The sequence below is a fragment of the Chlamydotis macqueenii genome, chromosome 2 (genome assembly GCF_036417535.1).
Source record: "Chlamydotis macqueenii isolate bChlMac1 chromosome 2, bChlMac1.mat, whole genome shotgun sequence".
Taxonomy (NCBI): domain Eukaryota; kingdom Metazoa; phylum Chordata; class Aves; order Otidiformes; family Otididae; genus Chlamydotis; species Chlamydotis macqueenii.
The window spans coordinates 63,092,573-63,307,069 of NC_141557.1; the positions used below are offsets into that span (position 1 = coordinate 63,092,573).

Consider the following 214,497-nt stretch of genomic DNA (forward strand, 5'->3'; position numbering starts at 1 on the left):
AAGCTTCGTGCAGCGTGCCAAGGAGGGATGAGATGCTCGAAGCATCCCTGGGAGCGCACGACTGCCTCAGCGTGCGTCTCTAGTACTTGTGTAGAAAGTACACCAAATATTTGTTCATTGTTGGCACTCCCGAGAGTTAACGTGTCTGGATGTAGGAGCTCAGAGCAGCAGGCACAAGGGGCTTCAGAAGAGGTCCTTTCCAGAGAGTATTTGACTTGCTCGCAGACAGGGGTTTGGGTGGGAAAAGCCTAGCAGGACTCAAGTCTACAGACAGTCAACAGGTTCTCCTGAGGTTTTTTCTTCTGACATGTCAGTAGAGATACCTTAAAACAAGGAGTGTGGACTGGTTGAGGATTTGGTGTGGAATTTGGAATTTGGCCTGCAAGACGTTGCTGTGAACTTCATTGCAAGATTGGATTGTGAGGCAGTCACCATCACCAACAAACAGAGACAGGGAAATTATTGAATACAAGTTGCCACACATCTTTTATCAGCTCCTTGTAGGCAGGCATAATGACACATTGCATGATCACATATATTCTCTAGATCCCTTTCTCGTACAATGAACTGAAGCGAGCTGCTTTTCAGGAAGCCTCAAGGTTACATAATAAAGGAGGCAATTGACTGTATAGTCCTCTACTCATTTGAAAGTTGGAAGGTATGCTGTGAGTGAGACTAAGGAACTGCGAGAGGAATAGTTCAGTTTCATAGTGAAGACATTTGGACACTGCTTAGAAGAATGATATTTACTCATTTTCTTTCTGCTCCAGAGTTCTTGTCCAAGGCAAGTGTGTCTACCCACAGTTTTAAGAAAGTGGGATGTGTGAGAAGGGGATAATACTGGCTTGCCCTTACTGGAGGGATTTACTTAGAAGAAATTTTGCTATAGCAATTAACAGAGTTTGAACAGTGAGAAATAAGTAGAGGATGAGGCCACACATTGAACACTGGATTTAAAACTGAATGTTAGCTGCATCAGTCCCACCTGTTCTTTGTATTTTGACTAGCAGCCTTAATTCTTGTGTTCCCTAATGTGTATTACTCCAGATAATATTCTTTTAATGTTGTTGTGTACATGCAGTAAAGCTGCATCATAAAAGGTGAGTCGTTTCCTTTTTGCATGCTCTTCTTTCCTTTATAAGGCTGCACAGTTTTCACTGGGGAGACTGGTAGTATGTTTCTACTACATATGTTGCTCTATTTGCTATGTCTTAACCTGAAATAAAAAATAGTCAGCACTGAAGAAACATGTCCATGTCCTTTTGCACATGAAAACTGAAGTTTACACCACCAGTGACTGCTGACGAGGCCACCGTGGAGCTCTACCAGGAAGTGCTGACTTGCAGCATTTCTCCTCAACTCGCATCTGACCACTGTTTTTAGCTTGCACGCAGGCTTCTTTCTTTTGCGGGGTGGATTGATAATATTCCGCTTAGAGGCAGCAGGCTGAGACCTGCCTTAAGAGTGCAAAGAAAAAAAAGATAGCCTCAAAGAACAGGAAAATTTATCAGGAATTTCCCTATTGTTAAAACTTTTATAGAGTTCCAAGTCTAGCAAAACCCTGTTCCATCAAGAGTGGTAGCCATGATAGTCAAGGAAAGACTGAAACAATAGCTGAGGTGGGAAGGGACCTCTGGAGATCATCTAGTCCCAACCCCCCAGCTCAAAGCGGGGCAGCTGGCAAGGTTCCTTAGAGCCGTGTCCAGTTGAGTTTTGAGTATCTCCAAGGATGGATACTCTGCAGTCTCTCTGACCAACCTGTGCCAGTGCTCAACCAGCCTTATGGAGAAGAAAGCTTTTTCTAGTGTTTAAGTGGAATTTCCTGTATTCTCTTGTACTTTCACAGGGCACCGCTGACAACAGCCTGGCTCTATTTCCTTTATCAACCCTCCCCCACCTCCATGAGATGTTTTTACACATTGGTAAAATCCCTCTGGAGCCTTCTTTTCTCCAGGCTGAACAGTCCCAACTCTCTCAGCTCTCTCAGCCTGTTCTTGTATGACAGATGCTCCAAGCCCTTTAATAATGTTTCTGGCCCTTTTTAATAGTACTTGTGGCTCTTTGCTGCTCTTGCTCCAGTATGTCCATGCCTCTCTTGTACTGGACCCAGCACACCCGGTATAGTGTCACTGGTGCTGAGTACAGAGGAAGAAGCACCTCCCTTGAATTTATTGGCAGTGCTCTTCCTAGTGCAGCGTGAGATGCTGTTGCCTTCTTTGCCATAAAATTTAATTTGCTGGTTCATGGTGAGCTTGGTGTCCACCAGGGTCCCCAGGGCCTTTACTGCGGAACTCCTTTCCAGACACTTGGCCCTCAGCTTTTCCTGGTGCCCGGGGTTGTTTCCCCCCAGGGACAGGACTTGGCATTTCCTTTTCTTGAACTTCATGAGGTTCCTCTCTGCCCATTTCTCCAGGCTGTCAAAGTCCCCCTGGATGGCAGCACAGCAACATTTAGCCTGTTACCCAGTCCTCCCAGCTTTGTATCACCTGCAAACTTGCTGAACGTGCACTCTGCCCATCGACAAGGTCGTTAATGAAGATGTTAAACAGTATTGGCCCCAGTATTGACCCCCGGGAAAACCACTAGTGAGTGGGTAACTAGTGACAGGACACTACTAGCATAACGTGAAGCACCACGGACCAGCTTCATAGTCATGCAATATCTTTTTTTGTTGTTGTTGTTGTTTGTTTCCCCATTTCTGCTGTACGGAATAACCTCTCGAAGGAAACCAGAAAAGACTGCAGATTTTCTCCAGATTCCCTAAGCGCAATCTTGCCCTGTGTTTGAAGATTAGCTCAGTTAAACAAACTGTGTTTGTTGGTACTGAATGTCCCCTTATTGTATGTAGAGATGATAGTCTTGGCAGCAGAGCAGAACCATGTCATAAAAATGATGTGGCTTTGTTTGCCCTACAAATATCTCAAACCAATGGTCACTCTATTTCCCTTTTGCCTGCTAATCTCCCTCACCCAAAGATGTACATTTAAGGTCATGCAACTTTCTGAACACTTGCCGTTTGCTTGAAAGCTGCCCTACCACACAGCTTTTATATATTTCAACATCGTATCTGTCCTACCAGACCTCCTTGGATGGACAAGGATAGACAATATTTGATCCATCACCGGCAGGTTTGACACCTGTAAGAATTGAGTGACTGAAGCCTGACACTGCATGGCCATGCAGGGCTAGCATTGGTGGTGCTATAGGTAAGGGATGAAGTAAGAAGAAATCACTTCACCTTACGAACCCTGCAACTCTTATCTCCGGAACAAACTGAGGGTGTGCTGCAGCTTCTACAGTACTTCTGATCTCAAAAAGCTTCTGCAGCCCCTCCTTCCCCAGAAACTATTTTGTGATTTTCTCTGCCCCTGTAGTTGTGCAGATGAAAAGCTCAGCTGGGAGCATAACAGAGTTCTACATAATTATTAGTATTGTTTCTGGTTACTTTGATTGCACTGAGACAAAGCTTTACAAAATTACACCGATCAATCCTAGGTAGGTGCAAGGGAAAATCCCTGAGATGGTGTGTGATGAGAACATTAGGGGAAGAATCTGTAATTCTCTTAAGTAAGTATAATTCTAAAGAGCACACTGTGTTAAAATGCTTGACTTAATGTCTGCTTATACCAGATGGCTTCCATCAAGAGGCAGATGTTTTCTCCAGTCTTCCCCTCAAAGAGGACATCAGAATTTAGCCACACCTTTGTATTTGAATACATAGCATGAAGAAATGCATATGCTGTAGGTATCAGCTTCATGTAACTGTTGAGTGAAAGCACTGGGATGGTAGATGTAGCCTTGTGGGGAAGCATTCCTTGAAAGTGGTAGATTTTTTAAAATACATGCATCAGGGTGGCTGACTTCCAAGAAGATAAAGGAAATAATCTGCAGTTTATTTACTTAAGGTTGAAACATGCTTAGATAAAACCTCTTTTAAAATAAAATACATGTTACCCTGCTTTGGGTGTTCTAGCTTTAATGAAAAATTCAAAATTCATTATAAAATGCCTCTTAAAAGTCACTTCCCCGAGTATTTTCCTATTCAGACTGATGACTTTTATGCTGTAAGCCTGTGACAGCATACTTAATCCACACTAATACCTGTTCCATAGTAATTTTTGGGAGGCTGTAGAGCACAGGGTGGCCAACCTCCCGAAGTCTACAAGCAGCTTACAGAAATCTGCAAATGGGCAAGAGCCACAAAGTGCACGCTATATACCTCGCTGCTCCCAGGAGAGCTGTGCAGTGGTTTGCAGACGGGACGTGACAGCAGCTCACCAGCGATCCACGGACCCCACTCCAGCCTGAAGCCTAGGCAGCTGGAGGTGCAGGGTGGCTGGGCAAAGTCACTCTTGGCTTTCCCCTGTGGCTGGGGATTTGAACGAACCAGCCGTCCTGGTGCTAGACAGCCCCGTTGCCGATTGCATGATGTAATGTTGTTATGAGAGCTGTATCTGGGCCACTCAGAAGCGATGCAGAAGTTGTTCAAGAGTCACAGATAGGCCAGTCCCTGTGGCAGGGAGTTTGTAGCTGTTAATATATAATTCCTAAGTGGAAGAAGTCTACAAGGCGGTATCACATTTAAATATTACAACAGAATATGGAGACATTCAAAAGCTCTCACAGCTCTTCTGTGCCCAGACACCTCATGGGATCCACTCTGATAACCACTGACAGATTTCACTTGGAGAAGGGAAATAACCTCATCCTGCTTTTTGAGCATTTCCAGTAGGGAAGGAAGCTTTACCCTCCTCAAAAGCCAGCAGGACTTACTGTCAAAAACTAGCGCAGCTTTTGCTGTACGTGAGCGCCCCATGTAGAAGAGATTTGGGTAGTTTCCATCATGGCAATCCTTTCCTGTTTCTAGGCTCCTGACTTTTCAGCCAAGGACCTTCTGCCAGGGTTTCTGCTGGCTTTTACAGAAGCAACTCAGGGAATGACTTTAACACATGGAATACAATAAAATGCATATCTGGGGCTTGATCCCACTCACAGTGAACTATCACAAATATTGGCAATTGCTTTCAAAGGAAGACAATGCAAATTCTCAGCATTGCAATAATCAATTAGCAGGTAGTTTAAATTGTGCTGTCACCATCTTTTACATCACCTATTTGTGTCTGAAAATGTGATCTTCCTGCTCTGTTAACAGAGGATCTTTTTTTTTTTTTTTTCCAGCAAATATCTTTAGCAAAGCTCTGCTCCTCAGTGGAAATATAGCAGAGATTAAATTAACGTCTCGATTTTCATTTTTCTTGGGCAACCTGAAAGAGAAGAATATAAAAAAGAAATAATTCATTAAAGTTAGTTACATTTTTCCCCACAGTTCCTTCTCTGCGAGTGGGGTTAGTTTTGTACTATGCATCTGTGCAGGTGTATTTTCAGCAATGCAAATACTTTTGCAGTGACATTTTTCTGTATAGGAGTATACAAACTGGCTCATGCCAGGTCAACTGCACGAGAGATGACCACATGCACACCTTCGCGAGTGTGGCTGGCTACCCATAGATACCTCAGCATAGATGCATCCTTTTGGTCCTGCCCTTGAGAGCCCTACAGGTAGTTGTCCTTACTCATAAAGTAAACCATTATTTACTTTGTTGGGGCCACTCCTACGGTGCCATCACAGTCACGCTTCACATCTTGAAGCCCACATAGTTTGAAATGCATGTCTTGGAAGCATGAATCCACACTTCTCCCTTTCCTTAGCAGGGATGCGTACAACTTAACATCCCTTCCCTCCTCTGCAGGAGAACATGTCTAAACATTTTCATTTCAGAAGAGAAGCTGATGACAGAGATTCCTGTGCCATCACAGCAGAAGTTCATTCAAGCTCTAGACTGGGCCATCGACCAGACAGGATGGGCACTTTTTATAACTGAAGCTGTTGGTGCCTGCAAAACTTCAGAGTGGTGATTTCCAGCCTGTACTCTGCAGGCTCTTGGGGCCGGTGAGTTGACGGATGGTGATTAAGAAAGACACTTTGCTGTCTAAGTAATCTACAGATGTGAAACTTTTTTCTCTTACTGACACTGGAAAATGCATAGAGATGAAAACCAGCAAACAGTTGAAAAGCCCTGCCGTAATGAAATGCCTGCTCTTCTTATTGGACTTGTGCGAAAAGTTTATTCAAACCAAAACTTTTTACTCTGCCCTTCCCTTTATGGAAGACCAAAAGTTTTTGTTAAAAAAAGTTTTTATCAGACCAAAACTTTTTGCCCTTCCCCTCCCTTTTACCCTTCCCCTTCCCACTGCCATGAATCTCCAGCTCAAGGTAAAGATGGGGGTGTTGGGTCCCCTCTTTGGTGACCGGACAGGCAGGCAGTGCTGAGTGCTGTCCTTGCTGGGTGGCAGAGCCTGACTGCACCCCCAGCTGGAATGACATACATTTCTCCATAATCTCCTTCAAGCAGAGTGCTGGAGAGTGGTCCATAAGGAGAAATAATGTTGCAAAATACTAAGTAGGACAACTCTTAAATGGGAGGGAAAAAAAATTATTTAGAGCAACGGAGAAAAACTCACGCAACTGGGAAATGAAAAGTGTGGTGTTTCACCTGTCCAGGCACAAGTGAAATGTAACAGGTAAGACTCAAAGTTCAGAAGAAGATTTAAGGTAATGCTTTCCTGCTTCTGATGGGTCAGGAAAAGTTTGGAAAACCAAGCAGGAATGTAGGGGGGAAAGGAATAAGCTGTCAGCAGTGTTTTTTAATCAAAGAGAAAAATCGTAGCACTGTGAAGAAGATAAGCAGACCAAGAATGGAGCTGCTGATAGAACTGACAACAAAAAAATCATTTGATCTGTTGCCTTGCTGAGGAAAGATGTGCCTGTAGACAGAAGTCATTAGCAGGTGAGAGCAGGGTGAGGCAAGCACCGTTTGTTTGTTTGGTTTTTTTCAAAGTGAGTACATCAGAGGCCAAAGGGGGAAGATGGTACAACCACATAAACAATCAAAGACGACATACTATGTGCTATGTTAGCATGAAAGACAAGCATGGTAGCTTCATAAGCTGGTCTTACAAACCATAAATTATGGCAGTAGCGTTAGTCGTGAGCGTCTGAACTGGCGAAAGCAGAGTTCCATATGCGTTACTAAGAAACCCATAATCATACACCGAGGCACACAGAAACAATGTGAGTGTCTGCACAAGCTGAGAGTTAAATCCTTTTTCCCTCTGTTAGTTTATCTGAAAACTTGCTGTATGGATGGTGCTGAGATTTTTCTTTTCCATTATTTCAGGAATATTTTGAGAGGGAGACATTTTTATATTCTGTTTTCATGAAGGCAAAATTTGGACTCCCCCTGATCCTGCTGATGGGCTCCTCTTTTAAAGGAAAGGGGAGAAGCTCTTAACCATGATCCATGAGGGAGCCTCAGTCTGCATCCTCTCTGCGCCAGGTGCCAGCTTCTTGTAGCTTTTTATGCATCACACAGGTGGAGAGGCCAGCTCTCAGTTAGCACAGTCCTAGCACATGGAATGACTTAAAAGAATAGTCCCCCTGAAGGAGACATAGTAAGAATTACGAAACCAGAATATACCGGGGTACTCCGTCAGTGGTTTTTGGATAAATGTATGTATTGTATGCATCTCAGTTTGTCAAAAATGCTTCTATCTTAGAAATGCAAGTGAATAGGGTATATGTCTGGGGGGCAATGTTCCATGTACTAAATGCACATTTTTATAGTAGCAAAATCGTAGCCTAGTAGAAAAACAAGCTTCAGATGTGATAGCACAAGTCAGAACCATCCTCGTGGAGAATTCATTTACGATCAAGACTTTCTGGTAAAGATTTTACTTTGCAGCTGCATATTTTGCACACTATTTGTGTGACATCTCCTTTTCTCTCTTTCCCTTGTTGGCTGACTTTGTGCCCTTTTGGCTTGTCCCTTTTTTTTCCTTTTAAGCCTAGTGGTGATTCACTGGAAAAAAATCCATTTAGCCAGTGAGCAGGAATTTATGACCTATTTACCAGTGAACTTCACTATACTTTTCATAGGCCAAAGTCAACCCCTAAAGTACCCCCTAGACTGCCTTTTACAAATTGTGTCAAGTTCCTGGTGAGGACTTCCATCTGTACTTACCTCACCTGGCCTGCTGTGTCACAGATGCTATTCACTATTTTCTCACTCAGAATACTTTCTCTTAAAAGAACCTATATTCTTGGGGATGGACTGCGCATCTTCCGAAAGGTCTCTAGCATATACTGCATTGCAGGAGGAATAATAAAAAAATAATGGCATTTGAGTTTCTATTTTCTGCTTTTTAGGGTAACACCTGGTGTAACTCGTGGTCCTTGAGCTGTTGCTCACTCTGCTGCAGTGCCTCCACGTTTCAGAGAGGACAACCCCGTGTCTATGAGCCGAACAGCCCAATATTTTCCTAACGTTCACCACAGGATGGCAGTGCAAGATTTTAATTTTCAGCCTCTGTTTCTCTCGTATGTGTACGTGCCTTGTGCGTGTGACAGTCTAGTTAGACACAAAATTAAAACCAGTAGTGTTTTTTTTTCCGTTTTGAAAACAAAGATGTACTAGTTTCCTTTCAAATAGAGCTGGCTTATGAAAACACAGAACGAATAAGAAAACAATGCTGCTGCTGCTGCTGCATGTGAGATGTTGCCATAAGTGCCACATTTCAGAAATGCACCTCAGCTTTGTTCCCATGCTGACTCCATGTTTAATTAATTTACAGCTTCTTTCCACCCCCCCCCCCCACTCCAGTATACAACTTATATTGCAAAGATCATTTAGATGATATATTCCTAGTGGCTTTTGAATTCAGGGAGCTAGTGTCCTAAAATTGCATCTTTGGCCTGGGTGCTAAGGTACACTGCCTGCCGGTGTGGTCCCAAAGTTAAGCAGTTGCCAGAAGGTTAGTTCAGCCTTCCTCCTCTGTTTCCAGCTTCACGTTCCCCTTTTCTTTTTGCGAGGCAAACCAGGGAATTTGGTTTGTCTGAAAATGTACCTGACAAAACCAGTTACTTTTAAATCTGATTAGTTCCCCTGTCTGGCTTGCAGCTTGAGTGCCAGCACCAGCAAGAGGAGGCAGCAAGGAGCCGGGGATTATCGTTCCAGCTGCACCTCATGCCCGAGCTAGTTAATATGATGGCAGAGATGAAGAAAGCTTTCAAGACTGGGCTCTGCTGGTTGTTGATTCAACAGGCTTGCCATTGCAGGTGTTATTTTCTGGTTTGGCATTCACAGTGAAATGCTGATGGCATAGCTTGCTCCGCGACATTTTTCTCAGGATGCAATATAGTAAAGTATCATCAGGGCTATATTAATGCCAAAGGCAATGCAGGATTTAAACAACGCATCCTGCTTTGAAGTGCTGCTGAAACACACCCTTACACTCAACTTCTTACTGATACGTGTGTCTGTGCTAGTGAATCGCACTGACTGCACAGCTAAATCTCTACAAAAAGACTATGCAGGTGAGCTCCAGGAGACTGAATGCTGTATTGACAACTGTCATAATTTCACAGCTACTATGATTATATGAGAAGCTTGTTTGTCACTAAAAAACTTCACAGTTCAATGGAAGAGTTGAAAATATGAACTCTCTGGCTCAAAAAGATGCAGGCACATTTAATTTGTAAATCTGGCCTCTTTAGGGTAATGCTTTGAATGCTGGGGACTTGCTTTATGTTTTTTAATCCTTGGGACTGGCAGCCCTGTTGTTTCTTCCCTTCCACATCATCCCAGTGGCTGAGTGAGGAGAGGTGTTAGGGTCTCGGTTTGAATGAGGAAAAGTGAAGGCTGGGCACTCCCAGCTCTGAACTCTGCCACTTCTATTATCATCAAGCAAAATGCTCCGAGAGGCACAACCAGGGCATGGGTAATGTTCACCTGTTTGCTCAGACTGCTGTTGGAGACAGATAGTTTGATAAACAAAAGTTAAAGAGTTCTTCAAGTGGCAGCTATCTGTCAGTGTTGCTACTTTTTTAAAGCTTATGTACATGTGTTTAGTAGTCCCAGTAGTCCACTGACAGATAAACAAAATATACAGTTCAGCAGTGCTGCTCGAGGTGCAATAAAGGCTCCACATAAATGCCGCAGAGCAGCACTTACTTCTGCTTTCTCCCCTTCCCAATAAAGGGCAGTTTTATGTTTCAGAAGGTTTCTGGGATGACTGATATGATCTGATACAGAACCACCCTGTATGTAGTGGGAATCTATACTGGAAGACTTAATGGAGGAAAAAATGTGTTTTCCATAGGTAGTAGCCCCCAGCAGTCTTAGCTGTATCTCAGAGAAGTGCTGCTCTTACATTGAGTGTCAGTCTTAGACTTCAGTGCATATCAGTAACATTTCTGAAATCTGTTATTTTTCTTTGCAGAGTAACTTCAGGTAAATCTCCTTTTTGTCTAAAGAGAATTTTTTTTTTTTTCAGGATATACCTTTCTCTCCATCTCTTCTAATGGTGTAGTGATAACTGAAAAGTGGACAGAAATGCCTATTTAGTATGAGATGTGGGTACAGTCTACATTGTCTGAATAGAACTGAGAAAAAAACCATCTATCTGTTCACTCTAAACTATACAAAAGCTTCTCCCTTCTTTTCCAGGCATGATATAATTTGAGTTTTCTTCTTTCATACCTGCAAAACAGTAACACGTAATCGTAAAGAGTACATCTGTGTGTGCAACTGCAGTAAACCTTCGAAAACAAAACTCTAATGCTGCAGCTTATATTCTCATATGTTTCAAGATGCAGTATCCCAAAACAGAGACACTGCAAGTTCACAACTGCACAGACCCCGAGCATGTCACACAGCCTGTAAGGAATTAAGCTTCGCAAAAACCCCATGGCACAGGGAAGTATTTTGATTCCCGGTGGTGATGATCTATATTTCCATAGCAGCCAGCAGCAGGGCCGGCTGCAGCTACTCTACGAGCAGGGAAGCAGGGAGCCATTCCACAGCGTGTGACCCACAACATGAATGCCCATGAACATGGGCTGGTGTGGGGTGCTGCGTGGGGGAGTAGGGGCAGAAGGGGACCACCTCCTGTAAATCACCATTAGGATGGGGGTCCAACTAGACTTATGGTCCTGGAAGCCAATGGAGAAGTAGTTCTTCTTCTGGAGAGTTTGCAGTATGAAAGAGGCCAGACCAGTAGCGTGGGTGGGGGCTACAGTGTAGTTATCAGAAGTACAGATGAGCCAATGGCACCGGGCCCCCCAGGTCAGAAGGGTGCGGACACTGAGCCATGGTGATGGAGGCAGACCACAACCATGGGCAAACACTACCTGTTGCCTCGAATGCCTTTACCTACTGGAGATGGAGCCCAGCTGTCCCCCTTTGGAAGGTACCATTTTGCATGTGTGTTCATCCACACACGTGCACTTCCCAGTGCCTCTCCCCAGATACTTTCCTTCGGCAGGGGCAGTTCAGAACGAGGGGAGAGAGGAAGAGATGGTCAAAACCAGAACTGAAAATGTGCAAAGGGAAGAGGAATATGGGAAGGAGGAAGAAAAGAGAAGAGAGGAGAGCAGGAAATAGAGGGCACAGAGACGTAAGATACCAGCTGGGGACCTACAGCAGTGGGAGAGGGGTCTTGAACAGCAACAGTAATTGAAGAGCAACAGACCAAGTGGTATTGCCTGTACACAAATACATCCTCACACACATGTTAGAATTGACAGAAAATGAGTACTAGGAGGAGGGAGGCTATCTCACATAGAAAGAGGCAGAGTTAAGCCACTTGTGGCTGTCCAGGTTACAAGAAGGCCCAAAATGCCTCCTGCTCTGCACTCAGTTAAGCTGCTGTGGGAACCCTGAAGTTCTGGAGGTGTGCGCAGCCGCTCTCCCAGAGCATCCCTCAGCTGCAGCAGCGAGGCTGAGCAGCAGGGCGAGCGGCTGTCGGTGAGGCTCTCCATGGCCACTGGCGAGCAGGCAAGTCGAGCTGTGCATCTGCAGGAGCTGGGCAGAGCTGAGAATAAAACCCAGATTTCCTGTGCCTCGGCTCTATCCATGAGGCCGCCGTTTCCCCACGCACTAATCTGACATTACAGAATGTATGGCTACGCAAAGCCACAAAGAAACTAAATTAAGAGAGTAGTGGGTGTATGACTTGCATGCAATGTTTCCCTTTCACTGCAGATTTCTCATTTACTGTTATTTTTGCATAGGCCCGTGTGACTGAATTCCCATAAAGTGGTCTCCCACACCTCAGGCAGTTATTAGAGCAAGAGGCAGTCACTGGGCCGATCTATGCCTGGAAATTAGAGAGAGACAGACACAGACCAGGCATCTGAGAAAGAGACTGCAGCGCGGGAAGGGATATATGAAGCACTCTGGCACAATTCAGTTGTTAGGCAAATGATTAAAGCTAAAAAGGAGGAAAAATGAACTGCTTCCCCGGTTGTATATATAAGCTGGACATTTGTGGAGAGTGAGCAAGTGGAGTGGTTATCAACAATAAAGGAGTAATAAAAAGATAAGATCTTTGCATTCCAATTAAGAGAAAAATCATTGCAACAGGATCAGATGTTTTCGCTGGCCAAGAGGCAAAGAATTTCTCTCCAGGCAAAAGACAAATACCTGCCTCTTCCCTTTTATCAAGTATTAACCCGTAGGCCTCTGATAGTAAAAGCCAGAGAACCAGCATAGGAATTTCTATTGCAGATGGGAAAACATTTTTTTTTCCTTTGTTCAAATCTGAAGAAAGATTGGACCAATGAATCAATGGGGTGGAGGGAAACCAAGCTATTAGGAGATTAACATCAGGGGAAACTTTAGAGCAAGATGGCTTTTCTGATGGAACCGTGTAAGAAATTAAAGAAACAAATATCAGCTTTGCTTCCCCTTCCTGCCACCCCCACATTAGCCACATCTTTGCAAAACATACCGTGCACCATGTACTGATTCAATAGCAAGGCTTGTGTCTGTGATAAAGATTTTTCTCACTGAGACTTTCAAAGCTCTAAACAACAAAAAAACAGGTATCAGATTAAATGATCCAGCGAGAAATTTGCAATATTCAACGTCGGGGTGACATATGTACAAGTGCTTGAGTCAATGGAACAAAAGTAGGCTTGCCTTTTCTATATTGGATTTTCAAGACTGTTTCAAAGTAACTAGAGTTATGCCTAATGGTTAAGCTCACAATTTACTGAAGACATTCAGAGGCCACATTCTGACTTGTCTTCTCTCTGTCAGTGCCAGGCAGGTAGAAGGATAATCAGAGAGAAAGTTGGTTTCGCTGACTAACCTTAAGGATCCATTGTGGAGATTGCTGCTTTTCACAAAGTCAAGAAATGTCATTGATTCAGCTCCTCTGGAAGCCTGCTAACTGCTTAACCAAAATTTCAGAAATTATTTTAAAAGTAGAACTGCTTTGTAATTTACTATCAAGTATAGTTTTTAAATCTAATTTTTGCTTGAAAAATTTTAAATCTGTTTTCAGTGGAAGATTGAGTTTTTTATTTTGTGTGGTGTAGACCTGAGAAGAATATCTGCTTACAATGGAAAATGTTGACTGTAACTGAAAAAGAGAACGCCTGAAAAGACAAGGAGATACGCCTGAAAGTATAAGGAAATGCAACATTTCAGCCAGCATATTCAAGCCAAAATTATTTCATTTAACTGTAGCACGGTGGTACCTCTTAGAAAATGTAATGCAGTGACTTGGTTTCCCTGTTCTCTTCTACAAACAAGCTTCCCATCCTGGCCGGGGGAGCCATGCTCATGCTGGGGACAGCCATACTATGCCATGGGAGGTGCGGGCTGATGGGGAGGCTTGCTCAGGCAGGTGGGACTTCTGGCCTATAATGAGATACTGTAGTCGCATTTATAGATCACAGTTTTGAAGTTATCACTCTTCTGCTGAAAGATGTCAGTTTTCCAGTGGGAAATCCATTCTCCAATTTCTCTGACCAGAACTTATGTTTATCAGTCTCCTAATTCCAAAACCTCTTCTCTAGCACTTCATCTCCTTTGACAATCCACTAATAGCTTCATTCCCTTCCCTATCATTGGCTCATCTTTCTTCTTATGTGCAAGTGTAGATCAGCTGAAACATGTATATCTCTTGTCTCCTTCCAATAGCAATCTGATTCTTTACATTAACCTTACATTTCAAACATGTTGAGGAGAAAGGTAAGAGGTTTTTGTACCTGTCATTTGTTTCAGTACTGGTATCTAACCAGAAATTCATTACATCCCCCACTTTTACATTTTACATACATTATAAAAAAAAATGTTTTAACAGCATTTAGCAGAACACAATTAGCCAGTGAACAGATCTTTCTGATAAATATTCATAGGTTTAAATCTGCAGAAAGAGACTGAATTATTGTCTACACCTATTGCATATGTTAAGTACAATGTCTTGGAAGTACTTCAGCAAGTTTCTAATTCTTAGTAGATGTTTATTCTGTAATCACTGTGAAAAAAAATGCACGCACACACACATATATAAATCCAACTGTTGTTCCATACAGAGATTCCTCATGTAGGTACCAAGTGTTGTCTTACACTCATTCTTGTGGTCAATAAGTATGATGAATACATCCTTAGTAGCAAGATGACAGTTACTTCCTCATGCTAGGGAAATACCCAGAATGACATTAATAGATGTCAGTTGTAGGAAAGTTGTCTGTGCCATTGAACCTTTATTTTTTGCAGAGTAGATAGTAGCTATTTATTTAAACATTTTAAATTTTGCATGTATTTCATGAGGTATGTGTTTTAAAAAGTGGGTTTCCAGTACTATGCAAAGTATTTGTCCAAGTAACCTTTTCTTAGTTATTAAGAGTTCAGGAAAATACCAAGACCCATCTCAAGACTGGCCAACAGCTGAGCTTCTCAAGGGTACCTGCTAACCTAGGTATTCCTCATTTAGCCCTAACTTAGAGCCCTTAGAGCCTGACTTAGCCTAAGCTAGGAGCTTACGTACCTGAATGTGAACTCTTCCTCCCACACAGTGTAGTATCTTTGGTCTCAAACAGGGAGTTGAACTTGGTCTCTTGTATTCTAGGTGACTGCCTGAGTGACCAGGCTACTGGCTAATATGGAATAAATCTCTTTCATCGTCTCATGTGAGGGGTGCTTCATTTAATATCAATAATTAAGTACTTATTTGAGAAGATATTTGAACTCTGAACTCTGCTATATTTCCCAACTAATGGGCTACAGAGGCAGGGTGCTTTCTCTCTCCCTGCTCTCTTCCCTCTACTTCAATTTCTGGACCAGTAGTAGTTAATAATTTATATGAAATGGAACATTTCCAACAGTAAAGATGGAAAGAAACCAACCCCTTGGTACCTTTATCACCCCCAAGTTATGCCACTAAAGAGAGATTTGGGAGAAAGTGTTTGGATGCAAGAACTATCTTTAGACAGACAAGAGTTTGGATCCAACAAAAAATTTTGATTGAGTTGAACTTAATACTTTATGGGTCTAATCTTTATCTGCCAGTGCCCTTATACTACCCTGACTCTTCCCCATATGGTCAATTTGAGGAAAATATTAAAAATATTACCACAAAAACGCAATACTGAGATACATACCGCAACTCTGTTGACTTTACGCTGTCCTTGAAAGATATTACTAAATCCACTTCCTTTAGTTCATTTTAAATGTTATATTCCCCTGGTTATTTTTGTTAACTGTGTTTCCCTAATTTTGCTTTTAAAATATTGCTTTTAAATATTGAAAGGTTAAGGTTTCCTTTTTCTGCTTCCCTCCCCCCCTGTCTTCTGTGATCTGGCATAAATGCCAGCAGGAGAAAATGCACTCTCAGACTTAACTCATCCACTAGCTGTAAATATTCGGTACTAAATTAAGTACAGAAACAGATACCTGGTACTCTGGAAATATGGCTTTAACCAACAGAATTGTGATAGCTCAGGAAACTATGCACTGGCAGTCAGCAAGAGCTCTGTCCTGATGAGTAATGGGGGAGATTTGTCATTGTCTTCTCCCACTGAAGTATTTACAGATGAACTCTACTTTCAGAACCAATTAGGCATCATATACTTTTGCACACAGGCACATTTTCCTGAACAATATGGGAAGGACAAACTTTTGAATTAAAAAAAAGAGAAGTTAAGATCAGTCCTGCTTATTTTCATCTTGCTTTAAACGTGCTGTTTCCTTTTTTTTTCTATTTAAAGTTTTCTGTGTGGTTGCTGAAATGTCTTTGTAGGAGAAGCTACAATACTCAGACAAGGAAAGTCCCTGGTAGTTTTCAAACACCATTTTTATTGAGATTTTTTAATTAAAAAAAGAAAGATCTAATAAGCACATCAGTCATAGAAACCCCTTATCATCATGACTACTGTTTAAGTTTTATGAAGAGTAACCAAAATTACATCTGTGTCATGCGTTAGTCTATGGAGGTGTCTGAAGTGGTTTGGGAAGGTACATTCTAAAGGAAACATTTTTATTACAGAAGAGTTAGGTCTGAAAGCGTGTTCATCAGACAAGGAGATTAGCCATGCAGATGATTATTTAGCTGTGTAATCTTACATTGTTTAATGTGCACAATAATCACAGGAAATGAAGATACACAGACAAGCCAGCAAATGCATTGATTATCTGCAAGAAAGAGAGGCCTTTCTTCCAAATGTTTCCCTCTAATACATTAGCTTTCCCTAAATAATGTTTTAATGACTAAAGCTGACAGCTCTGAAGACCGACTTTTTGTCTATGCCCAGTACCGGTAGGTACAACTTACATAATGCTATTTGACAATCTCTCTAGATCACTTTCTAATTTTCTAAAGAATTTTTGACAGATCCTTGAAAAGAACTTTGGAAAAAACAGAAATTTTTCCTAGAAAATGCATTCATAGTATTGCACCAAACCCTCCACAATATTGGAAAGGACCTCAAGATGTTAATCATGGTAGGCAAATGCTCTGACAGTGCAGATGTGCACATTAAAGATCACAGTTACGTACCTTTACGAAGTCTCTAGCATTCAGAGAGCATTTTGGAAATTTAAATAACTATTTCAGTGGTGGATGAATTGGATGAATTCTGCCAAACCGTATTTCCTTCAGTATGACAGAAAGTCAGATTATCTAAACTATGCCAGTTGTCACTTTTTACTGTCCAAATCATGACCAGGTTTGCAGGAGGTAACTATGGATTACTTTTGCAATCAAGAAGCAGAAGGTAAATAACTCCAGAAGTGTCTGGACAAAAGACAATGTGTCTTGTGAGCTTTTTTTTTGTTTTCAGGCCACAGTCCAGCACAGAAAAGCTAGGATAGCTGGGATAACTTTGAGACCCAACTTTCAATAAAGGTCATACCATATCTATTAGGTAGCTTTTGATGAGTATGAGATATTGATCCAGTTAATTAGCCAGGCTGGATGGGATCAGTTCCCCTCTGTAGCATTCTGCCACCTGCCCAAGACCTGGCAGTGGGGGTCAAGCAGTTGACTTTAACCAGGTGAATCTGAGGAATGGCTTAAGGAGGAGCATGTCTAAAGGCTGTCACTTGTATGATAGCATCCATCCTGTTGCAAGTGGTTTGAGGCAGGGAAGTTTCCAGGGTTCAAAACAGTTGTCTTTGTCTTGTTTCCCCTATCTACCAATTGAATATGGGAGCAAATTTCAAGTATGGTCAGAAACTGCTTCTTTCAACTTGAAAATGTTGGAAGATACGGCCTTTATTCCAGATTTACATCTCATCACAGGACTGCACATCTAGTATTGTTGTAAATTAGACTGCTGTAATGCACTGAGCATGGAGGTGCCGTTGCAGACCACCAGTGGTGTGGAGTGTGGCTGGCTGACGGCGTGCAGCACACTGACCATGAATCAGCAATGCTGGCACTGTTTGGAGAGCTGCACTAAGTAGTTGCTGCTAATAGTGTTGCCAGCAAACACAGTTCAGAACCATTCTAGCATGCAAAACAGAAAATAATACCAGGCAAATTTGTGGTGGTGCCTGTTAACCTGCCTGTTATTGTGGTGATTAAGATCAGCTGAAAGAAGAGCCAGCGCTGGCACGGTGTCACCCTGAGAAGATGGGAGTCTGAAGCCACGCGGTTGACTTCTAGTGATTTTTAACTGTGCTTTTTCCACATACATGTACAAGTAGCCCGGATTCCTTTCTCCTTCCCTACGAACTGCTTGGAGCTAGAGACCAAGGGTATTTCAGTGTGTTGTAGGGTTACTAGGGGTTTATTTTAAGCATATTCAGATACTCTGGAAAGGTTTTATCTATCTAGATGGATGGGATAAGTTTATGATCATTCTGCTTACAGAACCAAGCTGCTTTTTTTCCTTTAAACTCTTGTTTTTAATTATATTTGAGCTAAGCACTCCAAGGCCTTAAGGCATGAATCCCTTCTTTACTAGCAGTCATAATTAGCCCTGATTGTTCCTTTTTGTGTCTGTTATGAGCAGGAAGCACAGAAGCTCAGAACACGTATTGCTACGTAATGATTATGCAGCGTCTTTCCAGCACCAGGGAAAAAGCATAGACTCCACACAGGACAGCTGATTCAAATATACGATGTTATGCCACCAGAAGAAGTACTCTTATTTATTATTAAAAGGCAGCAATGAGGCTGTCTAGGTATTAATTTCATATTCCCCATAATTACCGAGTGCTCGCCTCTGCTCGCAAACAAGGTGGTGAGTCACCTTTCAAACCTTCCTCTTCCTGTCACTCAGGCCTTGTGCTACATCACCCTTGGTTCAACAAGAAAAAATGCACCAGGCAAAGCTAACTTTCAGCAGTGACTTCTTAGGCTTCTTTCACAATGAGGCTGTGAAAGGAAATCATAGCGTTTTGTTTTCTCGAGTTTCCCTCAGCCCATTCTCAGTGGCCTCCTTCAGTGTGCAAATTAAGCCTGGCTCTTGTGGTTCAGCCTCTTTTCAGCATGGCTGTAGCTAGCAGTTGGCTGAACACCCAGCACTGTCACTTCGTTTTATAGCTTTGCCATCAGCCAATGACAATTATAAACCAGTTTCTTTAGCTTGCCCCAGGTGCCTGCCTGAGACTGGAAACCCAGTGTTTGAATCAGTAAGATTATTTTTTTTCTAAATTAGCATCCCTTAAAAAAAAACAAACAACACAACCACAGTCACAATTTCTGAGCCTGGCTGTCCCAGCTTGCACACTCTGGTAAGGAGAGCGTTCCGTTAGAACACAGGCAATTGAATAGATTGAGCGAAGCAATCACCATATGGCAGCAACAGGAGGTGCGTGTTACTTGATGTGCATTAGATGGTCTTCATGACAAATCAATCTCTTAAAGCATTTCTAGGGACTAAAAAATTTTACAGTTAATGGATTTTTAAAGGGTAAACGGAACAATTATCATCATCTCATGTAGCCTCTAAGGCATAGGTTTCACCTGTGCTCTGTGTTGGACCCCGTCATTGAAGTCGAAATTCAGCAGTCTTATTTGTTTGGACTGCTAGGACTTCATCTCTACTGCGTAGAGATCTCCAAACATCAGCAGAGGAACAGGTCGCACTTCACAGTTAACTCTGCCAGCTGTCCCCACTTCAGCATTAAAGCACAGTTCCAGACCTAAATTTCTCCCATGTGTAAGTAGTCCTTGGACTGGGACAGCAATTTTAATTGGATATATGCTAACCTAGCTTGACATGGCAAAGAACCCTTTTTTTCATCAGAGTATGTGCATCACCAACTAGGCTGGCGCAGTTCAAGTTAATCTCTCCTCCCTGCTTCACTGGTTTGTTACTGCTCCTTATCTGAGTATCATCACTGGCAATATGAGGACTTTGTGTCTGCTTCACTGCAAAATAAAAAAAAAAAACCACCAAGGCTGAGCAAGATCATACCATTAATAATTTCCAGACAGTGCTTTCCAGTGGTGAAGTATACATGACTCATCTGCTGGACCATCAAAGTTACCTGAAGAGGTTAGATTAAAAGAACAAAATAAAAACATAAGCAAGGCAGCATCAGTGTTAGGGGATTTGTTAAATTACAGTTACTGAATTAATTAAAGCATTAATTCCCTGAACTGATGAAAGAAGGGACACAGAACAGACTGCTTGTCTCTTCTACTCTACATAATCTCTTCTGCACAAGGGACTGTTCCTCTCACTGCCTGTGATATCTGTGAGGGTGGGGAAGGGGAAATGTTCAACTTGCTCTTCCTTTGTGCCCTACAAGAGGTGGATATAAGATGTTGTAAAGAGAAAAAAAAATAATGCAAAGCCCACAGCACATTTAAGCACTTCAAGAAGACTAGGAAATTGAGATGCCTTTTCTAGAGGCATCTTGTATTTTCTCCTCCAGCTTCCACACAAGGCACAAGCCCATACTGTGCTCCTGTTAGGGCTCCTCCTGCCTTTTTTTTTCCTGGAGGGGCCCTGTCCTCCTCTGACAGAGGGCAACACCAGGGCTTTTCTCCTGGTCCTGTCTGCACAGACTGATCTGCTGCCTCGCTCCTCTTCTATTTCTCTCATCTTCAGCAGGCAAATTTCCCTCTCCTCTTCTTCTTCCCCCTGGTATTTTTCCAGTACTCTTGGTTTTGCTGTTCCAGACAATGCTTAATACCGGGAAGTCTCGGAGTGGATGAGGATAGCAGTTCTTTAATATGTCTTTCTGAGTGTCCTTGCACTGAGAAAGTGAATCTCATTTGTAAGTGCTGGTGTAAGAAAGATGAATGCAATTTCCTGCAGTTTTGCATGAGACGTGTGGGAGCAACAATGTACCTTTCATACCCTGCCAACTTGATTTCGTAAGGTCTCGGAGAATGTCGACCCTAGGGACAGTTGATAGCCAACTTGTTATTTTGTATAGCTAATATTTGTTATGTGACCTTTACATGAGCAGGTCTTACTGTATATTGGGATATGTATGTGCTTGTCCCTCTGCCCATGGCCTACATGTTAGATCCTTTGTAAAGGCAAACTCACTATACTACTCACTATACTACATCCTCGCTTTGGAGACAGGTTTTTAGCAATTGTCCAGCAGAGTAAAAAGGTTCATTCTTAAATAAATTGCTTCTCATTTAGAGTGCCTAATAAGTTTAACCAGGGCTCTTCTCCTTCATCCAGTGTCAGAAAACAAAAATTACTGAGTGCTAGGCTGGAAATGCTGCTGTTAGCATGCTTGTAAGCAATGCCAAAGTTAGATGAAAAATAAAAAGTTCTATTTAATGTGTGTCCCATCCTCCTGTCCACAAATCCTCAATGCTTTACCATTAATAGAACGTAAATTTTTACAGCATCCTTGTTAGGCAGGTGGGTAGACAAACATTATTATCCTTATATTACCGAATGAATGAAGTGAGGCAGACTGGTCTCTGAGGTTATGTCTATACTAAATATCCTATTAGTATACACATAGAATAACAAAATGGGCCATTGCCCATTTCCTGACACCAAAATGACTGGCACAACATGTTTTGTGTCCATACAGATGGGGAAAGTCTTCAGCCAAAACAGGGTGGCTACTTTCCAGTTACTTACTGGCTGTTTAGTAGGGCCTGTTGCAATAGGACAAGGAGTAATGGTTTTAAAATAGTGGGGGGTAGATTTAGATTGGAAATTAGGAATGATTCCCACACATTCAATATTTATACCCCAAAACATGCTTACGAATTGTCTGGGAAGGAGTTAGTTGGCCCAAGTCGAAACGCACCACAGATAATTTCACAGTACGCCTCCGCCTATAGTTTGTGTGTACAGACATAACCAAAAGATTTTACCTAATGCCATGCAACAGCTATATTTCTGGGCATCATCTTTTGCTTTTGTGAAAACTGACTTTTGCCTCTTTTCCTCTGTTCCTCCCCTTCTCTTCCATCATGGCCAGGGTGTGTTGCCACTGGTGGGCAGGTCTCTAGAGCAAACAAGCATGTTTCTTTCTTACCAGCTCACTTCTAACAAGGCAAAGAGCCTTGGCAATAACTTGGCATTTTGTAGACTTTTCTACAAACATTTAAGTTATGATTAACTGGAGTTCCTGTTTAAGGACTAGATTCTGTCTCCTATACAGTCTTAAAGCAACACCTGTGTGCAACACTCTGTTGAAAGCAATAAGGCAAGGTACTGGCTGTGAAGTGTTATGTTATAGAGGAAAATAAAACCAAAGACAAAATTCAGTACAAAGCAAAAGTGACACACCATACCTCTGCCACTATCTCTGCGAAAGACTTGATTTTGATCAACTGGAAACTGATGCAGCCCTGTATTGAATGTGTGGGAATCCTACAACACTGTAGTATAAGGGAGCTTAATATCCTTTGTTACACAAAGTATGTGTAATGTGGGCCAAATTAATCTCTGGCTCAGTTCTACCCAATGCATTAAAATCCCTTGGTTTATTAATTAGTCCCAGAGCTAAATATTTTTCCACTATTCTGTCTGCCACTGTTGAAGCAGCAAGATTTTCATTAATTTTCATGCAACACAGCAAATTGCTTCCTAGAATTTAAATCCCCATTTATCTTGTAAAAGTCAGGGGCCTTTGATGAATATGGGAGTTGAGCCAACATTAGTGGGACATTGTATTCCAAACAAGCTGTGTGTAACAGAAGATGTGCTTTTATATACACAACTCATCTACTGCTGTGAGCAACATACGAGTCTATTAGAGTGGACTTAATATATTATTTTCTGAGTGTTTGTTCTAACTGGTCTGGAACAATAGCAGTAATCTGCTATCAAGACCCCCAAAAAATCTCTGTGCATCCATCTTGCAGTCAGGAAAGATGAAGCAGAACATTCACTAGTTGTCTGGAGCAGGAATCAGAATCCCTTTGACAGTGGGTCAAAAAGGAAGGGGAAGAAACTGTAGGCAGGCAGGCAGAGCAAACTCATAGCAGTTGTAGAAAAATGAAATGCTACTTGTTTCATCCCCAGAACATCTAACATCAAATCACTTCAATGCACTTAACAGCCATCACTCATATGTGCTGCAGTTAAAAAGGTACATACAATACACATTTTGATTTCCAACTCACAATTTGTGATCCACCTGAAATAAAAAAAAAAATCCATCTAAATGGAACTTGCTATGCTTCTTCACAGTCTTCACCTCAAGATTAGCCTCCTGTAATATGCTTTGCTTTAGGCTATCACTTGAGATCATTCAGAGTCTGAAGCAAGTCAGGAATGCAGCAGTCACATATTAATCAGAGCTTAAGTTTGCAGCACGTAACACCAGCACTCTGAGCTGCGTTAGCTGCCAGCAGGATTCAAGGTATTGGTGCTGACCTTTAAAACTCTGCAGGCTCTCTCCTCAAAGCATGCTACCAGACAACCATCAGTGGAGGCATTTGGATGGGAGCTCAGCTGATAGCAAAGACTGCCAGCGGGGCACAGTCCACCAAAGCCACCTCGGCTCAGCGATTCACTGCACTAAACTGCCAGACGTGCTGCTTAAGCTCGTACTTTTTTCTTAAGAATTTGGAGAAAGATGATCTGAGGTATGGACTGAATTTTTTTCTTTTATGAGCTGATTCCAAATCTTAGTATAGGTGTACCTGGTTTCACCACACTTTATAAATATACCTGCAATATCTGAAATAGATTAAAATACGCTTGCAGTTAGCACCTGAGTTGCAGGTTTACTGTACTTGCAGGCTTGACATGACATATCCATCTAAGCGGAACCTCTGTTTTACCTTACAAAGTACTAAAGAACAAATCTAATTACTGTGCTTCAATGAGAAATGTCTGTATCAAGTCAACAGGACACAAGAGACAAGTGCTGAGTGCTTGTTCCAAACCTGGCCTGTGGAAAAACAGGACCTAAGCTAGTTAACGTGAAGTCCAGTTATAACACAGTGTTTTCTCTTGGGTGCTAGAAATGGCTGAACATTCAAGCATCTGTACGTTGGCAGTAAATGAATTGTGTAAGTGACCCCGGCTATAATACTAGATTTCACCATCCACGGTGCTAATAGAAAGTGCACTGATGCATATTACTGAAGGAGAGTCCTGAACATGAAATAGCAATAGAATTAAAAACAATTCTTGGGCCGTTGTACAAGGCAGGAACTGATAGCAAAAATGGAGATTTCTACTCCCTAAAAGGGCTTCTCTTCAGAGAAAAGCCAAGTGCAGTGCCGTTGCATGCTGAAGCATGTATGAGAACCTAGTTATGGTGATGCAGCTGCAACAAAATCCCATTTGTAGTGAAACAGAATTGAAGAGTGAAATTACTTCAGAAGATCTTTGGATGGTTTGGAGGAGATAGTTCCCATCATCTCAGGCTGTATGTTGAGAAGGCTCAAGAAGTATGCAGCCATTGTTCTGCCCTAAGCGACCATCATGTCTCTGAAAAAACTAATCATGGATTCTCTCTAAAGGGGAACCAATGCTGTTCTTTGCAGTGCTTGGAGGCTTCATTAAGGTGCTGTAATTTGGTAACTTTTGTGCCTCTTACACATTCACAGAAGCTTACATTGCTATGTTAAAAACACATTTTAAAACACTACAATATGTTAATAATTTTTAAAATTCCTGCTTAACAAATAGTTATGTATTCACATGCGAGCATGCATTTTAAAGCCATATTTTTTAGAGAGAGTGGATAAATATGATATTTGAAAATAAAGCCACACACAGGCAGTTTTACCAATGACTACCTACTATTAGAATCTATGTCATTCAAAAGAAATTGATGGCAGTGATACTGGTGCCTGGCAGATCTCCTTCTACTTTGCTGTATGGATCTACTTAATATTTTTCCACATTATACATACCCAACCTTAAAGACTGCTTAGCTTGTAAATAGTCATTACAGAAAATAATAAGCAAGTATTATTTTCACTATAGAAAATAATAAGCAAGTATCACTGACTGCATCCCATGGTCCTTAGTGTTTGTCCGAATGCCTCTCCTATTCACAGTTACTGCTATGTCAAAAGTAAAAGATCCATTACCACAGCTTTTACTCTGTTATCTGGTTGCCCTATGGGATTATTTGGGTAGGTAAGGAATGCAGAAGCATGTCCAAAATCTAGCTCATTCTGATACAAAACAAAAGAATTAAAAAGTAAAAAAATGAAAAAAAAAAATAGGTTCTGTGTGACCTCTCCTCCTCCTAACACTGCTGGGAACTGAGAGCACTCTGCACCTTGCAGGATTAGGTCCTGTGACACAGCATGCTTCTGCAGTAACTCGTGTGAAAACTGCCCACCTACACATCACAAATCTGATCAAGTGGAGAACGCGTCTTTTAAACAGTATGGTGTTTTACTGCAAACAGAACAAGGTTCTCTATTTGCAGATCAAATAACTGCTTAACTACAGGCGAAATTGTGAATTTTCTCAGTTTTAGACTGCAGCCTAATTTTTTACAGAGATGTTTCCCTATTTTTGTAGCTATGGAAACAGCCCTTTGTTTCTTTAGAAATAATCCAAGAATTAGGGGCCAGGCCACAATATATTTATTTTTATTACAAAACCACCAGAACGTAATTTCTCACCAATTTAACTGGCAGTGAGAATGTTTCACACAGCAGTACCATGTCCTGATGCTCTCCTGGGGAAGCTCAGCAACAGTAACTTTGGCTGAGAGTTAGGACTATTTTTGGAAGCTTCAAAAGTATCTAGGGAAAGTACTTTTCACTTTTATTCATATAAACAGTATCTCTATTTATTAAAAAAGTGAGAAATGGCTTCTCTTCAACTTCAGATGGCCTTGACAATAAAATTCTGCTTATATCAAGGTCTTGGGAGACACATGAAGCCTTCTGACAAATGGGGTGTTTGGATGATGAAGAGATGACTTGAAGACTCAGGAAGAGATGCTTCAGACTCCCGCCCCTGGAGCACAGTGAAATAAAGGTGAGTTCACTTATATCCTAGCTCTGTGTCGCCAAACCGTTTAATCTCTTGCATGCCTGCGTGGAGATGGACTATGATGAACTATACAGTCTTTTCCATCTTAAATTTCTAAAAGGCTAAGACAGTCATTCCTGCTGTGAAAAGAAGGAAAAATCCTATCTAAATGTTTAGGTTCCTAAGTACAGGCTTAAATCTTACTGACGTCCACAGAATTTAAAGTACTTAAATGTTTTGCTGAATAGGGATACGTTGCTGAATCATGGCCAAGACTTCTTAAGTTCATGTATCCATGAAATTACTAATATTCTCAATATCAATCCTGTACTTAAATGAATAGTTAAGGGGGAATAGACTTTTTTTTTCAGGGCTTTTGGTTCATTATCTACAAAAGCATCTGGCCGGATCAGGGAATCAAAATAAAGCTGATGAGTAACAATGTTAGAAAATAAAAAGCCTAACCAGAACAGGAAATTGTGGGATGAGCCGGGGCAAAACTTTTCTAGACACTTAAGCTGCTATTGACAACTGTAAGGTGCAGTACACGCCGCTGTGGAGTTACCCCTCATTCTGAAATTTGCTTTCCAGTGAACAGAAAACAAGATCAGGAATTTTACTGGAAATATATCACCTTTATTGGTATATACTGTCTGATTTCCATCCCTTTGTGTCCATTGCCTAAGGATGTGCCCAAATGTTTACATCGGCAGCAGGCTAAAGCTCATGGTACAAACAGGAAACAAAGTAGTGTAACACTGTCTGTCACTGCATAATAATTTCCAGTACCCTTTTCTAACTTTCTTTTTCTGTCTTCCACCACTTCTGCAGTAAACTCTCTGATCCACCAATGTGTCAAACCTGCAGCGTACTCTGATGCTTTTGCTGCAAACTGTGGGTCAGCATATGTGTTTGCAGTTAGGTAAGCATGTGTACGCTGACAGGATTTACTGGTTATGGCTGGAGTGATCAGCAGCGATGAGATTAAACCAAAATTTTTGAACAAAACATCAATAAGACTTTAGACATCAAAGATGGTCTTAAACCAACTGCCTCTAAACTTCAAGGAAGATCAGGTCTGGATTCAAACATTGCACCCTTTGGCTGTTCAAAAGCTGTTCAAATGAAAATCCACAATGACATTTTCTATCTGTTGTTCCTTATCAGGAACACCAGTGTCAACTGTGTGGCTGTACATTTTCCCATTCTGTTGTGCCCTATCTGTTGTGCATTATCCTTTGCCTTCAGTTTCTCTCCTTTTCAGTGTTGATGACTTTCTGGAGGTCAGACCTGACAAAAAAATCGTCGGGAGTTGATTTCTGAATCTGAGCCCTTACATGTGCAAGTAAGCAGAGAGCAAACCCACACATTAAAGCATTAACTAAATCACATGCACTGGGAGTGCTGGAGGGTGTTGCCGCTGCTGGTCGCCCGCTGGTCGAGCACTGCTGCGGCCGCTGCTGCCGGGGGCCCTGCTCGCCCTGCGGCCCAGAGCGGCTGCTGCATCCGCGCCCGGCTCCTTGCCAAAAAGTGCTTTTGAAAAAGAGCAACGGGAAAAATGCCGCACTTCAAATGACTGCAAGCCATTGTCTGTTGAGTGTAAACATGTGGTTCCATCCAATCCCTCTTCACTGCGCACTTCTCTGTGCTAGGGTACTTTTTGTTGCTCTTTCAGTAGCTCTCCTTTGCCAACAAATAACAGACATTAAGGATAGGAAAACAATAAAATTACATGAGGAGAGAACAACAATCAGTACACAAAGATAAACATCAGCAAGAAACACTTTCAGCTGCCAGCCCTACAACACATATAAATGACAGAGGGGTGCGGGTGAGGGAAGGGAACAGGAGTGATGAGCGCAGATCCAGGAAGGGATGGTGTAAAGGCTCCTGGCAGGAGCTTGGAAAAGCCCATGTGTTCAAGAGTAATGGAGCCACAAATAGTATAGGGAGGAGAGCCCACTACTCCCAAATGCCGCTCCACTGTGTGTCCCTTTGGCTTTCTGGAGTTTAAAATTGAGCTGTAGGGTTAATATGGTGTGTTAAACATCCAGGAAGCAAAGGTAACACACATACCATAAAACTGACCCTCTGAGAGCAAAAGAGGAAAAATAGATATTTTTTTTTTCTCGCTATGATATTGAAGTCTGGTCTACAAGTAGAATAAAATGCTTTATGTTTATGGGGAAAGAGGAGCTTTGCTAGGTACTTGCTAGAGATATTTTTCACTGTCTAGTATTCATTTCTAAATGACATATCTTATCTTTGTCATTCTTCTCCCAGTTTCAGTGCTGCCCAGCCCAAATCTCAAGTCATTATTATTTTGAGAAAGAAAATTTTGAATCTGGTTAAAAGAACAACACTTTTTGCAACAAACTGATTGGAGGAAAGAAGAGCTTGCTGTTTGGTGCTGTTTCGAGGTCTGGGAAGTTAGAGGTGGTCCAGTGAAAGAGTAACGTGATGGGCTAAGTGCAGATGAAGTGGTGAGGAGCACATGCTGAATTCAGTTTGCCCGAGCTGCTCTGTAGCTGGGAGCCCAGATGGCCCCTGCAGCCATAAGTGGAGTCTCTGGGCCAATTCTCAGTTTTCCTTTTCTTTTTTCTTTTTTTTTTTTTTTTTCCTTTCACCTGCTGACACTAACACACAGTTTCACAACTGTGGACAATTTCAACTTAACTTTATACATGTAGGAAGTGGTGACTGGCAACAGATACTGCCTGGAGTACAAAACCCCTAAAACAACTGCTCTCTGAAATAAAAGTTTTAAAACACTGGTGTTTTAAAATGGCTTCCCTGCTATTAAAACTGATGGACACTCAGTTAATACCACTCTCCCTTCCTTTACGCCAAAGTTACAGGCCAGGCACCATTTGCAACTGCCAAAGACCACCATTACAGACTGAAGTATTTATTAAAGGGATTACGAGAGGCAGCTACTACAATGAGAAGTGATTTGACTTGGTGTCCAAGGAGCTCCGTTCCGGGCAGATCCAGGCTCGATGTCAATGGTGAGGTACTAGTGCTGCACAGGTCAGGTGTGTTCAACCCTGACGATCAGATGGTGTGGGACAGACATGGAGATTCTATTGCCCTCAAACACACCAAACAGGTAAATCCTATTTTCCCAGCATCTCTGAAACTCAGAGGAAAAACTGAACTATTGTCCATATGACAGGGGGTTTGTCATGTGCAGATTGTGACTTTAGGTACAAGTTTCATGGAACAACAGGAGGGTTTAGTCTGGTTCAAGGAATCATGTGCTATGGAAAAGGAGTATAGGTTGCCCAAGTTAGAGCTCTCCTTCCCCAGCTGAGATTGTTGCTTTGATAAAGAGGGATGGATACAAACCACAGAACAAACAAAACCTGCCATTTACTTTAAAGGAATAACCAATATGAAATGGAAAAAATAACTCCTGATTAAATTCAAAGACTGTCATAATGAAAAGACATTTCCACCTTTGATCAAATAGAAATGGTGCTTTTCAGTGCTTGAGACAAACACAACTAAGTTTGAACAGCAGCAAACTGGATAGCAGTTTTAAGATACTTTAAAGAAATTATAATTATTGTCTATAAAGCTCCTTTTAATGTGTTTCTACGTGTCTGAAACGAAGATTTTATCCGCTCTTTTTTCAAGCAGATAGCTCAGAGAAGTGACTTGTTTAGGGTCACACAACAGATTAGTGGCAGACATGAAGAAAACCATCCTGGTCCACTGATCTCCAGGCCTAAACTGCCTTTCCTATTCTCTCTTTTGTGGTATTACAGCCTTCTAGCTAGTGCATTTTGCCCATTTTCCTCCAACATTATACTAATATTATATTAAGCTCTGAGGGACAAAACCAGAAGTTACTTCACATTTGTCTTTTTAAACTGGAAATTGTTTTGCTCAACTCTTCAGAGTGTCTGTTGTTTCTTTCTTAGCCTATTGACAAGATATTTCATCTAATCCAGTGTCCTGGTTTTAGCAAAAGCTAGTGGCAAAAGCAGTACCGATGTTCAATGGATTGTTATAGACTGCAGGATGCAGTTCTATTCCTCCATGAAAAACTGCCAGTCACTTAACCTCTCTCTGGATGTCTGGTGTAGCACAGCAGCACCTGAGCTAGCTTTAAATTAGCTAGGTGTGACAGCATTAGCACTTGAACTGCAGCAGCACAGGGTTCAGCACCAGCTGGGAAGCTTATGTTTGGTGTGGAATGCAGCCCTCAATACTTGTGGTGAAAGAAATAGAAAAGTAGCATCTCTGTGCTATAAAACATAGTCCTTTAAATCTCGTTATACTTAGTACTGCTAGATAAAACTGCTGGATGCATATGTCACGTGCATTTCCTTTTTGAATCTGGAAATTGAGAAGTTAGTACTGTGAAAAACTGGCCATGAAACTGGTAGTCTGATGCTTCAGAAAGCCAGCATATACCACCTTACCCATTCTTTCAGGTCATAATTAGTATGAGACTCTAGGACAAGCCATTGCTGACTAATGCACACATGAGGATGCTGGAAATATTCAGCTCTGCCTCATCCTTTGCTATGCACCCAATGTTGAGTGTCACTCAGCTTAATCATATAGAGCCCAGTGTGGAGTACTTTATTGGCAGGCATCAAGAATGACCCATGCAGAAGGAATCTCTTTAAGCTTTTCAGACATCAGATTAACATTCTATTTGATGCTCCCTTGGCTGCATTTTGGAGTTTGTTCTCTTCTTTAGAGAGAGGCAAGATGTCCACAAGTGGGCCTAGTGTACCTTCAGGAATCAGGAGAAAAAAACATAAGCTCAACCAGCTCAAGAAGAAAGACGAACAGTAGTCCATATTTAAGAGTCTCCTTGCACACTCTAGTATGTCATCTATGGCATATTAGGATGATTCATGCAATTTAAGCATGGCCAGTTGTCAACAGACCGTTTGTAAACAAGTTACAGTAGTTTCAATTTTCCCAGTGAACTTTTTAATAAATGATTCCTCCTCCCAGTGAAATAAGTAAATAAACAAACTGAGCTGACAATAGACATCTTTTTGAAACACAGAAAAGAAAAAAGGATTACATTTTTTTGTCAGATAAACTCTTTGCCACTGGGAGAAAAGGCAGAATCTCTCTTTTTCCCTTTCTCTGCCAAAACGTCCTGTTTAAATGCTGCTGAGATACATAATTTAGCAAAGTTGCTTTATCTCCATCAGAGAAAACTCTTATCTGTACGGGAGGTCATAACAACTCCTTGAAAATAAAATAGACATGATATTTTCAAGCTGTGAGAAAACACATCTAATAATATTTTACTGGCTTATCAAGATAGTTTGATACTGAAGTGATAATGAAATTAGCTCATAACTCCTTGCTCTTGGGTTATGACAGGCCAGTCTAGTAAATTAAATAGTTCTACCATCACATGGGAAACAATTCCTGCTTTAAAGTAACTGGAAAGAAACAGTATTATTAGTGTTCAAAAGAGCTTCAATTCTACAGCAAGTGGGATATCTCCAGCCATAATGCTTTCCAGCAGAAGACGCAGACTTGGTGAGTCCCTCCTTCTGGCCTTCTAGGTGGTCTTTCCTACAGATCTAATGATAGGTCTGTCAGAGTGATTTATGGCATTTGTCCATGCCTCTGTGTTTTTCCTTCTCAGCTTTGGGTCAGCTCTGGTCTCCAGCGCTCTGTGGTTGTTCTTAACACATATTCAGTAATGGCACAGACCAAGACTTTGTTTTTCTACATTTGTGTTTTCTTTCATTCTGCCTGTCTTAGAGTTTTCAATAACACTCATCACCACAGGATTCTACTTCTATATTTCATCTGTCAGTAAAGCTTGAGCTAATCTGCTGCCACTAGCAATCCTCTTTGCTGGCTTGTATTTACACACATGCACAAAAACACAAATTAAAAATGTATGATCACATTACTGCTAGTGCTGGATCCTTGTGCCTCCCATGCTTGATCCACATCCCATTAAAATCAGTAGGAAGTTTACCATAAATGTTAACAGGAATTTTAATAAGCCCACTTTATCTAATGTGGAGATGGACTGAATTCTCCTATATGGTGCACAGAAGGAAATAATACAGCACAGAAAGCCCACTTCCATGCTTCTCCTTGCTTGCAGTCACACTAACATGAAGTGCTGGTTACCAATTTTTGAGAGAAAAACACTCTGTGGCAGGAAGAAGCCCTCTGCTCCACATTCCTGGGGCACTTTCTTAACCTCATCATAGTGCAAGCAAAATGCCTCCAAGACCTGAGATTGCACACCCCTCCAGAACGTGGGAGCAGCACCAAATAAAATGCGTGACAGATCCCATAGCCTGATACTCCTTGGGATGTCGATCTCCTCTTGTACTTGTCTTACTAATAATAAATCACATATCACTTGCTGCATGGATGCCAAGCAGGGCACCACAAATTCTTTTTTATTTAGCAACTGTTTCTATACAGTGCTGCTTTATCTGATTATAGTTCTAACAGCCAAAACATCTCTGAAATAGATACTTCTTACAGGATCAGTAAAATATTGGAGGTCTACCTAGAGTAAACTATTTCCATTGAAAAATACACAAAAATTTGGATTTTAGTGAAGGAACAGACAGATAAAAGGAACTGAGGCCACCCACTGTGTTAGTTTTAATTAAATGGGAGGAAGAAAGGGCTGTTGTATGTGTTTTACACAAAAAAATAAAACCCTACAGCTTTTCTGCAGGTGAAAATTCATCTCAGGCCAATGTGAGTTTTGCCCTAATTGCGGAATCAAGCCCATATTTAAATTTCTTCACACACCTGAGCCTATATTTCATTCCACTGAATATGAAGAATGGGAGCTCTGTCCAAGTAGGAAGCTTCCAGTCCTCTTTGGTTACCCAAATTGTCATTTCTACCCATCATTTTAGAAGAATAAACATTTTGGAAAGAAGCAGCCATGAAAACAAGCAAGCAAGCAAGCAAACAAACAAAGTAGATGAGAATGCAACTTTCATGGTGTTTTATCCAAGATGTTTCACCACCACCTGAGAGTCATAGTCTAGAAGAAATGACATTGAAGTAGCCAACGGAGAGCTAAGTGCAGCTCAGAGCAAACTATGAGGTAAAATTTCAAAGAAGCGTCTGTGATTTGTTTAATATTTTGACTTGGATTGTAGGAGAGGCAGCAGGAAGTTTAGTTAATTTGCAACAGGAGAAAAATATTTTTATCAGTAAAAACCTAGAAGATACAGTATTTTCTGAAAGAAAACATGCTGTTTTGAGAGACAAGGGACAAACAGAGGTAGGCCACCTCTTGCAGTGGAAGCCTGATAGGAGTAAATGTAGATGGGTGAGGTAGCCTGATGTGAGATGTTGATTTGGGACCACAAAGATGACGGGATTTTTCTCTTAATCTGCACTTGACTGGCAATGGACACCAAACCTTTTCACTGAGTGATCCCACTTCAGTTTGTGCCTTTTCTTATTTAGTCCCATTCTTGCTCTAGAGATGGTAAATGTCAATCCTTCCTTCCTCGTAAGGTCTAGCTGTCCCAGTGGCCCTGGATAGTCCTCCTACAGATGTGAGACAGAGACTCTCCCTCACTCCAACCCTTTCCACATCTCATAAGAAACATCTCCTGGCTGGACCTAGGAAGGAAACAATGAGAGAAGTAGGAGGTTTGTCTGCACAGGACTAGCCAAGTCTGGGCCTGATTGCTAATAGCTAGAGGAACATTGTAAGGGGCACCGAGTGTTTTGGTAGACCTGCATAGGTGCCATAAGCCCTAAGGCCTAACTCCATTTTTCTTCCATCAGGGCTAAACTATATAATTCATTTGCCCTCAGGTAGGGTAGCAGGTTGAACAATCAAGGACATTTATCTCAGAATTTCCATATAGTTTTTCCTTCAGGAGAGCCCACAGGTTTGGATGCTCCAAAGGGGTGACCTCACTGAAATAATGCGCTTGAGCATTGCTGTGAGCTTGTATTTACTAACCTTTGCTAGCATTTTGAGGCTGAGACTGTCTCTTGGCATTAGTGGAATGAAAGACTTTTGCAGGATCCTGGGAAGAAGCACAACAAGGAGGTAGCATAGATTCATAGAATCATAGAATGGTTAGGGTTGGAAGGGACCTTCAAAGGTCATCTAGTCCAACCCCCCTGCAAGGAGCAGGGACATCCCTGACTAGGTCAGGTTGCTCAGAGCCTCATCCAGCCTCATCCAGCATCCTCTCCTTAGCAGGGATCACCAGGTACAGCATCATCTTAGTTTACAGGAGTTTTCTGGAATATATGGGTTGTTTGTTTTTTTTTTTTTTTTTTTTTTTTTTGTAGCTGACGATGCCAGTCACCCAGCTCAGATGCTGGCTGACCTTGAACATCAGGAATGACAGATCACTGCCTTGATCCTGTGATTGGGGCTTTAGCTCAGCTCCTTCTGAAAACATCCCCAGAGAGACAGAAACTGAACATCCCTACTGGACTGAGTATTACTTACTATGCTACCTAGAAGCCCTAAACACTAAATAGTGGTGAATTGCAGAGCAACATTTCTTGACTTTATGTCCCTGTGGGAGCTCATGCAAATAAAAAAAAAATAAGTACAAGTGACATCAAGCTGTCACAGAAAGTGACAGAGTACAATGTCAGAGTATGGGATTTCCTCTAGCAAAATGTTAAAGTGGCTGAAAAGCCTGAGTGACATCTATTCTGCTGCCAGTGAATTTATGTGGGAAGTATCTGGTGGTGCCACAGCCTTAGCAATGCGTATAGCCAAACCTGCCAGCCTGGAGGCAGCAAAAGGGGTATCAATGAAGAGAGGGTGAGAAGGCTCTGTTGGTCCCTTCCAGCAGTCATCACAGTGGAAATAGCTGGCTGTAAGCAAGGTTTGGGAGGGTTAAAATAACAGGTGAGAACAGGAATGAAGAGCAGCCTACAGGAAAGGCCAAGAGGCTTGTAGGGTGCGAGAGATGAATGAATGGTTTGGGAGAGTATAGACTCAAAATGTATATGGATGGTCCAGCTGAATTTGCCCACAGAAAGTGATCCAATCACATATCCCTAGTGACTTTACTAAAATGGCAGGGCTTTTCTGCACCCTGATTTTCAGACGGGCTCTTGGTGCTATTATTTCCGTTAAGCTGGCTGCTGTTTTGAGGAGCTATGCCACGTCAGTGAGACCCAGAGCACTAGGCTTGGGGCTCTGTGCCTTGCTAGTGTTCACACGTGTGACATTACACCAGCACTGTGAGTATTCCATCCCTGCAGGCTGGACCCCGACAGAGTGTTATTCAGGTGACATACCACTTCCAAACCCCAGTAATGTTGCTGGGTGGACTGAAAGCAAAAAGTGGTTTGCAAATATGGGACCTACTTTGTTTCCCTGTACATCAATGGCAAAACTGCCATTAACTTTTATGTCTGTAGTATCTGAAACTTAACAACCTGCTGAACTCTCAGCTCACGGCAATGAAAGTTTTTTTCAGCACATCTGGAAAACACTTCACTGCAACAGTTTGCTAGCACTCCATAATCTCATTGAGCCCTATTCCCTGCCTTTGCTCCTGCAGTCAGTTGGAAAACATTGGATGTGGGGAAAAAAAAGGTACTTTTTTCTTTTCTTCTGTTTAATACACCATGCATTAAACTTACCACCTTCTTTTAAGGAGAACTGTGGTCCACATGAGATTGACTCTTTGGACTAGAAGTCCCCTTTTAGTGGCTGAGGAGCTTCTTATAACTACCACAGAGGCTAAGTTACCTGCTGTTCTCAAGGAAGCAGGTGCCTGCAAGCACTCCTGCATGCACAAGAGGAAGAGGTTACTGGACTGCATCTGGCATATGTAGTCATATGAGATTTCTTGTTCTACGCCTTTCTGATTTTCAGGCAACACTAGCATTTTCTCCTCTCTAAGCAAACAAAAGTAAAAGTAAAAAAAAAAAATTAAAAATTTTCAGTACAACAGAGATGTTAGTCTTCTGCTTTTACAACAGACAGAGCTCTGAATGTGTGGAGCTTAGCAGGTCATGAGTAAACAAGCTGCATGAGTGCACATAAGTGCTGTCTATCATGGCCTGAGAGAAAGCTGCCAAGTGCTTATCTTCCTTCAAGTGACACTCCTCTCCAAGAAAAGACTGAAAAACATACAATACTTAGAGTAGAATGAGGGAAAAAGGTGTATTTGCTATTTGACAAAAGTGGTTTAGACTGGCTGTGAAAGGCGTCCAAACAAAAGGGAGCTTCCATAGCTTGTAATGAATTATCAGATTTCCATTGAACTCATATGCTCTGAAAAAATGTTTGAGGATGCACAGAGCTATGGCTATGCAAGACATCCGCTTTGGAAGAATTTTAATCCTTCTGGAATACCGAAATCTTATCGGGAACTAAAAGTTCCAGCATCCATGTTCCTTGCTGTGGTGTCTGCCTTGGGCTGGGGAGTAGAGGATAATTTACAGTCCATTCCAAAGCTGCTGAGTCTAGACCATGACTTAAGGAGACTCTACGTGGAAACACTAGTCAGCCCTGGCTGTGTTCCTGTTCAGGGTGGAAGAAAGGAAAGCTGCATGAATCCAAGAGGCTGAATAAAGGTTTCCCTCTAATGTGCGTTTTTGCCGTGTGTCAGGGGTCTAAGTGACTCATACCATTCAGCATTTGCCATACCAGCAGATAAGCTGGGCTGTTCTCACCAAGACCTTAAACATGAACTGCAGGGGTCCTAAACACTGTCTGTGTATCTTGCATGAACTTTTCCATCAGTCAGAAAACACCGAACTTAGCCTGATCTCGTTAAATACCGAATTGCTGCAACTGTAGACATGAGCAACTCTATCCATTCACTGAAGTTTCCTGGAATAAGTGGTGGTAGAGAAAGCAACTGTACTTTTAGAATTACTTTAGAAATAAATCTTTGTTATGCATTGCTTCTTATGACTTTATTAATGGTCAGATGAACAATTAAGTAAGATCAGAAACGTAGGGTTGAGTGAGGATGTGAAAAGAGGAAGGCTCCAACCGAGATGGGGAAGTATTGATTTTTGTGGCTTTTCACAGCATGAGGATGGGTCACAATGAGTCACCTTATTGCCTATGGACAATAATGAGTGCAGTAGGGAAACAACCCTGGGAGCATACCCAGAGAGACAGGAAGAAAAAAGAGGAGACATTAAGATAAAAGGCAAAGTAGAGATGGAGGGAATGGATGTGGAAACATTAGAAATAAAGAAGAAAGGAAGTGGAAGCACTGCAAAAGTAGTAAATTAAGGACAGGATTTTCAAAAGTGCCTCACTGTCCTAAAAAGTTGTAACTACTTTCCCATTGATGCTGGCAACAAAAGCAAGTAGAGGTGGCAGAGTCAGGCTAGTGATGAGTACTTTTAAAAAAAATCTCTCCTTAGAATTATATTGCTTTCTTACAACTTCTGCTGCAACAATGACATCAAGCAATATTCACGGCTACTAAATTACAGCCAGTGTCCACTTAGATGTTCTGGAAAACCTCAGATGTCTGTGGAATTAAGACACCCAGCAGCAATTACAACACAGGAACTTTTTGAGGCCCTCAGAGGCTGGCTAGAAAACTCACTTGTTTTAAATAATGTAAAAATACACCTTATTATGGAGCTTAGAAAAATCTGTTTCTCAGAATAATTAAAATGAAATCACTAAAAGTCAAATTGCATTTACAAACAGCTTAGGCTTTATGTGCTCTTTCATTATTCTAGTTTCCTAAATGCAGCACCCAGGAAAAGTGCCAAGTTTGTGTCTCCATGGACTGGGCTTCTCCCTGTTTATCAGAGGCCGATCAGAGAGGAGGGAGCGGCATCGCGCGCTTCCCAGTGCTGCCCTGCCAGCCAGCCCCAGCCCTGACCTGGAGGGACCATCGCTGGGCGTGAGAAGGCAGCTTAGGCTCCACACCTTTGAAACCTTTGGCATCTTTGCTGAGCCTAATAAGAAGGAAGCCAGTACTACTGGTGTTGTTTGTGATGTGTCCTTTTATCCACGGGAGACTATCGCTGTTTGTTTCATTTCACAATTTGCATAGAATAACTTGCTAACAGCAACTGTTTTGGTCACTACTACCTGGAACTGGGTTCATCCCAGTGGTTTAGCATCTCACTTTAAATCCCTGAATTCAAATATGCAGCAAGGGGTTTAGGGTCCTAAGACATAATTCATTTGCACTTCCACAAATTTTATATGGAATCAAATATTAAGTTGAACAAATGAAGTATTTACCACTTGGACGTGTTGGAAAGCTCAGATCCTTATGTTTATTAGTTCAGAGTGCAATAATTATTAGCTAGAGAGAAGCACAACTGCAATCAAAAAGAAAACTAAATAAAACCCACCTACACAGATTTCTCACACTGGGCTCCGGGCATGACTCACTGGTTATGTATTAGGCGTTGTGGGTGGGTACTCTAATTTGTATGTGTTCCATTGTTTAGATGTGTTTTGTACGCGCTAATTCTGACTTTCTGTTTTGGCAAAATCTTACAAAAAAAAAAAAAAAAAACCAAAACCCAACCCACCACCCTGTTGGGTCACAGTCATGAAACGCAGCTGCATTACCTCACTTGCCTATCTCGGGATCAGGGTGGGCTCCGCGGGGGAAAGGGATCAGCGCTTGCTTGTGCTGCTGGGAGGAAGCACGCCGCCAACAGCCGCAGACGCTACCTGGCCACAGTCGAGCTTTTGTAACATCTTACCCACTGCATGGAGAATCATTATGAATGCTTTTCAGGCCAGAATTTCAAGACCAGAAAAACTTTTTTTTTGTGTGTGTGTTTTAAAACATTCATGGGAGAAATAACTCAGCCTGTAGTTTGCAATGCATTTCTGAGCTCAGTCTAACATGCTAGTAGACAAGAATATATTAAATGTTAAAAGGAGAGGACTTTTAAGACTGAAAAAAGGGTGTCCTTCCAAGCTATTGTAATGCCAGTGCATGTCTAAGTACAAAAAGAAAATGATTAGAAAATGTCATGAGAAAATGATTGGAATTGAAAGTGTTTTATTGACATTGGACCATCAATAACCATCTTCATTTGTGGAGCATAAATTATAAATAAGAATTCAAATGCTAATTTTATAAATTATACAATATATGCATTATAAATATAATATCTTTTTTATATTAATAGTAAGACAGTTTAAATGGCACTTATCAACATGAAGTGAGAGAAGCAAATGGGAGAGCTTAAAGAATGAAGTGTGATGATGACTAGAAAAATATTGTCATATATCTGGGAAGCTGACTAGAGCTGCTAACCATTTTAGTCACTTGGGAAAAATGTAAGGCTCTGTCCTGCTTTCACCTTAATACATGTCTCCGTGATAACCTAATGCATGTCTCCAAATGCATTCTCGGGAAAGCTCTCCTGGCTATGCTGTGAAGTTTGGCAGGCACCGCCAGCTGTGTAAAATACTGTGACCATCACTGTTGAGGAGTAAGTCTACAGTGGGTAAAATAGACACTGTGTCACTGTGGTAGCTATCACAGCATCACTAGTTGACAGAGGAGGAAAAGGTTTGCTTTCTTCCAAGAGTTCATGCACTTCATACTGACAGCTGGCCTATCAAAACATAAGCAAAGAGACCAGAGGAGTCAGAAACCTTCTCCAGAACAGAAAGTGCAGGCAAAAAACCCCAGGTGCAAAGCGACACCCTCCCAGAACATATGAAGGCCCAAATGACCCCAACCCACACGCACTTTGGCTGCATCTCCGAGCTTCCCATGCCTCTGTAACCTGGCATCCCCCTGGATGCCTCAGACTTTCTGGAGACACCACAGCTGCAGCTGACCTCGTCGACATTCCTGGCAATACTGATGCCCAGCTTTGCAGGAGACAGAGGCTAAATAAAATTTTAAGCCTTAATATTCCACAGCTAATATAAGGAGATACTCAACACACCAACCTTTCTTCCTTCTCTTGTTTACTTCACTCACAAAATATGCAACTTTGTTGACCTTAAGTACACTCCTTAGGAGTGTTCAGGCTGAAAGGGACTCCACACCAGCCAAAAATAAGCATGATTGACCTTAATAACTACTTTCCTTCAATCACAAGGGAAACACCAATGCTACACCATTGTGTGCATCACTTTTTCTTAACGCCTACATTTGCAGCAAGAGATCTGTGCAAGTTAACCCTTTCACTGCAGTTACCAATGCAAAAGCTTACAGATTTGAGCAGAGTCCTTAACAGCCTTTCAGGTTTGTTTTCAAGGGGATGCTTGTGGGATAATGCAAGTCATTCAAATTTTCCACTACATCGCAGAATGACACCCATGCCCGTTCCCACTATTTGTTTAAATATAAAACAGTGCTCAACTTTCCAGCAGCAGTTTCCTGTTTAACAAGTATTTAAATGAATGGCTCGGTAGGTTTTACCAAGCACACTTGGCAGCACTAGAGGTGTGCAGCTCGGAGACTAAACAGCAAACAGTGCTTGAGTGTGCTGATGAGGCAAACAGCAGGTAGACGGGATAGGGTGATGCCACTGTCTGGTGCGTGCTGCAGACCGGGCTTGGTGGCAGGTTGTCTGCAAGAAAACCAAGGAAAGTGAAGAAGCATAAAGCCAAGGAGACTCTATGGCCCAAAATGAATCTAGGAGAGGAACAGCAGACTTCCTCCTCACTCTTTTTGAAAGACATAGCTGAAGAAAGAAGGTGCCTTATTGCTCAGACACCCTGAAGTAGCTGAGTGGGAATAAAGTGTTGCTCTTTATCTTGCTGCTCCCTATTAACTTGGGGCATTGGCTTCCGAACTGGCCCCTGAACTGCACTAAATAGGCAGGGGGAGGTGGACCTCAGGCCAAAAGGGATGATAAATTTCGGGTTGTCAGGGTGAGAGTTTTCCATGTTTCTCACTTTTATATCCAGTGTGATTTCTGTGAAGTCTATGAAATTATGCCAGATTTAAAGAGGTGCAACTCACAGCAGAATTTCGTCTTTACTACTTAATACTGATTCTTCTTAATTAATTCATCATGCCAGGACCGAAAGCATGCTAGGTGCCTATAACATTCTCATTTACTTCTCTATTTCTTCTAATTTTATTTCATACTGCAAAAACATTTCCTGTAATTGGACCTCTGGATACCTATTGACTTTCCATAAAACTGGCTGAAAACTACCACTCTGTTCTTCTAATATTTTCACTGATATTTATTCAACTGTAGGTTCCTTAATGTTTTAATTGGTTGCAGCAGCTCATATATATGAACGGTTCTCAGGCAAAAAACATTCTTCCAATTATATTTCATATCAAGGAGGTTACTGCACTGGGGTGAGATCAGCAGCCTTGTTAGAGGTACATGGAATTCAATTAAATGCAAAACATATAGCACTGTACTAATTGTCTGTATCGCAGAGAGAGAGCACAGCATCCACTTGATGTAAATAATAACAGTAGTAAAGTGGCAAAAAAGACCAGACCAAATTAAGATAAAGGGTCAGAATTTCTGGAACCAAAATGAGATGCAGCACAATACTAACACTAAATTGGGGATGTTCAATTATTGTATTAGTCACTACAGAGTCTGCACAACTCACCGCCTAAACAATTTGCCATTCAACATCCCAGAAGGCAGAGTGAGATTTTTATTCCATACCACTATGACGAACTTAAGCTGCTGAGAAATAAAGGGCTATATTTGGGAAAGCAGCTGTTGCTTCTGGTTGTCTTTTTGCTCAGATATTTGCAGTTTTGGGTGCTAAGAATGCCTCTTTAAGTTGCTGGAAGCAAACCACATAAGATACTAAAAACCAAATGAAACTCCAGAACTCTTGACCACATGGTTTGAACTTGCAGGATAGCAGAAACTATGAGTGGGCTTGTCTTTAGCTCAGTTTGCAGTCAATGGGGACTGAGGACTGTTTAAAATCAAGCTGCAGTAAGTTCCTTACCACTGGTTGCACAGACCTAGAAATAAAATTCTGATTGTCTGCAGCCATACCATGCCATTCAGAATTTAGTTGGGCTAAATTCTCTGCATAGCTGTCCGATTAAAATACATTAGAACCTTTGTACAAGGGGAAAAAAAAAAGTCTTTAAAGGTGTATTTTTAAAATCACTCTTGCCCTCTGTTTTAAGTTTCCATGGGCTGAGGCATTGTTGCTCCTGGCCTGGCTTATCATGGGACACTTCCCATGACAACTTGTAGCCTTGATGGTTCAGAAGATGGAAACTCTATGTAACAGGTCACCAGAATTCACATTTCACAGAGGATTTTTCTGGGAGATTGATTGACATATATGACTTCACTGTCTCATGCTTCTCAATCAAGAGGGACTTGCTTCCAATCTGTTAAACAGAAATAAAGTGCTTGGTTGCCAATGAAATTGTTTCCTTGATTCATACATGACAGATAACTTGGATTAGATTGCTCATTATGATCTGAAGGATGTATTGTGGTAATAACTTTAAGCTCGCCGAATGGTTGATAAACTTTGAGGTTAAGAAGTTCATTATTATCTCATGCGCTACGGTGGGGGTTAAAGTGCACTGATGGAGACCTGCTGGCCTCATTACGGTGCCGTGGGGTGAGCCTGCCTTCCCCAAGGTGCTGTCAAAGCTCGCTGGCCTGTGTTTGCCTCGCGAGGAGGTGGCAGCACAGCCATGATCCCCTGTGCCATGCTTGCTGCTGCTGGGGACAAGGAGGCCTGGCTCAGTGTTAGGCTACGAGCTAGTTCAGCTGCCTTGCTGCAGAAGGGATGCTGGGGAGAGGAGAGCGGGGGTCAGGCTGCTGGGGAAAGTGCTCTGAAAGATTTGCTGTCTGTGGTTAAAAAAATAGCAGTAATGTTTGCTTTTGGAGCTCTGGCAATGAGTGCCGAATTATACTCTCTTTTAGGTATTAAATCTTAACCAATAAATGATGACAGATACCTAAAAGAGAGAGATGGAAACCACACACGATAATTTTGATAATGAACCCTTCTCTCTCTTGCTCTCAGATCAGCTCTTCTGGAAACTGTGTTATGGAGTTTTTGGCTACCCGTTCAAACCCACCGTTTTTAACAAAACCATTTCCTCGCACAAGGCACCAGCGGCTCATACCAGAAGCCGTTGGGCTAGTAACTTGAGGCTATGATTAAGACAGCCTTGGTCACTGCTCTTGGGCTAACTGCAGCTCTTATCCTTCCTGCCTTCCAGCTGCGTCTGCTCAGACCTTAACCTACATCTGCTCCCTTGAGGTGTCATCAGGCAAGGCCGCGGCTTGTGCCCCTTTCTCATTACATGTGACTGCCTCAGTAGCCTGACTTGCCTTCCACATCTGTGGTTTTAGGTGTCATGACAATGGCAGTCAGGAAACCAAACTGACTTTCTAAACCAGTTATTCAAAAACAAAGACATGAGAGAGAAAAACGATACGTAACAACATATCAGTACAGTCTACATGCACGTCTGCCTTTCCTGGAGCTTTATCATTCCCTAGACAGAGCCCCAAATCTCTCTGCAAGATGTCCCTCTAAAATTCCTCAGCAGCTGTCTCTACCTCCATCTCATAAAAAAAGGTTTTCTATGTATTCAGCAATATTTCAAAATCTAGGTTTTCAACTAAGCTATACATGTCATGCTTTTTTTTCACTAGAGTCAAAAAACCATGATGTAGCTCTCCAGCTTTGCTTACTACCCTTTGAAGTATAAACCAGTGTTTGCGTCTTTGGGGATGACCTGCTGGATCCCCAACTGCTCTTCCAGCAGTCCCTGTTGCATTCAGTGGTACACAGGCATAAAAAGAGCCCTGATAACCTCTATGAGATATACCAAATCCAGTTCATGGATAAATTACATAAATTATTATAGTCCATAATGTTGATTATTACAAATCATCTTCACATCTGCTGAAACATCCCTTTGGACAATAGACATAGGAGACCCTAAAAAGATGCTAAGATTGTTAACTAAGACATTAAAGACCATGTGGCATTACAGAGAGCAACAGAAAATCAAGCAGGCAAAACCATGTGGATTTAGAGAGGGAAAAAGGGAATACGGAGAACCAGTATAACTAGGAAAGTTACTTACATAGGAAATTTGAAGTTTAACTATGTCACTTGCAATGATGCTACCAGTTAAAATGTATTGGCTTGCATATATACAGACAGAAATTTTTCTATTGGTACATCAGAACAATAAAATATTAGATTGTTTCATTTTTTTTTTCTCAAATAAATCAGAAGCTTGTGATTCACTACCAACAAACTTAACATATTTGGTTTTGCCTGCCACGTGAAAGATATCGTTTGTCTTAATGAACTAAAAGCAATCCATATAAAATCTTGAAAATACCAACAGCGATAGCAGCAGTGTGTCCTTGCACAGTGTAAAATGAATGAAGAAACAATCTACTTGAGCAGGTAGATTGCAAATAGGCATGCTTGGTAGCTTTAGATCCAAGCCGTGGCTATCTGTGCACACTGCTGCTCTGGCAGACTCTGAGGGCTTCAGCGTGGGGCCCCACTAGATGACCCCTGCCTATTTAGAGATCCTACCCAACAGGAAGGGAACATGAGAAGCAGTTTCTGAAATGACACCTATGCCAAGTGCCTCTGGCCTTTCCTGTTTCTCTGTGTAGCCTACAGATTCACAGTATTTGAAATGCTTTACTCTCCTTTGCCGCATCGGAAATAAAAGCAACAGGGAGAACTGGGAGACCTGGCTGCAGAAAAAGGACTGAGAAGGAAGGGAAGCCAAAGGAAAATACACAAGCCTTTCCCTCTGTCATTCAGTTTGGTAACAAGAGCATCCCAAGTAAAACATACTCAGAAAGTAATGCCATTTGTGAGCTGACCATTTCCCTTCACATTTTTCACCTGCAAATATTTCGAGTCTGGGTCAGAAGGCTTTTGTGAAATGTTTCTGTTTTAACAAAGGCTATTGTGTTTTGCTCGCTGGGCATGTACAGTACCTTCTGGCTTGCCTCGCTCCTGGTAAACCCGTGGGCTTCCTTTGTGCATGACAAAGGTAGGAAGGAGCCTGCCCAGGGACCAGGCTGTCCTGCTGACCTGCCGGTGCCACCAGCAACACAAACCCTTTTCCCTGTGAGCCGGCTTCCAGAGATCAGCTCTCTGCCAAGCCATTGGCTACGGCCACACGCTGCCACTGGAGTTTAATTATACCCTTCATCACACAAAAGCAGCTAATTCATGCTATAAATCATATCCCGACATGCAAACTTCTGGCGTCTCATTTTGTTCGCATGAAATTATTTCATGCAACTGACTTTGAGGTGAGGAACTCTTTTATGTTGTTGATGTTTAGAGAAAGATTAATAGATTATTTGTTACTGGTTTAATAAATACACTCCACAATCAAGTGTCTCCTATTTGCTTCACAGCTCCTAATTGGCTCAGGGTACAGGTTCTATTTCCAGTCTGAAGTGCCAAGCTTATGTTTATTAAAACATAATTACCTTAATGTAATTGCTTTGAATTATTACATCTCCATTAAGCAGGACATAGTTAAAACAAACAAAAACATTCCTTGATCAGAGCTGATTTTCTAACCAATTATGGAAATGACCACAGGGAAAAAAAGCCCAAACCCCACTTTTCAAATTAGGTTGCTTTCCTTGTGTGAATTGATCACAGTCTTTGTACCCACATTAGGGCTCCACTTAAATATTATTTTTTCACCTATAGTTTCTGCATCACTCCACAAACTTCAAAATTCAGAAAATTTGCCATTTTAGGGGCAGGAGTTCAGGATCTGGCCATTGTTCACAAGACGTTAATAGCAAAGACTGAATGAAGCAAAGGTCTCATGTTTTTGTGTCACTAAACTCCAGAGTCAGACCGACATCAGAAACCTCAAATTTGTGAAGAATATTCAACAAGGACAGTTTAAGTATTTCAGTACATTGGGGTTTCCAAAAGCTAAAACTGTTTCCAAATGTGTGTTTTGCAGTTTTGTCCTATCTTTAATAATGTACTTGCAGGGGCCAAATCTTTAATGGATTGGCAGGAAGGAGGAAGAGAAGATGATCAACTAGGCTAGAGTTTGAACTGTTTAAAAATTGGCTTGCAATGGTGCAGTTTGAACTAATTTCTAATTTCCAGGAAACTTGTCTGACCAAATTCAGTTGCTTTACATAAATTCCACCCTCCAGTTAGGCTGTATTTGAAGGCCTGGATGAATTTCACTTACACAAAACCTCAGGAGTAATATTCACGAGCCAGCATGTCTTACTCCCATGATGATCCAGACCACTGAGACTTCCAGTGCTCTCAGTTTCTCTGGGTAGAGAAATCCATTCAGAGAGAGACCTTCACTTTAAAATATTATTTTTTTTTACTGTTGTTTTACTACAATCCTTGCTCTTCTCCACCCCCAAAAGCTACAGAAGCAAATTAATTTTACTCTTCCTATACCCCAGCTGGAACAAGCTCTCCCAGAATCACACCGGTGTTCCCAATAAGTATTGGGGCTGAAAAGTATACTTGCCAGAAAGAAATCTTCTCTGGACAACATTGTTCATTCAGGGAATCTGAGAGTAGTGTGATGTGGTTTGCACTCTTCAATAGGAACACCAAAGAGAGGTTGCAATTCCAGCCTAGCTTTCTTTTCGCAGGTCCTCTGCTCACACTGAAGAAGGCACTAGGTAGCACTGCTGTAAAGCTGGGGTGTGTAAAGCAATATAAATTTTTGAGATTTCAAGGCTGCCAGTGCTCCTGATTTAACTACAAATCTCTCAGTATTCATTTTTTTAATTAAAACTCCAGGTCCTGGATTTACATCTGCTTGCAGCCCTCATGGGTATGGAGAAGAGCTTTGAACACTGATCTGAGAGCCACCTAAAAGTATAAAAGTGAAATGATTTTAAAAGGCAAATAAAAAAACCCCCATGTTTGTTTTTATTAAATCTTACGATTGTCAAGTGAGTCCCATGATTTTTCAAGACCTGATTCATGTGTTTTGAACATAAGGGTGTAGCCAAAGAACAACTATGAATTAGCTCTCCCAGGTTGTGCCGTCCACTGAGCTGTGTAACAAACTCAGCTGCACAGCCCCTGTGCACAACTGGGACGCTGAGGGCTGACTCAGTGCAACTTAAGGCTGAGCCATAAGAATTATCTAGAGACCAGAAAAGGAAGGTCAGTAAAGGAAGGGTCAGTGCTTAAACTAAGTTGCAAGAGCACTCTCTTTGGCAAGGGCTGCAGCAGCAGAGTGCTCCCTGGACAGAGTGCTGTGAGCATGGCACAGGCTTAGAAGTTCTTTGTGAAGTGAGTTTGCAAGCCGGAGAGGGTGAAGGATAGTGCTCTGTGCTCACCACTGCCAGCACAGCAGCAAGGGGTTTCCAGGGTGCCTCCTTGCCAATCCCACAGGCATCCCAGAGACAGCGTGTTCAGGAACTGCAGCTGCCCCACCAGACCCATGGCTCTTGCAATGCAAGAACCAATTTCTGCATCTGTGCACCTCTCTAAGTTATTACCATGAAGAAAGCAGGAAGATTAAATCCTGATCTAGTTAGTGAATTACAGTATGGTTTTTCTAATCAACTGGGTTTTTTTTTTTGTTTCTCCATTCTCTAATCCTTGCCTAGTTGTTTGTCTGTTTTGGTCTCCTCTTTTACCTTCTCAGTTGCTGATGGTTTAACCTCTGTAGCTGAGGAACGGTCTTTCTTACTCAGCATGTGCACGAGCACATCCTTCAAGTGAGGCTACTCAGCATTACCAACAAATCACAATATTCTCTGTTCGGTAAGCTGCAGTGCAATTTTACAGCTGCAAGAACCAAAGTCTTACTTAATATGGGGGATTTATCCCATTGCTGTCACTTCACAGGAAAAGTAGCTGTAGCCTTAGATACTCAAGGGCAAGCCGTACACCAGTGACGTCCACATGTCCTCTTGTGGCAAGTGATGTTGCCCCATGTGGCTACACTCTTTTCTGCACTGAATAAGCACGGGTCAGAAGGAACACCTGTATCATAGTCACATCATAGTAGAGGGGCTATGGTACCCTGGCAAAAGTGGCAGCTGGCAGGGGAAGACTTTCAAAACACTTTGTTAAGCCTCTTCCCAACTCTAATTTTGAGTGGCCGTGGGGAAAGAGATTGTCTGAGAGAAAGATGTGGGCTCAATGACCTGGCCTGGGTGATCTATGGCAGCTTGCTGGCCTGAGGTTTGACATCCCTGCCACATGTTTTAGCACTCATATTTTCAGGAAGCTCTTCAAAGCTTTTAAGGCAGATTTAATGCACTGCCAGAAGGGAGTTTGTAATGCCATAATCTGTCTACTCATTCGCACCCTTTTATTTTCCCTTTCTCCTTTGCCCACGGAGGCAGGGGAGGCTGGCAGACGCAGAGAGCGTCCACAGCAGGCTGGAAGGAGCCCCGCAGCCAGTGAGGTGGTGGACTTGCCCATCAGGGGAGAGGTAAACATCAAAGAAGAGTTGATGGGTTCAGGAAAGACCTGTCGGGTTCCTGCTGGCTGCAGCACTAGTGCTGCAGTGGGCAGCGGAGGGAAACGGGAGGCGACGCAGCAGTGGAAGTGGCGCTGGGACTGGGTGAGTCAGGGGAGCTGCCTGCCAAGCGCAGGTGGCTTCCACAAGGTGACCAGCGAGCACTAAGCAAAAATCTATGATAAACACTTTTAACTCCTGGATAAAACCCCTGCAGTGCTGTATACTCATCAGATGCCCATGCTACCTAGATGGGCATAAAAATGCCCGTTACTAAATGGTCTGTGGGCCCAGATGGAGCTTTCTGTGTGGTCACCAGTGATGCGTGGAGCAACAACAAACGTATACATGTGCTTTGTGATATACATAGATAGCTGCATCTCTAAGGGTTTAAATACTGGTGCTGCAGGATCCTTAATACTTGTTAGGAAAGTGCTTAGCTCTCACTGACTCTACCTGACTAAAGCAATCAAGTGAACTTTTTGCAGAAGGCAGAAACTTTGGTTGCTTTGGCTTCAGATCCTGCAGCATCTGAGTGACATGCTCACAGTGGGGTGGTGAGGAACGCTCTGGAGACCTGCAGGTGCTAAACAAGAAAATTAACAAAATCTGGTAGAAATTCCGCTTAAAATAAAGAGGACAAAAAACATGACCCCAGACAAATTGCTCTGTTAGTTACAAGGCTGGGTAACTCTTAGAGGGGAATACAAGGAGACACTGGCAGGAGGGAGGCTTAAAACGGAGCTTCCTTCTCCTTGGAGTGAGGCGATCAGCAGCAAAACCCAGGGAGGTGAAACAGTAGATTTTTTAATGTCACTGTAAGTAAAACCTAACATGATAAAATGCAGAGAATCTTCTAGAGGATTTAGATGAAAAATAAAAGTTTCAGTCTTGTAGAGATACGATGACAGATCAGCAGGCCCCAGTGCAGCAGTAAGAAGTCCCCTGTAAGCGAGGGCAAAACAGTTACAGTTTGCTATCACTTTTCAGCACCTTTTGATAAAAAAAAAACCAGAAAGTAGCCCTAAATCAAAGGATGAAAGTGTTCAAAGGAACAGGAATGGTTTGTATCCTCACATGTGCTGCCCAGAAGCTCCATAGTGAGACAAGAAACACCATTTGGGCTATCCAAAGAATCAATGCATTTGCTCACTTGCAGAAAACAGAAAAAAGAAGACAAATATGGGATATGCCAGCTAATCATCGCGACAATTTGTTTTAACTGCTTTAATTCAGTTTGCTGTAAATAAAAACAAAATTTCAGAGAAGGGGTAACCGAGGCTGAAATTTGCTTAATGCCTTCCATTGCCATTTGGTTGTGTTACAGGCAACCATTTCAATGGCAGAGGTGAAGTACTAGGTGAGGTTTTATTTATTCATTTAGAGAGAGGGAGGTTTGAAAGTTTTGGTTGCACAGCTGCTGAGTGAGTGATTTCCGACTGCTTGGGACTGAGACCTCAGCTAATGCTCTTCTGTACAACCATGGCTCTACCCCCCGGCTCCTGAATGACCAATAGTTAGCGGATAGGGTGCAGGGTGGCAGGAGACGAGGGGAACTGCTGAAGGTCCAGCTGAGGCTTTGCAGCCCTCCTGCTGGGGCAGTGGCCAACCCCTCTGACATGGAGCCCTGTCTTAATTAGGGGAAATCTATCTGGATTAGGCTACTCTGCCAGTTAAAAAATGGTCTATCCCGTGTGTGCACCTCGTAGACAGCCTTCCAAATTATTTCTTCTATCTCTCCTACATGCAGCAACAATGACTATTTTTCCAAAGAAGCTGTAAAATCATACACTTCATAAAGACCCATATCACTCTTGAACAGGGACGGTAAAATCTTCGCCAAGGTATATACAAATAGCCTAGCACCTTTTCTGACATACATTATGCATACTGACCAGTCAGGGTAACCCCTCCAGAGGCAGGCCAACAATAACATAAGGAGGTTATTAAATATTATTCATTACCTTCAGTGGAACAAAATAGAAGCCTAATTCGCAGTCTTGGTTCCAAGAAAACATTTGATAGGATCTCAAGGGATTTTTTTCTTCTTTACTTTAGAAGTTTTTAATTTTGGCTCTGAGTTTAGATCATGGATAAAAATGTTTTTCCAGCAAACTATGCCTTGGTGATAACAACTTGAAATCCCTCCCACCTTACCTCTTGATTTAAGAGGAATGAGGCAAGAATGCCTCCGCTTCTCCTGCTATGTGTGTCATCCCAGTCATGCTCACCACGTTGTAACTGAATAACTGTGAGGCGCAATACCGGAACTCGTTCTTTCAGATTGTCTTGGAGAACAAACTCAGCCCTTCCCAAAGCATTTCCCACTTACACATGTCACAGCTAGAGCTCAAAACCAATCTGCCATAAATCATTGGCCATTTCTATTGGCCCATTTTATTAAAAGTATATATAACTGGTGAATTCTTAGGTGAAAAGGATTTGAAATATTTCAGTGCAAAGAGTCTAGTAGAACTATGTCCTATTTTTAAAGAAAATATACCAACTCTGTTAAAAAATATCACTGAATGCAGACATCTGGCAAAAAAAAATTCTAACAACATTTGGCCTTATATCCTTCTCAAACCCAAGCACTTTTTTTAACCCTTGCTCCTTCACTCATTCAAAACAACAGATAAAACCATGAAAAAAAGCAGATAATTTCTGTGGAAAGCCAACCATCAAGATAAAGTATCCTCAAAGGAACAACCTTTTCTACTTTCTCATAAAGTTTAAAAAAAAAAAAAAAAAGAAGAAGAAGAAGTGAGCCAGGGCCATTTTGGGTGGTAAAACTCTGTCCTCCAAGTAGTTTTTTGCACTTTCCATTACCAGCATTTTCCTCTTCTAAAATAAAGTGCCCCTGCTCACTTGTGAAAAACCAAGCGAAATGACTGGGATACTGATCAAGAGCTTAATTCTGCAAATGCAAATTAACAGCAGCAGCTCACACAAAAGAAGATCCTTAGAGCTAAGATTCGTGCTGACACAGCCCTCACTCACTGCACCTTACACCTGGAAGCTACAGCTCCAGCTGCATGCTAAAATGATCCTTGGCTTATATGTTCCTTTTGAACAACAGCAAAACAAAAAATGTTAAAGCATAAAGCATAATGGAGCTCATCAGCTTAGATCAAAAGAAAACAGCGGCTTTTATCAGCTGGCCTTGTTCACCCCAGTAATATTTTTAGGAACAGTAGGGGAATGAATGTCCTCAATACATGTTGCCTGATGTCCTGAGGACCTTTGCAGCATTATTTTTGGAGTCCAAATGCCCCATAAGATGTGCAATGAAGGCCTGGAGCTCTCAGACTCACTACCCTCCTGCAAACCAGCAGAGTTACAGGAAAGGATCGAAGACAGAAAGCTGTCTTGTAGACTGTGTGCTAACTGTAAGGCTAGTTTTGTCCCAGCTGACCATACATTTCTATTATAGAATCATAGAATGGTTAGGGTTGGAAGGGACCTTCAAAAGTCATCTAGTCCAACCCCCCTGCAAGGAGCAGGGACATCCCCCACTAGATCAGGTTGCTCAGAGCCTCATCCAACCTGGCCTTGAACGTTTCCAGGGATGGGGCCTCCACCACCTTTCTGGGCAACTTGTTCCAGTGTTCTATAACTCGCATCATAAAAAATTTTTTCCTAATTTCCAATCTAAATCTACCCCCCTCTATTTTAAAACCATTACCCCTCATTCTATTGCAACAGGCCCTACTGAACAGCCTCTCCCCATCTTTCTTGTAGGCCCCCTTTAGGTACTGGAAGGCAGCTATAAGGTCTCCCCGGAGCCTCCTCTTCTCCAGGCTGAACAGCCCCAACTCTCTCAGCCTGTCCTCATAGGAGAGGTGCTCCAGCCCTTTTATCATCTTTGTGGCCCTCCTCTGGACCTTCTCCAACTGGTCCATGTCCTTCTTATGTTGGGGGCTCCAGAACTGGACACAGTACTCCAGGTGGGGTCTCACCAGGGCAGAGTAGAGGGGGAGACTCACCTCCCTCGACCTGCTGGCCACGCTCCTCTTGATGCAGCCCAGGATGCGGTTGGCCTTCTGGGCCGCAAGGGCGCATTGCCTGCTCATGTTAAGCTTCTCATCCACCAGCACTCCCAAGTCCTTCCCTTCAGGGCTGCTCTCAATACATTCCCTGCCCAGCCTGTATTTGTGCCTGGGATTGCCATGACCCAGGTGCAGGACCTTGCACTTGGCCTGGTTGAACTTCATGAGGTTGGCACGGGCCCACCTCTCCAGCCTGTCAAGGTCCCTCTGGATGGCATCCCTCCCTTCCAGCGTGTTGACGGCACCACACAACTTGGTGTCGTCGGCGAACTTGCTGAGGGTGCACTCTATCCCACTGTCCATGTCGCCGACAAAGATGTTGAAGAGGGCCGGGCCCAACACAGACCCCTGAGGGACGCCACTTGTGACAGGTCTCCACATGGACATTGAGCCGTTGACCACCACTCTCTGAGTGCGGCCATCCAGCCAACTCCTTATCCACCGAGTGGTCCGTCCATCAAACCCATGTCTCTCTAGTTTAGAGAGAAGGATGTCATGCGGGACAGTGTCAAAAGCTTTGCACAAGTCCAGGTAGATGATGTCAGTTGCTCATCCCTTGTCCACCGATGCTGTCACCCCGTCATAGAAGGCCACCAAACTGGTCAGGCACGATCTGCCCTTGGTGAAGCCATGTTGGCTGTCACCAACCACCTCCTTGCTCTCCATGTGCCTTAGCATGGTTTCCAGGAAAATCTACTCCATGACCTTGCCAGGCACAGAGGTGAGACTGACCGGCCTGTAGTTACCCAGGTCTTCCTTATTCCCCTTTTTAAAATCTGGGGTTATGTTCCCTCTCTTCCAGTCATCAGGGACCTCACCAGACCACCACGACTTCTCAAATATGATAGCTACGATAGCCAGTGGCTTGGCAACTTCATCCGCCAGTTCCCTCAGGACCCTCAGATGGATCTCATCAGGTCCCATGGACTTGTGCACCTTTAGGTTCCTCAGATGATCCCGAACCTGCTCTTCGAGTACAATGGGCAGTTCTTCATCCTCGCAGTCCCTGCTTGCACCTTCTACGGCTTGGGTGATGGGACAGGAACTCTTGTCGGTGAAGACTGAGGCAAAAAAGTCATTGCGAACCTCAGCCTTCTCCATGTCCTGGGTAACCAGGACACCAGTTTCCTTCTGGAGGGGGCCTACATTTTCCCTGGACTTTCTTTTGTCCCCTAGGTACCTATAAAAGCTCTTCTTGTTGCTTTTTATATCCCTGGCCAGATTCAGTTCTGCCAGGGCTTTGGCCTTCCTTACCTTATCCCTGGCCACTCGTGCAGCCTCTTTGTAGACCTCCCAGGCTACCTGTCCCCACTTCCACCCTCTATAGGCTTCCTTTTTTACTTTCAGTTGGTCCAGGAGCTCCTTGCTCATCCACGCCGGCCTCCTGGCCTTTTTGCCCAACTTGTTTTTCATCGGGATGCACTTCTGCTGAGCTTGGAGGAGGTGCTCCTTGAATACAGACCAACTTTCCTGGGCCCCTCTTCCCTCCAGGGCCGCCTCCCATGGCACTTGGCCCATCAGGTCCCTGAAGAGGCCGAAGTCCGCCTTCCTGAAATCTAGGGCAGAGACCTTGCCATGTAGTTTCCTTGCTGCCCCATGGATCTTGAACTCCACCATGTCATGGTCGCTGCAGCCAAGGCTGTCCTTTAGTTTCACATCGCCCACCAGCCCCTCCCTGTTGGTGAGCACAAGGTCAAGCATGGCACCCCTCCTTGTCGGCTCCTCTATCACCTGCAGGAGGAAGTTGTCGTCCACGCATTCCAGGAACCTCCTGGACTGCCTGTGCCCTGCCATGTTGTCTCTCCAACAGATGTCAGGGTGGTTGAAGTCCCCCATGAGGACCAGGGCCTGTGACCGTGAGTCTGCTCCTATCTGCCTATAGAGCACTTCATCTGCTCTGTCCTCCTGGCCAGGCGGCCTGTAACAGACCCTCACCGTAACGTCCCCTGTCTGTCCCCATCCTCTAATCTTGACCCATAAGCTCTCTGTCAGCTCCTCCTCCATCCCCAGGCGGAGCTCCACACACTCCAGCCGGTTGCTGACGTAGAGAGCGACACCCCCTCCTCGTCTCCCCTTCCTGTCCTTTCTAAAAAGCCTATACCCCTCCATGTTGACGCTCCAGTCGTATGTGTCATCCCACCACGTCTCCATGATGCCAACAAGGTCGTAGCCCTGCTCGTGTGCACGCATCTCCAGCTCTTCCTGTTTATTCCCCATGCTGCGTGCATTGGTATAGAGACACTTCAGCTGGGCCCCCAACAAAGCCGACTTGCTGGCTGGAGCGACAGGGGTGCTATTGGATCGCAGTTTAGGTTCATTTGCACTTATCTGTGATCCTTCCTCAGCTTCTGAACCCTCAGTGCTGGCACTGGCACCATGCTGACAGCAGTGGGCTGAACTGTGCTCCCCCTCCCCCAGCAACACTAGTTTAAAGCCCTACGGACAAGCCTGGCAAGTCTATTACTGGAAACAGGTACTAAACTGGCACTTGAAGAAACTAAAGCCATCTCCTGCTGCTTCTTAATCAATTTGTATCAGTTATGCAAACTCCAAATATGGGTGAAGTGAACAGTCCGGCACTTGGCTTCAGGCCTGAGCGGTCATGATTGAAGCAACATTTTATTACCTATTAACTTGATTTTTATGATCCTGGAAAGTATTTATACATGAAATTATTGATATAACCAATTATTTCTAAGGCTTACTAGTTAATTTATGTCGGCATATTCCAACAGTGACAGAATATATATCTACATGGAGAGATTTCAGAGGATGAAGAGAGAGCAGCACTATTGTCTTAGCTCTTGGCTTGGTAATAAATATGGCTGGATGTAATACTTCCAATACTACAAGATAGTTTAGTGTCCTAAGCCTGTTAAACAAGAAATGTTTGAAACTGGTGCAGAATTCCGATCATTTATTTTAACTGACTAAATATTAGGCATCATGTTTTAATTACTCAGTTTAGGCTGTGTCCTTACCCAATTACAGAGACATTCTTCAAGAGGATAAACTGCCCAATATAATTCACTTCACCATCATCAAGTAGGCTCCTGAAATGAGGAGCCTGGACTGACTACCTCAGTGTTTGAGCTGGGGAAATTCTGTCCTTGGTGGTCTGCAAGCCCCTGTGGTCTTCAAGGCCATTCTTGGAGTCAGTGCCATGCCCAGCTGACTTTGATCTGCCTAGACTGGAGACCAGCAGCAGGGAATTGATGGCAGCAGGTAGCTCCCCACCGTCTGACTGACAAAGTGTGTGTGGCTGACAGCCCACATCCTCACAGCTACTGGGATATCCACTGCTCCAAAGACAACTTGTTCATGCACTCACTCCTCTCTCTGCACTGTAGTTATCTGTGATTATCCATTACATACTCCGTTTACTTTTACCTTCTGGATCCCAGTCTATGCTTTTGGTGGTGTGATGACTAGGAAAGATATACCAGGGTTTTGTTGAGCCTAATTATCAATGGGATTAACTCTTAAGTGGAAAAATTAATTTGCAAGATTTCAGATATAAAAGCAAGCAAACTTCTGCTCTACTGAAAGCAACAGTTAACTGCTCAGAGTTTTTTTAATTACTGAAAGTAACATAACTCTAAAAGGGGATATCCTGTCAAATTCTAAGAGATAAATTACCTTGATTTGTAACAGCTAAGTCCAGCATACCTGAAGTGCTCTCCGTAACTCCACTGATGGTACCTCTTTATGGAAAGAAAACTGTATAAGACTGTGTTTCTACTGCACTGAGGCTATCTGCAGAAGCAAACTTTGAGCACACTACAGACAGCTCAGCTCAATGGAAGTGTATCAGCAGAAGAAGCAGTCCAGATGACCTACATCTTAGCAGGACATTAATAGGAAGCAGATACTAAATCTGTGCATGTGTCGGGAGACGGATGTATTATTGGCTTGAACAAAGTTTCAAAGACTGAAGTTTCACCCCACCAATCAGATGAAGGGAATGGGCAATTTCCCTTTGGAAACCTTCTGTGAAGTGATCTGTTTAGTGACTCGGTGTAGACAGCAGGCAGACCCATTCAAAAGAGTGTTAGAGAGGAGAATGGAAAAAGGCAAAGTCAAGAAGCGGGAGAAAAACAGTAAGCATTTTTATTAAAGAACAGAATATAAAAAATTTGGTGAGGGGGTGGGTTGGAGCCTGTGCATTCATAGTAACTTGGTTAGATGTCTCATTCCAGCGCGTGTGTTAGTGGGAGCTGAAGTCTCCTCTAGCCAATCAGCCTCCAATTTATGGTATATTTAGCCATTCCTCAGTGATGAGGAGTCCTGGGCAGGCATTCCCAGAGAGTTACTGCCTTCTCTGCAGCCCTTACATCACCATCCAACCTCTGCAGTCATCATCTAGAAATTTATACCTCACAGCTAACTACTGTTTCTGTAGAGCAAATGCTACACTATTTCTTACTGAGAAGACAGCTTGTGATGATATGCAGCTTATAAAAGTCTTGTGAGATCCTGCATATATGATAATGCACTGTTGGCAGCTTGTCAAGGAGAGAACTACAAAAGCAATCGCGTTGTTCTGAGGAAGAGACAGTGATTAAAGTTTGGTTTCTGTGTCTTGGTGAAGAACTGACAGACAAAGAAGAGAAAAATTATGAGGTCAAGTACATAGCTGATATTAAATTACCAATGCTTTGTTTACTTATCCTCCAGACAACCACTTGAGATCTCTTACTTACTGAAACAGTTAAAAATAAAACCTCTAAGAACATTTAAAGCTGGCCACAGGCATTTCACGGAAGTTGGTGTTTCCCAGCTCCTCATAAGCCATTAGGGCTTCCCTCCTACACCTTGACATGCTTCAGCTAGAAATAGCTAAAGGTACTAAGCTTTTAAACAAGAGTCTATTTACACAAAGCTTTTTTTTGGTCTACAACTTTTCCACTGGCAGTAGCAATGATGAGAGTCAGGGTAGGCTGGGCCTCAGGCAATTTAAGCATCCGTCCTCGCTGAGAGCACAACTGCACAGTAGGGTGATTCCAAGGCCAGCAACTCAGGAAGCACCATCTACGTCCTCATCCTTTCTGGGCAGCTGCTTCTGCAGGCGGAGGAGCAGGCTCGGGGGAAAACGAGCCTCTGGGCTCAAGGCATCTGTCCTGGGGAGTAGATGAAACCTCTCGTCAGATCGGCTCTGGCTGCAAAACAGGCACACTTTGAGGTGTTTATATTCCTCGAATGCTGTTTCCAGTGCTGGTGTAGTTCTCTTGCACAGCAGTCACAAGATATTGTGCTGTACGCACCCTTCTGCATGGACTGGCAACTGGGTATGAAGGCAGGCAATTGTATAAATTTCATTCTTAATACCTTTGAATCAGACTGGGCAACTAAAAGCACAAGTGTCCTCTCTGTGATTTTTCATTAAACAATATTTTTGTGATAGTGATTGGGCAGTATCTGTAAGTACACAGAAGACCATCACCAAAGCTATGTTTGAACACAGGCAATTTTATATCAGTTTATCTGCTTCACTATATTAAATAACATTACTGACCTTGCTGTTCTTCTAATTGAGCCACAGAAGTGACGTGGTTTGAGGGCTGCAAATATTTAATGAGTTTTCTCTGCCCTAGCTCATGCCCAAAACCTTTTTCTAAACCTCTAAGGAAAGTGGAGGTGAGTTCCAGCTGTGGCAAACAGAGTGAAAAGGCATGGGCACTCTAGTTTCTGGATAGCTCTATCATCTCTTCATCCCTTATGACTCAGAGCGCCTCTCCAGCAGCTGTGCCTTCTTCCATATGCTCAAACTAAGCAAAAGGTTGACGAAAAATGGCTGAGAAACCGCTGAATGCAGATGCTTTGTTTGGCCTGATCAACTGCTGCTTGTGCACTTGCTCTGAAACTCCCCAAACCTCCCGACATGATCGATCTGTTTCTGGTGGAGGAGACTGGGACAAACCAGATAGAAAAGGAGGAATGTGGGAAGGAGACATAAAAGAAAAAGAATGGAGGTCATGAACAGAAATGAAGTGTGGGAGAAGAAAAAAGGCAGAGGGAAATAGGAAGAAAAAGTATTAATACAGTACAATATTCAACTAGAAGGAAAATTATGTGGAGGGAAAACAGACATTGGAAAATACCCAAGAAAGGAGAAGAGAAGGAGGTGAGGAATTGGCAAGGGAGATAAGCAACATCAACAAAAGCAGTAGATTTCTTATTTTATCTTCTAGAAAACTGCTGCCAAAATAAGATAATACTTAACTATAGTTATGGTTATTAATGCGTGTATGTGGACAATGTGAAGATGAAGAGGAGATTACCAAAGAAGGTGGCTCTGGCTGGATGCCAGGACAGAGGAAACTCACAGGAGGATGAACCAGCAGTTTTCCTGAGGGGAATGGGAACTGCTAGGGCAGCCTGGGTGGAAAGTCTGGAGCAGGCCCTTTGCTTCTGCTCACCTGCAGAGGAGGAAAGGCTGAGCAGGTCATCAAAAGGGCCCATTGCCTTTTTCAGTCTCATGGGAGGTTCAAGTGAGGATGTCATGGTCAGAGGGAACAGACCATTCTCAGGGCATATTTTGAGTCAGAGAAGCCCAATTTCTTTTGTAGTTTGCTTGCCAGTATTGGTGGTAATTCAACAATGCTTTTGCATGGATTTCAGCTGAATCAGTATTAGTAGTTAATACCTAGTGGATGCGGCACGGTAGCAGCAGAATACTGGTGCTATTCCTAGCTGGCATACTGGACAGCCTTGAGCATGTGAAATTCCCTATCTGATCCTCAGTTTCCTCATCCGTAAATCAGGTAGTGGTACTCAATGATTTGCTAAGGTACTTTGAGATCCACAAGAGAAAAGCACTAAATAAGAGCTGATTGTGACTATAATTACCTTTTCCTCCTCTGTACACAAAATTAATTTTCTTCTTCATTCTCAAGTCTTTCACATGTTCTACACTGCTTGTCTGTTTTGCTTAGTACCTATATCACATCAATAGACTTATGTTCTCACTTGTTCTTCTCTATTTGTTCTCACTTGCTCTTCTCTACTTGTCCTTCTAAAGAAGGACATGGACCTGTTGGAACGAGTCCAGAGGAGGGCCACGAAGATGATCAGAGGGCTGGAGCACCTCTTCTATGAGGACAGGCTGAGAGACTTGGGGTTGTTCAGCCTGGAGAAGAGAAGGCTCCTGGGAGACCTTATAGCGGTCTTCCAGTACCTAAAGGGGGCTTGTAAGAAAGCTAGGGAGGGACTTTTGACAAAGGCCTATTGTGATAGGACAAGGAGTAATGGTTTTAAAATAGAAGGACATAGATTCAGATTAGATATAAGGAAGAATTTTTTACAATTAGAATGATGAAACACTGGAAGGGGTTACTTAGAGTGGTGGTAGATGCCATATCCCTGGAAAGATTCAAGGCCAGGTTGGATGGAGCTCTGAGCAACCTGATCTAGTTGAAGATGTCCCTGCTTCTTGCAGGGGGGTTGGACTACATGACCTTTGAAGGTCCCTTCCAACCCAAACCATTCTATGATTCTACTTCATAAAAATGCTGACATTTCATCACCTAAAGTAAAAGAATGAAGAATATGGAGTCCTATAGCAGAGTGATAGTAACATCATCCAAGTCTCCAGAAAAATAAAAAAAAAACCCTTCCTCTTAATCTAGGCATAATGTGCTAATTCACTTTACACCACTTTAGAAATATGTCCTGCATTGCACTCTTCACTGGGGAGGATGGAGAGATCTGAGGTCATCCACAATACACAGTGCATATCCCACATCAAGCTGCCTTTATGATCAGTGCAAAACATAATGAGCTGTGTGTAACTTGCTTAGATTTTAAATTTAATGATATATTTTGCTACAGATTATATTGCCCTAGCATTTTGAAGGTACTAGCTTGCCAGGAGGCCTATTTTTAAAAACTACATTAAAATATTCTTCCCACTATGCACAAGCACCTAATCAAAACCTCCTTTCCCTGCACCCTAGGACTTCTACATACTGACACAGATCTAAAATATCCCACCTACTTGCCTCTTATATTTGCAAGCATTAGTGAAATCTGTCCCCTCAACTTACCCTTTACGAGTAATAGGCAACCATCCGGTTATATTCACCTATAAAAATAGGAATGTAGTTCATCCCAACAGCTGCTACATCTAGTAGGATATTCCCTAGTGGTGGCTAGCCATCCGTAGGAGGACAATCAAGTTTCTCTTACATTGTAGAGGAAGAGACAATGTCTATCAACCAAGCGAAGATCAACTCTGAAAGGGGAAGATGGTACTAAGCAAGTCAAACAATAAAACTTGATAATATGTTTGTAATTTAAAAGTTACAAGTGACTTCCAGATATCAAAGAAGGGGGAGAAAAGTAATTATTTATATTTGGAATGATTTTCAAAGTTGTCAGCGTACTTACAGGTTCTCATTGAAGTCACTGTAAACTGTGGGTATGCAACACCTTTGAAAACCTTGCCAAAATTGCCTTTAAACTGTAAGCTCCTTAGGGCAGAGACCTGTTACTCATTTGGCAAATTGTATTGCAATGCTCCTTTGCCTAAACAAGGCTGTTTGTGTAATAAAAATAATAATAGATAACACATTTGTGCTGGAATTCAGAAATATGTGATGTGGCTCTATAGCCTTCTTATTAACACAGTATTTCAAAATAGTAAATAAAAGCTGATTTTACAGGCAAATCACCAAGGAAGGATGACCAAAGGAAACTGGCTGAAAACAATTTAGAACCAGAGAGGTATTTGCTTGGTCAAACCTGGAACTTCCCTTCCACTGTGCGTTTCAGTTTCACACTGTTTGACTCATAGGCTGTCAGCTGCAAGCCTTGGTGAACAGGTAGGCCATGAAGTATGCGTCTGCCTGTGGTTATTTTAGAGCGTAGACTCTGATAGATGTAAGTACATAGATCAGCACACACCCCCTCAGCCCCGGGGTGTTGCTGCACTCCAAAATTCATGTGCAATCCCTCTGCGGGTGCCAGAGACAGCTACAAATGCGTGTTGACTCACTTTGCCTGCGAAATGTTGGAGCATTAGGTTTCAAATTCAAAGAGTATCAGCACAGCAGCTATTATTCTTTGCTCTTACTTCAGAAATCTTGCTCGGTTCAGCAATTCAGTCTACCCCAGCTATAACTCAGTGGTATTTTGCAGTTTAATTTACAAAGTAAACTAATTACACACCTTCTTGACACACATATGAGAAGTCAGTGGTGACAGAAATGGCACTCTTACCCCAAGAGTGTCAGGGGAAGCTGCAAATAGTCCACACCTTCTCAAAACTGACTGCTTATTTCTCTAAGCCCTGCTTTCCTCCAGCTGTTCCTCATCTGCAGAGTGGGGATAACGATGCCCACTTTTCTGAAGGGCTTGGAGGCAAGAGAAAGAGCACCACTCCAGGAAGGTGCATGATATTCTCAGAGGAACATCTGCTGCACCGCTGAATTAGCACCGCTGCGGCTCCAGGTGCTGGCTATGTCAGCAGACAGCAATGCAAAACCCCTTTCACGGTACTATTTATCCAGAAGATAATTATAAGGAAAAGGAAAGAAAACTGACCAGTCCTAATAAATACCAGCCCTTTTAGGAATGAATTTGAAAGCCAGTTTTCTAGGTATCAGATGATAGGAATCATAAAGTTAAAGCATGCGCTTACTTTAATGAACGTGGTCAAAAGCGCTGTCTGGAGTGTTTATTTATTAATTAATTTTTACTTGAGTAGACAAAGTAAATCTGCCCTTGGTTTTCATAAAATCTTTCTTGCTACATTCTATTTAGTTTAAATTGGCATCTATTTGATTTAACCTGGAAAGCCCAGCCAAATCCAATTAGTGTCATTGAAACTCCTGGAGTTAACTTTTTCTTTTCTTTTTTTTTTTTTTTCCTCCTCAGTTTAAAAACCAAAAGGAAGAATTCCAGAGCTCTAAATTTGAAATTGTTCCCATTTTTCACTTGCAAGAGGAATGGGGTGGAAGGGAGTAAATAACAATAATGTCAGGGAACTAAAATCCTGGCTATGTAGCCCATTTTTGCCTGGCTGGCTGGTTATCATCCCTCACTACAATACTTTCCTTCTTTTTGCATTTGTTTTTTTAAAAACTTCCAAGCAGCCCAGCTCAAATCCCAGTGGACTCTATTGCAGGTGGCAAGCCATGGCGCTGCTTCTTTTATCCACAGACCTCAGCATGCTGCTTGCAAGCAGAGAACATGGGGTGGCATCTGTTTCTTCTGCGTCCTCCCATTCCTCTGCTGCTGGGAAGGTCACTGTGGAGCCTGGGCTGGTGCAGGGTGATGGAGCGTGGTCTGGCAGCCATAGGGAAGTGTGCAGGCCCTGCCTCTTGGCTCCTTCACCAACAACAGGTCCACAGGCCTCCCCGGCTCGCTGGCTGCCCCTGTGGGCATGGCCTCTGCCTTCGTGGGGAAGCCAGTGGTGCTGGAGCTCCGGCAGCTGCCCGGCTGAGGTGGCTCCCCTTCGCTTCCTAAAAAGGTGTAGCTGGGCAGCCGCCGGGCTGCGGGCAGCGGAAAAACAAGTTAATTTTGCTCACAAAAGCTTCGGTAGCTCATTACAGAAAAGGAGCCTTCCAAAATATTGCTAAAATATGAATGTTTTGCAGGGGTTGCCACAGAAACATGTAGAGCATATAATCCAAAATAGGATGTCTAGACAAACTCCTACTGTCTGACCTTTTATGCATTTCCTAATCCAGCCAATCTTGCCAAGCAAATTGGTGACTAAGCAGCAATTCACTTTACACGGTGTCGTAAAGGCCTGACAAGGCCCAGGTCACGGTTATAAATTTCAGTCTGGCTACTTCAGCAACTCTCAGCTTCCTTTACCAGCACAGCTCCCGTGTGGTTTCTGGGCTGTGATGTGTGCTCTGGATCATCGTGAAGTAATTTTGGGGCTGTAAAATCCAAAAGCCACAGCTCCACTGTGAAACAGAGAGCACTTTCATCCGACAGGACCCCAGAGTTTACATAAAGCCATAAAAAGGGAGGCTGGAGAGAGTTCTCAGGCAAAAGCGAAATGAAAGGCAGGGGCAATGGGGCCTGCAGCAGCCGACTCTTTCTTGGGGCTGGGGGCTGGCGTCCTTCCTTCCCCCGGCACACGGGATGCTGACCGCCTGGGGCTACTGGCACCCGCACGTGCTAGTCATGGCGAGTCATGGAGGTCTTTCTGGTCTGGGTTCCCCTTTCTTCCTCCCTGCAGGAGCCCCTTTGTTTTCCCTTATTTTCCAGAAGTTGCCCTGCCCAAGAAAGTAGCCAGCTCCGATCCTCCTGTTGCAGAAAAAAATTCACCAAAAGCTATTCAGTGATGTGTCATTTACCAGTGTGGTCAGATTCCTAATGGATCTGAAAAATGGCTTTAAAAATAGGGAAGGAGGAAGAGGGCATTGACTCAGTACTCAGTAACCTTTACAAAGCCATGTGTCTCTAGGTGTATGCATCTATGAGTGTATATATGCACATTCACATATATGCCTACATGCATTTGTATACATACACATGTAGAGATGCACAAGCTCGTAAATGTGAATAGATTTTACAGTAAAAAGAAACCAAAGCAGAAACTTTTTTTTTTAATATTTTGTTCCCACAGAGTGAGATTTGGGGCCATGCTTAGGCTGAAGGTAGAAGGACTGCCTTGGCAGGGGTCTGAGGCAGAAAAACAGTATTAGTACTTCTGAATTAAGTTCGTCTCAGGTACATGATTTGGTAAGCTTAAGGAAATCTTGTCTACACTGAATGGACAGGGCTGTGTAACATATCTGTTTCTGCACAGAAAGCAAGTGAGAGAGAGGAAAGAGAGCTATTGTCAGAAGGAAATGGATTGGAGGACTCAGAATAGGAAAGGGAAAAAACGTGAAATAAATTACAATTTGATCAGCACATTAAAAGAATCATGTTGTGTACAGTGTTATGTAGTGGTAATTATACAGTGTGTATTAAATGGTGGTAAGAATTAACGACTTAATATCTGGCCACTCCATATACCTTGTTATAGAGAGGTGTTGGATTTTATATATATTTTCTGTGAAGTTTAATTTTCCATGTGGTGTTTGGTCAGGAAATGGAGAACCCCTCAGGTGGAATGCCAGGAGAAATCCTTCTGAGAAGGACATGTGCTGCGATCTGCAGGAGGAAGATCCCGGGGCAAACATTTAATCTTCTGAGCTACTTGCTTTGTTTTATGCGCAAGATATTGTTTCTACCACAGAGGTTTCATTCTTAAGAAAGATTCCAAAAAAAAAGATTTCTGCAATGCATGGACATCAATCCATCCAAGCACAAAAGAAATTAATGCCTTGTGATTAATTAGAGATTAATAGGAGACATGTGAAGAAAAGCACTGCACTGAATCCACACTCTGCATCTCTGGTAAACAGCTGTTCCTTTCATCTGGAGGTTCAGAAGTTTCTTCTTCAAAGGGCCATTACCCTCACCCTGCAGCACTGCTCACTGGGTAGAGTCCTGGCATTAGGAGAGCCAGCTCTTAATCCCAACACTGCTGTGAGGTGGTGTGCCTGTGGGACAATTGCTTTACCGCTCTGTGCCATTTCTTCCTGCACCTGGCCTTTCTCTGCCCAATTTCCTCTGCTCTTTGAGACGGGCAGATCTTCTTACTCCAAGCTTGTGCAGTGCAGTGCATAGTGAGCCTGTAATGCAGAGACCATTAGGTGCTACCACAAACAAATGACTAAGCCACCACAGCAGTTAAAATCTGACAAATTTCCCAGATCCTGAAAAATTTATCTCCTGATGGGAAGAATTAGGCACCACATGCTTTGTATGTAGAGCAGGCAGCTCTTCTTCAGACATAAACATGCAAGAACAAAACAGCCCTCACACAGGCTAGGCTGCATGGTCTACGTTAAAAATAGAGGGACGATAATGGGGATGACAAGGAGGACACGGACATCTAGAAGGGACAGTTAAATTAGCATTTAAAGAATTGCAGTTGTGCAAAAATAACATGAAATAATGAAAGAGGAGTGCAGAAACTTTAGCAGTCCTACATGTAAGCAACTCTAGAAGTCTCTAACCCTAATCCTTACCTTAATACTCATGACCATAACCCTAAACCTAACGCAAACACTAACCATAAACATAACTTTAACCTTAATGACTATAACATAACCCTAACTCTAATCCCTAACTCTAACCCTAATCCCTAAGACTAAACCTAAATTTAATCTTAATGGCTATAATCCTAAACCTAACACCAACCCCTAACCCTAACCTTAATAACGATAACCCTAAGCCTAACACTAACTCTAAGCCTAATACTAAGCTCTAACCCTAACCCTAATTACCCTAACCCTAAACCCTAACCCTAATTACCCTAACCCTAAACCCTAACCCTAACCCTAACCCTGATCTTAAACCCTAAATCTACTCCTACCTGAAAGGAAATCTAGAAGTGTCCAACCCTAACCCCTAACCGGTGTAGGACTGGATCAAACCTCTCACATTTGAAATCATACTTCTTAGGTTTTTTCATAGCAATTCCCTGAGGCCATTTTGCTGTCCAGATTGTATTATGGTTACTCCTCTCTGCTTGCATGAAAAAGGTGAGCACGTGGTGTGGTCCTCTGCTTCAGAGGCACTTTAGCTTGGGGGAACAGAGAGTTGTACTCTTTGAGCTACGTTGGTGTAGCCGGCAGTCCCTGCAATGTGCTCAGTGAAGTTATTTTACCTGTTGGCTGCAAAGAGCTGCCTGCCTGAGGCACAGTGCTGCTGGCCTTCCTCGGGAGGTCCTGCTTCATCCCTTCTTACTGCTCCCTGCTCTCTTTAGAACTAGGATACTTTTTTTTTTCTTTGGGCAAGAAAGACTGCTATTCCCTGCAAATGTAAACAAAATTATATTCTGACTAATGGTTAGATTTTACTGAGAAAATGGCAGTCTGATCTCTCTCTCCATCTTGCCCCCCTCCCTTGTGTATATGTTCTGTCATTTTCTGTCGTGTAATTGTCGGCTGCACCACTATCCCACCCTTGAAAAATGGATTATTTAGTCTGAGCAGGGGTGTTGTGTGTTGCTGTGCTACTGGTTCTGGCAGGCTTTCGTCCAAGCACGGCACTCATCACTGTTTTCTCTGTTCCCTGTTAATGGTCACAAGATGGTCCAGTCAAGAGATAGCACTCCTCTGGAAAATATTTATAAGGGAGAGGCAAAGCAACATGCTAGACATTTGCTAAATACAAAATCAGTAGGCTCATAGTGATCAAGGATCTATGAGTTCTACTCTGTTGTCTCAAATTAATTTTCTTGTAACTAAAAAGAAAATGTAATTGTGCAAAATACCATTGTATGCTTTGTAACAGAAAGCATAAAATGTACCCTGATGTATAAAAAGGAATGCACTTTCATCTTTTCAACATAACAGTATAGCAGGTGGCCAGCAGGAACTACTGACACCATGAATCTTTTTCCTCTTTTTATATTTTACAGAAACAAACCTAACACGTCCTGCAAAGTTGCAAATTTTACACAAGGTCTATATAGCTGTTTCCTGCCACGGCTAGCCTCATCATTTCTCTTCTACTCTCACTACTCATTTATCACACCAACTTGTTGCATCATGTAATAATTTTGAAATTTCAGCTCCAGAAGAGATAGCTGTTGCTTGGTATATATTCATAGGATGGTGCCTTGATGTAATGAGAATGTCAGATGAACAAGTATAAGAGAACAGCAGAAGACAGCGCAAACACTCAGCAGACCCAAACAGAAACATCCTGGCTTTGGCTTTTTGTTTGTTTGTTTGTTTGTTTGTTTTTAATAAAGCAAGTAACATTTCTGTCTTGTTTGAAAAATTAAATTTCCCAATACAGGCAAAGGCAGCTCACAGCTCAGATTTTGTGGGCTACACAACATTCAGCAGAGCGGTAGGACTAAGTAATATTAATGTTGCTTTGGACTAACATTTAATTTGACAATGAAATTGTCCAACCAACCAATGCTGACTCTGTCCCAGAAATAAATGCAAACTCCAGGCCGACAGGAACTTGGAAATCTTACGAAGACACTAACGTTAACTGCCCCCCTGGAATGCCTCAAAGCTGTCTGCACACTCAGCTGCTCTCACTTTACCGTGTTCCCCTGTCTGAGCAACAGCTAGCTGAAGGCAATCCAGTCAGCAAAAGGGAAGCGAGCGCTGAAGTGAATGCACACAGACACAGGACAGCACTTGCTGCTAGTTTGTTTAATGGTTATAGTCACAGCCATCTTCATAACACCACTAGAGGTTAAGTTTCTTTTGTCTGAAAGTAGCTCTTATCCTGCGAGGTGGAGGAGAGCCTCATTTAGATTGCATGTCACCCAGCTGAATCGTTCCACTGCTTTCTGATGTAGACCAGTAGCAAGTATTCATTTCACAAACTTTTCATCCCGTTATCGTGAGAAGGACTAAACCCAGGGGGCACAGTGACAAGGCAACAACCTTTTTGTCTTTGAAAGATCCAGCATCTTACACGTGTCTTTCAAAATATCTCAGTCCAGTCCATGTCATCATTGTCTGCAGTCCGTAACTCCATTGTCACCATTCAAGCAACAGGCTCATTGTATTTTATGGGACAATTCCTTGCTGAGGAAATCTATTTGATCTTTGACCTTTTTCTGTGTACAAGTTCAGGATGTTTATCATCACTTCATAAGGTACAGCAATGACACCATTTCTTAAGCAAATATTGCTGTCCGTAAACAGGGCTGATGCTGCCAAGGGTCTGCTAGCTCAATCTTTTAAATGAAAACAAGAAAGTGAAAGTTTAAAAAACGGCACATTCTGGGCTCAGAGATTTTAAGAATAGCTTTGATTTGAAAAAAGAAAATGGAAACAGCAACTCTTCTATTCATTTACGAACAAATTAGTCATTTTGAATGAATACATAACTCATTGAAAGGGTGACTGACATCGTTTTTCTCATGCTGCAACTAACTGCTGTTAGCATTGTTTCTTGCAGAGCAGTATCTAGACGTCTCAAGCTGGGACCCCGCTACGTGAAGCACTGTCCAGATGTAAGCAAGGGTTGACCAAGCTGACCTGGCAGTTGCGAATTGATTTTTCAAAGCACTTTATAATTAAAACTATTTAGTATCAAACCTCATTTTTTAACAATTAACTTTTAGAAACCCAAGCAAAAGAGAAAGCATTACTTCAAATACATTCAAGTCTTTGCCATGCAATTTTTGATATTTTGTTTTCCAAGGAATGGAGTAAATTTAATGAAGGGAATTCAGACATCCTTCCTACCAAAGTAGAGACTTGTGAGAAAATCTTATGAATAATAGCTCGCTGCATTAGTCAAGGACAGAACATTATTTCATATAGCAAAAATAGGAAAAGCAATGATGCTAACAAACACATAAAAAAGGAATATCCATTGGGACTCACAACCGTGCTTTTGGTCAAAATGTCCCAGCCCTTATCCAAGCAGGTTTCCTCTGGCACATGTTCAATGCAGAAAATGGCCACGAGGCTGCTTGCCAAGCTCTGTCTAAAGGGAAAAAGCCAGTAGTAAGGGTAAATAAAGAAGGGGCATATTGTAGGAAACACCTCAGCAGGTAGTACTGCAGAGAGTCCAGACGCTGTTAGCTGGAAGATAGGCTGAGGGAACTGGGCTTGTTCAGCCTGGAGAAGAGAATACTCTGAAGACGTCTTATAGCAGCCTTCCACTGCCTAAAGGGGGCCTACAAGAAAGCTGGAGAGGGACTTTTGACAAGGGCATGTAGTGATAGGACAAGGGGTAATGGCTTTAAACTGGAAGAAGGTAGACTTAGATTAGGGGTAAGGAAGAAGTTCTTCGCTATGAGGATGGTGAGGCACTGGAACAGGTTGCCCAGAGAAGTTGTGGATGCCTCATCCCTGGAAGTGTTCAAGGTCAGGTTGGATGGGGCTTTACGCAGCTTGGTCTAGAGGAAGGTGTCCTTGCCCATGGCAGGGGAGTGGGAACTAGAAGATCTTTAAAGTCCCTTCCAAAACAAACTGTTCTATGATTCTATGATTTACTTGCCTACATGACAAGAAGATGTGACTGCAGCATGGATAGACACATCTGTGACAGCTTTAGTCACAATTTTTTGATTGCTGGGTTGTCGGGTAGTCTTCATGACTCTTACTGCCCAGGCTAATTAGATTCAGTCTCAGACACATGTCAGGCCTTCTGCACTTTTTGCAGCCAGGCCAGGGATTTCTCCTGTCCTGAGGCAATCAGAAAGCACAAGACTAGAAGAAGCTCCTATGGCCACATACATTTTATTCAGCATTTTCATTTTAATCTAGGAGAAAGAATCCAGAAAGAATTGCTTGCATTTAAATGGTAAGCTCCAAAAATCAGTGCCTGCCTTTGTATTTTGGCTTATACTGAGCACACTGCAAGTCCCATGCAAAGGCTTTGTGAAATGTGAACATATGTGAGAACTATACAGGCCTTATTCTGAGCTTAGTGCTTTTACACTGTGATCACACTGAATTTCTCAAGGTGACTGAGAGCAAAATCAGGCACTGCACTCAAGTCACAGTATTGTGCTGAGCAAAGCAAAGCCATTAATTTTTCCCTTTCCACTTCCTTATTTCTAATTTTGAATAAGGAAGCTGTCCTGGAGCATCTTCAGTCCTTATTTCTTAGTGCCATAAGGCATGTTCCTCTTTGATGCATGAGTAGTTTTCTCAGACTGATGATTTTCTGGTATCTCCCCAAAATGTTATTTCAGAGCTATCCAAAAAAGCCACATCCAAAAAAGCTAGAGCAATGTGGAACATGCTTAATTACAGCATGGTACAAATTCAACATGCAGATCCTAACCATTTAAAGATTTTATGAGTTCAAGTTTATCCAAATTTGGAACTCAAGTCAATGTGGAGGAATGCAGAAAGAGCAGGGAGGCCAATCATACAGAGACATCCCCACTCCCATATTTGCGTGAATGGCCTTATGCTAAAATAATAGAGCTCTGTGTAGACCCAGCTGTTTCTTCTATTAAGTTTTTTTACAGAAATATGGCTTTATAACATGCAATTTTGCCTAGAATTGTGGCTCTGTTCCACTGTAAAAGTTCATTACCTTATTTACTAACCTGTAAAAACAGGCCTTTCAGGTTATTCTTTTTCTTTCTGATCTGCTGAATCCAGCCAACAGGGTGGTTCCAAGAGCCCATAGCATCCGTAGGAGAGGAAAGCATAGGACTGGAGGCATCCAGGGATTTAGAGACAAGGAGTTGCGATTACATCTTCCCAGCCCCAGAAGAGATACCAAACTGGTTTTGAATGTGCTCTGCTAACACAGTTGAAATAGCCTGATCTACTTGAAACAGTCAGTATTTTTCCTTATTTAGTCCCATCTGCTTTTTCATCTTCTTTCAACTTCACTAAGGCTGGGATGGTTGTTTCTGTCCCCCTCTATGTGAGCATCACCTGAACACAAATCTACCAGCTCCAGCAGCCCTCCTTGCCAGAACCCCAAAGATGAGTATGGAGCACAGGCTATGACCTACACAAAGTATAGACACCAGGAGATTTAGATCCAAGGCAGCAAAGAAGTGGAAGTCTTCTGGAGAAGACTCCAGAAACACTGCATGCATTTTGTAAGCCACGTGAGAGAAGGCATAAAGAAGCAGAATGATCGGCCAAGATAAGCCAGAGTTCAGGAGGGGTTGGCTAGTCTTTGCAGGAGCAAGGTGCCATTGCCGGCTGTTTGCCGGTACTTTTACAGCACTTCCCCTGTACTTCTTTGTTCTGTCCTTTCTGTTTGCAGCAAGACATCAGAAAAATTTCCCCTAAATAACCACTGTGTTATTTTATAGATTTAACCTTGTAACTCTTTCCTCTTATTTCCCTCTAAGTCACACGTTATCTCTTTCACTGCTAAATATTTCCTGTCTGTTCATTCATCGGCTTATTTTAGCTTCTTCCTTCCTCTTTGTTGGCTGCCTGCCCCCTATACGTCTGCCCTACATGTTTATACTCTTACCCATTGTTGCCTGTTTTCTTGGCCAGTATATTGGTTCCCATTCTTTGCCATTGTGAAACTCTCAAAGAATAACTGACTGACTTCACATTCTCTTTGTGTGAATCATGGCTCTCGCGGCCTCCACCACAGCTGCCATCTTGACCTGTGGCACCTCCTTGGAGACCAATTCTGTAGTGGGAGTCAGCTCAGTCTGATCAGTAGACCTTGATACTTCACTTGCATTTAGCAGGTAGCTTCAAGTCACACCTAGGTTTTGTTCAAATTCTCTAATTTCCTTTCTCTCTTGAAAACAATCAGAAACTAACCTTCCCTCCTTTTATAAAATTCATACTGGGTCCCCAGGGAGACAAAGCTAGCTTAAACTTTGGAAAGCTTTATTCCTGCTACTTCCTAACAACCCACTGAAAGGAAGCAACAATTCGCAGCTATCCTCAACCACTCTCCTTGTGTCTATTACAGACCCAAATAAATAGATAATGTGTGAGATTTTTTTATCCCTGTGATGTTCTGTGAAATAGCATAAAAAATTACGATAGTAAGAACCTCTTCTCTTGATTCATGCTGATCTAAGAGTCACAAGGATTACATCCCAAACTAGAATTCTTCAGAAAAAGGCATTTTCTTTTTCTATGCCTATTCCACAGCAATGTTGTCTCCCAGCACTTAACCTCCTGCTGTTACTTAGGTGCTCCCTTGTTGTTGTTTACATTAGGGATGCTAGAAAGAAAAAGCAGTATGACATTGAGTAGAAGCTATTACATCTCAGATTTGTTTGATTAGCAAAAAGCACCCACTGAGCTCCTCAGAGCACAACTCAAGAATGGGTGGGATAATCCAGGATTAGATTTCTCTACTACTTTTTGCCTTTTTTTTTTTTTAAAAAAAAAAAAAAGAAGATTGTTGCTGTGAGTCAAAAGTTAATTAAAATATTGAAACTGGAAAGAAAAAATATGTCAAATATGGCTGAAACATCACTAAGAGGGAGGTCTGTCTTGCAACCTTGCATATATAGCCCACTCGGTTAGAGACAACGTGCACCCCAGACGACCTGGTGCTGTGCAACTGCAGGGGACACAGGATTCAACGCTGTTAGAAGGCAATTCTGATTGTGAACGCAGACTTCGCTGGATTTTACAGTAATAATAAAAAATGGCAACCCAAAGTGCTGTGTATATTTACTTTAAAAAAAATAGTCTGATTGCTTTTTGTTAGTATTTAATCTTGTATCAGCTTTGTATTAAAGCTGCAGGCTGGCTTTGTATTTATCTGAGTACAAAATAGTTATAAAAAGGGGAGGAAAATATCCTTCTTACTCCACAGCACCCGGATGCAGACTGTTAAAACAAGTAACTGTAGGGGATAATCATCCTCAGAATCTCAGATGCATACACAATTTCTGTCCATTTCTAAAAGTTGCATCTCTCCTTTCTTTCCAGGTATACTCCCCAGAAAAGATTTATATTTGATAGTATCCAAGGCAGACCTTCCATATACTGAAAGATTTATTGCCAATGTGTATGCTCACATACACAAACATATATATGTTCATATATATATATACACCTTGTGAAATAAGTGTGTAAGTACTGCTGGTTTTGGAGGGATTTCTGTTTCCTTCTCTTTCTCTGTCTCAGCATGGCTTCAGCATTTACTGTGGCTTTTTTCCCAGTCACTGGATTTTAGTGGTTAAGTGACACGTGTTTTTCATTTCTCACACATATGCTGTTCTTCATTCAGCTCACCAGAGCTGTATGATTAGTTAGTGAATCTGAAATTTCAGGTTCACCATCCACCTCATGAGACATCATCAGAGGCCAACACAAAGCTACGTCTTTGGTAAGTGCCTGCCTATCTCAAAAAATACCTTAATCAGGAATCCCAGCTGTAAACCAGCCTGTCATATGTTGTACACACACTGGAAAGCATGGATCTTTAACATTTACAAACTGGAGAGAATGTTCCTCCTTAAAAGAGACTGTCACAACTCAGCATCAGTCTCTCCTTCCATGCTGGTCAGTTTTCATTACAGGAGTGCTTTATATCACTCAGTAAATTGATAGTTATGAATAGATAAAATGCCAGGAGAGAGACAACAGCAATTGGTCACTGTCCTAGACAGTTCCTCAGTTTTGCAGGATTAATAAAACACATTATTGTGCACTGCAATCAGCTTTTCTCTGGACACCCTTTGTATCAGCTCTTGGGCTCTCATAGTAGGCCGTATCTGCTGAGTCCCCATGTCCTTGCAGGCGGGTACTCGTGGCACTGCTAGTGCAGACCTCAGCTCCAGGTCGTGGCAATTCTCCACCGCACCACCCCACCCACCAGTGGAGTTTCTTGCATTAGTCCCTGTATGCAGCTCAGCAGTCTCCTGTGTGCACAGAGATGAAGGGTTAGCCTAGCATCACGCTATTCACACTGCTTTCACGCAAGTTGTGTTCCAAGTATTGTGGGTTTCCCTATGCATTACCTCTACTTTAATTATTGTGGCCTTCCCTGATTGCTTAGATAAAGGCTTCCTGAAGTTAATGGGGAACATTGCAACTCACAAAATGGGAACCCACCTTATTGACTCTGATATAGTTCTCAAAGGGAAGTTAATTCACTATACCAATAGCATGGACTCTGCTGCTCAGAGTAAGCTTGTAACTCATTATCTTTCACCGCTAGCCCATAGCAAAAGCCAGGTTCAGTAACTGAAAAATGGCTGGTCTGAGAGGCTTACTTTCACCTGAGAGGTACTGCAGTTTGGTACTATTGGTATTTGGTACTATTATCTGTACAAGTCTATTTCTGTGACTCCAGTACTAGCCTGGGCTTATTTCTTCCACAACACTCAACCTTGTAACATCACTTATTTCTATTTTACTGTGACCTTTTGGCACAATCAGGTTATCTGCCCTAGCTATCAACCTCAGAGATGGGGATGCCACAATCAGCTGCCTACTGCCCTTTATTCAACATTTCATGCTGAGAAGTTAAACAACAACCTGGCTGACCTTCAGGATCGCAGCCTTTAACATATTTCATGCAGTTGCCCTCTGATGAACAGAAAAGTGCAGAGAAAGTAATCAAACTGCCAGAGATTCCCCAGAGGAGGAAACCAACTTGAAATTTTCTAAGTAAGTGTTGTGCTAGCACTCAAATGTAGTTCCTGTACTCCTAACCACATCAATATAAGGATGGGTTGGTATATGGAGATGATCATGCCTCCAAGTGAAAGCAATATTGGACAGCTTTCACAGGAGAATGCCAGAGAAAACCTCTCAGAGACTGAAAGTTTGATTCAGACTCTGCTTACTGATCCTCATGCTCTAAATACTTACGGCTTACGTGTATCTGTATCTGTTGTACATATCTGTTGTACACTCCAGCCACGATGAATAGACCCATTCAGCACAATGTTTACCACTTTCATTAAAAACAAACATGTTCTGAGGAAGAAAACACCTCAATTCAAAAATGCAACATATTTAATGTCTGTGAAACATGGATAGGATATTAAAGAAATGGTAAAGATGAGCAGCTATTACCCATTACAGGCAAGTTGTTGTGCTATACAGTCATACGTAGAGTCACACATTCAGACTACTACTCATATCATTTCCTCCAGATATCTAATTTGAGTGCCACGCAAAACCACAGTCAGAAGCCTAGGTTTATTGTAAAGGGAAAAAGAAAGACATTTTCAGGCAGCAGCTCAGAGCATAGATGCATGCCTAAAAGGACACTTGGTCTACAGTCAAACTGCAGTATTCATCTCAGCTTGGATCTCTCTTGATTTTTACAATCTATATAGGGAATCTGATAATTTACAACTCAGGTGGATCAGTTCAACCCAGTCCTCAAAATAGGCAGTTAGGCAGAGAGCTGCCTTGAATCCAAGCTGCTGCTTGTACAAAATATGCAAGTCTCTCCTGACTGAGAAAGTTAATTTATCCAGGTTTCTAAGTGTGCCAAGACTAACTTGGTATTTGACTTTTACAAATTCATAACACAATTTTTGTCTGTTTGAAAAACATGTAAGTAATAACAATCCAAAATCCAACACACTTAATGTTACCTTTGCAAATGCTGAGCACAGGCACAAGATCTGAAGCACATCTTCCAATGGAACCTACAGTGCTGAAAATATTGCTTTGCAGGGTAACAAAAGATATCCCTTTGCTCTGGAACATTGTTCTCACATGCTCACTGGGGAAAAAAAGTCCTGAGATTGATGCTTGAACTAATTTCTGTCCCCAAAGACTTAAACACACCTCCTTTTCTTCAAATGCAATGAACCAATGACCCCACTAGATAGCCATGATGAAGGATCACAAGACCCTCCTCAGGTACTTTGACTGACAAATCTCTTTTGTCAGTGACTTCTATGTTCAATGGTCTCACTCAGCTGGCAATCACCTGGAGAGTGAAAAACGTAAAATGTTCTTCAATCATCACATCAGCCTTTTTTTCGTCTGATCTCTGGTTTCAAACCCCTCACAGCTCTGACCACATGAAGCAGCTCCTGTAACTGAGAACTGTTTAACTCTAGAAGCTTCAAAAAACCCAAGCAGCTACATTTGCTTGAACTCATGGAGAGAAAAATGAGAATCAGCTGTTTAGCATAGCCTAAGAGTCTTCATGTTATGGGAGCTTGAAACTACTACACCTAAACTGAGATAAATAAATATGCGGCTTCTGCAAGTCAAGAAAGAATATATTTTGTCATGACTCTTCGCAACAACAGTGGTAAATGTCGCTTTGCGTTCATGGCTTACTGTTGCTTTAAAAGAACCTTCCGTGCTGTCTAGGTATTGTACAGGTGGAAATGGGCGTAATTCAGGAAAACAGATTGTCCATTCATTTTCTAAGTTATGTTTTCCTATCTGAACCGAACATTTCCATGGGCTGTTGCCACCTCTTACTAAAAGCCCCATTTCTGAAATACCTATGGCAGCAACACTGAATAGCTACTTTTCTGCCAAGTGACTTAGAAAACAAGTTGCGCAGGGCAAGTATAACCTAGGAGTGGACGACGTGTCCTGCACAACTCTTACCAACCCCTCCCTGCTATTCTGGTAGGAAGGGACGTGAATTGGCTTCACAGCCGAGCAGCTCTCCCTCCTCAGACTCTGTTTGTGGCACTTATCATCGAGGTGAAATCAATGTTTGTTTACCTACTCTGAGTAAATAGGGGCATAGAAAGAGAAGGAGTCCCAAACCTCAAAAACGAAAACCGAAAAATTCAAGGAAATTTGTAAATTTTACCAGCCCATTTACTACAGATGAGAGAAGAAAGGAATTTTAACTTGGAGAGAAGGTTGGATGACTCCCCTATCACTGCTTCCACCTTTGCCCTTGGCTTCCCAGTGCTATTCCCAGCTGCCAGCATGGAGGAGACCAGTCTGCTCCTTTGTGTGCACTTACAATAGTAACTGCCATGTCCTGGGATCACTTAAATCCTCTGCATTCTTCAAAAAAGGTCTTTTTAATCTTTGACATTTTAAGTCAGAAGTAAAAGCGGCCAAGCACATTATTAAATTCGGACTCATTTTCAAGAAAGGGATGGGTGTGGGTGTGTCTGACCATGACTACACTGGGGAGATAACTGTTTCTAGGAGAAGAGTGTCAACTTTTATTTTTGGGACAGCAGAGTTGGCAGACATTCTTGGCTTCCACCACACAATTCATGTGAAATGAAAAAAAAAAGAAGAAGGAAAAAAAAGAAAAAGAAATTTAACTGGTGCTGCCCAAGAAAACCAGACAGACACACACGAAAAAGGAATGATGTACCATATAAAGCATTAAATACACACACACGCACACACGGGCAGGACTCTGCTTTACAGGATTTGAACCATATGCACATATACACATACACATGCACTAACTCACACCCGTAAATCATTTAGCCAGACTATCTGTCTGGTGTGTGGAATAGAAACACACTTATGAAATCTATTTTCTCCTTTTAGTAGCAAGCTAATAATTGATAAAGAGCCAGACTGGAGGCTCTGGGTTTTATGTGATAGATATACAAGGCTGCAGTTCTCCTCCTGTGTGCTTTGCCCATTCTCTTGACTGCAGCAACTCCAGCCCAAGGGCAAGCAAAGCCCCTTGTCGATTGGCACGGACCAGGCTCCTCAGCAGCTGCCAAGTAGCCCTGTGAGGGCAGGGTAGATCGCCTGATTTAGCTAAAGCAACGAGAAAGAAGCAGCCAGTGGGGTGACTCAACAGGCACAGGAGCCAGCAGCGCGTACGGCCCCACTCGGGTGGCTGCGGCTGCCGGCTCAGCCCTCTGGGTAAGGGCTGGACACAGGGATGTGCTTGCAGCGCGGTCCCGAGCCTCCCTCAGCAGCACCCCAGCAGCCGGTGGCAATGTGGGGGTGGCGTTGCGGTCTTGCCGAAATGAGAGAGTGGGCAAAGCAGCAGAAGCAAAAATGCCCTCGTGGCCCTTCTGAAGGCACCCCCCCCTCAGCTCGGCAGTGCCTGGAGGTGGGGAAGCACAGGCAGCACCAGTGCAAATAACGGGCTACTCCGAGGGCCAGGGCTTTCCTCCCTCCTCTGCGTGTCGCCTAAATTACAGTGCCAGCCCAAGATACTGTATCAATGAGATATTGTCTGCAGTTTATTTTTCTAGGTTTTTTTTGCCTCTCTCTCTTTCCTATGTGGCCATTTCCCACCCTTCCCAAACAAACTCTAATGCAAAGTTTAGCATATCATAGTGACAACCCATTTCTGGGTGCAGCCGTGCCGGGCTTTGGGCAGCTGCTGGCGAGGGGCAAGAGAGCCAGACCAGATTCAGACCAGGAGGAAGAGGGATGCCACTCTGTGGGACCACCTGTTCCAGCCTGTGCATTGCCCCTAGAATAACTTTCTCAGAGGGCATGGCCATGATTGAAGTGGGAGGGAGCACAGCTCACTGCTGGCTGATCTCGGTGTAGGGGAAAAACTCCCCTTCCCTTGTGCTACTTGAAAACTGTCAGGCTAAATTAAATCCTCTTAACCTGTGGCATGCCAGCCCCTAGAAAAGCCAGGCAGGAAAGGGTAGGTCCCCACACTCAATGGCCTGCCAGTGGGGTGTTCTTGTACACTGTGGGTTGGTTATTCCCCATGAAGCACCTTTGTGACAGCGTAGCCCAGAAGTGGATATAAGCTTCATCTCAGGGCTGACCCTGGTGGGAGCAGGAAGTTGGACTAGAGACCTCTCAAGGTACCTTCCAGCGCGAATGATCCTATGATCCCTCTGGGTACCACTGTCCAGCTCAGACCAACTGCTTCTCCCTGGCTTTTTGCATCCTGTCTTCTGCTCCCCACTCTCCCTCTTTACATGGTACTGACTCTCTGTTCTTTTAATGTATGATGAGATTGTGAAAAAAAAATTAAATGTAAAGCAAAATCCAGACTTAAAATATAGTGAGGTTATGAAAAAAAAAAAAAAACAAAAAAAAAATGTGAAACACAACCCACTCTGAAATTATTTCCATATTGCTTGGCATAACTAAAGGACAACACTTTTTCAGGCAGTTCCATTTTTTTGGCCACTTTGTTCCCTCACATTGAAGGGCCACAACCGGCTCCTCAGACTCTCTTGAGAGGCATGACAGGGATAAGCCCTTCTTTGGTGAATCTTGCAAAACAGAGAGCACGTTTGCTTCAGCGCCTGGAGCCTGCCAAGTAAGCCTGCCAACAGGAGGTGTTGCTGGCAAGAAAAGAGCATTTACCAGGCTTCCTGCTAACAGAAATACCTGGTGCTTGTAGTGATCTTCCTTCTGTTAGGCTGTAAAGAGTCCAAGGCTCAGGGAAGGCTGCTTTGTTTGTGCTGAGCCCTGCACGAACACAGCCGGAGAGAGAAGCTGCACTGCAGTTTCTGATTTTCACTAATTGCATCTGCCTTGATTTTCTCCCCCCATCATTCCTGTGTAAAAGGACCAGAGCTGCCTCAAGGATATGCTTCGTTTTTTTTGACTCTATGACAGCTGGAGTGCAGTGTTCAGCTTCAGGAATGCAGGCGTGCAATGCACACCCTGTTGAGTAAAGGGAAACGAGGTCTATGAGTGTCATCAGAAAACTGGCTTCTCCTCCTTCCCCTAAATTTGAAATTTAAAACACATTTAAGATAACAATCACTTCCGAGGCTGCTTCCGTTACAATGGCATCAAAGTGCTTGCTCCAGCCGTGGTAGCATCAGGTGTCACTGGGAGCAAGTCTGACTGATGCTTGCTCTGAGGGACTTCGCTTGCAGGGACAGCACCACACAACCAAGCCCCCTGCGGAGTTACGCTGGCAGCTACCAATTCTGCTAGGTCCGCTCAGAGAGTTTTCTTTCAGGTTAGCTTAGCTTTTAAACCACATCACTAGGGAAAAGACTATGCAGCATGCTTGCACCAAACAGGGCTCTCCAGTATACCAGAAAACAGTTTGGTTTGTAATCGTAGCGTGTTTGCACTCGTTTGGGATGAGAGGCCTATACCACGCCGGGGCTGTGGGAAGATGCCAGCTGTGTATAGCTACCACACACTGGGACTGGGGAGAAACAGAATTCCTTGCACTTTGGTGCTGACATTTTAATATTAAATCATTGCAAATTATGATGATTGCTATTCTGCGGAGTACAGACCTTGGCATCTGCTTACAGCCGGAGAAGAAAGGGTGGAGGAGCAAGGCTCTGTCTTTAGCTGGTGTCCTCTGGAGTTTTTCCAGAGGTTGGAACCCGGCTGAAACACTGGCTGGAGTTTTTCTAGCCAGTTCTTGACTGCCATCAGCAGAGATGTTATACTGAATTCCCATAGTTGGTGCAATGCATACTGCTTTCGGTTGACTTCAAATCAAGTAACCCTGTTTACATCTTCAAACAATTTGATCCAGGAATTTCATGGGAGCTTTACCTTCTAACTCCAAGCTACATTTCGTTGAGTTTGGCCCTACATGTGGGAAAAACCCTTTGGAGAAGCACAGTAGTTACTGTACAGACACAGCTGCTGTTTTTTTCCAAATGAAACACAGTATTTCATCTGTTTCAATGCTGTTTTAAGTAAAATCAATTTGGCCCATGACTTGCTCTGTGTTTCTTTTGCCAGATTTGATTTTTGTGTTTGGAGTTTGGGCTGGTAAGTAATAATGGCAACAACGTGTCTGAAACAAGAAGATATTAACTCTATTTATACCAGCACAAGCAGAATTATGGAAGGCTCTCAGTGCCAAATTTCAAGCAGGCTTTGGTATGCATGGATTACATTCAGGAGATGAGAGTTTGGCAACAGAGGAATACTAAGGATCTGGGCGGAAGGTCGGTTGGAAAGAAGATCCAGGTTCTTGCTGTGGTGGGGAGATTTGATGAAACAAGCCATCTTGTAAGGAGAGGACTAGATCCAGTCTAGGTGCCGGAACCAGTGATGAACATGTGCTTAGTGCAAACCCTGCTGCGTAGCACGCTTTCTGTGACACATGGGATAGACTGTAACTACTCACTCCAAACATGAAATGGTTAAGAGAACTGCAGAGCTGGCATGTACAGATCAGTGAAGTATGCGACATCTTACCAGCTGAAATATTTGAGGCCAAACATTAAGTTGTTACTCATTGGGAGCTCTGCCATTAAGCTCCCTCTCCCCTGATATTTATGATTAACACTTTAAAACATCTGCATTGCCTTTTTGACTCAGAAGAATTCCAGTTAAAGGGAACCAATTTTCTGTAGCAAAGTTTCTGACTGTTACGAAAGGGGAGACTTCTAGTTCAGCTATCTCTGTCCTCTACTCTTCCCAAGCAGTAAATTGCCTTTGGGAAGGAGATGTCTCCTGGTGCCCCAGCTCACAGCTCCATCCCCAGAGACCTCCCTCCAGGCACACAAGCTGCAGCGGCCATAAGCCCTTCCACGCCTTGCCAAGAACTAATGAGCACCAGCCCCTCTTGGGCTTCCAGGCTACTGGAGACACATGTGAGGGAGCATTGACCCTATGTGTATGGTCCCTGCCTCCCGGCCCTTTGTAGCTCTAGTGTTAGGATGCCTGGCCAGGCTGATGGGCTCTCCTTTAGATGGGCTGGGATGGAGGCACTTCCCAAACTGAGATTTTCATCACAGGTCCCAAGAAAGAGAAAGCAAAATTAAAATGTACATTAAATGTAAAGGGTGAATGTTTTTTCTTTCTACAAAATCTTCCCAATTGAAAGAGGGAGAAAGCAGAAAGTACTTGAAAATAGGCCCTTATGGTTGCAGAACCACATTTCTGAAATACAGATCTCTCAAGTATCAAACTACACTGCAGAATGACTAATTGTGGGGTGACTAATCCCTGTCTCCCCTCCAAAACTATTACTTCACAGTGGCCAAGAAAACATACCATAAAGATGTTGTTATTGCATCATTCACATTTACTCACATTGAGAAAGACTGAGCCTTTTATGGCACTTGTCTGATTATCAAGTGATATGTTCCTTCCATGTAAGAAAAGAAAGGACCACTTAGTCTTCATAGTTCATCCTGGACTTTGTGAAGGTGTTTGGCTGAACACCTAGGGACTGGGGAGCTGGCTTTCAAGCAAAGGAAAAAAAAAACCACCACTGTTTGGAGGGGGGGAGGGGGCAGCGAGATGGCAGAAGCAGATGGATATTCAGGTTGACAGAAAATGAAAACCTGCCTTCGTCTTGCTTTCATTAGTCTTCATTATATTACCATGACAGCTTTAATTGCTGCCCTGCATACATAAGTAATAAAAATGTAAAATGTTTAAATGAACTGTGGCTCCCAAAAGCCATTATAAAAGATTAATGATGAGTACTCTTTGCTAACTTAAATGTCTTCAAGAAACACATCTGAGCAGCCCTTGTGGTTAAGATGATATTAGAACAATATTTGCTGGACCACTTGTCTCAAACCATTATGCACCAAGCTTTGATGGTTTTGATTATTTTGTCTTTAGCTAGTCTGAATTCTAGACATATTTGATTCCAATTTACTCATTCCTGACAAGTTATCCCACTCCTGCAATCCAAAGAAAGAGTCTTCAGGTACTCATAGTTATATTCTGTCTTCAAGAATTGCTGATGCTTGCTTCGATGGTTTTTACTGCCAAAGTCATTGAATGTAGGGTTTATTAGTAGCACTCCAGAAATTATCATGCTAATTAATACAATATCCAGCTGAAGGGGAAAATACACAATCTTTTCTATTTAAATCAGAAGCAGTACCAAGACCCATCTTTGAACTGCCACATTCCATTGAGGGGCACAGATTTGACTCTGTTTTAATTCAGATGTGAGAGTGGAGTTTTATTTCTAAAAGGTCATCAAAGAAAAGCCAAGCTTTGGCATAGTTTTGGCCACTCACCTCTCATTTAACTTAGAAAATCACCTTTAGGGCAAAGCAAATGCTTAAGCAGAGGTGAAGGTACGAACTCTTGCCTTCTCACTCCAGCCGCTCAGTCTTTCTTCCATGTTTTACCAATATATTGACTACAGCATCTACTTGGCACAGTGGAATCCCATGCAAACAGTTCTAAGTTAGCATCAGCCCATTAGTTCATGCATCCATGCTCCGCACACAGAGCAGCACAGCTTTCAAAAGCAGTATAGCCCTGGTCTACTATGTTCACTGGAATAAGTTACACCTCTTGGCAAAGTTCAGTCTTGGGATGAGCCTAGCTAGCAGCTTTTCACTGTGCTCCATCTCTGGATGGAGCGAGGGGTCCGACTGTGCCTGAACCTTGCACACATGGCCAACAGAGCAGGGGCAAGATGACAGAGCTAAGATGACCTTCTGTTCTTCTCTCCCTGTTGTCTACAAGCAACAACCAAACTTCTTAAGTGGGCACTAACAGCTTTTCAGTGGATGAGCACCTCCCTTGTGGAGTCAGCTAGGTTCTCTTGACAGCTCCGAGTCTGTGGGAATGAAGACATCTGCACAGGCAAGCCGAACTTTTTCTGTGTGGTGTACTCTGATGTTTGGCTTTCAATCCAATTTTCAGTTAATACTAAAAGATTTGGGAAGACTCATAAAACTCAATACTCTGCAGCATAAACCACGTTCTGGCTATTTAGGACTGAACTAGGATTTTCACAAATGGCAGGAATTTGCTGGCTGCAGAGCTTCTGTATGCCATCCTTTCCAATGCCACTTGTGGAGGCCAAATACTAGACGGGGGGACCACCAAATTATATATATTTCTATGTTCCTTTCTGCTTTAGTGCTCATCTTGCTATATTCTGCTCAATGTTGACTTTCATAATACAGTCTCCTCTGCCAGGAGTGGATTATATTGGCTACTTAAGATCTTACAGGCCTTCACCAGGTCTCCCGCACAATGATGTCCAAATTTTCCCATTTCCTGTTCCACTCCCATTAGCTCTCTGGGCTCATTTCTGTACACGTGGTCCTATTTCTATTTCCTGACCACCGTTTGGAAGCTGCCTCCCTAGTAAGTTTGGCTCCTGGAAGCTGCCTCCCTAGTAAGTTTGGCTCCTGGGCTCTCGTCTCCTCCTGCACAGTCTTCTGGGCTGGTCCCTTTCCAACCTGTAGACCAGAAACTTTTCCAAGACACTATTGCCTCTTCAGTGCTGCAAAAAACCTACTGCCAGACCCATTCTCTGTTCAGCATCACAGAATAGACTGATACAATTATGTCCACAGGGTCAATTATATTAGAAAAGGGCAGGAGAAGATTGCTGTTCCTGAGAAGAAGAGCAAGGCCCTGGAGAAAGAGGAGTGTGGCTTACTGTTGCTATTTCAAAGCTGGCTGAGCAAGAACTTGGCTCTGTTCTTCTGGGCCTAAGAAGTAGGGGCAGGAGCTCCAAGGCACAGAGACTGGCTTGCCAGGTCTTTTAAATCAGGGACAGGAGGAGCAGGAGGAGCTTCTTCCCCTCTCTGCCTCCTTCTCCTCTCAAGGAAACTCTTTGGAGTGGTGCTCGGTCTCCCGCAACTCTTCTCCTGCTGCTGCAGCTGCCCTGAAAGCCCCCAGACATTCCCAGCAGAGTCTGGACGGCTGCTTTGGTGACAACCTGGGCTCAATTTAAGGAGAACGTTCACGTTCACTTGCTATGCTGGCAGCCTGCCAGCACATTTTCTTGAGGCACATAAGAGAAAGAAGGGAAATGGTGATTTTTAACAGTGTGGTTTTTTTTTTTTCATCTAGCCAAACTTGACTGGAATTTCATGGATGAAAGAAAAGGCACTTCTCTAGCCCAGGGGGTTTGTCCCTGCCAAATTATAAGGGCCTGCTGCAAACAATGGAGGTGTTAGAGCTTCTAAAAAAATAAAAATGTTGAAAGAATCTTTTATAACGGAAAGTATTAGGCAATCTAAATCTTGGGCCAGCTGGTAATGGGGCAGGATAATATAAGGTCTTTGGAGTAGAGCTGTGCAAATAATGGATTTTCAGAATTTCTCTTCTCTTGCTCCCCCCTCCAAGTTTGAACTATTTTAGCTATTTTCTGCAGCTGAAATTATTTGCCAAATTCAGCCAGTTGCTAAATTCTTCTCAAATTTTTCTTTCCTCTGTCGACAGGTTTCTTGTAAAAACAAACCCATTTTCCCACCTCCAGCTCGGAATTGTGGTGTTCACCGGTGACACTGTTAGGAAGAAATCTGCCTGTGGTCAGCTCTGTCTTTTTTTCGCTACGTTCTTGTCGGAGCTCACACATTACAGTAACCAAGCTGGCCTGATAGCTGCGCCTGGCAGCGTGCAGGGGAGGTTTTCCGTTAGTCTCCACCCCGGGATCAGCCTGCGCAGGGCTGAGCCTTTACACAGTGTGGGGCTGGAGGTTCATTAGGTTGCGGTTTTCAGGCTGAGTCTTCACTGTACCAGTTCATAACGGTGATGTTTCTGGTGTTAACTGCAGACCAGATGTTGCACCTCAGTGCCATGCTGCTGGAGGGGAGAGCTTTGGGGCAACACAGGAGGTGGGAGGCTCTGAGTGCTCAAAGTCATTGATCCCGCAGCGTTTCTTGTATCCGTGCAGGTGTTAGCCGTGGTGTCCTGGCCAAATCCCATTCTGGCACATCACCAGCTCTGGCTGTTTACCTACTTAAAATCACCTCTGTGCTTCTAATCGCAGTTGTTCCTCACTTCCCTTCTTTAGCAACAGATTTGTGCATTAACAGCTGGTGGATGTCTGCTGCATCCCCGCTCCACTGCTCCAGGGGATGGTGAAGCCATCCTTGCTCATGCAGTCTCCGACATCTCTTGGGATAGACAGCAGCTCCATGCACGGGGCTGGAAGGACCTGCCCCACAGCGCCAGGCAGAAGTGGCAGTGACTTGAGGTGAGGCTGCAGCAGGTCTGCCTGTGGCGGTGGGCACTATAAACATATTTAAACAAGATGCCTGAGCCCTAAAACGTGGTTCCAAAGCAATGAAATGCAGTTGTTTGGCAGTGGCAGACAGTGCCTTGTTGTCAGAGGCTGCTTTATGACTGTTAGTGTAACATAGCCCTTCCCAAACCTCCCCCGCTTCTGTCTTTTTATTTCTTTTTTTTTTTTTTTTTGTAATTATTAAATCTGTCCTCAGAGAGGCTGAGACAAATTTTCAAACAGAATATTCAAGTCTTCTGTTTAGGGCTTGAAGTGAATGGTGAAGTGTGAGTGCATATAATTTAAGTGAGTGCATATTATAATAATAATAATAATAATAATAATAATAATAATAATGTGAGTGCATATAATTTCAAGGCCAGACTGGATGAGGCTCTGAGCAACCTGATCTAGTTGGGGATGTCCCTGCTCCTTGCAGGGGGGTTGGACTCGATGACCTTTGAAGGTCCCTTCCAACCCTAACCATTCTATGATTCTATGATTCTAATTATAGAGCCCATAAACTGCAGGACCAGACAGATAATGTAGACATCCACATTCAAAAACAGAATACTGAGAATTTTGCCAAGAAAGAACTATTAAAACAAATGAATCTCTGGTGGCGATTTAAAGTGAAGCAAAACTCCTAGCGTGAATGTAATCTCTTTTTGTTTGTGATGGTGCTGCATCTTGGTTGGAAGGCTGTTGCGCTGCAGTGAGCCGCAGTTGGCGAGGCCTTTGTTTGTGTCCAGTGCAGCATAAACTGAGGTGGGCAAACTCTGGCTTAGGTGACAACCCTGCAGCCGCAGGGATTTCCATCAGGGCAGTCTTGGATCCACCGCGCTTAATTGCATGGGCAGAGCAAGGAGGACTCGAGACCACCGGGAACAAAGGTGCTGCTTGGAGCTTCAGTTGTGTCTGTAAAGTTCAGCCGCACAGGAGCAAAGGAGGCGTAAACCAAAATCTAACATTCAGTGATTTGGCAGTACACATTGCGTACAACCAAGGTTGAAATACTAGTTTTTCCGTTGTCCTCACTACATAGCCACTTGAAACATTGCCCCCCTTTTCTTTTAAATCTGGGAACCAGCATGCATTCCCTGTCTGAATACTCCTTCTGAAGCTTCTTCCTTTTGCCATTTGAAAGCATGATGGAAACTATACAGGGGAAGGATTGTACTGTAGCTACCGACCTTCTAAAATAATTACTTCATATATAAATAGTGATATTCAACACTGACTCCTATTTTTACACAGTATAACTGAAAAAATATACATATAAACCTTAACAAATAATATCTTCCTAAAATAAGGAGAAAAACAACCTCAAGTATAAGCAGCAATGACAAGGAAAAAAAAAAAACAACAAATAAAACAAGATGTATTTTGGGGCATGTTCTTTTCTGTTTTTTCAGTCTGCTATCATTACTTTATCTGTGAGTAAAGCCACAACAAAGATTGCTTTGGGACTCTTTGAGGCTGTGTAAATATGTATTGTGGCTAGGTTGTGAAGCATCCCAGCTCCATGCGACACAAGCCACACACTTTAGCAGAGCAGGAATAAAGCTAGGGAAGGCCACGGGATCAGACTGAGCTGAGCTCAGCTTTCTGTCGCAGTGATCTTGATGGCTGGAAAAGGCATCAGCCAGTAATGGCCTAATTCCTTCTGGTAGGAGATGCATCCCCCGCAAGGAGGTGCACCCATTTGTGTGTAGGAGCAAGTGACAGGGACACCTGCTTTGGGTAGTATCTGATCTAGGAACTTGCAATTCTGTAAGACCAGAGACCGTAGCATTTATACTAGATACTTTTGCTCAAATCTTTCCAAATGTGAGCACTGCCCCTGCACTGAGATTTCTGCTTCCCCCCGTTCAGTCTCCTCCAGGACGCAGTCTGCGATATTGCAATGACAGAAGGATGGGATTTGACCTCACCAGTTTGGCCCATTTGGGCAGCAGGAAGTCTTCTTGAGTCTAGTGAGCTTCACTGGCTGGAAAACATCTTCAACAGTCTGGTGACGGTCTGTACAGTAAGGTGTCCCTGACTCAGTGTCGGCTGAGTGACCTAGCTGTCACTCATCTGTTGCGTCCCTTGCAGCCTGTGTAAAAGCCTCTCACCAGGTGCTTCTGGTTTCCCCCATGCATACATCCCCCGGTGCTTTGCACCATCTGAAGGGAGACCCTTCCGAGAGCTGGTGTGCAGACGGAGTGTCTCTCCCTCCAGATTTGTCCCTCTGTGATTCAAACCAGCAGAAGCCAGAAGGAGGAAATTATGGGATTGCCGTTGCTGCACTCCCTGTCATCTGCAGATAAGTCCCTGACCTGCTGAAGGAAGAGGAACAGATTGGGAGGCCAGTGGGAGCAGGCATGACCTCGGACCCACAAGTTCCGCCAAATGACCCCAGTCAGGACGGGTGGCTGATGGGCCTTACAGCTCTGATAATCAGCATCTACAGGCCTTTCCTACTCCAGATGGAGCCTGGAAATCAGCTGGGATGAGAGTGATGCAACTTTACCTTCCCTGAAGAGCCAGGATGAGGCTGGGGTCCATGAGCTTTTTTCTTCTGCAAGGCAGCCAAAGTGCAGTGTGTGTAGCGCAACCACTGCACTAACCCTTTTTTTGACTGCAATAAGTTGGTTGTCCTCTATTCCCTTTACCTCTCAGTGTTTCTTGCACAACATAGCTTTGATCATAAAGCTCTGTAGAAGCAGGATTTTGAGCCCAATTCTGATGTCACTTATTCTGGCACAATTCAGGAGTAACTACACTTATACTTGCAGAAGATCAAAATCAGTCCCGTTCCTTTTAACTGGGCAAAATTTGTGGTCTGCAGAAAGAAGAAAATAATCAAAGATGTGAACAACACAGCCAGCTGAAAAAGGAAATTTTTTTTTTCTTCTCCAAAGTTCAATATTTTTTTGGCTAGCTCTTTTACTAATTGAAAAAATAGTTTTGTGGGCAAAAAATATCCCACAGGAGCTAAACATTTGGCATTATGATACAAAATTTTATAGAAGAAAACAAAAATTGGAAAATTCCCATCAGCTCAAAATAGTACTGATACTATCTCCAGTGGCAACTTGTATCGTAAGACAGAATATGGCAATGCTGGGATGTGTGGTTTCACTTATTAAAGAGCACTAACTGAAGTAATTTGAGTGATGTCAAGTGGATACTCAGAGTTGAAAACCACTGCTCTTTTCCCATCCTGATGTGAAAGGTCAGTGCTGAGGAACGGCATCCAGCAGGCACGATTTCTGTGCATGCGCCTGGACCTCTAACACTACTACACTCAGTAAGCTATAAAGAAACTGGAACCTCAAAAAGCCCTCCAAGGCAACATTGTGCTGTGACTGCCATCCTGGCAGGTCTGGTTTCAACGCCCACAGCACCTAGGACCCCCTGAAGCATGAACCTTCCTCTGCTCTTCATGGTTGCCTGAGGGTGGCTGGACCCTCAGCAGCTCACCAGGATGCGTGCGAAGCATGCGACGTGCTGACAGCACAGCCAGGGAACTAGGGAAGCTGTTGACGTGGTGCCTTGCCAAAGTATGTCTGCGTGCCAAGCTACAGGCAGTTGCAGTGGGAGAAGATGGGAGGAGAGAGGAACCCCAGGCACTGACTGGGTTTATCTTCCAGCTGAGTATCAGGCCAGATTAACTGCATGTGTGACCACAGAGGCTTAAACTCATTCTTCGTCATGGTTATGAAGCACGGCTGTGAAGCATGAAAAATCCTAGAAACAAAGATATTTAGAGCCTCCATGTAGCACAGTCCAGTGCTGTGTCGTGCGACTCACTGGGTTTAGTAAACGAGAGGCTTTATGTGCGGTCACCCCTTCCAAGCACATTAAGGAAAGACCAAAGAGATTAAAATCTTGATTTCTTGGATAAAAAAATCCCAAGGGGTTTTGACCAAGTACCATGCTAGTTGCCAGGACCACACGGGTTCTGTGGCAGCTCAGTGGCACTTGGCAATGTGTCCATGGGAGCCAGCGGCAGGAGAGGGCCCCTGTGCTGGGAGGCAAACTTAGGTACCCTTCTGCTCTTCTGAGAAGTGCTGTCAAACTTGGGACACCCGACCGAGGTGGCCACAAGAATCCGGATAAAGCATTAGCGTGTAAAACCACAAACCCCAGACACATTAAGCTGATAAAGATCTGCCCAGAAAGAAAAGGCCTTCTTGTGTTTTCCATCACCCAGCAGAGCCGGCGGGAGCAAAACCCTGCAAGACCATGCTGTAATCTGCATGGGGACTGAAGTGCGTCAGCAGCCGGCGTATGGTGTGTTTGTTATCCTACACTTCACAAGACTGACTGCGGGGAAAGGAAATGTTGGGGCTTTAGGTCAACCACTGGGCTAGTAGGTAGCAGTGATAAGTGATGGGCCGTCGCTGCGCTTGACCGCTGCTTTAGCGCTCAGATAGCATACTTGAGTCACCAGAAATGTGCATGCTCCAGCCACAAAAATGTTTGAGGGACACATTGTGTTATTTAAGAAGTTATTTAACATTACTACTCAATCAAACACTCTGTTTAACTCTTTAGGCCTATAAAGCCTATATAGGCCATGTACATGTGAACCACAACAGTAGCAATCATTTTCCATTATTATTTTTAGCAAAAAGTTTTACTTATTTTTTGGTACACTCATGTATTTTAGAAGGAGTTGGGTAGACCAATTTTTTTTTTTACTGGAGCTAAGCTTTTATTATGGTCTTTACTACGTGGCGACCTGCTAATGTGGTGGTTCATAGCCCTCTTGGTCACTGTCAGCCATACCAAGGGGTTGATCTGCCAAAGGCACAATCCCTTCCAACAAAATGGAATCACTGCAAGGGAGGCATTGCCAGAGGTCTCCAGTGCCTGCTACCTTAAATCGAAGCAAGATGATCCTTGCTATTGAATGATCACATGGATGTTCAAGTGATCATCTGCAATAAAGGTGGCCCTTGGTGTGGGCCACCTACTTCAGCGTTGTGGTTCAGTGGGCAGGTAGTGCTGTGAGGCAAGCAGAACTCGGCTCCTGTCCAGTTCCTCCGACGCACACCCACGTCCTCGTGTTCTACGGGTTAAACCCTGAAACTATTGACTTTCTAAATTGAGAGAGAGAGTTTTCTGATCTTGTTTTCCACTCTTGAAATCAACTTTCTAAAGCGTCGATGGCAAAGTGCACTGCAGGGAAAACCGAACCAGAAACTCCTACACCCTGCATCTTCATGTAGATGCTCAGGTCATCATTTGCATGGCTGAGGTTAGTGGGAGTCATGTGAGCGGCTGCACGAGAGCACCCTGAAAGCACTCAGTACCTCGTGGTCCCAGGGACACTTCCCCATTGAAAGGGCCATTTTGCTCCTGAAGACAAGGAGGGCAGGGAAACAGTGCTGGAGTTCCCCTCCCCAGCTTCTCTGCCCAGACCACACTGTTCAGTTGGAAAGTTAAAGAGAAAAGAAGATGAGTTTTCATACACCCACCCATGCAAACTCATCCTGGGAGTCAGGCAGAGTTCGCTCCCTCCCACGCACTGCCACTGCTGTGCAGCCTTGGCCCTGCAGCCCTTTCAACCCTGTCCCTTGCATGGTGATGGATGAGAACCCACCATAAACACACTTCAATCACTCTGACTGGCACCTACCTGACTGGCACCTACCAGAAGGAGAGTGATAGGCATGAGTGAGAGCATGTCCCAGGGGCACACTGGCACAAGGTTTGTTTCCGCAGGTGCACTGAATTGTGGCTGTTCTCAGCCCACACCCAGCCAGGCCCACACTCAGTCCTGGCTGGGGCAGTGTGGCCAGGGCCTATTGGGATGTGCTGTGGTGGGTCTTCCCTCCCTGCCTGGCCCACGACATTGCTGAGAGGGAAAGGCCCATGACTCTTGCTGCTTTGTTGTCAATCAGATTAGTGCCATGGTGATTCTGCTCCTCCTCCCTCTGCCTCTCCTGCTCTTCACCCTCCAACATACTTTTTTTTTTTTTGCAATACCATTACCACTGCTAAATTATGGCATTGCCGAGGGCTTGTCACAAGGCATGGTGGGGGATGGAGCCTTGTCGAGGGCAGAGCAGGACAGTTGCTGTGGGTCAGAGCAAGAGGCTTGGCGCCCTTTCCCCAGCACTGCCCATCAGGCAATGGGAGTGGGGAGCACTTGGCTGGTGAGGTCCTTCACAAGATCCCTTGAGTGAAAGCCCCTTTATCACCCACAACGAACTCTGTCCCCTCTACACGTCTCAGTCTCTTGTTGCGGGGTCCTTTGCAAGGAGCTTGCGCTGGATGGGAGTCATCCTGGTGTGCCAGCGGGGCAGACGGGGTTAAAAACCACAGGAGTGGCTGCCTGCACCCAGGAGTGACTCATTCAGTATGCCAAAAGGTGTGTGCTCAATTTAGTGTCATCATCTGACTAGGGCCAATCTGTTTTATAGGGTGAAATATTCAAGAAGCTTACAGTATAAAAATAACAGAAATAAGAGATTGCCAGGAGGATGAGAGCAGTGGGCTGGATCAGCTCGGCCCAGGCAGGAGCCCTGGAAGGGGGCCAGGGAGGCAGGAAAGATCCATGAGGAGTTTCCTGCAAAGAAACCATTCAAGAAATTGGGCAGAGACAGTACACATGTGACGCCTGTGCGGCTCTGCTTGGGTGGAGGGGGAGCCATCGTCTGGGAAAGCAGCCCAGCCTGGAGATTTGGAGGGGGTTGAAGGGGAAAGAAGGTGCAGTTTGGATCAACCTGACCCAAAATAATATGTGGTTTGTATTTTCTAAGCAGAAAATTAAAAACACAAAAAAGTAAGTAGAGTAAAAGATTTCATGTTGGAGGAAATGTCATTTTTCCTATTAAAAACCAAAACAAACCAGACCAGAAAAACCCCAAATCTTGCAGTTAAAAAATTCCTGCCAAGCACTGAAATATTTTCCGGTGAGGCCCAGAGGTCTCTGTTCTTCCCCACTATCATGAAATTCGTGTCATTGGAATGTCCCCTGGCTGGATGGGAACAATACTGAATTGAATTCTGGGACCCCCCACTATGGGTGTTCTTGGAGTTTTCACACCCCAGAATCAGGTTTGTAAATGTCACCAGTGGAGGACCTAAAACGGCATCTGAAAATGCAGAGTCTGTTCTCCTGGGACCTCCTGGCATGGCAGACAAACAAGCTCTCAGCCAGCGAGTCCCCACACCCCCGTTCCGACCAGTCTGAGGGTGAGGGATGGACCTGGAGCTGGCAGAAACTGCCATGCAGAAGTCAAGAGAGTGATGCCAGCAGAGGCAAATGGCCACACAATTTGGGTGCCAAGGGCTTGCTTACAAGCATCTTCAGCATCATGGGCATGTGGTGGCTCCAGCAGCACGTACAGGGCACCCTCCAGCCAGACAGGGGGAGTGATGGCAAAGGGAGATGCCTAAAACAGCCTCGTGCAGTGCACGACTGCCCGGCTGGGTGGCTGCTCCCACCAGAGCCGCTGCGGTCCAGTGCAGTCAAGTCAGTGAGCTGGCCATCGGGTGAGCCAAGTCAGTGAGCAAGCTCTGCCACCAACGCCCACTGTCAGTGTTTGCTCTGTTATTTTTGACCCAGAAGCCCTCCATCAGTGGTGCTGGAAACAGGCTGAGTACAGGAGCTGCGGGTGTAAAACTAATTCAGAAGAGGTGCTGGAAACTGATGCTGACGGCATTTTTGGAAACTGTTTCCCCAAACTGAAAAAAAAAAAAAGGGATTTCCTAAAGCAACTGAAAATGAATTTGCCACATCTGCAAAGAGTGGCTTGTGGGTTGCGTGTCCCTGAAAGCAGCTAAGGAAGCGCTACAGTCAGCAACTTTTCAGCTTAAATGACAAAAGCTAATGTGCCCATGGGCTATGGCAAGTGCCAGGTATACTACCAGTCACCTTAAATCCTGAAAACACAACCATCTGAATCGTTAAAGCTCCACAAGTTTGCACAGTCCAAAAATAGTCTCTTTGGCCAAAAAAAAGCTGGTTTTGGAATCAAGAATGACTTGTAATTAAAGCCAACAGTATGGGAATCTGTAACTGATCTGCTCTGAACAAATTATTTGGCTACCTGAAAAGGAGAGCATAAAAACTTTTTATTTTTTTGGAAAGAGGCTCACAGAAGAAAAACATTAACTTGCTGAGAAAGAGGAAACAATACGGGCAAATTAAAACAGGCAAACACTTGACCTCTGTATTGGGCAAGATGGAGAAGATGGGACTCACTTTAGTTTGATGAACAGTCCAATCACTTCTTATGACATAAAATTAGACCATTTGTTTAAAAATGAGCTACAGAAACCAAGAAGATCTTATGCCATTGACCTTAACACTCCTCCGTAATATACTTGATGAGAGGGATTTTGTTTTATTTTTACTGAGACAAATTCAATAGATTTACAATGATGAATGCAATAAAATTACACACATGGTGAAGGAAAGCTTAGCTTCAAGGCAGTACAGCTCTGTCCAAGAAACTTAACTCCTTGAAATTTGCCATTTTCAGCTGGAAAGGAAAATCTCGAAGGCATAACTCCAGGAAGGCTATTTAGTCAAACAGTACCAGATGGATGTGTGGGATTCACCTTCTGCTTTGGATATGAATGAAAGTAGTCAGCTAGGAGTTTGCTAAAGGCTATTTTTGCCTAAAGGAGTCTGGTCAAGATGCGGTTAATGTAGACGTGCTTGGGTCTGCTGTGCTTTGAGGAGAGGATGTGTAGAAATGAGAGGGAAAGGAAGCTCTGAGGAAGCCAGGTAGCACAATGACCAAAGTATGTTGCGTGAATGAATTCAGTTTGTGACCAGACATTTTGCTTTGGTACAAAATGATGCCACAGTCTCCGGGAGACACGGGGAACTTGTGACTGAGTTTTCAGTAGTTTCCTTTTTCCAGGAACCTCACCAACAATATGGCTCACACTGTCCACATGAGGAATAAAAATCACTATTTCCACCCTCCAGACAGGGAAGCAGAGAAAGAGCATTTTGACTGACCTCTAAAGAGCTGGGCTGTATCTGGGTTTTAATGGGCTTGGAGCATCTGCCTCTCCTTAAATTGTCAGCAATTTAGTAGCAGCCCCAGGGAAGCCAGGTGTGACAGTGAGCAGGGTGTGTCACCTCTGTTCACAGGAAGACAAACCCAAGGCAGAGAAAATCTTCATTCAACAAAGGCTTAAATGCATATTTGTGTCTCCTTCTTGACAAAGTTTTGAGAAGTGTTTAAATGCTTACCGAAATCAGGACCACTGTGGTAGGCATGCTGTTGTGCTTATATACTTCACAATTTGCATTTGGTCTAGAAAAATCAAGGAAACTCAGGTTTTTCCAGCATTTTTGTATGATTTGGCCCATCAGGTACATACAAATGTTCCACCTGATGAGGTGACTAGAAACCCAGACCTGTGCTCAGCCCAGCTTTGACTAAGCTGACACCCTCCTGTTGCCCCTTTTCCTTTTGGGCAGAGCACACAGTGGGGGTATTCAGGGAGTAGGATCCCATCATACAGATCAGATCCCTCACACAGATTTCTCACACACAAGCAGTTCATGACAAGCCATCTCTGTGGGCAGCTTTCCCCTTGTAGGGCTACGAAAGCCTCCAGTCTAACAAAAATGTCTCTTGTATCTACCACACTGAAGACCGCAGATCCAAAGCCTACCCTTAGCAATCCATGCACTTTAGAAATAGTTCCAGGGAGAGCAGAAGAAACTGTTGTCCAAGCAATATATACAGATGCAAGTACTTTGTTGCATGCTTAATGAGGTAGTTTGTTTCACCACTTAAAATTCATCCACAGGGCTCTTTTCAATAGTCAGAATCACCCCTGGCAAAAGTCTTCTTGAACATATCTATAAGGACTATGCTTTAAGTTCAGAGTGTTGTAACTTTTTGGTTTTGCTTTGTTTTCAAAAAGGGTTGATGAAAACCATTTTCATAAACTGACAGCAACAACCATAACACACATACAAAAACAAGATACCAGTCTCATACGGGAAATATTTCTGCTTTTGTTTTTATTTTATGAATACATATACAGGAGATGCATAATCTTCCATTATCCAGGCTTAAAAGTAACAGGCTGGTTGGGTTTTTTTTTTTTTTTCCAAAATAGTTTAAAGAGGAAAATAAAAATAAGGATGAAGGAGGTGCAACCTATCCAAGCCATACAGATGAAAACCTTGCTAAAATTACTGCTGAGATGTGAACACGTGGCAGGTGTGTCTGCGTGTGTGTGTATTGTCCTGTACTGTAACAGCTTCACCGAAGGTATTTATGTATATTAATAAAAAAATGCTTTGGCATCACCAGAGATTCCTCCATGCACACTTTGTTGACATTTCTGAAATACTGAGAGAATAAAATCTGATAAGTATATCATATATAATTTTCTCTCCTTGGCAGCAATGCCTTTAATGCAGGGGGGAAATGCAGAAGAGTCTGTGACAAAAGACTTTACTTCCATACTAAGATGGTTATATTAGCAGAATGCAAACAGCTTCAAACAGAAGAGACGGAGATATATATTTATATATATGGATATGATGTAAAAATGCTTATCTTATATGAGAAGGGAAGATTTGTCAAGGTAACATAAAATGAACCACTCTAAGACTAGCTTCCAGCAAAACATTTTGCTTTATTGGATCTATTTTCTAGCTACAAGTCAAGCTGACATCTGTCGAGCTTTTTAACTTTTCATATGGCAGTCTATAAGAAATGTTTCATGCAACGTCTACAATGCTAAATACAGGGTAAATAACTGGGGTTAAACAGGTGAGGAATAACAGACTATTATAAGGACCGATAACAGCGTATTATGTACACATAGCCATATTATATTCTCATGTCTTCACAGTAATGTGCAAATGTGACAAATATGGCTTTCATTTTTTTTCTAAAGAAAGTAAGACATAATTATACAGAATAATGTTTTAAAACGCTTAGGAGGATTTCGCCTTTTTGCAAAACCCGTTCGATCTTCATTGCATTGGGGTTAAGGAGCCACCTCACACAGAGGTGTAGTTCAGGTGTATTTCCAGAAGGGGGCACGGATTCCTAAGGCACAATATTAATGTTAAACATTTTTAATTTAAATCATGCTATTTTAGGTTTAATTTTTTTTTGGTTATATGAAATAATAGGTTGTTGCTAGTTATATAATAAGCGGTTGATTGTAAAAAATACAATGTTAAAGGCTACACTACATGCCTACCTGTAGCTCCAGAAACATTAGCTAATCTGAAAACACACTATACAGCGCTGCATATTCAACCTTTGCGTTTTTTTGGTAATATTCTTTTCCATACACGTAGCAGAGAGTTATAAGGCTTCTGCGGAATAATAACATTATAACTGAACAAATATTTTACACTCTTCCGTAATGGTATTTACAGTTACTATAACTCATATTTTGTCATTTGGTAAATAACATGTATCTTGTATGCATCCTTCTTGCCTATCTAAAGTGCTTGCTTAACTGCATGAGGAAAGAAAATGCATACCTGCTTTAGGTGCAACAAACCCTCAAAAGAAGTAGCTGAAATATTTGTTACGGATCTGAAATGCATTCTCAGAAATTGAAATTATTGCTAAATTCAGTGCCCTCACTAGGCAATCATCTATATTATTTGTCATATATAAATATATGCATATATACTAGTATGTATGTACATGCATACACATTCATCTATCATGTAAAAGATAGATTTCAATTTTTTGTCCATCAACCTTGTTTTGTGCTATTCAACTCACTTGTGCTATGACTGAAGCCAGATTAAAATTAAAATCTTAACATGCTACTACTAACAACCCTATGATTCATTAGCACATAATAAAGACAATATGCAAAAGAAAGCTGAGATGATGACAAATCAGGAGGCTTTTGAAATGCACTGAGAGTAAGGCAACAGGCTGTACATTACAGCAGAGGAAAAGCTGAAGAAATTCTGGAATTCATAAACGTATCCTACTGGAGCAGGGACTGCTCTCCCTACTTTGCTGCAGAGTCCTATGCTTCTTTCCAATATCACTCTCCAGAATGCAAGCTCTATGGTTTCTGCACCTACCAACACTTCTAATGGTAGCAAATTCAAAGCTTATTAAAAATGCCCTGATGCCACAACCTGGTAAAATAAGGCACTTCCAGGGCTGTATTCCAGCGATGCCATGCCAAAAGGATCAGCACTGGGAAGAAGCACTCAGGTTTTGCTGAGTTTCCTAGTTTTGTCCCATAAAATGCGCCATCTCGGAGCGTACTCCCTCCTCTTTCTTTTGAGATGATTTTCTTTCAAGAAGCTGTTTCATCAGTTGAAGTTGAGGAGCTACTTCTTTGTAAGCAAGAGGTAAATCTTCAGTTCCTGACATTCAGTAAGGTGGAAGATCAGAGTGGTACCATGCAACGTCTTCAGTTCATTTGGTATATCTCTACTCCAGCTGACATGCCAGCTAAATCGAAAGTGTGTGTGGATTTCATACTAGGCCCGTACTGAAAGCTATGAATGGACATTGGTACTGGAAAGGTCATTCCTTATAATTTCATTTACTGCAAAAAAGAAGACAAGAGAAAAGGAATCGATTAGCATTAGCAGCAGGCCAATCTCTTCAGTATAGCTTCAGTACAGCTCTGAACAGTAGGCGTAACATCACGAGATAGCTTGTACAGGCTGATCACAGTGCAAAACAGCAGGATTAACCAAGGTTATTAACATGCTAAATACCATGTAAAACCACGCATCACAACAACAGCAGCAATCCGGATCCTTGATTGTATCAAACATATTTAGCATTTCAAATCAGTTACAGATAAAACATTTCATTTGCTCTAGAATCAGCTCGAAAATGTAAAGCAAAGAGAACCACAGGAAATCTTAGAATAATCTACCCCTTCCATAAAAAGAGCCGTTTGGAAAGTATATTGGCCATGGTAGGTACTGAGGGCAAAAAGCTGCCAGCCACTGAACCTGGGTACGTGCAACTGCAATGCCTAGATAGAATACGATTTCACGTGCTGATTTTTTCCACTGTAGGATGATATTAGGAAAAAAAAAAAAAAAAGGAAGAGAAGAGAACTGCTGTGTGCTTGCCCATTCCCTGGAGCTGGTAACACATGTAAATATGTATACCCTCCTTTCGTGGCAACCAACACATGTGGACACACAGTCTTCGCTCCTATCCACACAGGCAGACGGGAGGCATGAGCAAGTTAAAACCCTTGGCAAGAGTCAGAGGAAAGAACAAACAAGGTCCACTATCTCAGCATCAGCCAGTCAGACTGCATCTCCACTGATAAAATGTTGTTTTCTTTATTCACGAGTCTTCTTTCATTCTTTTCCCCCTCCCCTGCAGATCATCAAGCAATACAGTTTCCCACACTCCAATTATGTCCGTTTATCAGTTTGTGATTTTTGGCAGATGGACAGGAAATGACTGAACATGGCAAAGGCCATCTACAGTGGACTACACAACATCCCTTTTATTTCCACCCCACCTCCCTGCAGCAACTGCCATCACCTGATTTACATGAAGATAGACAAAATGCCATCAGTAGGGCTATCATCGCTGCTGAGTTTCCCTCACATTGCTGGGAGTGGGAAACACATGCCCACGTCACGGAAGCACCACGTAAAAGCCTGTGCTTTCCTCTCCTCACAGGCTGCTGTTCACAGCCATCCAGATAACTTCACGTGTTTACTGGAAAAGACCAAGCCTGTCTAAAACCAACTTCCTGAAGCAATTAGTTGGGAGCGGTTTTTTTTGTGGTTTTTTTTTTTTTTTTTTTTTCTGCAGACCTATTGCCCATTTAGTAATTGCAGCACATGAATCAGTCAGGATTTGTGTCACAGGTCCCAGCCACTGAAACCACTTCTACCAATGGTTATGCACATCATACTTCAGAAAAGAAATATCGGTTCTATTTGTAACTACCTACTTAGGGCAGTAAGCTAAGAGCAGTATGGAAATGAGATGTGAAGACAAAGCAGTTCTTTCTCTTGAGAGTGCTGGGAAGTTCATCTTTAATGTTACCAAACAGCGGAAACAAATTCAAGCAGCAAGCCCTGCTCTGTGGCAAAGACTGCCCTGCATGCATCCAAACACAGTAAGGAATGCTACTCCATTTACATTCCACAAAACTCCGGACAGCTTTTGGGACTGAGTCTCTGCCTTGAATGCAAACAGTGCACCACTTCTGTGGAATGATTTTTACACGATGCTTTTGTAAAGATAGTTTCTTTGAGAAACTTCTCAAAGCAACATTGGGTATGCAGCAAAAACACAGTGATATGTTGGTGTCGAGCATGACAATGAAAACAAATCCTCGTAGGGTCAGACAGTGTCACAGTTCTGCTAACTTCCCCTCAAAGTTTCTGTTACCTCAGATAAAATTAAGATACTACTCAAGGCAATCCTCTGTCTCTGTACAGTTAGTTAGTGCTTAGGAACATTAAACAATGAATCTTCACTGTGCTTCTGTAAAGTGTGAACATGAGTATCACCAGTATTTCACAGACAGGGACAGGGAGGTGGAAAAGCAAAGGAGCTCCCCATCTCAGCCAGGATTAGCACTCAGGCATCTCAAATCTCAGATTAGTGCTGTAGCACAAGCTGAGGTACTCTTGCTTGATTCATTCAGTAAAACTTTCAGAAGTAACACCCCCCAGCCTGCTAGACTATGCTTTCCCCTATTAAAGCATTTAGTAAAAGTATTTTGGAAGCAACTTGATGACCTGAGGGTCTAAGAGCAAAGGTCCATCTCCAAAATCAGCTTAGGCACTCAGAGGGTGCCCTTTCCAGCCATGCTAGGTACCCTCAGCTGAATCCTTTGTCACTCAAGTGCTGTAGGACACATGAAATGATGTGACTTCTCCTTTCACCTGGGAGATCATCTGCCTTGGCTCAGCCCATGACACCACCACGGTCCTCTGGTCACACTCTCTACAGCTCTCAGCAGCCAAACCAAAATGTACCCAGCTGACATCACTCGTAATTTTGTTATCGACAAAAGGATACAGATTAGACCTTTGGCTTTAGTGCTTATTTTTATTATATGTTCCTTTCTTAATAGCCAACTTCTGCTACCTTGATGAACAGCAACCAAGTCTGGTGTTCTCCTGTAACAACATCTGACAATTGTTCAACAACAGTCACTAGACAATGTTAGCATGGACTCGGGAGACAGCTGAACCTCAACCAAACTGCACCCACTGCTACCAGGTCTCACAATCAAACAGGGTCAAAAACACCAAGAGGACATTTAACATCTCTCTCATCCATGGTAGCCTACAGACAGCGCAGCTCAGACACAGGTCTCTCACTGTTGCTTGCTCCCCTTTACCCACCGCAGTGTTGAAAATGTAAAAATTCCCAGTAACGCAGTGGAAAAAACCTACAGAGAGGGACAAGGGTGCTCACAGAAGGCCCAGGTGGGGCAATACATGATCTGGCAAAGCAGCCGATCTTGTGGAGGCAGACGGCGAGCAGAGAGCACTAAACACGAGAGCTGAAAGGGGAAGTGTGCTGAGAGTGGGCTTTCCCGTGCTGCCCGCCGAGGCACCTGAGGCTGGAAGGAAAACCCTCCGGCAGGTGGGAACAGGGGGGAAACCAGGTGGCAAGTGCATGTGAAGCTCACAGAGTGACACTTGCTGGGTTTGGCTAGAAGGATGCTCCCCGCCACCTCCAGCTATGTGGTCTAGTACTGCCATGAAGACACTCCTCTCTCCCTCCAGGTCTGAGAAACAGATGTTGAGGGAAAACTTGTTGGGGGGAAAATGCAGTTTTGGGTGAGTTAAAATGACAGGAAAATAGGGATTACATTACTCAAATAGTTTCAAATGTCTTTAGCATCAACATTTTTTATTTCAAATTTCTGGAAAATTTGCTTCCTTTAATACTCAAAAACATATTAATGTTTTTGTTGCATGTTAGGAAGTGTTTTATTTTGGATTAAATTGAATGTTTTGGAATGCTTTGTTTGACCTCAAATTGATTTTTTTTTTCTGTTGGCAAGAAATCATCAAGTATTTTTGTTGTAGGTTGATCCAAGATTGTCCCTCCCAACAGCAAATAAAAAATTCTGTTACTGAAGGACATCTCTGTTGAAGCATCCTATACGTTCGTGCACACCATTGTCTCATCTACCAAAACAACCAGCAGCCAATTCTTTGGGAAGGAGCATAGGAACCAGGCACACCTCCAGTGATGCTTTCTCTAGTACACCTTTACTCTGCTGGAGGGCTTTGTGAGCAAAAGGTGGTCTGCATCCTTGTTTCTAGTGAACTTTGATGAACTTTATTCCATTAAGTTCTCTAAAAACCTTCTGAACCTCTTTTGGCCTTCACAGTTTCCTCCAGCAACAGGTTCCACAGTTTAAGGATGTGCTGCTGGAAAAAGCACTATTTTTTTGTTTTAAATTTGTTCCTTGATAATTTCGTTCATGTGTTGTGTGAACGAGCTGATTGTTCCCTGTTCACCATCTCCTTTGCCATCGATAACGCTCCTTCCCCTTGATATCCTCAGGGCTCCACTTGGTTCCATAAAACTCTGCAGAACTCCCCAGAGAGGTAAGATATACTGCTCATGAAGGGAAAATAGTTGGTATTTTTCTTAGTTTCCACTTTTCTACTAAAATATTTATTATATACTTGAGGAGAGTGAGCTGGTTGCTGTCTTGAATGCTCGGGTTTTGGCTTATAAACCTGTTACTACAAGAGGATTGTGTGTGCTCCACAGAATAGCAGTATTCAGTGGAAGCAGTATTTTGGCCTGAGTTGGAGTTTCATTCCTAAAGCAAATGCTGGTCTTTGATTCCACTGCTGCTTGGATACGCATCCATTCATGTCTGTAGTACCATTCCAGAGGTAGTTGTGTTTTGAATGAGTGCAGTATTTTTCAAAGAAAGGTTGCAAAGGCTTTACACTCTTTTTTAAAACAACACGACCCGAGTACTCAAAAAGACCCATTTTATAGACAGGACAGATGAGACCCAAATAATTACCTTGCTTGCTGGAGGCTCTACATACAGCTGAGCAGCAGATCTGGAATAGCATACAAGATGTTTAATTTTCAGTATCTACATTAGCACAACACTTCCCTTGAAGCAACAGGTTGATCCCTATCAGATCAAACAGCTGAGTACAATGATTTACAGCACCTTTGTAATCAGATTTTTTTCACTGTTTTTCTGCTGGCTTTGGGGAGGGGGGCCACTGTCGCTTTTATAGCTAACACCTACAGTTCCCCACAATGCCTTCCCTCAACTGGTATTTTCCATTGTCATGTTCAGCTTTTCCACTGAAAGTCAAAAAATAATAGTGCTGAGAAATGCAGGTAACATGTGACCTCTCTACCTGTCAAGGCGTCTGAAAGAGGAACCTTTCCTTTGCTAAACAGCAGATGCCACGGTAGCAGGATGTGGTGAGCTGTTACACCACATTTTAGTTTAATAAGGAGTTTTTTCTTCTTGTATTTAATTTTGCTTTAAAATGCCCTTGCAATGGAAATTTTTGCTTTACTAATTAGCAAAATCAGTGTCTTACTGATGCAACAGTTTGGGTTCCTGCATGGAACAGGACAACCAGATATATCTGAACAAACGAGGGTTCCATATATAGATGTGAACTTACTTCATAGGAAATAGAATATTTTTAACATTTGGTGGCTGTACATGGATTCCATCAACTGGCAAAACTTTAAAATTCTGCAGATTTTTGCTTTCCTTGTATATGACTACTAATATGGAGAACATTGTGGCCTTTTGTTTAAATAAAATACCTGTACTTCTGAGATGAAGTTCTGCCTTCCAGCTCAGCTATTCATCCCACTCAGATCAAAGAAGTTACAAGGTCAGTCGTGCAGGGAGTGGGGAGAAGGCACCTGCAAGGGGTTTCCACAACTGGGGAGCTCTTTGAGGCTACAAATATGAGAGCTTGGAAGACTTCATACTCCTAAAGATGAAAGTTCCCAAGAGTCTGTAAAAATGGAAGGTGAGCTGAGAGCCATGGTCAAACCCACAGTTATGAAGAGCTGAGTCTACAGTTTTGGGAGGGAACGGTGGCACTTCAAAAACATATCTCATCTCTGTTTACTTTGTTAGTGGTAACATTAAGCTTCCAGTTTCTGGCCACGTTAAGCTGCTGTCTCTTCACATATTGCACACCGAAGGCTGTGGAAGTCAACAACCGTCTTTCCATTGACTTCAATCAATGAAGTGCCCCAGAAAGGCTTGTACAAGGAGACTGAGTAGTACAGCTGTGGGTTGTATTTACTGTTGTGCCCCTTTCCAACTGCACGCTTCTCTTTCACAAGCGAGCTTCCCAGCTGTCCACTCCACTCTTTCTTAAAGGGTGTGATAGAGTTGAAGGAAAAGGGCATTGACAGGTTTTGTGCAGAGCTGTGATTCACTGGACGTGTACGTGTCCCTGTTCCTGCATAAACAGTGATGGCATCAGCTCAGTTCCTTCAGGATGATTTTTGGTTTCCTTATCAACAGGAAGAGCCACATGGCATGTCCCAAGACACCTAGGCCACCTAGGCCTCATATCAAGCTTTTCTCCATGGCTTACTAACCAACCTTTCTCCTTTCTTGTTACTTCATGTCCACCTGTGACCGCTGGGGACCATCGTCTCTACCCTAGAGCAGAACCAAAGCAGGAGGTTCAGATGCCGTAATGCTCTCACCGAAAAGGAACAAAAGGAACCTGCTCTGACTGGTGCACGTCATGGAAAATACAAGTAATACCAGCTGCATCTTTCAAGCTACATGTGTGAAAAGCCTGTGTGAAATTAAGCCCGGATTCTGCTGTGTCTGGACAATAATGCTTCATCTTTCAGATGTTTGTATCTGCCCAAGCAATGCAATGCCATGTTTGGGTACCATGTTTGGACCATATTTGACAGCAGTGAAATTGCACAGGCAGGTGTCACATTTGAGCAATCTCCAGAAAAGAGCAGCAATCCTGAAAGAAAAACTGCCTCAGTTTGGCTCATCATTTTCACCTTCCAGCAGAATTCACTGCCTCAGGTCAAGCTTTATGTCGAAACAGCTATAGCGACGCTCAGGTGAAGGATATCTCCACATATCTCATTACACAGCGCAGACATCCCTCTAAATGCTCTGAATTTCCACTGTTGGCAACAGCTCACTGCTCACGAGCACTGTGGAGTGAGGACTGTGTTTTCCTCTTCACTGGGTACAGCTCTGACCACACTGTCACTATTCAGCATATGAACAGGGACAGGGAAATATAACTCTGGAATGAGTCTACAAATTTGACGCTGACACCACACTACGTGTAGTGATGCTTCGTAGTATGACGTTCATTTTGCTATCTATAATTACTGCCCTTGGATTTTTCCACCAGCGACGCCACATCTTGCTCCATCAGGCTCCTGTGCTCTCCCATGCCCTTCATTTCAGATGAAATGCCACACATCAGCATCACTGAAGAGGAATTTAAAGTTGCAAATGAATGCAGAGGAAGTAGACATACAGGAGGAAAAAATGTTTTCCCTTATGTCCATGTACAGATTTTATTTAAAGAGAAAAAAGGCTAAATATAGACACATATACAATGAGTAAAGAAATGAAGTATAAACTCCATCACATGAGTTTTATCAGGGTACCTATTTCTTCACTACTAATAAGCAGCACTCCTTTCTGACACATGAAAGCTGCAGCAAACAACACAGAATTATTACTTAAATCACTGAAAAAAGCAAGGCTGTCTTAGAGAAATTATTTTTTTCTAAGCTAGTAAGTATTGTCCTGTGAATAAGAAAAAAAAATCAGAAAATAGTGACACAAATTCCTGAGGTACCAGCCTGTAATGCGAAACTATAGATCACATTAAAGCTTACTGAATTAAAACCCAAACAAAACAAGTCTTGTGAAGCAATGGAAAATATAACTTCACACGTTCCATAAAGAAGTCAGATCTTGTATTACCTCAGGTGTCCTGGATGTGTTTAAACCTTAAACTTATTTTTATCTGTTTAATCATAATAAGCCACCACCACAGGGCATGCTATTTTTGGAGACAGCGAATAGGACAGTGGAGCAAGTGAGTGACAACGAGTAGCAGGTTTTAATAAAACATGATCCTCCCATACAAACGTCAGCTTGGCACGGTGGATGGTATTGTTGTGTACGACAGCCACTGACACCGAGTCATTTTCCTACCTGCTCTACTCACTGCCTTATTTAGCTCCACAACTCCAAATAACACAGAATCTCCCACAGCGGCTGTGCTGTGGAGGGCTAATGGGAAAGGTTCCTCTCTGTGGTGCGATGACAACACCGTGTGGCATTAATTTAACTGGGGCTCTTGACTAGGTGCCCAGACTAAATGAGTCCCATCCTATCGCACTAGAACTCCTGGGTTTGGATTTTTTTGTCATCCTTCCCATATGCAACCCCAGGAATACCCGGCGTCTCTTGCTCTGCAAACACTTAGGGATGAATTCCCCGGCTGCTGGGAATTAGCGCAGGAATCAGCAGAGCTGCAGTGATTCCCAACACACTGGCGTCTGAACCTTAGCTTGTTTTTACTTTAAATCTGAGGATGTTTATGCTCAAACGACTAAAGAATCAGAGAGTCAACAGGAAATTTTCAGTAGCCCTCAGTGAGGCCAGCCTTGCCTGGAGCAGCCAGGGTTTGGGCTACACAGAGGCTGCAGGATCTGCCCCGGTATGATGCAAGACACGTTTGACACATGCATACACACATGTGTGAGGGTAGGACTGGGCAACAGACAAATAAACCACATTTTAACCAAAATTATGTGTTTACGTTCCTAAGAGCATTTGTAAGGGAAACAAAACAGACATATTTTACGTTTTGCACAAAATTTCCACATGACAGAAGAACTACGCAAATGCTACCTAAGGCAGCCAAAACCCAAGCTCGGTACTGCTGGAAGCTCTGTGGGTACCACTCAGGAAGGAATAAGGAAGAGCACACACCACTTTGCTAGAGACGACAGAAAGTTGACCCCGCCATATGAAATACAGTCATAGGAACTGATCCTGGCTATCAGCGTTACTTTCCAGTTTAGTGCCCAACAGCAAAACAGTGCTGTCAGACCCCAGCATTCAAAACTCATGAATCATGCCCTGAAGCACGACAAGAGTGGATTCAAAATCGAAACAAATTTAAAGCAGTTCTGCATTTGCCTGTTTTTTAGCCTCCAGACGTCTCTGGCAGTGTTTATTAAACCCTGAATGGAACAAAAATGAAACTTCCCTTTTTCCTTTTTACTCTCATATTTCTGATGCGATCCCATGAAGCTTGCTGTACCTCACAACTGGCAGTCAACCACGGCATGGGCAACTTGAGACACGAGGCTCTCAAAGCATCCCATGGTTAGAAGAGCAAGATTAAAGCCCACCAGCAACTTTTGCCAGCAGCTGGCAACAGCCTTTTGGACCTCAAATGGTAATCCTGTATCAGGCCCAGTCTTTCCACACAACACAAGAAGGAGTTTCTCCACATGCTGGAAAAGTGACAGATTAGCTTTAGGGAAAAAAAAAAATAAATTCTGAGGGTACAGGAGGAAGCAAGAAAGGATCCATAATCTCTATGAATTACTGATTTCAGAGTTAAAAAAAAAGCCAAATAAGACTGAATTTCTCTATCGATTATACAATTATTAATCTTTTTAGAAGCTTTTCCAACATTGCACATAATGAGCAATTCATCAAAGCGTATTAGGTGCCATAGAAGTTGCATTCAATATAAAGGGGTCATTAAGTTTCTTGTAATTGCACATTACTGAAGCTTTTGTTAGTTCTAAATCAAATCAACGGGATGTGCACGTGTGCTCTTTAATTGACTTTATGTAATAACAGTGTGGCCCCTAGTGATCATCTGGAATCCTCCAAAATGAGCCACCTTGGGCTGCTGTTCATAAAAAAACCAGCTCATGTGCAGCTGGGCATATCAAATAAAGCAAAGAAATAAGGAATGGAAGAGAGAGAGAAGCACCTTGGGTCACATGGGAGTATTTGCTGAGAACCCTTTTCTTTCCATGGCAGAGAACAGTCAAGAGACTCAGCTCTTCATTCATTCAACCAGCCTCAAAGTCTGATGGACTTCAGTAGGAGTAACACTGGGCATCAACTCTAAAAGTGTTAAAATAGGGTCTATCTGACCTTTTTCTCAGCAAGGAGGGTTTTTTTGTTTTTTAAATGGACCCTACTTGCCCTATTATCATCACCATCATCAACATCTCTTTCCTTTATAGCCCTTTTCATCAGCAAACCTCAAATAGGGGGCTAAACAGAATAGATCAATGCTATTATTCACCTCATCTAGAAAAAGGGGACTGAAGCAGGGACAACACTAGGATGCTGCTGCATGTACAATACACAATGTGCCTATGTGCTGTTTTGGGAGGTGACCACTGTTGGGCCACATTCCCACCTAGGCTGTGGCTAAGGCTAAGCTTTGTTTGCTAACTTCTAATTCACCGGGTTTTTGCTCAGGTAGATAAAATTATGGCCATGAGATGACTCAGTGAGTGGCCACACATCGATGGAAAAGAAAGGCTGAGTAGGACTAATAAAAGTTTTAACGGTTTGCGAAGATAAAATAAATCCACCTATGAGCCTGCTGCGTGCTAGGCTGGGAAAGGTCACGCTAGCTGCGGGGAAAATCCTTAGGTGATGGAACATGGCTGCTTATCTTTAGCAGTGGGCACAGAAACAGGGCTGGCTCTGGCAATCTGCACTGGTGGCTGCAAGCAGCCTGCAGAAAAAAAAATGATGCAGGCAAATCGTCATGCAATAAATTTGCTTGTGGCATGATGACCTGGCCACCACCATAATGCGAGCTGTATGTAATGCCACAGGATTTTATTTTAACCACTGCAGCGTCTCTTGCTGAAGAACACCGCAATTCAAAGAGGAATCCACATCCTCTCCATCATGGCTCCTTGGAGAAGAGCACTGGCAGTAGTTAATGATACTCTTGTGTTGGTTTTGCACCTGACTAACTACACCAGGTAAAGACCTTTTCATGATGAAGCTCCCATCCAGTTTGGTCCAAAGGCCTATTTAGTGCAGACATACTGGAGACTTATCAACGCAAGGTGGGCCATGGTGGGGAAGCCACCAGCTGGGTGTTATTAGGTGCTCTCCCCAGCACAGAAGATGCAGCTGTGAAAACCACTACATCCAGACAGTTGCTGGACTCCAGTACTTCTCGGATGCTAAACCAACCTATAGCAAGCATGTCAAATTAGAGCAGCTGGAAGAATACTCTTATTTGTACATGGTCCCAGTGTGACAGAGCTGCAAACACGACAAAATGTCTTTTCCTCTTTTCCCCTCTCCCACATGCTATATTAAGCTGCAGAATGGCTCCTTAGGCTGGACTGACAGAGCAATGTCAACAGAAAAAACACCACAGACACCTGCAAAAATTCAGTAAGAATCACAGTCGGGCTCCAAAGGAAGAAGAAACCTTCCCCCTTGCAGCTCAATGCAGCTCAGTACTTGACCGTGCTCAAGCTCAGTGCTCTCCACTAGAGAGGAAATTTATTCTGCCCCAAGAACGAAGCATGGCAAACCTCTGGCTAGCACTAGAGAACTAGGAAAAAGGCACTTGAGAAACACAAAAATACAACACTCATCTCTCAAGCACACTTAAGGACCTGAAATTTTTATTCAAAATGTTTGCATTACACTTTCCAAGCACCCACTTGCAATGTGCAACAGACTTCTTTTCTGCCTCTTTTTGAGCACTTGGACTTCAAACCCCTCACTTCTCAATAGCTGAGAAATGACAGGGTGCTTCCACAGCCCGGGCTGTGATCTGACAGCACATCCAAACTCCAGTAGGAATTTGGCCTGCACTTTGAGAGGTGCTCCAGGCAACAAAATGAGTGCAAGAACTTTAACCGTATTTCAAGAACAGCTTTGGAAAATTTGTTAATGCTACAACAAAGAAAACTGGCTGCTTACGTGAGATTCAGTCAGGTCAAGTCAGCCAATCCAGATCAGGGGGTGAACGCACAGAGCCTAACACAGCAGCTTTGGAAAATCCACACAACTACACATTGCTCAGAGGGACAGGTGGTTCCCTGCTCCCCACGGAGTTCAGCCAGAACATGCAGACCCCAGGTTCTAGCTGTGGGCATGCAGATGTGCAACATCTGGCTCAATCTTCAGACACATCCTTGTGCGTCTTGTGGAGTAACCCAGCAAGGGTCAGCTCTTGCTGAAGACCCTGGGAACGCAACGCTTTTCAGGCTGGGGCCTTAGGGACATAAAGGACATTTCACTGATGCGATGAAAGGAAAAACATTAAGTGCAACAAAGGTTTTGGTGAAAGATGGCACAAGCTGATTGTTGTTTGCTCCACGCAACGGCCTTTCTCGTGCACCACACCTTTTGTTAAACACAGTTACATGAAACAAATTATTATCTCCAGTAGCTTCCGTCTACACACATTTCTGAAATACTTTCATTCCAAACTGTTTTGAGAGGAAATATTACAAAGAATGGAAATCTGGCAATTAATCGGATGGAAACCTCTGTTTCCATTTTAACAGAATAGGAAAAAAAAAAAGAGAATTACAAAAAGAATACTCAACATTAACTGCTAAGTAGGGAGATGAAAGATAAGCAGAGGCCAGCGACTGGGAGCACTCATGCGCTGCATGCATTTACCTGCACTTGGACATGGTTCTGAAGGGTGGATCAGACTTGTATTTGCCGTTCTCGTTCAAAACCACATAAACACCTAGTTAGGAACTGGGTTCTGACAGATGAAAATTCTATTTTCTTAAAAACTCGCAAAATAAATACCTTGATTTTTTTTCAAAGTATGGACGAAAGGCTCTTCTAGTCAAGACACAGAGCAAATATTTACAGGTGCTGGGGAGACACCATTTCCTCCCTTTAGGCTTCAACCTAGTGTCTGCCACATAATTTTATCCATTCAATGATTTTTTTTTCCAGACATCTGCCAAGAGGAAATAACTTTGCTGTATTGGGAGTCTGGGAATCCTAGAAAACAATCTTAAATCCATAAAATAATTGAAGTGCAGTTTTACTGAGCTGTTCAGTTCGATTCTGATTTTTATTACAATGTCAACAAGAGTTTAATTTGTTTTAAAGTTTAGGTTCTTAAATCTGAGTGATATACGGTAGTTTACAGCTTGCTGGCAACAGCTACTGTGGAAAAAAAAATGGAAAGTGCATATAAAGGCGGTTCTAAGTTTGACATTGTGAAAGCAGGGAGCAGCGCCAAGAGCAGCAAACAGCATGGCTTTCCCAATCCTGGCTGGCTTTAAGGACTGCTTGCTATTGACATCAGTCGCTATGGGATACATTTCCCTGCTCTAACAAATCTCATCTGGAGCCTGTAATTAAAAAAGAAATGTCTCAAAGTGTAATTTCTTTCCCTAAAACATTTACAGATGTTAACTAGATTGCTAATGGTGTGAGATGTCTGTGGGCGGACATCTTCCTCCTTATCTGCTGTGTCAAAGAGGAAGATTCCTTTATTAAAACCAGTTCTAAAGGTGGTATCTTTTCCATGTATGTCTTTGTGTATGGGGGTGGTGGTGTCTTTTTTTCTAAACCGCTTGCCGAACTGAAAGGGTCGGAGGTGTTTTTCTTTACCGTTTCTTCTTTTTTTTCTTTTCTTTTAGAAGTCATCTCCAGAGTCAGCCTGATTTAAAAGGTATTCAAAGTGGCTAAAACCGGCTTTGCTTAGCAGCTTAAGAAGTATCCTGTCTGAGATGTATAATAATAATAATAATAATAATAATAATAATAATAATAATAATAATAATAATAGTGATGTAAGTTCCTTGCTCTAGTGACTTTCCACCAGTGCCTTTGGCTGGCTCTTTTTGCTAAGTGCTGCTAAAAGCATTTATGGGAGCTCGCTGGAGGACGGGATAAGCTGATCTGCTTTAGGTGCACACTGGACGCGAGAAGGGAGAGCGTTAAAAAAGGGATTAGCTTTTAGAAACTCACATCCCTGGGGAGGCAAGAGGGGGTTTTCTCAGCAGGCAAGGGAGGGTGCCGGCCCCAGCTCTACCATGCCGAACACTGCTCCCAGCTACGAGCTCCATGGCTCACACGGCTGTGTCGAGCATCTCCCGGGTACCCCACAGGAGGGGATGGCTGAAATTCTCCTTCCTGACACACGCAGCCCAGACACAGTTGTCTCCTTGGTCTCCTTGGGCCTTTCCGCTCACCAACACCCCCCTCTCCCTTTTTTTTTTTTTTTTTTCAGTCGGCTTTGATTGGAGCCAGAGCCTGGCGTAAATCAGAAGAATTTGTAGATTTTTCTGAGCGCTGTGAGCTCTCGCTGTTTTCCGGTACCTACTTCCTGCCATATCTAAAATAACAGCAGCTGCAGAGGCCTGATAGAGAAGAGTTCCAGGGGACAAATTCTCACAAATGAGGTGGGAAAGAAAAAAAAAAAAAAAAAAAGACAGTTATTAGGGAGCCGATAACACACAGCGCCAGCATCAGATTCACTGTTGGAGCTGATAGCACCGTAGGCTGTGGATGTTGTTGTCAGAAGAAAAAAAATCCTGTAAAATGGCCATGGGAATTATAAGTCTCCATGTTCACTGGGATAACAGAGGTAGCTTTGCAGCACTTGTCCTATTGTATGGAGTATCATGCCTCGATTAGCTAATGTCTCCCAGGGCCAGATAAGCAAGGATGAATGTTCTGCCCCAGAAGGTTTCACGCTTTCTCTTTGTCATGGCTATCTATGGAGAGCTGCAACAGAAAGCTCTGCACACATAAAGAAGGCTCCCTGCTTCAGAGAAAAACATTACAGAAAATGGAAAATTGTTGAAATTATCCCATTTTCCATGGAGAAGGCATGGTGCAGTGTTGTTGTTGTCTCGTTACAGACCACAAGAAAGAGTACAGCAACTCAAGAGACCTCCAAAATGGCACAAAGGGACCTTCCATACCTGCACAACTGCTCCAGGAGAGAAATCTGTCTTTCCTATTGGCATTAAGGGGGACAGAAGCAGGCACGGCACATCACTGACTCAAAATATATTTATCTACTATTCTATGTGCAAGAACAAAGGCCTCCTTGAGATCCCTTTGGCCTAGGCCTTGTGATCAACACAAACATTGCTTTAAATATCAGCACACCCAAACATCCATAGTGAGGGTTCTTAAAACCCTGCAAGTCAGTTACACTACACATACAAGACAGACAGTATTTCAGATTATTGTATGTGCCGTTCACCTTTACATGCTAATGTAATATAATCTTTTACAGTTACTTTGGGAACTATAACTTGTGTCTGCATCAACTTTCGGGCCCTTAAATTTTCACCCAGTATTAGATATTTTCAAGCATTATTTTTTTTTTTAACATAGGACTTTTTAAAAGAGCATTAAGTGATAGGTTCCCGTGACTGTAAGTTGGAGCCTGATCCAAAAAGCACAGAAGACGACAGGAGAATTCCTATTCACTTCAGTGGGCTTTCCATCAAGTCCTTATTAAACACAAGCAGGTATGTAAAGGTGGTCTACAAATGCACAAGGCACAGGTCTGATGGCCTGCCAGGAAACAATCAGTCACTGTATCATAAACTACAGTGACTGATTATCAAAAACACCCCTGTTTTGCTCATTATTCCCTAAAGATTATTTGAAATGCTTTGATGTTCATATGTAAAAAAGGCAAGTAGATCTTAACTTAGCCTGAATTTTGAAGCATACACAACTTCCTGATGTTAGCTGATTTACTTCTGATTCCTACCACTCTAAGAGGACAACCCCATTTCCGTGTTTACTTCAGTGTGTTGTCTGTAATGCGTATTCATGTGGGTACGGTTTGATCCTAGAGCCCTACCCGCTTTCTAGGGAATAGCGGAAAATCATACACAGAGTTTTAGTAACATGTCATTTTTCTCTTCTAGATTCTAAACCATTTCTCTAGGCCTAAAAATCCTCACTTTGTTTCAGTACACAGCTCAGCTGCCAATTTTTAATTGCTAAAACAAGATGATGTTAAGCTACTTGGTTCTTTCTCCCCATTCCCAGAAGAGGCTCCTTAAAACATAAACCATCTTTAGTTCATGTTCAGGTAATAACAAGTAGAATTACACAAAATGGCCAAGTTTAGACAGACTAGACAGTATTCTAGCCTAAACTAATAAAACCTAAACTAGTTAAAATAATTTTTTTTTTTGCAAAAAAACCCACCTTTGACAATAGAAAGAAAGTGGATTTGTATTTCTGCAAAAGTAGAAGTAGTTAGAATATAAGAGATATTGCCTAATCCTGTTTTAAGCATTGTTATGGCTGTGCTGTATTACATATGCTTATAGAGTAGGACATTTATGGTAAACTGGTTAAGGAATTTGGGAGTAGGATTAATGAACTTTCCTTTCACACTAGACCAGATCAGATCACAGAAGGAGATCAATCTGTCATGATTCTCAGCTTTTGTTCAAGAAAGGCGAGCACAGTGAAGGTCAGAGACAGACCAAAGAGCAGCACTGCAATTATTTACTGACATGAGACTGGAAAGAATATCACATAGCTACATGGAGCACAACTTGGACTTTAGACACATAGGAAAGAATGGTTCATTTTATGCCACTAATCATAGCCAAGGATTAAGATATTTTGGAAAAGCCCTATTATTTCTCATTCGGCAAAGCAGGATTTCATTACTGGTAAATCATGAAATTTATGAAGTCCATTCACACAAATTAATTTCCTTTCCTGATTTCCATTGGCATGTGAGATACAGATACATGATATAAATAAAAGCCTGTAAAGGAAAAGAAAAAGATACACAGAAATGTTTGCTGGTACTTAAAAGTGGGGTAATCCCAAGTAAGGACGTAGCTAGAAGAATCATGCCTGCAGCTAGTATATTCATTCTTAAATAGAAGGCTTAAATAGAAGACTTAGGCTCTGAACAGTGCAGCTGCACTACACCTAGATGGACCTATTCGGACTTACTCTAGTTGTCTCTATCAGGAATAACCAAAGGTAAGTTCTCCCACTCTAAGATTTTCATTTTACAGCAGCAATGTAAAATCTAGATGTCTTCCATATTATGAGAAATATTCTTCCTTAGACATGCTAAAGAAACATTCTTGCAATCATTTTAGTGTGTCAAGGTGTGGGGTTTTCCCCCTGCAGCCGTGCTTCCCCTCAATGAAAGCATTTCATACAAAATTTAAATCTGTCTTCAGACAACTTTCTCAACATGGACATTTTTCATAAAACAGGCACAGGGAGGTGGTAGCTCTCATCGCTCAGGGGACCATGCAGAAGAGAAAGCATGATACAGCCTTGTTTGGTGTCACAAGATTCTGCCAGCTCCTCCCTGAAACAAGGCCTTAACTGACAGCAGAGAAATTACGTTGGTTGTTGCAGAAATCTAGATTTCATCATCATGGAAACTATAAATATAGCCCCTGAAACATCAGGTAGATGGCTGGCTGATCTCTAGCTGGCTGATCAAACATTTTCAGGGTTGTAACTCACATGATCAGACACAGGCAGTCTTGTCTCCTACCCCTTCCTGACTAAAATAAAAAAGACCATAAGTTTACTTCAAATTTCAAAAGCAGAGGTGGTGTTTTTTCTTTCTGGATATTCACCTAACAACCAAAGAAATGGTCCACGCATTTGTAGATTACTTGGAAGGAAATCTGGCATCTCTATCAAAAGTCTTCAAAAGTTGACTTTTCATACTTTCCTCTGTGCTGAGTGCTTGAATCAAAAATATTCTTCATAATAATAAAGTCTGCCCCACTGTTAGCTAATGGTATAGTTATACAAGGGTAGGTTCTGTTCCAGCAAACCAGTTCATTGGGGCAGAAGGTGCAGCTTGCGTACAGCAGCCAGAAGGGCAGAGACTCTGGTACTAGATCTTAACAATCAACAAAAAACTGAATCATACAGAAATATTTGTGTTTTGTTGCTTCTCTGGTTTAAGATGGTGATATTCCCCATCACAAAATTCAGCAGAAGGGAAGGGTTTAGAGAAGAGTTTTCCCTTTTAGGCGAGTAGATGATTTTTTTTTTTTATAAAGTATCCAAGTGATTTTGGTCTGGAAACACTTACAAATTTTTGATGAGACACCATTCAGACCAGGTGCTTTTCCCAAGTTAATATTAAATATAGCTTTGGAAACTTCAGCAGATGTTCTAATTTTTTCTAGTTCAAATTTTTTTTTGCTACTACTCTGCCTTTACTTAAATAGCTGGCTCTAATTGATGCTTTAATACAGTGATTCATAATGTGTTGTGAATCTTCTGTTAATTTACTTGTGACTCTTATTATTTCCCCTGATTTAACACATCCTGTTTTAGAACATCCATGGAAGTCAATGGAAAAATTTTTCATGGCATTTGGATCATGTCCTAAATGTAATTTGAATGCCATCTTTCGAAAGTTGCAAAGCAAGGGGATTTCCTGTTTTATTCTTCAGTCATATAACCTTGAATAGGAGCTTTTACAAATCTTCCTCTGCCTTGTCAAAGGCTGATCACTTCTACTCCTTCTAGCAGGACTTTTTTCTGGGTAATCTCTAACTGGGGAAGTGCCAATGGATAATATTTTCTGATTTTTCTCATTTTTATTGAATGCCCTGTTACACTGCAGGAGAAGCTGTAAAACTGGTATGAAAATTTCTCACTAAGTTCAAGTGAAATGACTGTATTTACTCAAAGAGCACTTCCCAACCCCTTCTTTTCTACCATATTTCCGAGGTTTTTTTGGGCTCCTTGCAGGAGCTCTCTCCACCCACTGGTAGTGCAGAAGCCCTTTCCTTGCTCCTTCGAAAACCTGGCAATAGACCATGGAAATAACTCCCAGGGTTATTTGAGGGTCCTGCCCCAGTGGAGCTGGGCCACTGAAACCTCCTACCTCCATGCAGTGCAGCCATCTCACTGCAGATCAACACAGACAAACAGACTGGCTCCTGTGACTGGAGCTTACTGCTCTGATACACTCTCTCCTCAGATATATATAAGTTTAATGAGCACATTGGTCATTTCATCATCTCCTCTCATTTTTCTCTATACTTAAATTATTTTGGGGCAAGGCGAAGTATTCTTTAGATACACTTTTCCATGGCAGTCAAATCCTGGGCTTCTACCACTCATTTGTACCATTTCAGTTTTAGAGAAACTCGTCTCTCTCACACCCACACTCACCCTTTCCCCTCTTCTTCCAAAATTCATTTTAGCTCATCTTTTTTTTTTTATGGGGATCTTATATTTAACCTTCCTCTCATTTCCCTTTTTCTCAAGCCTTCTTTCACTCTAATTACACCACCAGGTAGTTTCACAGCCATACTCTAAATCTGAAACTTTAAAATGCTTGCTAACTGTGCCACAGTATCATGAGAAAGCTTCTATTTTTTTCAGTATGTTCCCCAAATAGAATAAATGTATACATATACACATGCACTTGCTTGCACATGTCACAAAGGGCCCCTATTCCCCAACTGCGCTGAATCCTTGCAGGGTGCAGCCCCATGCAGGGCTCCTGCTTCGACCGGGGGTCCTGGAGTCCTGTCACACAGATCTGACTCTGCTAGCGAGTATGCACCAACTCAGCTGAGGGTTGCAGGTATCTCTGGACTTGTAAACTAGCTACTAAAATAGCGCAAGAAGATGCTTTCACATTAGCACGTCCTTCCGGCAAACCTCTCCTTGACTTCAGCGCTGCTGGTTCCTCTTTAGAACTTTAGTTTACCACTGAAATAGCGTGACATATCTCAGATATTGGACTGCAAAAAGGTAAGTAAACCCTCTGCAAAGGAGATGGTCATCTTTATCTCTACAATTTTGGCTATATGCCGAACAGGGCAGAAACTAGCAGTTTGGCTGGCAACAATGGAGGTTTGCAGGTTCCTATCAAGCGGTGGTCTGAAACAGTATGTCCAATTGCGAGTCTACAGTTTAAATAGACTGTAGTGGTGTCTGTCTGGCCTGTAAAGGTCCAGCCCAGGTTTCTGGAAACAATGGGAGAATTCCTGGAAAGTTCTTTGAAGCAGCCATTGCTTTCATCTTTGTCAACTGCTGCAAAAAGCAGTCTCCCTGTGGTTGATAGCACTCTCTGCCTCGGAATCAGTTTTGCTCCTCTTTCTTTTGCAAGGAGGTCTTTCCTCATCCTAACATACTCTCTATGTGGAAAAAAAAATAATAAAATATTCCTGAGAACTTTTTCAAAGTCACTCTAGGACCTCAGGGACTGGAGTAGAGCAGCCATCAATATTACTGGTGGCCCTTCCACGGCCCCTTTTTCAAAGAGACCTCATGCAGTGCCTGGGTCAGGTACATCTAGCCAGCGTTTAGACTCATTATATCTTTCTGCAAAACCTGAATTTGCATTGCATCATTTGTAGCAACCTCAGAAATTCTAGCCTTTGACTGCTAGGGCCCAGGAGACAGCTCCATATCGTCTGGCACAACGGTTAACAGTTAATGAGTTGGGGAAATTTCACATGAAAGAAAACAAACAAGAGTGTGCGTAATTGAAAAAAAATAGGACCAGTTTCTCTAACCTCTTTCTGTATGACAATTTCACACATAGTCATTTTAGATTGAGAAGCATATTTGAGCGTCCCAGTACTACTGACCCAGAAACATATTACTATAAGGAGAAGATGCCTGGACAAGTTGTTAATGGCTCATGCAGATGCTCAGAGGTGGAAGTCCTCGGAACAGTTGAGTCCAAGTGCAGTCTGGAGCATGGTGGAACACAGAGTTACCACTGGGGAAAAAAAAAAAAAAGCTAACTAATAGCGAATAGATAATCTTTACCAGTTGCTTCAGTCTTCCAAGAGAACAGCTGGATAGCAAAACCTCAGATGCTGGAAAAACATTCAGCAGCAGTGACAACTGAAGCTCAGAGGCAAGCAGCAGCATGGAGCCAGATTTCAGAGCTGCAACGGGCATTTCAGTTCAGAAACTAACTGTGCACAACAGAAGGTCCACAGGATGGGCTTCTCCACCTGACCTCATGTTTCTAAAAGGTTTTACTCAACAGTCACTTGCAGGATTTTCAGAGAAGTCAGTTATGAGTAGAAGAGACTTACATCACTCTCGCCCACCACAACTTCAAAGAAGCAAAATAATTAGCACACTAAGTCTTATAGTACACTACATATATGTCTGTGTATGTGCACACACATATATATGCACACACGTACTTTATGTTCTATGGATTTGCACATACAGTATAGAAACAAAAGTTAAAATAAATATTCTTCAGTTTTGTGTTTTTGGAGGCTTCTCTTGTGACCCAAAATAGCATTTTTTTCTACTTAAGTAATGTGCAGAAGATTTTGCTTATAAGGTGTCAATGAAACACATATTTTCCCTGAAGCACTAGAAAAAGAACTGACTGCTGCTCCCACGGTATCAACATTGATTCGTAATATCTACTGCAGTACCTATTCTGCCACCCCAAAGATACCACAAAAGTTACAAAATGGAACAAATCTTTAGCCCTAGCTCCCACAGAAATCTAACATCAAGAACAATCTGGACAGCACAGACATGAAGAGTCAAATCTTGTCTTCTGCACCCTCATATGGCTGCAGAATGGCCAAAATTAAGGAGACAAATCATACTTTAGTTGTGCAAAGGCAAGGCAAGTGAGGAATGTTCTTGTGCATACATGATGCTCGGATAACATGAGCTATAACTACATAAGGACCAACTAATTTGATCCACTAATTATGGACTTTGATAGCCTGTAGCATTGCTTTTCAAGACTGTTCAAGTGCTCATATGCCAATTCACGTGCTCAGGGACAATACAGTTTGGGAATTTCAACACACTTGCAGCACCATCTCACTTTGCCTTCCGGTATTTGTCTTACAGTACGCATCAGGCTGTGCAAAATGTAGAAGACCTACCAACAAAGCAAAGCAGGCAGAGTGCTGGTCCAGCTCCCTGGTTTGCAGACAAACCCAGCCAGCTTGGCCAAAGAGGAACAGGAACACCATTTTCCTACTGTATTTCTTACTCATTGATTGTTTCCAGCTATTTTCAATGCCCAGACTTTGCAGCTTCCTCAGTGACAGAGGAGGATGGGAACATTTTGAGGGTCTGCTTTTTTTCATAAGTTTCCTCCTAGCCTGGAGATAAGCCTGGTGTGGAAAGCCTGTGCCCCCTTTGGTTGCAATCAGCATTAGCTCCTTGAAGAGGAGGAAAGACCAGGAGCCAGGTTATCAAGAAGCCCACTCTCAACAGCAGCGGTCAGGTCGCCATCAGGCCCATGACCGAGGCCCCCAGTTGTCCGGCAGACGCAGATGAAACAATGAACTGTGCCGCACAGGAATCTGCTCGAAAAGACTCTCTGCGTGTCTATCAGCGACCAGATTTCAATGAATGCAGCTATTATGCATTTTAACTACCAGCCATATGCCTGGTCCCGTTCCCAACAAACCCGAAGGGAACGGTGTTATTGACTTAAGTGGGAGCAGAGGCAGGCTCTTCGCTGCTCTGTGATCTACCAGCACTACAGCTTGCTAGGCCCCAGCCAAGAGCACCGTACGTGAAGTTGGGGAGTTTACTCATGAGAGCGCTTCCTCTGACACGTATGTGTTTGCGGGGCTGAGCCAGTGGCCAGCGTCAGCCCAAGCTCTGCCGAGATGCAGCAGGGGTCCGTGTGATACTCTGCTCCCTGGAGAAGAGGGGTTTTCTAAAAGAACTTCCCCTGAGGTGTTTTGCCAGGATGGGGTCGGGACACGAGAGCACAGAGGCCGTACACGAGCCACGCAGCCCACACCTGACCTGCTAACACTGCACAGCTCAGCAGAACTGTTTCAAACAAACAACGTATTCCTAAAATGAATCGCATCGGAACAAAGCTTTCTCATGAAGCTTGTGCTTCTGCAAGCCACATATTTTCCTTGGCACTCCTCCAGGCTTAAAAGCAGATGTAAATGTTACCAGGGCTCGGATACAGCAACTTCTTCTCCCCAGATTGCCAAGGAAAACTTACAGAAAATAACCCACAAAACCTTTACCATTTGAAACAGCAATGCCAACAGCCATTACTATGGAAATAGGAGAATGAATCAGGCATGGGAGCGAGAAGCAACTTCTTCCCCAGCTAACTGCACAGCCACTAGCAGGGGTACAGTGTGGAGCTGGCTCTTAGCTGAAAAGAGGGACTGCAAGATGACTTCAGCTTAATGACTCAAAATGTTTAACATGAAGGTGTCTCATGCAGATGCACATACAGCAAATGCTGGGTTTTCAACGCTAAAAATACTCTAGAGTATCAAAATATTGCAAAGCATGGCCTGCTGATTTCTGCAGCTGTCCCATCGCCTGGCGAGCCTCCTGCTCCCTCCGCCAGTGTCTGCCATCACCGAACAAGGGTGGAGGCACTCAGCACTTCTCTGAAGGGACTGGACACTTCCTTGAAAGCCTGAGACTCAAGGACCTCCCTGGAAATCTAAGTGCTGATGTTAGAAGAAAGCAAAGTTCGCTAGATTTCACAGCACACTGCAGCGAAGGGGCAGGCAGGTCTGCTCTGGGGGCAACTGCACACCTGGGACTGGAGAAAACTTAGTCTGGCCAGCTGCTCTCCTGGGGGTTTTCTTCTGGTGGGCCTCCAGGGAGACCCAATTCAGCAAACCCGCTAGAAACAGCAAAACCCAGTCTCGCGGGTGTGTGGTTTCATGTAACAGGATACCTCTCAAACCCAGACGTGCAAGTCCACCAAAGGTCTGACTCAAACGCATTACTTCAGTCCTCCCTTACTCATTGCGTACAACCCAAGCCCCAAATGTTAACGACTCAGCATGTTTTATCACAGTAGCATGTACACTTTCAATCATCATTAGAGACGAGGAGGGTCTAGGCTCAGGCACAACGCCAGATTAAGTAAAACTTTCCATGAGGAAAGCGATTTGTTTTCTCCCAGAGCCACGAAGCTTGGCCAAGAGGGAGGGAGGGAAAAGCTCGCCCAAGCCAGACCGAAGTGTAGACAGTGTTACTGGACTTTGCAGACTACCTGCATGTTGTTCTAATGACATCTGGACTACTGGAAATCACCGAGTGCACTCAGGAGTTTTCAAAGGCATAATTGTGGCAGCAGCAGACTAAACTTAATGCCTCGAAAGCCAATCGCTTTAATCATGAAGCTGAGATGTATGAAAAAGGATACATTTCAGCAAAAGAATAATTCTGTCTGCTATGGTTCCTGTTCAAATAAACTATATCACCAAACCACGTGCATTTGAAGAATATAGAGGAGGGAAAAAAAAAAACCATATGGTTTAGAGGCAAAAAACTTTCATATATACTGTATAGGAGATATATGGACTTGTCAGACATCTAACAGTTCAACACTGTAAGCAATTCATGGGAATGACATTAGCAATAGCTCATATTACATCCAGGAGTTACAGCTTTTACTGCAAAAGTTATTTTTAAAAGAGCCATGTTTAAAATGAAATGGCTGGCAGGGCTGCAGCTTTCAGTAACACTTTACCTGTGGTTTTGCCACTTTTACATACTTATTGGGGGCTTAATGCTCCCAATTTACCTTTTCAGAGTAAAATAAAAGTTGCAATGAGTGCATTCATTGGCACAGTGCTATAAAACTCACAGCTGTGCAAAGACAATCACAAGAACAAAAGCCTCCTTGTTTTAAAAAAGATGATGATGTGGTTCTGATACTTCTGTTAGCCGCATATCTAAACATCACATACCTTCATTTACGGCCTATATATTTTCATCTTACTACACAAAGATTTATAGATCAAATCAAGTCAAGATCAGGATAGAGACCTTTATGAAAGTGTCCGTGTGGAGAGGAGGAGGCTGAATTAATATACAAAACTTCAGACAAGAGATCTGTCTTTCAGATATTGTTATTCCAGTTCTGGCTCCTACACAGGACTCGGGGCGTTCTGGAAAACAGAAGTTTTTTCAATGGCGGGTGGAACTCTGGCCAGGCCACTGGCAATGAGAGCGTGCGGCCAATTTCAATGTGGCTGGGATTGCATTTCATCTGAGATTAGAACCCAGGCAAAGCTTGAAGAAGCCGAGATCTTCTTCAGCTTCAGTACTCAGGCATACCTTGATTAAAGAATCCTCCAGGATGCTGCTTTGCTTTCAATTAAAAATTGCTTTTGTAAAGTTCTGTGCATTAATATAACAAACGGGATCACAGCATGTACAATACCCCTTGAAATCTGATGAGAACGTAAGTCATACACTTATTCCTGTTGGTACCAATGTGTTTCCCCCATGCCTTTTTGAAATAGCTTCATTTTCATCTGTAATGAAAACTACTTTCTTTGATGTGCCTAACAGCAGGAAATAATTTCACAACTGAGTATCATTCTGCTGCAGGTAAAAAATGTAATAGCTTGTGGGAGTGCCAGTTACAACCTGAAAAATGTTTCTTGGCATTAGCATGCCTAATTGAACTCTCTTCATCCTGGTGAAATAAAAGATTTGTAGCTCAGTTCTGTGTTCCACCCAGGCTGCACTAGGTCCAGGAAAAGGAAATGGGAATAAGGAAGGTGATTTCAAGTCACCTTTAGCATCTCCTGTTGTGAGTCTGGCCAGTTCCCTGCTGCCTGAACATCCTGAAAGCTGTGCAAACTTACGCTCCACAGCCTCTGGCTTGGGGTTTCTCCTACCACTAAGAAAAGCATTTAAAATTTGGAAAAAATATCTGAGCTGCCCTAGTCAACAGAGAAGAAGCAGGATTAGTTCAAGAGTAGACTAGCATAGCTTTTGACCAAAGTCCTAGTCAGAGGGCCAGAGAGAGGAGCACATTCACAACTGAGATGTGAATTAGGTAAATTTTCATATCCCCTTGAGAGAACAAGTGGTTCGATAGACTAGGAAGAGTTCTCATCAGCTTGTGGCTTCCCCAAACTGGTCATCTCTTCAGGCAATGCTAATTCCACTTCACGCCTCAAAGGGTTGTACAGCACATTAGATTCATTGATCCTCAAATAAAACGTTTTCTCTTAAAAGCAATTACGGCATGAACTTGTACTGAAGAGGTCCCTCAACCCTGTCTGTCCAAGGCTTGTCCATGAGGTCCACTACTCTAGCACCCCACACTATTCCCAGGTTAAATGTGAAAGGGGAATGTAACGAAACTGTCGCTATCTAGGGCAGGGGTGGCACAGGGACACAGAGCCAGCATCAGCCCTGGCATGGTCTGCCAGCGTGCCCCAGTGTCCTACAGGATGCTGCAAGAGCTTCTGGCAGGGAGGACAGGAGACACTCCCTCTTCTGCTGCAAAGGACCATGGGCTCCCACAGTGGACCAAAACCAGGCATCAATGTCACATTTCAACAGCTTTAAATCAAATCTTGCTGTGAAGCAGCAAAGGGATTCAGCCATAATCTTCGCTAGGAGGTTGAACTCAGAATTATTTGAAATGAGTGCTGGTATACAAGCCAGATACCTTTCAATATCAAAAGCATAGCCACAATATATCAGGTATCACTTTACGGGGTGAGTTTTAAGTACCTTCTACATGTTGAATCATATATTCACATACTGAAATGGACAGTACATTTAATAAGTAGCCCAGGTGGCTACTGTAGATTTTGATTTAAAACAAGATTGCCAAAACCAAAACTTATTTGCCAAAATGGAAGTCTCTTCGGGTGCTCCCTTTATATCACTTCAGCCAGCAACCATTTCTGAAGCAGAAAAATGTCATACACAGGATATATATTTCTATAAACTCACTGACTGTTTTTTTCCATCTATACTCTGCAGTATAGATGGTCTATATTTGGAGACACTCCAGACCAAAATAAATGAATATTGCTTTCATCCCATAAGCTGAAACCAAAAAATTTCTGTTTATACCTGGTCCAAGATTGCTATATGTATATTAGATACATAAATCAAACCTCCTCGAAGTGGTAGACAAGCTACCAAAATTTTACCAGATACAATATGGCATACCCAGTTAGATATTTTATTTGTCTGGTAGTCCCACAAGTATGCTAGATGTCTACACCTCACACTTCATGAGTACTTTCAGGTCAAACTGGAGATATTAAATAGCTACAAGACATCATGAAGATACAATTTTTTTAATGGAGTGATGCGTTGAGAACTTAATTTTTCATGTAATTAAAGTATTTCATTACTTTTAAATTACTTTAGGGATGAGGGATAGAGTTGGTATACTTAGAGGAGGAGGCAAGGAAAGCAGTCAAGTACATCTGACCTCTCTCTGGCTTTCATAATGTTCACAGGTGCAAAGATTGAAAAAACACTGAAAAAAAGTTTAAATTATGGTGTACGAAGAGATCTGAACTGAATAAGTGAGAAAACAAATTATAAAGAGGTAAAGCACCAATCTATTTTAAAATAAAAGAGTAACTGTCCTTACTCATGGGTATGATTCAGTATTGTGGTTTTCAGAATATGGTCATAAAGCACAGATATCCCACCCACTCCTCCAACAAGGAAAGTACTTAAAGATGGATACGATACTAACAAGAAACAATGGCAATGGCTTAAGAGCTCTTATCCAAAAAAAAAAAAAATCAAGCACATGAAAAATTAGTTGCTTCTATTTGTTATGAGCTGCTCTGCAAAACTCATTCTCCCTTGTTCCACAGTTATGGCCAGAGGTCTGAATGAAACGGCACCAGGCACAAGGCATTGCCTATGTGGAATGCTTTGTCTTTTCAGTGCAGATCTCAGTGAACAGCACCTATTGGGACACCAGGAGCAATTACTGGTGGTTTCCAGGCAGTCACCGTAGAGGCCAAACTGCCCTTTGAGACTGTGCAAGGCAGTCCAGATGGCATCCTTCCGTAACTAATAGGTAAGCACGAGAAGGGGATTTTTTACTGAAACAGGATGAGTTGATTAGATAGTTGCAGGGGAGGATAAGATGACATCAGATGCGGCTTCAAGTCACATTTACTCTGGCCTATGGGTGGGCTGCTGCCACCCAGAGCAGTCCCGCTGCACTCCCTGACCCACAGCAGCAGGCGTCTTGCCCCTCTCGTGGGCTGGACCCAGCTATTGGACCCGAGGGATGTGGTTCCATGAGCTGACCCAGTGGAAAACTACGTGGGTTTTGCTATTTTTGGCAGGTTAATTTTCCATTAGACTGTTCTGCTGCTCCATAATCAATTGATATGACTCAAAGGAAGCAGCAAGAACATGTGGCTAAGGGCAAGATGGATCAAGGCCACCCTTTCCATGGGAGCCTGCAGTTACATCAGATTAAATGTAATGTGAAACCAACGTTTGCACTGGTGGTGGTAAGGTTGCCTCCATGAAATGCATATAGCATAGATCTAAACAGGCTTCCAGCCTGACTCATGGCTTTGTACTCCTGTGCTGTGTGTCTGAGGCATGCCGGGGCTCTGCGTGGTTTGAACAGAGGGTCTTGGCCAGCACAAGTCCCACAGATCATGCTTCCTGCCTTTAGCCCCTCTGCTGCACACTTTGCCTCTCAACTGCCTAAATACTGAGACAAATAAGAAAGCAGTAGTATTTCACTCCTGATTTCTACAAGGGCTTCATTCTGTCAACACAGAACATAAAGTGGATAACCTTTTCTTCAGGCAGTGAGATAAGGCATAGATAGGAAAGCGCAGCTCACATGGGTTGCGCTCCATCAGGGTGACCCGAGACAAACCTAAATATCAGTTTAGAAATAGAAAACAGACTTCCTCTGGTTACCACTTCTGATTACCACCCTTACAGGGAACTGGTAGTGTTTATTTTTTTGGAACTACATAAGTTAATATTTTTCTATTATATATTGTTACCATGACTGTTCGCCTATGAATTCTTTTTTAGCCTGTAGTTCTTGTGGTCAGCCACACAACGATTTTGATAGCCTGCTGGATGCCAAAGGGAAATATATTTGGATTTGGCTAGCTGAAGAGATCTTCAAAGTCAACTTTAAGTATCAGTGCAGATGTACATGGTGGCTTCTACAATTACTTCTGATTATCTGTCAGAGGACTGGTGTGTGTGTGTGTGTGTGTCTAGAAGAGGGGATGGAAGAGAGATGAGGGTAAAGACTAAACCATTTATGCTTTGCCAGAGAGAATGAGTATTGCTGAAAAAAAAACCGAAATTTCTCTCTCGGACCACATGGTAGCAAAGTTCCTCCGTTCCTCCAGGAGAAACCCAAAGTGCACATGGCTGAAGAGCTTCATCCTTCATCCCTGAGCTGCAGTCCCACCTCTCCAGCAGAGACTAGCCAAACGCAGCTTTCATAGTGCTGTCAGAGAAGCAGTTTCTGGATTCTGGAGAGCTAAGGCAGAAAGACTGCCCATTTCTTGTTCTTTTCTAGAAAGACAGCTGTATACTCGGTTTAGATTTTATCTGCATTCTCTTCTTTCCATAGATAACTTCTGGTTTCTCTCAAAACCAAAATTTGGGCATGGCTTTTTGTTTTGGCTTGTGTTTGTTTTGGCTTCGTGTTTGGTTTGTTGAAATTTTGCTTCTTACAGCATAGATAGGTGGTAAAAATGCACGCTATATGAAGAAAACCTTGTCACCAAAGATGTGTTGTGCAAAACTTCAGTGAACTGAACTCCTGATTAGGAAAAATTCCTTAGACCTGTCTATCATGTAACCAATAATAACTTCTGTTAAGAAAAACCATTTTCCTAGAGTTGAAAAGGAAGAGGCTGCTACTCAAGCTCCAAAACATTCATTTGTAATCCTAATTCAGTGAGTATCATGCTGTTTAAAATAGAATGACTAAATGTCCTTTTTTAAAAAACAGCGCAATGAATTGTCTTTAAATTCTCCCTGAAAGACAATCACATTCAGATGTTCCTTGGCACCAATTAGTTTCAATGCAGCCATTTCTGAGGCTTTACTTCTTCAAATAGCATGGTCTGTTATATAAAGTTATGTGGCTATTGGAAGGGAAATCATGAACTACATTAAGGTGAGGGTCCAGAATACTACTGGGATACTTAGCAGCAAGTGCTAAATCACAGTTCAGTGAGGTCACATAATCAAATTCCACATTATCCCTTTTATGACATTCGACTAATAAATCTTTGGAAACTAGAGTCTGACAAGTTCATCACAGCATTTTAACTTTTCAGTGGTGCGTGTAGAATACATATACATATAGAATCTTACAAAAGCAAAAAAAAAAAGAGCAGCAGCAAGTCCACCATAAGAATGGAAGAAAAAGTAGTCTTAACGTCAGATGCCACCAGACGGAGAAGTTACGCTGAAAGATGTGCCTCCATTTTCAATTTGAACCTTCTGAACTGAAGTAGAGCAGTTTATCATTTAGTTCCAGTGAACACATTTGCACATTGGACGTTTCACTGCATTATGGGTGGGACAATGTTAAATATGTTTTCACTGCAGTTCCACAGGTCACTGGCATGGGCATAAGCCAAGACCATACGGTTAAGATTACTGCAACATAGCTATCTGTCATGCAGCTAAGTCTATGGTAACTAATAGCATTTAATGCTTAGATAATATGGTTTCATTATCGCAAACGAAATTAAAGAGCCCTTTCCTGTATAGAGACAATCCAAGCAAAAGTCCGCATCACTCCACCAGGCTGTTAATTGAATTTTTTTCCACCAAGATTCAAAAGGAGGAGGGGGTTAAGGGAACTCACTGATATAGCAACATGGTTGAACGCAAACCTATGCTGCGGAAGACTTACCATCATCCAGGTACATCTGGTCCAATTCCTCAGGTTCTCGCTTGATCGTTACAGGAATAGGGGCCAAATTATGATTACTTTCCTCATGCAACTCTGGCAATGACAGTGGTTGGGTTGTTGGAGACTCATTTCTGTGAACCTTCGGCAGTTGCTGCTGCTGTTGACCCATTATGGATGAGTGAGTTGGACTGCAGGACTGCAAATAGGTTGGCTCTTGGGTAACAGATGGAACTGGAGAAGAGGGACTGTTGGGATAGAGTGTTTGTTGATAACCAAGGGGACAGCTACTGCTCAGATGTTGACTCACCTGCGGCTGCAGCATGATGTGAGATGATTGCTCAGGGGAGCTTGGGTGCACAACTATAGACCTTGGCACTTCCTGTATGGTGGGGACACCTCCAGCGGGCTGCTGAAGTCCGAGGTGACCGTGGCCCGGGTTGGGGATGCACTTGTAAGGAGAGGACGAAAGGTCGTGCAGCTTGGGGCTTGCATTGGGAGAGGGTGACATCACGGCGTTTCTCTGCTGACAGGAGGCAAAGCCAGCCACGAGGCACGAACCAGGATCAGGGGGCATCATGATCTGCTGGCTGTAGTACGGTTTAGAGAGAGGGCTTAAGCCTTGGTTCATTGGTCCACAGGTTTGAGTAGGCTCATAGTCATCTGTGGGTTCTGTTTTTATAATTGGAACTGTTAAAAGAAAAAAGTTTTAAATAAACATGAGTTGCGTATTGGTATGATCAAGTTGGCTTGTGGCTAGGATACCCTTTGCAAAACAAACAACGTCTTGAATAAGACTCTGTGTGTCTTTTGCCTAGTTCTCCCACCCTATTAAAAAAAAAAAATGAATGAGTCATCAGCACAAGAAAGTCACAGCTGGTTCTAATATTGAAAAGGACTATTTTCTTTGGACTCTCCTCCAGCACTAATGTGCTATAAAAATCTATTTGCAAATAGCTGTGCTTCAGTGGAAGCTTTGGACCCAAGGGCTCCATGGATTTGTAGTAATCAAAGCAAGAATTTCAACTTGGATATACTACTGCATTTCTACGGCTACTGATGGCCCATTTGATAAATGTCTGCAGATTCGGTAAACTGGAGCATAATAAGGTAGAGATGGGGCTTTCAGAGTTCAGTGAAAGTAAAATTGCAAAGATACATGACAAATGACTATCTACAAGAAGTTTTCAGTTGTGTCAGCTCCTAACAAATGTTAACTCAGTCTCTGGCTAACAAAAAAACTTGACTCCTATTCTAGACCTCTGCTTTCTCTACCCATTTTCCCAAAAGAGGTTCTCATTGAGCTGTCAAGCCATGCCTCTAAACGCCACCAACACATGGACAGAATGACTGTCTTTTATGAACACCAACTCAGTTATGACAAATGTAGAGCTGCCTTCTCAAATCAGAGAAGAAATCCTTCCTCAAATCAAAGTGTCTTTTTCACACCGGCTTTCTCTCTCAAATCAGAGAGAAGTGCCTTTGCTGCTTCTCCTACAACATATGCAGTGCACAGGTAAAAAATATCCACTTCCTCTATCAGGAAAAATTTATAAACAATAGGGCCAAGCTAGTCTGTAGATGTATTTTTTTCTAGCCAGATGCAACTCTAAGGCATACAACAACGGAGTATGGATGCACAGTGGCACTTATCTTCTTTGCCAAAGAGAGATCCACAGGAATAGCCGTCACTTGAAGGTGCTGTTGGAAATTTACGGTGACACCGGAGAATATATTTTGGAATATAAGAATAATGACCCGTTATGGCACAAAGTTATTAATGAAACATCTTTGCACAACTCAGCTCAGACCACATCCGTGTTGCATGTCTCTGACTGTATTTTTATTTGCGTAGGTTTTACAAACACCCTTATACATTCTCCAGCCATTTACTATGTTCCTGCATCAGTCTTTTGAACCCCTAAAAATGCACGTGTGCATGTGTACATATAAAACCTCTTTTAACACTCACAAATTTTGCTGCTGGTGAATGCACTTCACTACCCTTGTTTTACAGTCCCCTAGCCTCTTGTTAACTTCGCTCCTTTCATGTTCTTTTACATATAGATGCTTGCAACACTTGTTTCAAGATTTCTAGCACCCTAGTAAAAACATGTCTATATACCTAACAGATGCACAGGTGCTGCTCAAGACGAACGTGCTAAGGATAATGGCGTGTCATTGGATTCCTCGTAATCTTATTTTCACCTGCTGGAGTGCTGTGCACTGGCTAGCAGGGCTACTAATGCACTTGGTTGCAGAGAAGCAGATTCCAGGATCAGTGACAGCTTTATAAAACTAATATCACACCCTTTATGAAAATGCAAGACCAAAGAAACACACCTAGATAAACATAGCAGGTCAGATATTGTAAGAAAATACCTTTAACAAGTTCCTGAGCTAGCAAATATTCTCACATGTTTTATATTAGGTTCACTGTACTAGCACTAACCACAGCACAGCTGGAAATATGATGGTTGTTGAACATTGAATTTTCCCAATATATCACTGTTATAGAAACACCTGTGCTAAATAATTCCAAACTCAACCACTGGCAATTCAACTCCAATAAGCCCTGCAGTTGTCTGACTTGTTACAACCTAGGGAAGGGTTATAGCCCTGGTGGCAGGCAGGCTGGAGGCTGTAAAGAAGGCAGGTTCCTCATCTCAGGCTGGTTTTCCACTGTAGCTCTTCTACAGCACATCTTACTTGGCCTACCACGCAGTTCTTTGTCGCTTCACTTTGATTTTTTTCTTTATAAAAGCAATGCTATGGCATCTATTTGGAGGTCTGATCATTGGCCAGGAACACTGGGAATCTATTTTCATACACTGCTACACTGAAATACTCCTGCTGCAAGGAACAAAAGGATAACCAGTAAGTCCTGCTCTGCACTGGGCGAAGGACTGACAGGCAGAAGGGACTCTATTCCAGACCTGTTAGCCCAAAAACTCTCTTGGAGAGGGTGACAGCAACCAAGGACATTCGGGGCTGTCTATAAATTCAGAGTTCAGAGGGAATACAGAATTACAGGACCAGTCAGGGTAAGTCACAGTAGCTTGTTTGCTGATGGCAGGTTGGTAGTCAGAGAGGGAAACAAGAAGGAGGGATACGAGATTAAGTGGGATTTCCATTTTATTTGACATCTGTTTGCACTGTCCCCCAGTATTGCACTGAACTGATACTCCTGAGCATCAGTTAATTCTTGTAATGGGAAACAAACTACCTTTAGATGGACCAATACTACCTACACTTAGGATTAGAGATGTCTGAACTTGTTCAACTGAATTATCTCCATTACTTTTTTTTAATGTGTTTATTCAACACAGTAAAAAGTCTCCCCTTGCTAAGTATCATATATTTTGTTTGTATGCTAATCTTATCACTAGAATAGGTATCACACTAAAAGACAGAAAAAGTATTAACGCTGAAATGGTGAAGGGATCAGCATCTGCCTTTTCAGTGCTTTGCCATTTGTATAGCCATTTAACACCGTGCAGAGTGAATGTACAGATTTTACCAAGCTGGGATGGCAGCCACTCACTCCCCTTTAAAAAAGTGTAAATGTCTTCACAGGGTACCTGTTTGGAGAAGGAAGCTCTGTAGGATTTGTTGTTTTTTTTTTTTTCCTGGAGAAACCATTACTAACAACCCAGATGATCTCGAATCAGATCTGCAAATCTGAGCATGCCAGCAGAAACGTAAGACATTAACACTTCCCTTTCTGGCTAGACCTCAACTTTTGTATTTCACGTTAATAACTGTATTACTTGACTTGTGGAGGACAGATATAGCACAAATTGTTACATTACACCAGTTAACAATTTATGACACTCTGTCCTGTATCTGCTTCTTGCCAGCCTATGCAACTTCACCAAATGGAGTAACAGAGGCCAAAAATCTTTACCAATGTTTCTATTTCCAAACTCAGCTCAAATGACCTGTGGGTCTGACCTCCTGTGGGTCTGACCTCTGAAAGTGTCAAAAGTTGGTGTAAATCACCTTATAAGGTGCCCTTTCTTTCTTTACATGGGCAACCATTTACTTCCACTTTGCAAAGGACTGCAGAGGGCTGGGGACAGAAGCTGTGGATATTTCAATGCACACTTTCCAAAACCAATGCAGGAACAGCCTGTACCTGTACTCACTGGCTACCTACTTACCATGACGGTATCTACGGCGTTTCTCAAACAAGTTAAAATACTTGCATGTTATAAGGTTACCAGTTCCTAATACACCCTACCTAATACACTGCCTCACTGATTTTAGAGGGCTGAGACCCTCAGCTGGGGCGAGCAGCTGCAGCTGACTTAGAGCAGCTCAGGACACAAACCTTACGTGCCCACTTTGACCATCTTCTCCTAGGCAGGAACCCAGCGGGCTCCTCCAGAGTAGCCAGAGCAGATCACCAGCCAGCCGTGGACTAACGTTACCGCTTACCTATTGACTCGTGCTTGATTAACTGCAAATCTTTACAGACCCGAGCTAGAAAGAGGGGTTTCGTTCTCAAATACATCCCTGTGGAGGCACGGTAAGCAAGCTGCCATAACACATATCCGTTTCCACCGTCACTCGCTTGCACAAGTGAGTATTTCACACAGAGAGATGCGACATGATACAGAGAGTACAGTTAATTTTCTCAGGATTAACATTTAACAGAGAACAGTATTAGCCTGACTAACTTCTAGCTCAACTATTTCAAATCTTAAATGACTTGGTAAAAACATGCCAGCGGAAAGAGACACTCCTAGTCACACAGCAGGCCTGGACTGGCAATTAACTGGAAAGCCCTACAGCTGTTCAGAATATGCGAGCACTTTTAGCACAAACTGGACTATTTCTTAAATTCAGCAGAGCCGTATCAAATGGCAACAAGCATTCTGTCTCAAAGTTGCTCTGTGGTGCCGTGATAACACCCAGTCTTGCAGACTCTTAGCTGGCTAGAATGAAAAATTGTGACCGAATCTGCCATACACTGGGATTTGCCAATAATAAACTGCAGCAATGAAGCCAGAATTTGTGAAATTGCAAACAAAAAAAAAAAGATGATGCAGTTTTTACATACACTCAGACTCAAAAGTAATGTTACTTGTTTAAGAGACCCTGCTCTGCTGAAGGATCAGGCCCTTGCCATAAAAAGGAAAAAATGAATGCAAGTTCGATTTGTATGGTGAACTTTTAAACGCTTGTTACTTCACAATGCATTACGTTGGCTGACAGATGATTTTAAATAGTCCTCGATTTTGAATATTAAAATATGACAAGGCTCACAGTGCTAAATTAGTTTGATAAGCAACTTAATCTGTGTTAATTGGTTTTCAGTAGTTCAATGATGCCTTCTTAGACTCTGGACTCACATCATTATGTCATCTAATTTAACACAAAGTTCTGAGCACCACGCATTGGCAGCAGCCCTGGCTATAAATCAAAGCTTCCTACTCAGAGAGACCAGGGTTATGACATCATACCGAGGCACCGGGTGGAAGACAATGGTCCTTCTGTATGGATCTGAATCTGGAAGAAATATTTCAGCCAGTCCTGCAAGCCCACGTTTAAATGAAAAGCCTTTCTTGCAGGTAAAAAGTTAATATATCAAACCTTGAAGAAAAATAATAAATCATGCATATTCGGTAAAGAGAGTCAGAAAGTGCTTAAATATAAATTATATGTATTTTTTGACAATTCTAACAAGTCTGTTTGCTTTTACACTTTCGCAATCCAGATGGGTTTTTAAACTTTTTTTTTGGGAAGTGCTATTAAAATATGTGAACTGAGAAAATATAATCATACAAATTAAACAGATGTTTATCCTGATTAACATTAAACTACCCAATTCCCATTTCCACATAGTATTATCAGTGCAGACATTTATGGCACTATAATATACTTATATTGCCCTTCGTTTGATTGAAACTACCTAACAAAATAGCCACTTTTCATGGTACAGACTATGATGTAGTTCCCTGGCACCAGTGCACAGATTTTTGGTTAGGATATGAAAATCAAAACACTACTTTTTTATCATGTGCACACATAGATTTCTTCAACTTCTGGACTAAATGTCTTGTAATTGGTAAGAATTTGGGATGAGACTTTCAAAGAGGATTGAGGAGTTAGGTGGCCAAATCTCCATTACTGAACTGAGTTCTGAAATGCCATTTGTGCTTTCAAAATCCTCCCCCGTCAGTTAGTTTTGAGCCAGGCAGCACACCCTCTTCACCACGAACCAGACATTCCTTCAGAAGACGCTGCGCAGGTCATCCCAACTGCTGCTGCTGCTCTGCTGCTGGCCAGCTGGAAACATGGTTTCGATGTGGACACATCTCTATGCACAGCTTAGCCACTCTGGATTCATGCAAAGACAAAATCGTGGTCGCTGCGGCAGCATCAGCTGGATCCAGCAGGCTTGAGCAGAGCGAGGACCTCACCCCTTGTTCTGACTCTGGAGCAGTCTGGTGTTGGGGAGAGGCAATGGGCTAGCTGCCCTCAGAAACTATAATCCCCCTGTTCTGTAACACCAGAGCAGCCGTGGCTGAGTAAAACTTTCTGCAACACCCTGCCAACATATCTGCAACAGTGGCGATCTCAGTGATGATGGACAGGCACTCAACCCCAGGGATCTCCTGAGAGTCACTACAGGGGCCTTTGCAGAGGCTGTCCATGAACTGGGTATTTTTCCCTAGGCACCAATTCAACCAAAACATTTTTAGAAGGTCAAGCTACTATCAAGCCTTTGCTTTTTAGTTCATAAAACCAGAGCACGATGACTCAGGAACAAAGGGAGCCTCACATTATCAAGAAGCTGTTGGCAGCACACGTGTGTGATTGCAGCTTTTATCTACGCAAGTATCTGAACTCACTCTCTCTTGGTAGCACACTGCTACCGGTACTGCTCACTGGGAGGGCTATCTCTAACACATGCCTGCCCACTCTCTTTGGGTTTATGAGTATATATTTTTATGGGATCAGATGCATATGTACAGTTGTATACGAGAATAGCCTCCAGGTAGATGGAAGCCTTGTGCACACATCTCAGCCTATAATCTCAGACAGTGCTATTATCTGATTAGAAAGTGCTTTCCAGCTAACTCATTTACTAAATGCTTTTCAACAGCTGTTAAACTATTAGGTTATTCAACATACATTTATGAGACAGAAGACTATATACGGTAGCTTGGTGCACACACCGTTAAACTGGGTTGGGGGGAGTGGAAGGTAGGTGGAGGGCATTTGGGTTATGTTAGTACAGAAGATAAGCATTAGCTTTCTTTCAGAAGAAAACAGGAGAATTCTTAAGAGGCACGATTCATTTTCCATCATAACAGCTCATTAAATCCTACAATGTTGAAAAGGATAAATCAAGTCCTGTGGTATGTCCACTCGGGCTACTCTACTGCTGCTCCCATGGTGCAGCACCCAGCTCCGTTGCTGCCGTGACCTGGAGGTTTAACTGTGCAAAAAGCCCAGGCTGCACTGGCCAAGGCTTTCTATGTCATATCTGTCAGACACGTTAAAATTCACTGGGGCGACGGCTTTTTTGACAGTGTGGCACAACATTACACCAGCAGTGCTGGCATGACTCCTGCTCTCCTGACGAGGGGAGGAGAATAGGAAAGCAGGAGCTGTGGGCAGGGGTCCTGCAAGGCAGCAGCGTGGGAGCAGCCCGATGCTCCTCGTCCCTTGCAGTCCTACGGGAAGTTCTGCACAGACGAGCTGGCAGGAGGGCATCCTCACTGCACCAGTCCTTACCCCAGATCCGCTCTCTCTGGAGAGAGGGTTGGACCCGGCTGACCTCAGCCATCTCCGCTCTGAAGAAACAGATCCTCGCCCATGTGTTTCACCTCCAGCAGCCACCACCACCACCACCACCACATCCCCTTTAGGATCAGTCATGGGGCTAGATTAATTATGGTGATCAGCCACTCGAGGAGAACAAAAATAAGCATCTCCTGTAATCCAGCCCATGTAATTCTAAACCCCGTTCTCGCGCACGCAAGTTTTACCTTTTGGCTTTTAAGCTAATTGGAAGATCATAAAGCCCCACACTTGCTAACACATGCATGTGAAATCACTGGGAAATAAGGGAGGGAGTTCTCAAAATGCTCGTGCAGAGGGGTTCAGTAACCAAAACTACAGGCTGAGTTTTATCATCTGAAGGTGAATATCTGAAAAGGGAGGTACTGCCAAAAGACAACTTTAGGCACTGGAAGTTAACTGCTACGGGTGATCATTGCCGCTGCAACAGAGCCTGTTGGTCAGACAGAGCCAGGGGCTTCGATACAGTGCTCGTCCACCCTTGCTTGTCGCAGGGACATCAGACAGGTAATGGCTCCTTCTTGGCCTTCCACATGAAGATGGAGCACCGCACAGCAAGGCAAGAGTTTTGCCCCTAAAAATTAAGACGACTGCATCTGCAGGTCAGATGCAGCTGGCTTAGTTTTGGCTAATGGCTGAAATGGGATCCAGAAATGGGATGTCACCTGGACGAAATGTGGGCAGCTCTAGTAGGGACCCAGCAACAGGGAGGAAAAGCACCTGAGGGCATAATGCTGGCGAGTGTAATGTGCCTCTCCTCTGCTCTGCCACAGACCTGGCGTGGCTGCTGGAAGTGGGTGGAGGGGCTGATGAGCCTGGCAATGGTAAATTTTGTCATCCTCTTAAATGGAAACAGGACTCCAAAAAACCTCGCCTGCTTTTTGTTACTCTGTTAAACGGCAAAAGTAGCAATCAGCCACCCAGCAGCCAAAATGAAATAAACTGTGACAGCGCATAGTGTAAAAACAAGCAACTGTGATTCATATTTTCACCTAAAAAAAACCCCAAAATCCCTGGGGCCAATCTCCCCGTGCCCTATCTCTCCTGTTGCCCTCCCCTGATCTGCACAGGCTTAGTGGCAGCCTGGCTGCGCCCTGGGCTGGATGCAAACCCTTCCAGCAGGTCTGAGGCCTCAGATCTGGCTCAGCCGCGCCCCGTCCCCTTGCACACAGCCCCGGGAAGGCGGCACGGACCTAAGCTGGGCCTGGGCGTAATGCGCTCCCGCTGACTTCCATGCCCCTTCCTCCGGCTCCCCAGGCCGGCTGCAAGGCACTGCCTGCCCTGGCACTGCCGTGGTCGTGTTGCATGTGCTGCAGGTTAGGACCCTCTCACAAACCAGGCACTGAATTTGGTCCCGCTTCCCCAACTACCCCCAAATTACCCCCATTTTGCAGATATGGCTAGGCTAATAATTTTGCCAGCCCTGAGCACAAAAATCCAACAAAGACTCAAGAGGTGTGAGGTGTCAGGAGATGATCGGCAAAAGCCGTGCTCTGTGTCACATTAAAGCGGCAATGCTCGGCAACCTCATTTTATTGTTTTTTTATTGCTAAGGCGGCCGATGTCGCTTTTTAACTTAGAAAGTGAGCTGTGGGCGGAAGAACCGAAGTGAAACAGAGGCACGGCTGCTCAATGCAATCACTAGAAAACTGCTGATTGTACTCATCTGTAGGGGAGGCAGGGGATAATTTTAGAGCAGAGGCAGGAAGTCAGGAGGATGCTGACAGCAACGTGCAGTGGGCCTCGCTCACCCTTCTCAGAAGCAGACCAAGAGCTTCACTTTCGCGCCGCCGGCCTTTAAACAACAATGCCAAGGCACATCCAGTCACCACAGGCAGGCTCTCAGCATGGCTCTGTACCCGCAGGTCCAAAGGACCTCCGTCCCCACCAAGTCACTTGTCTATGTGGCCAGGTTTTCAGAGGAGCTCAGTACCCTGGAGGCTTGTGTGGGTGCCTCCAGGGAGGCAGAAAAACTGCAGAAAAGCTGGCTTTATGAGCTGTGCACTTGGAAATCCAGCCCTATGGGTGGCGAAACACGTCTCAAAATAAAAGTCGCCCAGCATATCAACACCATAAATACTAGAAGTAGTGAAATGCTTTTTTAATAACACTTTGACAATTAAGAAGCCTGACAGAAACAGAAACCGGAAATACTTCATCAACTTTGCAAAAGCGTATTTTTCATTCCAGTAAAAGAAACACAACTTTCCTTTTCCTATCTTATTAAATACTTCCTAGACAAACTAGCCTGTCTTTGCTTAGTCAAATATCACTACTTGTCTAAATAAAATTCAAAGAAAAACTTTTCTATGTTCACCATACTTGATATCAATATTAATTAGATAACAGAAATCATACAGAGCATTTGCTCCTATCTCTGAAAAATAAGTTCTTGAACACGTTTCCTCTATTTTGATGTACCTACTTAAAAGAAATCTGAATAAACAGAGATCTAACCCTTATCATTCAGTGTGTTGTTAAAAGTCTTCTAAGCTGGAGAACTCCTTCAGCTTTCTCAGCAGATGAAAGCACAGGATTTGGAACCACAGTGTACACATCTGATTGCTCGTGTGCTTCTTCAGCCTCTCCAGATTAGTTTATACCTCAAATGCTACCGCTTACGTCTAGTGATTTCAGAAGACTATTCCTCCTGTTTGAAATCAATATGTGGGCTGACAGTATAATAAATTCACAGAAGCAAAATGATACACAGTCATAAACAGAAACAAAAACCAAGCGTTTTTCTAGAGGGTAGGGTTCACAAAGACAGAGTTCACCAATGGTTTTCCAAAATGTTCTACTGCACATAATGGAGCCACAGCAGTGGAGGGACCTTAAAAGCTGAATATCCAAGCACCTGCTCATTGTGCTTTGCTTAGACTCCTGACTGCAGCGTCCGGTCCTGCGCCTTCCTCTTCACATTCTGATGGGATGGGGCAATGCAAAATGTATTACTACTTACCATAGGAGCTGCAGGAATTCGTCTGTGCCAGAATGGTATGGATCTACTTATATTTCTGTGCCAGTCATGTCTAGGGAGGAGTCTCAAGAGTGTACAGCCTGCAGGCTCCAGGAGAAAACTGATATGCAATTGCTCAGCAATGTGTAATATTGAAGCAATACTAAAAAAAAAATGACATTGCAGTCATTTCTGTACAATATAGGCTAATACAGGATTCGGGGATTGCTCAAATTCAGCAGAACAGTAAATCAAAACTGCAATTAAAAGTGGATTAAAAGTACGTAGGTTTATGGTCTGTCCCAAGCCAAAGACTTAAGAAAGCCCATTTTCCTTGGCTCTCATTGTGAAGCCTCTACTTTCTGCCTTGTTTTGTTATTTAAACTTCTCATTTGCAGAACAGTAAGATGTTAATTTTTACAGTATTTTTTTTCTTTCTGAGGCAGGAACTTGTCTTCACCAAGTAAGTCCCTGCTTTGCAAAACACTTGAGCTAACGCAAAGGAGAAGTACAATCCTGCCATATCTCCACACCACAGGAGAAGCCTTATGACAGACAAACCCTAACACTCTGATGGAGAGGGCAGCTTGTGCTGGCTGCATGTCACAGAGCTGTACTCCATGGAGACACTACAGGACCATCCACAGGAGGTGGGATGAGTGAGGCCGTGTGTCCCTGGATCCACTGGCTGTTTTCCCCTAGGGAATGAGAAACAGGAGCTACAGGAAAAAAACCCTATTGCTCTGTGTTCGGGGTGGGAGCTGCAGAGTGAGCCCAGGGCTCTCTCGCTGGTTACACCATCCACATGTGCCCACACCCAACCTAGGAGCATGGCCAACGGGCTCACAGAATATTTAGGCCTTAGTCCATATGCTGTATTCTGCTTTGGCACAGTCCAGTTGAGCTGTAAAATGTATGTCTAATGTATGTCATGTAGCTTTTAAAAGATCCCTCATGCAGAAATACCTGCAAAATTATGGTAGGCACTGAAATGTCTGATTTGTGTAAAACCACATCTTACACTTGACAATTGTTCTGACATTTGTTTGTCAAAAACCTACACCACCTATGTTAGTGGGATTTGTATAAACAAAAGACAAAGTGTTATCTGGACCAAAACAGTACTTATCTCCTTTACATTTTTTTACACTGCTCACACAGTGGTTGTTAACTCAACTATTTTTTTCTTCATGTGCTAAACTTTGGTTTTCTACAACGTCTTGAAACATTAGAAGAATGTTGTGACTGAAATCAAACAAAACAGAACATCCTAAAATGACTGCTAGAAATACAGCAGCATAAATGACAGATTCACTCATTGTGCATGGTTTCTGAATACACAGTCAAGGTGATTGCATCTGTCTTTGAAAGGTATGATGGAAACAACCACCAGCAACATAAGGGCAAAACCTTACAGATACAACACAGGCATAACAAAAACATACTATACTATTAATTCTGATGATTGCAGAAGCACATTCACTCTTACCACTGCTATGAGAGAGTCTCCAAAGAACGTAAGATGTTTTTCAATTACCTATATGCACATATACATGTATATTAAGAGAACATGTGTGGATAACCAAACAGGAATAGGGGGAAGGCATATTTACTATTTAACACCTGCTTCCCTTTCCCCTACTCTGGTGTTGTATTTTTGTGCTTTCAGGTTTCCCTACACTGAAACAGAAAGATTTCACAGGAATTTAAATCAGTACAGCAGACTAAACGAGATTCCCAGTGTTGCCAACAATTACCATAATTAAAGATGTCTGTGCAGAATAAAGCCTAGGCTCGCTCTCTGTTGCCTGTCACTAGGTAGCTATTCCCATTGCTTCGCATCAAATGAAACATCAAATGTTTCAAACTCAGAATGGTGGCAGCACAAACCAGCTTTGCAGCAGTGAATACTACTCCTATGGTTTAGAATAAAAATGTAAAAACCAGCCTATGTAAAGGCTGGAGAGAAAAGATGCTGCTCAATAAACAGCAGTTAACAAGAGACATGCATTTGAAATACTTATGAGGGTAACTTGGGTGGCAAGGCAATACCCGTTGGCCTCTACAACAGATTTTTGTTGCTAAAAAGTGTTGTGCAAGAGAACAACAACCTTTTTCTTTCCAATTTAAGAGATGAACGGTCTTTAAATATACACAGACATCCCCACTGGGGATGAAGTTTGCATAAGCAGGCTGATTCAGTGAAGCATAGCTACACAGCACATATGCAATAAGCAGTCAGTTGCCCCTGTCAGGTTTCCTGTACTTTTATTTTAAATTAAAGTCCTGATAAAAGTCTGGAGTGCATGCAAGCTAAATAGGTAACATTCCAAATGTGTATTTTATGGGATTTCACCTGCAAAAAGTTGGCAGGTCTCTTCAAGTCATGTGATATGACACAAGTATTGCTTTGTGGGAATTTCCCTCAGAAGGACTATTTTCACTTGGAAAGTCTACAAAAAAGCATGAACCTAACCATCTTTGTAATGCCTCTTCCTTCCAAAACAACAAAACAACCACCCTTTTTTTCTATTTTCCCCAAAAGAGTGTTCTCAGAAAAAGCAACATTTCAAATTTAAAAAAAAAAAAAATCTAAATTTACCTGCTATTAAAATCTTCATATAAGCCTGCTTGGAATTTAGCTAGCATGTGTACTTTATTGTCACTTCACAGCCACCAATATAACCTTCCAAAATAAACTGGCACATATGTTTCCGAACATTTCCTACACACGAAGCACCTTGTATGGAGCACTCTGATCTCCATCCACATTGCGCTTTCCATTGCTACCCAAGAGCAGCTATTTTCACTCCGCACAAGACAGCGAGGTGCAGGATGACTGGAAGGAGAATCCCCACACCACCTCCAGTTTGAGCCCAGCACATTTACAATGCTGTGGAGTGAATTCAGAAGTATTATTCAAATGCAGTATACCCTCTGGGGCCACAAAGTCAGACCAAGGGTTGACAGCAACTTAGCAAGGAGCTCAGCACGTTCACAATTTTTGGCTACACATGTGAGTTTCTGCTGGGGCTCCCAAAAGCAGAAAAAGTCCTTGTTCCAACAGGTTTATGCCACCAATAAAAAAAGAAAATAATCTGCACAGAAAGTCTCTTGTGTGGGCAGCAGAGAGAAAGGCAGCTCTCATGGTTTGATTCCTACTGTCGTTTTATAGCAGCTACACCTCCAAATTACTCAGGTCACTAAAGAATTATCAGAACCATGTACCTTTCTAAGTAATCATCACTAGCGCTCATTTTTACTGGCAGAGATAAGGAACATATTTTGTTACCATTAGCAGGAAGATACGTGAAAAGCTGGTACTGGCTTCTCTTTCTCTTTCCGTTGCAGACATAGAAGTTGACCTGAACAGGGCTGGTAATTCTCTGATTGCGGAAAGGTGGTATCTCAACCACCAACGAATTCTGCAAAAGCAACAAATCAGAACGTCAAGGCACAACTAAGGCAGTTGAGCTGTACAATAGTATTCACGTGTTAACCCCAAGAAGAAGGCACCAGGGCTCACAAGGAAGAACACACTCTCTGCAGGGGAACTGCTGGGCTTCGGGTGCAGGGATGGCCTCTCATCACCCCCAGCATTCTCCATGCCAAGGACTCCAGAAGTAGGGAAATAAGATTTTATCATGGCTCAGCTCTTTACAAAATCACCAGCCTTCACCTCTTCCCTTTGGACACCAAATACGATACTGCATATGGACAAGGCTCTATCCCTCCTGCCTCTGACTAGAATCTGGGACTACAATCAAATCATGGTCTCTAACTCAGCAGGAGAAAGCACAACCACTCCACTGGCAGGTCATCTCTAGTATATCTCACTCTAACACAACTTCCTTTGAAAGGAGAATTAGGACAGGCATATGATTATACAAGTATTTCCATTTTCCACAGTGAAATGTTTTTTCATATAACAACTTGGGAAGTTTTAAGCATGCTGGTTCTGTGGATGGGAGATCTTGCAAGAACATGTAGTGCTACAGGAAAAACGGCTGGAGAGCATGTAGATGATCTTCCACTGTCAGAAACCAAATGCTCCAGCATAGAACTAAGGAATGACTTAGCTGCTAGGGCATCAGCTTACACAAATGCATGGTGAAATCTGCTATGACCATCAAAACCTCCCTTGGCACTTTCTGAAAGAATAAAAGGGGATGCTTGTCTTAGAATTTGGCCTGCATTCAGCTGAGGTCTTTAAATTGTTTGCCTGCATGTCTCCAGCAGGTTTGTAGCTAACAAAACTGTTGCATATTCCTGCAGAGGTGGAATAGTGGCTATATTTCCCACTGAGGGAGCCACACTTCTCCAACCGTGAAGATGATCTCCTATGAGGGGACTCATATTTCTTCTACCGACGGTAGACAAAAGCCAAGGAAAATTATCAGAAATTGCTCTGGGAGCAGAAGGAAGAACTGACCCAGCAAGACAGAAGATGAGCAGACGGTGCTGGCCCATCCTGGACAATGAAAAAATATTTTCCAAATAGTCTCTCCTACTTTTGGGACAGCTTCCAACAAAGGCTTTTTTACCCCGTGCTCCCATTAAAGAAAGATTTCCAGGAGGGGAAGGCCTAAGCACTTGTTCTGTTTCAGTGGGGAGATACCATGCCAAAGCCTTGGAAATCCCTCTTTAGTAACAGTGCTGGAGAAAGCAATATATATTTTTCATCTTGATGTTAAAATATTTAAGGCAGACTTACTGGCTTGCACATTTCTTTGTCGGTTTTGGCTTCCATTTCCCACACATGGTGACCATCTAAAAGACAAAAGAAAAAGATATCTAGTTCTGTCCTTTTTTCCTTTCCCAAGCCTACAAAAGAATGACTTTTGCAAAAAATTATCTTTGAAGGGGCACTGCATATATGAAAACCAGCTCTCAAAATGCATTGGCCAAGCGTTGTCCAACTATGAAGCCATGTGGATAACCTGCGATGGGAGTCCTCTTAGCTTTTTTGAAGGGGGGAACCACAATCCAGAGCACATAATACTACGATGGGCTGCCACTAGTTTGGATAACATATGCAACTGCTCTACACCTTAGTTTCCCAAACTTTCAGACAAAAATATGTGGCCTTTTGATCACTACCTATCCAGTAAGTCATATTCAACATTAATATTAAACAAAACAAAACAAAACAAGTAGTATTAAGGAAGCTCCTCAGCCATGCAGTATTTCATTTTATTATACGCCTAGTGCGGCCTGTCATAATTCTGCTGCTTGGATCAAAAGGCAAGGCCATAGGCAGGATAACACAGCTTCTGACTCCGTTCTAGAGTTGGATCCCCCTAATTTACTGTATTTCTGTTTTCAAGCAAACACAGATTTAAGTCACAGCTATCACTTTTTCTGGGGACCCATCTTTTGGTTTTGTCAGGTCATTTTTCCTGCACCTCACTGATACAGAAGCCATTGGTCAATAACAGGGGTTTTTTTCTTCCTTGCGGCTTCGAAACTTAACAGCAAAGAAATTAGAAAACTAATGCAAAAGGTAAGGTTTCCATTCTGCAGGCCTAGAAAAACACAAACGTGTACGAAAGGCCACAAGCAGACTGCTGTCTAAGCTGGGCAGCGGGGACACATGCAGCTTCATGAGTCCCATCATTGTCAGATGTCACCGGAATGAAAGGGAAAATGAGACTTTATGTCATCTCTTTTGTATATTTATTGCAGCATCGGGACGCGCAAATGCAAATATTAGCTATTTTGAACTTCATCACATAGACGTGGGCCTGCCTTAGAAAAACAGCTCTCAGCAAGGTAAAAGAGTGAATGCACTTTTTCTTCTCTCTTTGCTTTCATGGCCAGGATGGAGGTGACGCATTTAGAACTGCCTGATTTATTACAAATGTCTGTAAATAATATTTTTGTGTACAGCTGTCCTACTGTGAAAGGAATGCTGCTGAAGGACTAGCCCTGGCGATTGTTTTAATGTCGAAAAACCCTTTCTTTTTAATGTATGGAAAGAAGTGCAGCGTGAAAGCTGCAGCACAAAATAGCACAGTGGATTTGGCAGGTCTTTCTGTAGGAAACAATTAGCAGATCTATCCTTAGTTTCTTCCTACATTTTAAATTGTGACGCTGGAAAAGGAATCCCTTTAATTGGTACTGCCATGTTCGGCTGCGGGGAGAGAAGGAGCAGCCAGACCATGCTCGTCTCCTTAATGATGCCTTTTTAGAGTGCCAGAATTGAAGCAGACTTCTCAGGAGGACTGGTGATCACTTCACAATTTATCCAACAGATGCTTCCCCCAAGCTGTCAGTAGAAAAAACCTGACTGAAATTTGGCAAGCTGGGACATATCCCTTGTCTGGGAGCAGCCTCCTTTATCTCCTGTCCCCTCCCTATAGATCCCTTGTAGCCCTCCCCACCCCACAATTAATTAAATCAGTTGTGAAAGTAACACAACACCAACACTATCACACATTTTGCAAAGTCTAGGAACTTATGCTTTGTAAGGGGTTTGTTGGTGGGTTTTTTTAAAGTCTACAGATGTCCAGACTAGTAGTTAACATGTGTTCAATTTGCCTTTGTAAACGGATTACCAGAAGTTCAGGTTTTTTGCGATGTTTAATTTCTGCTTTGCAAGACGAATGATCTGATTCAGGTTTCTGGTTTTTATTTCCTGCGGATACTTCAGTAAAATTCAAAACGACTCCATCTCTAGCTAATCTTTCAATTACTTCACGCAGCACTGCCTTTATGTGCTTTTGAAATTTTTATGATGACAAAGAGAGTTTGTTCAGAAATATTTTAAATGCTGTAATCTAAACTATTAGGAAAATAAAAATCCAGAGCCGTGGCTCGTCTTTGGAAGCTAATAAGAACAATACGGGTTTCACTCCAAGAAATTCCCTTGAGACTGTCCAGACCATCGCAGCTCAGCGACCAAGGGGAAGGGGAAAAGAGGGAAGAAGTAAGGAATAGACAACTCATTAACAGCTAGTGACATTTCATTTAACAAAAACACAGGGAGGAAAAGTTGTTATGAAGCAGAGACAAAAAAAAAAAAAAAAGACAATTCCTCATATTACGTCTGGTGAACCAAGAGGGAAATCTCAACGCCCACGGACTGGGACCAGCTCCAGGAGGGAAACCTTAGACCACTACGTCAACCTCTTACAGTAAACATGTTTTGCAGGTTTATACAGTTCAGCTGAAATTTAAAAAAAAAAAAAAAAAAAAAAGGGAGAGAAAGCAATAATGGCTCCGGAACGGTCTGCGGGAACCTGAAGCTTCAAGACAATCTGCCTGCGCTGGAGAAAACGGTTTTTCCCCCAGTGCCCATACAGCGGGGACCCCGGCGAGCGGACGGGATGCCGCCTCCCCGTCAGTGTGTGCTGGAGGAGCGAGAGCTGCTCGACCACAAAAGTTTCCATTGTACGCCTGCCACATCTGCAGCAGCCCGCCTGGTTCGGGGCCTGAGGCAACTCCCTCCTGGCCGCCCGCCAACCAAAGTACACCAGAGCAATTTATACCTTTCCAAAATGCAAATAATTCAAATTACAGACATAACACAAAGCTGAAGCAGACACATTTCAGGCATTCCCGTTAAAGTTTACTCTCTGGAATTACCGTACCCAAATGGGCAGTTGTTATACGGGGAAGGGGAGAGACGGAGGCAGGAGAGGAAGGAGAGGAGGAGGCAGGGAGGAAAAGGGAGAAGGGAGAAAACGGCTTTTCCAAAGATCTCATTTCATTCCCTTTCATTTAGCTATTTACTTTTACCAAGTAATAAGAAATGTCTTCTCCAAACCAAATGTCTGGCTTTGTTTTGGCGTTCTTAAGATTTATAGTGCAATATTTTGAACAGAAAGACATCTCTTTATATAGCTAAAAAGTTGTGTCAAGACATTATACTGGATTTGTTTTATTTTGTGGGGTTTTTTTATGAAAGGGAAATAAAACCAAAACATCCGCGCGCAGAACCGCAGGGCAAAAGCCCTGCAGAGTCCCCGGCAGAGTGCCCCGCTCCCCCGGTGCCAGCAGCAGTTGACCTGACAAAGCCAAGGCTTCCCCTGGACACCCGTGCCAAGGGCTGGAAGAAGGACCCTCAAAGTCCTCCTCCTCCTCCTCCCAAGAGGAGTGCAGCAGTGCCGGGGAAGCGAGAAACCCCCTGTTTCGCACGGGCTCTCCGATCACGCCAGGGCTGGGCGCTGTGCTGACAGGTGGCCATCAGCACTGCCACCAGTTGAAGACACCAGGTTTTGTCAGGAAGCCTGACATTTACAGACCCATCGCTGTTATTTATAGCCATCCCTGCTTCGGGTGTGCTTCACCACCAGCCGCTTCAGCCTTTTTTTTTTTTTGGCATTGTGACACCCAGAGCACCTGGGATTGCTAATGACGAAAATACCGCGAACCTACCACGTTATGTGGGGTGGATTTTCAGCTTTGCAAAGCATAAACACCCTGTTTTAACATGCGGCAGCTGAACGGTGAATGGGCCTTTGTAGACTGCTCTTATCAGCCGCTCGCTCCGGCGTTAAAGGAAACTGTGCACAAGTCCAGAAGTAAAAATACTCTAATTCATCAGGGAATTCCCTGCAGTATGAGTCACTGAACGGCTTCCCCACCACACCCAGCTACAAGATTTCCACATAAAAAGGCACTGTAGAGGCCTGTTTTAACACAGAAGCAGGGCTAAAAAGTAGCTGTGTAAATCTAGCGGCATCCGTTATTCACGCAGACCACATATGGACATATGGATTTTTCTTCATGGGAAGAGCAACAGAAGAAGCTGTAAAAATTTTTCCAAATAAATTTTGCTGCTGTCTTCCCTTCCTCGCTGCCTATCAGGATAGATCCCCCACGGCTCCCAAGGCTGGGTTTACCTTTGTACCCCAGGGAACTGCAAGCGTAGTGCCAGGGGTTCGCAAGCTCGCAACAGTCAAGCCACCAGCATAACTTTCATTACAGATTGATGGATGGCAGAAAGGGGAAAGACTATACACCACCAAAAAAATTCCCAAGACTGGAAACTTGGGAGGGTATAACATCTGGCAACCACTTAAACGTTGCCTCCATGAAACTGGCATAATGGGAGCGTTCGGGTATATTTAAGTGATTTCACTTTAGTACAGGAGGTTAAAACAGTCTATATTCTTTAGTAGTCCTGTGTTCACTTGAGATATGAGAAGAACAGACACTATCTAGGATTTCACTGCCTGTACACAGTGTATGTTTTATAGTCTTCCAGCCTGCAGCTCAACAGAGTTTTGACTGCGCTGGCTGGACTGTTAATCTGTATTTACATTCATATGTTGCAAGTAAGGTGGTGAAACTAGCTCTACTCTCCCAAAGGAACACACTACTTGATTAATGTGTTGTGAGATTATTCTAAACAATAATGCCTATATTACTTCCCAGATTACTTTAACATGTCCACAACAGGCAGGGCGCAGATGCAATGCAGAATGATTATACAGCGTAATTTTGAAGTGTTTTGCAAAGGTTGTCTGCCTTCCTATTTGGCTGTGTTAATGCGTAGTCAAATCCCTTCGGAGTGAAGGATTTGCAAGTTTTCAATTTGCACCCCAACCCCTCTTCTCTGGGATATACAGTCACGGCACTAAGACAACTGATCTGTGAACAGGTCCAGAAGGAAAGGATGGGTTTGCAGCCAGAGAGAAGGATGAAGACTTACACAAAGTCTTGTCATTCAGACTTAAAGAGTCACCCAGTTGTGTGCAGAGATGCTATCAGCTTTCAGGCGCAGGGCAGGTTGGGCTAGGTCTGTGCCTGGGCTGGCAATGAGAGAGGTGAAGAGGTGGCTCCATTTCTCGGAGGAGAGCACTCCTCACGCCAGCCCTGGGCATGACCCACTGGTGCTGTCACACTTGCCGATGGATATGGTTGGCATGGGTGTACTAGTGCCAGATTCCTCTCCAGAGGCAGCAGCCTTTCGAATCTAGGGATGCCACAAGGAGCCAGGGCATTCTTCCAGGCTGGTCTTGCAGGTGTCTTGCTGTGAAGAACATTTCTCCAGCTGCACATCAGCAAGCCCAATAATCTGTGAGTGGGAGTTTATGCCCATGTTTACACACCGGTGTACATTTTAAAGACACTTACAAGGGACAGGCTATAAGGATTAACCAACACCAGCCAAGCAGTCTGTCACAGGATGTACAGGGGAGATGGGGCAGGAACAGAGCAAGAAAACATTCAGAAACACAGAGGGAACCAAGAATAAGTATCTGCAATGTAAGTAGCCAGGACCTTTCTCTCGACCACCTCAATGGCACTTCATCCTCCTGAGAACCACTGTCTCTCAGGGCTCTGTGAGGAGGGAGATGCCTCCCAGTTGTGCGCGTGCCCAGAGCCACTTGCAGAGCAGCTCCACCTCCTGTCACCGTTCCCACTGGTGCCATGGCCCATCTGCTGCCCGGCACCTCGTCCCTGTCCGTCTCTCCAGCCACCTTGATCTCCCCTTTGCTCTTCCACTACTTTTGCTATCAGACTACGTAGTTGATCTGATTTTCACCTACTTTATTTCCCTCTTCCTTGCCAGGAAGACACCAGTTGTTCTTCTCTGCCCTCTTCGCAGCCTACTGTCCTGCTACAGAGACTTCCCCTATAGCTTTGGTCCCTGTCCCATGAACCCTGCTGCACATGGACTGATGCATGCCAGAACATTGGTTCATGTATAACTGACCTATTTGTATTTCCACATCAAAGCTGCTGCATTTGTTTGTGTCTCCTCATAAACATTTTTGCAGCATATGGATTTTGTCCATTTTGTCCATTTGTCCTTCAGCTATACATTTTTGCAGTATTGAATATTATGTAGACTTAGGTGTGTCTGCCATGCATATGATGCTCTCAAGTTACTTTTTCTCTCTTTTTTTTTTACTTTAAATTAACAATAAAAAAGTAATGCAGCAACCAGGTGATAAAAATCCAGTACAAAGTGTACCTTACAGTACTTTGGCATTTTTGCCAGACATGCGCTTCTTCTCTAGTTGCTCAGTTGGGCAAGCCAAAAGCTGAGGAACTCACTTCGCCTAAACGGTGAACCCTTCTAGCTGCTTTTACCACAGTATGCCTAACAGATTTAATTATTCTGAATTCAAGTGTTTGCAAATGAACTGTAATTTTAGTCCAGGTAATTAAAAGGAGACACTGTGCTGACAATTGACTGATTGGGGTTCATTTTGAGCCAAAACCATTGGAATGACCTGTCAGATCCTATTTTCAGCAGAATGGAAGCTGGTTATGCAATTTGTGCTCTCTGGCACCTCCCCCTATTCAAATTACCATTGGTCTGAGAGTTTTATTTAATAACTCTCAGTAATTCCAGGTCTAAGACACTCAACTTCCAAGTAAAACTGTAGCTTGACATCCCTGCCAAATCCCTCTAGAGCAGGCAGGTCGAACCAAGCACAGCCACCCACCAGCAGTCACGACAATACTTCACTGTCTTTGGTTACATTCGTGTCATCTCCTTGTCTTCACAATTTTACTTTGCTTTGGGAACCTCCAGTAGGCTGAACCTGTGATTTCACAGCTGAAACTGAGTAAAATATTCCTAGTCCATTCTCTTCAGTCTAATCTGTCTCATATTTTCTCAGAGTCTATTGGAGTAACAAACCTCACAGCCAGTTTAAATCAAGTTCCAAATTTTCCTTCCATGAACAATTCTTTTCCTCTACTTCTTCTGTGCTTGATGCCAACACCACCACCTGTACTATAGCTACTCCTGCTTCTTTCTCATCTTAAGAGGTAAGTTTGATCCAAATGCTTTCAATTCTTCCTTCTTGATTATTTTTTAATATATTTTATCTATAGGGGCACAACTTCTCATCTTCCAGAGACAACGCATTATGGCAACCCCTCATGACTTTTTAGCAGAGTTTAAACAGTAAGCTTTTGAATGGTATTTTTATTTTTTCCATCTCATTCTCCTGCTCATGTCCCTTTTCTTGTTTCTCTTGTCCAAGAAGGCTGGGCTCAAACTTAGAGGTCAGTCCTCCTCTCCTCTGATTATCTGCCTTGACATCAACTTCCCTGCAACAAGGCACACAGAGGAAATCTTATCTCTCTATTCGTCTCTTAAATGTCATTGTACTTTCTTCCACATTGGTCCTGAAGATGTAATCTTACTCCCTTAACAGACTGAAAAGGAACATGCTCCTTTTCGCTCAGCTCTCCTCACTTTTCCTGTGATGCCGACCTGAGACATGGATCAACTCTTAATGATGTCAGGGAACTAACAGGAGATAAGGAGTTGTGCTTTTCCAAAAGATGTAGACATTCCTCCAAAAACTAAGTACTTTGGAGGTATCCCCTTGTGTTGGTTTACGCAGCAAGGTTTCGGCAGCAGTGGGGCTGCAGGGGTGGCCTCCCTGAGAAGATGTCAGGAGTTGTCCCCATGTCAGACGGAGTCAGCTCCAGCCAGCTCCAAGATGGACCCACTGCTGGCCAAGGCTGAGCCCATCAGCAAAGTTACTGGTGCTTCTTTGACAACATATTTAAGAAGGGGTAAAAAACCCTGTGCAGCAGCTGTGAGAGAGAGGAGTGAGAATATGTGAGAGAAACTGCCCTGCAGACACCAAGGTCAGTGAAGAAAGACAGGGAGGAGGTGCTCCAGGTGCCAGAGCAGAATTTCCCTGCAGCCCACGAAGACTATGGTAAGGCAGGTTGTCCCCTTGCAGCCCATGGAGACAATCATACCAGAGCAGATGCCCACCCTGCAGTTCGTGCAGTGCCCATGCTCCTGGACCAGGCTCCTAGCAGGAGCTGCAGCCTGGGAAGAGGAGCCCACACAGAAGTAGTTGTGTAGGAGGAACTGGGGCCATGGAGGACCCATGTTGGAGCAGTCTGTTCCTGAAGGACTGAACTTCATGGACAGGACTCACACTGGAGTAGTTTGTGAAGGACTGTCTCCTGTGGGAGGGACCCACGCTGGAGCAGGGGAACAGCATGGGGAAGAAGGAGTGGCAGAAAGGAGCCATTATGGACTGACCGCAGCCCCCATTCCCATTCCCCGTCCCCCTGTGCGGCTTAGGGGGAGGAGGAGGTAGAAGTCGGGAATGAAGAAGTGAAGTTGAGCATGGGAAGAGAGGAGGAGGTCAAGGTGGTTTTTAGCCTTTGTTTCTCACTATCCTACTCTATTTTAATTGGCAATAAATTATTTTTCCCCAAGCAGAGTCTGTTTTGCCTGTGACAGTGACTGGTAAGCAATCTCCCTGTCTTTATCTTGACCCATGAGATTTTTTCATCTTATTTTCTCCCCCTCCTGCTGAGGAGGGGGAGTGAGTGAGCGGCTTGGTGGGTACCTGGTAGCCAGCCAAGGTCAACCCACCACACTCCTTTCCTATACTGTCTTTAGGCACTGATTGCTTCATTAGACTCTCAGCTTTTTGCTAAGGACTTTGAATTCCTGTGTGTTTGGACAGAGGGTCCTACTGGAACAGTAACAGTAAAAACTATCCGAAATCTTGTGCTAGTTATGAAAGTTCAGAGACAAAGCTTTGATTACACAGCTGCTTGAAGCCACTTAGTCTGGCAAAGACACAAAAGAATCAACTTCAAGCATTCAGTCACAGTTTCTACAACAATTAAAAATTTACAGGATTACTCAGATAAGTGACTTTTAACTAGAGACCATATGTTTATTCCTTATTTCTCTGTTGTCCACAGTAAGTTTCTGTGATTGATTGAACTCATTCTTCATTGTGAGAGCAACACCCTGGATGAGGCTTGTTGCTGCTGATACCATCTCATGCGTATGGCTGCTGTCCCGCTCTGTCTTCACCATTCCCTAGACTAAACAGCCAGGAAAAACTGAAACGTGCTGACATTTCCTACAAGCTACATCACTGCTCCTGCATGCGCATGAAAGGGTTCCACCATCAAATGACTCCACCATCTGATGACACTATTTGCCCAAGGATATCTATTTCTGGGCAGTGGCCAGAAACCCCTTCAGCTATCAATATATCTCTAGGAAATAGGTTCAAGTGACCTTCACGTGAACTCCGTGCTCCCAACTTCTATGCCTTTGAAGTTTCCAGTTTATCTAGTTTCCAGAATTTTTAACCTCACTGTGCATGAGTCAGCGTGCAACCGCTCACTGCCAACTGGAACGTGTGACCTGAACTTGGATAAACAGACAGATAAAGACAAAATTATGTAGTATCTGTCCATCTGACTAGAGGGGGAAAGGGAGTTTTGCCACTTGCTTATTTATTATGTGAGCTACAGTATGATTACCAGTGTGAAACATGACCCCTTTTTGGCCAGTTGCCCCCCAAACTGTGACTGCTACTGGCAATGGAAAGAGCAATGGAAAGATCTCTGAGAATGTAAGATCTTTTACCAAATGGAGCTCTGCCAAGACTCAGATCACCCGTCTCCCCATCACATCACATCACGTCAAAACAGACTCCAAACCCTGAGCTCCAAAGTGCAGCTGAGTCAAACCAAAAAGCCCACATGCTTCCCCAATGCATCCATTCCATCCACGTCACTCAGATGTTTCATCAACATATCATTTTCCAGAAGTTCTCCTGAAGCTGAAATACTGCACTTCAGTTACCTGCCATACAACAAGGTGACTTTTGCTCACACAACATATGGGAAACAGAACTGAATTTCTCAGACTGACATTTCTACCTTAAAGCAGCAACTGATTGATTCTCATCTTTGCCAGAGACAGTGAAATTTGAGAGGAACAAAAAAACTGTGAAATGCTTGAGTGGACACTTAAATTCATCCAGCTTCCTTCTTTTCCATATCGCATTTACTTTGTACAAACATTTGGCTGACCAAGCCTGACCACATGTCTAACGGGAGGCAAACCGTAAGTTTTCCCATCTGAAATACTTACAGAAAAAGTGTGATTTCCTTTGGCACATACACCAAAAAAACTGGTGACTTCACCCAGCTATCTTTCATCTGTTCTAGTATAACTATCACCATGCCACATCAGCATCTTCATGTTCTAAGAGGAAAACCTGTTCCAGCAGGGAAGAGGAACAGTTTTGACAGAAAAATCCAGTTAACATAATAAAAACAAGCGCAGAATGAACAGTTTGAAGCAGTAACTAAATACGAAAAGCTCTTTAATTGTTTGAAAATATTAAAAAACAGAAAAATCCCTGGAGGAAATGTTGCTTAGGTGTTGTTTATTTCTCTGTCTTTCAGGACCTTGAGTTTAAAAGGCTTTGGGCACAACAGCTGAGGAAATTATGCAGTTAGGTTACAGAGTGTGTAGGTGCCAGGGTCACTGTTGATTTGATGGCTGAGTAATTAACAACATGTTCAAAACCACTCAAGTCCAAAAGCCTGGAGTTACTCAGAGACATAGCATTACAAATTCTGAACTCTATTAACGTCCATCAAAGAGAGTGATGCATCTTCAGGGAGGGGCATTTCTCAGAAGGAAGCTCAAACGCAGGCCTTTGCCTAGGACAAAATGGCCCTCAACATTAACAGCCTAGAATCAGAATTTCAAAGTCAGTGTTATTTGAGAAACTAATCCTGTAGTGAAGTTGGGTGTTACATTTCTGCCTTTTCGCTCTTTGAAACTCTTGCCTTGAGCTCTGGTCACTAAGCACAAAACCCAAAGAAATGGGTTTGAAGCTCTAACTTAACTAGTAGAAACTCAACTGAATGATAATTAACAACAACACACCAAATATCCATTTCTTCCCATATATCATAACTTGCTAATAATGAAGATTTCAGTCAGTTTAACCTGATCTCTTAAGAATGTCTAGACTGGGCCAAATCTGTGAAGTCCAGAAATACTTGAGCTAGTTCCAGTGCCAAAACCATTCTAGCTACAGCAGTATGGAGCAATTTTTGAGCAAGGAGCAATTTTTTGGGTAGATTAACTCTTTCAGATCTTAACGCGAGACTCTTTCTAAATCCCAAAATACCTTGGGCAACTCTACAATGTCATAGAGCGTGCCAGGCAGACATACCCATAATGTTCCTGTGCTTTTGTGCTTGAGATACTTGCTTTGTGTCTCATCAGTGAGCTTTCACCCGTCACCAAGGTTTTTTGGTTTAACCAAGTGAAGAGAAACTGCAATTTTTCCACTGCACTCAGTTTTATAGATCACTAACAATAATCTGATATACTAGGAGCCAGCAGTCTGGTCATTTCTTTTAGGCTTTTTTGTTCCTTTGTGTTCAGGAACTCATATTACCTTCAAAAAACTAGCTTTGAAAACAAATACACAGTGTTTACAGAAGTTGTGACCAAAAGAAAGGTAGTGGACAGATACATAGTCCTTGAAACATGTACTTCACACACCTCTGCATGTTCTGAACTTCCCTCAAGATTTTTCTTGTCTGGTACATTTATAATCTATAAATGAAATAAAAAGTTTTTAAAACAGAAGTAAATAAATCAGTGTCTTTGATTAGAATTGCAGATCACGATCTGTGCTCTTGTAGCTCCGTGTATTAGACAGGAAACATTTTGTTTCTTCTAGTGAAACGCCTCCTCCCATAGCTAATAAACATCAATTTAACTTCATCCACTTTTGAAACTAAAATGCACACCTTGCCTCCACAGAAAATACCAGCACAGACACATCAAGGGCCCTTGCTGGTAAGACGTTGCAGACTTTTTTGTATTTTAGAAAGTACTAATTCTGATGAAAACCAGATTGGTATTGGATGTCCTAACGCTAGCACCCAACAACCATGACACACAGACTCACAAGACCCTTTTGAAACTCAGGAAGAGAAAAGCATGACTACAAAGAGAGACAGAAAGTGAAAGAAGATAAGGTGGACAATTATTAGTGTAATTTGTAAGAGACAGAGTCATCGTGGGACTCCTCAGTTTAAGGAAATTCTGAATTTAAAAGAGTGAACCTCTCGAAGTCCATTCAGCATTCTCATTTTTACTACCGCTAGGCTTCTTGGACAGTCATTTTATACCATCATTCATCACTGGAAAATATGGTCTGATGTGCAAGCAATAAAACATAGACCAAAATCCTGTAAAATAAGGACCTCATTTCAACACACCAGAACTTTTTTTACGGTACTGTAAAAGGCTTGAGCAAATTTGAGTTCACTTCTGAAAAGACTGATTATTTATCCAAAGGGGTGCCTTCCGCCTGAGCGCTAGACCACACCATGAGGGATTCTCCTTTCAGAGGTGGTCCTCGCAGCACTCCTCCCACAGCCCGTTCAGGGCACCTTCATCCCTCGGCTGCCTTGTTCTTCCTCTGGGAGACGCAGAGTCGCAGGGCTGCAAAGTATATTTTGCTCTGCCTCATACGCTTCTCAGCGAAAAAGCAGCCTGTGAAGAGTTAAGCTGAAAGCGCCAAGCCGCTGCCTCCCTGCTGAAGGATTGATTTGATCATTCTTCAGGGATTCCCTCTTGTATGAGTCACTGCTCAGACAGACTCCCCACGCAAGGAGGCCAGGATAATGCCATTCCTCCAGAGACTACAACAGCTGAGGGCTAGCCCTGAAGACAGAGAGCTTGGGACTCATGCTTGGAAAAACATTTCAGTGGATCACAATGCACTAGGCAGACTTAAAGAAATTATTCAGACAGAAGGAGAAAAAAAAAGGCAAACAAAAAGTGTTCTCAAACCCTTTGCATTAACCAATTAAGTATGCAGACTAGCATGAATTAGACGAGCTCCCCGAGACTGCCTCCCAGCTGGGGGACTCTGCCCAAGTGAGGACTGAAGACATGAGCTCATGTAGAATAATCTTTAAATTTTATATAAAAGATACTTTTTCTTTAGGAGTGCAATGATTCTTGTGATCTATTACTTTGTAATAACTGCATTTGGCTGCTACCCACTAGGAACGTGATTAACATTTCGAATTCAAAAACAAAAGCAGTTAACAGCAGCAAAACTAATGAATGTCTCCAGCTAATCACAAAAGTTCATAACCAGCTTTCTAAGAGAAAGAGAAACTATGCTGGTGTTTCCTCTCTTGACCTACTTTCACAGACACGCAAGAGCTGAAAGGGAAAGAAACACCGCATGCTCATTTTCAAAAGTGAAGGCTGGTAATGCTTGTTCATTTGACACTAAGTACAAGGTTGCCCCCCACTCCATGCCAGAGGGAAGAGCGCAGGGGGATCTTTGGTGGTGCTTTCCTGTAGAAGAGACACTCCTGCACTGGTCCATCCTGCCAACCCATGCATCCAAGGAGTTTACCCCAGGAGTTTTACAGGTGACAGACAAGACCTTCTGACCATTTTCTTTCTCACCACCACATCCAGTGTGCAGCAGTACACTCCTTCATCTCTCACAATGTTTAAAAAATGTCACTTATATGAATTATTTTCTACCTATATGCTGTCTTCGTGCAGCCTCAAATTCCTTTTGCTCGAGGGAGGTATCTGTCTGGTTAAGAAGAACAAGGCTGGCCCCGTTTCACATTTTTGTAATTTAAGGCTATGCAGTGAACATTCTGCTTTTGGCGCACTGAATGCTGAGGGAGACAAGTGTCCAAATCCACACTGTGGTACCTGCTGGTGGGCGAGTAGTATCACCATCATAATCCTTTGGGACACGATACTTCAAAATTTTTCCAGCTCAATAAAGGAAGAGAAAATAAGTATGAAGGAGAGCACCTTTTAACATGGTTACCTTCCTGCAAAGAGATCGATCAAGGACTTTGCTCCTGGCATGTCATACTAACCCACTTCTGTGCAGCAAAGGAAATTTCAATATGAAGTAGACAGTCACATTCTTTCCCCTCCTCACGCTACGCAAAGAGCAGAGTTCCGTGGTTTTTTAATTGCAATACCACCTGTTTTCCTTTTTTTTTAAATCTTTCTTAAGAAACAAGAAGGGTGTTCTGCTCCTCTCAGGGCCACAGCCGGACCGCATATGGTGTGGTGCTTGGGGGTCACAGGAATGGCGTTGAGTGGCTCTCGCCAAGGAGCTGGGGCATTACCTCCACCCCATACGCACTTCTGGTGACTTAAACCTCACCAACACAGAACTCTGAAGGGGAACTTCAGGGAAGTCTTCTGCTCTTCCCCTGAGCCCACTGAGCTCATGCCTACTCAGACGTCTTTGTGTCCAGAGCCTCCCCTGCTCGCCCCGCCATCCCTTCCCACGGTCCAGCTTCCCATGCTGCCAGCAGCAGCCTGGGGCAGGGGAACAGTGCGGGTAGCTCGTGGACATGGAGGGTTAAACGGGCGCAGCATTCAAAGCCAGCACTGGTAGCCTGAGGAGCGCTCAAGATGGTTTAAAGTTCAGGGGGGGGGTTCAGCCGGCAGCTGAGGAATCCATAGCTTGTGCCAGCACCACGGAAACCCTTTCCAAAACAAGACTCAAAACTACATTTAACGATCTCGTTTCAGATCCTGACTTTGACTCACAGCTCTGCTCCCAGTGCCTTTTCCCGTGGGCGCATTCGTGCATGTAATGCATTGTCACCCGTCACCCTCCGCTCCCGCAGACACCCCACTGCTTCTCCAGACACCTCCTGCTCCTGCCTCAGCTCCCATCCCACGTCACTTGTCCTGCTTCAGCCTGGCCAGGGACCCTTCCCAGGGAGGACGAGTCCCACCACCAACGCACTGCTGGGCCAGCACCGTGCAAAGGGGGAGCCGGCAGCAGTCCTTCCCCAGTCCTCAAGGTAAACCAGAAACATCTCCTTCAAACGAATGCATGTGCGCTACAAGTCCTCCTCAGTGAGCAGATTGCAAATGCCACCGATCTCCACTGCCACAGAAGGAGACACCTGCACACACACAGCACCAGCAACACTGCTCCCTCTTCCACAAATTACAGGAAGGTTTAACAAGATGTCCTTGCAGGTTTTACAGGGACATGTCACCTGAGGTTTCCAACACCTTTCAGGGGTCCTACTTGGTACGGCCACGGTTTGCTACAACAACAAATGTCCAGTTTCAACTTTCAATGTCACTATTGTCTACCCGTAACTACACCTGCCATAGTGTGAAACCTCAGCATTAGGCATGGCTCAGATCACTTTCACAGCTTTGTCCAGTGACATGGAAAACATATTACATGCAGGAGAAAATGCCATTACCGTATTTATGCTTTCATCATTTGGCAGAGATTTTACAACGGGGGAAAAAGGGCAGACCAGAGTCTAGACAGAAAAGACATACCTGGTGCTTTCTCCACAAAGATGACTTTGGAATCTTGCAGAAAGTTATGGCCAGTCAGTATCATTTTTTTGCCTCCAATAACAGGAAAGCTGTCAGTACTTTGCTTCTCCACCAGAGGCAGTTCTTGGGCAGATCTTTGAGCTGGAGAATTATGAAGAAGATTAAAAAAAAAAAGCAACCACAAACATACACACACACAGAAATAAGTAAATACTGCATTAGTAAGTAACTTAATGCTTACCCTCATGAGCTAAGCTGAGTTTGATATAGAAACAAAGAAAGGTCAGAAGGTTTTCAGGAAACATGGTTGGCTTTCAGGCGCCTTGATTGTAAACAATAGGGTTGTCAAACACAGCAGTACAAATTCAAAAGGCTCCAAAAGAACAAGGTGTTTTAAAACTCAGCTTCATCTGTACTATATCAAAAAGTGTATTTTATTGAAATTCATTTATTGAAAATAATTTTCTCTTATGTTATCTGTAACATATATGCTGTGTGTTTGCATGGCACACATGACAAGATGACCATCCATATCCAAAATGTGTTTCAGTCACTGAACTCCATACTATCAATTCTGCAAACTGTCTTGCAGCGGGAGCAGCCATGGACCTCGTGATCCAGCAGAAGTTCACAGTTCAGAGAGTGTATTTCCACCAGCACCTGCGTGCCAAAGCACACGTGGACCCATGCAAACAGAATCCGGTATTCTTGTGGCATATATTTTATCCCCCCCAAGTGGGACACGGAGCGAGCGTGGCTGTGCTTCAAGGGATGACGTGACATTTTATCCAGATTACGTGGCTCCTCCTGGTGTCACATGCACTAAGAGATGCATGAAGTTTTTGGCACCAGCTTATTCCACATTCTGCACTGGAAATAACACTCACATTTATTTTTTCTCCTGTTTTCCGCTCCTTTCAGGAGGCATGTATCACGTTTTTGCTCAGCCCTCAAAACTGCAGTTCACTGACACAAATCCAATCGGCTTCATATTTAGTGGCTTCCTGAGCTTGGCACCTTGCACAGACCAGTTCAGGATGTGTCTAAATTGTGCCTTATCCTTCTATAGAGCAACTGAAAAGCTCTCATCAACTTGGAACAGGAGCAGGATGAAACCATGACTCCTCACATTTTTTCTTTGCCTGTTAGCCTAGAACTTACCCTCGAATGAGAAATAAAGGGGAAATTGTTCATCTCACATATCCTGAACAGAAGACAGGGCTCCATGCCAGTCTACCTGCTATAGGTAAGGAGGCTCTGCTATTCTTCATAAATAACATAGGCTTATCTTAATGTAACTCCCTTCCCACTGCCAGTGCTCATTTGTTTATTTAAGTGAATGACTGTGAAGGAGATAAGCTATCACTGCTGGGCTAACAGCCCTACCCTTTCCTACAACTTCTGCCTCTCTTCCAGATTTGGACTACCAGAGTGGCAGGGATGCTACCCTAGGCAAAAGGATGGAGTACTGTCACTTTTGCAAGAGGAATGCAGGGATGCTCTTTCCTGCAGCCTCTCTATTAACGATCCCTGAAAAACCACCATGCTTCCAAGGGTTCAAAAGCTGACAGGCTCCAGGACCTACCAGACACACTGCATATGACTCCAGTCTGGCAAAGACATAGGAACAAGCGCAGGCACAATTCTCGAGCATGCACAGGGCTAGGGATGGTCAAGTCTTCCTCCCCATCCCCTCTGCTCCCCATCCCCAGAGTTCACCCCCAACACACCCACTGGACATTAAGTTACTCCCTACCCTGTCAGCATCAGAAAGACGCTGATCAGAAAGATTCCGCTTTGTGGAATCCAATAAAACCTTCAAAAACTGTATTGGGCCATCCAGTCAACCAAATTAGCAATGGGAGTTAGACTGAAATTCAGTTTTCACCATTTATGCTGGTGTGTTAAAGCTACACCAAGCAAATAGATTTTGTTTCATGTGTGGGAGGCCTACGAGGCTTACGAAGCAAGAATGATATAGGTGTCTTTGGAGAGTGCCCCAGTGTATCTGATGAAAAGCAGCCTGTTCAATCAAAGAGACCCCAGTGCGGAAATCTGGTTTCTGGAGGTGTTCTGAAGCCACAGGCAGCTTGTGTCAGTGTGTCAGCTCTACCTCCGCATCAAAGGGGTTGGGGTTTTGTTTGCTGGTTTTTGCTTTATGATGGGGAGACAGAGAGTGAACAGGACATGATGGCTGTTTTCCAAAACTCCCACAACAGTTACTTGTGTGATAGGGAGCCTCATAACTCCCATGTCTACTATTAGTTTAAGTGCACTCTACTTTTGTTTTAAATGCATTCTTTCCTATACAAATCAATGCACAAAGCTACACTTTTTTTTCTAAGACACGGTTATTTTGTCTTCGGTATAAACCATGTAGTTTTGGGAAGCAGATTCATGTTCACTGACTAGACAGGTGAAGCAAGACCAATGTATAGCATGTCAGTTGACAAAGACTGCGTGTGGGGTGGCACAATACCCAGCAAAATAAGGACATTTGTTGCTACTTACAGCACTCGATGGGGTTGGAAGCTACTTGCAAGGAAAGGGTCCTGCCGTTGGCCTGTGGGATATGAACTCTGAAGACCAGCCGCACGCGCGTGTTCTTCCGACCGATGTCCGTCTCTCCCTTGCGCAACTCGATGTCGGAGTTTCGGAGCTTTAATATTCCAGCACAGTCAATGCTATCCAAAAGGAAATACAGAGCAATTCAATTCATTTCAAGTAGACTTCAAGAAGACATGAGTGTGCAGTATCTTCCCTCTCTCCTCTAAATCTTTCTTTAAAATCTGACTCAGACATGACCCAAAGACCAGGCTGAACAGGGCAGACTTTGTTAAGACTAGTACTTGCATCCACATGCATCTAAGTTGGGGTTATCTGTAGTAACAAGTAGTAGCTGCTGTTGAGCGCACAAATTTAAGATGTTACTTCAGTTCCCAGAGGAAGAAAATCTAAAAGATCCTTCCTCTCCAACACATCTTGTAAGGATGGCACTTACAGATTAACCAAAGCCCAAAGACACAGTGAGACTAGAAAAATCAATGGGATGAGATGGCAGTGCACAAATTGTTACTAACCTAGAATGCAAAGTTACTTACGATCTTACACCTAATTTGGAGAAAAATCTGACATTATTTTTATTCTAGGGCAAAGTCCTGAAAATGCTTACTAATGAGCACAGCTTTCCCTGAGGTCAGTTCTACTGTCACTGTGTTTGTATTTGAATGAGTTGGAAATACTCCCAAGCTGAGCGTTGAGTTGAAGCTCTGCATGAAAAAGCGAAATGTAGAGTCCTCCCTCCACACTAGGGAAAAACGTGCTTTTTATCAGATAAAACTATTACTATTTCTGACCTCTCGCTCCTTTTTTTTTAACTTGGTTTTCTCCTGGCTGAATTTACAAATCAGGATTTTTGTCAAAGCAAATTTCAATAGATGAAGTTCCCAGAACAAAAGATATATAAACACACGCACTCAAAAACCCACTGCAAAAATATCTCTGCTTTGGCCACGACTACAAAGGCTAAACGGCAATTTCTTCTGGGTATTGGTCTCTGGCATGCAATTTATTACACTGAATATGCATAGTTTAATTTTATTTTGCATTCAAAGAGTTTAATTCCCCCTCCAGACCTTTGAAGCTCTGTTCTGAAGCAAACTGCAACTAAGAACTATGTCAGCACTGTCTTGGTCTACATTTTTTCTGAAGTATGGATTTCAGAATAACAAAAAGGCCCTTGCTGATATGATCAAAGAAACTAATGTAAGTATTAAAGCTTCTCAACAATGCATATTAGCAGGTGAAGCCATAAGAATGAGGAAATATTTCTATCTATGTCAAAGTTCCATGCAAAGATCCATAAGAAACAGTGCGCTTTGCAATATTGTTTCTCCTAGAGCAACACTTGTAAAAAAAATAAAAAGTACTTAATGACAACTAGTTCAGACCCAATAATGTTCAGAGGAGAAAAAAGCATTTGATTTCAGGCTTTTAAAGTCATGGACATTAAAATCTGAAGTCAACAGGAGTAGCTAAACGTGCAAAAGTTTAAGTCTGCCGATGAGCTTCAGTGTTTCACTGAATCAAGGCCTGAATACACAAAGTATGTGTGAGAAAAGCCCTTGGCTCCAAATTTCAATTAATTGTTAGTGCTACATGAGGTTTTAGACTATTGACGTATGAGGCTTACATATGCCAAAGCATTGTTTGTGGTTCTTGAGAGAGCTCCACTACGATCTGGCATGCACGTCACAAAAATATTCAGCTTGGCTCTCAAACTGTGTAACTACCTTTATTCTAGGGAGAAAGATGACTGAAACTGTAACAATGTCCCTAGATGGCCAAAAATATTATTCAAACTGAATAAACAAGGGGCCAAATAAGTATTGTGTGGGTACAAATTAGTGAGATTTCAATAACCTGAATGGAGTTGTGCCAGCTTACGACGACAGCAAATGGGGCCAGTAACTTTGCAGGCTTGTCGTGACTTTTAACACAATGCACTGACAGAGGTCCTCAGGTCTTGAGTGATCACTCTAAGCCCGGCTGGCAATGCAGCTAAACACATTCTAGCTCTTCTGTTTACATGAGGCACTCCGGGGCATGTCGTACATGACACTGCAAACCAGTTTCTAATCACCACTGCATGTGGAAGGACTTCAGGTGCCCGACACCATTTTTCACTTCATTAAGGCACAAAAAACTGTATGAACAACAAGGAGTGAAACTGAGATTTTAGTAAGCTCCCTGAGATTTTCCCATGGTATTTAATTTGGTGAGGTCAGGATTTCTTGCTTGCTTTCTGTCTGTCTACCTACTTATCTATACACACACACAAAGGTGCACACATCTATATATAAACATGAAATTCACATTTATACACACACGAGGAGATGTACATGCATGCAAGCGCACAGAAATTCCTCCCAAGGCAGACACCTCAGATAAGGGTTAGGATCATTTGAATGAGGGGGGAGGCAACTCAGATAAAGGCTGGGATCATTTGAACGAGGCGGGCAGAGAGGATGGGATTAAATAATGTGGAGGGTCTCCTGTATGTCACATAACACACACAGGGGGATATTTGACCCTTGATACACATTCCTGTAATTAAATTTACCTGTGTGTAATGGACCTACGGGGCATTTAATTATCACTCAGACTCCTACTAATTCAGAGATCCTTAGACACCTATGCTGGCTTTTCTGCATAGGACTAAACTTCCCCCAGTTTAATAACTCTAATCTGTAAATTGTATCACCTGTACTCCTCTTCTCAGTTCTAGAAACTTTGCTTCTAAACAAATGGTACAAAACCCACCGATTTCTATTACATAAGAAGTCAGAGTGGTTTTATTCGTCTCAAAAAACCACTAGGGTACTTGGAAATACTCTCTAAGAGTTTCCTGTGACATCCAAAGATAAATTTTAATAGGGCCTGTTCCTTGTGCTAGTGCGTATAGGAGCAAGAGGTGTCATATTTAGAAACTAAATGCAGGAGCTGAGGTAGGGGATATTTACAGCTTGGTAACTGAGATACTTATTTTAAATGGCAAATAAGCACATTGGCTGAAACTCTAGAATGAAAGCAATCAGTTGTCATAAATATTTGCAAAGTTCATTTTGTTGTTAGGCTGATTAGGGCCAATTCATCCCAGCAAAGTTGTGAAAACCTACTATTACAGAGAAAACTTTTTTTAAAAAAAAAGAAGATACGAGAAGAAAAATCGTGTACCAAAAAAAAAAAAAACCCACAACACAGAAGAAATCAAGTGGAGCGACCAAGAGCAAACTGCTAGGAGTCATATATGGTGCCTGGGTCTTACATTGCTCTCATGTTGTTCTCTGGAAGAAGTGGAATTTCCAGGACTTTGGTGTTGGAAAGTATTGTTTCGTGGCTGGTGGTGGAAACGGTCTTCCCGGTGATTCGGTGAACCTGGTAGAAAGCATGGGGTCGCAGCAGGCGGTCGTCTGCAGTCCCAATGAACAGCTGTAGCGTGAGCGGCTCGCTTTCTAAGTAACCATGTAGCTGGCAAGAGAACAGAAAACGCCCACTGAGCACCACGCACATAAACTGCTAGGAATCAATTAAATTTTTATATGCAGGAGAGCCTAATTCAAGGAGAGAACTTGTGACAGGTGCTATGTGTTAAGGTTCCCCCCTTCCATTTTTCCTGTAACTTAATATTGGTACAATAAAAAGGTGCACTCAGAAAATGTCTCATTATCCTAAAGAACCCGAGGCACTTTAGATGGGGTGAGCTTCGCGCACTCCCACTGCGTCCACAGAAAACTTCGCATAAATTCTGCCGTGGCATTCAGCAAAAACCCACAACGAAGTCAACGCTCTCTCCCAGTACCGAGGGTGGCAAAACTGACGGAGTTTCCAAGTGGAAAGGATGCGGCTCATCCATCCCTGAGCTTCCCGGGTCATCCCTCACGCAGCAGAAGGCTGTGGCTCCCCACACGTCCCCTCATTAACTGATTTTTATGCTGGTAAATACCTCCTGGGACAGCGTGGAGACAGATCACATATACATGACTAGCAGCTCACCATGTGTGTCAAATTCTTGGTATAATCGCACGAAAATCTCATTGAAGCTACTGGGCCTGACTTGAACCCCATCCATGTTACAGTGACTGCTCTGATGACAACAAGAGTTATTTCTGCCACAGGCTGAGAATGGAGCAGGAGCAGAGCCTGACCTCATTCCCACCACCTCGTGGAGAAGCTGCTTGGGGTTCACACTGACGTGAAGGAGACCACGGGTGGAGCCATCTGCGGAGAGACTCTGGTTGAGTGCGACACTCAACAAAGCCTCCCTACTGCTATCAAACACACTGATGGCAACAGGAAGGCGTAATGGCAATGTTTCAGATACCAGGGTGACCAATGCATGAGCAAGGAAGGATGTTGTGCCCAGACACATCTTCTATCACTAGTTGGGCATACTGCAGATTTTTCACCCCATGCTTCGGTCAGAAGAGCCAAGGGGAAAACAGGAGCGCTTGAATTTGTTTGATTTGGTGCAGCAGCTTTTACATCCTTACCTAAAGCGCACGGGTGCTGGGAGGATGCCGGGAGAGGAGGAGGAGGCTCATCTCCAGCACTCCAGCATTTTATCAGCTCTGCATTGCTGACTCGCCACAGGAAGGCAGCTCACAGCCATGGGGCTATGATATGGGGAGGTGGTTTCCATATTGGCATGGTCAAGTTGAAAACATATTAGCAGCAGTTTGAAAATCTGTGGTATTGGCAAAATGACAGAGAGAGGAAAGCAGAGCGAAGCCTGCGCGTTGCCTTCAAGCAGGGTACAGTGGGCTGCATGTCTCCGTTCAGCCCACCTCCTGTACCCCCCAACACCAACATCAGTGCCACTCTGCAAAAACAGGAATTTCCAGCTTTAACACCCGTAGATGGAGATGCAGCTCAAGCTGCTGGCAGGCAGTCGCAAGCATGCTCCTGGCACAGCTGGCGGCCATGGGGAAGCCACCATCCTGCTCACCACTGCCGTGCCCGGCTCGCCTCACAGCCCTGGCTGTGCACCACCACCACCGGCATGAGCTAGGGGGCTGACCTGGATTCGGCCTGGGCAGATCTCACCCCGCCTTGGCATTTCCGGAGCCTCAGAGGCAAAGCTGAGGTGACGAAGGAGATGCAGGGCATGGTGGGGTATTTTTGATCACGAGCGGCAGGCAGGTTAGCAGAGGGGGAAAGTAAGACAGTGTGACACACTAGCCCGTTACATTTCCATGCATTACCAGTGGTCACTTCTCCATCTCGTCATGGACGATGCTTTTTATGGAGAGTGTAAAATTAAAACAAACACATATTGAATTACCAGGCCGCTTAGAAGGTAAAAATAGACTAGCGAGTAACTCAAACCTCAACTCAGCAAAAGGAAAATCGCACACCGAGGGACCCATATGTCTTACTGAATCCGGGCAAAGGGGTCAAAAAATGTTGGTCTTGCATTGGGTTCTGCTACTTCTTTATCTTTAAATCTTCTGCTATTTCTTTATCTTTAAATCTGAGCTCGGCTGCTGCCGAATCTTGTAACCTACTGCTGAGTCTCAGCTTGTGCTTTTCCCACAGGTTTCCTACCAGGAGGCAACTGAACACCCAAAATCCTGAGCTTTTCATACTTACTCTCACCCAAAAAGGGTTCACATGCTGGAAGATAAATAATAATATCTCAGATGCATGGTTTGCATTTTTTTTTAAGGCTTATGATCTTTGAAGTAAATCTGTGTTTGGTTTTTTTAAAGGCCCTGTCATACATGCTGGGCTTTGCTTTGGATCCATTACCCACACTTCCTTACTCCCCAACAGCTACTTCTGCACCTGAAGACAAGTGGTGGCTACAGCGCTGAACGAACATGAGTTTTCAAGAGCTGGAAAGTGTCCAAAACATCCAGAAAGACTAATGTAATCACTACACAGTTGATTTTGCTGCCCTCAGAATAGGCAAAATCCTCACTCCCAATTCACTGTAAGTTTTATTTCATATTCTGCGGAAGGAGGCATCTGATCTCTGATATGTATTTCCCTTTTGAGTTTTACCCATAGCATCACATTATTTACTTTTATATTATGTCACATAAATGTGTATGCCAACAGAAGCAATAAAAGACAACAATGCAAGGGTTAACATTTAAAGTGGCACACACTGTGGATGACTAATTTTAGATTATGCACCCAGCACACCATTTCTGTGACAGACAGAATTGAGTTTTGGGAGTTCTCGGAATGTTGCAGATGTCTGGAGAACGGGCAAGACTTTGCTTACACTCAGCTGCACGCAGCGAGAATATTCTGCAGATCCCTCACTATACCGGAGAGCGTTATTACTGTCACATCATTCAGCACGTCGACGAGGGGAGCAGTGGTCGTAAAGACAGAGCTGCGGCACTCTGGGTGGTTAGATTTGTCAACAGGTAAAGAGAATATCAACCAAGACAGATGTAAAATGGGAAGGGAGGAAAAAGGGGACTGAGTATTTTTCTTGGTTAGGAAAGATCGCACGTGTTCACATCCACGCATAGTTTCCACGCATGCTCTGGAATACTGTATTCGCTGGTATAATGATTCTGTTTCCTGGCGTGCGACACGGGATGCATGCGTCAGACACCCTATTTTTATCTTTTTCTCTGTGTAACGCAGTCCAAAACGCTTCTCTTAATAACTCAGTGGCTGAGTACGGGTAACAAAGGCTGCTCTCGGCTATGGTATTCATAATAAAGGAGGTGCCTTTAGTACCAAGCATGCTTTGCTTGGCAATATGTAGATCCAAGTGGAAAGAGCTGTACTTTCCCTGGCTGTGAGAGTGTAAAAGGACTTAGCTGCAATTAAGGATCAGGTGTACAATGTTTTGCAATGAGTTTTCCTTCCCAAATAAAGGTGAGGATACAGCAGCCGCCCAATTTAGTATAAAGGAAAAAAGTAGGCAAAACTTAAGTATGCAGATAAGACATCTGTGGTCAGTGGTTTTGGTTTTGAAATGAAAGTAGGCCATTCCCTTGTTCTGACCGACCACTGACTACTCTGCTCTTTTCCTTTTTGAGCAACACTGTTAAAAATACTTGAATTGGTCTCAAATGATATTTGCATTTATATTGTCTGAAGCCACTAAGATCAAAATCAGACTGAACTGTGGGCCTGTTTTACACTCCTCTAATTCTACCAAAAGCGATGCAGTCACTGGCAATTAACACCAGAACAGGACCGATCACAGTTAAGCTCTTTGTCACCTTACATCATCTTACGCAACAGCGAGGGAAAGGCTGCACCGGCTGGGCGACTGCTCCACCGCCCCACGCTTTCCCTGGGATTCCTACACCTCTCTGTCATCACTTTCACAACACCCTCTCCCACCAACACGTCTTGATTCTCACCAGCAGATTGCTGCTCATCTTGGCGCAGAGTGCCAAAGTAAATCCCAGCCTTTCCCTGGGCAGACGCGCTGTGCGCTGCACATCGGTGCTGAATGCTTTTTGCACGTCCAGGTGCTGTAGCTCTGAACATCAGGCATCTTCCTCCGGCGATCAGCAAGGTGTGGGAGAAACAGTGCTGCTTCACCCCTCACAGTCAACGTCCAACTGCAAGGTACTATCTGGTTCAGTCCTACAGCGATGATCACCTGAGGTTTACCACAGACGTGAGCATACCCAGCCTGCCTGGATTCCCACTGTATGCCTGGTGCATATCTATGAAATCTGGTAATTAGAATTAAACAGACTTGAAAAACGATGAGCAGACGGAGCTGAGGTGCTTTTAACACGACTGTTAGAAAAAAAGCAAAACCTCCCCAAACCTCACTGCAGTTACTGAATTTTGAGGAATTTTTGCAAATGTCGTGTCCAATAGCACAAACACTATTTCACCATTGGTATTTATTCTAGAGTCTATGAGGAAAATTTCTATTATTTAAGGCATAACATTTATTTTAAGAAACACGGCTGAAATAGTCTGCATGCTCCCTTCCAAGTGCTTTATGCTTTTGGCATGCTGAAGCATCTGTTGAAATGCTCAGAAAGCTACCTGTCATAACAAGGAGCCCTCTGTGCCTGGAGAGGCTCCTGGGGGCCACCGAAAAAAAACAGTCCCGTTCCAACGGGGCGCACCAGCCAGGTACACCCTCAGCACCCACTCATGCCATCAGGAAAAAAGGGAGCTACGCTACATAACAGTTTTTAAGCGTACTTACTGGCAGTTTCAGGGAAAGACTGCAAAAACCCTACAGCGATGCATTCCTCCAGACTCTGTGAATATGTTACATGACCACAGTGGCTGATCTAGGGCTTAGCCCATCCCAATGCATTCAGGACAGATCTCCCACTAATAATGAAGTGGGGCACGACCAGAGACCCTCTGACCTAGCCAGCAGCCGGAGCTTGACACTCTCCAGGCTACTAGGGGCTGCATCCTTAACGATAATGATGTGCCAAAAAAATCCACAGGTAACATCCATATCAGCAATGCATCTAAAATGTGTGTGCCCGTTCATCCTATGTTTGGTATGTAATAAAGATATCCATACACCCATTTATGCCTCTAAAAATAGTAAGAGTAATATCTACATTTTCTTATCCTACCATGTAACTGACGGCCACGCTGCTTGCAGCAGGTACCACAATGCTTACACTCAGCAATGCCCTACACGTCTGTCTGTCCCACTTGCATTTCCAGAACTGTTCAAGGAATATCCTGAGTCAGTCTGGAGAGAATCATTAGTGAGACTAAACACCCAGTCTGGGGAAAGTGGGCTCCTTTCTCTTTTTTTACCCATCAATGTTTTGGAATGCAATTCCAATGCTTTCAAAAAGGTCAAACAGGATAAAATCTAGAAAACAGTGACATTTTAAAAGTAATTGCTGCTTGTCTGCTTTCTCAAGCAGTAAGTCTTTTTTTTTTTTTACAGTAAATGCACGACTAATGACAAAATGAAACAAATTGTCATGTTTTAAAAATGCACCTAATATACAGCCTCAAAAAATAACATCAGTGAGTGTTCAGTGTCTTGATTTTTTAAAACCAAATTGAAGATCAAAATATTTAAACTGCAAAGAAGGTGCACAAACATTTTGAATACTGATTTTAGCTGTGAGCACTAAACACACACAAAAATAGGGTCACGAATCTGATTTTTAAGAAAAACAATTTACTTTTAGCTACCACGTAGACGCACTAGAAGACATAAGCCGTTGTATCATGGATTTAAACGAGAAGAGGGAAAAGCTGGTCTGGCGGGCAAGAACTGTCATGTGAAGTGAAGGTGTCAAGGGCGAGGTCAGGACACCTGGGCATCTCTTCTTGTGTGCACTGACCTTCACCTGGGCAGCCACCAAACTGCCCTGCCTCCACGCCCCTGGGCTGAAAACGCCCAGGGTCCTGCTGCTGAAGGCTCAGGGAGCCAGCAACCTACGGCTCTGGGAAAAAAAGGCCTCCCTCACTGCAAAGTCCCCTCCTATTCTGGCCTGTTTTGACTCCAAGTTCCTTTGCTAGGGGAGGCTTGTGGAAAAAACCACACTTAGGTGCCCAGAGCCAGGGGATGGTAGAGGCTCTCCACTCAGCCTTCCCTTCCAAACCAACGGGCTTAACACCCAGTGCCCGGAGGAAGCCAGGCAGCCCTCCCACAGATCAGGGGGTGCACCTCGCGCCCCAGGGCAGTGGCTGGGAAGTAGTGGGCAGCCGTACTCAGCCCTGCAGAGCGGGTGCCAGGCAAGGGCCGGCAGCCCCCAGCTGAGAGATGCAGGACCCCAGCGAGACGAGGAGCAGTCCTGGCAGTGCCACTCCAGCCAGACGTGCAGCATCCGCGAGGCACCACCAAAACACCGTGGCATCTGCCCCGCTGCAGGCTCTCGCAGCATCCCTGTCTCTTTCGAGCTGTTTCTCTCCACCTTCAGCATCATGCTCTGCAGCTGTATGCATTTTAGCTGCTGTCGTACTGCCCACGCGCCCTTCGTGCTTTTCAGGTCTACGGCCCAGAAGGACGTGGGCTGCTGCAGCCCACAGTGTACCCAGGACTGAGAAAGGCAGATCATCCTGATCAGGTACCTCTTCCCTTCGCTGGCAACCAGGCACGCAATAAGGGGTGCCAGTTTTCAGATGAGGTGCAAAGCTCAGCTCTAGATCGCTTGCCAGAATGGATTCAAAATGGAGGTGCTAAACTTGGGCCACGCAAATGCTCCTGTACACTCTGTTCTCTGATGAGAGCACAAGCCAAAAAAAAGTGTGTCTTATTCAAAACAGCAGAGCATACAGACTTCCGAATTAAAAAAAAAAATCCCACCAACAAAAACCCTACCTCCTTAGGAGCTGAGGTGACCCTCTGGCTGTAATAGCTTTTGCTGAATTCTATCTGACACAGTTAACCAAAAAAGTATATAATTTATGCCCTGTGCAACTTAACATACATGCTACTACACCTTAGTCCTTCACTCACTTCAAATAAAAAAGTATCAGGAATTCCTACAGCTTTTTTGTGCTGCTTTCAAGATTTATTTTTCCTTTCTAAAACTAATTTTCCTTGGATTCACTTAAACTCTGTTTTAAGATCCAAATGTAGACAGAGCTGGTCCACAAATCAAAATAAAATGGCTTGTTCCTGCAAAGGGCTAAGCCTGGGCAGAGGGCGAGAGCTGGACGCGAGAAGGAGTGAATGGAAAACAGCAGGAGTGTGTTTTATGTGGCACTTTCTAGTGCTGCCACTTGGACTTTAATTCAACAGTGCAGCAAAAGAGCAGCTGTTCACATCACGATGAATAAAGACCTATGTAAAACTTCCAGCTGCAAATGCACTGTGAGGAATTATTAATCTTAATGTAATAGAGATGCTGTACACTCAGTCACTGGCTCACAAGTCATTTCGGTCTCTATCCAGGGAAAAACAGTCTTCGTGGCTGCTGGCTCTCAGCACAGCCATGGAATCTCCTTGTCTAAACAGCCACAAGACGTTGCTCCCTATTTCTAGGAAGGATTGTCCTCCTCAAAAATGGACATATCTAGAAACCAAGTCAACTTGCACTCCTCCTAAAATTGTTAGATTTACAAGAGGGATGCTCATCAGAAAAAGGAGTTACTAACAAAATGAATTTGTACATCCTGACCACCTTATTCACCAGGAAATCACTACTGCTCTTGTGCCATTTTCTACTACAAGACTGAAGAGATGTCCTTCCCACAATCCTAGCTGCCCCTTCACAATCCTCAGCCCCACTTTCAGGTGACTGGAGGCAGTCAGCCTTCTCCGCATCATGGCCCATCTCTAAGTGGGCATCACCCACCTGTGCAGTCCTGGGAGCTTCCAAAACCTCCTTGCATGACAGGGCTGGGGAGAGTTGTTCCCCCATGGAGGGACGGAGGTGGCACCCACACCAGGCAGTCCACTTAAATGAAAGTTTTCCTCTTCGTGAACAGTCCTGCACTTCCCCAAGGGGGGCTGCCGCTGGCCCTTGCACAGGAGAACAACTGTTCCCCTTGTCCTGTGGCACGGTCACCATGTGTGACCTTCTGGGGGCTCTCCATCCTAGCAGTCTGCATGCATTTGTGCTTCGACAGGATCTGAAGCAATACAAAGCTGAAGCATGGCAGGCTTTCAAATTGCATTTGAGTAAATGTACACTGATAACAGAAAGAGGGGCCCTGGAAACCGCACATTAAAAATCTGGGACTGGGAGGAAGTGCAATGCAGCAGTGCCCCCCCTGAAACTACCCAACCCCTCAATTTACTCAGCTTCCACTCAAACATTTGCCCTCAGCATCTGTAATAGCTTTCAGCTTGGACAGTCATACCCATGGTCACCTAAGAGTTAAAAAAAAAAATTACAGGAGCACTGCAACAGGAATTTATTACATATTCTTAGGCAGATACCCCAGGCAAGCTTATACTTGTGAACCTGCCTTTCGTCATGCTGCTGACGCATCGCTCACATCCAGCAAGCTCCCATTTCTCGGTGAGCACAGGCTGGCCCAGGATCCTCGGGCGTGTGTCAGGTGCCGCCAGCACAAGTGGGACAGCGTGATGCCCTCACCGATGCCCATCCCAGCCATGGCACAGTGCCACCACCAATATCCATTGGTGACTTCTCCAGATCCAAGACACCCCACACACCCCAAATGCTGCATTATCACTCAGCAGCTCGCTAGTGCTGCAGTGACTGCCTCTTCCTACCTCTGCAAATTCGAGGGCAACAGGGTGCCCTGCTAACCCCAGGGGTTATCAGCTTAAAGGTCAACGCTTGTGAGGTGCTTTTCCTGCATGTCAAGATGAATACTGGCTCACACGGGACAGAAGCAATACAGCTCCAGGAAAAACACCTCTGGGGTTCATAGACACCAGTGAGACAGTATTAGACCAGAAATGGCTGCTCTCCCCCTAAATTTTAACTCTTATCCCAATGACATTTATTTAAACTGCTATTGAAGACAGAAAGCTGGGGCTATGTTTAAAGGCTTTATCTCTGTAAATATTTGGAGAGCTATAAATACCAAGCCATATTCATAATATGAATATTGGACTTACTGTTCTGTTGCCACGAAAATTACTATAAATACACTTGCAATTCTTAATTTCTCTGATTTGCCAAGAATGTCTTTAAAAAGACAAAAAAAATTCTTATGTAAGACATCTTGCTATTTAATTAGCCACCGGAGTCAAAGGCAGACAAAGCACATAGTGCACTAGCACGCCACACAGCTGTATGTCCCAAGTGAGACTTCTTATAATCTGACAGTTCATGAGTCAAGCCCTGACGGCTTTCTGTGTTTGGGGAAAGGAGGGAGCGGGAAGGGAGGCTGTCTGAAGGTTTGAAATAAACCTCCTTGCTTGCAAGTCACATGAATATCGATGGCTTCCAAATGTCACAGTACTTCTGTCCATTTTTTTAAATGCAGAAATGAATTAAAAGAAGGCAAGTATTTCAAAATATTTTATAAAAGCACAGAGTGAGGATGGCTTTGCGGCTGAAGGAGTAGCAAGCTGGGCACAGGGTGATCGAGTTCCCATCTCCAGCTCTGCCGGATAGTTTTTGCTTCATCACAGATACATGACTTGATTAGAGCAGAGAAAATGTCATAAGAAGTTTTTACATATTTCCAGCTTGCTCTATGTTTAATCCATTTGTGCTTCAGTCTTATTATAAAATAAAAGCCAGTAACTGTGCCATGCAGCTGGTTAACCCCTTCCTCACTGTGGAAAACACAGTGCTTCCCAGTCCTCTGGTTCCAATCCTCACGTGATTTACACCCGCGTTCCTTGGGGAATAAAGCAGATTAACGCAACCTTCTTGCTCTTCGGAGTCAGAAAAGTGCCGTCTGCATGTGTTATGTTCCTCAAGACAGGTGCTGCTTCCATTGTTTTAACCCCCCAAAAGTGGTGTCACCACATGCACAATATTCATAAACATGCTACTTGTGACTCCTGTCTCAGAGACAGAAAAGGGCAGTGTGTTTTGCCAGGTCACTACACCCTTCTGGTCCTTCCACAAGCCACCTTTGATTCACCTGGTCCTATGGCTCTGATTACGCTGCAGTTTTATCTGAGAGTGTGCCTTCCACGGAAAGCATCTTAGTGCAGCAATAAAAATAGGTCAGGTATATCTTATAGCTCGTCTTCAAGGTTTTGACCTCCAAGACAGTCTGATTAATCCATTAAAAATCCAGAGTGACTGGATTCCACACTGCGAGTTGTTTGAGAGCAACAGTGATGCTATTGGTTGATGCCACTTGTTTTACCAAAAAAATAACCCGGATGCAACAGATCAGACTCCCTGTCCAACAAGCACAACATAAGCAGCTCTGCCCAACAGGCCCCAAGGGCCGAAATGAACCAAAAGGCCTGTGATCTCCAACAGCCAGTAAATAAACTAAGCACAAAAGACTCTTAAAAAGACTCTTTCTCAACATACGTAGGCTATTTTCAATCAATCATTCGAAATATTGTCACGTTGAGTAACATTATTTAGCAACAGCTGTTGCACTAGAATTTCCCCCAAATACCGACGAGCTAATACCACAACCCTGTTTAAAGCTAGTAAGACAGTCAGAAAAAATGTTGCAAATACTAATGGCAGAACTTGCCAATAAAAGCTCTACAGAGCAGCTTATCTGCTGTTGCAAAAGGATAACGGCTTGCTGCAGTTGGTGCGGCAGGACGTCAGCACATGACTGGGATTTGAGGAGGATGCTGAGGGCAACACTTTTCCCTTTGAAGGGAGGTATGATGAGTACTGGTGACCAGGACCTGTCTTTTTACAGCAGACAAACATCTACATCAACCTGTTGACTACAAACATGAGGCTTTGGCATGGGTCAAGTCCCAAGCCAGAGATGGGAACGCCAAAGTCTTAAAAGGCACCACTCCATCCCATCATACTCAAGCCTCACCTGAGTATCTAACCTAAGGTAAACCTCAGTCCTGGCAAACCAGTAAGATCTTAAAGCCTGCTGGGCCCAGTTACACGTAATTATACACAACATATCCAAGTCAAAAAGACATAGGGAAAATCCAGGTGACTCATGCCATCGGACTTTAACACATACAGGCTGGACAACAACGGGGTCCAGTCACCATGGCTGCCTCCATGGCTGGCAAAATGAGACACGCTCTCTGAAGGTGTGACCTACCTGAGCTGCTTCAGATGTTCAGAATAAAATTAATAGCTGCCAAACTCTACACTGACCAGCCTTCCCTTGATTACAGAGAGAAACTAAGCCAATTAGCTTGGTTGCAGACATCTATGGCTAGACAAACAAACTGAAAATGCAGGCTTGCCCCTGTAACCAGCCCAGGCCACGGCTGAAACCATGGGTGTACTCAGCAGCAGGAGGTCATGGCTGGGAGATGGACACTTAACCAGCTTCTCCCAAACCCTCCATCCCCGTGTGCCCAAGACAGGCCTAGCAACCCTTCCCTCGCTCAGAGGAGAGCTGCTGTAAGGACCAATTCATTCGCGTGCAAAGGCTGCAGCAACCCCCCGCCCCCGCCCCACCGGCCCCAGTAGCGCTCTCCATCTCGGCTCCGGAACAGCATCAGGTCCATTTTCAGTGGCCTTGCTGTTGCTGTGGTTTCAGAACTGGAGCACATGTTAAAATCGTAACAAAAGGGCAATACTCTTGCTAATGTTAATTTTTATACTAAATTCAAACTTACTTGTATTACATACCTTTCTAATACAAAAAGGAAAAAGAGCATTCACTAATAGCTGCAGAGTTGAGAGGCCAAATTTGATTATATTTTTCTGTATTTTATTTATGTATTTGACTTAAAACTGGAGGAACAGACGAATGCTTTTACTCATTAAACACTTTACCTCAAAACATCTGCTATTACAGCTAGGCTTCTAGGTTAACGCTGCCCTCTGATGAAAGTAACTACCCATGCAAAATCCCCTTTGGGCTGAGAGTTTCAGGGGCTTCATCCATGCAAAATCCCCTTTGGGCTGAGAGTTTCAGAGGTTTCATTTACGTCGGCAGAACAGCAGAGCCACAGCCCGGCGCCAGCACCGCCACTGCACCGTCTTGCTCTTTGCCAAACCTCTCCAACCTGCCTCCATTTCAAGCAGGGCTCTCGCAGCCAGCAGCGCGGCTATGGCAGTTCACATATTTTAAGGTTTTCCTCACAACCGGGAGGGATTAGAAAACGAGGCTTTGATGTGTTCGGGACATGTGCTTGAGATTACTTGTGTACCTAGATGCTAGCACATGTGCCTGCAAGTTGTGGTCTAAATTTGTTTGTCCCTGGCAGCTCATGTCTGCAGCTATGGGTGGAGTTTGTGTAAAATTCTATTAGTGTATGCCATTTTGTAGTCAATAATACTCTATAACCTATATTCACGGACAGTATTTGAGTCTATATTGATGAATATTATGTTACTACAGAATAAGAGCTACTACACGTAAGGCCCGCATAATGAAAACAACACCATTGCAAGAGAAACAGTTGGAAATTAACTTGAAAACCATTTGGAAAATTATTGCAGGACTATTAAGGACTATTGATTAATAAATGCCATCTCTAAGGTTTTTTTTTAAAAGCTGCACATTGTATGAATTCTTGCATATATGGGGAGAGATTTTATGTATTTTGTGTAGCTTTTTTTTTTATTCTGAGATGATAAGCATTATCTAAATATTGCTATACTATACTACTATATCTCTGTAGCAGAAGAGGTGTCACAAGATCTTAACACACAGTTCTGCAAAGAGCAGCAGAATTTTTTTTGGTTTTTGCCTTTTTTTTCAACCAGCGTTATCTTCTGTGGACTTCTCCAAGGCGAAAAACCAAACCCATACTAGTTACACTTCTTCAGCACTTCACAACTTTTAGATGTGCTCTTCCTCTTCATGTCAATTAGAGTTTTACAGCTAAATCTACTCCTGTACACTATGCCAATTTTCCCTGATGTTTTCCTCCCAGAAATGCAGGCACTTGGTACATATATAGCAGTGAGACTGTATTAAAAGCCACAGCAGGTGGAAAACAATACAGCCCAGGGAAGGTTTTGTCTTTTACTCTCCTCACAATCAAAGCTATGCAGAAAGCACAATGAGGCACAGTAAATAAAGACATTTCACACAGACAAGCACAAAAATCTTCCAAAACAAAGAAAATTAAATTATCTTTCAACTAAAGAATACACTGCAGTGAGAGACTAAATGAGTGATTCTAATCAAAACCATGCTGCGCATCTCCTACTTTCCACCACAAAAAAAAAATCAGCCAGTGTTTGTGCGCGTACAGCCACCCTCTAAAACCAGTCAAGCAGCTTTCCATCCAAGCAATGCAAGACGCAGCATCTCAGCACTACAAAACATATTGAAATTATTTCCATAGCAATCATAATAACAACACGCCAGGCCAGGATCTCCAGGGAATGAAGGATGGCGGTGGGAGCTCGGCCCCCCACCAGCCCCGCTGCTGCCCGCTGTGCCAGGCACACGCCGCCAGCAGCACCCATGCAGCACCCATCCCCTCGCCCCACAGCCGCAGCCAGCACCTCGCCGGTGCGTGCCACAGCCAACTTGCAACGGTTGGCCTCACCCAAAACAGCCACTCGCAAGGTGTTACATCCCCGTCTGCACACGCGGGAAAGCCACGGCGGTGGTAGTGCTGGCCCCAGGCCCAAGCCCTACTCAAGCTTCTTAATCCTGACGTGCCGCAACCATCTCGGGCTCAGGTCTCTCCCCTTGTGGTGCCAAACCAGGCAGCGGCCTCAGATGAAGACATTAGGAGAGGGATGAAAACATGGGACTAATGCTTGGTGCCTGAGCTGCGCTGGGGCTTCACGCACAGCTTGGCTCTGAGCGGCTCTCCAGAAGCGAAACGTGATCTCTCTTCCAACCCACTCCCTTCTCGCTATTTATCTGCTCGCACAGCAACGATATGCTGCGGGCTTCCCAAACGCTAGCCACTGTCCTTTCACGGGCAGACAGCCAAGGGGACGAGAACGTGCAGCTTATTAAGTACAACGAATATGGGCATCCATGTCCTGCACAGAGCACACACAATACGCTGATACTGCTATTTTGATGCAGGGACAGGGACAGGAATTGGCTAAATATAGGTGACTTCAGTGACTGGTCTAAATCACAGACTTAAATGACATGAAGGAGGGTACAGTTTGCCCAAAGACAGAGGAAAGTAACGGGAAGGTTTCAGACAATGATGGGAAGCTTGGCTCTAGCATCATCACGCGTGACTTGCTATGAACACATACATAAAAAGCTTCAGAGACATAGGGGCTTCATGCCCATTAGACATAGGCAAGCATAACAGTAGTGGAACAAAAAGAAGATGTGACCATCCCAAGGGATCCCCAAATCAAAGGGACCGAAAAGGAGGATTCAGTTAATACAATTCACCTGAAAACAATCAGAAGGAAGCAGCAACACATGGGGAACCTGCAACCGATGCCCAAAGCGCACCAGATTTTTAAGAGGGAAAACTTAATGGATCTCCTGAAAAGCAGCAAAAGAGGTCTGCAAGAACAGAGCACAGCTTCTGCAACCTGCTCCCCTTTTTCATGCTATTTTCGGGCAGTTGGCAGCCCCACATGCTCACGTGTGACACCTTATCTCTTGTAACACTTGTGCAAGGCAATGAAAGTGTCTTAATCCAGATTTTGCAGCTGAGTAATCTGAGCAACAGTAAGTGACAGAATTAATTGCCGTTTGATCCATCTATCCTTGCTTGGTAGAAAATTTAAGCACATGTTCAACATTTAATCCCACTTTATGAAAATTCAAGGATGTACTTAAGTGCTTTACTGCACTGCAGCAGAAAGATCACTTTGCTCAATCTCCTTTACATTTTTTCCCTTACATCACACAGAATTGGACCAGTAATATTTTTACATAAGTGAGACTGCAAGCAGCAAGGGAGGAGCTCCTTTCTGGTGAGGGTGACGGGTTTTCACCAGGATTCACATTTGGCAGTAACACCATGTTATTGGTGCTCCAAAGAGCAAAACTCAGTGAGGGGGATGCCGGTGTTGGTAACTGCAGTGCCGAAGAACTCCCAAAAATGTACCCACGCTGTGCTTGCAAGTGCTGTCTACTGCTTTGAACAGGGCTGCATTTGAAACCCAGGCAGTAAACTTTTAAATCCCAATGTACATAATGTCTGCACGCAAACCAAAAGCAGGAGTTCCTCCGCTTTACTGGGTACTGAAACATTAAAAACAGGTGTTTAAAAACCATATTACAAATCTGTCTGCAACCTGTATTATTTTTACCACGTGCAAGTAAATTGATCACTAGCGTGTTTCAACTGTTTCAGTGAAAATACACAACTCCTAAATTATTTCTTAAACATGTGGAGGGAGGAGAAAGTTTATTTTATTTCGCTGCACTGACAGCATGTAACATATTTTACTTATGTGTACGTATACAGCAGGTGCTGTAATGGATCATCTCCCTTTCACGGCATGTATCAAAGAAGATCTTGAGCTACTCTTTGCAAGGAAAGAAATGATAAACCCCTGCTCATAATGAAAGCTGCAACACACTTCGAGAGACCAACTGAGTAATTTGACACCATATTTTCCACTGATTCAGCCTGCTACTTGGAACAATGACTGATTAAAATGGAAAATCTGTATTATAACCACATATACTGACATTCCAGATTACAAGCTATGTTACGGAAGTGATTTTTTACTCTTCTTGCATATAAAAATTAGGAAGTAGAAAAGTTACATTGGTTACATTGGTGTGAAAGTGATCTAAAATACGAACTAGCCCCTAGTATATCTTCATACAGAATGTACACAATATAATTTTCATGATATGTATGTAGTATGTAATTTGGAGTACCAAGAAGAAAAAAAAAATGTTTGCCCCAAGATATTACTTTTAGGAATAGAGGACAGATGTCTAGTTGCCAAAGCAGACTTGTAAAAAATTAATCACCTGCCTCATGCAGGTTAGCAGTATTTGGCAGGTAGGTTAGCTCAGCTCATAATGAAGCATCTGGCTCTTGGTAAAGCTGCATTTTAATTTTAACCGTGTTTCATTTCAGCTTTTGGGCGCATGTCAACATGCAACAATCTGACAAGTCTGGTGCAGATTTGCCGGTTGGTAACTTTGGAGTAGGTCTTCTCAACTGCAACCAAAACTAAGTCAAGTAACAACCATGGTTCACACCCAGACCACGGCCTCACGTATCATCTGAACCTCCCTGTAAAGCCATTTTAAACCTAGTCCTCCACATGTTACCCATCCACAGTCTTAATTTCTTAAAGCAAGCTAAACTGACTAAGAATCAGCAAACCCCTATGCATGTGCTTGAATTAAGCTGGCTAAGCTGACTGACTTCAGGAGTGCCCCAATACTGCTTTGAACGTGGTTTGGTTTGGGTTTTGGTTTGTTAGATTTTTTTTTTGCAATGGAGGTCTGGTAATTTGAGGCAAGAAAAAGGTCTACACATGTTGTATTTTCCTTTGAAAAGTGAGTACCCATTTGTAGCACCACTGGTAGCCTCTTTCGTCTAACCAGAAGCATCTGCAGCTCCTTCTCGAATGCTGCGAGGGCAGAAGAAGAGCTGCTGAAGCTCAGAGAAGTCTGCAGAACTGCCTGATTCTGTGACTCTCATAGCTTCTAGATGTTCCCCCTTATGCATGCATTTTCAGTGGAAGGGTGCTTCTACCACAAAGAGAAAAAAACCCACCACCACCACCAACTGTCCTTATGAGAGAGCAATCACTATGCAGATGTGTGGGCCAGTTTTTAACATGAATAGCTCAGATATTTGAATAAAGTTCCCCAAAGACAAAGATCTATTAGAGCATGAATTAAGCAATTGCCAATTTTTGGTTTTATATTATGACCATGTTTTTAAGCTTTCAAATGTGCCAAAACGCTCACTGGCTGTTGTTTTTCTCTTCTTGTATCACTTACACTGAACTGTTTCTTTCTAATACTCTTTGAAAAAAATAATGTAAGAGGGAAAAGATTACACTACGGGCTCCTGAGCTCTAGCAGATCTTGACAGAGAGTACAAAGGAAGGAACTGTGAACATTTAGCTCCATAAGCACATTTGCAGCAGCCTCACTAGCGGTACCACAAACGCCTTTGCCCGGCTGCTGCGGCTTGTGCAGGTATTTTCCTAGCACACCGCTGCAAAGAAATCGCCTATGTCAACTGCTGATTATATTAATTTTTTTGTTTCCATCTTCACTGAACACCACCCACTGACAGATACTCCCCAGGCCCACAGACACACTTGCACTTTATGTAGTTATGTAAAAAAACCAAGGTAAGGGGGATTTTTCTTATCTTGCTTGGGACCTGACTGCTTGCAGAAAAGCGGAATGGCAACTTCTATAGAGAAAATTCTGAGACAGAGTAAGATATACAGCTTCTGCAACTTTTAGCAGGAGTGATGCAATATTAAGCAGGGGGCAAAAGGGATGGAAAGGACAAAAAAAAGTATAGCACTCCAGCAGTTGAGGATGAGTCCTGATTCCTCCCTGGAGAGCACTGATACACATTTTTGATGTATGCTTCCAAAATAATAATGAATCGTCCTTTCAGACAACATGCAGAAAAGACTCCGTCCATACTGCAAGCAATTCACCGAGTGAAAGGATGCAGCACGAGACCTGAGGACAAAGTAAATGAAGAAAAAGAGAAGAAAGACTACTACGTTAATGTTCTGTCTTTCTTGGTCTTGCAGCGTGTGCTGCTGGTCACCAAAACCAGCCTCACAAGGGAGGCAGAAAGGATGGCTCCGTGAGCTGTGGTGGAGATAAAGATGACTCCTCTGCTTCCTCCCTAGGTCTAACCTAGAAGGTCTTTGCCCTGTCAATCAACACCAGAGGACAGCTAAAAGATACTCCACACAGCGAGAGCAATGCCTCCAACTCCCTCATCACAAAGGACGAGGCGGAAGGGAAACTGAGAGAGGCCAAAGAAGAGGAAAGCCAGGGGCTGATATCATCATCCCCTTTCCCAAGGGAACGGAGACAGCAACAGTGAAGGAGTGGGAATGCTTTCCATCCCCTCCTCCCTCAAAGCTGCCACTAACTTCTGCTTTGCTGGTGGCTGGCGAGTCCAAACTGAAGGCAAACCTAGGATGTGGGGCTAAACCCTTCAGGCTGGAAAGCCAGATTGAGTATCTTGGCATCCAAACAGCCAGGAAATGTACTGCGGCATCCGTCAGGCCAAGCGTGGACAAGGTGTCATTTTTAAAGGACAGCAGAGTGCATCCCCCAAGCGCTGGCTGGTAGAAATTTTGTTTTTCATTTGGAACGGGCTGTTGCACCAAACAGCAGAGGTCTGTCCTCAAGACTGCTCATAAATCAGAGCTGAAGTTGCATTTTCAGGGTCATGAAATCTCCACCGGCTGACAGCAGCATACTTTCCAGAACGGCTCCCTTCTGGACTTGGCTATTCTCAGGGAGGCCATACACTACCTATACAGCTGTGCTTGTGGAGCTTCCCTGTGGGACCAGCTTCATCTGAAATACAAAAAAAGATAAACACCCCCCTTCCCAAAATACAATCTTCTAGCGGTGAAAAATCATGATAAAAAGCTTTCAATGGGCTTCCTTCCATTTGTTGGATTTATAGAAGCAATAGCAGCCTTAAAACATCTGCCAAATCATTCTACTTTTCAGTTTTGATTATCTGTCTGCTGGTTTGAGGTTAGCTTTTACTATACAGATGCAAGAAGTGAGAAAGCCATTCCGCTTAGATTTATTCTTAAGAAGTAAGGCTGTCTAAAACAAGGCTATAAAATGTAGGTTCCCTGTCTGGTTTGTTGTACGGTCGCATGGCTTTGCGCTATTAATTGCAACCTGGCTAACAGGTGTTTGCCAATGTCTTTATATCCACGTCATAAGAAAGGATTATATTTCCATCTGGATATACGGGTGACACTGTTTTCTAAAAAGAAGCTAAGAGCAGCACAGAGAGGAAGTCCACTGCGGCACGACAAGTTGAATCACTGCTTAGTAAGAAGAATATGCCCTCTCCTCTGCTCTGATAGATCCTGAGAGTGAAGGGGAAAGAGGCTAGCACGATTTTTTCCGCATCTACTCCTCTTGGTCAGGTGCCAGATGGCCATGAGTGGGATCCACCAGGGACTAGTTTCCTTCCAGTTCCCTTGACTCACCCAGCAATGGTGGCAGCCTTGTTGTTTAAAACAAACTCACAGCACTGGGGGACCTCTACCAAGAAAAGCACTTATGCACGTGCTGCAGGTGTATGAGAAGTCCCATACTATGTACTTAAAAATTGGCCATGGGCTCGCTCCTATTGTGCACCATCAGAGCACAGCTCCAAAGGACTTGCCCCGCTGTCTGGAAGAGCCTTCCTTGCAGCTACCTGATCCCTTCATCTACTTCCTGTCATCAACAGGGAACACCTCTTTCCAGTCTTTTTCTTTAGTTCTGTTGCGGTTTAGCCCTGGTCACCACGCAGCTGCTCGCTCTCCCTCCACCTCCCCAGTGGGATGCGGGAGAGAATCAGGAAGAAAGGAAAACTCCTGGGTTGAGTTTTTCTCTCTTCCCATCTTGCCTTCTGTGTAACAGCACAACCCTGTTACCTCAGCCTGTTAACTGAGGCTGAGTGCATGAGAAGCTCTATATGAGACTGGGGTGTTAAAATGCAAAGCCCCAAGCTGAACCCATTTGCAGCTCACTGGACTGAAGTTACAATCGTTTGATCTACAAGGCTTTCTACTCCCTGAGGGGTTTGCAAAAGGTCTTCATAGATCTTGGGTCCAGAAGATGAAAGGACTCTGATAGATACCTGCAGTGGCCAACACCTGGATCTGAACTGCTTGAGCTCATTATCCAAAAGCAACAAAACCAACTGATCCGTGGAAAGCAAATGGTGACACGCTCCAAGTGTTATCGGGGTGCACAAATAGCTCAGAGGCATGTTGGTGCCTAATTATGGTGATGTGGAGATGTACAAATATACTGAGACAGCAATTGCTTCAGAGAGGAGTCTGACACTTGTTAGTCATAAGGGGATTTAAAAATCCCAACATATGCCTCAAGGCCTTTGAAAATCGGACCCAAAGTGCCTACTTGAGATCTCGTCAGAAATGACACAAGCCAACTCCTGTGAGCAAGTCTGCTGGCACAGACAACATTTTGACTATGTAAATCAGCAGACAAATCATTGTGTTTTGCCTGTAAAATGAGGGAGTTCAGACTATTCATTTGTTCACAGGCTCAGATCAAGTTCTGTACTGGAGTGCACAAGCCATACACAACCTCTACCATCTCAATGCAAAGACATACGGTGAAACGCAAGGCAGCATTCACTGTATCTTCAACATTAACTTATTTTTCCAAGAGGAAAACAAATTCTGGCTAGTACCAGTTACCTAGATAAAAAAGGAAAAATCCTACAACTCCTTTTCTCCCCTTTTTCTAACCAATTTATCTACCTCATGTCAAGAGTGATCTTGAAGAAAATTCCTGGCATATTTTGCATGAACAAAATGCATAATCATCATGACTTTTAAAAGCACTTACTAGACTATTCTGTGCATTTGAATATTTTCTTTCACTCTTTAGTCCAGTCTTCTATGGGAGTAAATCATACCCTTTAATGAAACATTCTTGGGTATTTGGATTTTATCTCACAGATACACCGCGCCCTGCTTGTAAAAATTCCATCCCAGGCAGCCAACATGCTTGACTTATTCCAAAGATGAGTTATTAATTAGAATATCTATAGACCATATATTTATAATCTGGTGCCATCCCTCCCCAGCGATCCCAAACTTTTATCTGCCAGATTACTTACCTGCAGCTGAAACAGAGCCATGGCTGGCTGGAATGTAACCTCCATCTTGTGCAACTCCTCACCACCACTTTTAAAACGAAGAATGGGAGATAGGTCCAAATGGAGGACGTTTGTAAGATGCTCTGGACGTAAATACCTTTAATTAAATTCACCTCGCTTAAAATGTGGCTGTAGCTATCTAACTCTGTGGGTTTCCTAATGTCGCCACCTCACTTCATCCCACTCCATTCAGAAAAATCCTCACTGTAGTCATGAACTCCTGCAAAGGCAGAGATGCCAGCAGGTTGCTAACAGGCGTGATTTCGCTCCCCAAAGTGGTCCCAGGTTTCACCCTCACCTGGCACGGCGTGCTGCTGTGTAATGCCAAATGCCAGCTGGGGCACCAGCCCCATTCTGACTCAGAGGAGGGAGTACCCCCAGTCTGAAATCACCAAAGGCAACGAGAACTTGCAAAACACTTCCCCGAGCCAAGGGGTAAAAGCCAGTGCCAGCCGTGAGCTCATCGGCACCGCTCCCTGGCACCGCTCGCTTGCCAATCTTCTGCAGCGTTCTTAGCTCGCTAGGTGCGCCGGCTCATCCCAATCTCAAAACGTTTAGCAATCGAGAACAGCGATAGCTTGGGGCTGCCAGGGCAGCCAAACACCCAAACAGGCAAAGGCGAAATGTGAGAGAAGGGGAATATTGCGTTACTGGGCTCATTAACCCTCACAGGCAACTTGAAGCACTCAAAACCGTATCGTTCCTAAGCGCAGAAAGGAAAGTGCAGCCATCCCACATAAGGAAATCCATAGGAAATCCTGCTGGCATGAAGTACAGCTGGGAGACAGCCCACAGGAGACTGCAGCGAGCAAGCCTCACGCAGATGATGGAGAGATGATAAGGAGCGAGTGGCGCCTTTCAGCACCAGGTTGGGGCAAGACTCTGCTGCCGCGGGCAGCTGTCAGCATTTGCCAGGCTCACCTCTTCCACAGGTCAGCATAAACCCCCATGGCAGCCTGTCACGCTCAGCACCGCTGGCCCTTTCCCAGGCTGAGGTTTGGGAGAGGAGAGAAATCTCATACGCCGGCGGGTATTGAGTGTGGTGCTGGGCCCCAGTGCACAGCTCTTCAGCTTTGCATGCATCCCTCTCCAGCTCCAGAGAAAAGTTGTCAGCCTGGAGGAGCTGCTAGAGCCAAGGAAAAAATTGGTCTCCAGTTCTGGACTTTATGTCACACCCACGAGAGAATCCTGCCCTCCTACACCACCGCTCTTCTCATCCAGCATGCTTGCCTCGGAAACCTTTGATTCCTGGACCCTTCCACCTCCCACAAGAAGAGATGGAGCAGCAGCAAGGGAGCTAACGTTGCCTGGAAAAAAAAGATAAACATGCTCCAGCTGCAGGGAAAGCAACCTCCTGGCAATTTTGCTGGGGAACTGTGCCATGAGCAGCGAATGCTTTTTGGATTTACTCCTCCTCTGCCTCAGCATGCCCTAAGATACGTGGAAGTACTAGTATGAGAAAAGCTCCTGGTTTGGGAAGCAGGATGCTAGTGAGAAGGGATTTGAAATGGAGAAGGGAGGAAGAGACCTCTTCTGAATTCTCCTCTTGTCAAAGGTAAAGGGCAAGAGCTTCAACAAAAGCAGAATTTAAGGAAGGTCTCCCAAGGCAGCGACACAAAAAAAAGATCTGACTGCCCACATGGGGTGAAAAAAAATGCAAAAGGGTAGTGCAAGGGGTCAGAGACATTTTATGATGGGTTTCACTGAGTCAACACAATTGAAAACACTGAGAAAAACTAGAGGCAAAAGTTTGATCCAAAACCTCACACCTGAAGACACTCAGATACTGTTTGAGCTTACACTTGGGTGTGAACTTTGAAGCTTGGGCTCCTTTCTCTACAACACAGTGGACTGAATCAAACCCGAGCCAAACACCTGCAATGTCTGGAAATACATTAATTTAGAAATGCATTTTACAGCTTTTGTCAGTCACCAGATTTCCTTCTCCTCCTCCTTTCATTTATTTATAAGTACTTTTTTTTTAAGTACTTATTTATAAATACTTAGTATTTCTCTTATAAACAGTATTTACAAGTATTTTCCTTTCTTTTGTGGGGGTGGGGGTGTGGGGAGCAGTTCTCATCCATCCAGCCAACTCTGGTCTCAGTGAGGCTTCCAAGTATTCCCTCAAACAGGTAACTCTAGCCAGGATGGCAGTGTCAGCATGGGGAAGCTTTTTCTGGTCCTCTTTACATTTCTCTTCTTTTTCAAGAAAAGGATGTTCAGGTTGTAATAAAAGAACGGAAAAATACATTAATCTTTATTAAACCGGTAGAGCAAATTGACAGGGTGAGGACTGGCTGCTTCCTCCCCTCTCCCTTCATGCCCTTCCGCCGTTTCCTCTCCTCTCCTCTCTTCTGACACTTGTTTGTGTTTGGAAGCGGCACGCTCACTCCCGACAGACTGGGACAGGGGATGAGAGGGGAAATGTCTGGACACATTTAGTCCAATTAAATGTTGGCATCACATTCAGTCTTTCCAAAAAGCACGTAGGAAACTTTAAACGCCAGGCTGGCCACTGCAAATTGATGCCTCCTCATTTACATTTCCTTGCATCAAGCCACAAACACAGTAGGTATTAATTGTCATCAAGTGTGTCTGCCACAAACCCCTCTTTAATATCATGCACAAATGTTCTGCTAAAACCTTTTGTCTTTCAGCAGATTACTTCCATAATCCCATGTCACTGATGAGTTTTGGCAACTCCCCTCACTTTCCCCTTTCAGCTGCCGCAGCAGCACATGAAATCTGTAGCGGCATTGCCTGCTCCATGTCATCTCAAACTCACATCGTTCCTTCGAACAACGTGTTTGCTAACAGGGTTTTTGCAGCAAATAAACAAATGCGCAGGAGCCCTGCCCATGTGGTCTGTACATCATCTTCAGCCATCCGGTCTTTCCACAAGCTGCCGCTCCTACAGCCAGAATTATGGCACAAACCCAAGCAGCGTGAGCACTGCCTCCCTTCCACAGACACTGCCCGGACACCCATGGGTCCCACGGTGCCCGGGCCGTGATAAAAACCTGGGCTCCACTGCACGGGGGGTCACAATCCTGACAGAAGGCACTGCGACTTTAACTTCTGGGGGAGCAAAGAAGCAGCTGAGGAGGGACAGGCACAGCTGGCTCTCTCCCCTTACTTTTCCTTTTTTTTGTTTTAAACAACTAAATCTTGTTCTTCCTGCTCCTGAGAAAAATCCTTTAAAAATGAATGAGACTAGTCATATAAATGAATTAAGGGTCAGTTTACAGCGTTATTAAATTAAATGCTTTATATACAGTAACTGAAGAGTTTGGTAGAAATCATGAAACTAGATTCAGACCTCAGATGTTTTCCAGAGCGGCTGGAAGGGTTTAAAGAACTAAACAGAATAAACTCAAAAAGCCTCACTTCGCTCAGCACTCACTGCAACATCCAAACCAGCGACATACTTCCACATTACTGCTACGGCTCTGCCCTCCAACATGTGTTCACAGCTCTGATTAACCCAACCACAAGCTGAGGATGAAGTGTACTGAGGCACGTCCCCAGCTGATGTGAGTATAAAATGCAAGTCTGGAATCTGACTGCACGGATAGGTCCGCGGTCACCACTTGCCAGCTGAACGCTTGCTAAGTCGTACATGGACAGAGCAGCCATCCGCTTGCACCACATCCACACTGCTAAGAGCAAGCGGATGCTCTTGCCTTGCTTTTAATAAAGGCTTGGTCCATCCAGTTTAAAATACCCTCTAAGATGCGCTCACATGCAGTCATCTTGGAGGACATAGAAAATCCCCTGTCACTTTTCGGTTTTGGAGCAGAAAGGGTGCTCAGCCCAGAGCGCCGAGATAAACAACCCGTGCTGCTTGTTACACGTTCTGGTACCTGCACAATAGGGTGGCCCCCTGCAGATGCCTTCACAGCCCCTCGGCTGCCTTCTGTCTCGTAATGAGCTCGGTGGTGGGATTTCGGCTGCACTTCAATACGCAGTTCATAAGGTCCTGAGTGAGATGGCAGCTGCCAATCAAGGGCAGGCAGGGACGGGCTATAATGAAAAGGAAAACGCATTAAAAATTAACATCAAGTACACTATCACAAACCATAAGCATCCAGCACTATTACTTTAGGGACCGTATTTCGCAGTTCATCCTTCACCGTCTTACATTTAAAATTTCATCAATACGGGTAATGCCATGACATAAGTAATTTAAAAGGCAATGGTTATTTTATGAAGATTTATGGGTCGAGCATATCTGATGGCCCAGATGCTGTCCCTTTTGTAAACAAAATGGAAAAACGTTAAGACACAGCTTACAAATATCTTAATGTATCGATTCTTGAACCAAAAGGAGAAAGGTAGGTAGCAAGACACGGAGGAATTTAAGGAAGAGAATTTCTGCTGTGGAAGTAAGTGCCAAACCAGCTCTGGAGGAGTTCTGCATTTAATGAATCTAATGGATTTCCACAAATCTGCTCAGTTTACATGGGGCAGAAAGAGGAAAAAAAGCCATTCCCCAGCTTCCTTCCCAATACAAAACACGTCAGAGAGCCGCAAAGCGACGCCGGTCTCTAGGTTCACGCACGGCAAGGCAGCAAGCTCCAAAGTCAGAACTTGCTTACAAATCCTACTAATGATGACGCGCAAGCCAGAAGAAAACCCAGCTCGCTCTTCCGCCCCTGTGTTGACTCTGCAATTAACTAAAATATTAAGGACTCATTACCATCACACAAGCAAGCAGGCCCAACAGCATGCGATGGTGGGGAAGCGTCATTCTTAGAAACCCACTTCCAGTGTAAAACCACACTTGAAAATAGTCAGGACAGCTCAGCTGTTAAGAAATACCAAGTTGACGCTTTGGGGTAAAAAAAAAAAGAACAAGAAACAAACAAGCACTGCAGAAATAGTGTTAGGCCTGAGACAAACGTATTGATCTTGAAATTGAGGCAAAAAGCTTCATGATGAAAACACTAATTTTACGTCTAGCGAATATTCTCTCTGATGAATTCTCCTTACCAGATGTCCTTCAAAAGCCTTTATAAGTAGTTAAATGGCACAACCACAACATACTATCCTCCTACGTCAACCTTAATATTTAATCTCTCCCACCAGCCCAGAGAAGATGACCAGGAAGCAGAAAATCATGGTCCTCAGTCCTTTTGCTGTCACCATGGGCAGGGGCTACCTGCAATGGTGAGAGGGCTCGTCCCGCCACAGCGGGAGGCCACCTGCCGGGGACTGACCGGTTCCCTGTCTCGCTCCTATGGCTCTGGTGCAGGGACAGTCCGAGCAGCGTGAATCACGGCTGAAATGAGTTGACTGGGAAGGAAAGGACACAGAAGAGCTTCCACACTGGATGCGTCTATCACAAGCACATGTTCAGCTGGAGACTGAAGACTCCATTTTGCCATCCCTGTGATCCACACAGTACCCCAGCATGTTTTGGGCTCCACAGGCATCACAGCTTTCATATCCCCCAAAGCATCCCTGCTGTCTCCCACTGCGGGCCAGAGACTTCAGCTACTCACAGTGGAGTTTTTTCACTCTGTCTTTTTTTTTAAGTGCTTATCCAGCCCTTTATCACCGGCATATTTAACTCCTCTCTGCTAGTGTACACATGCATGTACACTGATGGGACTTCAGGTGGTGCTAAGTTTCCCTACATTATCTTTCTTCACTGCTTGTAAACATGCCACTTTGACCCGTATGATTTCAACGCCTACAGACACACACGACACGTGTGGCAGGGGTCAGCTGAAGCCACTGAGTCCCAGCCCTGGGTGAGAACCAGGAACCCCCTCACTCCCTGGGCACCCCCTGCTACCCCAGCACGCCTTGCTGGCAAGCCGCAGGCTCCAAACTTCCAGCTGCTCTGCTATCCAGCCCTCAGGACACGGAGCATCCTCAAAAATAACAGAGGGGTAGAGAAGAAAGTAGCAATACAGCTCCCAGGTCAGCCCAAACGGGAGCTTATCCAAAAGCAAGATGTTGCCTCTGTGAGGGCTCTCAGCTCCCATGAACATCTGTATCCAGCCGCAGCAAGCAGGGCATTCCCTGCAAAGGCAAGACCCTGCCTGGGACAAATCCTGAATTTGGCTACCACTTCCCCAAGCACGGGAGCCGCAGCCTTGGCTAGAGGCAGGATGCTACATCTTCTGAGCTCCCGTGCAAGCCTTTCCCCCAAAATGGCCAGGGCCCACCATGGAGGTGAGGAGAAGCACTTCCACTACTAGACACTCAAACAAAGAGCGAAGAGATGGCAAAAAATTACAGGCAATTGGCCATTGTCTATAGCCACTATTCTTTGCCTAGCACATTAGGTACACAAACTTTAGTCTGAAAGAGTCTTAAAAAAAAAAAATTCTGGGTAAACCATATTTGACTAATGATAAATGACAAAGAGCAGAGCAAAACAGCTGTGTCTCTCCTGGTGATGATCAGCACACATTTTTAAACAGATGTTTCTGGTTTTAAGTAAATTCTCACTTGATGGATCTTTTTTTTCTTTTTTTTCTGAGGAGACATCATCTATCAGATTAGACATTTTTAACACTTAATTAAAAAGGACAGCTCTGATGATCAGTGTAGCCCTCAGGTGAAGAGGGATTTTTTTTTAAAGATACATGGAAGTAAGTAATAGTTCCATAACTAATTCTATCTCTTAAAAAAAAAAAAAAAAAGAAAAAACCCACTAAAAACCCTTTCAAATCAGCACTCGAAAATGTCAGTATAATCAAGTTGTAAAATTCATGTTCTCAAACAAAGCCTGAAAATAAATACACAGCATGCTGTTAGCCTGCAATCTATCACTGAAATTCAAAAATACCACCTGCCCAATTATAAATTGACAATTAATGGCAGTTTTCCTGATGAAGGAAGCAGAGTGATGCATTTAACAGTGTCATGGGCTGGGGCTGTCAGAGCCATTTCCTATGTTAGGTTATCTTCATCATGCACTTAATTTCCTGCAGCTAAATGCAGTTAAAGGAAAAAGTCACCACACAAAGGGTGTAGTGGTAAAATCAAATCTGGTTGCTGCAAATAAACCTTATCGTTTTGAAAAGGCCCAAACTACCTCATCTAGCTGGCATCACGCGGAGGGGAGAAGAGCCCCTCCACAGGGGTCACAAAGAGAAATAAAAGGTCTTCACGCAGTCTTCCGATCAAATATACAGCAGTGTACTTCCCTCAGATCGAATTTTCCACCAACTGAAAACCTGTCCCGTCCCTTTCTACGCCGTAATAAATCTAACTGCAGTCCTCCTAAATCCTGTAATGAGGGATGGTTGTTTCAAGGCGAGTTCACAAAACCTGGGGTTAGGCTGCAGAAAACTCGCTCAGTGTAACTCTGCCCTACATAAATCAGATTACAAAACAGATGAATAGTGATTTATTTTGCATACACCAGATACACAATATGATTAAATCAAAAACAGATTATCCAGTCTGGCTGACTTCTGCCTTTAGCAGAAAGATTTATCAACTTATGAAAAAAAAAAAAAGAAAGATAATAAGCAGCACACTGGACGGCGAGGAAACAAAGCCAAAAAATTCTACTGAACTTTGCAAATGTGTTTAAGCCCCGTTTTCACACAGCTGCTATGCATTTGGGAATTAAGTTACCATTACACTTTCTAAGCTACTAGGTGCCCAAGGCCACTTGATAAAGAGATGTGCACACATCTTCGTCCTTCACTAGGCTGCTGTGCAGAAGTGTCAGCGTGATGGCAGGTGTCGGACCGGGACTGACTCTGCTCGCTGGCCACGTACCACAGCACGGAGTCACCCACCCCAGCCAGCTGCCCCGCAGCGATGCAGGCCACTGCCCGGAAGAGCAGGACGGCAAGTGCGTTTCGGCACCCCAAGCAGGAGCAGGGCTGAGACTGGGTGCCCTGCACAAAACTTTATTTTTTTTTCTAACAGGGAGTGTTCCTTTAGAAACAAAACCATAAACTAGAGAAACCACAGGGCTTCTGAAACTTTTACCAGGCTGCTAGCTTGCCCCTGCTCCAACTGTGCACCAAATGCAAATATGGTTACAATTTATTATTTATTACCGGCATCTCACATTGAAGCAGATGCCTGTTAAAGATCCACGTGTATTTCTTCAAGGAGTAAGAAAACAACAATAATGCCTACATGTCCACCGACTTGGTTGTGGCCAGAAAAATATACCTGCTTTATATTTCACCTATAAGTCAACACGAGTAGATTTTTCTCTCTTTTTTTTTTTTTTAAATTTCCTGTCTGACAACCGAGCAGTCTGGCTGTGAGCTGTTAAAATAGATGCTGCGTCCCACCCCAGACTTGGCCGGATTTCGCTGGCATGCCGAGCAAGTAGCTCCTCCATGGAGTGCATACAGCGCACTGGAATTCCTCACACTCAAGTTTGAAAAGACAAGTCCTCATCAGGCTCCTGGATAATACTTAACACTACCGTTCTGAAATTTCATATTCGGAGATCGATTTTCATGGGAAATCTTGCACTTGTTGGCTTAGAGAAAGAACAAGAAACTATTGCTGTGGGAATGGAGATAACAAGTGGCTGGCATGGCATCTCTTCTTCTGAATTTAGAACCACGTGGTGCTAAGACGAGCTGGTGAAGGAAGGCCATTAATAAGACGCTCGCAGGGGCGTTTGAATGAACAGAAAAAAAGAGCCAGGAGAAAGCGTGGGGAGGATTAAATCAAACAAACAAAATAAATCAGTTTACTGAGACAGGCTTTCAAGCAGCCTTCAGCCTTATGGTACAGCAACCTAAAGCAACCAAAAGCTGCCGCTACCTGGTGGCAAACCGGACTTGTTGAAGCATCTCCACGTCCCCATCCAGCATGAATACAGCTGGAGAGAGAAAAAGGTCAGAGGCAGTGCGGGTTCTTCCCTGTCCACTCCCCTTGCCCCCCAATTAACACTAATGAGTCCCAGGAGATGGTGACTGACACAGACCGGCAAGTTCCCCATCTCACTGGGTCTTGCCCAGACAGCCCTGACTTTGCTTTGTCTGAGGAACTTCCTCTCGCTCGCCATAAACACACAAGCTTGCCATGAACGCACAGGTCAGCAAATCCCGTGCTGCTGCCCCGATGACTATCGCACCTCGAGATAGCTGGTGCCCTTTTTGACCTTCAGAAAACCCCAATTTCTTGAGAAACTCAACTTCTCCCAAGTACGGTTGTCCTCTATCTCATTATCTGGACCACAATACTTTAAAAAAACCAAAAAACCAAACCAGCATCATGAGCATCTGAAAGGTCCACAAATCAAAACAAAGAAGGAAAAAATAGGCAACATTTTAAAGTTACAACTTTTAAGGAAATCATATGGTTTGTGGCTTCAATGAACAATTTTTGCACGTGCGAGTTTAATACTTTCACAGTCACAAAAGTGGAATCCAAAAAATCCATAAAAAATAAACAAGCTCATCGACGCAGATAAAAGCCAAATGTGCTTTTGCAACTGGTAGACACGTACCCAGGCATACATTCTCTGGGTGCAAACTACAGCCTCCATATCTAAAACTACATAACCCTGTGTCTGCGAGGTCAAGAACACACACATGTATTTCTGAGGCTGAAAAAGCAACTGCAGCTAAAGAAAATGTGGCTTTCAACGGTAAAAAAAAAACAAAAACAACTGTACAAGAAAATACAGTAGGGAACTTTTATAAGCCACCTGGAACTGGGTGTCTATTCCTGGAAGCTCCTTTTGGTGTGGTAGACCTCATACATGCATACACCCGACCAACAAACCCAACCATTTCTCTTCTCCCTCCCCTCAAAAAAAAACTACGTTTAATGAAAAGTGTTACAGCCCAACACCCTTCTTGGATTAAACTGATGACACTTGAAATAAACTACAACACGTTACCTTTCAATGAGTAAGAAACTGTCTCTAGGAAATTTCAGGTTCTGTTTAGTCAAATACAGTGGCTAAAGAGGAAGTAAAAAAATGTAGAAGATATCTCAGAAATCCAGCACTTTCATGAGTGCCTACACTTTTTGTTGTCATATAGGATGATTTGGGACATACTAACGAGCGGGTAAAAAAATAAAAATGGGATTTTAGTTTTGGAAATAGTCAGCAACACTGCCCCCGCACCCGAGGGCAGAAGTCCAGTCCTGTACTTCCATTTTGGCTGTGACATTTTTCCCCTTGAGAGATTCTGCATTATACAGCCCTGAGGAGTGATGGAAAAACATCACAGAAAGGAACACAACTGGGACAGCAAGGGCCTGAGAAACACAGACCATCACTTGCTCATATAGTAACTGCCTGGTAGAGGGCTTCTTTTTAAAACTATTTGCTACTTTAACTATAAAAGAGACAGAAAGTTATTTCTTTTGGGTGAGACAGCACAATGCGTAAACACTGAAACAAAAGACGACCTTGGAGATAAAAGCTAAAGCAGAACTTCACAAAGACCATCTCTCTGGACTTTCTGTGTAATGAGTTGCCTCCAATAGTTTTTGAGGCAGACTGGTGCACTTTGGTAACCCATTTTGGTCTGGAAAAGGTACGATTCCCATCACTACCTCCGGGTTTGTCCAAAGCTTCCTGAAAAATCTCTCCTTGGTCTCTGCATAATTTCTACATCCAAAGACGAGGTGCGAGGCCCTGGGCGGCAACTGGAGCACCACAGACAAATCGCCAGCAGACTTACGTTAACCTCTGCCTCGGCTGCGGGGTCGGGGTCTGCCCTCCCACCGCGTCCTGCGATCCTCGGCACCCGCGTCCCCAGTCCCACACAGGAACAGAGTCACAGGCTCACAGCCCATGAAGGGGACGTGTGAGCCCAAGCCTGCTCCGAAGAGCCCAAAGCCCGGGGACCACGCCAAGCCTCCCAGGTCACGGTCATCTCAAGCAACCAAGACAAGCATGAGGCACAGAAAGACCTCGTTTCTGTTAAGGCAGCTGTTGTTATACTCTTATTATATACTCTTCTTATTATTCCCTTGCTCTGGGACTTAAAAAGCCTGAAGCGGATTGAGCTTTAAACATGATAAACGAAAAACGTCAGCAATTTTAGAAACAATACCAAAAAAGCAGTTTCCCTTTTAGACTGATGCCTGCTATAAAATCCCGGGAAAGGAGAGAGCACCCGGCCGACGCTCTGCCTGAGCCTGCTCCCTCCTGCCCCCAAAGAGACAGGAATGCCAGAGAGAGGGAGGGAAAGGCATCAGTGATTTTCCAAGGCACGCTGGCTTTTGATGAAAATTGTACCGTGTATTCAGGAAGAGACAGAGGAGGCAATCAAATCTGGTTATCTCAAAATCATTATAAGCGGGTAGATTTTGGAGCCCGAGTTGTTTGTTGGAACCCACCCCTGCAGCCCTCGCGTTTGAAATAGAACAGATGTGTAAAATAACAGGAAAAAAATCCAGCTCTGTTGTGACAAATTCTTAACCAATTTTTTTGGAAAGACTTAAAATAACATAGTTTCTGTTGCGTAGGCTGTGATCTTGTTGACGTCCATGCTCAGCTGCCCAGCACTTACATATACATAAAACGAGAGGTATTTTTGGTGGAAGGAAGCATGGTCAGTGTATTTGACTGGTAAAATAACTTAAAATCGCATTTCGACAGTAACTTCCAACTGCCCTGGAGCACGAGTTAATGAGATCACATGGAAACATATTGTGAACCAGGAAACATATTTTATACAAGACCAAAACAGTGGAAAAAAATGTTAAATACACAACGTAGCGGGGCTCCACTTTGTACGCTTCACCTTTCTTTTTTGTGTTAGCGCGCAGGCAGGCCGGCTGCCTCCTGACGGGCTGCAGCGAAGTGCCCACGGGCCGCTCGCTACAAGGGGAAGACAAAAGGCCATTTGGTCAAACTGCCCTGTTACTGCCCTTGAAGTCTTTGGCAAAAAGCAGCTCCCCGATGAGCAAGCCCACGGCTGGCCTCTCTGATGAGGGCGGGCTACTTGGCACTTCAGTGGGAGAACATAAAAGGCTTTTTTAAGTATGCGGGAAGGCTCTGAGGGATTTGTCCGGTGTTAAAAGCCTCAATCCCAGCTCCGAAAGGCAGCCAGCACTCACCTCTGGCTGGCTCGGCCAGACCCAAAGGGGTTGCTGCGTTTCCCAGTGCTCAGTTGAGCCAGGGTCCTGCAAGGAGCATGGGCAACGCATGGAGGAGGAGGAGAACGATGAGGAAGGGGACCACAGCACTACATGCTGTAACCCAAAGGGCCACAGAGCGCTCAATCTCAGTTTTGGGAGACAGTGCGTGGCAGAGAGGTGCTGGCTAGAGAAAAATAAGACCGGCAGGGCTGAGATTCAGCAAAGTTATCACCGATTAAAACATTCCAGCTACACGTTCACATCATTCATTTTGAGAAAGCCAGCTCTGCTGTCAAAAGGAAGAAGTCAGAAGGGCTTTGGGAGGAAGAGGAGGGGGGTAGCCATCACAACAAGGGACTGAGATCGGATTGCAAACTTGTGGAAAGCCAAACTCTTTTCCTGCACCATATGCCACTGCATATACAGCCTTTAGAAGACTCCAAAATAAAGACCATAACTGAGACTGAAAGAGAAAGCCATGGACGTAACCCAAATTCTGGCTACTCTGTGGCGCTTCCCACGCGGAGCCCTCCTGTGATAAATAAATGCGACCAGTATACTATCATCTGACAAATAAGGTTTTCTTCTTTAAACATAAAAATCGTGGGGAAGGGGGAAAAAGAAAAACACTGTCCAATGCAGACAGGAAAAGAAGACTGGTAAGAAGCTTTCAGATGAAGAGAAGTAAAAGCTGAACCAATGCACAGAAGAACCATATTCCTATTCTCTTTGTATTCACTGTCTATAAAGCGTAAATGTAAAAGGCTCTGTAACAGCCACAATACTGGGAACATCTCTTAGTCCTGCAACAAAAACATATTAAGTAAAGCCATAAGTTCGATGGTACCAAATTGTCCTGCTGCTTGACCAGCTTCTGAATAACCCATTTCCACATTGCTCAGGCTGGGGCTGGTCCCCTGGGAAGCACATAACCAGTTACAACCCACATGTGGATGACTCCTAGGACAGACTTTTTAACCCTTCAAGGCTTTACTTGTGGTCACACCACACCAATGACAAAGGCAGCATCGCAAGAAACAGCTAAGTGGCATGAGTGGATGGGCAGATTTGCTTGAAAGCAGAGACTGGAAGGGGAAGCAGGAATAAAAAGCATGCAATAAAGATATTAACAGGACTGGCCTCTAAGTCAGGGTCCCTTACCTCATGTAGGATGTCGGAGACAGAGACTTTGGTTTGGCCCACTGGTAGGGATGCTGTGGCACAGACAGGTACTGCTCGCAGAAGTTTCCTTTCCTGATGTGCTGGAAGCTGGAGAAGTCTTCCGGTGACAAATCAGCAGTTGGCGATATGGTCCCGTGATCCTCGCCAGCCGGTTCAGTTTTGAGAGTCATGGATGGGGTGTGGTCAATGGCGGTCTTCCTTGACTTGATGGGAATCCCATCATTCATATCTATGGTGCTGTCAGTGGTGAGGGCATTGATGGCAGCGACAATGGCGGAGCTGGTGTACTGGTTGGTGTTCCCCAGCCACGTCTCATCCGTGACGCTGACCCGTGGCGAGTTTTGCGGAGAAGGCGTGGGAGAGTGGTGCGGGGAGTAGGAGGCCTGCCGGCCATTGAGGCTGTACTTTCTCTTGTTGCAGGGAGACGGAGGCCTGGAGTTGCGAGCCCCCAGCCAGTTCTCCTCTGTGATGCTCGTCCTGGGAGACGTTGACGGAGAGTGCCTCGGGGAGCTGAGCAAAGTGCAGGCCACCATGCTGCGCTGGTAGCCCTCCTCTGTGTCAGTGGTCTTTGGAGAGACACATGGGGACTGCCATGGAGAGGTCTGGGGGGAGGTGTACGGATACGAGTAGTTGGACTCGTAGGAAGACGCTTCGGAGTTGCAGCTTCTGGAAGACAAGCTACTCGCTGGGCTCAGGCAGGATGGGTCTCTGTACGCCTCAATGTTCGGCAAGTTCAAAGTGGCAGTGGAAGGCGACCGCTTGGCATTCGGGATGGCCTCCTCAACCTCATCGTGGAAAAATTGGTTGTTGTTATGATGAAGTCCCATGTAAGACGTTATCTCAATTCTAGGGCTTTCCAGTGCTGGAGCTCCATTAGGTCTGATGTTTGGCGGCAGGTAATACTCGGAGGCCCCACTGTCCATGTGTCCTCCATATCCAGAAGGATGGTTTGTTGATGGGACAACTGAAATGACGGGATTTGATGTCTGAAGGCCATGACATGGAGTTGACAATGAGGAATGTGCCACATTCAGGGGCAAGCCAGCATTTACGTTTGAAGATGTATAATTATAGTGTTCTGGAAAACAAACAAACAAACAAACAAGAATGATATGAAGTGCTGCACAAACACACTCATTCAGTAACACAGACAGCTGGAGCAGGGGGACATGGCACAACACACAAAAACGCACTCCTTAACAACCCAGCCCACACGAGAAGCTGCAGGACATCATCCTTGAAAATGCCACTAACCGGACAGCACAAGACAAGCTGTCTTGGGAGGGGGGTGTACACAAACTGAGTTTATCCTGAGGACACTCTTCTTATGTGAACCTTCAAAGAAAAAAAAACCAGTCTTCAAACAACGTTGCTTCAGCGCTTGGAGACTGCAGCCCTGCTCAGGAGATGTGCTTTTACGTAAGTGAGCCTAATTCCCTCCCTGAAAAGTTGGAATACACAAAAAACACAGGACAAAAAAAAACAAAAGCGGAGGCAGGCTAAAGCAAAGAACATGATCTACTGCATTATGTTAAAAAAATTAGACACAACCGAAATTTCCATTACAGCAAGTTTCCAACTGGTTCCAGTTAACGAGGATTTTGGAACAAGACGCATCTATTGACCTGCTCTGGTTTCTGGGACCACTTATCCTCCAGCCCAACTGGCAGAGGCCAGGTGAAGGATAAACATGGATGTCTCACTACTCTGCGATAGCTGAAATTCCACCGGAATTGCTGGTTATTGCGTGCACCACATCGAGCACTGCCAGCAGCGTGCTCTTGGCTGACGGTCTAACCATTTAACAGCTCCGGGTGTATAAAAGCCGCAGCAGAGCTGCACCGTCGGCGGGCGGAAAACCAGGAAGGTGACAGATCACATCACAGACTTGGGCTGACGGGCTCCCCAACCCAGCGCAGGGGTACAAACCGCTCTTCGCATGCCTCCATCCCTGATGCGCTACGGGGACTGGCATCTCAGAGCTGGTCCATAAGAGACCACCCCTGCCTCGCTCCACTGTTGCCCTCCTGAAGGGATCCCTTCAGCTCCGCTCTCCTGTCCCAGGGCTGCGTGTATCTCTCTCTGCCATCCAGAGTTACCAATGAGCCGTGCACAGGGAAATGGGCAGCCCTCAATGAAGGGCAACGTGCTCCTGGTGCCCAAATTCCCTTGGGAGACACGGAAAAGCCTTACTAATTACTGCAGCTGTTATTCCCATTGCGATCCTGCTCCCCGGAAGCGCTGCAGATGCAAACGAGCCTCCGAGCGGGTAATGCCAGCGCAGCCGGCTATTCTCTTTCTTCTGTTTATCAGCTCAGCCCTCTCTGGTGTCATCCTCCGGCGATCCCGCGCTCGCCTTTCTCTCTGGCCACGACTCCAAGGCCAACGGTACTTAGGAAAAATTAATGTGCTGCTGCAGTTTCACAGCAACTCTGTGATGCTCCGGCTGATGTGTGTCATTCCAGGTAAACAGGTAGGAATGACGAGGAGCCTTTTGAACCCACTCTCTAGTCTGCCTTCAGAGATTGGCCGTTTACGGAGGAAGGGTCATTAAATTACACCAGAGCGTGCCACAAATAAAACTGGGTTATTCAAAACACGCTGCAGCTTCGCACTCTACTCAAACAACAAGGCAGGCAGGAGCTATGGAGAAGGAGGTGCCATTTCGACAGGGATAATCCCACTGCAGTGCTCACAGCCAGGAGCAGATCTGCCTGGCGGACCAGAGTCCCCCGCCTTGCAAAATTCGTCCCCTTTTGTTGCTGCCCTGCCGCACAGCCCAGTGTCACCACAACCACCGCCACTTCCCTCTCACTCTTCATGGAAAAAAAAACAAACGCAAAGTGGTACAACAGTGGTAAGACCTTCTCCGTTTCAAAAATTAGCTCAGAAAATAAGGTCTAAGCAGTGCCTTCAAGGCAGCATCAACCCCTTCACGGCTTCCTCCAGCTCCAGAGGAAGGTGATGTCCGCGACACCGCACTGCCGCCGGGACGCTGGCGAGGCTCCTCTCCCGCGTACGCCCCATGGGCCACCCCAGCTCTGCGCCCACCAGGTGGGCTTTGCAGAGGGGGTACAACAGCAGCGTCTGCTGCCCGCAGAATCAGTGCTTTTAGATCTTTTATTAAAAATAAACAGGCAAACAAACAAAACAGCAGGGACAATCACTACCTGTGTGAAGAGTGCCCAGCAGTTCTCTTAAAAAATCAAGTGCACGACTAGGGTGAAATTCAACCACTGAAGTCTGCTGCAGATCTGCAGCCCAGGCCACTCACGCAATATAAAGGCTCAGACCAGCCTTTGGAATCCAATTTTAGGAAAAAAAAAAAGTCTCAAGTGCTCTAAGCAACAAGTTCTCCTAACGCACATGGGAAGGAATGCCCTCTTTTAGAAGCAGTATGCGTATTTTTAAAACGTCAACTTTCAAAGGGCCAAGAAAAATAATGTGTCATGCAACTTCTCACACAATAGCACTCAAAATTGAAAGAAGCAAGACCCAAAGCCTTCCACACATATTTAGGTATCTGAAATTTTCAGGCAGTGTGTAGTAAGTATGCCCAACAAATATAAAAGCCTCAAAGCCAGAACTAGGAACAGGACTGAGTCCTTGGTCTGTAAGCTAAAAACCACCAGCTACAATTTCTGAAAAAGCACATTTTTCTCCACAACTTCCTTATTTAGAAAATTCATCAAATGCACATTCGTTCTCAGCATCCATAAGATGCTGATGTTTTCCTCACCAGGGTGAAGTAGGCATGCAGAAACAAAATGCCAGTCCTGAGGGACGGGAGATAGGGGTGGCTACAAAGGCATGAAACTGCATCACATAACGCAGCTGTGACTCAGACAGTGCCGGCAGGGATGAAAGGAACCTAACGCTTTAACATGGAGTCGTCGTCAGGACCGTGATCTGCAGGGACCCCTAGGACCACTGCACTTACTACCAAGACACTTCCAGTAGCGTATTTTAATATCTTGGGCCAAACCCCAGCATCAGAGAGACCAGTGCAGGTCTGCAACAGTTCCATTCCAACAAACACACACTTCAATTAAGTGTAACGAGGACAAGAAGCTAGACCCCTCGATCTGTGAGCATATCTTTATGTACTGCATTTCATTTTGTGACAACATTAAAAATTCAGAATTTTTTTTTTTTTTTTTTACCTCTAGTTACTTTCACAGATCAAAGGTTTTATTCCTTTCCGTCATTAACGGGCTGATCCCGCAAGGCACTGGACACCCTCAGTTTTTATTTACAGGAATGCCGAACACCTGCAGCTCAGAGGGGCTTCAGCAGTGGTGAGGGCCGTTTCACATTTCTAGAGATGAAGCCACATCTAGGTCTGTGTTTAAATTCCTGCTCTCAAAATTAGTTACTGGAGTTAGGTACCTTTCTCGCTAGGACTCCGACACTCCATCTGCTTAGGCCTCTCCACTTTCCAGGTGTCTAATTACTAGGACGCTCAGCTGAAAAGCTTGGTGCAAAACTCTTTAAAACCACATTTTTCTAAAAACTGAGAAGCTCCTGACAACTATTTGGACACCAACAACGTGCTGGAGAGCTGGGCAACTGGGGAGCATCAGGAAGGGGAGCGCTACGCCTTCAACCGCATGCTGGCAGGCTGCGATATGCTACCGGCAAGGATTTGGGAACCTGCTTCAATTTAAAGGCAAAAAGATGGAGCACAGACACAGAGAGAGCCTGACTCCGAGGCAGCGTTATATCATCTGCTTGTAGCAGAGCTTTTTATGGTGAGCAGCTATCAGTGACGCCGTAGCTGTCAACCTCAGAGCAGGAAAAAAACAAACGACAACTTTCTCTCTGTCTGTGCCCACTCCGGGCTCCTTCGCCTCATCTCCACCTCGAGTATCGTTAAAAGTCATTTTAAAAAGCCAGCCGGACCGAGACAACAGGACTGGGAGCGGTGTGACCCGTGATAAATTCAGCCCCGTTATTTTTATTTATGGATGACCTTCAAGCTAAACTCTGAGCCAAACTAGCTCCAGCTCACGGGGGCGGAGGGGGGTGGGGGGGCAGGGAAGCAGAAGTGAGTTTTTGTAACGGGCAAGACCCAGATCCCCACTTCCACCCCCCGAGGACTTTGGGGATGGCGAGGGCTGTGCGAGGAGGGTGTGTGGGTGTCCCGCTCCCCCCCAGCCCTGGGCGGTCTGCGAGCACAACCCGGCCGGTCACAGGCTGCCAGGAGACCGGGCACCCGCGCCAGCGGGCAACGCGGGGCTTTGCTGAGCCCGAACAACCCCCCAGCTTCAAAACGCAGGCACCAGCTGCCTCCCAAGCCGCCTCCCCTCGCACCTCGCCCGGCTGCTGCAAGGGCACCGCGAACGAAGGCGCCGGGGCGGGATCCCACCCCCGCTCCCGCTTCCCCCCGGGGGCGGGGGTAACTTCCTTCCCCCGTCCCGCACAGGGCTGCGCAGGGGAGGGCTCCGCGCAGCATCCCTCCGCCGGCACCCCCGGAGGTGCCCCGGTCGCGACCCACCTCCGCCGCCCTCATCGCTGTGCTTGAACTCGAAGAGGAAATCGAAATCAAACTCCTGCTCGGCCTCCACGCCCGTCATGGCGCCCGTCGCGACCCCCCCACCCTGCACCTCGCCACACTCCGGCACCCAGGCGGCGGCAGCGGCGCAGCCCCCGGCCCGCCCCGTCGGGCCCGCCCCGTCGCGCCCGGACACCTGCTGCCGGCAGGCCGGGCCGCGCTCCCTCTGGGCGGCGGGGGCGGGCTGCGCGCCAGCTCCGCCGCGGCGCAGGACGGCGGCCGCTGCCGGCGGTAACGTGACCCCAGCCCCGACGGGCGGCCTCTCTCGCTGCCGCCGCCGCCTCTGATCCGCCCTCCCTCCCGCCGTTGATGTTTCCGGGTCGATGCAAACAAACGCGGTGCTCGCTCCCCCCCTCCCCCTCCCCCGCCCCGCCGGGGCTCAGAGCAGCCCGCGCGGCCCGGGGAATCCCTCGGAGGCCGCGGCTCCCACACGTGAGGACCCCGGCTCCCCGGGGGTAGCCGGGCAGCGGGGCTTCACATGCTCCCGCCGCCGCAGGTGTCGGCCCCCCGCCAAACGCAGCGAGGCAGGAGTGGCGCTTCCCGCCCTTGGCCGGGGGTGCTTCGAGGGGACGGAGGCGCAACACACGGCTCTGCCCGCCCGGCTGCCAAGGCCTCCCCCGAGGGTCCCCACCGCGCCGCGTGCGCGAGCCAGGAGGCTTCGCTTTCATGTATTTATTATTTAATTCGCTCAGTCGCAGCACCCACTAGTGCCAGCTGCTATAAAAAGCGCGTTTAAGCGGGACTCCCAATGCTACCGGCTGCCTCCGGGCACAGGGGGGAGGGAAAGGTCCCCGGGCCGACGCGAAGGGCACCGGGGACCGATGGGGCGAGAAGCGCTCCCCCGGCCTGCCGCCCCTCCCGCTCGTACGAGTTTAAAAAAAAAAAAAAAATCAGGGAAAAATAAATTAGGACTCCCCCCCCCCCCCCCTTTTTTTTTTCTTTTTCTGTCGAGAAACGCGTTTCCGTCAGACTTCCCCGTCCCCTTGGCCAGACTCCGCCAGGCGAAGGCGCTCCCCGCCCCGGCCCGGCCCCCCAGCTCCCCGAGCTTCGGGCCGGATTTCAAAAGGAAAAGTTTTTTTTAGAGCGGTTATGGAAATGGCATTCCCTCCTAAACTTAGGGAATACCATTTTCCAGGCTTACGGCTGAAATCTCCGCTACAAAGTGCCAGGAAAACACAATTTTTTTTTTCCATCAGAGCCCGTTACGCCTTTCCCCCTCGTTGCCGGGACGAGCCGCGCTGCAGCCTCGTCCCTCGCAGCCCCCGGGGGGCACCAGTAGCCCCCGGCTCCGATGGGGCAGCCCCCGGGCACGCAGGGCCCCCCGCGGGGGCTGAGATCCGTTTTGGGGCGGAGGTGAGGGTGGCCTGGGTCCCTGAGTTACCCCAGCCTGCAAAAGGGCCTCGGCAACAGTGGAACCCTCTCCCAGCCCTCCGCACCCGCGCAAGTCCCGCGGCCCCTACCCCGAGAGGGGGAGCCGCCGCACCCCCTCCCAGGGCCTACCGGCGTGACAGCAGCCTCGCCCCAGCCCCCGGCCCCCACCGCTTTCATCGGGCTCGCTCCGCTGCCACCCCAGCCCGCTGTCTGCTCCTCGGAGGCGGCGGACAGGAGGCAAGGAGGGGCCCCCAGGCACTCTGCAGCTCTCACTCCTTTGCCTCTCCTGCTTGCGGTACCTGCGGGATGAGCGAATTGTCCCGAGCTATTCCCGGACGGCTTGGCCTGCCCGTGCCATTAATATTGGTGCCGTCAATGAAACATTTCGATCGGCATCCTTCCCTCGGAGAAAGAGGAAAGACGTGCTACGGACAGGTAAAATCGAAGTGATGCCAGACGTGGGGATGGAATAACAGCGCCGCGCCCGCTAATAATCCAGTTTAAAGCAGAGCCATTAAACTGGGAAGAGCGAAACGAGCACCTCGTTACGACCCAAATTAAAAAAAAAAAAAACGGAGTCCTCCCAACCGGGCCGCTCTGCGAGAGTTTCTTCCCAAGCTCAGCAAAAAACCGAGTGTTTTCTTCGACGGGCGCAGTTCGGCAATCGAGGGGCACCCTCATTTGCAGGCAGCAAGCCTCACTTGCAGGGCGCCGCCGACGTGTTGCCTGGATGGGGTCACCCTTTCTGGCCGGCCTCATTTTCTTAGTCCCTTACAAAAATACATCAGTGAGGAAGAGGACCATCGACGAGGGCTGGCGACATTTTAACACAGGCATCAGCAACGCCACGGGAATAAAAGAGGAGGAATATTTTTGGTTGTTGTTGTTTTTTGGTTTTTTTTTTTTTTTAAGGGACTCCAGTACGCTTTTCGTGTCAGCTGCCTTCTGGGTGTAATTTTTACAAGTTGGTGCGTTCGGTGCCCTTGAAGCCCGGAGCGCTGGGAACGCCGTGCGTGCAGCCCTCGGAGGTCCGCGCGTGCGGAAGGCATGCAAGCCACTGCTATTTAAATAAAAACTGTAATTAACTTTCATCCAAAAAGGCGCTCGCTCGCACGCTTCAAAAGCAGAGCCGCAGTCACAACCCCGCTCGCAGCTTTTGCATTGGCAGGATCCTGTCAACTGAAATGAACCCCTGGAGTGAAAACATCTGTCTGAGGAAAAAAAAAAAAAAAGAACGAAAGAAAAGAAAAAAGAAAAAAGAAAAAAGAAAAAAAAAAGAAAAGATGGGTCCTGAGCGCCCGTCCAGCTTTCCTGGGACAAACCCGGGGAAGGAAGCCCCATACTCCCACGCTGCGGAATAAACACCGCGGACGTGGACTCGACACCCCCTCTCCCCCTTCCCCCCCCCCTCCCGCCCCAGCCCACACGCTTTTTGACAACTTTCACTTTCCACGACGTGCGGGCTCGCTGTGCCCTGCCCGAACCCAGGGGGCTGTTTCAGCCCCAGCCCCAGCAAAGCGGCGGCACCACCGGATCGGAAGGAAACTGAGCAGCCCAGGAGCAGCCGGGGGGGGACAGAGGGGCTGTCCCTCGGGCTCGCAACGGGGAGCTGGGAGCTGCCCCGCACCTGCTGCGTTGCGGGGGTGATGCCCAGTGACCGCCTGCGGGACCCCGCTCCCGGAGCGAGGCGAGAAATGCGAGGAGCAAAAGTTTCTCCGGTGGGCAGAGCGGGGCTGGGTAACGATGCTCCGGGCGGGGGAACAAAAACAAGTCCCGAGTGGCACAGGAGAGGCTGAGGCCGGTCCCAGCGCCAGCGAAACGCTGCCCCTGGCCGGACTCAGCTCAGTCCAGGCGAGCAACTCCCCGCACAGCGCTTCTCCAGCCCCGCGCCCACCAACTTTCCCTCCACAAACTTGGCCGCTGCGTTTTCAGCGCGCTTTCCGCGGCAAGGTTACGACGGGGCATCGACGGAAGCCACGACGGAGAGCCGAGGTCCCGGGGCAAGCGCGCCAGCGGCAGCGGGGAGCCCGCACGCCCAGGGGGACGGGGGACCCTGGGCAGCGACGTGCCCGCCTGTTCCGGTGCGGCGGGGAGGGGTCTGGCCGGCTGGTGCAGCGCCTGGCACTGGCCGGGACCCACTTTTTTTTTTTGTTTTTTGGAGATTCCCTGATTTTCCCAAGAGCCAGGGACGGATACAACTACAAGGCGCATTCTGGCCTGCCCCCAAAACCAACCCCGGGGTCTGGAGACGGGATCCTCCCCGCCACCCCCGGCCGGACCCGGGGCGCCCTCGCAGTCCCGCGCTGGCGGCGGGGAGCGACTGCAGCGGCGCTGCCCGCCGGCACCGCGAGCGGCACCGGGAACGGTCCCGGGCCCGGGCCCGGCGGGAGGCGGCCGGCAGCGGCGCGGTGCGAGGGGCGGAGGAGACACCTATTGGCAAGCGGCCGCCGGGCCGCCGCGGGGAAACACCGGGGGACACCGCCGCCCGCCCCCCTCCCTCCCGCCGTGCCGCTCGTTACCTTCCTCCGCCGCCTTCATGGTGCTGCCGAGCGGGGGGGGACCGCGCTGCGGGGCCGCCGCCGGCCTCTCTCTCCCGCTGGCTGCGTCCCGCGACGGCGGCGCGGCGGCGGCCGGCGGGGCAGCGCTTGGCATTCACCCGGGCGGGGCGGCGGAGCCCCGGTGCCGCGCCCCGGGCCGCTGCCGGCCCCCCGCCCGCCCGCCCGCCCGCCTTCACGCCCCGGGCGCCGGGGCCGCGCCGCCCCCGGCGTGGTGGCCGCGCCCGCGGAGGCACAGGAGCTCGCTGCTGCCGCCGCCGCTGCCCCCCCGGGGCCGGGGCATGGAGAGGAGGGCGGGTGTGCGTGGGGACTTCAGAGGCACTGCCCGCGCCGCGGCGGTGGCGGGACGGGGCGGCGGGAGCTGCCCGCCCGCCGGGTGCGGCGGACGGGGGGACGAGGGGCGAGTGAGGGAGCGGAGCGGAGCAGGGAAGTCTCGCTCTGACGCAGGGCTGCGCGCCCGGCGCCGCCTTTTTAAAGCTGGAAAACACCCCCCACTCCCCCCCCCCCGTCCCACCCCCACCTCCCTTCCCCTCCCGGCCCCTCTCCCCGCCCCGGCCCCGTGATGTCAGCCGGGCCCCGGCGCCGGCGGGCGGCCAGCGGGAGGCGGGCACCGGCGGGCACCGACGGGACCCGGCCGCCCCTCCGGGAGGGCACGGCGTTCGCCCGGCCCCTGGCCCCGCCGCCGCTCGTGGGAGCCGGGTGGCCCCCTCGGGGGAGCGGGCGGCGCGGGGGGATCGCGAAGTGAAGGAAAGGAGACGGGGGAGAGAGGAAGGCGGGCGGCGGGGAGGGTGGAGGGGGGGAAGCGAGGCAGCCTCGCATGCTGAAATCATTATGTAAAAAATCGCAGGCTTCCCCCGCTGTGGAAATTTGGAAAAGAGCATCAACTGGCAGGAGAGAGAAAGGAAAATCCCATTCTGCTAAATTACTAACAGACCCGGTGGACTCGGTTTTCAGTCGCTCCAGATTTTTTATTATTATTTTATTTATTATTATTCTGTAAATACCTCAGCAACACAGTTGTATCTCATCGCTTCGTAGCGGGTGGAAGGAGAGGTTCCCAACCCACAGCGGCTCCTCTCCTCCCACCTCCCACCCACGGGATGCCCCGGCCCGGCCCCCGCCGCGGCCGTGACACCCTGGCACAGGCAGGAGCCCGCCCCCCGACCCTCGGGCGGGGGTTGCCGAGGGGGGGCCGCGCCGCCCCCGCCCCTTCGAGCCCCGCTCCCCTCGCTCCGCGCTCCCCCTGCGTCCTCCCGCTGCCCCCACAGCTGGCAAGGGGGGACCATACTTTCCTCTTGGAATTGGACGGCGGCGTGCGGAGAGTTGGGGTGGTTTTGAGCGTATCTGTTGTATGAAGAGAAAAAAAAATAAAATCGTAAATCTGGTGCCTGACATCCCACATGTGGTTGAAAATAAACCCAATATCAACGAAATCCTGCCTGCTCCTGGGGAACAGGAGGCCGCGGCCGGCTCCTCGGAGCGAGCTCCTCCACTAAATCATCCTGGAAGACGGACCTCACCGAAGAGAAGCACAGCCCACCCCCCAGCCCCGACCCAGCCGTCCCCTCGGGTGTGGAAAAAACAAAAACAAAAGGGCGGCACTTTTCTGTCAAGGAAAACTGAATGTGGAAAAAAAAGAGGGGAGAAACCCTCAAACCTCTGCGGCATCATCCCCAACCTCGAGGCCTGCCCTCAGGCACCCGGGGTGGGTCGCCTGGACGTGGCAGACGCACACCTCGGCGCCCGCCCCCCGCGCAGAGCTGCGGAGCGCCCGCGGGCGCGGAGCGGGACGGGACGGGACGGGACGGGACGGCCTCCCCCCCACCGCGCCGGGACGCCGCCAGGGGGCGCTGCCGGGCGGGGTGGTGCCGCAGCGCCCCCCTGCGACAGCGCGGCGCGCTGCCGGCGCTCGGCGCTCCCGGGGAGGTCGGGGAGGGGGCCGGAGCTGTTTCCCCCCGGTCCCGCGTGCGCCTGGGCGGCTGCCGGAGCTGCCCGACGGGGGCGAGGTGGGGGGGAGATCCCGGCGCCTTCCCGGGAGGCCGGCGCGGGGGTGAGACGCGGGACGGGGGGGCGGGAGCCGCGCTCCCCTCGGCGGGACTCTCCTTTCCTGCCCGCCCCCTCCCGCTCCCCGCCGAAATGACGGAATCCCCCGTCTGTTTCCTCCTGTTTAATGCCGTTGCCCGGACCACCGTGGCTCCGCTCCAAGGCCCCGCCGGCCGGCGTAGGCAGCCGGCAGCGGCGGCGCAGAGCGGGGCCCCCCGGCCCCGGTCCCGCCCCGGCCCCGCCGCAAAGGCCCCGACCCCGGTCCCGGTCCCGGCCCCGGCCCCGGTCCCGGTCCCGCCGCCCCGGGGCCGCCCGCCTCCGCCCTTTGCTCCTCTTCCCTTTCCTCCCGCCTCCCCGAGTTTGTTTACAGCCGCTACTAGGAGAGACTGTTACACGGAGCTTATTTTGGGAGCTGCCGATGACTAACGAAGTTAAAAGGAGCTTCGTACAGAAAACAACCCTATTTTTAGACGGCTGTTGTTTCAGTGGATTATTGTAGCAAATGCACCCTGGCCGTTTTTAAAAAGCCACTTCCCAGATGCCAAATCCTTTCTTCTGCACTGCTGCCGAGGCCCGTGCGCCTGGTCGGCCCCTGCCTTGTTTGCTTCACTTTCCTACATCTACTGGCTCAACCCTGCCCGTAATTGCTATGGCTACAATTAGTTTTAATTAATTTGGACTTTCCGACACACAAACCTACAACTTTTTCCACAGGAGAAAAAGGAGAAAAAAAAAAGAAAGAAAGAAAAATACTCTTGGAGTATTTGGAGCAGTTTGCGGTGACCTCCAGCGCTGGGTCAGCAGGGACCTGAAACGGGAATCACCGCGTGGCAGCTCGGGCACTAAGACCAGACACAGGGCTCCCCATGTCCAAGCTTGGTTTCTCACCCACTAGCCCTAATCCCTTCTGGGTAGCTCACAGTGGGGGTGGGGGGACCTCGGCAGGCTCTGCTCCACTGGATGCTCAGGGCTGAGTGGACATGTGCCCCAGCAAGAAACCCTCACCTTCCTCCAGCACCTCCGCTAACCGCCATTGTATCATGGCTTATCTCCACTGCGGCGAGCTTTACGGGTTCCCCGGGTGGTCCCTCTCCATCCACGCATCCCACAGTAAGGACGAGAGGGCAAGCCGGTGCTCCCTTTCCCTCGCGCTGCGACGGAGGCAGCTGCGTTTGAAAACAAAACGCTCGCTGCTTTTAGCCAGTAATTAGGTTAATTGCCAGGGAGAGTTCGCCTTTCCCGCTCTACCTTTCTGCCTTGGCTGAGACCGAGCATGTGGCAGCTTGCGTGGCCCGGGTCAGGCTGAGAAACTTGGCCATGCTGCTGTGCGCTGAGGCGATGTTTGCAGGAGGCAGTGGGGCATGGCTCACTGGAAGCGGTTGGACCAGGGTGAGAGTTTGGGAAGAAGGGAATGTAGTGCAGTGGGGGACAGAGCAGGCCACAGAGCCTCTGTCTTCGGGCGTAGCCTTTATGGGATCCCACCGATTTCCACTGCCCTGAGGGCAATCAATTTGTACCAGAGAAATCACAAGAAAAAAAACTGTATATCATAGAAGCAAGGAGGGCAGGAGTAGGAAAGGACCTTTCCCTCCCTCTTCCCACCCAGCCATGGGGTGGGTGAGGAGCACTGCCACAGCACTGCTGCACTTCCCGCTGCCCGGCATCGCCAGCCATTGCTGGCTGGCTGAGCCCCTCCAACGCTGGAGCCGCCTACAGCCCCTGGAGCCTGTGTTGGCTCTCTCTGCGTGGCTCAGCTGCCCGACACACGCTTCCTCCGAACCGCACACACCGCTCCTTTGCTCCTCTGGAAGGAGCCAAATGCCACAGGTTGGAACGGGCACTTTTTGATCGCTTTTTACCCCTTCTGTTCATTTTTGCAAGCAAATCTATGAATTTGCCCTCTGCCCTCAGCTCTTATAGAAGCATAGAATCAAAGAATGGTTTGGGTTGGAAGGGACCTTCAAAGGTCATCTAGTCCAACCCCCCTGCAAGGAGCAGGGACATCCCCAACTAGATCAGGTTGCTCAGAGCCTCATCCAGCCTGGCCTTGAATGTTTCCAGGGGTGGGGCATCCACCACCTCTGGGCAACCTGCTCCAGTGTTCCACCACTCTCATTGTAAAAATTTTTTGCCTAGCATCTAATCTAAATCTACCTCCCTCTATTTTAAACCCTTGTCCTATCACAACAGGCCCTGCTGAAGAGTTTCCCCCCGTCTTTCCTGTAGGCCCGCTTTAGGTACTGGAAGGCCGCTGTAAGGTCCCCCTGGAGCCTTCTCTTCTCCCTGCATGTGGATGTAGTGTTGTCTTTTAAAAAAACACCCCCAAACCTGCGGAGTATTTATACAGGATGTTTTAATCGCCGAAGACTCTGGTTGATGTTCACTAGAGTAGTTTCACACGATATTAAGTCATGTGAGTGTGCCTATTCCCTCTTGCATTTTGCTTTTCTCTCTTTTTCTTCGGGCCTCAGCAGACCTGCAGGGACGGTTTGCGCTGAGCTTTGCACGCACAAGCTACAGTATTTCTCAGGGAACCTCTTATTTGACTGAAATACCTTGGTTATTGCCTCATCAGTGCACGCAGGTTCGTAGCACGGCACAACAGACAGGCATGGCCTCTCTTCCCGGCTTGCACCCTGAGCGGCTTGCAAGACACCAGAAAAATTGTTTCTCCATGCGGTCTCCTGTGAAATGGGAGTCTTTCAGCTTCATCTGCACAAAAGTGTTTTGAAAGCAGGACGGGGGGGGGACCTCCCCAAATTTTACCACTATCAAATATTTTCATACAATAAATGCGCAGAATCCAAGGTATGGATCAGAACAAGCCACCCGTGCTCTGCACAGAAATTTTGTTCTGTTTTGGGCTTCTTGCCCTTACATCCTTACGGCCTTTTATATATCCAATGCATATAATAATGGCCATCTCCTTAGGGTCTGCGCTCCCATCTTTCGGGTCTTGGCAGCTTCAAAAGCATCAGCATCTGTTCAGAATTTCATTCATTGTAACAAAAGATTTATAAGCCTCAAGCCTCCCTAACCAAGTCCCTAATTAAAGTCTTTCTAATCCCCTGCTTTGAAAATGGTAACAAGATTTGCTGGAAAAGCAGAGAGCACATGGGCACTGTTTGTGGCCAGTACCGCACCATTTTGAAAACACGTCCATGAACCTTCCAAGCAAGACACGGGGCACACCTGTGTGGTGGCCAGCCGCTGCCTGAAGTCCCCCGCAAAGCTGGAGGCTGGTGCAAAGGCAGAGGCTGGACTCAGGCTCCCATCCCCCCCACCACAGCCCCTTTCAGTGGCTGCCAGAAATCATTTCAGCACTCTGAAGGTGCATTGCACTTAGCAGGACAAATGCCAGAGGAGGAATTTTGTGTGCTTGAATAATGTTGTAATTTACCTTATAACCGGTCTCATTACGACGCTGAGTGCTCTGTTGATTTACCTGGCTTTTGATTTAGGGGACTCTTTTTAAACGCCTATTTAGGAACGCAGCCAGGGACTGCAGGCAAAGGGCCTTAAACCTTTCTGGAGCTACAGTCACCCATTCAGACACAGACTTTTAAAAATCAAGACAGACATCAGACAGCCACACCAGACCCATGTACAGAAAGCTGCGACTGAATTAAAATGAGACATTAGTTCAGAGAAATAATTTCATAATGATACACGCTGCGTTGGTGCCGCTTTGTTTCCTTTTGGGTTTGCCCCTTCTACAAACCTGAATTGCGTGCAGGGGATGCACCTGGTGCTCTGGGCAGACCCCTCGCTGCTGGCTGTGGTCAACGTGCAGCATCTCCTCTCTGCGGCTGCTCCGGACCGAGGTGGGTGCCGGCAGTGGGCTGAATCCCGGACCCTGGCGTCCCACCGCAGTAATTCGGGCACTCCCTTCCCATGCCAAAACAACTGTCAAGAGTGAAAACACCGATACTCTGCGTCTCTCCCTGGATGCTACTGATGAAATGTGCAGTACAGCGGCCGGTTAAGAAATAAAAGCATGTGTAACAAACACTCTGTTTGTAAAATATTACTAAAGAATTGGCAAATTTTTATACTTGTGCGGTATAGACA

General features: G+C 44.5%; 1 protein-coding gene across 5 annotated transcripts; it reads right to left on the bottom strand.

The window, feature by feature from the left end:
• Positions 1–95,359: 95,359 nt before the first annotated feature.
• NFATC1 (nuclear factor of activated T cells 1) lies at positions 95,360–208,488 on the bottom strand. 5 transcript variants are annotated; one of them, XM_086743139.1, is made up of 11 exons: positions 208,348–208,488; positions 198,883–199,981; positions 189,543–189,702; positions 164,698–164,900; positions 161,382–161,554; positions 158,871–159,011; positions 143,493–143,548; positions 142,071–142,203; positions 128,315–128,694; positions 128,008–128,203; positions 95,360–97,904 (listed from the first exon to the last, which is right to left on the bottom strand). In XM_086743139.1, the coding sequence occupies exons 1-11, from the start codon at positions 208,478–208,480 to the stop codon at positions 97,855–97,857; spliced, it is 2,724 nt and encodes a 907-aa protein (XP_086599265.1). In that variant the 5' UTR covers positions 208,481–208,488; the 3' UTR covers positions 95,360–97,854. The 5 variants fall into 5 exon arrangements, with proteins under 5 accessions (XP_086599265.1, XP_086599267.1, XP_086599263.1 ...); XM_086743141.1 differs by lacking the exon at positions 128,008–128,203; XM_086743137.1 differs by having other exon boundaries at positions 128,008–128,694.
• Between the last annotated feature and the right edge of the window lie 6,009 nt (positions 208,489–214,497).

Bases quoted from the DNA above. Each gene is read 5' to 3' on its own strand.
- NFATC1 (XM_086743137.1), bottom strand. From the start codon at position 208,480: ATGCCAAGCGCTGCCCCGCCGGCCGCCGCCGCGCCGCCGTCGCGGGAC. The intron at 161,555-164,697 runs GTAAGACCCAGG...CCTTTTGGATAG, and splicing joins GAGAACAACATGAGAGCAAT to CATTGACTGTGCTGGAATAT. The intron at 142,204-143,492 runs GTAAGTCTGCCT...TTGCTTTTGCAG, and splicing joins ACAAAGAAATGTGCAAGCCA to AATTCGTTGGTGGTTGAGAT.